This window comes from Rhopalosiphum maidis, chromosome 2 (assembly GCF_003676215.2).
Source record: "Rhopalosiphum maidis isolate BTI-1 chromosome 2, ASM367621v3, whole genome shotgun sequence".
Lineage (NCBI taxonomy): Eukaryota > Metazoa > Arthropoda > Insecta > Hemiptera > Aphididae > Rhopalosiphum > Rhopalosiphum maidis.
Genome location: NC_040878.1, coordinates 53,644,982 through 53,895,643, shown reverse-complemented (window position 1 = coordinate 53,895,643; position 250,662 = coordinate 53,644,982). Strand labels below are relative to the sequence as shown.

The 250,662-nt window shown below is 27.1% G+C and overlaps 12 protein-coding genes and 1 long non-coding RNA gene across 22 annotated transcripts; 6 read left to right on the top strand and 7 right to left on the bottom strand.

The window, feature by feature from the left end:
- The first annotated feature begins 14,673 nt into the window (after positions 1-14,673).
- On the top strand, positions 14,674-119,816 carry LOC113552749 (leucine-rich repeats and immunoglobulin-like domains protein 2). 5 transcript variants are annotated; one of them, XM_026955645.1, is made up of 10 exons: positions 14,674-14,839; positions 46,531-46,644; positions 95,426-95,814; positions 98,594-98,816; positions 98,883-99,019; positions 99,927-100,079; positions 110,987-111,167; positions 111,241-111,380; positions 112,973-113,099; positions 116,507-116,651. In XM_026955645.1, exons 3-10 carry the CDS (start codon positions 95,448-95,450, stop codon positions 116,649-116,651), a joined length of 1,473 nt encoding a protein of 490 aa, XP_026811446.1. In that variant the 5' UTR covers positions 14,674-14,839; positions 46,531-46,644; positions 95,426-95,447. The 5 variants fall into 5 exon arrangements, with proteins under 5 accessions (XP_026811446.1, XP_026811448.1, XP_026811447.1 ...); XM_026955647.1 differs by lacking the exons at positions 14,674-14,839; positions 46,531-46,644 and adding an exon at positions 69,182-69,512; XM_026955646.1 differs by lacking the exons at positions 14,674-14,839; positions 46,531-46,644 and adding an exon at positions 83,200-83,353.
- A 3,216-nt stretch (positions 119,817-123,032) lies between these two features.
- On the bottom strand, positions 123,033-127,850 carry LOC113553276 (putative methyltransferase NSUN6). 5 transcript variants are annotated; one of them, XM_026956523.1, is made up of 8 exons: positions 127,026-127,113; positions 126,495-126,605; positions 125,872-126,079; positions 124,941-125,100; positions 124,676-124,877; positions 123,593-123,886; positions 123,352-123,513; positions 123,033-123,291 (listed from the first exon to the last, which is right to left on the bottom strand). In XM_026956523.1, exons 2-8 carry the CDS (start codon positions 126,522-126,524, stop codon positions 123,184-123,186), a joined length of 1,164 nt encoding a protein of 387 aa, XP_026812324.1. In that variant the 5' UTR covers positions 126,525-126,605; positions 127,026-127,113; the 3' UTR covers positions 123,033-123,183. The 5 variants fall into 5 exon arrangements, with proteins under 5 accessions (XP_026812324.1, XP_026812322.1, XP_026812321.1 ...); XM_026956521.1 differs by having other exon boundaries at positions 123,074-123,291; positions 127,034-127,109; XM_026956520.1 differs by lacking the exon at positions 127,026-127,113 and adding an exon at positions 126,710-126,763 and having other exon boundaries at positions 123,074-123,291.
- Positions 127,851-144,946: 17,096 nt separating this feature from the next.
- On the bottom strand, positions 144,947-149,606 carry LOC113551159 (glutamate dehydrogenase, mitochondrial). The gene is made up of 9 exons (XM_026953227.1): positions 149,451-149,606; positions 148,910-149,368; positions 147,198-147,398; positions 146,712-146,798; positions 146,292-146,479; positions 146,110-146,226; positions 145,887-146,048; positions 145,610-145,814; positions 144,947-145,542 (listed from the first exon to the last, which is right to left on the bottom strand). Exons 2-9 carry the CDS (start codon positions 149,289-149,291, stop codon positions 145,271-145,273), a joined length of 1,614 nt encoding a protein of 537 aa, XP_026809028.1. The 5' UTR covers positions 149,292-149,368; positions 149,451-149,606; the 3' UTR covers positions 144,947-145,270.
- A 117-nt stretch (positions 149,607-149,723) lies between these two features.
- Positions 149,724-153,203, top strand: LOC113551160. The gene is made up of 3 exons (XM_026953228.1): positions 149,724-150,075; positions 150,154-150,246; positions 152,866-153,203. Exons 1-3 carry the CDS (start codon positions 150,043-150,045, stop codon positions 153,058-153,060), a joined length of 321 nt encoding a protein of 106 aa, XP_026809029.1. The 5' UTR covers positions 149,724-150,042; the 3' UTR covers positions 153,061-153,203.
- A 7,390-nt stretch (positions 153,204-160,593) lies between these two features.
- Positions 160,594-164,001, bottom strand: LOC113552846 (DDB1- and CUL4-associated factor 13). Its single transcript, XM_026955827.1, has 8 exons — positions 163,932-164,001; positions 162,737-163,119; positions 162,506-162,677; positions 162,294-162,441; positions 162,070-162,223; positions 161,855-162,001; positions 161,480-161,643; positions 160,594-160,759 (listed from the first exon to the last, which is right to left on the bottom strand). Exons 1-8 carry the CDS (start codon positions 163,999-164,001, stop codon positions 160,672-160,674), a joined length of 1,326 nt encoding a protein of 441 aa, XP_026811628.1. The 3' UTR covers positions 160,594-160,671.
- A 359-nt stretch (positions 164,002-164,360) lies between these two features.
- On the top strand, positions 164,361-166,989 carry LOC113552847 (probable actin-related protein 2/3 complex subunit 2). The gene is made up of 6 exons (XM_026955828.1): positions 164,361-164,596; positions 164,665-164,758; positions 164,825-165,111; positions 165,170-165,390; positions 165,560-165,764; positions 166,845-166,989. Exons 1-6 carry the CDS (start codon positions 164,523-164,525, stop codon positions 166,870-166,872), a joined length of 909 nt encoding a protein of 302 aa, XP_026811629.1. The 5' UTR covers positions 164,361-164,522; the 3' UTR covers positions 166,873-166,989.
- A 162-nt stretch (positions 166,990-167,151) lies between these two features.
- LOC113551162 (vacuolar protein sorting-associated protein 11 homolog) lies at positions 167,152-175,450 on the bottom strand. Of its 2 annotated transcripts, none has more exons than XM_026953232.1 (17): positions 175,336-175,450; positions 174,777-174,845; positions 173,841-174,014; positions 173,419-173,778; positions 173,251-173,337; positions 172,667-172,824; positions 171,717-172,086; positions 171,503-171,649; positions 171,232-171,420; positions 171,037-171,144; positions 170,867-170,965; positions 170,568-170,794; positions 170,334-170,506; positions 169,625-169,826; positions 169,459-169,554; positions 169,221-169,308; positions 167,152-167,579 (listed from the first exon to the last, which is right to left on the bottom strand). In XM_026953232.1, the coding sequence occupies exons 1-17, from the start codon at positions 175,387-175,389 to the stop codon at positions 167,223-167,225; spliced, it is 2,958 nt and encodes a 985-aa protein (XP_026809033.1). In that variant the 5' UTR covers positions 175,390-175,450; the 3' UTR covers positions 167,152-167,222. The 2 variants fall into 2 exon arrangements, with proteins under 2 accessions (XP_026809033.1, XP_026809034.1); XM_026953233.1 differs by lacking the exon at positions 175,336-175,450 and adding an exon at positions 175,001-175,316.
- An 82-nt stretch (positions 175,451-175,532) lies between these two features.
- Positions 175,533-180,167, top strand: LOC113551163 (protein lin-54 homolog). The gene is made up of 10 exons (XM_026953234.1): positions 175,533-176,080; positions 177,045-177,514; positions 177,590-177,799; positions 178,015-178,167; positions 178,246-178,458; positions 178,527-178,763; positions 178,824-178,949; positions 179,014-179,240; positions 179,303-179,722; positions 179,833-180,167. Exons 1-10 carry the CDS (start codon positions 176,068-176,070, stop codon positions 180,014-180,016), a joined length of 2,253 nt encoding a protein of 750 aa, XP_026809035.1. The 5' UTR covers positions 175,533-176,067; the 3' UTR covers positions 180,017-180,167.
- Positions 180,168-180,207: 40 nt separating this feature from the next.
- On the bottom strand, positions 180,208-182,421 carry LOC113551164 (ribosome biogenesis protein BRX1 homolog). The gene is made up of 6 exons (XM_026953235.1): positions 182,235-182,421; positions 181,223-181,378; positions 181,018-181,138; positions 180,699-180,959; positions 180,547-180,641; positions 180,208-180,478 (listed from the first exon to the last, which is right to left on the bottom strand). The coding sequence occupies exons 1-6, from the start codon at positions 182,346-182,348 to the stop codon at positions 180,293-180,295; spliced, it is 933 nt and encodes a 310-aa protein (XP_026809036.1). The 5' UTR covers positions 182,349-182,421; the 3' UTR covers positions 180,208-180,292.
- Positions 182,422-189,384: 6,963 nt separating this feature from the next.
- Positions 189,385-199,138, top strand: LOC113553153 (histone-lysine N-methyltransferase EHMT2). Its single transcript, XM_026956329.1, has 16 exons — positions 189,385-190,375; positions 191,564-192,512; positions 192,581-192,667; positions 193,032-193,321; positions 193,443-193,735; positions 194,448-194,515; positions 194,587-194,816; positions 194,911-195,074; positions 195,140-195,298; positions 195,375-195,653; positions 195,729-195,870; positions 195,936-196,047; positions 196,122-196,296; positions 196,385-196,463; positions 196,551-196,729; positions 197,689-199,138. Exons 2-16 carry the CDS (start codon positions 191,594-191,596, stop codon positions 198,791-198,793), a joined length of 4,281 nt encoding a protein of 1,426 aa, XP_026812130.1. The 5' UTR covers positions 189,385-190,375; positions 191,564-191,593; the 3' UTR covers positions 198,794-199,138.
- A 4,937-nt stretch (positions 199,139-204,075) lies between these two features.
- LOC113553811 (chitin synthase chs-2) lies at positions 204,076-216,554 on the bottom strand. The gene is made up of 20 exons (XM_026957352.1): positions 216,420-216,554; positions 210,833-210,970; positions 210,513-210,757; positions 210,134-210,427; positions 209,844-210,071; positions 209,568-209,767; positions 209,349-209,499; positions 209,035-209,237; positions 208,786-208,974; positions 208,460-208,724; positions 207,925-208,398; positions 207,659-207,859; positions 207,367-207,593; positions 207,126-207,293; positions 206,446-206,999; positions 206,245-206,387; positions 205,830-206,167; positions 205,589-205,756; positions 205,256-205,514; positions 204,076-204,800 (listed from the first exon to the last, which is right to left on the bottom strand). Exons 2-20 carry the CDS (start codon positions 210,964-210,966, stop codon positions 204,538-204,540), a joined length of 4,704 nt encoding a protein of 1,567 aa, XP_026813153.1. The 5' UTR covers positions 210,967-210,970; positions 216,420-216,554; the 3' UTR covers positions 204,076-204,537.
- A 2,775-nt stretch (positions 216,555-219,329) lies between these two features.
- On the top strand, positions 219,330-222,958 carry LOC113552510. Its single transcript, XM_026955378.1, has 3 exons — positions 219,330-219,365; positions 222,411-222,529; positions 222,703-222,958. Exons 1-3 carry the CDS (start codon positions 219,330-219,332, stop codon positions 222,956-222,958), a joined length of 411 nt encoding a protein of 136 aa, XP_026811179.1.
- Positions 222,959-239,051: 16,093 nt separating this feature from the next.
- Positions 239,052-240,653, bottom strand: LOC113554862. Its single transcript, XR_003405314.1, has 4 exons — positions 240,622-240,653; positions 240,262-240,303; positions 239,334-239,381; positions 239,052-239,099 (listed from the first exon to the last, which is right to left on the bottom strand). It is a non-coding gene; the product is annotated as an uncharacterized LOC113554862 (long non-coding RNA).
- Positions 240,654-250,662: the final 10,009 nt, after the last annotated feature.

Genomic DNA, 250,662 nt, shown 5'->3' with positions numbered 1-250,662 from the left:
GCCAATAGGTAATAGGTAATAGGTGTCAGTTTGAGCCATAAACCACTGGCACGAAGCCATCATGATATAAAATATATGTGCTATATTATACATGGATATAATAATATCAAACGGCTATTCAGAATTTCTTTAAGGCACCCTAACAACGAACAAAGAACAATAAAATAAATAATATTGATTCAATTAAAAAAAAAAATCCATCAAACTTTTTGATTTCCTTATAATAATAATAATAATAACAGCAACCATATAATTTTAAATTAACCAGCAAACCTCATACTTCTACATAAGTACTAATTTTGAATAGAAATTTTACGCCATATTAGCTTTTTGAGATTGTATAAAAAAAACCTCTATATGCAATATATAAGTCAATACAATGTACACCTATACATTATATTATTATACACCAATAATATGTAATATACCTCATTCGTGCGATAAATGAGAGGCATAATAATGTATAGCCAATCATGTACGAATCAATAAAATCAATTTTCGATTCGAGCACGGTTGCAATAGCAATTCCACTTACATGGGTGTATATACCTATATAATATATGCATGAGTATGTTTTTTTTTTTTAGTATAGTTTATTCTAAAATACGCTGTTTTGGTATAGTATTAAAGTTCAATAAAAATTTAACTGCCAGTTCGATAAATCAATAGAACTCTGCAATCAAATAAGAAGCTTAAAATTAAATTGCTAGTCTTCATAATATATATTATGTAAATATTAATATTAATATATAAAATATTTATATACATATTGTTATATATACGATTTAAATGTCTATCTACAAAATAAAAGAGTGTTGATGAATATACATAATTAAATGAAATTAACCGACATTCATTATTCTACGCACGTCCGTTCCATCTTCGTAAATCACTACACAATATCCTGACAATGAGTTTTTAGTTTGCGCCTTTGCGGAACGATGAATAATTAATGTGATGGACGAATAATAGAATGTTCACCGGACATCGTAATAATTAGAATTATAAGTACTTATTTTATGAAAATTTCCTAAAAGTTAATATATTGTTATTTTTTTTATTTCTTGAACCAATCGAACAGAGATTGACCAATAACCATATACTTGGTATATAAGTACGTGCTTTTTATAGTTTCCAATAAATATCTGATACATAGTAAAGTCGATGCAACATAAACGGCTTATAATACGTGTGTATCCAAATACCTAAATATGTTCTTAATGCATCGTACAATTTAGGGAAAATATTGTTTTTGTCAAGACGAATTATTATTATTATTATTATTATATTGTTTAGAGATATAATGATTACAATAATTGGTAATTACCATGCCATAATGTTTACGCTACAATAATAGACTTGATAATTGAGTATCAATAAATTGATACTAAATATATTATTATTGGAACTTTTGACTCATTTTACATATTATTCATATTTTATATTACAATATTGTTATAATATAATCATGTATTATTTTTAGCTTGATATGATAACGGGTGTTGTACCTACGGCATCTTCAATTTAGCGTACGCTACTTCAAATAATCGGCAGCGGTTAAGATCGTCTAATATTCTACTATATTATTCACTACCGTAGTATTACGGCTAGTATGTGTGTGTGTCACACAAAACATTTCAATATTTTGATTATAATATAGAACAATAAAGTTTTATAGATCACATATGTTTACATGACATGTAAAAAATATCTATAAATCATAATACGATGAATCTAAATAAATTTGTACAAAATCTGAACTCATTACTCCACAATATATTGTTAATGCATACTTTTTGTGTTTTTTAGTTTTACAAACTTTGTTTTCCTCTTTTGAATTTTGAATTATATAACCATGTACCTTTTCATTTTATTTTATACGGTGATGAGTAAGACGAAGGAAAAAATATTGTATTTTTAGTAATGTGTATAAATATATGACACAAAAATCACGAGATACTTTTTCTTTACAAATATTTACGAATATTATTTAATAACAAAAAATTTAAAAATTAATATTTTTTTTTTTTTTAGCAACCGAAATACACGTTTAGTGTATAGACATCATCATATTTTTTATCCGATTGTCACAACATTTCAATTTTGATTTCACGAAAATAATTTTTAATTAAATAGTTTAATCCCCAAATTCATATTATTTTGATTTCTACATCAACTAAAAAAATATCAATTAAAAGTAATATTATGATTAATAAATAATATACAAAAAATAGAAATTTGTATCTATAAATAATTATATTATATTTATTCAATTACTATAGCAATACAGAAAAATTACTGTTTGGGGAAGGATTTATAGTTATCATATTGTGAATTTGGGATATCTATCTATGTTATTTAATGTAATAGATTTTATCATAGTTTTATAGTAGTGCTATAATCTATTAATAAAAACTATCTTCGATTTTATATGTAGTGTGGACAATACTTGAAAATTGTCAATTCGATTAATGAATATAAATAATTTATTTAAGCTATGTAACTTATTATTAGATATATTATAATGTATCATTTCCATATGTATAATATTGTATTTTTAGTATAAATTTTTGAATTGTAAAAATATCGTTTTATGTAAATCCTCCTCCCAACAACAAGTCTTAATTATATCACTGAAAGGTCTTACTAATTTTTTCAACATACATAAAAAAACTAGGAGAAGTCCCACTGTAGAATAATATAATTTAAGTGAACTTCGTAATAATTGAATAAGGAACATAACAGGATGATGGTTTAAAGTCAAATTAAATTATTAATTATTGAAGAGAATCACTAGCCACTTTTAGTTATACACATATTTTATAATTATTTATTACAGTGATTTAGTTTATTAAAACATATAATTTATTATTATGCTATTGTATTATAGTATTATACTATGTTATTGCCATCAATGTATAAGTAACTAAAGACACAGTGGTTGATATTTTATGTTATTTTATTCTTGGATTGTAATCTTACAGATAATCGTTTAAACGATTGAATTTTAGTTCATTGGAAAAAAATAGTGAAATAGTTATTTATATATTAAATTATATTAAGTGCAGTCATAACACACAATTCTTAGTAGTATAGCAGGTTTAAGATTAAATTTATGGATCATGATGAAATAAACCAATATGATATTCTAAAACTTGATATTAGGTACAAATAAATCTGTAAGAACCAAGATAATTTTTTACTAAATGTTTTTGAAAATAAATAAGGTCAATAAGTTATAAATCATTAAAATAAAAGATAAAACACATTCAACTACAAAAAATATATATGAACTGTGTGTTATACTGTTATAATACAAAGGTGAAACATTAAAAATACTTCAAACAAATATACTATATTGCAACATACAGTTTTATATTTTAGTTACTTCGCTAACAGGCTTAACAAATATGTACAACTGTTTGTCAACTATTGTACATACGAAGAGCTAAGTAAATATACATTGAAAAACAAATTATTTTAGTTTATTTTCTTGACTATTGTGAAAATATTTTTTAACTTTCTTTCGCTAACCACTTACACTGATTTAGGAGATCTATAAGATTATGGGATTCTATGAGTAAATGATTAGAAAAATCTATTGACTATATCAACTTTCCTTAAGCACCGGTCTATAATTCTAAATTCGACCTCAACAAATTTAGTATTCACGACTCGCAAAGTCATAGGAAATGATCGATTGATAAACATTATTGGCGTAAAAAAAAACAATAATCACTTGCATCGATTGGAGACACACTTATAATTATATAATATTTGTGCGTTTTTAATATTACATTTTTTAACATTTTAAATATTATCCAAATGACAAACTAACGAATGTTAATATCAAATACAAACATAGCTATTTGATATTTTTTATAAACATTATTTTAACTAGAATTTACTAAATTCTATTCTCATTTTTAGATGAACTAAGGGAAAAACTTACCGTATTTTTCATATAATAAATATATTGAAGTAAGGACGTTCTTACAACGAGCTGGTTGGGAAAAATTGAAGGCTTAATTGTTTTATCTAAATTATATTATAATAATTTTTATAATATTCCATCTTAACACATAACACCTACATAGTTTTAAAATTTACGTGTTCGTGATTTATATTATTGTATACATTTATGTTTTATTCATATATTGAATTTTATTTTTTGTATGTATGTAGAACAAGTAAATGGAAATTAAAATGAATACAAAACAATTCCACGTGCGCTGAGATGCAACAAATGATAGGGCAAATGACTGATTTAAAAAATTATATGTGATATGTATTTTATAAATTAAATATATAAACTATAATGATTGTATCTTCAAAATTGTGTTAATAGTATGTTGTCTGCAAAATAAAATATTGAAACAAGAAAAAAAATATCATTACTTAAACGTCAAATACGTATTCCTTCGCCATCATTTCCAATGCTTAATATCTTATAAATGCCAAATCAACCCCCTATCCAATCTTCGAGCACCAATAGACCATATATGTAGTAATATGGTAAAAAAAAATGTTTTCAGTTAACCAAAATATTATTATGCGCCACGTACGTACGACGTATTATTATTAAACGTATCACGTCTAATTAATTCTACATAAAAGTTAGAACAGGTGCTGTAATAAATATGTCCATCGCCGTGATGATGGTAGTAGTCGTTGTCAGATTATGTTCTATACTTTACAAATCTGAAGTTGGCATTTCCGGTATTGATATTTTCCATCGTATAATCCGTAGGCCGACTTAGATTACAGAATGCTTAAAATATCACTCTATCACCGGTACTCACGATGTTAATCAAGGAATTTGAATTTTATAACGCTACATTCAATCACTATGGAAACAGTAATGGCCGGCGGATCAGGATAAAAACATAATGTGTACTATTCGGTATTCCTAGGAAAATGGCAGCAAGGAAAATGTGGTCTTGTGGCTACATTACACAACAGATTTATAGCCATTCTGAATAATTGATTGACATTTTTAGAATCTTCTAAATCCCAATAAAAAATCAACTTCTTTATTTATTTATTCACATTAATCTACGTACCGTGTTCTATTATAATAAAGTTGTAAAGAAATCACATTGCACACAACTGGTTGGTTAGCTAATAAATTTTCACTGAGAGTATAATAATTATGCCATAATTTTATTAACAATATTATATTCAAGAATTTAAAGAGATTTTTTATCGTTAAAAATATGTAGACACCGCACTCAAGTATATATTTTTTTTTGCAAATTATTCAATTTTTTCTAAGACTTAATGGCAAATTCAACAACTCAATTTTCGTCGTTCACAATTCCGAGATTTTTAATAGTAATATATTTTAAGTGTAATTTCATTCGGTTAGTTATTTTATTATTTTAACTTAGCAAATTAAAATATATATATGCATCTTTGACCAATTCATTTATTTTGGTTTTATGCCACGTAAAGTTTTAAATTTAAAAACTTAGAGTTGAATAATAATTATTTAGCATGTAAAATGTCATTACATTTTTCCAAAACATTGAAGAAAGTTGAAACCTATTTAATATACAAGATAAGATACAGTATAATAATAATATTTAGTAGTTAAGATATAAATATTATAATCATATTACTATGTATATCAGTTTTCACGAAAATCGGTATCAAATTTTAAGCAGTTAATCCAAAAGTGTTTACTAACTTTTTAGTCGGTGTTTTAAGTGGCAGGCGCCATGTAATATTTTTCAGCGTCAATTTGCTATAAAATTATAAACCATTAATCGTTATCGTAAACTCGTAGCACGTATAACGTACAGAATTTCGTTAACACATCAAATAAAAATTATTTCAAATACATAAGTTCACCAATATTGTTAAATTTTTTGAGAGAAAGTTATTTTCAATTACTTCAAGTTTTTAGTCAAAGCCCGTAGAGGAATTTCAGTTTATAAGAGCTTTTAAGTCTTTTGGCATGTTGGCTAAGTAAGACATTTTTTTTCAAACTGTGTTTTATTTAACACAATATTAAATAATATCATGTGAATTTTATTTTTAGTCACTTTACTTCTGGCCTACAGTCATAAGAATACGAACATTTAACCTCGTTTATACATTTTAATTGCGCTTATTCAATTTAATTTCAACTCGCTGCAGAAAAAACTTAAAATCTATACTTGAAAAATGCCTGCATTTATAATGAAAATTAAATCCTGTTTATATATAATATTTATTGACTTTAAACTAGCCCCATGCAGTAGTGTTAAATATTTTTATCGAGTGAACTGATACAATAGGTCAACCTCCTTGGTTTTTACCTTACATTTACACAAATATTCATTTAAAACAATGTCTTTAATTCTTTATCCAATATATAATAATGTTTTGAATAAAGTTTTTAGGATAAATATAAGGTTTTTAATAATTACATATAAAAGTATTTTATAGATTTAGTGTATTTATCACTTAATTCTTTTGTATATAATATGGTGTTTATGGTGTGCAAATGTGCAATACTGACACTTATAATAAAATAAATAATTAATTATTTTATTGATAATTATACGTAATATTTTATAGTACCTATTATGTTTGGTCTACACATATATGATATTTAGAAACATATTATAATATTCTCTTCTAGTATAAGGCACAATCATATCGAATATTTATAATTAAATAAACTATCAAATGGATTTATCAACTGTCCTAAATGATATCAATTTTGATGTTCTACTTAACACCAAATCACTTATGTTTACTACATTAAGTAATCGTAATAATATATTATTTTAACTATTCCTCATTAATAAAATTTTTACGTTTTAATTGTTTCAAAAATTAATACATTTATTTGATTTTTATTTATGTTTAAATTATAGAATTTATAACATTTTTTTAAATTATATTTCTTTGTAATATTCTATAATATGTATTATGTATATTTTATCTTATTCTCTTCCTATGCGGATGTTACTTTAATTATAAATTAATTAATAATTAATAATACACTAATGTATAAACTATGTATAGTGCGCAATAATTAACCAAACGTTATAACTAACCTGTCAATTTGTCGTATCAAATTTATTATGTGACAGTTAATCGGAAATCGTAATGTCAATAAATTATTCATCATGTATAACTTTTCGACAATTTCGCTATTGTTTTATATTGATCATTTATTCAATATTTTTAATTTTTAGCTTCAATATTAGAATACAGTGAATAAACAGAGACAAGTATCAAATTTAAAGGTAAGACTATTATTTACGGCCAATATTAAACTTTGAATTAGACATTTTAATTTAAATGCTAGTTATGAGAATTTTAAAATTTCAATATTTTACAATTATATGACTTATACCTTAAAATTTAAAAGTCTACGAATGCCCTATAGATAATATTCTTACCTTTTAGTTTGATATTTATTTACCTTAGTAGACGCAGGCAACATATATTACGAGTGTGATATTCTCTTATAAATTAAACATAGACGCATGTAAATAATTTTAAAGATATTGCAATAATTGTAATATTATTAAATTTAATAAAATTCTTATTTAACTGCATATTACCTAACTAAAACAAATCATATATTAAGTCATTTTTTAATAATAATTTTAAAATTCAATCAGTCATTCGAACTTAACAGCCGACTATTTTAAAAACGAGACACATACTATTTATAAATCATAATTATGTATATTATTTATATGTTTACTAACTACGTCATGTCATAATAAAACAAATGACATAGATCCTATTCTATTATTTGATTAGTAAGTTTAAATACTCGGATTTAACTATCCGAAAATTAGCTCCCAAATCATGTTATTCGAAAGAAAAATGGCTACTCGCATTATTTAAACAGTCGAGTTTTTAATGGTCCTATATTGATATGTTATTGTTACTCTAAAGTTTCAGAGTAGTCCGAAATAACAATAAATAACATATTAAAATAATAAAACAAGTCAAATGAATTCGTATTACATTCGTTATTTATTCGGAAAATCTGTGTAGCTATGTAGTATAACTGGTTTTGTGTAATAAGTAATGATATTATAGATCGATGAAAAAAAATCAAAATGTATTATATTATGCATCCAATGTCCATCTTGTATTGCGCTGATAAAAGTGAATAAAGCGATATAAGCGATATAAGTAAATAGTCCATTACTTAATTATTGATTTCAGATTATGTGGAAATTTCATCAAGTGTTTTTTTTTTTCAATAAAAAGTATAGATACCCGTGGAGTTTGGACAATAGTTACTTCAGAATGATCCCATTTATTATTGATATTTTTTATTACGGCAAGTAAATGAAAGCCTATTTTGATATTATCCAACGAAACTTAGCGGCAAAAGTCTGTGTGTTATGCAGGTAATGTAAGGCCTGCTGGGAGACTCTCGGTATCCCGGTGTGCTATTATTATTGTATGTGCTCAGAGTAAATAACGGTATTGCAGGTACTGCTCGAAAAAAAAATGGTTAACAACACACGGATGCACTTTGAATGTTCAAAAACAAAGTCAATAATATTATAAAATGCGTACCTGACAGTAATTATTCTTGTTTAAATGATATCATTACACAATGGTTTACCACAGTGATTACTGTTTAATTTATTGTACGCATTCAACCCCTAATAAATTTATAAAAACATTAATAACGCATTTAAACTGTAATAGATAATACGACTTTTCTATATTATATTCGTCAATACTGCAGTGAGAGGAGACCAAAGGGATACAATTATAAACGAATTGTAAAAGTTTCTATATTTTACCACTTAATAGGGGCTGAATTTACGATGCTTAACAACTATAAATCGAATCAAACCATCATATACGTTTCCTGAAGCGTATATTTTAGTATTTTGATTGCAATATCGTTTGATATTTTACGGTTGAAATGTATTTAAAAATAAACAACGTTACGATATGACATAAAATTGACCCACAATGATTACGAAGCACTGGAAAAGTCACGTAAAGAGCGTGCGCTGAGTGTACTTCGGTTGTCAACATGAGTACGTATGACGATATAATAATATTATAATATAGTTATCATTTCAAAGCGCGATACTTAGACCACCAAGTGCCAAACAATGCAAACACATCGGGTGAAATTATTTTTTCGCGATGATCGAAGTAATCAAACGTTGAGTTTTTGTTAGACTCGAATTTGTTCGTCACGCGTTCGGATTAACGACACAAAATCGTTACCGCTAATCGACGACCAGCATCATTTAGTATAATTGCTAATTGGTATAAACAACTAAACAGCGACAGTAATAAACGATAATAATGATAATATTATGTAGTTGGACTTCATGTGAACCGCTATAATAACGTGTTTATTATTATTGAAATAATGTAAATCACAACAGTGCGTAATGCATGGTGAGGCGAATTTCCTAATTTTTTAGAATTGTATTTAAATTGTTTGATATTAACATTTTATCAAAAATAATAAAAATAAAAATATTTAGTACAAATTTTATATTTCGTCAGACGAACCATTCTTCTTTTCTTTCCTATATTTTAATTAATCCCAGATTAATTATAGGGATATACAGTTATTCATATACAGAACTACATGTTTTTACAAGACTTATTTATAGGTGGCGTATCTTTCTACTATAGAAATAACTAACTGGTAACTGGCTAGATTACATAATATAGACCAATGGACAATCACATAGATTCACAAGATCAAATTTTTTAAGGTTTAACAAAAGTGTAACCATTATGACCTAAGAAATATTAATGATTCAAAACGTGCAGTGAAAAGGTTATTTTTTAATTTCTTTTTGAATTTAAAATGTATGTCCTTCAGGAATGACAGCAACTACAAGTAAAAAAGCTGCTGTAAAATATTAAATTGTTTGATGAAAAAAACACACTTACACACACAAACACACACACACGAGACTGTAAGTAAACTGTCTAGTAAATCCCACAGAGATTTATTTAAGTTATAAGTACAACATCATTCCGTTTGAAACGTTGGAAGAATCCTAAAATAATCAAACATACATTCAAAAATTCAGTAACAAAATTTTGGTCAACTTTATTGTTCTGAGAAGTTAATAATGCATATGATAGTAATTTATTAAATACTGCAGCAAACTCATAAAATTATTCTTTATTAATTCAGTTTAAGAATAATGTACATACTAATATCCCTGTTTAGAAATTATTTAGAAAAATATGTATATATTTCCAGCACTTATACTGTAAATCAGCCCTTACATTTTTTTCATGTAAATTTTATAAACAACACACATATAATATATAATACATTTTCTGATTATTAAAATACGTAAACTAGGTGTATAAAGATTTGATCTGGGGCGGTATTATTTATCCACTGATATATTTTAATAAGCACCATAACATTTTTCACACTTAAAATAAACATGATATTTTAAAACGCGATAAAAAAAAGTCGTACTATTAATTTTAAAGTAATAATAAACCCTATAACGATAAATGATAATAAATCTAAAATGTTATACCTCGGTTGTAAAGATTTAAAAAAAGATTGTTAAGATTGTTAAGATCGTATAACAATGCAGTCTGAGGTAAAAAATATAATATTTATATTGTATTTATACTTTATTTGTGTACACCTAAACATTTAACAGATAATATTTACATGTGATAAACTCAATCAAATTATTTTGTATTATAAAAAAACAACATAATGTAATATCGGCATATAACCGTGAAAATGTAATGATTTATGATTTTATATGTATTATAACTTAAGATTTAGGTATTTATTTGGTTCATTACCATCGAGTTTTTAAGTTCCAAAGTTGATAGACTCGTAAATAATATTTTCATAATGCTTAGAAATTAAATTATGTAAATTCGCTTGATCTACATGATTATATTTAACTAAAACGTGCCAAAAATGTCAGCTTTCCGGTTATTGTTCTTTGTGTAGTCATCTTAATACAATATGCATTTCCGCTCTTTAGCAAGACGACTATATTCAAATTGAACTTTTGTTTTATTAAAATGAGCGTCAGTGGCAGGTAAATTGCCGGCAGTTATAACTTATATATTAACATATAAAATGATTTTTTAAATTATACATAATAATAAATTATGACAGGTTCCTTGTCACTTTAATTCTAAACAAGTAATTTAATAGGTAGAAAATATAACAATAAATCAGATAAAATATTATATTTCTACCTTAATAAAATATTAATAAGATTTTATCATACAATATTCATAACAGTTTGACTAAAAGATGAGTTAAAAAAAATATATTTTTCATATTTATCTTAATTTTATTTTATTAATTATATCTTTACAAATTCACGTTGGACAGATCGATACATACAATTTTGATCCTCCTATAACTAGTAAATATACTGTTTTTGTACGTAGTTAAACATTTTCCAATTAACGTAAAACATTAATTTATAATATTTAAAAGAAAAATATACAATTGAAGGAATATCATTATAACAATAATAATTATCAATCTTCAAAAATATAACATTTTTAACATCTTAAACTAATACTATTAAATACAATATTAACATGTTATATATATAATGAAGTTTAAATTAAATATTCATGAAAGCGTTAGAAAGCAATATAATAAAAATAATGTATTTACGTTTTTTCTTTTTTTTTTTTGAAATAATTAAAATATAAATTATTATTAAACAAAAATATAATCAGATAAAAATTAATGATCAACGCATTATACCATTATATTTACATAAAACTAACTATGCGATATTATAAGAAACTCTCTACAGTTCTTTTACTCAAATTTATTTTTTTTTAATTTATTTGTAATACCAGGTTTTATTTATCACAATTCAATTAAGCTCGTATCTATATCTTTTAAACATTTAAATTATTTCTTTTATTTCTTTATAAACAATAACAACGACCTAAATAAGAAAATTAATTATGTATTTGAAATGTATAATTTAGCTTCTTAAAACTAAAATTTATACTTAATTTTAATTTAAGTAATTATAAAATATAAGTTCCACGTTTATAGTATATATTTCTCTTTCTATAGATTATAACTATATATTGTATATAAATTATAAATTTATAATATATAATAATCTTTGATATAACACGTTATTATATTTTATAAATTATTATATTTACAGTGTTAGTAAATTTAATATTTTCAATTTTGATGATTTATCTGCATTTAACGTAAACTTATATATATTTTTTATATATACATACAGTTTCCTTGGTTTAAACATCTAAACTTAAACATGTAATGTTAATATAATGTAAAATAAAATGAATTATTAAAATAATGTAAAATACTATAATAATAAAATCAAATTTCAGTTGCTTTTTAAAACATTAATATTATTGTATTATGTTATACAGCACCATTTTTCATAAATATTTTTAAGTAATTACAAATATGATAATTTTTAAGACATAATATAATTGTACATATTTTATTATTATATGTTATGTGAATAGTATTAATTTACATTTTTTTTTTTATTGTATTTGAAATTTATGTAGCTTTTAAAATATTTTGATTTTTTAATTAATTTAATTTTATGTAGATTTCACGAATTAATCACCTTAATTTGCTCTGAAAAAGGCCAAATTTATTAAAGAATTAAGTATTTACTTTTAATTTTGTTAAAAAATTTTAATTAGTACAGATGACGAATTGCTTGTTAAAATATCATGTATAACTATTTTACTCGGTATTATAAACGTTTTAAGACCATGTGCATTTTAGTTTTCACGGTCATTTAAAAAATGTTGTTTAGTAATATTATGCTAAACCAAACTAAATAATAGAACTCACTTACTTTATATTATAAGTATGAAAACTATATTAATTATAGTTGGTTATTATTTTATCTCAATTTAAAAGTTGTTAAAACTATTAAAAAAGCGGTAATGGTATTCTGCTAAATACTTATATAAAAGTAATATCACATTAGTAATTAAAAAAAAAAAACCAATTTCATATTCCAAAACAAACAAAATTCACCAAACTAATATCTGAGCACACCAAATATATATAAGTATAATATAATACATATACCTGTATATGTATATTTAATGTATACAATAGTATTGTAACACATCGTTCAATTAAACTGCTCTTAACCGTACAACGGATAATCAAATCCAATATTTATGTACTTATCATTCGACGACGAACACACACGTAACGAATGTACAACCGTGAGAGTCACAGCACGAAATCGGGATGTTTTGTGCATGATTTATAAATGGGCGTAAGCATACACGCTGAAATTCAAAAGTGAAAATGTTGGAGAAATATTTATTTTGCTTCCCAGATAACTCTGTAGGCCTTATAAAAAATAAAAACCAACCACGTGACATTTGAATGCGAGTATCTGTACCAAACACAGTATTTATTTTTATGGACGTGACATATCCGACATAATGCAAGCCATTAACAGCGATTAAAATACTTTATAACACGTTTACTGTGTATCACTTTTTAAAGCATCTCATTTCATATCCATCTCAACGGTTCTATCAGTAGTTGTAGGTCCGCTCCTTAAAGTAACAATTGAACGGAACGAAGCAGTCCGTATTTGATTGCGTTTAAGATGAAATAAAAATATCACGTTCATTAAACAGACTATAAATCAATATTGTTCGGATAATATCGTTGTAATTTCAGCCAAAAGGACCAAGTTGTGATATTTTTATTTCGCTGTAGAAATACCGTCTTCCGTTATTCGTACCGTTGGTGGTCGGAAAATCTTGTGTCAATCACCGCGCGACTTGAACGCCGCAGCAGAGTTTTCATATCTTTATTTCAATTTGATATAAATATTTATGTTCGCTTGAATAAATAAATTATGAAAAATGCTCTAAAAAACAAACGGTGCCTATCACCACCCAAAACACGTTTTCTGTTTACCGGCCTACGGTTTTGAACACCGTGAAAAGCATGACGTTGCTTCAGAATCTCAGCCCTAATAATTATTTAAAATACGTGCAATATCTAGTAAATGTAAAAGCCCACACCGGCATGCGAGCAAAAAACGAAAGTCAATAGTAATCGTCGATGCGTTTCATTGGTGGTCGTGAAACGATAAGTTCGGAAGTGCGCGATATCGGAATTCCGAATTTTGGCGTCTGATGTGCCGGTGGTGGAGTAGCGAGATCCGCAAGTCTAGTCGGCACGGTGCAACAGTCGCGACGGCAAAACCGGTCGGCGCGACTCGATGCGCCCGCGTCTGGCGTGCGTGCGTCCCGTGTGGTGGTGCCACGCCGATTTTCCGAAACACACGCACACGTCGCACCACACTCGCCACGCACCATCGCGCACACCTCGTCCTCGGCGGATCGGTCCGTCCACCGCCGACTATCACGTACCCCTCCACATCCCTTACCCCTCCCACGCGATGTATTGAACGCGGCCGCGCACGCGCCGAGCGGCCCAAACGCGCGTAAGGCGATCGGCGCAAACTACGCAGCGTCGGCGGTGGCCCTGCGAGAAGGCCCGCGCGCGATTCAAAAACCGTCCCCGCGGGAGTGCAACAGGAGGGCCCGCGACGCGATTTTGGCGCGCAAGCGCACGCGCCGACACCCGTCGCGACAGACGACCGTTCAGCCCCCAACGCGGTGGGGTTTTTAGCGGTGGTCGGCGGCGGCAGTTGTAGTATAGTACAACAGTTGTAGTAGTAGTGACGGGTCTGATCGCGTCTGACGATCACCATTGCCGCAGCCGACCACTTGCACCATCGCCGCGACGCCGCCGCCGCCGCCGCCACCACCGAACCACCCCTCTACTCGCGCCCGACGGCCGTACCTGTTACGTACGTAATTACTTCTGTCTGGGGTGAGTTTTGTAAATTTATTTATTTATTTAAAAAAAAAAAATATATACGTTTAAAGTTTTTATTTCTATACTATAAACATATTTATTTATATTGATATATATATATTTGACTGGATACGAAAATCTTTGTTGCACAATTATTGTGTATATTATATTATAATATTTTTAATTCCCACGCGGTTTTCCACGTTGTTTATTTTTTGTTTTTAACTCTTTAACTCTAAAACTATATAATAGCATCGAACACGGACATGATATTTTAAAGTTATAATATACAATTTACTTTTATAAGTTCGTCAAAATTGCGATTTTCATTCATATTTTATGGTCATTATTATAATGTACTATTATAATAATGCTAACTAAATTAAAAAATGTTAGTCTTTATTTGTATTGTTTATGTTAAGTATATTATGTCATTAATAATTAAATTAATACGAATTCCTACAAAAAGCACATTTAAATTCTTTAGAAAAATATTTAAACATAGGTATCGTAAACTTATGACGTTAATTTGAATTCTTAATTGCACTCGTTATTTTTTAACCACTTTATTCGTCCATTTTAATATAGTATGTAAGTATTTCTCATGTTTGAGAATAACATTATGCAAATATTTAAATCTGTTAATTGATGCGAAGTTAATGTATACTTATAAAAAGGTTTAACATAACATTATATTATATGGGCCTACATATAATTAAGTAATGTTAGCCACCAGCTATGCTATATAATAATAAACATCAGTTGGTACTATATTGAATTCTTTATTCATTTCAATCACTGAATAATAAATTAATTGAATTATTACAAATCGCTGAGTGTGTACTTAAGTATCTTTATAGACTATATATTATATATTATACGACTATTCTCTTCTATTGTTAGTAAATAAAAAGTTTGATTGAAATTTCAAAAGGTTTTGATCGTAATTACTCGTATTTAAGTAATACGCTGCAAGTAAACTAAACATTCAAAATTAAAGTTAAATTTTATTTTATTTTTTATTATTATTAATGAAAGAAACTTTTAAAAAAATTTTACCTTTTATAGGTATTTACCTAAATATAGAATAAATTATGTCTTAAATATATCGTTTTATTGTTGTATTTATTATTTACTGATTTTTGTATACTGATCTATACTAAATTATTTAAATTTTCGTACATAATTTAACGGTTTAGTTGAATTCTATAATTATGATAACACTCGAAACAACCATAATTTTTTCATCTGATTTTTCTATGCAGTGTGTATTATTACTAATGATTCTTTGTGTAATATATTTTTATGGTAGATGGAAATAATGAGAGAACAATTTTTTGGAGACTAATATATATAATTAAATGAATTTCTGTGATTCACGGTGGCTGAGCAAACGGACTCACGTGTAAATTATAGTGGCGTGTAAGAATGGATGTTTTGTGCGTGTCCTTTTTACGTAAGTGGGGTCATATAACTACCAAATTGAAAAAATGCTTGTCAGACTTTTAATACAATTTAACAACCATAAAAATAATTTTAACCAATTACAAATATAAAACAAAACTGCGGTTATATTATAGTGACAAAAACATTTTAATCGATGGCATATCTAATTGATTATACACCCAACACACATTACTTCCTGAAACAATCGAACAGTTGGCTTATATGAGATTATTCCAACGTTTTCCATCCCGTTTATACATGTTATACTATATATTTTATTATGTACAGGTTGTGTGACATGTCGTATTATTTTCTTCTATACACGTATACTGCGTAAATAACGAAACATACGTGATCACGGATCGTTAAATGTTAATTAGCTATTGAATAATTTAATTGAAACTCGTTATTTAGGTCAGATATAGACAGGTATATATAAAATATTCACTGAATCGTTCACGTTTCCGGACTATTATTCGAACAGTCGAAGAGAGTGAACGGAATCTAGTCGTCCGGTCCTCCCCTGATTTGAATCGTCGATCGACTCATTGGCATCATTTATGTTCGTTCGTTAGTGACCGAACGTGAGGGTGACAATCACACCTATATTATTCTATTATATAATAATAAATATAATAAAATCACTTGGCAATGAATCTGGTTCAAATCGTTGATATGTTTAAAGTGACGAAATTATAGGTACATTTTAAACTAAAAGGCTTTTCGTTTTTTCTAAATCTGAAATATCATATTATCATGTTTTTTATGTATATCATGTATTAATTCACAATGTTTTCAATAAATATTTAGTAACAATAAAATATTTTATCCGATTTATGCACTATTAGAAAATTAAATTATTTAGTTATGATGTTTAAAAAATAAAAAATAAATGGTTTTCCTGATATTTACCCTCTGAAACAGATTCATCACATCGACTCGTTTATAATATAATATTATATATTATTTGTATTTGTTGTCTCATTAGCCGTAAGTTGGCTGGCAGTGGACACACAGTACAAGGTGAAAAAAAAATACCGCATCCAACCCGGCTTGCAAAACAGTCCGAGTACCAATTCTGAATTTGACAGCCGTGTTACAATTTATATGAACGAATACAAAAAAATATTATTAACAACATGCGTACACATAACATATATATGTTAACTTTAACCATACCATAACCAGAAGCACGGCATATAATATCATCTTTTCCCGTCTATCCATTTCATTACAACAATAATTTTAGTACTACTTTGTAAACCATAGAGTATGCACGAAATATTATATAGTGTTGCATTTTTGTTCCATAATTTAACTGTGTATAAAACCTGCTAACCCTTAGAGACAAACACAGTGGTGACTCATGTTTATTTATTGTATGTTTTAGATATTGAAAATTACATTTGTTTGCTTCTCTAGACGTCTTGTTTTGCATAAAAATTGTTAATTATTTTTCTTGGTTTAATTTACTGATGTGGGTTTTTTATAATATTGTAATACATGTTAAAACAACTTCTTTTCGACAAATAAATGAAAACTTAATAAAAATTAAATATGTATTATAATTTATATCTATTTTCAACCAAATAAAAATCAATCTGTGTGTATAGATGATAATAATTTTATCATACATCTAATTAATTTATAGATTATAAATGTATAAATATATTATTATTATTATTATTATTATTATTTACAAAAATAATACATTGGAAAAAAATCCGTTTTTCGTTTGTCTGCAAATCCTCAAATCACGACTCAATACATTTTTTAAACTAAGGGGCTTTCATTGATTTACTTAAAAATAATACAAATATAATATCACTTAAAAAATTACTGTAAAATATAAAAAGTTAGAATTGTTCACCACCAAACGTAAAAATACAATATTATATCAAACACAATTTATATTGTTATTTATTGTTATGTATAAACTGTTGTAATAATATGACGTACATAAAATATATGATAAAAAAAATGTATAAATGATACATTTATTAATTCCAGCTATGGGTATAACTCTTAACACGTGTATATAACATAAATAATGCCTTTTTAATAAATATTTTATTTTTATCTTCATGAGTTTTGACTTAAAGACAATATAGTTGTGTACCTTTATTAAGATACACTTTTAGATAGTTTTTGGTGTAACACTATATATAACTAAGGTTTCATTCACTCAATGCTTCACATTTTGCATCACTTATATACATATATGATAAGCGTGTCTTAAATGTCTAATTATATTATTTTAAGAAAAAAATAAAATATAAATACTTTTATTTATAATGTATAAAATAAATTATTAAATTAAAGAATACACCAGGTTGTTGGCTGTTGGTATAAACCACAATGTAATATAAAAGTTTTATAGGAGAGGGAAATCGATTTTTTTCTTAAATTGCGCATACGATTTTGTCATAAAATGTAGCTTATTTTAAATTGCACTAAACATTAATAATCAAACCACAATTGTTTAAACAATATTCTATCAATAAAAACAGAGATAATAATTAATTTGATTCGTACATTTATTTCAATTTGAGATTTTTTCTCCTTCAAATTAAATTGTATGTTTTAAGATTTATTTTTAGCAGCTTTTAAAAGTACCTGATTAAAATTAATACAGTTGACTAATACTTGTATCTGATAGTTTATAACTCTATGCTTATATTTTAGAATAGTTCAATTAATTAAGTATTATTATACATGTTATAGTAACAATTTACATATTATCATAAAAAACTTGTTTTTAAATTAGTGGATTTAAATAATAATAAAACGATTTTAATAATTCAAGTCAAGATGGAGATATTTATGTATACCTATATAATTATTGTAAATATTTTCAAACTCTAAATACTCTTACGCCTCGAATTTCGATACCACATCCAACAATAATTCGTTATTAATTTGTATTTAATTATAGAAATATTTGCTAATAATTAAAATAATATTATTATACATTTTAATTAATAACATCATATTATATTTTTTTAAATTTTGAAAATTAATAATTCACAATACTCGTTTAATAAAAGATTAAGTACTTCTATAGTGTACAAATAACATAGTGTACATAATAGCATATTTTATATTACAATAATTAAAATTAATATTATTAAATTAGTTCAAAAGTAAGACGGCGCGTTAAATAGGCAATTTTGCTACATGATAATATACATTAAACTAATCACACATAGTTAGTATCGTATCAAAATTTCCGGTGGGTCACCATGTTGATATTCTATTTCAAGACATATAACGACTTGTCTTAATATTAAAACTGATGCAACATTTTGATAATTTAATAATTCGATTTCTTAAAAGTATTTACGTTTCTTAACTTTTTTTATTTCACTTTGAATTTAGTTAAATCTAAAAATACAGTATTATATAATTTTTTCTTATTCGAAAATACATTTATATTATAATTATATAAATATATGATAATATTATACTAAATTATCTACCTCATATTATTATTAATATTAATTGAACTTCAACAACATTGGCCATTAGCTTTATATAACATTTAAATTAACTAATATTTTGTCAAGTTCATTTAAGTCATGTGTTATCCAAACCATAATATTTCAAAAATATAAATCGAGAAAATTAAGCATTTGAAAATAAATTACGTGAATATCAATAGCGTAGACATACTAAATATAATTTAATCCTTAGTGGAAAATAACCTTCGTAACTTTAATAATATTTACGCTTATCAAAAATAAATCTGTAAATGGTTCGATAGCAATTTTGGTAAATCCAATTTTCTCGATAGACCCTTGTTGTATTATAAATAGAATTATAATAATAATAATAATAATAATAATGATAATGATAAATTTTGTGGAATTTTATTAGCTCCGTGACACGGTCCCGGCGGCCACAGGGTGGTATATTAAACGTAAACTGAAGAACGAACTTAGCTCTCCAAGGGTAAAGAGAAAAGAGGGGGATTGGATCAGCCCATTTGTCGTGATGACTGAACCCTTGGGTGACATAAATCTTGTACCCAGACACTAAATTTTCCTCGAAGCTACGACATTTATTATAAAAAGAAGAGAGAGAAATCTCAAAAACTATTTGTTTGACTTGACTAAATGAAAAGTAAAATTATACGCTTACCTTATTCGTGTAATCTTAATCTATACTACAGGTACATTGTGATTATGAATTTTATATAATTTTATAATTTAATTTAAATACGCTAATTACGAAATAAGAAATTAGAAAAATCTATAAAAGAATTATCGTTATTTTTATGAAATGTATCACTAATTTGAACTCTTATCACATCTTTTGTGATGATATAATAAACTCTTCAAAAAAGGATTGAGCTCGATGAATCACTTAGTATGGTTATCTGCAGTTTCATATAATCTATTAATTAATAACACTATAGAAAAAAGTATACAAATGCAGGATAGTAGATTTAAATACATTGATCATTTCTCTACGACTTACACAGTTTTAGCTATAAATTGATTAAAATAAATTCACTAATATATTGTACTTAATTCTTGTTTTATTTAATTGTAAGCTTTTTACGTGTCTTTAATTTATTTGTTTTATTCATAAACCAGATAAAGTCAAAAACAGGAATCAAAATTACCAAATCTTTTACAAACAATGATATTACAACTTAAGTAAACTACGTATATTAACTTTGTATGTTTCTTCATTTAAAACATGATGATTCGTCCCAAACTTTCAACTGCATTGAAATATTATCTTTACTAACAAATATTTACAGATTCATTAAGAACTTTCCGAAATAAAATTTTACAGTTCACATAGTTGACTTATTTTGAGGTTTGAATGAATCTCATGAAATTATCACAAGTTTCAGTAAATACTTAAACCTACCAATGATTTATTCTAATATAATAACATAAACCTAAACAATGTAAATACCATACATTGAACACCATTTTTAAAAAAATAATTATATTTTAATAAATTGAAAATATTTTATTAAAACGACAAAAATATAATTAAAAACTATTAACATTCTCTAAAATTAAGACATTTTTTTGCAATGCTTTAATATAACCATTTATTTTTTAAATAATTCTTTTATATTATAATCATCATTCATTTATAATAAATAAAATGATACTCTCAATATTTTGGATTCGATTCCATACTAAATATTCTATGGGTCAAAGAACCTTACGAAGTTGATAAAAAAAAGTCAAATATATTTTACAAAAATAGTTTCTGTAGGTCTTTTTAAATTAAATAATAGATTTATTAGATAGCTGAAATTCCGTTGTGTACCTTCATAATAAAATTACGAAACACGATTTAAGACAAAGACAACTCACTTTTCATTGTAAAAATGACATAATTTGAAGAATTCTAAATAAACCACAATATTTGATTACAATTTTTTTTCTGTATTGGTTTTTGTTTTAATTCACCAGAGCACTTTTTAATATTTAATATTTATGAAAATATATTATAATATGCTCTATGAAAAAAAACCATAACATAGGTAGTATTTATATTTTATGTACTTATTGGGTTTTATTGAGTAAAAAATCATACAGCACCGTCATATTTGAACTTGTAATATATTAATAAATATATAAGCTATGTTAAGATTTAAGATTTGTACACCAGTGATGTGTAAGTCATTTCAGAGAATGCTGAAAAAAGGTGTTTAAATTTACATTTTAAATAAGAGGGTTTTTTTTTTTAATGCATATGTGGTATATACTTTACGGCGTACTTCAATGCAGAGCCACTTTCGGAGATTATATTGATTATATATGTTACTGTAAATGTCCGCCAGTCACCGGTTAATGTCGTCATACACCAAAGTCATTGGTGAATGTTGGCATATTGAATAAATTTATACTGTTTTTAATCATTTACTAGCAAATGTCGACATTTATTATTTATATAACAATATTGGTGAATGTTGGTAATGCCGATATTATTTAATCTGATCTTATCTAAAATTTTAGTACCTACCTATACACGATGTAATTGCAAAACAAAGTGCACCACAAAAAAGTGTGATTGTAAAGATGTTGGCATTTTATACAGTATAAAATTTTATGACAGTTTGTCATGTTGCAATAAGTAATACAATTTTTGCCGTTGTTTTAAAATAATAATTTATGTATGGCAAAATAATCATAATTTAAATTAATAATACATGTATAATATTGTTCAATAATAATAATCATAATTAATAAAAGTAATTGTTAATATTTATAACTAAACATATAATTTCTATTTTATATTATTGTCTATATCTATAGTACTATACCATAATATTATGTGCGAATAAGTAACCTATGTAAACATTAACCAAAACCGTGTTGTGTATGTTAATATTGACCGAAATCCTAATGTAAATGTCAACATCCACTAGTACACGTCTGTATTATTTCAATTTTTCAATATTCACCAATTTAGTAGGTGTATGTTGACATTCACTAGGTGATTGTCAGCACTCACCAATTGCGGACATTCACAGTAACATATACATATGATAATAACGAGTTTAAGTATATTTATACTTACATTATATACTTAATACTACTTATTGATAATGTATATACTATACATTTTCCACATAACTATTCCGTGATAAATATTTTAGGTAGATACAACGTGTAACGTTTATTTAAGTGTTTTAATTTTTTTATTGCGCTTAGTTTTTTTATGTTTAAAATAAAAATTATAAAACGTTAACCAAATTGTTTTAAAACAATAATTATATAGTTGTATTTATATTAATATTTTCGAGTAAAATTTGGTATGTGTAACCACTGACTTTCGTTATGTTTTTTTTAAATTGACATAAACATTGTTTTTATAAAATAGCGCTTAACCACACTTGCGTAATTTATATAATTTTGCGAAAAAATGGATATGTATAAATGTATATTAGCAGATCTATATTCATTATATTTGGATGTTGACAATATATTTATAATATGATTTTTAATTTTTTTTTTTTAAAGAAGTTGTTTTTTGACGTTGTTAGAGGTTATCTCTGGATCTACTGAACCGATTTTTAAAATTATTTTACCAATAGAAATCCACATTTTTTGTTAGTGTCATAGGTAAAAATTTAGTTCGATAAAAATAATTATTAGTTACAAAATAAATTTTAAAAAAAAAACATATCTAAAGTAATTAGACATATTTTAGTATCCTAGCAACCGCTTAGAAGAAATAACAAACAATTAAAAATACATATATTTATAGATATATAAAAAAAGCCATCTTTTACCCCCTTAGAGGTCAAATTTTGAAAAATCCTTTCTTAGTGCGCCCCTACATTGCTTAAGGAACCTCTGTACAAACTTTCAAGTGTCTAGACCCTGCGGTTCGGTCTAAGCGTTAATGAGTGAATTAATAAATAGATAAAAAAAAAAAGCAAATGGATTACTTTAGAGTCCAGGGGAGGCCAAGCTTTTTGATAAAGTAATACTGAGAAATGAAAATATGTTTTTCTTTTTAGGAATCATGAAAATACACGCAACTATTGGATAGGGTTGACTGGAATTTTAGATATAGAATATAGATGTATATATAAATTTGGTAGCGACATCATACGTACGTTCTTGATGCATTCCAAAACTACTCAACTGATTTCGATTAAATTGTAATTATTATTTTTTAGGTATAATTAAACCAATCATAATTATTGCTCATATCGACAATAACTATTACTTTGCTTTCTTCTAATAGGTATAAATATTTCAGTAACATTAATATAATACCAATATCAATAACATATTGACAATAAGTAATAACAGTATATCTGTACACTGTACACATAGTGATTACGATTGACACATGCGTGCGTTTGTTGATAAAATTAAATTATACGTTGTTTTATATTCGTATACACAGCAAAGCTTAAAAACTTATATATCTAAGAAACACGCAATAGAGTAGGAACTTTATTTAGAAATAAATAAAATTTGACCTTATTTTTTGTTTATGAATAAAATGAGATTATAAAATATTATTTGCAATAATAAACTATTATCAAAAATAAAAATTTGATGAATAGATTTTTTTTAATTGTAAACATGTTATATTTAGATCTCAATGCTTGTTAATAATTTTAAATTTGTATTTGTCGTAATATTACTGTTGTTGAGCAACAAATTTACTTCTAATATATAAAATATATAATTCATAATTTTCACTACCTGATTTAGTACCAGCGCTCATTTGATATTTACAAATAATAATTTTTTTTTTAAATGTTTACATATTTTTCCGATATAATTAAGTATTATTCTTTACGGATTCTCTTATTTTTGCTAATACTAGTGCTGTTATTTTTTTTATAAAAAAAAGAATATAGAAACTTTTAAGAATATAAGAAATTTAAAATTTAAAAAGTTAGAAAAGAAAATGTCATAGAATTAAATTATGATGAATATTACCTAACATAGACATTAATTTTCAAGTTTAAAACTATTAGTAAAAGATGCATATTGCAAGAAGCATGAAAAAATTAATGGTATTTTAAAAACAAGCGTAATACTTAACAATAAATTCGGACTCTATATGTATTATTTACCTTTATCTAAGAGAAAAATAAATTTATAAACTACTTTTGGCCGTTGAATACATTAAAAAAAAAGGAAACTAAAACCTTTTAAAATATATTAAATATTTAATATTATATAATGTTAATGATAACAGCATATCCTTCATAAAAATTAAAGACTTAATATCTTAAATAATTTATTTAAATAATGTCAATATTTAAGTTGTTTCTTTTTTTAACAAACCTTTATCTTCACTTTTAATAATATCGTGTTATGTCAAAATACCGAAGGGTAATAAAACGTAATACAGTACAATTAGGTAGTGAAAATAAGTTCAGGATGCCTACCTAATGTTATTTATTTATTTGCTCGATACCAATATTATCTTATCAATTTGTATTTTAGTCCACGTGTTGGATTGTATCGAACAGTTATTATTGCATAAACGAGATTTATTATTGAATTAAGATGAACAAATTAGTATTTTGTATTAATTCTCGTCTAGAAATAGTTCATTGACAATTATACGCCGCGTCAACGTCAATATGCCGAAGATAGTTTGAAAATAATATTAACCTGCAGGTAATTGACACTATTTTACAAACACAAACATACAGCAAAAATATTTAAGTGTTACTAGTTAGATATCTGAATAAGGTTAATTTATGACTCATTTATAAAAAGCATTTTTAAATTTATTTATATATTATTTTATATAAATATAAATCGAGCTTTATTAACGAAACATTTACAATTTATTATAGGATATTTTTTAGCGAAAAATACACTGGTTTGTTGTTTTTCTTTTGTATTTGTAATAGGATAACCATTCTTTATTACAACTATTACTATAATACATTATAACAACTGTTTACTTAGGTTTGACAATTGTAATATATTATCTTTTACCAAGATCGAATTTAATTTGAATTATATAACTATAACTGTGTTTTCTTTACAACACAGGATTTTCCAGAATCAAATATTATTAAAACTAGAAACTTTTTCCGTTCTGCTAACTACATATTTTTTAACGAATATACATTTAACCTTTATTTTGTATTATAAATGTTCATACTTTTTAGTATTCACTTTGAATATCAACTATGATTAGTTTACTAATCATAATTCATGATTTTATGCAGTATTTTTAATTAGAAATCGTCTACTGTCCTCTGAGTACCGTTATTTTGAATATATAAATAAATATATTCTAAAATTTAATTATATTTAACTTACTTGAGTTATATTAATTATTCAATCTTGAAGTCAGAAATTTGTTAGTAAAACTGTTTCTATATTTTTGAATAGATCATTAAGGTCTTGAATCTTGATAATTTCATGTATTTCTCTGGTTTTGCAACTGATGGTTTGAATTATAGTTATTTTCTAATGATTTCCTATTGAGTAAAAAGGTGCTTTCAGAAAAAGCAATATTGTGTATATTATATGCATAACTTTAACACATGCAATTCTTAGGCTAAGGATCGTATAAACGATATGGTAAATGAAAATCCTAATAAAATGTATACACAATAATACCATATATTATAATAAATAACACCAACAAAAAAATAACACAAGGAATGAGAATACTTATTTCTTGGATGAAATTAGACACTTCAGAAAACCTTTTTTTTCTTTATTATTACTACAATGCATACAATTGCCGTTGACAGTTCATATTGCTTTTTTCCTTGGCCATTGACAAAAGTTACGATTATACACTAAAAATGATTATAGTGCCTTTCCTAAAACCTATCTTGACACGTATATATGAGTATATGACAGGTTATTATACAGTCATCCGAGAAGAAAATTATAATTTAAAATTGATGCATGTAAAATTGCATTTATACACAATTAAAATTATTTATAAAGAGATAATTTAATTTATTTATTTGAAGATGGTAAAAAAAGTTCTAATTTGGAACGGTATTATAAATTGATATTCAAAGTAAACAATATGTTCATAAAATTCTTGTAAAAATATAATATTTTTTAATATAAATTTTTATTGAGAGGTTTATAATTTGTTTGTAAAAAAAACATAAATATCACGTTTTCCAATAAACAAATGTATGTTTAATTTTAAATTTACTGTCACTAGCAACTATTTTTAATTATATTTACGATTAAGCATTAAATATGTTCACTTTATTTCCAGTGGATTTTATTAAAAAAAATATTTAAGAATGTGCAGGTATTATGCATATCCCTATAAATCCCTATAAATTAATATATTATACGTACCTAGGTATGGTATACAATCTCATTCTGTTATAACAGTAGCGTGATCGTTGGGCAGATTTCAAAATACAATGTAGTATTTTACGTGTTTTAATTTAATAAAGAAACTTTGTTATGGCCATGGGAGTGCTTAGACTCATGCAGACTAACGGTGCAATATAACGCAACTGTCTACTTTTTTTATGACATGACAAAACCTCTTAAATTTCCTCATAAGTGCACATTTCGTCTAAAAAAACCACTGCAATTCACATAATTTAAAAATACTTAAACTAACTCCATTATTTGAAGTATAAAGTACTCTAACTTCAAATATACACAGTGTAAATAATATTTCTACTATAAGTACTGAGTAATGAATCATCATATATATTAATTTAAAAAAAAAAATGTATAAGTACCTAATGGTTTTTTTTCTTAATATTCTCTAACTAAGGATTACAATTTTTCAATAACAAAGCTTCTTAAATTAATTAAATAATAAAAGCTAGTTATGAATAGTTACTACAGTAATAAATAACTTTTTAAATCAATAATTTTATCGGTTTATACAGATAACCGACAATGCATACTAATTATTATTTAAAGCATGTTTGTATATAAAACAAATTATCTATTTCTTTACGTAATACATTCTAAAAATATTAAAATACATGTGAATTTGTTTAGTACTGTAGGAGATTAGAACTTTAATTAGAAGCTATAATTATTTTATTATTTACATTAAAATGTATATAATTACAAATATTAATAACAATTTTGAACAATTTTATCCATATTGCCTCATTTTAAGGTATGATAAACTTCTTGCAAATATCTAATGTAAATTATAACGTTTTTTTTAACTACATATGCACTCATGTCTAATTTAATACATAAAATTTAGTTTTATAAAGTTTTTAACAACACTTATTTGTTATTTATATTATTTTACACAGCTAATATATAATAGTAACTCTGTCACATTTGTATAAGTTTGTATTACTCAAACACAGCACATCGAAGTTAAGATTGAAATTCAGTAGATAAACGCAAATATTTATTCAATCCAATTTCAAACCTATACAACAACAAATATAAATTAAATTATTAATTTAAATAATTCCTGATTTATTTTAACCGATTAAATTACTCGTATATTTATTTCAATTACGTTTATTGAGAACCCAGAGTTCATATGTCAAATTAACTTAATTAAATTTATACATTTAATTCGTAAAATATGAATTTATAACTTATTTACTGTTAATCAACCATAAATGAAATTTTGTGTGAATAATATTTTCGAAATTATGAGAAAATAAAATATTTTTTATTAAACAATTTTTTAAAAGTTAAGTTAGTAACATACAAAGAAAAATACTTGACTCATGTGTTAATTTTTCATGGTGAGGTCAATTCACCTTGTATATTATTATAAATACCCAGTGTGAAAGCGACGTCGTCAAACTCAGACTTTGCATATTATATGCCGTTAAGATTGAATTGATATGACATATATGGCATTTTTACTACTATAAATAATTAAATCTGTTAATGTGCAATCTCATAGAAGTTTATATCGATACGATGACGACGACGCCTGTGTCCTAGTCATTACAGCTCTCTAATCATTATCCCGTGGAGACAAGTTTGTATAATTTACGTACAGTAAAAATAAATAAAATAACTTAAACTCTCTTTTGGGTCCAATATCTGTCTTGCCGATCATAACTGTGTGGCGTGGTATGAGGTCGTCGTCGTCATCGTTGTATAGTTGGCCGCTCAAAATATAATTTAGCTGGAATGCCGAGGGATGTTTAAAGAAAAAATTATTCGAATATATTACCCCTTGCACTCCTTGCCTTCCCGCTACCACAAGTTTCTTGATAAATATTTACGAAGCTACTAAAAAGCTACCACGGGAAGAGACGGCCACAGCGGGAGGACGAAGGCGGAGCAAAGTCTTAGGCCAGTAGTTCTTTCTTTTTTTTCCTTTTCTTTTTTTTTTATTTTATTTTATTCTTAGTTTTCCATACATATATAATGCATCCATGGTAAAAGCACCCTCGAGAATATTCCCGAGAGATGATTTAGGCTCGAAGGCTTCCCGAACAACGTGCATTGTTCCTTTTGTGATTAAGCGCTCGCCTATAGTATATATATATATATATATGTGTATATGTATATTGTAAAATAATAACGCGCGCAGTGTATACACGTATAGTTATATATATTTATATGTGTGTGTGTGTGTGTGTGTGTGTGTGTGTGTGAGTGTATTTATATAATACCAGGTAATATTTTTAACGTAAGACAAGCGATTCCTCTGTTCGCTTTTATATAATTTTATATACTCGTAAAATAAATTGTTTATCGTGGAGCAATTTTTCACTAAATTTCCAATGACATTATTGACATTATGCCTCTTTTTTTCTCAAATCGATATTGTTAAGCCCATATAATATAAAACAAAATCACCACACTAATAACAAAAGTATTGTTATTATTACAATAGTATTGTTGTTATAGATGTATATAATACATTATATGACACGAATATACCGTGCGGTAGTTCCGTTCCAAAGTCAGCTTTTTGCGAGTACGGCGCAGCCTTGTACCAACGCATGTGTTATATACAGGGATGTCGACGCTACACTCCCTGGGTGTATTATATATTTATACGTATAATGCGAATTTTAATACCAGTTTTCGTAAGGCCTGATAATAATGTAAATAAGAGACTATGCTTTTATTGTCACGCCCCGGATAAAAGGATTATTTCATAACTTTATGCAAATCCAATGTTTATATTATCATTTTTTCTTCTTTTGATTTTGTTTTATATATTTAAAATTAATATCAGCAAATTAACCCGCACTGTACACAATTATAAAAAATCATGCAAAATTAATAACATAACGTTCAGGAATTTTAAATAATAATCCGTATTTTACGAAATATTATGGTTTATCTAAAAATACAATGCACATAATATTATTATATGTACCTACTACATCGATGTACAGAAAAAAACGAAACAACAGTAGAAATAATGCATGATGTACAATTAATTAAAATAATCGTAGCACGAAAAGTTGTCGGAGAAATGCGTCGTTCGCATTATAAATAATGAAATACCTGTATATTATTACACAAATATCATATTAGGTAATTTTGGTAAAACACTATACCAAATTATGCGAGTTAAGTAACAACATTTGAAAAAGTGGACTAATCGATCTCAAGTAGACATAATATAACAAATTCAATCCAATTTACCAAATTATAATCGTGTCCACCGGTAGATTGAAAAAAGATTGGTACATTTATTTTGGTTGAAATAAGTGACTGTTTGCACACTTATGTATGATTATAATTTTCAAACAAGGATGCCTCCGTTATAACCTTAATAATAATAATAATATAAATTGTCTAAAATTTAATTAAACAAGTGAACATAATAATTCCCGTATATTAACTAGAACGACGAAATTGTTGTACAATATTATAACGTAATTAAAACGTCTTAAGTTTGATAGAATTTCACGGTTAGGTGATGTTAATGCAAATGCCATAGTTAAAGAAATAATAATTTTATTTTGAATAGACATTTTCAATAGTTTATTAAGGTGCAATAAGCTTGACGTGCGCATATATGTATAATTCATTGTAATGAGTTAGGTAATAATTTTTTAATAGTTTTTAAATTTAATATCCATTGATATGACTTAAATCAACACACTGTGACATAAAGACTTTAGTATCGTGAACACGGTTATATTATGAGTGTACGGAATTTTAATTTCTTTAAATTTTATATTTTTATTGAATAATAAGCTACATAAACTTGTATATTACCGAGTAAACAATATTTTTTTATTATTATTTTAATTATCCCAGAGAGTCAAAACTATAATACTACAGTAATAAATTGGATAATAAACTTATACTATACAATTATATTATATAATCATATCGTTTAATACACGATGACAACAAAATAATATGCATATTCTATATTACGGTTGTTATTGTAATTTGTTATTTATTATTATACGTGAATCGAAATCCCATAATTCAATCAGCTATATTATTACTTCGCCTCTGACCTAAATCTATTTACCGACTCGGCTAAACTATTATATTGTTTATAATATAATAATATATTCTGTACAGGATATACATTATAGTTGAATAGATTTTCTGTTCTGTCTCTCTGCCCACGTCTCCGTCTCTCTCTCTTATATGTTTTCTTCATTTATATTTTACGTGAAACTACACCACAACGTGCTGCTGACAACGATGAATTCGTAAAGTAGGTCGACATCTTAAATATTATTTCCTGTCTCAACCACGCATATTATTACATAGTAATTTGATTATAATAACAAAAGTGACATTTTTTTCTCCTCTCACCGTGTTCGTTTTGCCACTTGAATATTCGAGTGTTGATGTTATACTACCGCCACCGAAAGTTTTTGGCATGTTATTAAACACTTATCAGTTATCACCATCACCATATATATATATATATATATATATATATATATGTATAAATATATATTATGCGCGTTGCGATGGTAGTACGATGGTGACGAAGCAAATATTATCCCTTTAATTTAAATTAAATATTTAGTTGTTGAAGTACGTTTTTTAATATATATGTTTGACAACTTTAATACCGGTCCATAGATAAAATGGATTGTCGAGTTATAAAAAAAAATGTTTATATTATTATTTTAAAAGACATTTTATTATTTTAAAATGGCCAAGTTTATTATATTTTGAATTATAGGTACTCTTAAAAAGTATAAAACGCTTTAGTTTAAATAATTTGTGTATACGTTAATAAATTCTGACAATACTACCATATTTATTTTATTTATATATTATTTATTTGCTCCACTATGCTATATTTGATCTTAGTATTTTCTTTTTTACCAAATCTAACATAACGTTTAAGTCAAAAACTTTCAGGTTAAATTCGAGTCCGTTAACCGTATCGAATACGATAAATATTTCAACCAATCATTTAACGCTTTAACAGAAACGACACTAAAACTCACCAAGGCCCTTAAGTTGGTGACAAGCCGAGAAAACTACAACTACGGATACAACGGTATCGCACATTCGGTCTTTTTTTACACTAACCTTTTAATCAATCGAGCCCGATAGTCTGCTATGCAGCATGGTTCACGTCATTTCTTCTTCCCGCTCACTCTCACTCACGGATACAACAGAAATAAGAGCGACGCACTCTCAGTCCACAAATCTTCCGTGTTTGCAAACTTCGTTTTCAGGAAAATCATCGTTACATTTCTCAAAAACCATCGAGAATTTTTAAAAATTGTAAAATTATTAAAAACGAAAAATCCCCCGTCCTAAACTTATATACTTACTACGTCTATATAGCAGAAAATTACGGAATATTTCTTGGAAATGATACATTGCATTTTTCAGTTACTCCCTTTTTCCCGGGTCCGCAGTACACGCACACCGTCCTCATCAAAAAAGATACAAATATGCTTGTCGGGTTGACCCTACACAGGTTGAATATAGTTTTGGCACGTTGCAAGCTCATTTACAAAACAAAAGCGTAATTACAAAATATGATTATTGCGGGTATAGTGACCGAGTTCACAGAATTCCATTACGCTACAACTGTTCAGTGTATTATATTGAATACCTCCCCATCGCATTGTAACACACGCACCACTCGGGTGACACCCGTAAATGCATTGTATACTCGTATACATACAGGAATAACGGTAGTGACACTCGTATTTGTAGTGGACATTTGCCGAGTGCAATTTCGTAAAACAATATGACATTTCTCGTAAACCGGAAGTGGCCAGTTTCATTTGTCAATAACTATAACGAACTTCCGTAACACGTTTAACCAGTGATCACTATGTTTGCTAAAAATTTTTTTTTCACTTATTTCTTTATTGAAAGTTATAAAAATTACTGTTTAGTCGATAATGTTCGATTGTATTTATTGATTTCGAAAAGGACGTTAGCTATTCTAGCCGACCATCGTAGTATTTATACATTATTGTAGTCTACGAACAACCGAGACCGATGCATCGTCAATGACTCAAAGTACGATAAGTATGACCCGATTTAAAATTATTAATTCGCATTTAATTAAAAATAATCAAATAATCAGAATCATATACTATATATAAAATATATTCTACATTAAAAATACTGTACGTTTGAATTTAATTAAAATATATTCACAGACTCACAGTATATGATCTGAACAATCGCGAGTACACGGATACTTATGGAAATCCATAATTCAATAAAATAAATTATCATCATAAATCCGGTCACGGTAGTATAGAAAATCAAATTTTATAAAAGTTCTAAATTAGATATACAAAATATAAGTAGGTATATCACTGACGAGGGTACGCAGATACGCGGTAATGTATAGTTGTGGTCATTGTGGTTTTATATATTTATGTATAATGTATCTGGCAGTTATTTAATTTATTCGGTTTTCAATCGTCACGTGAACAAAATGCACCCACGTACTGCCGTTCTAGAAATTCACTTCAGCGGTTCAAGTTAAAAGTAAAAATAAATTGGAAAAAGTGGCTGTCGAAATGTGCTACACATTCTTGACAGATCCATTTCGTTTATATTGTCGTGTGGTGTTCGCCATAAAACGAAATATTCGCAGAATACAATATATTATATACTATATATAACGATATTATATATAGTCTGTGTAACAATAACCGTATAATACGTTTCAATAAAAACGAAATATCCTATATAACCGTACGCTCGTTTTCCAAATGACGATCCGTTCGAAATGTTCGAATTATGCTATATTAATTTTATCGCGGTCAACCGACACGATAAATTGTCTTAGATCTGATATAAATTAATTATACGTGATGAGTATATAGACCATAATGACAACCGTGATCATGGGCGTGATTTTGTTAAATTTTTTCTGTAGCTAAACTAAAAAACCATTAGCTACAAGCATGAAGCAAGAAAACAATATCTATATACTAAATCGATCACTATGCTCGTAATTATTATATACTTTTATGTATTTCTTCAAGAAGAAGTTTTTTTTTCGTAATTTTACCAAAAATCAAAATCTACAAAAATGTATAGAAATTCACATTTTACTTAAATTAATTTAAATTATAGACAAAACCCAAAGGACTTTACTTTGATTCACTGACCAGCTACTGACCAATAGACTGTGGACGTTAGTCGTACCTATCGTTTTGAAAAAAGGTATCTACCGGCACCCCTGATAAAGAAAAGCTTAAAGTGAGACGCTTTTAGGAACAGAATTATACTATTACACGATATAATATCACTGATAACATTACGTCTACGATTGTGATCACTATGCTAATGATAGTCATAGTAATTGGCAATCGGTAGTTTTTTCGAAAAATCAATTTCATTAGTGTAATTTTAAGACGTGTTTGTATCCAATTAATACCAAGTCACAATATTATGTCTGGCTATAATAAAAAGTCATAACCATTACACACGTTGTTCATGGAAGTATGATTGTACAATATTTTATTATTCATCACAAGCTATAACAATGAAATCATTACATATCGTTTGGTATACCATTATCGTTATGGTGCAACTTTTCTGAAGTTTGCAACCGTATAATAATGTACAATAATTGGTTTTCGATAATTGCTTATTTCACTTGATCTGTAACAGCTATTAACCCAATAATGGACTCGTACATTAACGGCAGATGCCCTAACCACTGGGCTACTGTGGTCTAATATTATTATATCAATAAAGGTACGGGCATACTAAAATCAGGAAATGATTAGGGACTATGCCATTAATCATTACTATCGGTTTAAACCGCTATAATAAGAGTATAATATTATATGTAATAATATATGTGTACACCTATAGTTCGTGTGCTGGATACATATATTAAGTACAATTTATCAGCTACCTATAATATCAAATTATCTGATTTCGTGATGCAGGCAAACACGATAATGTATTATGTACCTACTATATAATATAATATGACAATTCCATAACAATTAATTGTAATTTAATTGTAGCCAACATGTCTTCATACGTGTACAAATACATTTCTTTTGCACATGAACATTATTTTTAAATTTAGATAGTTCTTTTGAAGGACAAAACAAAATTCCCGATTACAGTAAAAGATAAATTTTATTTTAAAACAAAGTGTTTCTACAGTTGTACACTGGTATATTTGGATATCAAAAGTATGTTTTTTTTTTTTTGAGCTGTCGATGGTAATACAATATTTTCTCGCTTATTCAACTATCTGTCAATATTAGTCAATCGTATTGACACGTTCATATTGAAAAATCTAATTTCCTTTGAGAAAAGAATAAAAAAAAATATATATATACTTATATATCAGACACTTGTCGATGATATTTTTATAAATAAACACGGTAGACCAATTGTAACTTTAACAAAACAAAAAACTATACACGTATTATAACCTTTCACTTTTATACGATTTTATCAAAATGGCGTAATGCAATATTATATTATTTTATCGGTACGACGTGCAATGTGCGAATAAAAATATAATATGCGAACATCGCAAATTTGAAACATTTCTTATTCCATAGTTCCATACCTATATACTGTTACCACTCGAGTTTAAAATACGCATATTTGAGGTGCCCTCATCTATAATTTACATCTTTTACACGATATTAATATTAGATTAGTTTATGATTTGAAAATATTATATCCATCCACCGACAGCTATATAGGGCGACTTCCATTTATTATTTTGATATATAGGTAGAATATCGCGTTTTAGTATTCATCCGACAAATTCAAATAGCAAATGGTACCGCTTTTCAGCATTGCATGCGAACAAACTGCAGGTTACCTGTCTATAGCTGTTGTCTTGAATCAACAATGTGTGGATCGATGCGGGATGTACGTCCTGCAGATTGAAATAAATATATTACTGTCCTCTTATTGCATGTAATGGTATTTTTCAATGACACAATAGAATGTATGCGAACGTTTTCTGCCAACTCGTGATGGTACGGTTTTCAGAGCCGTTCAAAGGTCAGATATTATGATCCTATGATGATATTAAGCATACTATCACACAACTTATTTTATTCAGTTAATTTTAAGATACTTAAAATTTAAAATGATTCACATTAATTTTATTTATAAACATATTAAACAAAAAATAAAATAAATAACAATTTTATTTAATATATATTCCTTAAAATAGATTTTCCATAGACCATAACAACTGTTTTTATTAAATATGTGTAATTTAAAAAAAAAATGAAATTACATAGTATGAATTATGACAATAAAAAACATTTTAAAAATCAAATTAATAAAATTAATTTACTGTTGTCGCTCTTTAATATAACTTCAATCATAAAAGGCAACGAAAAGGTGTTTAAAATAATATAATTAATAATCCCAATGCTAGTTTTGTCAACTGTAGTTAACTATAGTTCTTTGTGTTAATTGCATTAAAAATTATTAAATTAATAATACACAATATATATATACATATTCATAAAGTGTATAAATATTAAGTTTTATTTATTAAATTATGAATTTATTGTAGGTAGACATGTATATTTCAATTTTTATAAATGTGAACTTAACAATTATTTATATATCAAATATTTCGTTTTAAACTCTGATATTAATTAAATTTCAATTCAACCTTATATATTATTAAACTCTGTAAAAAAAAAAAGTTATAATTACTCAGAAATTATGCAAATATTTACATATTTAATTGGATTTTAAATCACATTTATTCAATATATTATCATTGAAATATACAATTATTATAATTCAGTAAAGGCATACATTTCCAATATTTTGAAGTATACATTATTCGTGTATCTATACCATAAATAAAAAACCTAAGGATTTTATAACTCATATATATATATAAATTATCTAACACACTATAAAGAAGTCGCTAAACTAAAATAAACAAACACGTGTGAACCATCTAAAAAATATGTTTTAATGTTGAATCTGAGAATATAATAAAATTTTAAAGAAAACTCATAGTATCAGAAATTTTTTTTCATTTTAAGAACATTATGACAGGAATAAAATATTATTGTATTTTTCATGTGTTATATAGGCCATTGATTTGATTTGTTCTGTCTTTTATTTTAATACTGCAATAAAAACAATTAAATAGAAGAGGCTGAAAAAGTATCAAGAGAAAAATCATAAGTTTATTCAAACTAAATTTTATAATAGGTAATAATAGTATTATACGTATGAGTATGTATGTGCGTATAAAAGTATAATAATTTCTTGTAGTAGTAGTTGCAGGGAACAATGTTGATTCTAATTTATACAATTTATAATACGTAAAGAAGATGTTTTAAAATTAAATTTGATGTGTGAAAAAAATCAATCAAATCTTAATGTGGCTATAATATCGGTAAAATAAAAGTTTTAAATTTTAAATTAAGCCCAGCTGCTAGAAAAATATTGATATAATAATAATCCGAAACTGGTGATTAACTACTACTTAGTACTTAGTACCATTAAATTGGTCATAATAGTTATAATATGAAATTTCGTTGAAAATTCTTTATTATCAAACGACTAAGGTATTATTGTCAAATTTCAAACTTCTCGTAAGAATAATACTTTGTACATACGTAAAATATTAAAACAACCATATAATACCTATACTTGGATATACCTATATCACGATCCTATCACGCCAATTTTCGAATAATACATAGACTTATATAAGCAAATACTATATCATGGCGTCGGAGTTTTCATCGATTTATACAAATCAAGTAAATAAGTTTCTTTTTAACACGTATAAATGGCGATAATTTCAGTTACCATAGGCATACATAAAATAATATACGCTTGGTGGTGTAATACATAAATTACAATATCCTATATGGCCATATCCATGTTATTGTTATATTATGATATCAAAAATTGCAGTGTTCGAACGAAGTCTGTAAAACCTATACACACGTATACACGGCTTTACGAGTTCTACAATATCGCGTCTTATGCGCGGTCGTATTGTTACTGTTATTTTTTATGATTATTATTATTATTATTAAAATCTGCTTCCGACAGCAGAACGATGTCGGATTCCATATTTTTATTATTATCCGTATCGTGCGTGACCTATGCGAAACCACACACGCGTGACAAATCCGACATCCAATACGACTGACGGTGGCTGCGATATCAATATTATAATGCACACTACGCATACATTATTGTACACATATATATATATATATATTATACACAACAAGACGAGAATCGTGGAAGACGCACAATTTCCATAACAATGAACTGTGTTCTTGCGGATATTAAAACCTCGCGGGTTATTCGTTTTGTGTATTATGATGTTATATACCCAGGCGATATATATATATACGTATAACCAGTGTTATATATGCCTATTATACGGATGTGTGCCATGTACGCATTTGTGTGTGTGTGTGTACATTGACCGGCATACGTATATCTCGGCATGAAAAGTATATGAGGGAAATATTATAATTTTGGATATCTTAATATATACATATTATATTGAAATCCGACGATTCGGAAACCGGACGTGAATACTAATATACGGCGGGGCAAAGCTCACCGGTCGGCGGCGGCGGCTGCGCGCTATATAATATAACGAACGCGTGCAGAAAACCACGCGAGTTTATGCCGTGCGTTTGGAGTGGTTGTTTTAATGCCGGAGTTTTGAAATAATTATGAATTCTACATGGTTGCCAAATGCCTGCCCGAGGAGAAAAGATTCCACGCGCAACATGCTGGTTATAAGGTGTAGGAAAAAATATAAAACATAATTCTGTACTAAATTAATAATCTCTCGTATTATTTTTATTATTATATTTTTTTTTTATTTGTTTGTTTTTATTCAAAAGAAGACGAGCTCAGTTAAAAAACCACGTACACTCGGCATTCGTCCATACCGGCTTTGAAACAAATTTATGCAACGTTTTCATGTTTTACTCGTACCTATACATAATATTTTGTTAAATGAATATTATATTTGTTGCAGAAAACCGCAGTGCAGAGTACTGATAATCGTATATAATTATCATTATTATGACAAGGGACTTTGTAGATTTTAATTTTTAATTACACAAAACCGTAAATATTTATATAGTGTGTAACGAATGTTACAAGATCATAGTGATTCCGAGATACGATATCAATACTTTTCTAAAAGTTTTATATTAGTCTATATAAATCGATTTGTCGAAATTCTATTTGCAACACAATATTCGGTGACCTAACGTGCAACTATAATAATATATAATATAACACATGTACGTTGTACACATTATGAGGTCTTCGTGGTTATTGCCGGCTCGGTCATAAATTTATTTTATACATTGATTGCGTTTTTGCTAAATTTTTATTTATATGCTTATAACACGAACGTGCCTTAGATCTGATTGCGATTTAAAACAGTACACTGTAACCTCTTTTTAATTGTCTCAAAAACCATAATATTTTTTAAAGAAATACACAAATATTCTAGTGCACAATTTCTAAAACTTTATGGCAAAATTATCGAGAAATATCGATAAAATTGAAAAATACTATTCTACGTAGCAGTATTTTTTTTTTTTAATAAATATGCTTACAACAAATACGATCATAGATAAAAAAAATATATAGTGCATATTCAAAAAATGTTAATTAAATGCTTTCTTTCTGTATTGCACGATTTAAAATTTCAAAGTTTAATTTATTTAAACGTAATTTATTTTCGTTTGTATATGCTAAAATATAAAAAAATCGCTTCAATGGAAAAAAAATGAACCTTTATATAACTCAACATGAAAATTTAGTTTACACATCATTAATCATGGGTAAGTTAAACTAACCTATTCTGTTTTATAAAAATTCCAAATTATATTTACATAATATTCAAATATTTGTATTTGTAGTCATCAAAAACACATACAATTAACAAAATGAGTATTGTACAAGAACTCCATTAGAATATATACAGTGAATTATTTTGTATACTGTAGTCGAGTGTCTTCAGCTGAGTTCCCAGATCAATTCATGAAGTTTTGAAGTTTAGAGCAAGTTATTGGATTAACCTGTATACTATACAGGAATTTGCAATTAGCAATTTGACGGGGGACTTAGATCATTATGCTTTGGTTAAACCACATTATACAACAATAGACTCAAATGCCTTTTCCTAACAATTTCCAATGTACAAATTGTCCGTTATCAAAAGGGTTGCACAACTAAACGGTATCCTTATAATCCTCTCTCCAAACCGCTTAATTTAATCTAGGACATAATTCGTTTTACTTTTACTGTTGTTAAATGCACCGGTACACATTTTATGTCTGTCAAACACGACAGTGTTTTTGAAACGACTGAGTTTAAGTATAAGTGCATATTTAATTTTCGCTAATGTTATATTTTAACGACAAAAATACAACGATAATTGCCCGCTCAAAACAAATGTTGTTTTAAACACTACAAATAATATATTTTAGTCATCTATACTTGTATGTCTACTTTTTAGTACTACAGTAACTATATTTTTTGGCTTCATATAGTTAGTGAACAGTAATTGATTATTTCCCATTTTTCGGTAAACAATATTTGGAATAAAAGAACATTTTAAAAAATTTCAAGATATAATTATTGTGCCTGTATACCTACAGATCTCAGCTGTGTACTCTAGATGAATTAAAAACGAAAGACTCGTTGATTATAGGTCTTGGTAATATTTTTAGAATTTCCCGACGGCATGCGACAGTATTAATAAAATCTTGATCTTTGGTTTTTTTTTTATATAAGCCGAAACGTTACTCGTAGGCTTTTTTTCGCACGTGATAATAAAATATACCATCTTGACGTTTAAATTCAATATTAGAAGATACAACGCAACGATGTTTAACCGTCAGGATGTATAAGCACAATATACATTCGATTTTGTAAAAATACAATAAAAAAAAATATGTGTATACATATAACAACGTCTAGCTGCAGATGCTGCTTTTGGCATATAACGCAGCGACAGGTCCCATTTCTAAGAATATATTCTCGTAACACGATTTAAAAATCCACTATCACTATTTCTTTTGTGCTGGGCAATAGTAGTGAACAAATTTTCAACTTTATTACATTTTTCATGCAGCACTCGCAACTACAATATACTGTTTTCGCAAATTTCATCGGATCGTCTTTTTTTAAATATATATATATATATGTGTGTAAATATATTTGACTAAACCACAAAGTACGATACGTTTACATTTCCTTGGACATTCTTCATTATTTACATTTTAGGGTGGTTTTTTACAGGTGAAGCTTTTTCACCATTTGTTCTGCATGTTATTTCTCAAGCGCGTATATATACGTATCTTTTTTTCATTTTTTTTATCTTCACCGACAACCCCCGATACCACAGCCGTCACCCCGATCGATATTATAATATACTTTGTGATAAAACTCCAAGAATCGAGGTAAACAACATTCGAACTGTATCAATTTTTTAAAAATGTAAATGATTCGTGACTATTCAAAAATATTAGTTAACTTTTTAATGAAGGAATAACTCAGCTTTTTTCCAATTAATTTTAAGAATAATATAATAAGTTTATCATATTCGTGCTTATATAATATATAACTATTTAACTTTATCTAATTACAACTAATTTATTTCACTGTGTAGGTATAATTTAATATTATTTTCAGTAATTACTTTAATATTTGCATATACTAATTCAACACTTAAGAAATTTATAATATTATTATAAGTCGTTGTCAGATGGGTAAATCACTAATACCGTAAGTATATGTGAAATACGTAAATCCAGTAACAAACCACTAATATTGTATATTATAATAATACAATTCACTAAATTCGTTAGATAAGGTATGATTTTCATACAAACGATTTTATTTTTTTCCTCCTATTGCAAAAATAATGTAATAAATCATAATATATATTGTATACTTGTCAAAACTAATACATTATATTATGTGTAGCCGCCTCGTGCCGTTGACGTGAACTATGGCACACGGTGGGGAAGAACTAATAATATTAAAATCTACATATAAAATATATATATACCTATATTTAACCAATGACAGCTGAACTTTGTCCCGTAAAGTCAACGGTTGACGAAGAAATTAGACTTCTGTGGTACGCAACTACAAATTATCAAATCGATAATAATATACAAATTAGTTTAGAAAATTCGATTTTACGGGACGGTTGTTAATATTATTATCATGTAATAAAATAACACTTGTTTTTTGCCAATGCATTAATGACTTAAAAATACATGAATAAAATAATATACCTATTGTATAATATATTCGTAATTATTTAATATAGGTATAATGTACGGTAACATTATAATATTATAATGTATATATTCCGGTGCATTCAAAACAACGCATAATATTAAACTTTCTATTCAGACTACCATCACCTCAAAACCATGTAATAATAATCACGTTAACAATTTATATGGGTTCCTGTATAATTTTTATTTTTTTATTTTAAATTTAATATTGAGATAAAACGAAAAATGAGCAACGATTAGTATTTTTAAACACCGTCTATTCAAATTAACAACCATAAAATGAATATATTTTCCTTTTGTTGGTACGATCTAATTACCTTATAACAGGCTTTATAACCGTTTACTGTAAAATGATTGTAATTACTTCGCTCACTACACGGATGTATAATATATATTACAATAATTTTGCAAGGTGATTTTTTTCAAAAGTAAATACTCATTTTATTGAAAAGCAATATTTTCTTATCGTTACGAGTTCTTTAGTTAATAGTTTTTCGAATTACAGAATGAATTTGTAATATTATACTCAATATTTCATAAAAATGGAATTTCAAACAATTATTAAGTTAAGAATATTACAGAGTTAAATTATTTACTACAAACTCAATTAATAATAAATTATTGTTATGTGTTTCCTATGTCTCCAGTCGGAACGTAAATGAAATATTCACAAACTTTAATTTAAATATCATCTTGTGCCAAAGAACGCAAGGTTCTTGTATTCCTGGTACATTCATTATGAATAGAAATCTTTTAATTCAGCTAATTTATTCCGTAGTCAAATTATTATATTTATTGTAAGTTTGCGCATATATTATTGTTTCTACTATACAATGCAAATGTTTAAGAATAAATTGTCATGAAAAATATAAATTAATATTATAAATTCCCTAAACTGTATTTCGTTCGTTTCAGAAATATGAAAAGTTATGTTTCTTAATACACGATTTTATAATACTAATTTTACCTCTATTTTATTATATTTCCCACTAATATATTTGTTTTTATTTACGGATTTTTAATAAATAAAATCGATCGTTATATATTATATTCCAACAGATAAAAACGTATATATAAGTCGTCCAATAAAAACTTTATTTTTATTTTTAAATTAACGGTGTAATGGAGTTTTTATAGTGACGATCCACTGTACATACGACCAAGTTTTGTATAATAAAACCTTAAATTACGAGCATAAACTTTAACATAAAAATAAAACATAATATAATCTACCATATTTTTATATATCATGTATAATATGCGAGTATATGATAGTCGATCATGGGAAGTGATGAAGAGGAGATACTCCTCATGAACTTTTTTACCGATATGTATAATACATATGATATACTACCCAACTATTATAATACACCAATAGCCAATATTACGAATATTATAGCCTTATCAAATATTCATATTATAAATGTTATTTTTTTTAAATTTAAAACGGCAATTCGAAATAAGTAAATTTGATAAATTAATAGATTATTATGAGAAAATAACCGTTTGATAACAAACATATTATCTTAAACTTACTATTTATTTAAATTAATAAATATAAAAAATGTAATAAAGAAATGTTTTTATTTATTTTTATCGTTGTTTATAAACTATTAAGTGCCAATTAAATTGCATACAAACGCCACTGAATTCGATACAAATACATGGTGAAAAAATAAGGTCTAATCCATGTTAATCAACTCTATACGTGGATCGTTAAATCATTATTAACATATTTTTATTATATTTTAATTGGGGGCTGTATGTTTGCAATATACAGCTAATACAATATTAAAATATTATTATGTCCGTTGAGCAGTGGAGTCCACAATTATTGCAGCGAGCACCATTCGTGCGTGCCAGTTTATAATACATAATATAAAGTGCTAATTTTTGCATGGGATGAAAAAATGCGATGTGCTCGACGGGTGGATGTGCGCCAAATATCTATATACTATGTATAATATATATATATATACCCCGGAGCTGAACAGAACACCCGATTGCTGCTCGCATACGCGTCTCGTCGCTCGTGTTTGATTATACTCAATAATTTTCACGCCTCGTGATGTCTGTCTGTCTGTTTGTTTTTTATCGCCCGACAATCCCCGAAGGGCGAAACGCACACTTTCCCCGCTGAAGCAATCGGAAACGAGTCCGATATAATTCAATAAACACCAAACACGAAATAGCGTAAACCGTTGGTTCCCCCGGTCTCGCGTATTTTTAGTTTTTTAGTTTATCGCTCGAAACGATACCTCCTCCCCCAACCAGACCACACGCTTGTACAAGCCAGCACAATGTTTGGGTTAAAAAATATTGCGAAATAATTCAACAAACGTGCAACACAAGAATACCGTATGGTATGTTATTTATTTTTGATATGTGCACGTGTGTTTAAAAACTCGACTGTTTTTTTTCCGCGGAATGCCTAAGCTTTTTGCAGCTCTTCGTCGTTATGCGCCCTTCCAACACCCGCGTAAATCATCAGATAATCTAATTCTGTGCCACGCATAATAATAAATGTTTTAAAAACAACAAACACCCCCCCCCACCGACACCACCACGACCAAGTCTTACACGATCACCGAACAACACAGTGTACCCGATACACGTCGTGATGTGCAAGTATATCATCATCGTATATTTTATGCGGTTAAATATTTTAACGACAGCGAGCAAGTGTTACGACGTGGCAGAGAAAAGACACCTATGTGATATACCTGTTATTTACGTGCTAAGGAATGGTTTACAGTGCCTATAATGTTTCCAGTATGATTCTCCAAGTGTGCTCGCCACCCTCGATTTTATCCTTTAACAATGAATTTATTCAAGTTTGGTTTTTTGAAATATTTAATTATGTGCTATAATATAACTACTAATTTTCCATATTTTTAAATATTTAGTTTTTTTATATACCATTATTATATTCTGTGGCTATTCCAAATTTTTTATCCTATACCACCTTTCTTTACTGTTAGATATTTTTAATCAGGTAACTCTTATATTTAATAGATATATGTTCCGTCCGTAAGTAAATTCTGATGACACAAGATTGTAATCTATAATACATATTTGTATCAAATTATGAATTCGATATTGTGGCCCATCAATGTATATAAATATATTATTTTAGTTCTAATGATAATATTTCGCAATAATGTCGTATAAGTAAATAAATATATAATATATACTTTATTTATTATAATATATAATATATACTTTATTTATTATAATATATATATATATATTCTGGTTGTGCTACAGTGATTGATGCACTGTATATTTTAAATACAAAACCGTTTTTATATGTGTGCTTTGCACGCTTCAATAAGAAATATTACGTATAAGAGAAATAAAACTTTCGTTCGTTTTCGGAAATACGCGGATAGAAAAACTGAAAATAATTTAGATGATTATTATGTATGTAAGTAAAATAAAATTTCAAAAATCACCACGTTCATTTGCTTATTATTTACATGTATTTTACCAACTTTCATGGTATTACACAAATTATACATGAGTTCCGCCTTTAGCGATCGTTTTGTAACAGAAGCTTCCTTTATCAATTTAATTACCTAGTCATTGTAACTGGAGCACAAAGGGTTTTTAGACTGTGTATAATAATAGAGAAACAGAGGGGTTTTGACATAATGCAAAATTAATAGGTCCCATTCGTAAAATATATACAGCCCGATACACCCAAACAGCTATCGCAACTAGAATTGACAATGATTCAAAAACAATGAGAAAACAATATAATAGAAAGCGAACCAAGACAATAACACCTTAAAAATTGTTTTTAAAATCGAATTTTAAAGACGAATATTTTTCTTAAACTAAATTCTTATTTATTTGTTAAATATCTTTGTACGCTCATTTAATTTCAATTTTAAGACAAAGAAACAATTATATAATTAGCATTATAATCTGATTAATAAATATTGAACATGTATTACTTATATAAATGTTATACTTCAATCAAATAAAACAAATAAAAAAAATTATTTGTAACTCGTTTAAAAAGGTTTAGTACCCATCGAGTGAGGTGTTTAATTAAATAATTAACTTAAATTGTTATCATTTAAATTTATTTATTTCATTGTTTCAGAATTGTAGCCTACAATGGCAATTTATTAAAACCTCGCTGAACACCGAAAGGAAAGGAAATCGGTGGTTGTTTTCAACATTAGCAACAAAAATAATTTGAATTGTCCGTTAAAAGGTAAGAATACTAAAAAAAACTATTAGATAATATTCGTAAATATTACATAATACGTTTTAGACGATCAAGTAAAAAATATTAAGAGTCCATTGATTTTTTTTTTCTAAAATGGTGTTATTATGATTATAATCGTTAATTACATTTTGTATCATCATATTTTTTAGAATAGTTCATAATTTATTTTAAAAAAATTAAAAACGATAGACCAATCATAAAAAATTAATTATTTTAAGATTGGAAAAGTTGAGAACTTAAAATATTTTTAGTATCATGAGGAAAATTGATACTTATCATGTAGTTGTTAAATAATAATTAGACCTAACTTAACTTGTGAATAAAATGCATTATTTTGTACTAAAATTACATTTGAAATGATAATCAATAGGGCCTTATAGTTCATTAGCCAGATTCTGTATGATAATTATTATATTACATAAGTACAAACAACATAACAGTAGTTACAAACTTGTTGTTTTCACGTACAGTTTTAATAAATTAACTAAATGTGATGTTATATCATGTAAACCAGCGGATCTTAACCTGTAGTCCGCGGCCCCTTAGGGGTCCGCAATATGTTAGAGATGCACGGCAACTTTCAGAATATTAAAAATAAAATAATTTGTATTACAGTTTTATGAAAAATTAAGTTTAATAAAAATAATTATAAATGTGTATGTTTTGTTATGTCTACTTTATATAATTTGTAATATAACATATTTATTATAATTTTGGTTATGATAACATTCGATGTTTTGTAAAAAAAAAGGTATTCGATAAAAAATTGGTTGGGGGTCCGTGTTCTAGAAAAGGTTAAGAATCGCTGATATAAACCAAAAGTAAATTTAACATAAGAGCTCATAAAATATAAAATAAGTATAGGCAGTACAGTATAAAATTATATTATTTCCTTAAAAACAAAAGATAAAATACATATTATATTATACAACTGTGTTTTGAATACCTACCATTAATGTTTGTATTCCATTGCATCAAAACCGTGTTACGAATCGAGTCAATCTTTTTAGACGCCATATAAAATATTGTTATATACGCACTATAAAACCTCATATTATTGTACAAAAAAAAACCCTTTGAAATTATATTAAGGACCAACCAATTATAAATAATGAAGAGCCACAGGATACTAGATAACAAGATGGTTCATGATTTGTATGGTGCGGGAAATCAATTGTTAAAAACTTCTCCATGTAGGTACCTACGACAATAAATACAAAAAAAGTACAAAATCCACCACAGATTAAGCGCCTTCAAGAAAGGTCTTTAAGGGGACTAAAGATAGTAGCACTGTAACAGTAAATATATTATATATAAGGAAGGAAACTAGGACTCATTATATTTTCCTGACTGCATTTTTTTTTCATAACTACAAGAACGCGTACGTTTCCTCGTACAATACCATATTCTATTAACTAGCTTCCGAAAATACTCTTGTGAAATTTCACCTTTTGTTGAACACGTTTTAATTCCATAGAATCGTAAGTAATGATTTTCGCACAAAAAAATACCAAACATATCACCGTTTCAAATAAGTGATATTATTTTGTGATTCAATTTATTTATTTAACACAATGAAAAAAAAAATATAAACACAATTTCCACAACATTTTATTCTTTTATTGGTAATATACAACTCAATATTATTAAAATATATAGTACCAATTACTAAAAATTCAATACAAGTATAAAAAGTTAAAATATTTTAAATAAAGAATAATAAAATTCTAAAAAATTCATATAATAAACTTAAGATTAATTTTCTCATAGTCAAATCTCATAATAAAACAAACTTTTCTATTAACGTTGATCGTAGATTAAGATCGACTTTTGGTTCTTTATTGAAAGTTAAAAATAAAACCAAACACTTTAAGTGTTGCTAACAAGTTGATTTATTTGAGTATAGTTTATTTTTAATGTATTCGGAGTATTTGATGCTACAAGTTAAACATAACATAAATTATTTAAATATTAAGTTGAAAGTTTATTAAAAGGTATTTGTTGTGTGTGTGTAAATAGTATAAAACAAATATGAAATTCAACCCTTTCTATATTATTTAATAAAAAATTAATAACAGACACTAGGTTGTTACTATATTATTAAGTATTATTATATTATAATAATTTTATTTAAATCACTTATTAAAAAATATGTGGTCTGGATATTTTTAATGGACAACAATATTTTAATAGATATTTTAAATACATATTATAATAGGTATTAAATACTAATAAATTAACACGATATAATTTAGATAAATAGTTTTTATTTATTTATATTACAATCAATCGTATATTATACCTATGAATTATCAAAAAAAATTATATTTAAGAAAAAAAAAATTATTACTTATTAGATTATGAATTAAGTATACAGAAACGTAAAATTTATAATATTATTGTTATTCAATAATATCAATATTATTATTTCCGTTTTTTAATTATTCACTGATATATAGTGTTTCAAAGTAGTCCGAAAAATAAATTAGAAAATGCACATTTCCATAGTAGTACTATGTGTATACCAAAATATTAATTGACAAACGAACTTTATGCATAGTAATGAAAAACGTGTTGAATGTTCAAAAATAATAAACTTTTTTTAGTTTCTTTTCTGCAATTTATTCAAAATCGAAGAAAATAAATTGATTTGTATCCACTCTTACGTAACTTCAAATTAGAATATTGTAATTTAAAAATAACCCTTGGTTTTAAATTCGTTTACAAAGTTTCAAGACAGACCAACATATTATATCAGATCTATTTTTGAACACGCTCTAATTGAATAGCCTAACCTTTTTTTAAATTTACTTATCATTTATTAATTTCTATTTTTTTTTTTAAATATTTTGGTAATAATTCTCATCACAGCATAACACAGTTATGGAAATTGCTTATTATTGCTTTGTCACTAGATAGCTAAAACTATAATATATTAAATTAAATTCCATATGACATTAACTTTGAACTTAAGTTTCTACAGAGAATATATGTCTTAAAACCGTCAATCAAACAGTTAAATATTAAGAAGTGCTCTGGAAAATAACATACATGTGGTGTATCGTATCTAATGACCTAATTTTATTCGAATTTATTTGATGCGTGGTATAACCTAAAAATAGCTGCTAATGAAATAATTGAACATACTTAATTTAACTATCAATCAATTGGTTTTAAGCTCGACGTCTAGTGTAATTGTTTCTTCCTTACTTGTTTTGCTTATTACATGTATTATTGGTTCTTTTTTTTTGTGTACTGGAGTATTTGAAATTATTATTATTTGATACAAAATAATTTTTAGTTATTTTTATACGCATATAAGCTGAAATTGTTTTACACAATTTTTATGTTTTGTAATAACTAAAAATATTTGATTGCGTTTAATCTATATTTTTTTAACCAAATAATTTATATTCCTACTCTATAACTATTTGTATAATAAGTCATAATATTGGTTTATTAAATAAAAACAATTATACTTAATGTTAATGAACAACAGGATATGAATATTCAAAATTACAAGAACTTTGTAGAATTTTAATACGTAGAATTTAAGATTTTTTTTGGATAAAATCAATTACAGTCATTAACATTCAGTTTACATACTTTGTATGAACAATTGAACAAAATAAATTTGTGAATTATTCGTCTATTAAAATATGAAATATGAATAACTTGCGATTTATTTATCGACACTTAAATGTAATTTCAAGATAATTATATAAGCAAGTATTTAATTTATGTGAAAAAATAAATAATAAAAAATGTTATTTGAAATATGTAGTAATAGTTAGGAAAATTACTTTTCATTCATAATTATTATACTTCGATTTTCAGCTATGAAATACACCATGCGTAAAGTATACCCTAGCCTGATTAACTATAGACTATGTCGATTATTATTTTTTTTTTAATCGATTTATTTAATTATCCATTTAAATGATTTAGCTCTAAAATTTAATTTTTATATTTAGGTAGTGAACGAATATATTAAATTTAGTTATACAATATACACAATATGCTTACATTATATGTAAATATATTTTGAATTCTAATATATACTTTTGATAATGTTTCATTTAATCATGAATAAAATTGTTTTTGTATTTTCTTTCGTAAATATTTATGTTGTAAGCCACTTAGATCATGAGGCATATTGTTATACTCGAACATTGGACTAAAGAATTTATTTTCTTATTGTCCATATAATATTATTTAAGTGTAAAAATAATAAAATTTCCTTTTCTATCAAATTACCAATGTTCTGTAGTAAATATTTACAACACACTAACACAGTGCATGCAATAGCGTGTGTATATAATTGTATAGAACAAAACAACTAAGTAATATAAGTTGTATCGTTATACATTTATATTTATTGAAATCTCGCATATAATATGTATGTGTATTATAAGATCATTCACCCCCAAATTCACAATAAATCAAACAAAACAGTAGCTATCTGAAATCAATTTTTACATTTGAATGACTAAACATCACTTTTTTATTATAAAATAAGCGTTAAAGTGATATCACAACGAAAAAAAAAAGTTTGAAAATTAGTTTATTAAATGTATTACTATTATTATTTATTAATCGTTTGAACTGTCGGCGTTTCGAGTAATTTGTATTAATTTTCCTATTATTTTAAAGAACAAAAATTACACCGTCGTCGCGCGTTAAGCGAAAAATATAAGACGCGCAATAATATATAACAATATATCGTGTATCATTTGTTATACTTACCATATTATGATGACATTCGCGGAGGACGGATGACGTATTTTTTTTACACTCTCCGAGATAAAAATATGTGCATTTATGATTTATATTCTTAAGCGTTATTACACTATATACAGGTGAAAAAAAAAATTATAACAGTACACTTTGTCAAGCTGTATTATGGTATTTTTTTTTTTACCCACTTTATACTAATAATAACTGAAAAAAACCTATCATATGCTACATATAATATGTATGTGTGTGTAATACAGTTTCGCACGATGTCGACATAAAAACCGATGACTCGAGTGTAATACTAATTTTCGATTTTTCTTAGTCTTTGTTTTTATTGCAAAAAAAAAAACCTGAGAAATACGCCTATAATAGTACTACGAATAAAATGGAGATTTAGAAGGAAAAAAAGAAAATAATAATTTGATTGACTTCAAACAGCTATGACTCTTTTTGAAAATGTAATCAATTGTAGTAAACCAATAACACTCGTCTTAACTTACAAGTAATATTTGTAAGTCCTCTTTGATTCTTTAAAAGCATCTTACACGCGATGTCGTCTCGTGACTTCCAATAATGGAAAACTGACTAATGCTGTAAAATTTGATTGAATATACCAGATTGACGTCTGTGTCATTTGCCCTGCCAGCGGGGTGATAAATGTGTACCTATCGTATAATTGAAACGTGTGATGGTTTTTCGCTTTTTATTTATTCCGTAATAATAAGATATTATATAACTTAAAAGATATTTGCTTTATTAAAATACACGATAAATATCATTAAACAACCACCATAGTAGCAGTGGAGGTGACTGAGGAGGCTGCAGAATTTTCTGGAAAAAATATAAACGATTTCATAGCGTTCTCTTTGAGCGTATTACGTAAAATGTAAATATACGAGTATATTAAAAATGTAATTTTTATACAGATTATTCCAAAAATCTAAAATTCCCAAATACCTTAGTTATACCTCTCCGAAAAAAAATGCAAGTGATTAGGACTATAAAATGTTATCTTTATAATTTATCATTTACTTAGATACATTTATAATTTAATTAGATTATATTCTAGTTTCCATATTATTATTATCGTCTTGACAAATACAGGCCTTAGATTTAGGCCGGAACAAGAGAAGTTATCAAAAATTTAAATTTGATGGTCTAAAGATATAACTTTTCAAATTTGTTTTCTCTTAGAATATTTAATGAATAAAAGAAAACTAAGTTTGATTTTCACTAACCCACGACTATGATTATATTATTAAAATATTTGTCTATATGTCTATAGTATTTTTAAAAGACTGTAACATAATTATTTGTCTTAGATAAAAAAATTTTAACCATGTGCTATGAATTAGTAAATAATATAAATAATGTTTGATCCTGTAGGATATAAATATAAACGCTCGTAGAATATAAAAGTTTTTAAGTAAAAATTATTGTAGCTTTTGCAGGTTAAATATTTTACGCTTTAGGCATGAAAACTTTTTTTAAGTATAAAGGTGATTAACATTCAAATAAAAAAAAAAAGAAAAAGATAAAATAAGTTTTCTTTGTGAAACTAAAATTATTATGTTCGAGAGATTTTAAGAACATAATAATAATAAGTTATATAGATTTAAAGATAAATATATATATATATTTAAGTATAGCTATGTATAATATACTCATTTCTACTCTTAGATACGATTAAAATTTAACGAATTGAAGAAATCACATTTACTAATATTACAGTAATATTAATTTATTCATTTAAAAAGTTTAATAATATTTACAGTATTTTTCTTACTATTTATAATACTGTTTACTATTTATATTTATTATTTATAAATTAGTTAATATTATATATTATAAATTCAAAGCAATAGACATTGTTTAATCTGGAATACAGAAATATAATAAAGTTAATAAAACATTAATAATAAATTATGCTTATATAACACATAACATTCGGTCTTCAATTTTTTTAATTTAACAAGTTGTATGATAAAATTCAAGTTGAATTTGTATTAGTATTATAAGCAAATAATAGTTATAAATACTCATAACCATCTGTTTTTTAGATTTAAAGTTAGTTTAATTTTACTTTTCAGAATCGTTTTCAAAAAAAACAACAACATAATTTAATTTAAAAATTAAAATATTTAAACCATAGATAGGAATATTGAATATCCGTATCTATCATGTAATTATAACTGAGTGGCTAAAATTGTATTCTACAAGTTGTTACGAAAGTTATTTATAATATAATCGATAAACCTACGGTGACGATCGCATGTATTTAAGCTTTAAACAAAATGTGTGAATTAAAACAAAATATACGAAATTGCCTAATATATTAAGTTGGTCGATGTAGTATAAAACATACAGTCTATATGAAACACTTAAATAAATTGGCTTATAGTTATTATTAACCATGGTTATAATACCTGACCTATAATTTCACATATTTACCTAACATAATATTATAATGTCGACACACAAATCTTTACTATTCAAAAGTGTTAAAAACTATTTAAATAGACCGCAGCTCGCCACTAAATAGTAAAATCTCATTTGATACGCTGTATGTATTTTAATAGACAATCTTGTGTTTATATATTTTTAATTATACATACAATTTTATATGTACGCATTATTAAAAAGTTGAGTAATTAAAATAATAATATTTCTCATTATTGTCACTGTGCATGTATGTCATACGAGAGAATATTTTGATTTAGAGATAAGCCTGCATGTCGGGTTTATTGTAAAGTAGGCCAACGCAACAAGCCATTTACCTAAATTAAAAAACCAAACCATAATCCCTCACAGAAAAAAAGTTAATAATGATCAAAGTGCAAATTTCGAGTCTTACATAATACAATTAAGGATTTTTTTCCCAACTTTTAAGACTTTACTAGTGCGGGTATAACAAATTAGAATATTATTATTTATTACGGTCTTATAATAAAATAATATATATGTGTGCCTCCTAATTCTAGGTACTTGTACTACGTCTTAATTAATATTTACTAAGTAGCAAGTAGATATATTGTATGCGTGCATGGCATAATTCCATAAATCATTTTTTTACGAGTTTCTTTGATAATAGACTAAATACAAATAAAACGCGTAAGTACTCAAAATCATATAACATAATATATTACTATTATAATTTTAACAAACTAATAAAAATAATATGCGCCACGTGTGACAATCACATTTTTCGGCATTAGCTCGAGTCTGATAATCACGACGGCGCGGTGACGAAAATAAACCACCCACGATAGGTGGTACAATTCATCACCTCGGAAACACATTATGTATTTATGAAGACACATTTATGTATGTGTGAGTTTGTGTGTGTGTGTGTGTGTGTGTGTGTGTGTGTGTGTGTGTGTGTGTGTGTGTGTGTGTGTTATTGTGTAGCGAAAAATTATTATTATTCTTTTTTGCGGGATAATACATGCCCGCTGTGACCTGGCCGTGTGTTATTATTATTCTACGTACCTATATATAATATATATAAGTACATATACGTGTGTGTAGAAAGAGAAAAAGACGATGAAAAGACGTGAAAAATTGTCATCAAAATGCGCGCTAAAGCGGAGAACGGCACACGAAATCCCCAGGTGATTCCAGAGTATATTAATGTCGCGTATGACCGGAATGTAGGAGGTACCTAGAAGTAAGTAAGTATGCGCACGAGTGTTGTGTGTGTGTGTGTGTGTGTGTGTGTGTGTGTGTGTGTGTGTGTGTGTGTGTGTGTGTGTGTGTGTGTGTGTGTGTTTGTGTGTGTAGGAGCAGCTAAACGTGACCCTCGCGACTCGTATTTAGCTACACCTCGGAATATTCACGCGGCGTTTATGTCGTACCAAATGTAACATTTTACACAACACACGCATACATATAAATATATGTATAATATAACTACCCATAACACGCGCCTACCCGCAACCAACTATCACACTATTACACTATTACATACGTACGTAGTCCCCACCCGATCATCTAGGTGCGCACATCTGTATAAGTACTATAACTATAATATAATATATTATATATATATTACACACATCGTATTATACCGTTTACCGGGTAACGAATACCATACTATACATATGTGTGTACCCACCACCACCACAACCACCACTACCGCTTCAAAAGTCACTATATATATTAAGCCACACGCCAGTCACGTACTGTAGAACCGTAAGCTCGCAACACGCGGTGTAATACAACCACGGTCCGGCGTGATCCGTGCGCGAATGTGTGTTCGGTAGGTCAAAATCCCGGCCGTCATCCATCAAAACCCATGCCGACCCGTTTATTAGGATGGCTAATTAAAACAAAAATGGGAGCGCACTCTTCTCTTGCGGGTATACTGTCCTGTTGGTGAATTCCACTCCTCTCACCGTCATCGTCATCCTCCTGTTCCTGTTTCCAACAGGCTACGGTCAAAATGCTTCTGCTTTTTCTCTGAATCCCCGGAGTTGTGGCCAACTCCATTGTATTGTTGTTGCCGAGACCCGGTTGAGACACACGTTTATGTCTAATCTCTATTGTAACTGTGTGAAAAACTGAAACCCAGAAATATAAAAGAGAAGAAAGGTATTTTAAAATTATTTTTTTACATATTTAAATTAGATATAAAAGGTACGTCGTATACGTTTTGTTTAATAATATTCAGCAAACACGGCAAAACGCTGTACAAAAGGTTTTGGTATAGAATCGAAACTAGGTTTCTAATATATAGAGTTATTTTTATAATATAACTTAGTATTGTATCTTATAGAACATAAATAATTTGTAATTATTAGAGTTATTTTATATTTTTTGGAAGGTACGCATTACCTATTTTTATTAAAATATGTATGTATGCATAAAATATTCTTGATTTTGAAATAATATTGAAAAAATAAAATAGAAAATACCAAGCTCGTTGACCGCAAATCGTAAGGTCAAGAACAACAGCCGACGTTTTCGAGTACCATTTTGGTAATGCTATGAGTAAACCGTTTCAAACTAAACATTTTCCCTAGAAGTGTTCTTAATCTAATTATAACGGATGCCAAATATATATATGACCTTTAGTATTCTGACCAAAAGACAATGAACATTTTCAAACTGTACCTAGTACCTTTAACTGAGTTGGTAATTTAAAGTTGTATACAACTTTCTACAGATTACTAAATTTATACTCTAAGTGAATTTGTACTCGGAACATTTCTGTTTACATGTCTTAACTAAACTAAACTGTATGTATTTTCCGTTTGAAAATTCTTAAAAAAAATAATAATAATACAATAATTGAACACTGTCTAAAGTATGAAAACCATTAAAAACTGTTGATAACAATCAAGCCATATCTATAAATCAATTTCTCCATAATCTTATAATCTCCAATCGTTCGGTTGAAAATTCAAAAACGTACACAGTAATCGAGTCGTTCAAAAACGTACATTAATAATTTATTGTCATGTGTTTTGTATTATCGATTGCATCGTACCAATCATGACGTGTGCATGCAAAAAGTCAGATTAACGGTTCGGATCGGATAGTATAGCGGCGACGTGGATAATCAAATTCCCAAGCGAAATTGTAAATCTTCTCGGTGGACGTGCCACGTGCTTGTGTGTATAAATTATATTATTTTTTCACCGTCAAGGTACACATATAACAAAATATGGTAAAATATATGTTTATTTTATACGTCGAAAGCCGATTCGTAGAGCCCGTATAGACTAAAACGTAACCAAACCAATAACGGGACAAGTATATTTCATAACATCGTAACTATAATACGATTCGCAATCGTATCAATAGCAACGCCTGCGAATGTGTCCGTTTTGAAAACAAATAAGATTTTCTATGTACACACACATATGAATAGTCATATAGAGACTGATGATGAACAACATTTTTTAAAAACCGTTATTGTTGTGTTTTCCTAATGTGATTATGATCTCGTATAATAATCATCGCATAGAAAATCGGATTATATAACATTGTATTGTTAACGTCCCACGGTGGTTAATAAAAGCTAAACGAATTAGAGTCGATCATCCTTAAAAGTTAAATAATTAGACGCAGGATGCTCGAGTAAAAACACATATATAATTTTATGTACCGGTAGCAAATCTCCTGTTTTATTATATATATATATAATATATAATACTACACATTCGTGACGACGTTTTGCGTATGCCTCATATGTGCGCAACATTAAATCAAAGGATCTCGTGCATTCGGGAATGGTTTTAATTTGCGTTTTTAACGTAGAGAAAATCAATGGCAAACCAGCGCGCGTCTTTTGAGGTAGATATGCTCGGGGTGCGCCTTGGCATACTGTGTTCGGCGGCAGTGGTTAAGCATACGAGTAAAGGCTGACGTCGGCTGAGAAGATTTGGTAAAACAGTCATGGGTTAGATGTGGGGGTGGGAAGACGCATACGTGTGAAGCAAAGTTTTTATCGTAACAAAGTTTTATTAGACAACTCGGCAGAGTACGGTAGAAAGGTTAAAGAATGAAGACAGGTGTAAGAATGATGAAACAGGAGCCTGAAAAGAGGAAGAGAGAACGAAAGAGAGAGAGGAGAGACAGCGTGCAACCGACAAACAAAAGGGAGGAAACCAAAGGATAGTTTAGTGATCGGTGGGGGGAGATTGGTTGTTAGTGGGAGAGAGGTATCTAAAAAGCCCCGAGATTGACTGACTGCTGTTTAGGTCACGTGTTAAGCGCGTATCGAGCGAAATAACGCCCGCACATAGCATTAATTATTACCCACCAGCTAGCAAATCCAACGATACATTATTATACTGTGGTTGTATATTAAGTGTGTAGGAGGTATACACGCACGTCTACCTTGATATACACGGTGGAATGTTTCGATCAAAGCGGTGTGCCCCAGTTCGTTTGTCGTATAACCGTTTGAAGTTTCCGTTATAATTGGTAAGCACAATTCACTAAAATACAATACTACAACAGAAGTTATAACGTCATATAGCTTAGGTATAGGTATATAAATATTAAGTATACATACGCGGAAAACCTTTCGATATAAAATATGAATCGATAAACCGATGGTTTGATTTCAAACGCTTATAAGTTATAAGGTGTATAATATGTCATATTATATTATAATATTGTTATGTACTATCGACAATGTTATCTATCTGGAATCAAAAAACCGCAAAACGATTAATTGGGAACAATCTAGTACACATGTATAAGTGATTTGAACATCTTGTCTTACACACAGATATTAAGAAAATATAATTAATTCGTTGACTAGTTCAGAAAAAACAACTTTTACACGAAGTTGAACCAGCGTGTTCACTCTTTAGATACCTATAATAATGCATATAATACGCGTGTATCACGGTCTGTAATATGGGGCGGTAGAATTTTGTCCTATCGACCCTAAGTCAAAATTTTGGTTGGTGGTGAGGAATACGTTCAATAAAAAATACTCTATCGAAAATCATTTTTTGTTCATATTTAGTTTTACATTTGTATATAGTTATAAACTATATAACTATATAGTTGGAAACTGTCTGCAGTTATAGTTGGTCATGGAATTTAGATTTAAAGACGTTATAGTTTTTGCATGTAATTGTATATCATTATAATACAAATACGGTTAGACGATTTGATTTAACCTCCCTCCCTTCTTCCACCACTGGAAACCCAACTATAAGTAGGTATATTATATTATCATACAACACACAAAGTACAATGTTTCCAGTGTATGGTAAGAGGATGTCACATAGCCACATATGAATACATGATTTGCTTGAAAACAATAAACCATTCAAGCTCCAGTCATAGCCGAATAACACAAATATATACACAAAAGACAATATTGTATTATTATCTGGGTCGTAGCGTTTTTATTTATTTTTTTCACATTTATATAAAAATATTTGCTTAAGAATAAATTCGAACAACATAAGAATAATAACAGTAATATATTTTTCACATTAACTATAATAGGTATCGAATAAATAATATGACACATAAAATATTGCCTTACTTATATCAGTTATTGTATATACATTTTGTTTTTTTGGCCATAGTTGTAGCTACTTTAATTAAGTGGTTGTTTTTCGTATAAAACTGTTTTTCCATATAATGTTGTACTTATACAACAACCAACAATGTTACTGACATTCGACCACATCTTGTCAGTTACCTACTATGAATTGGTACATATGATTAAAAATATCATTAAAATTACTTATATATATTTAAAATTACAATCTGTGACTTGACGTTCTCCATATTGTTAGATATAATGCATATTACACAACATGTTTGTACGATACAAGTCACATACTTCCGTCTACGTGTGTATAATGACTTATAAGATAAAAAAAACTTTTAGAACCATATACGTACGACATACACATATAAAGCAGCATAGGTACTATGCTCACTAATATAATAGTGACTAAAAAGGTCGATTTCGAAGTAATTGTAAATAAAGTTTTTCAAATATTTTAACGATTTGGTTTACACCGGATCAATAATATAATACACATCTACCTCCACCTCCTCTTCTAATTCTCCTAGTTCTTCTCCTCGTGGGACGTATTCTATAATCGTTTGATACGCCATTCGCAAAATAATATCTGTGCGCTGACTGGTAACACCATATGCGACGGTGGTGCATTTGTATTTTTTTGCTGTGAAAATTCTTTCAAAAATAAATTCGATGAATTATCCACTCGTATTTTTCTAGCGACTGGAAATTGACGATGGTGTGCGTTGTAATATAAATTCGCATTATTTTTTTTTAATAAAACAAGAACATTGCAAAACATACCTTAAAAAAATCCGTTAATAAATCCTAATTATTATTCAAAGTTGCTCGTTATCTCTAAAACATTTTAACTAAGTTACTTAAAACTCGAGTACAATTTTAACTATACCAATAAACAACTTTTTAAGTCTTTTAAATAAAAATATCGATTGTGACTTTATTATTAAAAAGTACACACCATTAAAATCAAATAAAATTTGCTTGGTAAAGATAATAACCTTACATGATATAATATAAATCATTACTATATTCAAACACCATGTTTGCAAAATATTTCAATACTTAAGATACTTTATAGTTTTAAATTATTGAACAACAACACAACAACTTAAACGCGTTTCAAACAATAATTCATACACTCAGTATCGTTTATATTTTGAAAAATGTGTTCTAATTTAGTTAGCTCAATTTTGATTAGTATATTATACAAAGTTTATAATCATAATTTTATTGAGCGTGCAAACGTTTTAAATAATATAGTTTATGTTATTTAATATCTAACTCCCTTATTAACACACAAATATAACTATAGCTATATTATAAATTAAAAACTCAAGTATGCTTTGTTTTACTTTCAATTATTTCTTATTTTTATCATTATTCTTATTTTTATTCTTTTACTAATTTCGTATTGATTGTAGCACCATTGTATAGAAGTGAAATTATTAATAAAATTTAATTAAACCAACTAGGTATAGTTATTATTTCCAGGATTTCCGAAAATTACAATGTAAAATTATTAAACAACACTCGAAAAAGGTTTTGATGAAATGTAACCATTGTGAAACGTTGTTCCGCCGGTCTTTTGGCAAACTTATAAATCGTTTTAACATTAAATTAAAACACTGTAAAAGTACCTACGGTCGTAACAGTCCCCGTTTAATGCATATCCTTTTCCGTCCTGTCACCTAGGATAATTGAGATATGTAGTACACTAGTACCCACTTCTTTTATTGAAGTCAATGTTTCTTGCGGGAAAAAAATTATAGAATAACGCATGAGTTATGAACATTTTTGCGAATACATACACATGGTTTTGGCCACACGCGGCAACAATAAAACGTACTCAATTTGTTGTTTGACTCAAAACGTAGGATTTTTTACTAAAAAAGTTACAACTTTATCGTTAAAAATGTCTATTCTTGGGTGTAATTTAATCGACAGTGCATGTATACATTGGTTTGCGTACAGCCGTTAGTAAGTACAAGATTAAGAAGATCGTTATGAAATTATAATTAAAATCCCAAGGGCTTATTTTTTAACAGATACATAAACAAACAAATTTAATAAAATTAATAGTATTCAACTCATATAATTATAAATTAATCCTCTACTGTGTTATATTTAAATTATGTTTTCAACTTCTTATAACTCCGGTCGGTAATGTTTCCATTTCCAGATTTATGAAATTCAGAATATGACAAAACAGTTATTTTCACGTTAGTGTATTTTAGATCAAAAAAGTTTATAATAGAGGGAAAAAATAATAAATTAAAAATTTACAATAGTCTTCAAAAAATATATATATAAATAAATAAAGGTAATAAAAAATACAATTTAAATATTTTAAATTTACCATTCTATTATTATTATTTTTTTTTTCGAATTTACATAAAGAATCTTTCTTCAGTCAATTTCGCTGAATTACTAATTATTATTACTATAAATAAACAATAATTACACTACAATTCAACAATATAAAATCCAATAAATTATATTTTTATTTTTAAAAACGAAATGTGTATTTAAGAACATAACATATTTAAATGAATTGTATAAATAATAAAATTGGTGTATTATAAGTATTAAATCAAATTTTAAATTGAACAATTTATTTAACATAATAATATACTACGTTGACCGACTCAATGTTGCTGAGTGTTATTTTTCAAACTAAAAAATAATATTATAAATCATTTAATCTAATTATTATCTTAATTTTTTAGAATATGTGTTATAATATACAATAGATTTAAACTCAATTTTGCATAAAACATACATCATAATGATATTTTTTTAATAATTAATACATTTGACATAAAACTAAAACGTAATTTAAACAAAGTATAATTATTTTGGTTTTAAATATTAAAAGTCCACTTCTAGCAGTATCATATTATACAGTTACATATGCAATGGCGATATCCACCAGTTATCCAGTAACATTGGGTCTATTGTATACAAATATACAATTATATATTTTACCTGCTATTTTTGCCGTATAAATGCGTTGATAAATATTCAATAAGCTTTGAGATTATGGATGTGTGTTATCAACATAATTTTCTTTCAACGCTGATGAACTTTAAATCTCGTATGTACCACTTAGATCCATGATGCAGAAAAAACACAATACAAGTAAAATTACACTCGAAAATTAATTCAAAATATTCAAATACCGTTTTACCTTATTTCGTTGTATGGTTCTGTATAGGTATACATATAATATTATGTGTTGACATTGCAACCATAATTATTTTTTGCATTTTACAGGCATTTCTTATTTATTTACATGCTGGGTAAAAGGTTTTTTGATTCCTGAAATCAAATTCAATCCCCATCATCTGCTTTATGGAAACTTTTAAGACAAATATCAAATATAATAATAATATATCATAAGATAATTGAACAATTAATTTAATATAAAATTCATAAACTTAAAATAAATTTAATTCACTACTACACATCAGCAAGATGATAATATTATTTATATATTATATTCAATATAAATTCGTATAGATGTGGATTATTATCTAATTATGACACGAATTGAAATACATATTTATTTAATTTTAGCCAATTAAATTTTAATTAAAAATAAAACAAAATTTGTTTAATATCAAAAAAATCTGAAATCCTATTGATTTCACTGTAATTTTAATGTTTGAAACAAAAATAGATCTTTATATTTCTATGAAATTTTCAAAAATGTTGAGTCATACGGTTTTTGAGTACCTACCAACAAAAACCTATGTTTTGAACGAATTTTTTAAAATAAAATACGCTTTGCTTTCGAAAATCTTTTTTTTTCTACTGTTGCTATACATACTGACATGGTAATATATAATATATATTACATCGAAAACACTTACTTATTTTAAAATAAGATAAAAAAGAAAAATCGAGTACCATTGAGAAACGAATTTCGTCCAACTAGAAAGAAGAATCAAATACAAAAACGATGCTAAGTGCCACTCACCTACTGTTTACAAAAACAAGAAAAACTGCAAAACAAAAATTATTCACAAAATATTAACAAATTTAAATTCAATGTACAATTTTATTTAAATATTTTAAAATCTAAAAAATAGAGATAAATTTTACTTTTAATTAAACTTAATAATACGTTCATAACTCTTTAAAAAAATACAATTTGGCTACTGTAAGAACAAAATGTAGATGTATAACAAATTAATAACAGAATTATAATAACATAATATATTAATTAGATAAATATTTTAACAATTATTAATCATTATTTATTAGCTTAATGTTATATTATTTTTAATATTTATATATTTTTAGCAATGTAAGCTTAACCTATTATGATAACAGTGTGATATTTAATCAATTTAAAATTAAAATAAATTAAAGTTTTAAAAAACAGCAAAAATGAATAAAATATTATTTTTCTGAAAATAAAAAATTATAATAAATTCAACCGAGTGCTAATTTGTATTACCAATCCGTTAATCTATACAAAATACTCGTACTTTAATTCAGCTTATTTTTTACTTAAAAAATTTAAGTAACAAAAAATTAATATTATTACTACATTAAGTGTGACCTCATTTCCAGTGGAATTTTGTTTCTAAATTATGGACAATAAAAATACATTTAATCATCATTTTTTATTTAAATGGAAAAAAGGTTTTTAATTACAATAACTTTTCCGTTTTAATACAATTATGATATATAGGTATATTTTACATATATATATTATGTATGTACAGAAGAACTGAAAAAAGTTTTGATAAAAAGAGAGACAGAGTTGACATTATTAAAACAATAAAACTTTTAAAATGTACACACAGCCACATTAAATATTCATTTTATGCATACAGCTTTTGACCATAAACAATTTATTTTAATAAGTTAAGTTTAAGGATGTGTTTTGACATTTACATTATCAGAAACAAAGTAACGAGCACCTAGTAGTAGAAGTCGTCATAAATATTATTAAATGTCAAAATACAAAATGAGTTACATAACTGGTAAAAGGCATAATTTAAAATACTCACCAACGTTCGTACATTGCACTGTCATTTTAACAAATATTAAACGTGTATAAAGAAAATAATATATACTTCAATGATACTGAAATTATTATAACAAAGACTATAACTATCACTTTTCTCATTTTATTTATTTCGAATTTTATCCTTATTTAAAACCACTTTACATTAATACTTTCTTTCTATCCATTTTAAGATCTAATCACAATTTATAAATTTTTTCTTTTCTCGTCTAAGCCGATTACGTTCTACTTAGAAATAAATGATTTTAATAAGTGGGTTAAAATGAGTTCAGCTTTAAATATCCTCTAAAGCGGCAATTAAGTCACTGTTATGTTTCTTGTAATGAATCAAACACGATATGACGTAAAAAAATATTTATCCAATAGTAAAATTTGCCGATAAACATGTTACAAAAAAATTTTAATTCTGATTCATATTATTTATCGATACAACTTTATTTTTATACAATTTGAATATTTCCATTAGTATTTATTCATTAAAGAATATTTTTTAAATAAAATGTACTTTAATAAATTGTTATACGGTATTCAAAACAGGTACAAAAGATGTTATCAATTTTTGTTTTTACATAAATTATGCATATATAGTTATTCTTGTTTTGTGCTATCAATTGTTAGTTTGTTTTAATTAAATAAATATAGATATATTGCATACTTAACCATAAAATATATTGTTCTTAATAATTTTAGGTAAAAAACAGCATAATTTCACACTATATTACTATATAATTTTAAATATTTTAAAATAATTTGTATTTAGCAACATAGTATACAATTAAGTTCCGTTATATATTTTTTAAATGTCTACCCTCATGGCTATTTTAAAGTATATTTTGAAATTGAAAAACTTTTTTGGCCGTTTTAGAAGTGAATAATGTTTAACAATATTGTCAATGATCAATAATCTGTCACTAAGCACCATATATGATTGATACGTAAAAAAGGCACTCAAATTTCGAAGAAAGATAAGTATGTTGTTATTGTATACTTTACGATGCCAATTATTGGTATTATCATTATTATAATTAGTGTTAGTATTCTCAATGTCCTAATTGCAAAGGTAGCGATGCAAGAATTCCTCTTCTCATATTTTATTTTTTATTTATTAAGCTATTATAATGTAATTATTTAAATTTAAATAATACATATATTTATATTGTTGTTTTTCTATTTATATACATATATATATATATATAATATAATACAGTGAAGCTTTCGTTTAATAAAATTGAGAAAAACAACCAAATTAGAAATGAAATTATTTAATTCTATTTAACGAATTCCTCTCTAATAAGTTTATTTTGTTGCCCGTTGAGACTTTGTGATATGGAAGTTTCATTGTACATATACATTTAATTATATGTTTTTATTTATTTACTTGAATGAGAGCATCTCCTCAAAGGGACCTTTAGGTAAATTAATAGAAAAAAGTTTTTAATTCTGCAACGAATAAAAGTATAATTTGTACAAATTCAATAGAAACATAAAAAATTGCTTATTCTTCTAAACACAGATAAAATACGCCCTTAATTTGTATGTAAATTAATTTTAATTGTATTTAAATACTCTCAAAATTTGTGTAGACTGAAATAATATATTTTTTTTAAATAATTAAATTGTATATAATGTTGGTAGGTACTTAAAATGTTATACGGTTATTGGTTATATCACTACTTTATAAAGTTCGCTGTGCAAGCCAATATATATATATATATATATACTCGTCTGAGTAACGCTAAATGCTAAAACATACATCACGACCATGTATTTGATATTTGATTCACTTATTTACCATCGAACATACCGTAATCAGGATGATATGATAATATAATATTATCTGCAGTAATTAATTTGAATTAATTGTAATTTCCATAAAATATATCGGCTGTCTATCAATATTTTATTATATTATATTATTTTTAACCTACAGGTATATTATACGCACGTTATAGATTTATATTATTTTATAATGACGTGTCGTTTTATATCGTTAACGACAAGCGACTAATGAGTATAATATTATTATTTGTTTGTGTAACGACGACACTCGTTTATTCGAAACGCATATTATTATAACTACGCGAGAACGCTCACGCGCGATGAGTCGAATAAGACGAGTGTAATGCGTAGCAGTAGATACGAGTCGAATAATATTTGTATCGTTACGGTTGGTAAACGCGGTAAACCTGTGGTATAATATAATGGTAAGTAATAAGATACGCGAAGTACGTGGTTCGTGGCCATGTGTGGCTATGAGCAGGTACGTGGAAAAGTCGTCTGTAAAAATAAAAAATAAAAATACCTATAGTAAATTGTCTAATGTGCTTTTAAGACTTGATGAAAAAAAAAAATTTACGAATCCAAAAAAAGTTTATTCGCTGTGCAGAACACGTACACGCGAGCGTTCGCTATCGCGTGGGTTAGGCTTTACGAATCCGCTCAATGCGCGGACGCCTATATATATATATATATATATATATATAATATATATATACGCGTGTGTGGGTGTGTGTGTATTGCACGTGTTCGGCGCGTTAGGATACGATAATAATGACAGAAACGTTATCGCCTTGTACCTACACAACACACATTAAACATTAAACATATCTTTTCCCTCTTTTTTCTCCTCGTCAGACTGCGTGTTTTTCGTCGCGCGCCGCGTCCACGAAAAGTTTGAAGTCGCTAGCTCGATCCGCAGTGGGGATCAAACGTATACACACGTACGCGCAACGACGACGACGACGACGACGACGACGACGATCAAAGATAACACACTTACCACGGTATACATTAATGCCGGGTTCATTGCAGCTACGTCGTCTGTCGTGTACCTTTTATCGTATTCTGAATGGCCGTTACAACTATGGTATCAGCACAGATATATATATATACTAAGGTAGATAGCCGACTATACTTTCAATAAATGAAGTCAGCCACCGTCTATAGGTTAAGTTAGGTTATGTGATAAAGTGATAGTAACTGAAACGAAACAAGTGCTAACATAGAATTAATCTAAAATCGATAGAAATTAAAAATTTAGCTATTTTAATGCAATAAAATAATAAATAATGTAAAATTTGTAATGATAAAAAGGCAATAGGCGCTTATTTTTCTAATACTAATATTTCATAATACACAAGTACTATTCAATAGGTAGCGTAAATTTGTGAAATGTGGAACACCATAATGTGAATGAATCGAAAAAGTATATAAGTATAAAAATATTCTAATATATAATATTATATAAAACTCAAATATTAAAATTTGAAGTTTGGCGGCATTTGGTCTATTTTATTTGTTAGTGTTATCGTGAGAATCGATAACATAAATTTGTAAACATTGCACAAACTGCATATGGCGGCAGAATTCATATTTGGTTGCATAGCCAATTACATAGTCGGCTATCTAGTTTAGTATATATATCTGTGGGTATCAGTCACTAACCTTGTACCAACAACTGCTGGGAAATGTTTATGGTTGCGGAGCGCACATCTTGAATTTTGGACACGACGCGGCTGACGTCGTACCGGCTGTGACCCGCGACTTATTCGATCGACTAATCGATCTCCGAACAACCGATAAACCGAAAACCGTAGGTAGCTTACTATTATAAGACTGTCGGCACACACAAAGTATGGTACGACCACAGAACAGATTTTGTGGTAAAACTAGATAGCCGACTTCCTCTATAACCGAAATTGAACGTTTTAAAGTGATGAAAATGGCCGAATTCGTACATCAAAGAAATCCGTATTTACACATTTTGTCGCAATAACAACCGAATAATAGCGCAATATCTATATCAAATATAATGTATTCATTTACTTTGGTGATTGTCATATCACAGTTGAAAACATTGTAATCGCAGACTTCTCTGATTGAGTAGTCGGTCATTTTATCGATTTTACATTATGACTAAGTCGACTATGTGTTACAATATAATATCTGTGATTGTCGCCATATACGCGTGTGGATGTATTTGGTGCGCGATAGTTACCTAATAAACTTTCTACACGTTTTTCCATATCCGGTGGATATCCAAAAACGAATATGACACGGATGATCCATATTTTCGGATGCGTTTATCCTATTTTCTCGTTGAATAAATATTGTTCAACACAAACTGTTATTGTCGATTACCCAAACCACGAATGAAACGAGTATGACTTGGCAATCCAGCTATAATATATCAAAATAAACACGAGTGAAAAAATTTAAAATGTGTCGAGATCCTAATTCTTCTTTCGGTACAACTACTCATTATTATAGTCGCTTGCCTAATCGAAACACTAATCATTAGAAAATACTTTTCAAAAATAAATTATTTTATTTTATTCAAAGTACGTATACAGTATTCTAAAAATATTATGAACACTGTTTTCCCTAAATCTATGTTTGCAGAGTACTAAGTTTTCGGTTCGTTCAAATATTCGTTACAAATATTTTTTAAACAATGTTTTATCCAAGTAAACGGAGTAGTATTCATCTATCACAATAATATATGAAATAATATTTTATGAACTAGGTATTTAATAACGAAAATATGACCCTCAATCCGAGTGTAGTGTGTCGGAGACGATATGTGGTACCTAAATGGAAACATGAATAGGCTATCGTATACAGGAAATGTATCGTTAACGCGTTCGGAATTAACGCCGTTGCCACCGCTATAATATCGGGCGACATAATATTATCTATTCGGCAGTGATTGTGCGCATGAGTAGCAGCGTCCTACGTCTTCTGTCACGTATTTTGTTCTTTCGTCTACAATTTTACAATTCTCGGGTCGTCCACCGTTCGATAAACGACTAGTGATTTTACGCCAGCGATTTGTGCCGTGTCGTCGGATAGATTTAGATATATACCATTTTAATATTATCGCATAATATAGTGTCATGATATCTCCATCGTCGTCGTTGTCGGATCACCGTTGCCTTGGTAGTAGCCGCCGGAAGTGACGCCCGGAAACTCGCTCGAACATGGATGATAATAATATTGTCGTTGTTCCGGCTGTCGCCCGCCACCGCTACCGCCGCCGTGTCATCAACTACGCAGGTGAGAATCGCAAGCGCGTAAGCCGATTTCGGCAGAAAATTCGTCGTCAAAATATTGTTTTTATTTTTAATTTTTTCTGAAGGGAAAAATTGATAAAAACTTTAAAAACGCATCAACGTCTCGTGCTTGAAAAAATAATCCTAAAAATGGTATGATAGATGTATAATAATATTATTATAATATAGAAATGGCAGACAGGCGTAAACCGCGACGATTTATAAACGACATATCTATCAAACGACAATCGGAAATATTATAGCTCTGGCACGATTTTTTTAGGTATTTTTAAGTTTCAAAAGCGCATTTCGCATTTTTCAACGAACGAAAGATTGATTTTCAAACAGATTTATTATTGGTACGTTTAAGATTACATTTTATACTACATAATTTGAAGCACTTCAATTAAAATATGGAAATAAATTTTATTTTATTTTTTGTAATAAATATCATATTTTTACTATTTCTAGTGAGAAATAATATTTTAGATTTTTATTTCTTTAATAGTTGCTGACATTTTCGATTATATTTTATGTACAAATATCGATGATTGTACTATTCTTAATGTTGTTTTTAAATAGAGCAGATTTGTATAAATTGTTTATTATTTTATTTCCACAAATTTGAATCTAATAAAAGCATAAAATAATATTTTGTTAACTAAAAACCTACCGTTTTTGGTAAATTATAATAGTAAAAATATAAATTTAAAATATTGATCTTTTTTCAAATATGTTATTAGTAAAAACCTAAATTATTTTAATGCATTCAATTTAAGCTTAAAATACCAAAAAAAAACTCGGAAAATAAATTAAAATTAGTATTTCTTCGTAGAAAGAAGTGTATCTATAATATTTCATACGCTTTTTTATACACACCCACGGTATCTAGTCGTGACCTTTGCACTTTGCTTTTTACAATAAAATATGCCTTTGTCAATAATAAATTATTCATAAAGCGTCACAGAGACGACTTTAAAACCGTGTTTATCGATTTACACGATTTTCGGTTAAGTTGTTAGACCCTCTGGATAACACGGGACATGTTAAATTATGTTTATCTGTTTGTTTTTTGTATGTATCTGTGCGACGCAAATATTTAAAATCAACTCAAATTTACGGAGCACATATTCGCGCAATACCCATAGACAGTTCGCATAATTTTGTTTGTTTTTTCTTATTCTTAGAGTTTGTCGGCTCAAGATTGCAATCGAAATACGCGGCATCGAATTCTGTTAAGAATGTAATGTATAAACCCATTTCGTTGTTGCGTTTATTTCATCCATATCGTGATACCTATCGATCATTCATTTGTATAGAAACATAAAAATACGCGGTTTTTTTTTTTCAAAATTACCAACTTAAAAAATAATAATGATCCACGCCGCACGCGTCGCCAGAAAATTAAAATAACAACCTTCGGATTTAGGGTTACATACATTTATTCAACTTAGTAAGCCCCCATAAATCTCAATCTTAAAATTTTGGTTTTTAATTTTTATATTTTTTTATGTTCCGAATAATTCAAACGTCAAAGTAGATAGTTTGAAGACTTAAGACATTTTTAACGCCCTTAACGTTAAAAACTACCCCTCTTAAATGTAATTACTATGATTTTGTAGCGAAAAATATAGATAAAATATAATAAACGTTATGAAAACGATAAAGTTGTGATGAATATATAATGTAAAAAGATTCGACAGAATTATAAATTATAAATTATAAAGTACATAGTATAAGATGCGTATTATGCATGTGAAATATCTATTTTGGATAATTTATGATAGACAAATAACTTTTAGGAATTTTAGAACTTCGTAGGGATAGCAAAATTTTCAACTAAATATGCAAGAAGAAAACTTGCTAATTTACTATATTCTATTAATTGATGTTGGCAGAATTTGAGAAGGAAGAATATCCGATATAATTAAACACAAAGAAGCTAACCTGCGTAAAGTGTTTGGGTGCACTTTAAATAATAAATTCCCAGAAAAAAAAGTGTCAAGTTTAAAGGCCTATAAGACAAACACTTGGCTAAATAATAACTATACATTTTATGAAAATAAAAATGACAAAAACAGAAAGATCCGCTTTACAAGTTGGTGTTTGCTCTCTTTTTGGACTTTTAAAAAGAGAAGCAATTCCTTAGTTTGAACTTTAAGCTATGTTTTTAGATTAAGGAAAAACGTACAACTGCAGTTTTCTTCGCTATAGTTTTCATCTCTGTGTATAAAACGTGAAATGTAATTTTAAATTTATTAGATTTTTTTTCTTAAAAATAGTGAGGTAGAAACTACAATAAAAATGATTCCTTACTTTTTATTTGTGAACAAATGCATATTATTATGTTTAGAAATCTTCTCTCGTTTAAAAATTGAAAAAATTGCATAGATACTCTCATTTCTCAACTTCATATTTCAGTAAAATAATTTTATTAGGACCATTTATCTCTATCATAAAATATGAAAATTCTTGGTTATTTTTAAAACAATTTGGTTACATACTATATGTCTTCCTATACATCCATTGAAAAACTAACCACAAATTTGGGAACATGTATTTAACAAAAAAATAATATTTAATTATGTCAATACGTCTACCAATGTAAAGGTACATTTAAATTTACATACAACGTTAATAGGTTAGATTACGTTTTGTTCACTTCATAGTTAACATATATTTAACAAACATATTTTATGTATAGATACAAATACATAAAGCTAGCAAATATGTGTAATAAATTCCAACTTATTTAGTAGATAAATTATAATATTCGACCAATATTGAAATAATGTCTTATTAAATTATTAAACCAATATCAATTGTGAAAACTATCTACTACAACACTGATATCTGATAATATATGTTAGGGCCTAAGTAGGTATAACATACTACCTACCTATATATTAATTTATTAAGAAAACGTTTAGGTAGTTAATTGCTAGTTGTACCACATACGTGTTATTATCTCTGACTTATTGACGCAAACACAGTACATTTTACATACAGAATATTCCATTCAACTATATTTTTATTTTTAACAATAAAGCGGATTAATTGAGAACATTATCTAAGGCCACATGTACGTTTATATTAACTTTAAAGTTATGAGCTTTTAAAAATTTAAATATATATTACCTGTTATTATATTTAATACTTATATGACATTTTTTTATTAGATTTAATTTTAATGATGATATTATGAAAACAATTTTAATGTTAACATTTCAATGTACTACCTATATTCTGTAAACCACTCCTTGAATACGCCCCTAAAACCTATATTTTAGATATTATAATGTATAAACATCATATAATTTTAGATCGTTTTAAAATGTAAATAATATAAACATGTTAATATGCTATGTTTGAAAATATTTATTTTAATATTATCACTATACCTAAATATAAGGTTTAAGATATGTATCTAGGAAAAAACAGTAGTGACTATCACTGTATACTGTATACTGTATACTGTGGACGTAATGAAATATTCATTTGACTATAAAAATGAACGCGAACACTATAATTATATAATAAATAATATTATAGATACGAATTTTGCTTTAGAAATATATAAAAAAAATTGAAGGAATAAACGAAGTGTAAAATTCTATTGCAACCTACCATGTCAAAATGTATTAAAAAATATTTTTCATTTATTTCAAATGAAATATGATATCGTGTCTTAAAAAAATATAGTTTTCTTTTAAAAAATAAAAACCATTATATCGTCTTATATTCATTATAATAATTATATTTAACACATTTTTCGCGATCAACCAATTACTTTAGTTCGTAAGTAAAAGTTGTATAAAAGCTCATTAGTTAGGTACTAGGTATAATATTATAATACAAACTCAAAAATAATTATAAAATATATAGGTATTACATATTTTACAAGAAAATATTTTATTTTTATTATTGATCATTAATAATTTCAGCTTCAGCGACCGAACAATCAGCACTTCATATGCTATATAACATATTTTTTACAAAAATATTTAAAATTTAATATAATATAAAATAAAAATTTACAATAAAATATTAGTCTTTTTTTTTTGGACTGAAAAACAGTTACTTATTTTTTATATTAAATCATGGTATATAATTTAAAGTTAACCATAATAATATGATAATTATAAATTCATATTGAAGATAAATAAAATATATATATATATATATATATGTATATAATACATGCAGTAATATTATCATACAGCTACGTTTGCTAAATTTTATCATATAAGTTAGTTTTTCTTTTGAAGGTTATCAATATTATCATATTTGTAATGTTTTCGATATCTAATCCTAATGCTTCGTCTAATTGAGTTGGATATTATATTTTTTGAGGTCATTAATATATTAATAGCACTCTGTCATTATATGTATAATGGTTAATATAACCCACATGTTTTGCACTGATAAGGTTCCTCTTTAGTTTTAGTCATTATATTAGGTTTTGTATGTCATAAGTTATGACAATGTATTGATATTTATAGTTTATCTAGTAAAATAATATTAACTGTCCAACTTTTGAGAAAATATTTTATTGATAATATCATTACAGGTCTATACATTTTTAGATAAAATATTGTATTAACATTTTATTTTTTTTGACATGACCACACGGTAGAATCACATACGGGTTTGGTATTGCTTAATATTCAAAAATAAATTGCATTAAATATTGATAATGTCAATGATAGATTTTCAAATATTAAAAAAAGAAATATAGATCTCATTTTATGAATAAAAATGTGTTTTTTTTCTATCAAATGTAAATAATTTTTTTTTTTGTTTTTTGAGGCGAGAGGTTGATATCGCCTTAACATCATTCCTCTCGCCCTTGAGGTAAAATCTCAAATACACCACTGTCCTATGCTTTATTTAATGTACGAAATTCAGCATGGATTCTGTTTGTGACATTTAATTAACATTCGTATCCAAAAGCTATTCGCGTGTGATTTGAATTACTATGTGTGACGAATTTACAAAGCCTTGTTTTTCTCCCTCCAAACATCGCGTATTATAGTAAGATCAATTTACAAAATTAAAAACAACATACCATAATTTATGACTATATATAGACACCTACTTTGCTGTCTGATAGTTCGGACGTCGATGCAGCATCGTTCACAAACATAATATATTAATATTTTATAGTAGATATACGATAAAATAGTATAATAATCACTATTTTACGACTTCGGCACAATTACAATTGATAACGATTTAAGTGTTAGAATTCGACTACGTTTCAATACTTCAATACGGTTCGTTAGATGAAGTCTCAACTGAAAACAACTACATTATAGGACCAAATAAAAACTATAATAATATCTGATGTTGGATCTGTCTTGTGTTGTATTATTTTAAGATGTTTGCGATGGTTTTAGTCCACGCGGTCCGGACAACAAACTTCCAATAGTCCAAACTACAATTGTTAAGTCGAATTGAGGAAAAACACATTTCACTCTTGCTTTTATTATACCCATAAATAGGTGCACACATAAATATGCATATATACATATATTTTCGTATTCCACTTTCTAATCTAATATAAAAGCTACACAGACTACGGGAAAAATAGTTTCCACCAAACGTTTGAATATTATGGTGTGAATAGATAATCGAAGTTTTCAAAAAAAGAAACGTAGTCTACCTCAGTTAAGAAAATAACTGAATCCGTTTGTTCATGACAGATTTTAACTATTATTTTTACCTGTTTCTTATATTGTTATTCATACGAAACAGGAGCTGATTCAGAGGAGGTCAACTGAGCTACAGTTTTTTTCTCAATAACGCGTGGCCCCTATTCTAACAACTAACTTCATGAGACTATTTTAACAAATAGTATTTATACAATAATCAATTTCACAAAGGCCTATCTCAAATTTTTATAATATATATTAAAGTTGTCTTGTTATTAAAAAAATATATTACACGAAAGATATTTAAAAAAACATAGAACACGAATACCATTATATTTTATATTTTGTAGTATATTATAAACATAAGTTATATCAATATTACATTTTCAGTCAATGGCTTAGAATAAAAAAGCTATTTTTTAAATGTCTATAATTATATATATATAGAAATTGTCTAAATAAAATTTAGATTATGCCTATATAGTGATTACCAATAAGATTGACAGATATGTTTTCAGTAAACAAAAGAAAAATAACACATTTATGGTACCTATTACTGTAGTCAATTAATAATTATAGTTATAAAACATAATAACAACTTTAAAATAAGAATATTTTTTTTTATAAAACTCATAGATAGGTACTTTTTAGTATACCGTGCTGTAGCTTTAATAACCCCTCCATTCAAACTACTGTAAACTTACCGATAGCTACCGTCATAACTGCCACACCTGGTTGTTGTATACAAAATAAACTGTGAAAAATGACGCGTCACTTAACACCAAAATGCACCAATTATAACAGGATGTCGACTGACAGTTTAGGATAAATTGACCGTACCAAATGAAAAAAGCGGACGTTCAACGTGCTTCGGGTAAGCCAGTATTTTGGATGAGCCGGGTACGTGCAAACACGGAGAGAGGGTGACAGGGCGATCTTCCCGGTGCACCTGTGACATTCCATACTTTAGTTAAAATATATTCATAGTTCTTAAAAGTCTCCATTTTTATATTTTATGTTGTATCTATAAATAAAAATCGAAATCATACTGATGACATACATTTTTTTGAGCTTCAGGGCCAAGCGTTACGTATATAATTCAAGACTTAACAACGATCGTCGTTCGTTATCAGTCGTCACATTCAAGTTGTATGTCACTGATATCTATCTCTGTTCTCAATTGTAAGTCGTGATCCAAACTTAAACGCTCAATCATGAGCTACGCGTCATTACTTTTACGTGTTAGTATTAAGTATTTGTTATTCTTTTGAAATATATACATATTTCACTATAAATATTAGTAAATATACCTGTATACTTATATATACACGTATTTTGTGCTCGTTATCTACTCTACCGTCTATTTTAATCATAATTTATACATACATATTGCTCTACTCGTTTCTATAATATGTCTGTCACAAAGTCACTGTCAAATTAAATATTAATTTTTTTTTTTTTTTATGAAATTGTATAATACCGGTCCCTTAGTCCCTATACTACGTATGTCATATTATTCTTCCCAATTATTTTGTCATACATTTATATGCTTACGCTTATTTATTTTATCCTCGTTTATTATTCTACTTTTCGTATCATTATATATTATACAAGCATCGAGTGGTTTGAATTACATTATTCCCAACATACGTTTTTTCGAAATAAAAACATTTTTACTGTCTAGAAAGCACCTAATTATTTACCTCGGGTCAAAAAAATATGAAACTGCTTGTACATTAACCAATAATTATTTTAAATTGAATAACTTATTAAAATGTATCGTATTTATAAAATAAACGAATTTCACAAAATCTTTGAACTTATTTGATTATTCAATCATAATAAATTTTTCATTAAATGTAAAAATATATATTGTAATATTGTGTAATATTGTATACTTACTGAAATAATCAAAAAAATATTTTACCAGATCAATTAAACATAGTTGCACGGTGTAAATACCTGTATATGCCGATCAAATTATAAATATATAAAAATCAAGTCAACATCTAAATGGAGACTAAAGTTTTTTTTTAGTAAGTTATTCCCTAGATTAAATTTGACAAATTTACATAACATTCATGACTGTTTCTTTAAACATGAGCTAGAAAATGAAAATAAAGACAGTTAAATTACACACCGCGCAATCCGTAGAATCATTTAACTTGTTAAAAACTTAACCATCACACAATATAGCTCATTTCCAGCAGTATTTTAAACTACCACATAATATAATAAATTACGTTTAGAGTTATCTAACATTACAAAATATGAAAAGTTTTATTAAAAATAAAATGTACTTGAAAATAATATGGAAGAGAGAAAAAAAGTACATATACGCAGGTACTAGCCAGGTTACCAATACTTTCCAGTTATTTGATGCCGTGAAATTTATATCCAGGCAAAAGCTTTGATCGCACGGAAAAGGTAAATTTTTTATATTACTACAGACATTATAACCCAAAAACTATAAATTATGTTTGGGGCATCTGCGTATTTTTATCCTTTAATGTGAATAAAGTATAATCTTTTCAATTTGATTGTTTTTTTAGTTGATTGTGTTTTTATATAGTTTGTAACCATAGAAAACCAACTAAATTTAAGTTAAAATAAGTTTTTGCTTCCATTAAAAAGCCAATACAAAGTTATTAAAAATATCAGATTCTTTATACATTATGTATTTTTGAATAAATATATTATATTATTTGATTCACATACATATTTATAATTAAATAATAATATTTTCTAAATATTAACGATACAGAAGAAGAACATAATATTGCATTTAAATGATAATAATATTAATTGTTGATAATATTATTATGAACCATTTTTATAAAATAGGAGTAGTATTAGTCATTAGATAGCAACTAATTGATAGAATAATATGTATTTTGTTATTACACGTTTTAAATTTTGAAGTCATAAATTTTTCGTGCATACGAAATTAGTAAGTATAACAATATTTCAGTAATTGTTATTTGTTAATGCATCTGGGACATAAACATATACAATATAAATCGTCAAATATTTTTTGATATAATTATTTTTTAATCATATTTATACTCCTTAACCATCGTTGCACAAATATTGTAAAAACGCATATTAAATTATTTAATAAAGAACAACAATTCACTGTTGTAAAACGTTGCACAACAAAAATTCTTTTCGCTTTTGAATGATAAATACAATATAGTACGTCTAAAATTTTACCCCAAGACTGATCGATAATCAAAAATAACATTTTATTTTCCGATGTCCGTAATAACGTCGAATATTAAATAAATACGTATTTCGGCCATTATAAAATGTGTAGTAACTTATACATGTTAATAAGGCATATTAAATAAATATTACTATGTTTTTTTTTTTAAAGAAAACCCTATTTAATTTATTAATATTATACACAATTTAATTTCTATAATTCTAACATTTCATTATAGATTAGATATAAGCAATATTGACAATACTATAATACTATTTATTACTAAACACACGCATTAAAATATTATTTTTATTGTACTGCAGTAGACATTTTCGCAGAAAATAAATCAAGACAATTCTTGATTTAAATCACTAATGAAAAATATACTAATTAACCGGAGACGCAATATATACGAATCCGGGTCGAGAATTATTTTTAAATAAAAAATATATATATCAGGTATATTATTTATCCATGAATAGGTCTGCAATAATTAATTTTAATTGCCCCGTCATTTTTTTATCACCCAGATGTCAAGGCTGCATGTTACCTTTTTGTACAGTGATTTATTATCGTTGACTATATGATATTATTAATAACCCACAAAAATATATATAACAAACGAATAATTACATTTATCATCTAACGGTTTACAGTAGTCAATGCGTTTAGGTAATAGCATTATGGACTGTGTATAGATTTCCACCGTGTATTCAATTCTAGCTTATAAAACAGTTCTTAATATTTTCGTTGAATTTTAGTAAAATATGTGTAATTAGAATTACTTAATTAAATTTAATTTTAAATTGTGTTTAAACTTGGGTATTTCAGTAATATACTTTGAAATTTTAAAAACATATCAGCAGCCTTAGATTTTAGTTTTGAGAGAAGAAAAATTCATCATCTTAATACTTTAGAAACGAAATTAATTGACTGTAAAATTAATGTCTGTAGGACATAAAAAAAAAAATCATTAATACTACATAAATAAAAACAACGTCAAATATTTGCAATGACATTACGGAACGAACGCCATAGTTTTCACATTAATGGCCCTTACTTTACATTTATATTTTTTTTTCTCGCTGTTAAGTTATTCGACAACTCGTATTTTGATAATCTTTAACGAAAACACTACTAGACAGTGCTCACTCGAAATCACATTGAATAATATAAGTGCCTACCATACTTTATTATTATTATTATATATATATATTTAATTTTTTTTGTTATTATTTGCTAGAAAAACCTTTAAAGTTAGTTTTCGTTCCATTAATAATGTTTATTGTTATTATTATTATTATTATTTTTTAATGTGGGTACATATTATTACGTGTAACGCAGTTTTCGATGAAATGGTTTTTTTCCACAAGCCCTGCAAAAATACGTATACATAATTTTCCATTTATTTTTTTTTTTTTTTTTTTTTTGTCATTCGTGATCATACTCATTTGTAAAAATAAATGTCACCTGAATTAAACATTAGTGTCGTAATACTGTTTAAATCATTTTTACGGATATCATATAGTTTGTTTTTCATTTTTAACAAACGATTTGCATTTAATTATCCAATGGCCGAAACCTAATTTGTAAAAGGTTTTATTTAACTAAAAAAATGTATGCACGTATTTAATTTTACACATAAACAAGAACACGTGATACACTATACGCAAATATTACATAATGGCATTATGCGTTACCTATAATATATTAACATGTATGTGTTATTTATAAATGACACCGTAATAATATATAATGAATAATGATTAATGGCATATAAACACATGCCATACTTTGATACTTTGATACTCACTAACTTTTAAATTCTCATGGATGTACCCAGAAATAACGATAAGCCTCTCATTATGGTTAAAAAATGTTCATAAACACTAGCAATAACAAAAAATATTCTTGAATATACTCGCAATTGATTACTGAAGTCCCTTTCGCTTTGACTACTAACGACTACGACTACCACGCTCCTTGCATAATATATGGTTACAGGACGCTTGCAATTCTTCCTTTTTTTCATTTACATTTTTAAGTCCTTTATTTAGCTTTCCTTAAAAATACCACACCACCGCCACCAACTGTGTCACCGCTCATCTCCGTAAACCGTAACCAATTATACAAATTCTCCGAATCGTCTTTAAATGTATAATTCAATTACAAATCATACTAGTAGTTTTAAATATTTTAGTGCTCAAATTTAAATGAAATTTTATTTCATAGTATTTTATAATATTGTATAATATTAAACTTTTAAACAAAACTTTTTGTTTAATATTGGCGAAACGTCGCTTTACTGAGTATAATATAATATATTTTGTACATATAATATTATTATATTTCTTAATTCTTAGCTAACTTTTTGATCTTTGTATTGAGGAAAAGCTATGTTCATATGTTAATTAATTCAGCTTGATAATTGATGCTACTTGCATGTAACCTGTACGTAAGTATAAAAAAACAGAAATGTTTTTTAAACAATCGGCGATTGATCGGTTGCATAATATTTAATTATTTAAATATTCTCAAAAGCACTCAACAAAACAATATGTCATATTATTTATCTAGATATTTCGATAATAGTATACAATATTAATAACATTATACAATCAGAATGCGAGGTAAGAAAAAAAATATGTAAACTGAAACTTGACCATTTATCGACTACGTAATTGCGCCACTCTAAGACTCTGAGAAGGATGTTAAGTTACAGTCTCCGATCTTTTTCAATGAAAAGAAAAAAATATTTACTTATTCAATACTCGTTGAAATGATGTTAAATAGTTTGATGGGGATTATTTTGCGGACTTTTCTTTCAGTTAATTATCGGTGGACCCGTAACCGGAACGTCACCGCTGCCTCCGATAATAATAATAATACTCCCACCGAAAACGACAACCAAATGATAACCAATATCAAATAATATAATATTATGATTATGCACTATGTTCAGTATTCGTTCGACTTGGATGTGTGATTTCGATAAATGGTCAGCTACAAACTCGATCGATTCTCTTCCGAATACACACGGTCCCAGGAAAATAATAAACACACCTTGTCTGCATCCGTTCTACAATAATATTATATTTCCCGCGCTGATTTCGTTTCGGGGGACTGGAACACTATTATTCTATTATTGTTGTTGTTGATGCTGCTGCTGCACACACACGGCCCACCCCAACCTACACCGACGAGATAATATATTTTTACTGCCAGTCCCATTTTGTGTTATTATTGCGGCGGACGTCTTTTTCGGTGTCGTGCGCTGCATAAGAAATAAGATATAACGCTTCCCTTAACGATTTTCGTTGTTATCGCTCCCGATTCGTGTAGACGTATCGAGCTCTACGTCGCAGTCACCCGTGTCGTATACGTAAACAAAGTATAATAATATAAGTTTATTAGGTATTTAAAATTTTGGCAAAGTATTATGGGCCTTTGGATCTTTAACATTTTTATTCCATACTCCCTAAAATATTTTCTTCGTATTATACAATAAAACATTTTAAAAAAAAATCACTTCTACTCGTTGATATTTAAAAATAAAACAGTATAACTTATGTTACATAAGTGACTTTTATCTTTTACGTTGTAATCATAATATTAAATTTAAATATTTTAATAGTTTTTTAAAACCCATCAGTAAAAAAAAATAAAGAATGTATGGTACCCAGGAAAAAAAATGATGGCATTTGCCATTAATGCCCCTTGTCAGACAGACAATAACCATGTTGTAGTGAATAGACATTCTTCTCCCCCTCCCACAAGTTTTAGTTCACTAACGCTGTTTTGTATTTCCAATTAAAAATATATATTGTGATTAATAATACTTTTTAAATTTACAACGTGTTGTTATTTTATTGCCATAATATAATTAATAACTATCTATGACAAACATGTAAAAATATTTAGTTTAAACATTATATCGATAATTGTAAGTTATAACAATTCGGCTGTAAATGCAATTACTTAGATGATTACGATTATCTGTAACTTACAATAGATAACAGTTTAGTTATTATTGCATTATATTTTGTTAATTAGATTGTTCTAAACATTATAATATAATATATTATACACAACAAGCATTTTTAAATTAGGATATTTTACAATTTTACATAGTTACTATGCTCTTTAAATAATTAGAGTAATTAATATTGTTGAAAACGTTTATTTATTGAACTGGATTAAACTGAAGCAGACAATAACTCTACAAATAAGACGGCAAAAAATAGTTCAAATATTTATTTAAAATTACATTGTTGACTTTCACGTCTTTTGATAAATAGGTTTAACAAATAAGTTAAAAGTAGTGACTGGAACTTTATACATTTTCTAATGCCCCTAAACGTTATTAATTTTTATAAAAATATAACTTTAAATAAATAATTTTACATTTTATATTTTCTTTAATTGAAATCAACAGCGATGCATTTTTATTTGAAAAATCACATTCATATAATATATGATTTTTCACTATATTACAGTGGCTGAAACAAAATAAACGGACAAAACGTTATTTTTAATACCGTAAAAATAGCAATAGGTGCTCCCAATTTTGGAGCCAAAGTGGTATTTAATAATACATAACATGTATTATCATACATATCATTTTTTAATTGTTACACAATCACTATAAATCAATTTAACAAAACAATATCTGATGTCAGCATATGGTAGGTATCTACCGACAGTTTGTATATTAAGACATTTTTTTTTTATTTATATGAATACGGTTTACAAAAAAAATGTTCAGTTTCTTACTAAACTTCGTACGTGATCAGACCGAATCGTTAGAACACTTATCAGTGATAAGTTATCACATCGCATATTCACATGACGGACGAAGTCCATTCTCAACTGATACAAAAAATACATAGTTGTATAGAATCTATACTATAAATAATATGTTTGTGTGAAAACATCATAAATAAGTTTTTTTCTATACGTGCAGCCATCATTCTTTCAACCTCAAAAGTTAGTATAATATCTATTATGATAAATACTCGTATTATTATTATTATAATTTTTTTTTTTTTTTAATAACCCTAAAATAGTTTTGTTTAGGTAACTTTTAATATTTAATACTGATATTTACATTATACTATACTATGAAAACAAAAAAAACATGCACAAGTTAAATAAATAAAATTGAGTCTATTACCTAAGCATTACATTTTTTTAAAACATCTCTCCATTTAATTCATTTTGTTTACAAGGAATTAAAATCAAATTATAACGATCATTAAACATAATTACGTGGTACCTAATATACTACCTACTATTTAATTTGGAAAAAAGATGTATATATAATTTGAAATATAACCATTACATTTTTTCCAAGAAAACTTAATGTGAATATAAATTAATATAAACTAAAAGTACAATTTTTAATGAAACTACTTATATATTAAAATGTTTAATGTTGTTTCAAAAAATAAGAATGCGTTTTCACATATTCTGGGATTATAAATTTAGTTGTAAAACATCGGTAACGAAATTCTGCTATGAGGACAATTTTTATAAAGTTTTTCTCCCTCTCGACGAGAAATCATCAAAATGAATATTTTTGAATTGATTCAAATCACAAAACATGGAGAAATAAAATATGTATTTTCATTTCTTATATTATTTTTCAAGCGCCAGGGAATTTGAAGTAATATGTTCTTACTTCTATAATATTCATACACAGAAACTAACTTTTCTAAAAGTTGAACAAATAGGTATATATGGGTCATAAATATCTACACGCGAGCTCTTGAAACACTATTTTAGAATAAACTATTGATTACAATCAATATTTCTAGTTGAGATTTTCGTAAACATTATTTAATAATAATGAGCTATTTGTAAACTGTTCGAGGTAATATCTTCGGTAAATTTTAAATTAATATCCAGCGTATTATTATTTGCAATCTAAAATATCATTTAGCTAATAATAAAAATTAACGCTATTAAATTATCTGGTGGTCTGCAAATATTACGACAATCCTTCGAAAACCCTAAAATCGTATACTTTCGTTAAAACTTTAAACTTAATTATTTTCTTAGTAATTAAATAATTATACAACTATTTTTCTAGTATATTTTTCTAATTTTTCTCTAATAGTTTGTAGATTATAGTTAATAACACTTTAAAAGTCAAATAAAAGTAGAACATAATCAATTTAGATTAAAAAATATTAATTTTTTGTAAAGTAGCACCTTAAATATGACGTTATATTTAATTGTTGAACGTCGGTTTACATCCATACCATTAAAATTTAAACGAAACTGAAATGATATTTTAAATAAAATTATCAAATAATAATAATTATCCTATATAATTTTATAAGTACAAATACTTGCCTTATATTTTTATATTTACAGTATGTATCAAGAAAATGCAGTATACCGTATACGTCATATTGTGATAGGTACTTCAATAATATGTAACTGCAGCCAATATTTATTTAATATTTAAATAAAAGTATAATATCAATAATACATTAATACCATAATTCAAAAAAAAAATATTTCCAATACTTAAAATTTTAAATATTATAGTATTATACTTTATACGAAATTTACTTTTGAAAAAAATAAATTATAATTAATAATAATATCACAGTAGGTATATAATATAGTTACCAAAACTTAATTCATTGGGATTTATACACATATTTAAATATATTATTAAAGATAATTAATTTTCATTAGTTTACTTGTAGAATGTTACTAAGAAAATATAAATAATGTACTTTCAGACATTATGGGATTACCAAGCCATTATTTGGTGTCGAATTTCGTTATAGAACCAAATCATTTTTTTTGTTTAGCATTATTAGCTTTTTTATAATAAATTTATTATTTATAACGTCATAATCAGAAATAAATTTTAAAAAACTCATAAATAAAAAAAAAAAAATAAATTAAACAGTCATGATATTATATTTTCCCCATTTTTTTTTTATATTTATATAGTTAGTTTTTAGCATCGGAGGATAAAACAACATGTAATAGCTTACGTTGTATACTAACACTCCATTTACAGATACAATTTTAAATGGAAAAAAAACCTGGAAAAATAAAATAATAAATGAAAAAAACATAAGGATCAATCTTATCTAATCTTTTAATTTAGTTATACCACAATATTTTCTTTTTTTTTTTTTTTAATAAATTATAAATTAAACATACTTTAAGTATATCACAATTTAAAAATATCATATTTATAATCAAAACATTTTTATTTAAATTCTTATGATTTGAAAAAAATATTTTACATAAATACTATTAAATATAATAAGTATCTTTAATAGTTACTTTGATTGTTTATTTAGCTTTTTAAAAGTAAAAAGTAATTTAATTTAAATATTAACTGAATATTATTTTAATATTAATATAATATAAACACATTATGTAATCAAAAAGTCCATAAAATATATTTTTTTATCCCTTATAGTTTAGGTAAATATTTATTCATTAGAACAAAAAAATACTTTTTTATTATTATATTAAGAATTACTACCCAACGGCATGGCGTCGCAGATTCTAAAAGCTTTCCTTCTCCACGTCCTTAACAGTTACATACAATAATGTAATGTAGATTTAATAAAATTAAAATAAGACCATAAAATATAAATATTCACCTCAATAATTAATAACGACAATTTATTTATTTATAAAGATTTTCTATATTTATATAATTTTAATGTTTCACAAAAAAAGTACTGCGGGACTCACTGCGAGCAACTGAATAACTTATGTAAAAGCTCAGTGTATTAAATTATATTATTATTAAATACCTATGTATATAAATTTAAAATAAAATTAATTAACTATTTTTTATTGATTATTAAATATAAATATTTAATTAAATTTTTGATTCCTAGTGGTTTGAGTATATATTAAGTAATCTATTCCTAGCAAGTTTGTTTGACCGCTGTTTATACAGTATTTTTCTAAAAACACTGTTTGGATAAATAAAAAAACTACCTCAAAACGTTTGATGTGGCAACTTTATAGATTGTAAATCGAACACATACTGTACTTTAAAAAGGTATTTTTTGTTTGTTTTTTTTTTTTTTAGTTTCGCAACAGTATTACCTACTGTGGAGCACTAAATCAGAACCATTTTTGGGTTAACCACGGGATCTGTTTAAAATCAGTTTCGAACACAATGACTTTTCAAATATAAAACTACTCGCCCCGATAGAAATTCGTCGAATTTTTTAATATTAGTTATTTTTAAATGTGCTTTTCTTTTAGAAGAAGGACTTTAAATTAATGAAAATCAAATATATTTTTACTAATTTTTAAATAATAATTTCTGAGAACGCAAATTATTTAGTTTGTTTAATTATTAACTTTGCATTAAACTAATATGGTGACGATTGCTGAAAAATGAGAAGAAATAATTTTATGATCCATAAAAATATAAAACCTAATAATATTATTATTATTCTCGTTCGTGATTTTTTATTAAATTATTTAAACGTATTATAAAATAATAATTTAATAATAACTGTGTTACAGTACCTACTTATGATATTATAATGTTAATTCACTCTTCTAGAACTTGACTTTTTAAGAATTTTAATATCCAATAATTGTTCTAATATATTTTTAAACAAACATAATACAGTATAGTAAAACAAAGTATACAATTATTCAGGTCATCTGTCAAATAAAAATGAAGTAGAAAAGTTAATTTAATGTGCATATTAATCCATAACTAAAATTTTAAATCTAAAAACTATAATATAATATTTTCCTCTAACACGCTACATTAACAAAAACATTAGAATACTTGTAACGATACTAATTTACTGTGCATATATTTACATAATTTAAAATTTGAACATAGTTAACTCGTTGGTTCTCTATAAGGGTAGTTACTCATATCCAATAATATTCTATGGTTATTAGCTATCAAAAACAATTCATTAAGTAAGAGAAATGTGAATATCGTTTATTAAAACGTTTTATTAGAAAATATTTGAAACATACAATAATTTCATCAACATAATATTCACTTTTATATTATTTTCAGTAAACACGAGAAAAATATAAACTGATTATAATACGATTTCACTTATTTTATCCATACAAAAATATAAAATTTAGTATTCCATTAAACAAGAAAGACATTTTTATTGAGCGTACCTAATCAAATTTTAAAATGGATTTATTTAGTAACGGTTTTTTTTTTTTACTGTATTTTACATTTGTATACGTTAACGTTATGAATAATTAAAACGACAAATTAGGTATTCATAAAAATATATAATTTAATATTTTAACTGTAAATGCAAAAATCCTAATTTTTCCAATAATATTTGAACAGTTCAATATCAATTACCTAATGAAAATTTAATATTTAATCGCGTTATATGCATGTGATACGTATATGTATTGTTATTAACCCACTGACACGTGGTTCTGGATTGAATTTCACATTGAAAACAACTTGATATTTATAAATTAAAAATTATTCATTGGGTGAATATCATTGGGCGTATTGATTTTGAAAACAAATTATTATACATTGACACCTATATTTTATATCCGTGTAAATAAATATCTAATAAATCCGGTTAAAAAAATACATGTATAATATAATATAGGTACCTATTATACCTATATAGATATGGCTAAACGGATAAACATTACTTTTATGGTCAAATTACAAACCCGTCATTTTTCCATTTGATAATAAAAATGTTTACAGTCCTTCAACTCCAATAACAATAAAATTTACTCGATCAAACAACCCGATTGATAAAAAAAAAAAAGAAAAAAAAGACATCAACACATATATATCAAACATATTTATTACGCGAATAAAAGGAATTATTTATTAAATTTTATTATTTTTTTTTTTTTCAGATCAAATACGGTATAAAATTTGACATTAAATGTTATCTTATTTTTTGATATAAATAAACATGTAGAACATATAGGTACTATAGAGAACAATACATATTATGACCTTCGAACAAATCTGTGATATATTTTTTTAACCCAACACATTTCGTCCATCACACGCCCATACGCGTAGTCATTGTACTTATAATAACGGTCTAGACAGCTTTATATACTTTTTGAATTATAAATTCTACGTTTTAATAATACATATAATGTATACATAGGTACCTAAATACAAACGAAACAAAACTCAATTCACGGTTTTTATACTGTTAAAATTTTAATCGTACACGGAAATCGCTCATTAATAATATAAGCTTTCAAAATATATTTTACATTGTACACTTACACCTTTCGCCGTTCGTTTTTAAGTTTTATCTGATACCTTAATGATTTATGATTTGATAATCAACAGTGTAATATTTTTATTTTCGTTTTTTTTTTTTTTTTATTATTATTATTGTTTGGTCGGGATTCGATTTATTTTTTAAATAATTCTTGACCGAGATGTAATGGACGATCTTATTAGATAATCTTTCGTTATCAATACTCGAAAAGTCAGCAAACAACATATTTTACTCATCTATTATAATATAGTCCATTTTATTAAAATTAAAGATAAAAATAAATTGATAAATATTAAATAGCACTAAAATATACATTCAGCTTTTCTCTTAAAAGCAAACACTTGCTATCTCGCAATGTCATAACTTTTTTGAAATATGTATTTTCATATTTTTTTATTATTATGATAAATTTTACAAAACTTAAATTTTGGACATTTAGGTAGTTACTAGTTAGTCAATTAGTTATAAGACTTATAATATATAAAAGTTAGATGAGTGGAGTAGTGAACCAGCATTTTTAAGAAAACCTGTGCCACAAATCTTCAAATATTTCCCAAAACGTTAAAACTTTTCTTGAGTGCTTATTACCTTTAAAACAATCTATCTATTTTTAAATATTAAAACAAATAAACTATTTCTATTAAGTTCTTATTATACAATAAATATTCAGACCTAACTCACATAAACAAAAACTATGTATAAAAAAGCTGATTATTCAATTATAAATTTAAATATCATTGAAGTAAGAAAATGTATCTAAAAAATATAATTGAACGATAAATTGTAAGTAAGTATGTCAATGCATGTCTAAAATTTTTAATTATTATCTAATCATTACAATTAAATATTCAAAATATAAATTCTTCAAAATATACTATAATATTATTTATTCTAGTGGCGTTACAAAATAAAGATGGTTATTGTTCCCCTTTGGGCCACCTCGACGGCCATCCATTGAAAATTTACTACCTGCGTGCAATACAAAAGGGTTTCTCAATACAGCTCGGCATAAAATATGAAATAAAATAGGGTTCTTTTCTTGTTTTACTTTACGATCACGCTAAAGATAACCATTTCGTTCTAACAAAGTTTTAACATGTATACAGCGTGGTACATAAAACATAATATGTGTAATATATTTTGATATTGTGACAGAGTTCTTCCATTTCCAAACTGCACTAAAAATGAACTGCGGACTAAATTAATAAACCTAAAGAGGTAAAAAGTAATTTCTGAGAATTACTATATTGAAATTTTTTATTTTACATTTTATCACTATTAATTTCAAACTTTGAATTACATCGCTACAACATGGCAATTTATCGTTTGAAAGTATATGTAACCACGGAGCACGAGACCAGAGTTCATTCAAGTTGTTAAATTTTCGTTAGTTATTTAAACGAAACAACAACTAAATTATTATTTCAGTATCCTAAAAAAATTACACATACACGCACAAAATAAAAAAACTTTAGTATTCAAATAAACTACACACATTAGATTACAAAATGTAGATATTTTTCGGTGTCCGACTATAAGTAGGCATAGTTACTATGGTTACCATTTAAAATAAGGTAAACATTATTATTATTATTAGTACATATTTTCAATCATTGCCGATTCCATCAAGTTGTTATAAAGTAGAGTTATGATTTTTTGGGGTGTGGTAATCAATCCTAATCGGCCGATAAAAAAATTGCCACTTTTGCTTTCCTGTGTTAGTCCACTGTAACTGCGACAATAAGCTCTCTCCACTACTTTATTATTATAACTTAAATATTTTTATAACGGTCATAGTAGTATAACAGATCAAGTTCAATTTAACTTCACTATAAACCAGTGGTTCTCAAACTATTTTTTTTTACGTACCACTTAAGTATATTATCAACAAGTCGCGTACCACTAATGATTAATAATAAAACGATCCAAATTCCAAATTGTATTGTTAAATACATTTATTTTAAACAATAAAGCAGTAAAATACTACAACTACAGTATAATTATTTTTTATTTATTAGTTTTTTAAAAAAATATATGAATTAAATAATTGAATGAATTTATTATCCAAAAACGGCCCTCCAAGTACCATCATATAGTCTTTCGCGGACCACTAGTAGTACGCGTACTACAGTTTGAGAACCGATGCTATAAACAATATAATATTCGAAGTTTGACAGTGAATTTTGTTATACAATATAAAGCACAGTATCTCTAAAATTATTACTTTTACCTTATTTAAACATTAAACTTATTTTACAAAATCATAAATAGAAAGTTAGAATGGAAAAATCGATAATAAAGATTTAAAACCTATTTCACAGTTTAATATATTAAACGTGTAATACGGATAATTACAGCGGAAATTTCAGTAACTGCATTGAATATACGTTATACATTTAAAATTTTTGAATAATGAAGTTATGTTTATTATTTATATGCATTCAAAAACGTGCAATATATTATCGTAATAAATAGAGATATTAAAGTGAATAAGCATATTGGCATAAAGAAAAATCTTAAACTTTTTGCTAAAAAAGTTACTTCACCTTTTTTATATATATTTTACAATACATCTACTAAAGCACAAAAAATGAAAAAATAATTAATTGACAATGATGAAAGAATGGAGTAAAATTTCACATTATGGCGATACTAATCAATACTTATTGAAACAATATATTATAATTTCTAATAATTTTAAGTTATAATTCATAACCTAAAGTTAGTTTTATATTAAACGTATATTTAACGTTTTACTGTGATCTCGTAAATAGTATACGCATAAAGTTTTTTTTTTTTCATTTTTGATTAATTTTTGATTATTTTTTTATCTACGTGTTGGTTTTACAAATTATACATATTGATAAAAATCAACATTACAGTCATAATTTGATTTACCAAAAACTTCTATTGCATAATATGCTACGTGATTTCGCGTTAAATTTTACCTAATAATAGTCTTTGGTTTTTTTCTTATCGATATTGATTGTATGATAACCATTGATGCACATAAACTTATATAACATCAAATATATGTATATCTTATATAACATACATTTTTTTCACAATTTTTGACATAATCATTAAGTTTAAAATGAGAAAATCGATGGTTTGGCAGACATAACTCTATATATATTTACAAGACACGTACAAAACGTTTGCGGTGAGCCAGACGTGCAAAGTATGCAAATTACAAGTTAAACTTCCAACGTAAACATAAATTGAAATAAAAGTTTTATTTAGTGATTCCTAATTTCTTAAAAATAGGTATAACTTACAGCACTCCAAATGTCTAATACAAAGTAAAAATTATGAGCTGTCTAGCTCAATAAATATAAAATATATAATGTATATTATATTTTTATTATATTTTTATTACCATAAATTCATAAGTATCGACTTTACAAAAATATTTTATTCAACGTTGTATATTAATCATAACATGTTAATCTATCGTATCGTATAGTACTGACAAAATTTGACACTTGAAATATATTTCTTTCAAAGTTATTCAACTGTTGTGATATATTTTCTTATAAACTTATTCATCATTCGATACTTTAAAAACTTTTCATACAAGAAATGCAGATTAAATATATAAATATACTGTGATAAGTATTTTAATTTATAATTAAATTAGGTAATTCAAATTAAAATCAAAAACTAAAATTATTTTATAAGGCTCTATAATAGTTATTAAGGATGATTAATAAAAAATTAACTACAGTTGTCAATATTATATTCATATAGGTATGTGATGTAAAAAAATTATATTCTTTTTATAAACTATAATTTAATATTTTTGTTTTATAATACAATAGTTTAATGATACCAAAAAGTTACGTAAATACTGTAAAATTATACTTGACTGGTTAAGTACTTTATATATTTACAAACAAGTTACATGGTATTGTAACTTTGTGAAAAAACATTTTAAAAACTTCATTTTTTTCAAGCTTAGACACAACAAGAATATAATGTGTTAAGTTTAAATTTCAAACACTCTATTTACTATACAATGCAATCTAGTGTAAGCCCCAAAGGAATGGCATAATACATAAGAGTCAGAAAATCCAGTGATACAATTTTCAGTAATAAAAATAAAAGATAATATGCCATTGAATTTGAGAGCTCACAGCGAAAAAAAATTAAAAATAAATCGCATCATTCCTATGAACAATTCATCCTTTTAAAAACATTATATCACATTTTCTCAAATTAAGACCATGAAAAAAAACTCAATTTGTATCAACGAAATATAATGTATATATTTTTAAATCATATAATATAACCTATAAAAGTACAATTAATCAATAAAAAAATATCTCCTTCGATACCCCTAAAAGCTTCTTCGTGTATTGTGAGATATTTAAATTTTACGTTGCATAAAAGGTAGACGAGTTCCGTTATTGTCGTTTTTCAACTCATTCGGGACCTATTGTTAAGAGTAGTAAATCACAATATTATACATAATATATTTGATAGATAGCAAACAGTACAAAATTTCTCGTTAACTACAATTTTCACGATTTATTTTGAATATAAATTACGTAACATGTTTAATACTCACGAGTATTAACATGTACAAAATAAAAACCTATGATAATATTTTCAGTAATGCATTTTCAAACAATATTCATCAAGTCCAACTAAACTTAATATATATTAAATACGTTTATAGCATATAGTACAAAAAGACTTATTTATGAACATAAAATATAAATATTATTATAGTTATTAAACTGGAAATCGATTCAATATTTAAAAGCGTTTATAGAGAACCCCGCAATGGTCTGTACGCCTTTTTACAAGTCATAAACAGATGGTTATGGGAACAATAAATTACAGAAAGTTTCGATCAAAAGTATTAAGTATTTCCTTTAAGCTATTATAAATCCATATAAACTTGAATTAATTTCACAAATATACATCAAACCATCATCGAACTAAAAAATAAAATTGGCGCTTGTTTTTTTTTATATGTATATTAAAAAATGTTATAGTTTTGTAGTAATATAACCATATAATTTAGGTAGATATGAGTAGAATGATTACCAAGCACACGGCAATATTTTATTTTTAAATCTGGTTTTTATGATAACTGTTTAAATATGATTTACTATATTATATTCCATGTGCTTAGTGAATATATATATAATAATTAGTTTGTTTAAAAATGTGTTTTATGATAGTTTTCCTCCGTTGGTAAAATATTATAATTGAATACATAAGTCAAAAATTAGTTATCATTATTATTTTAATTATTTTACTTGTTAAGAAAGTTTAGAACATTTTAGTTATTGTTACGATCAGCTTGATAAACAATTTAGCTATATAACTCTATGGTTATCGATATAGTCCTGCAGTTGCAGAAACTTGATTAAAACTTTTAAGAAACGTTTTATGTGAATAAAACCTATAATACGTTTCGAATTACGAACCAAAATGTATAATCAACAATAGTCATATCCATATGACCGTCTCGAGATGTTGTGACGACCATTTTTCTGTTTAAGACAATAATTAGCACGTTATGAATACCTACAGTTACCATAACATTGTATACTATATGCGTTCCCGAGTCCAAATATGAGTAAAAAAACATTTTTCACGTACCTTTTAGTTGGTTATAATACGGTAAATACACGTCGTATTATCTATAACGTAATAATACTGTTCCGACACGTACCAACACGGATAAAAAAAACTCCAGAGTAGGTCCAAAATCGTTACAGATATTTCATACGTAATCGTGTGTCCATTCTGCTGACTTGAATTCAAATATTATTTGTTCTTATTTATGAGTTATTTAAGGTGGTTCAACGACCATTCTCACACTCAATTATTTCATTTCTATAACAAATTAATTAAAACTATGAGTTTTAGAATTTTTAAGTTTACTTAAGATAACCTCAAAATATTATAATCTTACTAGATCTACTAAATCGTGCTAACAATATTTTTACTTTATTTTCGTTTTCAATGTTTGTATGCTGAAAATGATTGTTAAAACCAATGTCCCAGATAATGGCTAAATATAAAATATAAATTAATGGATATTAATAGTTGTTTACTTATTATAGCTATAATAGGTACTCTAACGATTTTTACAAATTAAAAAATTCTAATTAATTATAGAACTAATAACTTTCCAATCATCGTATACCTTCTAAACGTATTATAATGGGCTATTATCCTAAGTACTTAGATTTTAATAATTCAGTAACTACTCGTTCAAATGTCAACCTATTTAAATAAAAATTTTCAAAAAGATTACCTTTTTAATAATATTAACAATAAAATTAATGTTATTTAAAAAAATGTGTTTTGTATCACCACAAGACTTTCCTTAAATGGTATAAAATGTATCTATGTACTTACCCATTTATATGGTCTTCAAGTAAATAAACTTAAAAATTTCAAAAATTATAATTTGAATAAATGTATTATTAGAATAGTCAGGAGAAAAATATGTGATGAATGTGCCTTTGGCGAATCACTCTATATATATTACATAGTTAATTACTAATTAGACATTAGTATATAATATTATTATATAACCATTTTTTTTCGTAAAAGAGTTATTCTCATTAGTGCACATGCAGTTATGTATTACGAGTATATAAATGCGTATTTGTGATAAATATTTATTGTATCTTAAATGTATTTCAATTGTATACCTTGTTGTAAACCGTACTCCTTTGGCTTGTTGAACATATTCCAAACAATTAAATAAATAAATTGAGTTCATAAACTACAGTCACTACAATAACGTCACATGATCTGGTTACAGGTATGGCGACCACCGGCTAGCGATGGTGCCCACGTCGGTATTGGTGTTGTGCGGCCTGCTGTCGGCCGTCTCCGTGGACCCGGCATGGTCCGCCAGCGGTCCGGTCATTCAGCAATGTCCCACGCACGGCGAGATTGCACCGTGTGTGTGCACGGTGAAGAAGAACGGCGGTTTGGACATTCTGTGCGAGTTCACCGATCTGCAGCACATATCCAAGACGATGGCCGTGCTCAAGGGCAAACCGTCGCTGGTCATATTCTACCTGAAGCTCCGGCACAACAACCTTCCCAAGTTGCAGGGTTTCGTGTTCCTAGGCATGGACATCCGGCACCTCACCATACACAACAGCACGCTGGCTGTGGTTGAAGAGTCGTCGCTGAGCTCTATCGGTGAGCATACAATTATAATGTAGTTGTTTGTATATCATCGATAAGCCGCGGCCGTCGAAAACGGCGATATGATGGACGGTGGTTAGATTAGAATTATAATAATATATTATGATTGTGAGGTTTCCGCGCGATCGTTTTGTGAAAAATATCATTTCACCATAACATATTATATTTAAATATTATAAATACAATTAAAATAATAATACATCATAATGGAACTTCAACTACCCCAAAAGTTATCACCTAAACGTGCCAACCCCATATTAAATCCTCCAATATTTCCTTCAATATTCAAATATATTCTTCTTTTCCCGCTATACGCGAGTTGTCTAGTTACCTATAGCAATATTATGGACCACAATTATAATCAAATATAATCGTATAAAGTTGTATTGTGTCAATAAAACAACCCCGGTTTGGCATGGTTGAGCAAACCGATCCAACCTCTATCGCATCAACTCTCCCGTCGTTTCGTTGTCATAGGTAGATCTACTATAGTTTCTATACAATATGTCCGGTTCTATTTTTTTTTTTTCATATTCATTATAAAATTTCACAAATTTTAATTTTAAAGTATACATCTCAACAAAAACCAAACGCATAAATAATATAATAATATACTGTTGGCGTATACGACATAGCAATGCATGAATATACTTCCGGTTTTTCTGAAAATTGTATTATATTATGTTTTATTGAATGCGTACTCTAAATTTTACGCAAAACGACTTACAACATCCACACTTTTTTTTTTTTGTTTTTAAATTATAACTTAAAACCAAGTTTATATTATAACTTATAACCCCCTGGCACTTGAAAAGCTTACGCCGTGGAACGCGTGGAGATGTTATAATCAATACGCAATGTCAAGCACAAGTCATCGTCAACACTCAAACGTAAAACACACATCATAATATAATACAATAATATAGTACGAAATTATTATTGTGAAACAAATTAATAATTAGCAAGCAAATTTTGACGTATATAATAGACGAACCTATGGTTATATATTTCATTGAATTTCGTATGCCAACGATATTATTATTACATGATAAAATCTGTGTAGGTCTTGTATAGTCGATTTTACGTTCTGTCGAACTGTTTCGACAATAATTTTGAAAAGTTGTACACCTATCAAGTACAAAATGTCGAAAACATCTATGGGTTTTAATACATCATCACTTCCGTTTTCAAACAATCTCACATATTCAACCTATCACAAACTTTAAACGAATCTTTATTATTATAGCCACTATCCATAAAAGTTCTCAGCAATAATAATACTTTCAAAAGTATCAAATTTGAGATTATTGACAATAACCTGACAATATCTCAAAACTCATATATTGCGTTTGCGCACCTAACCATGAAATATTCAAACAAATATTTAATTTTTATTATTCTATGATAGTGACCAACTCGATAACTAATAAAAAATATATAGCAGAGTGGTACCCACTGCCTACCTTTTTTATTTTCAGTATTTTGGTACTCGTAGAAATATTAACTACCTATATCAACATTTTATATTTTTGACATATTATACAAAATATATATATTATATATACATACATAATTATACGTAAATACGTTTTTAAAATAACTTTTCTATAATTTAAATTTATCTGTAAAGAACATTCCCAACGGAGTTATGGATTTTTATTATTAGATTGTCACATTTGTAAAAAAGTTAATATCTTATACATTTAAAAACAAAAATATCATTATTATGTTGATCATCGTTCGCGTGATTTTTGGACCTTGACAATACAAATTAAGAGTGTTACTTTAAAGTAAATATAAACAAATACTAAAAACCATCTTTAAAAAAAAGTTAAATTAAAAAATATTTTAATCAACGAGTTGTTTTTTGATGTAAATATAAATACAGGGTGTCTCAAAAAGGCCTTTTTTTAAATTAGTTGCCACTTTTTTTTTATGTTCACAACATTATTCTCGTCATTTTTTTAATCTACTATAATTTCGGCTTATTGTTGATCTGTTGTGTAATCAGTTTTTGACAAGTGTCACTATGAACCGAATATCAATTGAAACACGTGTATTGGTTGTTAAGACCTTTTACCAATCTAACGAAAGTAGTGAGGACACTGTGCGAAGACTGCATCTTAGTCTGACGGGACGTTACTCTTAACGTGTTATCGATTTGTCGGCTAATAAAAAATTCGAAAAATCTGGTTCAACTATTGATCTCAAAAGCCCCGGTTATGAGGCGTCCTCATAAAACTCAGCAGAGAGAACTGAAAAGCAGTTATTGTTAACTTTCTCGACCGGACTTCAGCCTATCAACAAGCTAGTGGAGGACAATTGAATAATATTATTTTTCATACATAAACCGGATGTTATACTGAAGCTATATTTATCCTTTTTTGTACTATTAATATTTTCGGCTAATTTAAAAAAAATCGTTCTTTTCGAGACACCCTGTGCATAATGCCTATATTATATTAAGTTGTATATTGTTTAAAAAACAGCCTTAATATAATATGTAGCTACTAATTACCGAATTTCTGTAACAAGTCATAATTTTTTTATTAACTTAAATAAAATAAAACTAGTTATAATACAATACTATTTATTATTACATCAATATAGCTCTTTGGTAGATTTTCAGCTTTTTTTTAAATAACCATATTCGCAACTGTTTATAAGGTTTTATATCTGGTATCATGATCATTTTTACATCTTTTTTCTCATATTAACCTTACTTGAAATATCTACATATATTTATATTTCTACGTTTATTTATGTCTAAAAGGAAAAGCGCTCACCCAATTAGATCTGTCTCAGAATTCATTAAGCAGCGTACCGACTCCGGCGTTGAAAAGCCTAGATCGATTGCTGATATTTAATTTGAACCATAACAAAATCAGCGCTATCCACGCAAATGCTTTCGAGGGAATGAGCACGCTGGAGATATTGACATTGTACGAAAATAGGCTTACAAACATTGAGGCTAATGCGTTCGCTGGCACAGAGAAGTAATTTCATAGTAGTTTTTTATCTATAGCATTTAATTGATTTATATGATTTGAATCGATCCACAGAAAACTGAAAAGATTGAACATTGGAGGTAACGAATTGAGCCGGGTACCGACTGGAGCTCTACAAACAATGGACAACTTAAAGAAATTAGAGATCCAAGAAAACAAGATAACGTCGATTAGCGAAGGCGATTTCATAGGTAATTATTAAAAATTGTTTATTATTAAAAATTCAGTATTTTTGACTTCTACATTTCTAATAGCACTTGAATACAAATTATATAATACATAATTACTTTTATTAATAATTTAATATGAAATTATTTTAGTAGCCACAAATTCCTCATCAATTATTATAATTTACTGTAAACTTTTGAGCGAAGTGCGGCTTTTATTGAGTTATGAAGTAGATGAAAATGTTAAATAGATTAAATATTAATAGCTAAGAAAATAATTTATTTCATAACACACATGACACATATTAAACCACGTTTGTTAAATTAAAGCATTCGTCATATGACATCCGTCTCTTTTATATGTTTTATTTTTTTATTAAAAATAATTTCAATGTTATTTTTCTCAAAACTCGAGAATTATTATATTGATGTAAAGGACTTTTATCATTTTTTTTAAAAGAGTATAGATTTTGTTTAATAAGTATTGCGTTTTTTATTCTGATCTATAAATCGTTTTTAATTTTACTCTAAAGTATTATTAAAATGGTTCAGAGATGATAAAATTAAAAAAAAAAAACATAAAATAAAATATGTACACATTATAAATTAAAAAAACGACAAATAATAATTAAAATGTAATATAAAACTTCAAGTCTAAAAAAACAATGTTTTCGATAAATTATAAATAATAATAGTAAGTAATAATAATGTTCATTATTAATAATTAAGACGTGGGGTTTTAATAAATAATTATCATAAATAAATGTTACAATTGTAATGGTGGTGGCTGTTTTCACTCTTTTAAGGTCCACCGAGTATATTTTACAGTCAAATTCGTAATTATGGTTGTTAGATCAAAAAAATTTTGTCTGAAAAAAATAAACTACTGTCAGGTTAGCATATATTAATTTTAAATATTTTATTATTTAAGGTTTACAAACATTGGATATGCTAATCCTAGCACACAATTATCTCAAACACATACCTGCCAAAGTATTTCGACATTTACCTCTACTAAATTCATTAGAGTTAGACGGAAATCAAATATCGAGTATTGACGAAGAGGCTTTTTTCGGTTTGGAAGGTAAGAATATAACTTTAAAAAAAAAATAACAATATGCAAATAATTTTATAATGTATAAAAAAAAAACTAAAACTACAATCAACTTTGTTATACTATTATATTATTTTACTACTATTATTATTATTATTTTCATATCCAATTTAAAAGATTATACTATATATTGTATAATATATTTTCGGGAATTATGCATCCCTCGAGTTATAAGATGATTGAATTTTCATCGCACAGCTCTCAACCATAAAACATATAAAACACTCGAGTATAAAATATATTTAAGTAGTTGTTATTTTAACCGAAACAAAAGATAAAAATGTTTACCATACTCGCTAAAAGCTCAAACATAATGTAATAGAGAGGTATTTTTAACACAACGTGCGACGCGCCTTATCGACATGATCGGCACAATATGTAGTTTCTCGATTAAGATAGTAATTTAGTATTATAAACATGCAATTATTAATAATACATCTTTAATTATTAGGTGACTTATATTTTTTGTCATCCATCAAAATGGTTATCGTTGATATTATGAGTATAAATATTAAAATAATATATTGATCCGCCACACACTACTGGGAGTATTTAAATTACACATTACACTCTGGTTACACTTTAACACGATATATATGCGTATAAAATGAATTCAAATGTACCTTTTAATACATTGCGATACCGAATAAATCAGACCGGGATTAAGGTCCATTGAATTAATGTTCTTTTGTTACGACGTTTGCATAATCTTTCGTTGGAAGATTTCGAATTTATGCGAAAGGAAATCATATTATAATATTGGTGAATACCTCTACCCGTTTTATTATATAAACGAATAAAGTAAAATATAATATTTAAAACTGTGAAAATAATATAATTGTGGAAAGTTAAACAATAACATAAAAAAATACCGTACCGTGGAAATAAAATATATTTAAACAAACAATTTTTAACCATTTGTTATTAAACTAAACGGTCGTAAATTTGACCATGAAAAGAATAATTCGGATCAACATCTATAGTAAGTAATTGCTTTTACAGTATGTAGAAACATTTGTTTGTGTACCTGAAAAATTCCCATAAGAACAGTTTCACAACTCAGACAAAGAAGATAATTCGATCAAGGATAAGAAAAACGCACAGCATAGGACAGTTTTTAAGTTGAAAATCACTGTACAATATTATATTATATGGTATTATGCATGAGTAACGTGTCAGACAAACATTATGACTCTCTTGTTTTAAGCTTCAAGCCATTCATTTTCTTCAAACATTATGACTAATATATTATAAAATATATAAACATACATCGAGTTCAGATGACGGTGTTGCCAAGAAGGTGGCGCAATCTGAAGCTCAAAAGCGATTTAAAAACTGTAATTCATCACAAAACATATTACGAGGATTCCCACCAACACACAAAAACATTCAACAGTACTTTTGCCAAAAGACAAATTTATCTTTTAACAATTTTTTTTTATTTTCATATTGCCATCAAAAGAGTAAAAAAAAAAAACAAAAATTTCTAAAGGAATAATATAGATAAGTTTTTTCATCAATCTATGATTGATCTTGTACTCCCGTTTTAATACCTACAACCTTTATAACCTGTATATTTAATTATGCCAAGCCATGCCGTTATCCCAAGTTATTTTTTTATATAGTTTACATAAAAGAGGACTGATTTCTTTGTTACTAGTTTTTGGATAACAACAAATTATCAATACGCCCAAGGGTAATAAATTATTTATGAAAACACCAACGCTAAAAAATATCCCAAAGGCGGGCATGATTTACCCGTCAACTCACCTTTCATATACACCATTAACGCCAAGAATTTATCATGTAGATAACAGTGGGTTTAAAATGTGATGTATATAAGTTTAGTACAACAAACACTCGAATTCGTAATTTATAATAAGAAGCAGTAGATCAGCGTGACTAATTTTAGGTAATTCGAACCACTTTTTCGAACTACACTCGGTAACTAACGAGCACTACTTCTATAATTATATCATTTAATTAGAAACCGAATTACGATAATATTCGAAATGCATATTATAATATCGTCGTCATGCCAACGTGTTATTATACAATGTGATTATTAAGTAAGCTCACCTCAATTTTTTCAATAATACAATTATTAAAAATCTGATATTTAGAATTTTAAAATAAGTATATGTTTTCATTTACCACCATATTTGCATTATATTCAGATTCTTTTTACTACTTAAGGGGTATTCTCTGGAGATTCAAACTTCTGTTTTTCAAATAAGAATTTTTTAGTACTATCCTTTGGTACCAATAAACATCTTAATAACAGAAAAAAAAAACAGAAAATTGTTTCACCAGTAGTAAGATCCGTTTTTAAACTGTTAATTATTGTTTTTAAATATATTTAAAAAAAACGAAATAATTTGTTACTAAAGAAAATATGGAGGCGGGCGTGCTTGGTGAAATAACCTTGCGTATGTATATGTAAATATTATGCATACAGATATTATAATATTAACCGACTTAACACCATTATAGATAAGTATAAATGTATAATTGATATAACTCATTACTTGCTAAAACGTTGCACATGAAAGCTGATTTTTTTTCACACAATATAATCGAGATCTCAACGCCGTTTGAAAATGTATAGTTGGAGATACCTATGCCTACCATATCTATAATACATAACTATAGTTGAAAGAAAAGGACGGGGGGGGGGAAGAAAATAACACTCGAGCCGCAAATGGGGACTTATATATAGAAAATAAAGGGCAGGAAAAAATGTATAAAAAAAGCTCGTTAAAAATAAATTACGAACTCCGCAAAAACGGATTTACAACGGGCACCGTATTCTCTGTACGGACGTGTCAAAAACATAAAGGGGAGGGAGAGCTTGTCCGTTTTCGTTCGCTTTTCATTTGCAGCGAGCTCGAACGGTCTGCATGGGCGAGGAACGGAGAACCAAGAGTGAGAGATATGTATACGCAGAGAAACGACGAGACGAAGGGGTCGGTTGGGGTGATGAAGAGACGGTTGTAGACAGAACGAAGAGACCGAGAATTATAATATAGTTGACGACTATGATATGCGTTCGTTTTTCGAAACACGCTTTTGCCGGTATGAAAATGAAATATGATGTCGCGTTCTCAGCATTTCTCTTCCGGCGAAAAATTCAAAACAATTCGTCAACCGTGATGGACACAACCCGCCGCATAAGACTCGACGACGATCGTAGGCCGCGGTTGTTGTCACCGAATTTCCACGCAGCGTTCTACGACGATAGTGCTACGACTCCGTCAAAGCGTATATCATTATATTATACGATACCTGTTTATCATAAAAATGTACGAACAACAAATACAACAGTATTTTTTTAAATATCAAACACTTTCGATAAAAAAAAAATCGATTAATGAAAATTTGAGATTTTCGAAATGTACTGAAAACGTAGTTTTATTTTTGATTTATATAATTTTTGTTGTAAAAATAAAACTAGACTATACGACATATCTCAGGTCGACCGATTCAATAAAGATTATTAACATTGGACAATTTTGAAGAGCGAGCTCAATCGTCATAATCAAAATGTTGCTTCGATAACAACAAGCGCACTTCCGTTACCGAGATATATATACGGGTAGGACGGGTAGGTATATGACTGTTATGTACTTATGTCTGAACCGTGACGATATATTCATCGGCGCTAAACGAGACCGTCAAATAACGCATAAATACATAAAAGCCGACTATCCGAAATTCAACGGAATCCGAATTTCGTAATCTAACACCATATTATAATATTATACGAGCGTATAGTGTCAGCAGTATAATATATTTGGTGTACTACGCGACTCACACAATCACTGCCCTACACGTGTGCCGTGTGTCCGTCGATCGATAAAAGTGTAATTATATATCGCTGCAGCCTACGGACGGCGCAGGCAGGTATCTCCCATATAATATTATTATAACGGTGGGTTAGCTATGGTTACAGCGTGTGTAAGAGACGCAATAAAACGATGTATTATGTCACTTTACGACTAGCTATTATCAGTTGGCGCACGTGTAGGCACATTAATGCGTATACCTATGTAGGTATCTACATGTGTGTGCGCGTTTTAGTTCATGATGTTGACTTAACGACGGACCATAAACTTTTCCCGGAGGGATGCATTTGTCCTCGGAACCCGATTCCCATTTGAAACTCGAAAACTACTTACCCACGTCGACTTTAACACTAGATATCACCAGCAATTATCTGCAAAGAGACGTTTTTCTGAGCAATCGCTGTAATAATTCGTGTTGGTTGCGCTTTCAAATGGCAATTCAAACTTTTTTCTAAAAATATTTCTGAAAACGGTATTCCAAACGAAAAAATATCTCTCGAATGTTATACGAATTCGACGTTGTTAGTACTATAATATATATATATATATATATATATATATATATATATCACCATCATAATATTTCCGAACGGATTATTTATTTTATAGGTATTAATGTATTATAATAACTACACAATATTCTTGAAAAGGCATCGTGATTATACTGTATTCGTATAGGTAGGGCAATTCGTTGTTTTTAAACATCGCATAATCGTAATTTTTAACGATATTATTTTAAAAATATTAAAGTCGCTAACTGTTAATTGATTAATCGTCTATTTTGAAATTAAAGCTAGTCAATAACTGAATCTTAAATCAAATTACAATAATATAATAATTTTACAATTTAATAGAAGACTCTTTTTCCGTTATACAATTGCGGCGATTGATAAATCATCGTAATAGCCCTTAACGATTTTGGGAATTTTTTTTAAATAAACAAATGAGAACGAATAATTCATTAAAATACACAACGTGCATCATGATACGCTGCACGCCGCCGGACACACTACCAGTACCCACCTACATAATATGGCCGTATAAATTATGCGTGTATGGTTGTTTTTTTTTTTTATTTTTTAAACTGTACTTTGCATATTCATACAGTTTTATCCTCCGGCATTAAATTACAATGAACTACTGCGCATATGACATAGGTACCTATCCCTCGGCCTGGTCGCAGACGACTTACACACCACCGAGTATATAATAATATATTATATTATGATGTAGTGACGAACACGCATCAACGGCGCAACGCGCGTATACCACACGTATAAGACTATGCATGAGACTACTCGATTTTGGGATGAATACGTAATCAAAGGCCAACGCGAGCTCTTACAGTTTTCGTCTCGACACAAATTAAGTAAAGCGTAAATAGTAATTTATATTTATAAAGCCCACGTGTGTAACTAAATCAAAAATTGTAGAAAGTGCGCACGGTACCGGGCGCTATTCGTTTCTCTCCCGACGAGAATTCACCACCTCGAGCAATAATTCACACTTGTTGTTTGGACCGCGGCACTGCTGGTATCGCGAATTTATATTCGTTAGATGTGGCAAGCTATCGAATTCCAAGATGTATTGGACAGCCTCCGAACCCTGAACGGGGGGGAGTGAATGATTTATGAGCATTACGCCCGAATCAGGTCTGGCGGTTGTGCGCCCCCGGCTAGTGCAGCGAAACGGGCACTATTTTATTGGCTGAAGGCGAATCTACAGTCTCAGCCGTGTACCGTTTGACAGAATGCGATCGGAGCAAGTGCTGGCGATGATTTTCAGTGTTAATCGTTACGTTCGTGCTAAATGCATATATGCAAAGATGTGAATTGTATAATTTATTCTATATCGTGTTTATCTGTTAAGCTACATAAGACACTGTTGACGATATTATAATATTTTACAATAAAAATGAAATTATTTTATAAGCAACTTGTATTTTTTTTTTTTTTAGGATCTAGAATTCTAAGCTATTAAATATTCGATTTAAAATTCCAATAACCAGAATTCTATTAAACTAATTACCTATTTAAAAAAAAAATGGCGGTGAGAATGCTTAGTAAATTGTTCTATAATACATATAATTTTAAATTACTCAATTTTTTAACAGAACTTACGCCAAAATAAAATGAAACAAAATAAGAATAACTCCTTTTTTTTAAAAATTACAAAATACTATTTATAATGATAATCATATTTTTTTTTTTAATAATATATACTATAATACGCGAGTACCAACACGCTGAAATGATTAATAAAAAAAAAACGCAAACGTTATAAATAAGAATGGTATGTTGACATTATATTATTATTTATTACATTAAAATAAAAAAAAAAAAACAATTCCAAAAATCAGACCTTTTAAAAATCAACAATAGAATTTAATTTACAAAGAAAAACAGAAACGAATTAAAAATTAATTTATGTCTGATCTGTGTACAATAAACACGCTTACATACACCATGTATCAGCAGGTAGTTTTACGCGGACGTTTTATAATAGATAAATAAAATATACATTTTACAAATTATGTGAAAAAAATGTTGCAATAATGAATTATTGAGCATTTAACTTGATGAACAATAATTATTGCATTGTGCTTTAAATATTGACGTTGTATGCTTTTAAATGGAAAGCTATTTTTGTTCATGTTTACCTGAACTTTCGAAAGTCGTGAGACGCACTTACGTCGTGCAAATGAAAAAAATTAACATTTAACGATTTCGTGTAATACGCGTATGTGAAAAATAAAACTTAATTAATGTACACCGATTAATAAACGTTAAAACGGATATCGAAATAGTTTGTAAACATAATACAATATTGATTTAACAACTTTTAAAGAATATTATGATATACCGAACATATGTTATATAACAACAATAATAGTAGCGAAAAAATATCAATAATTATTGTTTGTGAAGCTGGTAGTAGTGTCTCCATCACAGACCCATTACAAACATAATTGTTCGCATAAATTATGGAAGCTTTATGTTATAATATTTTATTCTTAATACTCACCAGTTCTGTTTGATCAGTGGCATATAATGTATATTATCATGCATTCTGTATTTCTTTCAATAATGCTCTTGGTGAGAGAGATTTATTATTGATAATGACGATGTTTGTACTCGTCTTTGCTGAAACGACACGAATTTAATTATCTAATAATAATCAATTTTAATTATTTAGGTATTTTAATTGTACTTAATATTAATTAAAACATTAACTAACTTACATTGAGTACATGTTTTTTTTTAAATAACAAATAAACGGATTTCAATAAACTAAAATTTAATTAAAATTTAAACATTTTTTTTTTTTTTGTTTTTAAAATTAAAACAATTTTTTTTATTTAATAAAAAACTATTATAAAATTTTATATGAAATCATATAGTCTTAGAAAATACTTTATAGTGGCTGTACTTGACGATAAAACATGTCAATATTGTCGGATAAATATAAAGCTAAACCTTTTTGAAGTATACTCTCTTTAAGAATAGTTTTAAAGTTTCTTAATTTTAAATAACGTTTTCATTGGTCTTTATAAACAATGAAGAACATTTACCTAAGAAAACCATTTTAAGATTTTAAAAAATCATGATGATAAAGCAAATAGAAAAAACATTTATTTCTATTCTCTATACTACAAAAGATGTTAAAATAAAAATACGATAAACGTGACTTTACGTAATTCAAACGATTAGATAGACATCTTGATTCAGCCCCATTTTCCTCTATAACAATATATTTATTCAAATTCTGATATTTTGAATTTTTAAATATACTTAAGAAACATAATCTTAAATACTTAGATCTTTTAAACCATTGAATGAGTATCTTATACAACCTTTTTATTTTCAAATTTGAATTTTTGTTATAAATTGTTAAGTAGATGGATTTTTAAACATTTATACATCAATAAATCAAAATTCGATGAGTAGTATCTATACTTTGAGTACCTGCTTAGGAAATAATGATCCACAGAAATAATTTTACATAAAATCTAAGATTCGATATTTAATTTTGTAAGTTCATATAATATTATGTTCCTAAACTACTTACAAACTAATAAATACAATTTGTTATAAATTTCATATCTTCAAAATACCCATATCAACATAATAGGATGTCAGCGAACCATTTTTTTTCTTTTTCTGATGCACGAGTAATGTACACAAAAAGCATTCATGTAAAACTTTTTTTTTATGGTTATTGAGTAATTTGGAAGTAAAATTACCCGTCATAAAATAACATTTTGTGTTAATATTTTATCAAAAAATATATTATCTATTTAAATTTAGAAATATATTTTTAATAAATAAGATATAAAACAGATATGTTAAAATAATATTCTAGATAATTTTTGTTATGGATAATTTCACTTTAAGATTACTCGAAAATTTAAAAAACTATAATAACTACTTTTTCTTGCGTTTTATCTATATAATAATGTACTTGTATTAGAGGGAAAATAAATAGTATGCCAACATCATCTTCACAGTTTACAATACATAAGTGTGGTTCTTATTTGAAAAAAAATTGTATCGCTACAGAACACTTGAAATTGCATAAAAATCTAAGTGTTTGAAAATATAACGCTTAAGTATACTTAAAAATTCAAAAATCAGAATTTGAATAAATTTATTAGTAAATGGAAAATGGGGGTTAGAATATTTATTAATTTCCCTCATATACTTATATAAGTGATACGACTTTTTCATAGTTTATATAGAATATATCTTTTACTTAACAAAGATAAATCCTAATTTACTCGTACTTTGCTATAAGAATTCATAATTATTAAAGGAAAAATAGATCGCTGTGTATATTAAGTATAATAATTTAACTAGGTACCTATAAGTAAATAATGATTATACTTCTTTCGCAATAGGGATGTATAAAAGACTACTAAAATTATATTTAAAAAAAATAACCGTAAATTCTATTAACATTGATCAACGGTAGTTGAGTATATTATATAATACAATAAATACTTTCCCAATTAACATCGTATAGCTAATTTTTATAATTGATAGTAATTTATATTTAATACTTTTTGTTACTATTGTTATTATTTAAAGCACCCTGCAGTTATAAAATTGATTTAAAGCCTTAAAACGAATGTAGATTACATTCTACATAATAATGACAATAATACTTAAAAATAATACAATTTCAAAAAATAAAAATAACACGTCATTCGGTTATTATTACGCTAAATGTTTTTGTAATTGTTTGTACAATCTATGCATATTATAATAAGCAACGCATAAATTTTTAACAAACAATTATTTAAATTTGTTTCAAATGTTTACCAAATATAACACAATTTATTTAGTTTGAATTTGCAAATCGTGATTATGTATTCAAAATAACATTGAATAAGGTTGGTAAAAAAAAAAAAAAATAATACTGATAATCACATTATTTAATATGAACATTGTATTTAAAAATAAATATTTTAAATCGCTTTTTCTTTACATTTTTATATACTGCTTGTTCCAAAATAAAATTGTACATATAGGTTATGATATAATAATATTTCATTAAATCTGTGGAAAATTTGTAAAAAAAAATCGACAGAATTGCTTAAATTCAATCATTCAAAAATGCATTAGAATTCACTATAAACATTTAAATGTAAATACTACTAAGTAATTAATATTTACGGGAAAGATTCCATTATAGCAGTAGACAAAATACATCCATTAGTTATAGCTTTTCTATTCAAATATCTTGATTTTAATTTCCGGAGTGATCCGAGGATGATATTGGTTTTACAATTACGTATCCTTTTTCCTGGACAAAATCTTTTAGGACGATAAAAAGTTTACAAGGATATCGATGTTATGTCAATTACAAATGGGTACAGATTACACTTAAGTATTCTATAGAGTAAGAAAATCTGATAGAAAATTCACAAAATTATGTACTTGGCAGATAAAGAAATATTAAAAAAAATTATGCCATTTCTGCTAACTGTTTCTTGGACACATAATCGTCTACAATATTTAAATTATATTTTCAATCATACGAGTCTGGGTTAATACAATTTTAATTTAATAGATGTTTATTTTTATTTTAATTCATAAAATAAATTATCGTCATAGCTATAAAATAAATTAAACCGAAAATTGTGAGCCTTTATTGTAACGTTTAAACACTGACGTTGTTAGTATTACAAAGTTGACCATTCAATTTATTTCTAAGGTCCTGAAACTGAACAATGGAACAAATGATATAGAAAGTTTTATGGCTCTATTCCAAACGCTATATATACCAAATTCCACGATGTAATAGTTTTTTCTGTGATACTTTGTGAAATACATGTTTTAAAATGCTTATCAAGCTAAAAAAACTGATATGTTTATGGTTTTTTTTAAATTTAATGTTCTTATACAAGGTAAATGTAACCGATACTCTTCTTCTTTCAAACCTGATTCAGATAGTCAACTAAAAAATCAACAATATCTACCTTCAATTACATTATTAAATATAAAACAAAAGTTAGTTCATATATTTTTCTTCAACTTACGTATAATTATTTTTCAACAATAATATTTAGTATACATTTTAAAAATACAAAATCTTAACACAAATATTGGAATTTTATAATAAATGATCTAAAAATATAATATAAAAAAGTACAGTTAGAACTTAAACTTTAAATAAAAAATCATGATATATGATAATTTTGTTTATTTTACCAAAATAATGCAACAAACCAAAATGAAACATTAGAAATCATAATAATAAACAAAATTATTATAATTGCGTATGCCACATACAGAAGCGTCGAGCACAGTATACCCAGAAGTCTAATTATATTATGTACCTTGTGCAATTTATGTGCAATTATAATCTTGGGATTTTTTTTAAACACTAATCCATATGAAAAAGAAATACAAACTCATTAAATTATTATAAAAAAATTAATTTGATTGCAATTAAAACATCTAATATGAATTTTAAATACTTCAATAATTTACTTCACTGTGTAAAAAATTATATATTTTCTTCTTTCAGAAAATCTTCAATATTTAAGATTGGGTGACAACAACTTGCATACAATACCAAGCGAATCGCTCCGTCGTTTGCACAGACTTCGACACTTGGATCTTAAAGCAAACAACATATCACATATTGCTGAAGATGCTTTCACAGGTTTTGGCGATTCAATCACATTTTTGAATTTACAAAAAAATGAGTAAGTCGTAAAAAACCTAGTATATTTTATTTCACAAAATCTATCGAATATCAATGCTGATTATTTTTGTTAGCATTAAAACGTTGCCGATGATGGCATTCGAGAATTTGAATTCCTTGGAAATATTAAACCTACAAAACAACAAACTAACGCGAGTGCCGGAAGAAGCGCTCGAGGCAATCGTAGACACCGCAACTGTTATTGATATTATGGGTAAGTCGACGGATATGCAACCAACCCTCATCCCCGACCCACCCACTCACCACTCAAAAGAGTCCCACGCAAATACAAAACATATAATAATAAATATGAATTGTAAATATACTGACAAATAAATGGGTTTTGTTTTCGAAAATCATTTAAAAGTTTTTTTCGTCCATGCAAACGCCGCGTTTTTATATACAGACTTCAATTATTATAAAATATGAATGTCGGTGGTGAACTACAACACTCAACACATTTCTCACCTTCTGTCAATTGAAAACATAGCGTGAAAGAAAAAGATATTATTTGTATTAAAGATTAACTTTGATACAAAAATACACTATTTTGTAAGAGATATAACATATAACATATAATTAGGCGATTAAATTGTTTTACTATTGGCGCTTAATAATATTTAATACTTTTTTTTATCAGTTAGAAGGTTCAACTTTTCGAACATTTCGTTGTTAATAAATGTTTAATAAAACCACCTTAGACTTACATTATGATAATTTTCAAACTGCTGTAGATGTTCAATTTTTAAAAATTATAATATGTAAATATTTTTCACCCTGTTCAAAGACAATCATAATAATGTGATTGATGTATTGTAGCTGCGAGATAAAAATTTCTTGAGGAATATTTTTTTATTCTTTTATTCTAATGAGAGATTGAACTTTTATGCAGCACCAAAGACGAAACGTTTTTCTGATGTGGTTGAAAATGTTTTTGATTGTCAGATAGGTATAAAAAACAATCAAAAAATTACAATTTTTATAAAAAAAAAATCACCTAATATTATATTTTAAGTAAATATACTTATGTAAAGTGTATACGTATTCCATAAATAAAACATCATTTTAAATATATTTTTTTACTACGATAAATATTTAAAACTGTAATACATAGTAGTTATACACCCCATACTATTTGTATATCTTGTATAATTATTAATTATGTATTAAATTGTGGTCATAAACTTGATCAATTGTCTAAAACATATATTTTTTGCTATTATAAGTAGAGTACAAGTAGGTAATTATAATAATATAATGCAAACACAAGGTAGGGAAGGTAGTTTTTAAAAATATTAACATCTTCATTGGTTTAACATAATTTGTTCACTTTATAATTTAGGTACACAACTACTAATTATATAAATAAAATCTACTATAAACAATTGTAAATACCTATCAATATTATTCAGTCACGAAACAACTGTTTCATTTAACTGCACTTAGTACCGTCACAGAATTATCCATTTTCTCAAAAAGGATCTCAATGTTATAAGTAATGTTTTATATATGTAATATGTAAGCATCTATATTATATTATTTACCCGGAAAAAATATAAATTTTAAAAGATAAAAAATACCATTCCGAGAAATAAACCACACCTGAAATAAAAAAAAATAAAAATCGAAAGAAACACAAAACATAACGCAATATTAATGACCACTAAAATGGACATTATTTCGAGGAACTACCGAATTGTGACGTTCCAGACGATTGGGTTGGATAAAAACGACCCTTTTGTAAATGTTAGGTATACCTGAATCCCAAAAGTTTAATGTTTTATTTATTTTTCTTCGACTCCTCAGATAACCCGCTGATTTGTGACTGTGACCTGCGCTGGTATAGGGATTGGCTGAAAGAGTTACATCACCGGGACGACGACGACATCGTTCAGAAGAAACACATACTCTGCCTGATGGAAGAAGAACACAGGTATATTGTTTGTTATTTGTAAAATGTTATAACATTATAATAATTTATATTAAGCATTTACATTCAAACAACTTCGAGGCAAGTACACGCGTTAAATCGGAAACTCATACGTGTAATAAATTTCACTAAAATTTAGGTGGTGCAACGTGCAAAACTAATCAATAAAGTTATAAACTCTCTATAAAATCTAAGTTATCTAGTAAATTTTATTTTATACATAATTAATGAATACTGTGATTTATTACATTGAAATATATTTATTTAGGTAATTAAGAGGGTGCTAAATGATAGTATTGCCCCCCTGTAAAAATTCTAGGGGGTGAAAGTGCATCTTTTGCACCCTCGAGATTACGCTCGTGTGAAACCCAACAACTATACAAATAAAAAGCGTCGAAATAGGTCCACTGTTTTAATTATTATGTATATCCGGAACCTTATCCACAACTAGATGGAATTCAACTTAAAAACCAAGAAATATCACTAAACTAGCAGAGCTCTATTTTATGTACTTCAATAATTAACTAACCTGGTTAAACTGGTTCTTATTACCAAACAACCAACTTCTATCCACAACTATTCCAGGGAATCTCAAAAGAAGGCTAAAATGACAATGGTATCGTAACTTACTTGTTTTTAAAAAAAATGTAGATTATTATAAAATGTGTAAATGTAATAGGTATAATAGTTAATATTTCATGACAAAGTATTTATTTCTACTACTAAGAGACTTCTTTAATCGATTATTTCCATATTCATATTTATTTTGTCAATAATTAAGCTAACGAACTAGCACTGTTCAGCTTCAATAGAAGATGGTTAAAATCATAGATTATGTTTAAAAAATAAATGAGTCTATAATTTCTATACCAGACATCCATATAATTAAAACTACGTTTAGGAAATGTCATGATAGTGGAGTTTGTATTTTTTTAAATGAAAATTACATGAAAAACAATTTTGAGCGAAGTGAGTGCGATAATGTAGGTATATTCACAAGTAAGATTTTTAATCGTACTTAGATATTTTATCGGAAACATCGCCTTTAAAATTTAGTAACACAAAACATGTTGATACCACCATGGCATTTCTATTTTATTATTGTTATCTACAATAGAGAATTTCACCGTTATTTCTAGAAAGCGTTTATAATATTTAATATTAATCTCAATCCTCAGATTTTATTAGTCTTATTATGGTGGTGACAGAATTTGATAAAAATAAATAATATAAACTGAAAACTTTCTACAAATTTCAAATTATATTAAACACTAAATAAAAAATGTATACCTATTCGGCTATATATGTTAGAGAGTCTTTAATAGGTAAAATATAATTACCTATTGCATGACACTCTAAGATCTTGTAAATTAAAATTAAAATCATTTAAAAAAATTATAAATATTTTTATTCACAAAGTTATAAATGTATAAGATGAATAATAATTATTCTATAATCTTTGTATTAATATTATATTCGTTAATTATTATAGGCCAAATGTATCCAACTTATTTCAACTTATTTATATAAAAACACAATGAAAAAGACAGTATTTAAATGGAATATGGCATTTAGGTCCTAATAAAGCATATTCAATTGATACTTACAAAACTAAAAAACTAGCACAATACAATATATCCAACTATATAAAAAAAATATTATTATGTCTTAAATTTTTACACTTGATTCCTTTTGAATGAATACAATTATAATTTTTTTTAAAAAACAGATGAGTATAAATTATGAATTATTAGTTAAACAATATTAAATATTTTTAAAACTGGCAATTTTAATTTGTTTTCAATATTTGCATTAAAATTGCCTATATCAGACCTCGTAGAAAGAAGATGTGGAGGCCTTAACAGAAATGTTTTTGTTGATTTAAAACCTAATAATAAATAATTATCTCCTTCTTCATAATTTACATTTCATTTGTATACTGAATAAAAAATGCGTTTCCAATGAATTTCCAATTTGGTCTTAATTGCTACACTTACATTTATTTTAACGTTATTTAAAATGTGTATGATGTAAACAATTTACCTACACAATATTTTAACTAGTAATGGCGTAAATGTAGAATACATGATAATATTTTTTTCAAAATTTCTCATCAACAAATGTAATAAAAATATATGTGATGGAGGAAATCCGAGAACAACCATAACATTAGCATAAAAAGTCTATAAGTTATAAAATCAGAAACAAAATCGTGTTGTTCTTTGATATAATGATTTTCCACTCTTTTGAATGGTAATTTATTCAGAAATAAAACAAAAATAAGCACACAAATGCTAATGTGCCTTGTTGTTAATAATATTTTTTAAATGATTATACTACACATACAGTGTATATAACACACATGTTAACATAAAACAAACTTTATTAACTTTAAATCACTTTGAGCTTTTATCATAGTTTATTACATAGGTACTACACAATATAGAAGTTTGTTATTATTTAACAATTTTACACCATACCAGAAAAGTGTTGGTTCGTTGCCTGTAGGTATCTATAATGCGTTTTAAACCGTTATTTGAAACACTATATAAATGATCTAAAGAATTTTAATTAACTTTCCAGTTGAGTTTATATAAATCATAAAGTATAAGAACTTTGTAAATTAATTTTTCTACCTTTTCTTTTTTTATTTCAAAAAAATTTTAATTCCGTGAAAGCTGGTTATCGGGTACTCGTTTCACTTCGCTTGTCTCGTAGAGCAGTATAGTACCTATTTTAATTTTTAATATAACATATAGGTTGTAGTATTAAATTTGACAAGAGTGAAAAATCTTTAAATCAACTTATTAAAAATTGATTCTGATCATTGGATCTTGACCAAATCTACATCCACTGACATATTATTACCGATTCGTTGGTAGGTGTTCCTTGCACATAAATAAATTATTGAAAAATCGATATATGAACTCTCACCCAAGTACACATATGTAACACACGATATATATTGTGTTCCAGATCGTCAATTAAACATCAGTTTCGTATCGTTGCATACTTGTACCTTTCTGTATATAATAATATATACTATAAAATATTCGTGCACATACATAATAAATACTGACGTGGATAAAATTTGGAAATACATATTTTTGATATCCTCACCATATTTTTTATTTGATACCAAAAGCGTAGAAACATGTGAAAATTACAATACAATAACATTTTCCAAAAAAAAGTTTGAAAACTTTATTGTTGGATGCGGAACGTACGTTTATACTATTGAATATATAATTTATATGGTTCGCATCATAGTACGCCATCCATGTATTATTACAGTCGTTATCATTATATATAAGTTGTAATGTTTACTCGACTTTACGTTTTTAATTTCGTATATAAATCAAGTGATGATGATGAATAATAATGTATCGTTGTTTGTATTGTGTTTTCAGGGAGTTCAGTGTCTTCAATTTGCCAGTGGAAAGAATGAACTGCGTGGGCAAAAAATACTCGTCGTCAGCTAACGGGATCAGCGAAACTAGAGTCCTGTCCCGCATCTTGATAGTTGTCGTCTTTGCCCTACACCAATTCAAATAAGCACACTAACCCGCACACACAAACACACACACACACACACACACACACACACACACACACACACACACACACACACACACACACACACACACACACACACACACACACACACATACACACACACGCACACACACATACACACACACGCGCGCGCTTACATTCTGCAAATGCACACGAGCTATCTAATATACAAGCCATAATCATATATATGTATTTATGTATACATATATGATATTATTTATTATAGCATTCGCCTACAAAACCACCCGAACTCTCAACTCGCGTTGATATTAAATAAACGTTTCGTATGTGCCAGTGTGCACTGTGCAGGTACAGTGCCTATGGCTCAGACCCGGCTATGTAAAATATTATTACATATTACAACCGGTAACTATATAGTATGGTAGGTGATAACTCATTACCATTTGCTATATTATGTGTAGAATATCTCAACTACAGATAACGATCGAAAGGAAAGCGTCAGAATTCGCGGTGTTTAGACTTGCTTTCGCCGCATGATATTATTGTTTTGTTTTTATATTTATTTATTGTTCTCCGTCATTTAAAAAAAAAATAAAATAAAAACGAAACGACGCACCCCGACGACGACTGTCATTATTGATGCGAATCACTGTTGCGATACGATATCCTTCATATCAATATCGAACCAACACGACAGGGCGGTCGTACAATTCGATTTCAATATGCCGACTACGATTTCGGTCTACACAATATTACAATATCACCTACACTCACGTGTTTGTATATTTTTTATTATTTTTTTTTTATGTATATTTTTCGTTTATCGTTCTCTCAATTTGGCCGACAAACCTCGGACCTTTTGCCGACAACATATCAACCACATATCATCCATATCGTATTTAAGTATATAATATATTTTATAGGTAATAATAATTTAATCATAGCAATAATATATCATTAATAATATTATATTTTGTCGTAGCCTCACAGAAAACGTGTAGCGCGACTCTTAGAGACGCATGTGCTATTTATAGAGTCCAATGCAGTTTTACGTGTTTTTTTTTCATCGAAAACATTATACGCTTTTTAAATATCTACCCCTGTGCCTGTCGTAAATAATTTAATAATTTATATTTTAATGTCGCTGTGTAGAGTGGAGTAGACAACGCAAGCGTGCACCACTCGAACACCACTCGGTGGTTGTCGTGTAGGTATAATAGTACATGTAAAGGTAGGTACAACGATTAGGACACGCTCCAGGAATTCATCGATCGTTTTCGAGGATGACAGTGACGTCGAATACATTATACGGCAGCGTATAGCACTATAGTAATTATTTTTAATTTAAAACTATTGCCGTGAAAAAACCCATCTAACAAACCCAGAACATGAAGCCTTGAACTTAATCGTTAGGTTTTTTATTTTATTTTTGTTGTTGTTCTTTCATCATTATAACATTATTGTCATTTGTCAAATTGTACGACGCTACACAATATAACATGCGTGCATGTACCACCAGCTACTCGTTGTCTCTCATATTTTCTTTGGGCTTTTGCCCTGTTGGTTTACGAACGTCACTATTGGGGATTTCAACAGTACATTGGGAATATTTAAACGTCCGCGAAAATCGTCCGCAATCCATCAGTGAAAATTCGACATTTTCGCCGTATAGGATAACAACCCAACATAATATCTATTGCCACTATAGATACTACAATAAAGTGGGCAGCCCATAGAGGCGTAGACCCTTATACCCTTATAATAGACAAGAAATTTGAATTTGAATGACAACAGCATTACGACATTCGTAGAAACATATTCGCAATAAAGAAGCCCGCATTGACTACAGATGTGCTAATTTTAATACCTAACCATTAGGTCATTAATTTAGTACACTTATTAGTACTTCCTTAGTACTAATTTTTGAATTTTCAATATTTTTTTATCTTAACGTATGTATGTATTTATTATTATAATTGATACAAGACGTTAATCCTTATGGTTGGGTAAATAATGTTTTATCCAATATACCAAGAATCCATATAATATATTATTTAATACTAGTATTAAAACAAGTATATAAACATTTCTTTTGACACATCAAAAATATATTTGTAACCCGTGTTTAATTTATAAATTAAATTCAAAATTAATTATTCGAGCATTCGAACCATTTGCCATCTATTTTTCCATGTCTGGCGTACAATCACTTCTTGTCTATTAGCATAAGGTATTAAGCGGTTTTTATGGCAGTCTTATTAGACGTATATATAGGTAATCAAAATGACTGGTCGGCGAGCATTTGACGTGTTAGGTACTGCACCGTGCACGCGTTGCACATAAATATATCATAATTAATAATTAGGTATACATGATATACAATATTATTCAACCTGTAGGTATACTCTCCGCTACGTTTTATGCACGTGATATATTCCGATTTATATTTTGATTTGATTTTCTGTTATTCTTATAGTGTCTTCATGTTATAAGTATCTAGTATCTACTATATTATATCTCGCACGTATAAAGATGAAATTTGATGCGCTATTTAATAATACATGAATATGAAAACTATTAACCATATACGATTTTAAATTTAGAAATTTTGTAGATGAGGTTACTATAGCTGAACAAAAAATTTTGATTTTAAGTCATTACATAGTTATTAGATATACTTGTAGGAATGTTTGAAGTTTGAAGAGTGTTATTTACATATTATACGATAGATTATAATATTATTATCATATTAATATTTAAGCTTAAAAACCATTCGCAATACATATCTTAATAAATTACGTAACGATGAGAGCTTATGATTCTTTGTAAAACCCGGCGGGACGTTTGTAGAATAACATTAAAAAAATAAAATAAAATCATCCATAAAACAAAAATTAAGTACCATCAATTGTGTCGTGTCAAAAGGTCGTTATCGGCATCGTCTTGCTGGGTATTGCCAAAGACATAATTAGCATACGACTTACGTAATTTTAAATACATTTATATGTGATTTATGAGTTTATACATTTTAAGACTATTAGGATATAATAACTATTATTATTATTATTATTATTACATAATATACATAATAACTATATTGATCAATATAGACATTTAACAGCGATACATATCTATAAAATGCATATCCCAAAATGTAATCATTTTTTTTTTTTATTATTATAATTATTATAACTATATCATTATATTGTATTTATATTATTATTATTATTATTATAATTATTATTAAAAAATTATTATTATCGTACGCATATTTTAATATTGTTGTATTTTCATAATATTATTATAATATCAATATCGTGGATATAATATTAAAATAGTAGTGTAGTGTTCATTTAATATGCATTTACATCACGTATACATATCCGTAATAATAGAACCATCATTATTGTATGATACAATATAAATATAACGGAGTAAGGCCATGTTTTTATGTGAGTTTTCTCTTTTGAAATAAATTTAAAAAAAAAATTTGTTTAGATATTACTTTACTACTTATATTGTTATATTATATTTTTTTTTTTATAGACCTTTCTTTCTGTTTATTTGAAAAAAAAATACAATCTGTATTTATTTAATACAATAAATAAATGAGGTGGTAATACAATGAACAATATAAATAAAAAAAATACATGAACACATGATAACAGAAGTCATCAAGTGATGAAACCTTTCAGAGAATTAGTTTATTTATAAACTAATTTAGTACCTAAGCCACAGCATCAGCGCCTTTCGAGGTGGCGTGATAGGTTGTCAGGAAAAGTGTATGATGATTGGTAATGTATTAAAGGGTTAGGATGCTGATAAAGTTGTAAGTGAAACCGTTAATAATGGTTTTTGGTTAATTAATCTACAGTTTCCATTTCCTAGTCTTTGTGTAAAGATTAATTTATTACGTACCGTGGGACGAAGTCTATTAGGCAGAGAGTGATTGACTGAAAGGTTTGAATTATGTACGTTTGAGAAGGTTAAGCGTATTCCTAGATTTGCATACAGTAAACCCAAGCAAATCTCAGTAAAGATTTGTACAGTTTGGATTTTATACAGATCGGTAGCCTAGATTTAAATTTAGGACGAATCAGATATCGGCGGTTGTCAAGAAAAGAATTCTTCGTTTAGGCTTATGGTGAAGATCCTAAGTTAATATTTTGTTTAGTACGATTCCGTAATATTTGACCTTAGTAGTATAAGATATCTCAGCTCTTTGAAATGGAAATAAAAGGTTATTTTTCTGATGTGTACAGGAAAATGGTACATGGAAAGATTTTACCAGGATTTATTAGAATTCTCCACTTGTAGGTGTCCAGGTGTTTATACAGATTCAGACGAATGGATTTTGGTATAGATTGGTATCATTTGGTATCATCGGTATAGATTGGGTAAATAACCCGGCTTCGCTCGTGTGTTAAATAATCAATTCGTAATAAATTAGTTTTTATTATAATTAAACTATTTAAAACCTAGCCATGTAATATATAATATTTTTTTATAATATAACTTAATTTATGATATTTATAATTGAAATTAGAAATAATAAGAGTGATTTACTCAGAAGAGTATTTGTAACAACTATGTGAAAAAAATCATTTAATTAATTAAATAACACGCTAAAAACCCGTAATCTTTAAATACAACCTCCCCACCCCACTACAGACAAAAAAAAATTAAAAATCGGGCAACGTGTTGACACTCAAGAAGGTATTTGGAACAACTCTGTGAAAAAAAGTTAAATAGTGTCGTTACAAAATTGGAATATAAAAAAGGTAACTTAAACTTTTATTTATTTTATATTATTATAAATGTCACTATACGCATTACGCAATTATATGTTTGATTTATTTTTAAATATTATCAATTTATAGGTATAGGTACTATAAATCTATTTTTTCTGCTTTAGAGAATTAACAAAAATATATTATTATATCTATATTATGTTTAGTTATATAAGTTAATATAACATGGTATAAATATGTATATATTATTATTATTATAATTAAATAGTAAATACGGGACCGGTCCAATGTGTGATCTACCGATAAACGGCTAATCCAATGAGTGATATACTAACTAAATATTTACGTATGCTACTTAAAATAGTAATGTTGGTACCTAGTACTTACTTGTACTATATAATGTTGATTGTTATATTCATACAGCAAAAGTATTTTTTTAAATCTAATAAAAAAAATCATCAAATATTTGAGTTTTTATCGGGTGGCATGACCGCTACCATATTTTTCTTTAAGTTGGTGGTTTAATAGTGGAGATGCACCATTAATTTTTATATTATATTTGGACTTGGCTAACTTTAACAGTGACTATTGTTTGAGTGTGAGCTTCAGTATTTGAATCCACAACATTGTCAGTATGATTTACAGACTTACAGTACCTACGTTTTATCTACAACACTATATAAAACCCACAAAACTCAAATATTTGATGATTATTTTATCAGATTTAAAAAATAATTTTGCTGTAAGAATATAACAATCAATATTATAGCATGAGTAAGTACATTACTATTTTAAGTAGCATACATATATGATATACATTTAGTCGGTAGCTCACACATTAGACTACTAAAAGTAAAATAAATTATTATTTAATATTTACTATTAAGCTGATTGACCATTTCCATTCCGAATTGTTTTTTGTATTAGTACAATAATATATCAATGAATTCAAATTTAACATGTCCATCCTACTGTATACATCAATAATTCGGCCCAACTTGGATAGCAGCTTCTTCTACTAAAATCAACATAATTCAAATTCTTCAATACAAATAATAACTAAATAAGTATTCTCAAATTTTTGAGAATATGTCTAAAAGCCCCAGCTAGGGTTCATGAGGAATGGACAAATCTACAATGATACAGGAATCCTTCTACTTAGATACTGGATAAAAATCAAATTCAAAAACTTTCATGCAAATCTAAATACATCTGATGGCACACAGTTCTACAACCTGGGATACAAAACAAAAAATTGGCGTTTAAAACATCTCCTTTTTTCAGAATCAAGCGAAAACAAAGATCAATAACTAACTGTAATTAGTAGGTAATCAAACTTGATAATAGCATGTAATATAATGAAACATTTCAATTTTAATAAAAAAAAAAAATTAACACAGCTATAGGCTATAACTCTATACCTAATATATAGCAGAGCGGTGTCACTTACACATCTTTATTCTTATAAATTTGGTCTGTTATAGTATCGGGCATTTTCCTCGTTCCAAAAAATCAGCAATAGCTTTTTATAATTTATAATATACAAAGCATATCACAATAATCTGACAAATCCAAATGTAATTTTAATATAATATTTTCATATCTTTAAGACACACGATGTATATTATTTAAGATCCGGAATAGGTAAGACGCAAATTTATAAATAGTATATATTTTATTTTCAATACATGATATAGTAGATTAAACTATAACTGAAGTAAAACAAAAACAAATAATTTATAAATGATTTCATATTATGTTCAAATTTTATTATTTTTCCGTTTATAAAAATATATTTACTAAGCTTTTTTTTGAAACTTTGAAATGAAAAATCCAATTGAATCTTCTTCAGCATTCTCAGGACCAAAGCGCCTTACAAATCTACATACATTTTCATTTAATCCCACCTATAAAAAAATTTAACATGCCAATAAAAACAAGAATGACAAAACATTGATTTGATTTACTTGAGTTGCAATTCCTGGACTACCAATTTCAGAATTTATTTCAATTAGTTCCATCTGTGGAAACTTTTCAAGAACCCAAGCTACATTGTGTTCGTTCTCCTCTAGCGTAATGGTACATGTACTATAGACTAAAATACCACCAGGCTTAACAAGATCTACAGCCTAAAATACATTCAAAAATTAAATAAGTATTTAAATTTATCAATATATATTTTAAATAAATTGATTGTTATCCAATTACATTTATTAATAATTTTCTTTGCAATGCAGGAAAACTTTTTATTAGATTTCCATCTACTTGAATATTAAGCAATGGCCGCTGTCCAAGGTTACTGCATGGTGCATCCAATAATACACGATCAAATGACTCATTTTTAAACGGTGGTTTATTATCATTGTTATTTATATTGTTTGTGTCTACACTAATTAAAGAATTAAAATGATGAATTTTCACATTTTGTATTCCAAAACTATTGCATCGAAGTTCAACTTTTTTTAATTTTGTTTTTGATTTATCTATTGCATCTATTGAACCCTAATAATGAAAAAATAAATAATTAATTTTTTATGTTTTACTCACAACAACACACATTTTTTTTCTTAGTCATTATTAGGACAGAGGACTTGTAGCATTTGCATATTCGTTTTGCACAACCACAAAAATATCAGATAAAGAAACAAATACGTTTAATGCTGAGTCAAAGCTAGTTTTGAAATTTTAGTTAGCATATTAATGCATATTTTGAATTTTTTTTTTTGGTTTTAGTACATATTTCTTCCATTCTATGAATTTAGATGCATATTTTAAACAATCAATATTATGCCATAGACATTTTAATTTAATTTAAATATTTAAAATATTACAACCAAAATAATGTTGAATTTAAAATTTTGATTATATTAATATAGTTATTGACTGTCTCTAGATGCATATTTTTCCTAGAAACTTGTCTTCAGTAGTGGCCAATTTGATTTATTTTCCAGTTACGTCTATAAAGACCACAAAGATATCGGTCGCCAACATCAGGCATATCCATACTTCAGTAATCTGTGCTTTTTAACAGTTGTCCATACGTGTTTTTAAGTTATATTTAATATACAGAGAAAATAAAGTTGTTAAAATAATATAAATACAAAAAAAAATTCTTATTCTTATTCAAAAATATTAGTTTTGAACTACATATTTTTAATACATATTTAGTATACTTAAATGCATATTTGGTGATTTTTAAAGTCCTCTGTCCTAGTCATTATTAATACTGAAATTAATAATTCATTAGATTCAGAAAGTTAGATCAAAATCTTGTCCATATGATCAACTCACTTTATTATTCATTAAAGTTGCTATATGTGTTGTCTTATTACCAGGTGCTGCACACATATCTAATACTTTAAGGTTGTTTTCATTAACATCGAGCGCATGTCCAGTTACAATTGAAGGTAAATTTTGTAGCATTCCATATTCATCAGGCAATTTGAATGAAGGGATACCTGTAACAGGGTCAGTCATCTCAACCGCAATACCTCTAAAATATAATATTAAGTATTTTATGAAATACATCAAAAACATAATACACATTTGACCTTACTTAGGATTTATATCACCATTAAATAACTGCCGACGATTCATTTTAGCAATGCCATTGCCAACAAACATCTTCATTGGATTATCATAATATTTTTGGTAACCTCGTTTACATCCTTTGGCTAAGTCTGCATAAACTGATATGAATGAATCAACTTTTACTTCTAAGAAATAAAATAATATTATTAAAAACTAAATTCTATAACTAATTTAAAATGCATGTATATGTAATTAGTATTATAAAAATATTATCAATAGTTAAAATTATTGTAAGTTTTAATACAAACACACAATTCAATATACATAATATATTTTTTAATTCTTTATTTTAGTTTCAAGATGGTAAACTACAATAAAATAATTGGCATATTGATATATATATTTATGGTTATTAGTACTAAGTAGCTACATAAACTTTAAAGAACCATTATCAAAATTATATTATAATTGTATATTAAGAGGGGTCACACCTGCATGTGTTGTCTCTGTCTTACAAGTATGTAACATAGCAAATTTACACTCAGCAGATCACATTTAGCTCCGTCAATTTAAAAGTTAGAGTAAATCGACCTATTATGAAACTTGATGGTAAGAAAATTATCTGTGTTTGTATGTTTGTTTTTTACGATAGTTCAATTTTATAGCAAGTTATGTGTATATAACTTAGCGTAAATTAAAAATGCTCATAACTCAATTAAAAAATTAATAATCGTAAAAACCAACATATAAACACAGATAATGTTCTTACCAGCAAGTTTCATAATAGGTCGATTTACTCTAATTTATAAGCTAACAGAGCTAAATGTGATCTACTGAGCATAAATTTGCTATGTTACGTTCTTGTAAGACGGAGACAACACATGCAGGTGTTGTGGCCTCTTAATTATTTTATGCAATGTTCTTAAATAACATACAAATGATATAATTTATTTTACCAGGTGTCATAGCCATAATCCCAGGTGCAAATATATGAGAGCCTCGTAATGCAGATTGCCCAGTAGCAATGTCAACAACCACTTCTTCATTTTTAGGACTCAAATCTAATAATGACTTGTCCATTGGTGAAATTACAATACAATCACTCAAATGTTTATGTACTCTAACTGAATGTTGTTTATTTTTACTATTTTTAAGTCGTTTCAACTATAACATAAACAACAATATTTTACTAAAAAAAACTATAAAATGTATAAATCATTTACAACGTAAAAGATTATTAATTTGAAATAAATTATTCATGCTATACAAATATTCTCGCAAATATTAATTGATCACCAGATATTTGTATAGCATTAACTATCTGTCTATTAAATCAATAAATAGCCATATCATACATAAAAGAGGATTAAGTCTATAATTTGTCTTATAAATTTGTTTAATTAATAATTAAATTTTTATTTTCACAATTAATCTATAATTATATAATTATTACAAGATAAAGACTTTATTATAAAAATTATGTTTTAAAAACTGTTAAGTGAGAAAATACTATTCTATAAAGTCTAAATTAATTAAGAAATATAGAAATGGAAAAGAATTAAAAAAATATATACATTACATTTAATATCTGTTCGTTAATGGAAGTCATAACTTCTAATGGTGTAATCTTCAAAGTGTTAACTCGGAAATATGAGTTTAAAGGTGCAGAAGTCAACCATTGTGATACTTCCTAAGATCAAAAACAATAATATCTTATTAAAATCATGTACATATAAATTAAATGTAATATGTAATTAAGCTATATAATCCTAAAGAATATTTACTAGTACCTACAACAATAAATAATTTAAGTATATAATAATCACTAATCATGTTATTGACACATTGACTACCATTTGACCACCGATAATCATCTGTAATAATTATCAAATGTTATACTTTTGTGATATATTAAAAAAATGCAGTGGGGTAGCAGAAATAATTACAATTCATTTGATGTAAAAAAAAAATTTTTTTTTTATAATAGTATAACAAATAAAAAATAACATGAATAAATAAGTTTTGAGTGCAGATAAACTATATAAGATGATCAACAATTGGTCACATGGCAGTCAATATGTTATACATCTCTCCAAGAGAACCATTCTACCTTTCTACCTTTATTTTTAATTTCATCCTTTGTCTTTCCAACATTTCTCACACATGGAAAAACAATAATAATCTTGATTCGAAAATCTGTTAAGCTAACACACTTTTTTTCTCATTATCTTATTAGTCCCTCTTTTTAAAAAACTATTCTAAAAATAATCTACTAAATTATTACTGATAAAAAAAATGATTCCAAACCTACAGTTTGGTTTTAGCTCTTGTCATTCAGCTCTCTACCACTAAGTATACACAATTGTAGATAATATTGCCCCTTCATAAAAAAAAAAACTTCATGCTTTATTCATGGACGTAGCTCAGACACTCAATCACACTTGATAAAAAGTATTTATCTACAAAATTTGATTATTCCTAGTCTCCTAAGCCTAATCCTCAACTCTTTTTCATCTTTCAGTTTTTCTCGAATGCAATATGAGGGCAAAATATTAGCAACTTATAAATTACTAAAAAAAAATTGATTATATTAAAATTCATAATTTTTACCTACTTCTACAGATAGATTTCTAGTTCTGTAGATACTTTTTAATAAATTTATTAAATATTCATCCAAGTTATGAGGACGGACAACTTGTGCTTGTCTCATCATTTTCTCCATTTTTTAGTTAGATAATATAATATGGTAAAATTATAACAGTGTGTAAAATGTTTTCCGTTATCGGATGAATACCGCAACCATTTATACCTATTTCATTAATTATTTAACTTACAACTCGATAATAAAATACTATGCATTAATAAATAACTAATAATTAATACACTAAATAATTTTAATATGATAATCAGAGTTAAAGATATTTGGAATATTGGAATTTGGATATATCCGGCGTACTATATTACTATAGTCTATGATAACAATTAACAATAACATACAATATTATTATTTATTATTTGAAATTTTTCCTAACGTAACCTCAAACATATTTTATGAAATGATAACTGATACCGGGTAGCGAGTGATAACTGTAGTACAATTTTACTGTACCCATTCCGTACAATACCATAACAAAATACATAAATAAATGTAATAAATAAATACACGTATTTTGTCATGTACAATACTACAGCCTACAATAATCAAAAATTATAATTATAAACGTATTCTCGTAACGGATAATACGAACCGATCCGTAATCTTAACGATAAAAAATTAAATAATTTATACTTGTAGTGTCAAATTATAGGCTATGCCTTTAAAATAATTTAAAATACTTTTTTCTTCGTATTGTTTTGGATTTCTAAAATTCTTAATGCGGTATCTCGATATAGGTATATATAAATTTTTTTTTTATTAGGTTTAGTCCGCTTATGTATTGCTCGATTTTCATGTCTGCATTCGTCTGTTCTTGTTTGAAACCTTCGATCAGTTTCCATAGTTAGATGATCGTGATCCGATTTAATGGTTAAAACCACGATTCCAGCCTGTCATATGCTAAAATTTATTAAATATACATAGTATATTTTAGGTTTGTTTATTTATAAAAATTAATTACCTTCAACAAATTTATTAGTTTTTGGCAAATCTATCACTTTATAACAATTCTACATTTCCAAAGGAAATGTTGGACCTCTAAGTCGTTTGCGCACAGTCTTTCCGAGCCAAGTATCTTCAAAGTAGTCCAATAGTGATCGAAAAAGTTCTTCGTGTTCTATGTACTAACCACTTTCGTCTATCACATATAAAGTGCTCGAAACTTGCTATTACGTCAGATACTGGTACATAAGCAAGTTCAGGTAATAGAAACATAATATCGGATAACCCAGCTATAAAATTGATTGTGATTATCTGTATCTTTATAACTTATGAGTATAAAGTAATACTTTTACTACAGCTAAATAATAAGAATAATAACTTTAAAATAACACACTCTTTAGCTGTTTTAACATTTGCTATTATGTCTTATAGTTATTTTATGCTTAGCTATTTTGACATTCGTTTTTTTTTTTGATTTTTTGATGACGGTGACTCAACACAGACCTGACGCACAAACGACCGGTATATATTTGATGGCAATCCAAATTACATCCCAAACCGCGCGAATGGTGAATTATTGAGCGGCTATACATTTAACGCGCCAAAACGATAAATGATTTTAAATGTACCAATTCACTCGTCACTCAATCAACACTAACTAATTTTTAGTTATGTATATTATCATTTATTTTTTCAATACTTATAAAACTTTTAAACGATTATAATCTTCTAACAAAAAAGAACATTATATTATAGTAACTATAAGATCTAACATTCTTTTTCAAAAGACTTTTAACTAAAAATACCCATTCAGCTATATATTATTATGTTCTCGACTAACGGTATATTTAAACAATGTCAAGTTAAATCAGCTGCAGATAATAGGTAAAAATACTTCGATTAGATATTATAATATATTATTATCATTAATGTGTTGCTCTACGCATAAATGTAGTGAAATTGTCTGTAGAATGCGCCGGACAAGCCGAGTAATCCGATACACTGTCATAATGTATATTATTATTATTATATTTTTATTATTTATTTTGATCATTTTAGCTTTAAAAACAGGCATTATTAGTTATAGATTTTTACTATTTACAATATCAATTATTTTATTAATCATTCTTTATACCATGGTTATTTGTGGACTTTTTTTAATTATTATATTATATTAAATTATTATGCACCTAATTTATTGTACTAGGTATTACATTTATTTTATTAATAAAATAACTATAAAAAAAAAATACATCTAGTATGTGACATTAAATAGTAACTATAATTATATCACAGTTAAAATAATATTTTATTATATTTATATGGTTATAGAAATGTTAAAAATGTAAAATTTATTGAATTCTAATTAGCATAATTATTGAAATAAAAGTTTATTGTTTAAAAATTTTAAATTTTAAAATCTACAATATATTTTTAAATAAATTATGATATTATGTATTCTGTTAGTACATGGCTTTTTTCCTACTACCGAATTTATAATAGATTGATATAGTGTTAACACAATAATAATGTAGTATATTTCAGATTTCTGCCTTATCGCCTAACAGACACCCTTTTTTTGTGATTTTTTTTTTTTTAACTTGTATAGTTAGATAGTTACAATAAAAAAGATGGTGAAATCAGAAATTGGCACAAATCATTTATTTTTGAATTATAATATTTTAAAATTTGAGTAGTTTTACAGTTTATTTAATAGTTAGTTTAATGATTTGCTATAACTATAGGTAATGAATTAAGGCAATGGTCTCAAAATTCGCAAGATAGACAGCTGTCTATTCTGACACCTCTGTGCGCACGCCTAAGTATATTATAGACACATAGCAATTTTAATTTTAATCGAATGATTAATTTTTAATATTATTTATGTACAATATTGTAAATATTATTTTTTTAATTATGTATTGAATCATTATTAACTAACCTTAATATATATTTATTTTTAATCATTATAAACTATTTAATGTACATATATTGAATTCAATATATTTTATACAATCATAATTTAACTAATATGTTTTAAATAAATTTAAATTATTATTGTAATAATTAAATTAAATGATAATTATTATTATTAAATAACGAACTAAAAATATTAATTTTTAAATATTTAATTATTTTCTTGAAAATATTTAAAACTAAATATTAACTGTTAAATCAAAATTAAATATTTATCAACCTTTACCATTGAAAATTGTTACTCGGGTAAACATTGTTTAATAATTATTGCTTATACAATTATAGTTTAATCTAATCAATTTTACAGGATATACTTTATCTTACTAGAATTGCAAAAATTTGTGTGTTAATAAACTAAACAATTTATTATGAGTTAACAAAAAAATAACCATTAATTAAATAATAAGCTGAAACAGTAAATAATAATAATGTTATCAGAACGAAAATACGAAAAATAATACAAAGGACTATAATTGTTAATGATTGGACGCCTTCACTTTTTTCCATATGGCCGTGCGAGTGGTCTATAACTTAAAAATATATATATATCATTAATATCGATTGCAATTTAAATTCATGGCTATACACGTAGTATATTTCGATATAAACTATAATACAAAGTACATTACAATTTACAATATAATATACATTACACACTAATACACTATAATATATATGTTTATATTTAAGTTAAAGACGCAAATGTTTGTATAATAATCGAAGTATAACATTAACTATGGTATCCTGTTTTTAATAGTAAACAATAATACTAAAATTAAATAATAATATAAAATAACTGCTGTGATTAAAAATCAAAAATATTAATACAAAATATACCTAAAAACTAAAAAGTAAAAAAAGAGACTTCAAAAATAAAAAAATTCAAAACTGCAACATTATTAGTTTGAAAATTAAATTCATTATTTTCTATTTATAACTTTATGTTAAGAAAACTATGTTTTATAGTATGGTAAAAATAATGCATTTTTCTATACAAATTCACAGAATTAATTCTTAATTAATGTACATATTATATTAAAAAAACACTTATTTTTCATTTTTGGCTCAAGAATTGTAGAATCCTGTATTCATTTATCATGTTATCTTTGTATTTTATTATAATTTATCTATAGTAAACGCAAACAATTTTTAATTTTGCGTATGACCTCGTTTTATAATACTTTTTTCAAAAACAAAAACAACACAGAAAAACTTTTAATTTTGTATTTAATTTTATAGGTACCTATATTTGTATTTAATATGTTTTTTTCACCAAACCCTGAAGAGGAAAAATGTCTATAAAGTAGCATGCTAAAAGCTACTATTATTATTTTTTTTTATTTTTGTGTTTACTCTTCGGGGATGTTATTATCTTTTTAAACAATTAAAATAATAATAAATAATAAAAAATATGATATTAAAAAAAAAAAATACCGCACATTGACATATTGTGGAACACCGATGAGATTTTGTTCAAATCATACAGCCACTGTCACATTAATATACATTTATATATTTTTTTCTCCTTGACTGAAAATTACCACGATGGGCACGTTTATTTTACGTGATGCGTGTTGACCTTAACGTACGGGTACGGCGAATGGATGTATATAGTTTACGATGACGGTGAATATACACGTGTAAAATACTGCGGACAGGAATCTGCCGTCGGGATTCGAAGACGTAAAAGAGGTACAGTTAGTCTGCGGACAGCCACCGCACAGGTCCTGATCTGTATCGGCTATCGTCCTGTCGGTGGTAATGCTGTCTGTATCCGATCGCCGCCGATCTCGCGCACCTGCACCGTACCCGGAAACAGCAGCTGAGTCGACACTGCTGACAATTTTATTCCAAGTAACTCACCCCGTACCGACTTTGCCATCGATACGTCGTCGCTAACGTAGTCATCACTATTGGGTCCTAGTCGTTGTCCACGTGCGTACCAATAGCCGCTGTATGGACCGTCAAAAAACATAGGTCAATCAAGAAGACTATTAATGTATACTTATATGTGTGACCAATAAAATAATAATCATATAACGTTTATAACGATTGCATATTACAATAGTGCATCGTTAGATTCCAAACGTCGGTAACGATTGTCAAATGCGCGTCATTTATAGTAATATAAACCCGTTCTCTAATGCAAATTAATTTAATGCACATTGAGTTATTTCACATTAACTGATAAATATAAACGTATTAATTATGTCTATAGCCAACACGATAAAAACAAATAATAATACTAACTACTAAAGCACTATAAGTATTAAATAGGTATATAATCAGAAGCGTAGCAACGGTATTGCGAAATATGTGCCTAAAAAAGTAATATTTTTATTCTATCATCATCAAAACGACATTTTTTTTCATTATAAATATGCATTTTTAAATGTTTTTTTTATTTATACTCATTAGTATACAATGACACAATGTGTGAATTTGATAATGGAATTATTAAAATGCCACTGTTCCATCAGTATTTGATTAGTTATTGTTATTGACGCGTACATTACATACATTTTACAATTTTTTTAATTGGTAAAAAGCGCTTTTTTCAAGATTTCTGGAGGCGCTAAAGAATTTTCTTCCGCTATTGTCAACATGCTTCTCGAGTCTACAAAATTCTCTACTCTCTTAAAAAGATATACAATCATAGTTTTTTTTAAACCGTCAACAGGTGTCCATGGTAATGAATGATCAATTAATAATTGATAATTGATATATATATATAATAGTCGAAAGTCTTTTGAATAAAAATGTATTAAAAAAATAACTATAGTGTCACATGTAAATCACATTTCAGGAAATTACAACCTATTGTGACTTGCGTTATTACAGACAACAGCCACTAATAGGTGGGTATAATAATATGGTAAACGGACACTTTGGTTTTGTACTATCTATTGTTTAAGTTGCAAAACCGCAGTCACTTTGTACAGTATATCAGTATGAATAAACCGGAAAATATATTTTACAAGATAACTAGATAAGATTAAATTAGATTACTCAAAACTTTAGATCGTGAATCGTGGTCGCAATCAATATGAGACATGGGTTTGGTGACACAGTAGGGCGTAACATTTACACTCTAAGACACACTATGAACCAAAACTAAATCTTAAATTATTAAATGTGGTTATGATTATACCATTTTAAGAATAAATAATTCAAATATTTGTTGGAAGTGATCGAAAGTAACTTGTACAGGTAAAGTTACTATAAACCCTTATGGACCGGTGAGTTATAAGTTATAATAAATCATATTATTTTATAATATAGTAGAATTTTTAATTATTTAATTAAAATACATAATAGGTAATATTATGTAAAATGTAACATGTATATGTTACAATTGTTGTATATACAGTGGATTCCGTCTAATATGGGCACCGGTTAATGTGGTCAAAATGGGCAAGATGATCCGGTCCCGACGTGCCCATATCAAGCGGAAGCTACTGTATATAATATAATGTACATTAGTTCATGATATAGATTAATGTAAATCAGTTAGTGTTAATTGAGTGATGAGTGTACTATTATTTGGTACACTCAAAAGTCAAAACCATGTAACGTTTTGGTGCGTAAAATTCATAGCCGCCCGACGATGCACCATTCCTTTTGGTGTTTGAATTACTTTATTCCCATCACCAATATACCGATCGTTTATGCGTCGGTCGAGTTTTTTTATCGGTAACACATCAGTTTCGTTGTCAATACAAGGGCCGTTTATATAGAAACTTTTTCCGGACGACGCCTCACGCCTAAATCACGCGTCCTCGCACAGTGCAAACGCGGACAGGTAATAGTGCCGCATTAGATACGTCCGTTGTGCATATTATTATTACTATGAATGTGCTTCGTTACAACCGTGACGTAATATTATATAATATATTATAGATGTAGTATTGTTGTCAATCGGTGGCCGATATATTAATATGTTTGCGACTCGTCTTGGTCTTGCAGGTTATCGGTACGGGCCATCGACAGTTTTGTTTTCTGTGGTCGCGACCCGCAGTCTTTAATAATTCGTTTTTATGCTACCGAGCGCGGGCGGATGCGGTCGTTTTAAACCGTGGTGTTCACGATGCACGAGATGTGTGAGCTGTTTCGTGCCGACAGTGGACTTTATAAAATCACCACGCGTGTAGTCCGAATAGTCCGATATTAGTCCACACTGCTACTGCTTGTTTATTGTCGAAACCAATTCGAATAGGCGTGAAATAAGTGCGCCGTTACACGAATATCGTCGTATTTGCATAACCGCGTGTGTATAAACGTATGATTTAACGGTCACTCAATGTAAGGTGCAGTTTTTGATATGCATTCGATCTGGATTTACAATTCCTTTAGTGGTGTTCTCGCGGGGAATGCGGGTTGAGAGGTTCATATCCGTCCCAATTTGGGCTAATTTTTATAGATCACAATCCTCCATATCCAACTACAAGCTAACAAGTCTTATGAAAAGTAAAAAATTATTTTATATGAGAGGTTATTAACTTTCCGCGCCCACGTCTCCATGTGGCATGTACACCGAAATAGTATACATTCTACTAACCTAACACATATATATATAAAATTATAAAGACATTTAACTGTTAATGGCTCGGACAGATTTAAAATATTTTAATCTAAACTGAACAATGAAATGTTGGTTATCATAATTAACTTATTTATTTTCAAAAACAATCAACAATACATCATTGAGTGGAATTAATAATGCTCTTAAAATTATCTGCAACATTGAAAAAATTTGTTTAATTATTTACATTTTTTTCCTTATATATTAATTTTTTATATAATTTTCCTCATCTTCTAGTTTGCCTACCTTCTTTTTATTTCAAAAAAATTAATATAAGCTGTTTATATAGATACATTAGTTATACTTTTACATTGTTTATCATAATAGCAATGTATAATCAGGTGCTGCTTAATTTTTAATGAATTTTATCAATTCGTATACAAAAAAATGATTTAAAAAAAAATATATCGATTATTTCATGTTATTTTGGTCGTAAATTGTTTGACAATTCATGTAATAAAGCGTATAAAGTTCAAAAGTAAATCCTTCACCGCAAAAACCTGCATATCAGAATGGTTTTTGTAGTTGACTTAGGTGTTTAAAATTCGGATTTTCGTGATTTTGTTGATATAAAAATAAAGTCCGGCGGTCCCATATGTACACTATAACATTTTTAGAGGAATCGCGAGTACGCTTCCCTCGTAAATTACGTAAATTTAGTTTTTAATCGAATATTTAAATAGAATGCAGCAAATTTACATGAGCATACATTTAACAGTATTTGACGTGAACAGAGTTTTCTTTTTCTATTAAAGATAAAAAATAAAAACAAATAAACTGCTAGATTTCAAACAAAAAATATCTGATCCACTAATCAGTCAACATCAATGAAATCAAATTCTTTGTTATTATTGAAATGGATATGTAATGGTCTGTATACCAATAATATCGGATAAAAATGACAACGTGTAGGTATATCGGTATATGATCTCAATAATAATTGAAGAATAACAAAACGTTCTTTGCAGACGAGTGTAGGTACAATGAAAATAAATATAATTTTTCAGGCTGGTTGGACGAAAACTGACTATAATATAATACGATATTATTAATAATTGTGTCTTAGATTTAAGCATATTTTACAACCGACCACGCATAAACCGAAATTGTATCCTACATTATGACATTTTATTTATATGTGAGTATACTTGTATACTCCATTTATTGTTTTATTTCAAGTTTACGTGTATATTGAAAACACTTATTTTCCAATTTTTGGCTCAAAAACCGTCGTAACCTATTCTTTATTCATTTATTATAATATAGTCGTATTTTATTATAATTTAATATATTTTAACCAAATCCTGCAAAATATCTGTAAAGTAGCATGCTAGTACTACTATTACTTTTTTTATTTTTATGTTTACTCTTCGGGGATTTTATCATCTTTTTACACAACTAAAATATAATGAAAGATAAAAATATTAAAAAAAAAATTACCGCACATTGACAAATTGTGGGACACCGATGAGATTTTGTTCAAATCATACAGCCACTGTCACATTAATATACATTAATATATTTTTTTCTCCTTGACTGAAAATTACCACGATGGGCACGTTTATTTTACGTGATGCGTGTTGACCTTAACGTACGGGTACGGCGAATGGATGTATATAGTTTACGATGACGGTGAATATACACGTGTAAAATACTGCGGACAGGAATCTGCCGTCGGGATTCGAAGACGTAAAAGAGGTACAGTTAGTCTGCGGACAGCCACCGCACAGGTCCTGATCTGTATCGGCTATCGTCCTGTCGGTGGTAATGCTGTCTGTATCCGATCGCCGCCGATCTCGCGCACCTGCACCGTACCCGGAAACAGCAGCTGAGTCGACACTGCTGACAATTTTATTCCAAGTAACTCACCCCGTACCGACTTTGCCATCGATACGTCGTCGCTAACGTAGTCATCACTATTGGGTCCTAGTCGTTGTCCACGTGCGTACCAATAGCCGCTGTATGGACCGTCAAAAAACATAGGTCAATCAAGAAGACTATTAATGTATACTTATATGTGTGACCAATAAAATAATAATCATATAACGTTTATAACGATTGCATATTACAATAGTGCATCGTTAGATTCCAAACGTCGGTAACGATTGTCAACCGCCCGTCATATTTTATAGTAATCGTTAGTTTATTATAATGATTTCATTTTCGTTGTATATTTGTAGATTTCTCTAACGGCGGTGACAGATCTGTTCCGTACGCGAATTGTTAAAGTGTATCACGAGGTCTGCCCATGCGCACAGTCAACATTATTCAACACGAACATTCTATATTCGGTCCATCCCATCATTACCATATTTTGCGATAGAACATAAATAAATGATGCCAGATATACCTGTACAATCCTAAACACGCACACGATGGGGCTCGTCCGGACATTTTTAGGGGCACAGTAAAATCATGTACATATGATTTATTATAATAAAAAAATTTAAAAAAAAAATTATGTTTTATGTGGTTTGTTTCGTAAGCTTATAAATGTTTAATATAACCCTATTGGTTTTTGTGTGTTGAATACTCTACAATTTTTTCATTTATAAAATTTTCTTCTTCGACATATTTTTGATTGGTTTTTGTTTGTGTGTGACTTCTTAGTTCTTATTTTTATGTAGGTATTTACTTAGAATAATTTAAAAATTTCAATAACTATTATATTGATATATTACACAAAATGTATATGAAAATGAAATGTTTTATGATATTTTAATTGTTGTAAGACAGTATCACCAGTTTGATAACTTACAATGATATAAAATATAGTATATTTTTTTACATCGTACCTGTCCTCCACCGTGTATGAACGTATGTATACCTACCATTTTTTACCGTAAAAAACTAACCTATATATACAATATACGTACCTTTTTTTCACCAAGTAGAAAATTACATATCATTCATGTAGGAATTAGCGTATGTAATTGTTTACCTGTTACTCTCGTGTAAGAACTTACGATTCCCTGCTAATGTAAAAAAATGTTAAAATGTTAAAAAAAATGCATCTTATACGCCAATGCCAATATAATAAGTAATACGTAATGTCGTAATATATAGGTTATAAAAACAAATAAATATCGAATGATACATTTAATGAGAAGGTGTTAATTGGTTTATATCTATAATTTCAATTTTATCTTAGTACGGCGTTTACTCATTTCCGGCTTATTAGTATTGAATTTAAATGTGTCTGGCTAATGTCTTAGCGTTTAAAAAAAATAAATGAAGCTGCTGCAGACGCTAAATAACTATTAATCACATTATATTATAAGTTCAAAAATTAGTTAAAACTTGTTGGGTACCTAAACTTAAATAAATATTATAGGTTACAGATTTTTCGTTAAAAATCGTGTGCAATTGTTTGTAAGTTTTGTATCTGTAATTGTGCAGAACAAGGAACAAAACATTAACTAGTTATTGATTTTGAGTTCAAAACCGGGTAAAAAATATGGTGGCTTGTGGGTTTTGCGTTCAAACCTGGGTAAAATTTTGTATGAGTATCTCATCAGAAACTGGATAAAATTTGCGAGTGGTGTGGGTAGGTAAGAGGTGCTATCGCTGTGTAAATGGGTTTCAGGCATGGAATAAAGTAACATTTTTTGTGGGTTACCCCTTTTTACTCTCTAAATATGACAGAATTAGTGTATAGATAATTTCTATATCCTACGAATTATGTGTTTTGGTATAATAATAGCAACCATTTTAAATCATTAATAACCAAAAGTGTTCGATTATAAGTTAGCATATAGTATAGGTTAACATATTTAGGTATACTATGTTACAATTGTTGTATTTTGTATATACATATAATATAATGTATATTAGTTCATTATATAGATTAATATAAATCAGTTAGTGTTGATTGAGTGATGAGTACTTGAGTAATTGGTACACTCAAGTCAAAAATCATGTATCGTTTTGGTGCGTATAAAATTTATAGTTGCCCGACGATGCACCATTCATTTTGGTGTTCGCTTTGCTTTTCCATTACCAATATACCAATCGTTTGTGCGTTGGTCGAATTTTTTTTTCGGTGACACTACTACATCAATTTCGTTGTCAATACGGCCTTTATATGCACTTTTTTCGGATGACGACTCGTCGGCTCACGCCTAAATCACGCGTCCTCACAGTGCGAACGCGGACAGGTCATCTTGTAATTGTGCCGTATTACTGTATTAGATACGTCTGCTGTGCATATTATTATTAGTATGGACTGCTTCGTTATAACCGTGACGTAATATTATATAAATATAGTATTGTTGTCAATCAGTGGCCGATATATAATGATATCATATCAAATTTTTATCTAGAATAGCATTGTAAAAGAATTGTGGAAAAAAATGCCAAAGTCATCAACATCCTAACTCTAATAATATGAATAATATGTATGTGACTCGTCTCGGTTATTGATATAGTGGCCATCGGGCACCGACATACGACGGTTTTGTTTTCATTGATTGCGACCTATGACCTTTAATTCGTTTATATGCTACCGAGCGTGGGGAGCGGATGCGGTCGTTGTAAGCCACGGTGTTCACGATGCACGAGACAGATATGTGAGCCGACTCGTGCCGACAGTGGACTTTATAAAATCACCACGCATGAAGTCCGATATTAGTCCACGTATCGTTTTGGTGCGTAAAATTCATAGCCGCCCGACGATGCACCATTCCTTTTGATGTTCGAATTATTTTTCCCATCACTAATCGTTTATGCGTCGGTCGAGTTTTTTTTATCGGCGACACATCAGTTTCGTTGGCAATACAAGAGCCGTTTATATAGGAACTTTTTCCGGACGACGCCTCACGCCTAAATCACGCGTCCTCGCACAGTGCAAACGCGGACAGGTAATAGTGCCGCATTAGATACGTCCGTTGTGCATATTATTATTATTATGAATGTGCTTCGTTACAACCGTGACGTAATATTATATAATATATTATAGATGTAGTATTGTTGTCAATCGGTGGCCGATATATTAATATGTTTGCGACTCGTCTTGGTCTTGCAGGTTATCGGTACGGGCCATCGACAGTTTTGTTTTCTGTGGTCGCGACCCGCGGTCTTTAATAATTCGTTTTTATGCTACCGAGCGCGGGCGGATGCGGTCGTTGTAAGCCGTGGTGTTCACGATGCACGAGATGTGTGAGCCGTTTCGTGCCGACAGTGGACTTGATTATCATAGTTAACTTATTTATTTAACAAAAACAATCAACAAAAAAAAACCTAGAATTAATATAATATGAATAAATGCTAAAATAACTATAATTAATATTATATGTATATTAGTAGTAAGGAACATATTTAATTGCTCTAAAAATGCCTTAAAAAATATAATTTAATACACTCATAACAGAAAATTTTTTTTAAATGCACTAAAAAAATACTCTTAAAATTAACTTTAACATTGAAAAAATTTATTTAATTATATAAATTTTTATTTTTAGGTATTAATTATTCATATCATTTTCCTATTTTTCTTTTTACTTTGAAAATTATTTTCAATACAGATATATTTGTTATACTTTTAGTTTTTACCTTGTGTTTCATAACAGCACTGTATAATCAGATGCTGCTTAATTCTTATCGAATTTTATCAATTCCTTTTTATAATAAAAGATTTAAGATTAAAAAACTGTAAAATGTCAAAAAATGCTCTAAAAAGCAAAAAAGTCATACGAAATTTTTCAAAAAATTGTTTAGTGGATTTCGGTGTTAATTAATTGGATCAAAAGTGAAGATATAAATTATAAGAATATTTTGATAAAAAGTACCTAGTATATACCTATAATTCGCATATTTTTTAAGAATGATGTATTTTTTAGGCAAACTAAGTGGTAGAATGGGGCATGGAGAATTTTATTTGCAAGTACCTACCTATATCGAAAAATAGGTAGTAAATTTTACTATTATTTATTGTTACCCGTTAAGATGAATCGCAATCCATATCTACCATCATTTTTCCCCGCATTTAAAACATCATGTGTTCAAGTCCGGCGCAGTTGATGAATTAGCTCCCTAATACAGGTACTCAATATTTTACCCTTAATATATAGTATCTTTGAATCGGCTTCCTGCCTACTTTTTTCAAAAATATATTGGTTATCAAATTTATTGCTATTAATAATTTAAAGTTAAACGTATCTCATAATCTCACCATAAAAAATAAAAGTTAAACAATAATTCAAAAATTAATACATTAAATTTAAAATAAAATTATAGCTGAACGTGTCGTTATAAAAATACCTATATCTATGTATTATGTGTATATAAAAAAAAAATTATTAAGTTAAAAAATAAAAATAGTATATATTAAACTATTTGTCGTGACTTATACTTATTGGCTTATGGCTAATATTTTTATGTATCTACCTATTGAAACTTTGAATTTACACCAGTGCTATATTTTCGAATTTTATCTTCTAAAAATGTTATTTTATCTCTAATTTCTTTACGGTATGGTTTAAATATCTTGGAACTTCTTATAATAATTTTTGTGTACTAGTAGTGCCTACAGTGTGCCTGTATCAGTTTGATGCTTGAATGGTATATACGATATACCTAATATAATAGGTATTTAAAAAGTTGTATGTATTTGGATGTGGTGTCGTGGTGAATAAAATTGTGAATTAAATTTAGAATGAGAAGATTCGCACGAGTTAGTTGTCCGATAAGTATAATTTTGTTATTTACTGCCCAAATTTTTAGTGGTAATATTGAATCATTGTTAATATAATTGTCCACTAAATAAAAGTACGTTTTTCGTTCATACGGTAAATAGCTAATTTGTTGGAAAAGCAATCCTCAACTAATTGTGGATCTAGAAATGTATATACATTAAATATTAGTCTATTTCTGTATTTTTCAAGTATAATATGAGAACCCCTTGTTAAATGATATTTTAGAAATAAGAGAGCCAATTTAATGGTATAGCCTTCAAATCCATCTAACTTTAATCGATCTCATAGATAATAAATTAATAAATTAGGTAACTAACCCTATGTCCTTAACAATTTACATCTACAGTAATATCTCATTAATCTAGACTTAATTGGGCGGGGCCAATAAATGCCCGCATTAAACGAAATCAATTATAAAACTTGTAAATAAGTTTTACATGTATAAAACATTAAACAATTTAAATCGATGAATTTCTTCATAAAAATAAATTACATGTTAATTAACGTTTGAAAAACAAAAAATAATTATACACAAACACAATATATATTAAAATTTTTGATGATTCGTTGATACTTAGTACCGGTCTGGTTTAACCTAATGTCTGGATAAGTGAGACTTTATTCGTTTATTCGCTGTTATATAGTATAATATATTATATATTAATATCCAATACACAACTATATTTCATCCTTAACCTAAATGTATAATAACGAATCTTATTTATCATTTTCTTGAGAATGGCACAGATTTCGGTATTTTGTTTACACAAGTTCAGATAATAAACACACATAATATATTTTAAATTGGAATTACTGATTAGACCATATTTTTTTCCATCTGGTATCATAAGTTATTACTATGGCGGAAACCACTACAATAGTATTATTACTTCTACCAATATTGTAATTAGTCCAATCACTAAAATTAGTTTATACTGTTAATATAATACACTTGTATACAGGGCCGTCCCAAGGTTTTTCGGGGCCAGGGGCAAATTAATTTGGGGGCCCTTTGACCATAATAATAAAATATGATAAAACAAAATACTCACTGAGAATAACAAAATGTTTATAAACGTTATTTTTCCAAACCTTAACCAATCAAGCTCATTTAAATTCGTGTACCTATAGCATTACATACTTACATAATAGAATTTAATATTATTCATATTATTTATATCAATATTATTCAATACATTATTAGCAATGTATTACCATGTATACAAAAAACTAAAATTTATTCCTAGATATAAATATTCAAAGAAAATATTAACTTGGATGTTTATAGGATTAAATAAATAGATAAGGTAGATTAAGAAAATTAAAAAAAATGTTCATATATTATTTTATTATTTTAAATAAAATATTAAAATGTATATCAGAACAACAGATAAGGTAGATTAAGAAAATTAAAAAAAATGTACGTGTATTATTTTATTATTTTAAATAAAATATTAAAATGTATATCAGAACACCTTTTTCCTAGCTTTTTTTCAGCAAAGCTGTCAATAATATCATCATAATCTAGGGTCTTTGCCAACTTGTGTTCGATGGAGAGAAGTATTAAATGATTTAAGCGGTTTTCTGCTGTAGTTGAACGTAAATAACTTTTTATTAATTTCAGTTTACTGAAAGATCTTTCTCCCGTTGACACAGACGTGGGAATGGTAGAAAGTATTCGAAGACAAATACATATTTGAGGTAGTATATTTTGAAGTCCTTTCTTATATATTTGATTAAGAATAGAAATCGATGCAATTTCGCTATCGTTAAAAATAATTGTTGATACTTTGTGTATTTTGAAATAAATTCGTAGTTCCTTTTTTAATACATTATTTTTGTCTCAATAACGGTGGTCGGTGATAGTTCTTTGTTTTTAATTATTATACATCAAGACTTTTTGAGGGCCCCCTAAAAATATTACAACAATGGGGCCTGGGGCAAAATGGTCCCATTGCCCCCCCCCTCTGAACGGCCCTGCTTGTATAGTACATTAGTACCATATACATTTTGGAATAATTAGTAAACATTTTGAAAATACAATTATTCTTAAGAAAATGGTTGGTCCAAAGAAGTGTTTGTTTTATTTTTAAACCCATATTTTCAAATCAGTAGCTTAGAAAACAATTTCGTTGACTAGTATGAGTAATTGGACCCTAAGTAAACCATACATTTTGCCTATAAAGGTAGGTAATACTTAACTTTTATAAAATGGAACCAAAAATTGTAATACTTGTTTTATTCTACTGTTAAAATTTTATCCACAGTAATTACTTCTACACATTTCCAACTTTAAATTTCTCGATTTGTTATTTAATAGCACACATAAGTAATAAGAACATCTAAATAATTCAACAAAACTAATAATTCAACTAAAGCAATTAGTTATTTATATATCATTGACAATAATAACAAAAATTAATAAATATAATTTAAACTTTCAGATTAAAAATATTGTATGATTAAGATCATACTTTAAAATAAAAATACGTACAATATTAACAACATGAATGTATTGTCAGTTTTCATATTAAGTGATGATTATAAATATATTAATTTTAATACAATTTCTAACAAATAGTTAATACTCTTAGTTTTTAAAATTATTAACTTAAAACGCGAAAAAAATTCCAAAACAACAGAAACAATTTGTATACTTATTATTTCTTTACGATTTCATAAAATATGAAATGACTGTTGAATTACACTATTTTAAATTTAATATATGAGTAAACTAAAATTTATGGTTTAAATATTCCTTATAAAATTGAAAAAAACATAAATTTACTCACATTTTCAATTATATGATTATGATAATAAAATTATTGTGATATATTATGAGCATGGATTAGTAATTTGTACTTGTATATTTATTTAAATTAATTTCTGTAAGAGTTAGATTTTACATTTACCAGAAGAATATAAAATAAAATATTCAAAACTTTATAATACAATACTGAATAAACACGTATACTTTAATTTCTTAAAAGTAAAAATGATTTGGAATTTTTTAACTTCAAAATAAGTCAATATAGTTAAACAATGTTTTCATTATTATTATATAAAGAAAACAATTAGCCAAATTCATAAAATGATAATTTCATTAGGTTTAATCCTATAAAACAACTACAAAATCAAAAATACTGATACTATAAAATCATTGTTTTTATGTACAAATTCAATGTTGTGAAATATATGGAATTTTATATTCAATGGGTCTCAAATGAGTACTTATGTAAATATATATCTTATAAAATAACATACATTGATTTTTTACTATAAAGGAACTTTTTAAAAGTATGTCTTGATTAAAAGATGAATTTTGTTAACAAGGAAAAAGTTATTCATTCCTTTTTATTAGTTTTATTAATGACTGATCGCATATCAACTTGGTAATAATAATTAATAATTAAAAGTTTAATGTAATTAAAAAATATGAATTTGGCTTGTTTGTCAACACCTAAATTCCTTAGTAAGCTTCCACCAAAACAGTAGAAACAAAAGAATTAGAAAGTTTGTCCAGCTTCTTTATAGGTAGTGAAAATTTTCTCTATCGAGTTGATATAAGCAGCAGTACGAAGATCAAGACCCAAGTTATATTTCATAGCAGTTTTCATGATAGCTCGAGCTGAACGTTCCATTGTATAATCTAATCCAGAATGCACTATATCTTTTTCAGATGCTCCAGATATACGTTTTTGGAAAGATTCAGAAGGTGTAACAGGAATTCTTCCTCCCACACGGCCAAAACGACGTTCCAATGATTCTTGCACAGATTCTACGAAAAGTTAATTTAAGTATACCATTCTGAGATATTTTTACTATAATATTATAATATATTTTACCTAATAAATGGTAATTTGATTCACGTTCATATTTGAACGTTAAACGACCATAAGAAACATGATTCAAATTCTTCAACCATTCAAAGAATGATACTGTTACACCACCAGCATTTATATATAAATCTGGTACAATCAAAATATTTCTTTCTATTAGAATTTTATCAGCAGCAGGAGTTGTAGGGCCATTAGCAGCTTCACCAATAATCTGAAAATAATGTTTTTATAATATTAATATCAAATGTTTGTATTATTTAACTACTTTTGATATGTTATTTACTTTTGCTTGGATCTTATGAGCATTAGCTGATGTTATGACTTTTTCAGTGGCAGCTGGTACTAATATATCACAAGGTTCATACATCAGGTTTTCACCCGTATATGGCTGAGCGCCTGGGAATCCTAAAATAGTACCATTGTCAATTCTCCAATCTTCTAATGCCTGAAATAATGAATAAATGTTAAACGCATACATTTAATTTTTATTAACACAAGGTTATTACTTTAGGATCAATTCCATCTGGGTTATAAATAGAACCATCATGTTCAATCACACCAATGCATGTAGCACCTGCTCTGTGTAAGTAACGCATTGAATGTAATCCAACGTTACCAAAACCCTTGAATAATAAAATTTAAATTAAAAAGTATATAATTAGAGACAAGAATAATAATGTAAGCTAACTTGAACAATAAAAGTTTTTCCACCCCATCCAGGTGTTGTACCAATTAAGCTCATATAATTGGCCTCCATAATGAAATTTTCTAATCCGTGAAAAACACCTCTACCAGTAGCTGATACACGACCATGAATTCCACCTTGATTAATTGGCTTACCAGTAACACAAGCATGAGCGTTAATGTCTAAATGCCCTATTAAAAAAAAAAAGATAAAATCAGTACATAATATTTACATTAATGTAATAATTAATAGATGGTTTGATTTTCTATTTTAGTAAAGGTTATCATAAATTTTAATTCAAGAAATATAATAGAAAAAGTTGAACTCATTATAAACATTAAAATGTGAATTGATAATATATGATTAAAAAAAAAAAAAAAAAAACAAGAATATGTGTTGTTATATAATTATAAATATTATAACCTATAGTTTTAGCATATGTATCAGCTATCCATGACATTTCACGTTCACCAGTTCCCATATCTGGTGCTGGTACATCTACACCGGGTCCTAAAAATGAAAAAATCATTGTAAAAACAATTTTAGATTCATAAATAATATATTTTTATTTCTTATAAATAAAATAAAATTGTATTTAATTAATGCATGATAATTTATGTAAACACAATTTACAGTGTACATAAATAAATCTAATAAAATAAAATAAATGATCTACTAAAACACTTAATTTATTATTAATTTATTTCCTATTAAAACCCTACATTTTTCAATGACCCTATTATCATCATCAATTGAGTTTAATCCTATTATTTATGCTATGGCGTTTCCGACAATGTTTCTCACAATGTAGTTTGACATAATTTCATTTAAGGTCATGATGAATAAAACTTTGTTTTGAATTACAAATTTGTTTGATCACTTAAAATTAAAATATGTTTACATACTAACCAATAAATCCTTTTTTAGCCAATTCCAATGTGAACCGCCTAGTAATTTGTTCCAATTCATTTTCTGAATACAATTTTGGATTTATTTTAATGCCTGCTTTTGCACCTCCAAATGGTACATCAACACATGCACACTTAAAAGTCATCAAAGCAGCTAAAGCTTTAACTTCATCACGACAAACATCCAAAGAAAAACGAATACCTATAATATAATTATAGTTGTTAATTATTAGTGCACATAATTCTTTGAAGAAGTTTTTTTAATATTTTTATTAATGAAAATACCAATTTATTATTATTTTTTCAATCAATAATATCAACAAATTAAATATTATCCTACAGTGTATATATAATTAATAATTGTTGTTCAGGATTTATTATCATTGCATAATGTTATCATCCATTTTAAATAAAATTAACTTTTAAAGAGGTTTATAAATTATAATTTTAAAATGTTTATTATTGTTTCTACTTTTTACTATAGATTATCATATCATAAAAAAAATTAAAGATATCTCATACTTAAATATGACTCAACCTTTAAGAGGATTATAAATCAAAATAGATACATAATATCAAATTATTAACTTTTAAGTTTAAACTGTGCAAAATGGAACAAATAGATTATTATAAGTACCTGTCTAATCTAAAATATTACTAATTAATGTTAATACTTTGTACTGTTTTGAATTTGGATAATACACCATATTAAAATCTTAAAATATTCAATTTCATGTATTTTTTTAAATTAGTTTAATAAATGTACTAAATATTATATCTAATATTTTTTTTTAATTTGAAATTTAATATATTTTTTAATATTATTAAATTATAACTTTTTTTCATTAAATATGGCCACCAAAACTGGAAACATATAATTGATCAAAAAATGAGAAAAAGTTGAAAAATTAGATTTTACTTTTTAAAATAGTTATTTAAAAAAGTATCACATATTATTTAACATAAGTGACTATATGGTAGAATTAATCAACTATGCAATGGTTTTGATGACTCATTCTTAGCTTTATAATTATCCTCTGGAAAAAAATACTACAACTACATTGTTATGGTCACTAAAGACATTGCCACTTGCATACTTAATTTTTAACATTTTTTAAGTGGTTTTAATTTTTGAATTTAAATAGTGTATTAGTGTATAAGTATTTAAAAATAATATATTAGCAATAATTATATCATCTATTAATTTAAGAACCAATTTCAGATATTTTATGGTAATAATATTTTTAATACTTATTATATGTTCTTGTATACAAGTAAAATATTAAAACAAGAAGCAGTCACTATTTAAGTATATGCTATGTCTTAATTAAGCACATATTTTGTTTTTATGTTTTTAACAATAGGTTATTTAATTTATGTTTAAACTTATTTTAATGAGGATTTATAATTAACTAAACCACATTAAAATAAAACATGAATTAACTATTAAAAGTAACCACAATAATAATTAATAAATATTATAATAAATTATTATTATTTATAAAAAATAAAACAGTTATCTATTCTTGTTTTACTATTTATAAATTTAAATTTAAATAATATTAACTTTTTATATTAATGGCATTTAAATATACATTATTTAATGCCTAAATACACCCATACATTTTCTATTTTCTAAAATATTAGGTGAGTATATCATATGCAATTAAAATAATAAACATAATTAACTTTATATTTCAGTCCATTACTAACCTCCTTTACATGGTGTTCTATGTGTACTATGTTGTGCACGGTAACCAGTAATCATCTCATAGTCACCACTGTCCCTACGAACCGGAAAAGATGTCTCCAGAATGTGATCGCACGGCTGCATGCCCAACAATATTCCCTTAACTTTTTTCCTCTTGTCTTCCACAGACATCTTGGCTTTGATGTCCTCAACGAGCTTGTCCTCAGCCACCTGACACGCACGATGGAAGAAATACTCTACCATGTCAAAGAATCGTGGGTTCTCGGCTGTTGGCACATCCTTGAGGTGATCAGGCATCTCATGGAGTCCACGAGCAGATGATATGGACGTTGTCCTCAGGACACTTTCCGACACATTACGTCCTAAACGGCTTAGGTTGTACATGGCGACAAGGGTGAATATGGGTTGGAGAAAACAATAAAATAAAAAAATGGAAATTGATCAGAACCCGGATGGCACACCTAAAATTAAAATAAAATAATAAAATACAATCTAAAGTAACTGGCAATCAGAGAGGAACGGGAGGAGACGAGTAGTACATACTTGGCAGCTGCTGGTGTACAACTAACGACGACGGACGAATCAATAAACCGGCGCCCGGTGGATATTTTATAACAGTGAATCGGACGGTGCCTCCTCGACAACGAAGACGACAGGTCGGCAGTATTGTTAGGCTGTATACGGAGATTGGATCGCGCTATTCGATCTGGCAATATTGCAAAAAATAATAATGAATACGGTCGAAACGGGAGGGGGCCGAGATTATTTTGTGGGGAATCGGATACGAACGAAATCGCGCGCGTGCGTATCGTCTGCGAGCCGATGAAGTTATAGTTTTGCGTAATCGCGGGCATATAACCGCGGTCGTCTGTGTCACGGACGAGATACCGGATGATACGGAGTAGACTGAAATCATAGAACATATAGGACTTTTCAACTTTTGGCGGGAACGATATCGTCTTATCACCGAGACAGTGAAAATATGAAAGCACAAAATAGATTAAATCTATTCTGCGATGAAATTATGAAAGTACATAAGTACGGACCACGACGATTACGACTAATGACAAAAACGAAGAAAACTGAAAAAAATTGTTATTAATTATTTCCTATTTGATGTATTTCATTGAACACCATGGACGAAGCCATACAGCACTTGGAACAAGTTGTAAGTATCTACTGAGTTGATGTACTTTATATATTGTTTCAACAATATCTATTATTTTTGACACTGCTCGTTTTGTAGGTGACTAATATTGAAAAAAGAATAGATACGTTAAGTTGGAAAATAAAGAAATTTGAACGAGTACTATTTTCAGAAAATGAAACATCCCACTCGGTAGGTACAATATTATTAACTATTTGTTTTAATTTAGCATTCTTAAAGTTTTGTTATTCAAATTGAAATGATTTGTTTGTGTTCATTAAATTGTATCTTGTTATTACTATTACAGTTAAATTAATACTATAATATTATTTAAAGGGTATAGGGGAAAAACAGTAGTAACTAGTAGTCCATTAATATTTTATAGTTAAAGTATAAACTGTTTTCCCCAACACCGCATAGATTAAAATCTTTCTTCAGCAATGTATCAAATCTTTTCATTTAATAATAGCAGATTGAAAGACTTTTTTCACTCAATGGATTTCAACTGTCAATATTACAGATTACTCCTAATCTGCTATCATGTAAAACCATAAAATTAAAATCGATAAAAATGGGCTATTACCATTTTTCCAATGTACTCTTCATTTTTATTTAATGACAATATCACAAGGCTGCCCAATTTATTTTGGAAGCGGGCTATAATTTCAATTACATTTAGCTGGTGGGCCATCTTATGAACAAGACTTACTTATACTTTTGATCCATCTATAGTTCTATATTCTATACATAGATACTTAAATAAATAGGTATTTAAATCAAACAACATTTTAAATTGCCCATGTTTTAATTATAATTATTTATTTTTTTTTATTAAATATTAATAATAAAAAAAAAAATCAGTGAGACCTATGAAGGGACTTATTAGCTAATAATTTTTTAATATCTGGTTATAAATCTGATGTTGATAATAACATCAAATCCAAAATATGAGACACAGTTAACAAACTACAATATTTATTTTTTACATAGGTTAGAGTAGAAAAAGCTTTTTTGCAAATATGTTGCTTGAAATATGCAAGGCAAGATAACACATTTCAGAAAAGTCTTCCTTCGGTACTAATGAAAACGTTGTGTGACATGACCATAATACTCACTATAAACACAAGCCTATACACAACAAAATTTAAAGAAATAATAATAATTTAAAATACAATAGAATTTTGGCAGATCAATTCAAATGCGTTTACAGACTTGGGTTTGGGTAGCCTTGCAATATCACATAGTATACTGATCGAAATATTAATTTAAGTTGTAAAACAAATAACAATAAAATAAGATTGTTTCTAAATAAATATTTAAAATAAATAATAAATTCAAGTTAAAAATTCTTAATTTAATATCTATAATCTATCCAGTATGAGAACGCGCCAATTCTGTGCAACCCCCCTGCGTCACCGTGCTATCAAAACTGGTTCTCTTATGACTGGGTATCATTGGGGAATGCGCAGAAAAACTGATTTTGGTCAGTTTGCAGCACGTTCTCTCGCTGGACAGAGTATAGTTTTGGTTTTTTAATCAATCAGGAGGAGTATGAACATTGAATGTTCAGGTAAACATTTATTCATATGATAATAATTTAAATAATAATATAGCTTTAATTTTGTCAATGGGTGTAAAATAAATTGATAACTAACTAGAAGTTAGATTCTAAAATTGTTTTTTATAATATTTTGTTTGAATTATTTACTTATTTTATTAGCTTTTAATTGATAAGGCAGTAACAATGTCAAAATGTTTAAGAGTATTTACTCTAATTCAGTGGTACTTAACCGGTGTTCCGTGAACTTGGTATAAGTGTTCTGCCAAAATTTTAAAATCAATAAAAAAAAAAATTAAAAAATTAAAAAGTGTATATAATTACTAATGTATTTTACGGCTGTGTTCTGTGAAAACCTAATAAAATGTTAAGTGTTCAGTCATTCGAAAAAATTTAAGAACCACTGCTCTAATTGCTTGCAAAAATTTATCATGTAACTGATTTGCTAATATATAAAAAATTTTAATTTCATAACTGCGTGAGAAATGTTTTTTATGAAGATACTAGGTACCTTATAAATGTTGGTTATTGAATAAATAGTATTGTATTGTTTACTTATAACTTGTAAACATTTAAAGTACTAAAACTAGCAGATATAATTATACCTATATCGAATATCATTTAATGGTATTTTTAATTATAAAACCATAAGAATTATAATAATTGCTGTGGATTACATTAAATAGTAACCAAAGTAATTACAAATAAAATTAAATTTTTTTAAACATCCATAACTATCCCAATAATTACTCAAGTATTAAATTATAAGTCTTCTTAAGTTATGTTCTAAATATTGTTAGTTTTTGTAATATAATTAAATTAACAATAAATAATTTTTATTAAAAATTAGCATTCCATACATTTAATTAATTGTTCAGTTATTTTTCTTTACATTTAGACATACTTATTCAGTGACAACACCATGGGAGGTTTATTATTATAATTTAATCTACTAACTGTTAGTAACTAACATATTATTATTGTAATTATAGTCTAAATGTTCAACTGAGTAAATTAAAAATATTTAGCAAACAGACTAAATATAAATTATATTTTAACTGGGTCTCATAAAATATTCCTGAGCCCCAGTTAATAAATAGGGAATTGTGGCCCACTGTTTATTATTACTGGTAAATTCAAAAATAACTCTTGAAACTAAAGTAATCAAATATTAAATAGATAACATTTAAACTCAAAATTAGGTCGTATTAACCTTAATGTATGATATTATTGTTATTATTTTTTTAATTTAGTGTAAAATGATGTCCATGATGGCCAATTTAGAAGAAACATGCCGTAAATATAATGAAGTATTATTATTGGTGACCGAACATAAAAATGAACAAAATGCATTTACTGATACATTACAATTACAAGTAAATTTAGTTAAAAGCAAAGTCGAAACTTTACGAGCAATTATGACAAAAGGAAGAACAATTGAGTTCTAACTTAATAAACTAATGTTTGTTGTAATTCAAATAAATAGATTTAAGCAAAGATTTTTATATAATTATATATTTTTTTTATACATTTTTATTTATTTTTAATTCACTTAAACAATGTATATAAATTAACAATTTTTAAAATTTATACTAACATAAGTAATTTTATTTCATTAGAGTAAAATTAGCAAATTGGATATTTCAATACTTGCTAAGCTATTTTGAATAAATGAACAATAATATAATATTTTGTTTTTGTGTTATTGCCCTTGAATAAAATAATACCAATCACCTGACCATCACCATCACCCATCATCTGACATACCATATTATTAATGTTTTGCATTTAAGGAAGTCAATTAACCTTGATCCCACATAAATTGACCATTCCTATATTTGAATTCTTTTTGTATGAGATAATTGTCTACACTTATATTTTTATTACAATATTTCCATAATAGACACAAGACAAATCTGTTCACATAAGCCACTGCCTACTTGTATCTTGTAATAAATAAAAAAAAACATTGATCAAAACAAACTCAAGACATTAATTTAAATATAATAACACATGAAGAGAGTTAATTGCCTAAAATAGTAAATTGTTAAAGTATTCAAAATACGTAAATAATTTGAATAATCATACATTTCTGTACCTGTAGGCTTAAAACAGTGAAATTACGGCATACTTTAGTAGTATTTATTTGCAAAATAGTATAATAAAAATCTTCCTGTGGAAAACCGGTTTAAGGCGTGCCTATAATATTATGTGGACAATCAGTCACGCGTCGTATTTAACTCGTACATTAACTTTAAGAGCTTAAGAAATTAAGACACTTAAACATTGACGATAAGATTTTTCCAGGCTTGTTTTTTAATGAATAGAACACTAGAGCTCAAAACTAAATGATTTAATATCGTAATATAGATATAGACAAAATATAAAGTAGGTAGGTACATATAATATAACATACTTATTATTTATCTACAATGATAAATTGATAAATATAGCCATATATATAACATTTGTAAGTCGGATTTTAAATAAAAATTTTAATAGATAATGTAATTGCACGTATGTATTGGCCACACATTTGAACTTTCGAATTCCAATGATTTCCCTGTAGGTAATCTTCCAACTCATTATAATATACTAATATACACATTATATTATTATAGGTATACCTAGTTTGTGATTTGTATATATATTATGCACAATCAGTGGTGCTATGAATTTCTATTTAATCTATAGCTAGGTACTAGATTCTGTACAGAGCAATTTAATGTATAATACGAATGAATTTAATACAAAACATCTTTTAACTTTTTTTTAACTAAAATTAAAAAAAAAGACATAGCTAGTGAAAAAATAACAGACATTTTATTTGTGCGATTTAAAAATATAATAACGCTTAGCAATTGTTATTATTCTGTTAATATTCAAAAGATATTAATCGTATAAAAAACCAAACATTCTAATTTTACTTAAATTATTATTTTCTATACGCAATGAAATTATTAAAATATTTTGAATAAAATTATCAAAGATATTTATAAGCAATTATCTTAATTTGTTTTGTCTTGAAATACCAATTTATAAGCTCGCTTAAAAATTTTGGTAATTTAACATTAAATCCTCCCATTAAGAATATATGGGCAACATTGTTTTATAATTGTATATAGTTAAAATTTTAACATAATCACAACAATTTGTAAATTAATTTTTAGTTAAACATTTATTTTAGTCTCCCATTAGTCCCATCTATCATCATGTATTCATCTGATAACCCACAGCGCCGCTTCAATAGGCGCTAGTGCCGTGACCAGGCCCTGATTTATGCAAGTGCAGATGGAGCACTTGCACTTGGCCCCCAATTTCTAGGGGCCCCCAGGCTCTGTAAGTTATAGAAAATTATTTTTTTTAAATTAATTCCACAAAAATGTATTTTCTAAAATGTAATACCAACTGTCAATGTTCAGACTTTAGTATATTCTTATCATTAAATTGTCAGTTGAATTTTGAGTCATTCCATACCCCAGTGCTAATAAGACATAAGTTACCATCACAAAATATTAAAGTAATAATAATAGAAAATTGTTTGAACATTAGAAATATTTGATCTCTAATAACTACTTTAAACCCTTTTTTGATAAAATGTTATAAAAATAGAAATATAGAAATTGGTCATTTTTTATTTAATTTTAATTATATGAAATAAATTGTTAAATTAATAAGTTATTTTCCATTTTTATAATTTTATGGAAGACTGAAAATTAATTCATTTAATTTAAATTTATAAAATAAAATCCTTAAGTATTTTTAATATTTTAAAATAGTATAATTTTGTTATGTTATTTAATTAGTATTGTCTTTTCATTGTCCTTAATTGACTAGACCAAGTAACTAAATTGTATTTATAGTACTTGAAATAATGTACAAATATTTTATGAGTTTTGAAATAGCTATTTTGTTATTTAACACTTTTAACATATATATATTTTTTTATTATTAACATTTCCCCCCCCCTCTATGTAGAATTTTCTAGAACATTTTTTTGACTTGAGGGCCCCAAACAAAATTTTGCACTTTGCCCTAATTTTATTAAATCAGGCCCTGGCCGAGACCTATTAAAATAAATTTAATCGCAAGATTCCATCGCTGGAAGACTTCTATTATTTTGTGTTTCATGTGTTCAGTGTTGTCATTCATCTTTTTTACTTTTTATGTTAATAAATACAAATTTTTAATTTTAGATGTTATTGTGACTTGAAATTTTATACAAGATTCCTCTAAAAATGTGCTTATAAACATTTTATAATTTTTAAAATTTATAACGAATTTGGTTTTTGGAAATGGGATCTAAACATTATAATAAGCTATCGGCTTGTCAATATTTAATTTATAATTTTTTTTTTACTATAAGCCAACAAAAAAGGTCTATTAGAAGTGATGTTTTTTGGTGTATTAGGAACTTTGTATTAAAGTTTAAAATCATATATGCTGGTGTTAAAAATTACTTACTAGAAATTATCTTATGCGCATATAATCTGGAAGTATGTCCAATCTCCGGGCGCAAACGCAAGGGAGGGGGAGGGGGTTAAAAAATAAATTATCTGGCCTACAAATGAATAGTATGATATTTATGTAAATTTTTTCAAACCCCTCCACCTCCCACCGAACTTTGTTCCTGCGTTCGCGCGTACCAATCTCATCTGCAACATGTGAAAGGTCATTTTCGTCAATGCACTACATTAAGATTTTGTTAAACATATCAGTATGGTGCAGAGTAAATTTACTAATCTTTCGTCTTTATATAGAAAGAGAACTAACAAATGGGTAAATGAATACCTATATGGCTATATAATTAACAGATTTGCAAAAAAATCAAGATAATTATACTTAATATACCTAGGTAATTTATTTTTAATTTGTAATTTTATATATTATATATTTGAAAAAAAGATTGTTTAATAAAAATCAGATTCACTATAGCTACTGCGATTTTTTTTATGTAGTAATTTATAATTTTATTTCAAATAAAATTAATTTATGTCTGGTATACCATATAGGGGGAGTGGGGGACGAAGCCACCCACGGGTGACTTTAGGGTAAAACATTTTAGCACGCCCTAATTTTATTTAAAACTGAATTTGCACCAATGACGCTATGGCTATACTGTGTACACTGTCATGTTATACCTACCTATCAATAGATAATTTATAATGTGTTCTATTACTTCTATTATGCTAGGTACGAAATTATAAAGTGTTTACTGTTAATAAATAATTACAGTATTGATATAGTAAAATTGTTGACTGTTGTACTAAAGTGTGAAATTTGAATAATCATAATGATTAATAATTAAAATAGGTCCTAGTTATTGGTTAGGTAGATGATGCTTATAATACACAACAAACTTACAAGCATATAAAATCGTTATTATATGTGCTAACATCCAAGGGATTAATATTAATATATGATATAGGTATCCAAGTGAACGTGTCACAATAATTCAAATTCATGTACTAATACATAAATAGGTAGTTAAATACCTATCTACATGTTTAAGTGCACTTAAATATTATAGGTAGTTAACTATCTATATGTACTTAGTTGAGTCAGTTGAGGATTTAAACACTTGTTGCCTATACAATCGAAAATTCGAAACTGCATCTTAACAAGCATATAATATGATACATAGGTACTATACCAAACTATTGAGAGAAAAGAATAGTCACGCCTATGCTTGTCTCTCACACACGTTCTCGATCACGTTAGTAATGTGTACTCAAACTGCAAGAGTACCCCTATAGGTACTATGTTAAATTGATAATTCTTAAGTGCATTAACTACAAGAGTATGTTTTATAACTTTTTGTGACTTATATATATATATATATATTTATATATTATATAAAAATTAAAAATTAATAATAATATAAACTAAATCAATACATTTTTTAAAATACTTAGGTATAATATCCTCATTTTAAACTTAAAAGAAAAAGTAATAGTTATTATTTATTACTTTTAGTTAGGTACTTATCATCTCTTTTCTGTCGAGCTGAGTGTTACCGTTCCAAAGTATGAGACTTGAAACCCGGTTAAAAATTTGATTTTATTAACATCCGTACTCAGCTCCGTAGCCAGTAACCGAAATTAAAAACGAAGGCTTATTTTATTATTTATTAATAATGATATATCATATGAGCTTGTATTATAACCCTTATGTATAATATTATAATAATAAAAGTCATAAAAATCTGTATCCAAAATAGTGCAGTATCACTAGTATCAATCTGGCTCATAATTGGGGTCCCTTGCACAGTAATTTTTATTCCCCCCTTCCATCAAAAAATTATTTATTTATTTTAAATTATTTGTTATGAATTTATGATGTTATCTACCTTATTATTATTAAAAACAATTAAAATCAAAAAGGTTTTAAACACATAAAATAGTCAATAGATAATCATATTAATATACCTTATTGTAAAAAAAAATCCAACAAATTTACAAACATAAATAACATTAATTAAATAGATTAAAATATTAGTTTTTATAATTATTGGTGATAAAAGATTCTTACAAAGTCGCAAAGGACAATAAAACATATTAATTTCATCTTTTGTTTTAAAATAAATGATATTTTTTTCAAAAAAAATTTAAAAGTTAAAGAATTCAGAAATTGTTTGCTTATCAAAGAACTAAATTCAATTTTTTAAAGTTTTTAGTTTAGAAAATACTCATTCACACAATCACATCTAACTTGACGTCAACGTGTGTATGTGTATCTCAGTGTATTTGAATATGTTAAATATCCAGACTTTTTGGTTGATTCAAAAATTTAAATGTCCCACTCACGTCTTAAAATGTAAACTTTTTCCTTTTGGGCTATGGACCAATGAATCCTCAATATTTAAAAATATCTATAAGTACTTCTGCAATCGCCTGATAGGCAAATGTGTTAGATTGAAACTGATATTGATATACTATTACAATTTACAAGCTGTCACTGTTATCCGTAAAATAGTATTAAATTAATTAAATGGTCAATATGAGTTTGATTTTAATTTAAGTTTTAAAGGTTATATTATGTGTTGTATCTGTCTTACTAACGTATATCATAGGTAGTAAATTTATCTATTATAAAATTTATAGTTAAGAATATTATCTAGAAAATGTCATATGCTTTTATTGATATTATGATTTACAAGTGAGGTGAGTTATAGCTATGTAAAATACTCAACTTTAAAATGTTCACAACTCACTTTAAAATTATGATATCAATAAAAGCATATGACATTTTTGTCATTTTCTAAATAAAATTTTTACCTTTAAATTTGATAGCAGGTAAATTTACTCTAATATTAAAGCAAACATCACAATAAAATGTATTCTGCTGAACGCAAATTTGTTATGATGTACTTACCTACGTTATTAATAAGACAAAGACAATACCCCAATAAACCTTTTAACATATATTATACAATATACGTTTATTATTTACGAACTAACGTATAATACACGTAAATGTTAAGTTGATAAATAATATAATTATGGTATAAATTTAGGTCAAAAGATAACTATTTAACGAATATTCAACATTTAGTATCCGTTAGTTGTACATGTATAATCAACGTATATTTTACGTAAGTATGAAGTCGTTTTTGTGATATTTTACGTGTAACGTTACTATTAGTTATTAAGGTTGCCAGATTTTGAAATTTTTTTTAGATAAACCTTTAAAACGTATTTTTATAACGAGAAATGTACGAATAAGTTTATACCTATTGTCAACGTACGATCAATGTAGAATAAACGTAGTTTTTTAACGAATAAGTTTATACCATCGTCAACGTAAAATCAACCTATTTCAACGTTTATTATACCATTATTATATGAATAATAACTACGTATGTACATACACCAAAGTTATCCTTATAATCTTATTATACACGTAGATTATACGTGGTATGTCTACTGGAATATGCCGCGGGTATACGACCTCTTAACATTTCTTAATGAATTAATTAATAAGTTTATTTTTTAATGAAAGAATATATTTGAATGGATTAATAATAACTGTAGTGTAGGATCATATAGGTCATAGCGTTTCATTTTTTTTTAAACCTGTACATTATACCTTCAAATTTGACTAAGCGTTAAAATTATTTATAAAAAAAATCGAGAAAAGTATAGATACTATAGATATTATACATTTATAAATATACTTATAGATTTCTACATTTTTGAGTAGGTACCATGATTATAATCGTGGTAAGTATACACATAATATCTTCATTTATTATACAAAATATAAACAATATACTTAGTCATTGGGTAGTCTATATAATATATAATTGACAGACTATATTATTATATTATTTGGCCTTTCTGATCATAATTTAAGACAATATTATACATATATATTGTATATATAAAGCCATATCGTAGACAATAAATATCAGATATATCATGTACGTATGTATTTAGAATTAGTCCAGTCATTTAACGATTTCTTGAGGAACTAAATTAGAAAGTTTTGAAACTTTGGTTATAGGCTACTGATTAACCAAAAAAAAGTCGCCATCCCCCCGAGGTTCAGAAGTGTCCGCCATCTTGGATTTTATGTGCGATTTTTCTTTTTAAATTATCTTTGAAAATCCTAATTTTATCTCAAAAATACCTAGATACAAAAATATAGCTGATAAAATTCTAAACGAATATAGTTCCATTATTTTTTTTGTAGCTTGAATAGGTTAGGAGCAAAATTTATCCATGTGTTATAATATTAGACATGGCGAGCATATTTGTTCAGAATTTATGATTACAGTCTGGTGGGCTAGTGTTTAGGTGTTGCTGGTTAACCATTATTGGTGAAAAAATATGCTTATTTTTATAATATTTCCTCAAAATATTGTATATGGGAAATGAGAAATTATTGTAACAATATTAATTGCTACTTAGTACTTAATAGCATCCTCTAATAAACATATTACTGTGAAATTATAATAATTATAAAAAATGTTGATACGATTATGTTATTGAAGTTATAATTCAATGAAAATATTATGTACATTTGATAAAACCTTAAAATAAACAAGAATAATAAGTTTAAACAACTTCGGAAATAACATTTTTCTTTTTTTCGGAGACGTATGGAATACTATTTTTCTTTGAATGTTTGCGGATATTTTCTTCCCTGAAAATATACATAAGAAAAATTAAAAATTGATTAACTAAATTAACTGGATGATTCTTTTATCAAACAACATTCATTATTTCAAAAACCTATTAATATTTTTAAATGATTTTTGTTTTAAAAACGATTCTGAACACAGATGATTTGTCAGTATAGGATAATATAAGAATATATTATATTATTACCTATATTTAAATTGTAATATATTGTTATTTGATTCGATTTCGTAAAAAAAAATTAATTTCATACGTTCATAAAATTTTTTCTATATTGATGCCGCAGTTTTTTTTACTGTTATTTGAAAAAAAAGTTATGGAGAACATTGTGTTAGGTTTTTATTATTTTTATCATATTTACTATAGAGGTTAAAATCCTTCTGATAACCATCTGTTGTGCATCTTAAAAACAGTAGTCTATGGGTGATATACCCCCCCCGAAGACTATCAACACCCACAGGGGGAGGAGCGCTATCACCCACTTTGAGAATGACTTGTTTATCACAAACAATGATATACCATTGAATTTACATTTAATATACTCATAATAATAATCCACTCGACACCTAATGTACAGTAGAGCAGTACCTACTTGCCTACCTTTATAATTTCATATTCTGAAGCAGAATATTCTTCGGAGTACTTTGATACATAATGACTAATGAATGTTGTTTAATAGATAAACCGCTATATATGTATATTTATATTTATAAAAACAACTTACTTTCTTTTAAGTTTTTTCTTAGATTCCAATTGTTGATTACGTTCATGATAGACGTGTTTAGGTACTTGTCTATGTCTAGCAATCCTTTTTACTTGTGGATGAGCAGCAAACTTTTCTTTCAATGTAGCATTATATTCTAAAGCTGTTCTTTCACGTGGTCTTAACTAAAATAATATTTTAGTAAATAACTGTTTCATATACACATTAATTTTATTTAATAAATTTCAAAATAACAACATTTATATTTTTATAAAACGCTCTAATCTACCTACATTATAAAAAAAAGGATCATTAACTACTTACAACTTAAGGTTTTCTTTTTAAAATATTTTTATTTGTATTTATCCATTTAAAATTATAATTAATAATACTTACTGTTCCTAATTTTTCTGAAGCATTAGCTTTCCAAATTCTTATATTCATTTCATCAGATGCACTTAAAACAAATTTATTGTCTAATGACCAAATTACACTAGTCAAATGTTGCATACGTTTAGTATGATAGATTTCTCTTGAATGCCCCTAAATTGTAACATACTATATAAAAATTGTTATTTTTTAATGGACAATAACTATAAAAAAATAAATACATGATGGCTTTCAAAAATTCTTATGGTTTTATCATAACTTCCAGTGACAAATTCTAAACCAGTTGGTGCATAATCTATACAAGTAACAGCAGCAACATGATCTTTATGCACATTTATTGGAGATTCTAATTTCCGTGTATCATAAGAATAACAACTAAATATATACATTAATTAATTAATAATAATTGGGTAAAATATGTACTTAATATAAATTTAGTAATTACTTATAGTCTTCGTTGGCAGCAGTAAACACATATGCTTCCATGGGATTCCATGCTAACTGATTAGTTTTGAGTTTCATTATTACTTTCCGCATTGGTTTTACTTCTCTAGTGTCATAAAGAATTATACTGCGGTCACTTGCACATGATGCTATAAATGTTTATTATAAAATAATATTATTTACAATTTAATGTATTAAATACAAATGTATTACCTAAGACATTTGTATCAATTGGATTAAAAGCTATATGATGTAAACTATCAACACCCCATTTCAGAGTTGATGTTGGTTGACTTCTAGTAATGTCCCATAATTGTACTACATCACCGCAAGTTGCAAATACTTTATCGTCTAACCATTGACAACTAATACCATATAAAACAGACTAAAATAAACAGTTTAAAAATTTGTCATAAATTAAATTTATTCTTCAATTGTACATACTTGAGATATGAATGTATGAGATGGTGTGTCAAATTCTTCTGTATTCCAAACTTTAATAGTAGAATCATCTCCAACACTAAACAACCTTGTACCATCGGGGTTAAAACATAATCCACGAACAAATCGGTCATGGCCATTGATACTATTAATACATTTTTTTTTTGTTAAATTCCAAAGTCGTACTTCACCATCATAAGAACCACTGGCTATTGTTGATAGAGATTTAGGATGTTTAGCCATGCAAAATATACCATCACGATGTCCATCCAAGTTACCAATAAATGGCTTAGCAAAAACTCGTTCCAATTTCACTGCGTTAAGAGCACGAACATATTCACGTGATGATTGAAAAGGATGAAGATTCGGATCATAATTCCGAGGCACTGAAAAATAATTAAAAATGGAGAATTAAATTCTTAGAATAGATTGCTTATGAGGCGTACAAATGGGTGCATGATAAGTAAACCAACTATAACTTTGCCAAGGTAACATCAGCACAAGACACATAAGTTTAGAGAAAGTATTAAAGATGTATTATAATGTATTAGATTTTCATTATGACATATGAATAAGCTTATATAAAATGGACTGCAATATTTTTTCAAATAGTCAAGACAGAAAAACATAGTAGCTCAACTTCTATTTCGGTAAAAAATTTATATACAATTTTTAATGACATTTTAGTATATAAACATAAATAATTGAATGTATAATGCAATTTACTAATTAGTATGAAATTCATTATTTAAGTAAATAAATAAAATAGCACTAGGTAATTGAAAAATGTTTAATCAAAATAAATTTTAGGGGAACATAGATATTTGTAATTTGAGTTAGGTTATGATAATTTAAGTCAACAATATTCATGATATTTAATAAAAAATTCGCGAAAATGGTATAAAAACATCATCAATTAATTTGGAAATCAAAATAAATCAAATAAATTATATTTTCATGTATAAAGGCCTGAACACATTTAAATTTGTAAAGACAATTTATTCTTTAAACTACTAAGAATAATAATAATAAAAAAAAAATTAAAACATACCTACTAGTTACATAATATTAAATTGAAAAATTGTTTACTCAAACCTACTAATCGAATTATTATTACAATCTCCATAATATAGAATTATTTTTAAAGAAATAAATCTATAGGCCCAAAAGTCAACAATAAAATGTATGTTAAACTCACCTTTTTGGATATCCCGTTTTGTCTCTCGCAAATAATTATCTGGATTCCGACTCAATACCTTGACTTTCATGATCAAAAATTTAATGGACACTCGGGTAGTAATGTAGTATAATTTACTGTCTGTAGCAACACGAGTATAGCAGACAAATCACTGTTGAATGTTGATTGTTGAATCACAGAGCCATAGAGATGATTTATTTTATACCTGTGGTTGAATCGTTGTATGTTGACTTCTTACGATAAATGATAGTGCGATGTATTTTTGCCGCATGGCGATGATAGGGGAGGGGTCATTCACGTGCGAGTACATGATGACCAATACACGTTCGCTGATGAAAATTATTTATATGGAATATTTGATTTTTCAACCATGAAACATACTGTTTATCCGGCCGCGTTATCTAATATGAAAACATTTGATATTAACATCCGAGAAGATTCGTCATAATATTTGACAATTTATCCATAAATTATAAAAAAAAAATTCGCCCATGTATATTCTAATATAGATTTTTTACTCAACTAAATCAATTATAATTAAATGTCTATTTAGTCTTTGTATTATCGTTTGTTTCATTTGTCAGTAAAATCATGATATTGTTAGAAACAAATAACCGCGTTGTTGAAGAATCCATCAGTGTGAGAATTAAAAATGCTTTGGCAGGGTATGTCATTATTTTTACTGTATGCTACGTCTACTAATGATATTTTATTTATTATGTTTACATTGTAGAAATAAGCCGGAAAACACAAATATATTCATATCGGATTATGCAGGAGTATTATTTCACATTTCAAATTTAGAAGGCCAAAAAAATCAGCTTAGGGTGAGTATGATGCCTAATACTATTATTAGAAAATGATTTATAATATAAATATTTATTATACGGCAGGTGAGCATAGCTTTGAAATTCTATGCCGAACTCCAACAACACGGAGCAACTGAACTATTAAACCGTGTGTATGGGTCATATGTCACAGAACCAGAATCGGGTTTTAATTTTTCTTTGCTAGTTGACCTAGAAAAAATTCCAGATGACTGGGAATTGTTAGTGAAAAAAATTGGTCAATTTAAACGTAATTGCTTTGCTTCAGTATTTGAAAAGTATTTTGACTTTCAAGAAAAAGGAGAAGAAGGCCATAAAAGAGCTGTGATTAATTACCGAGAAGATGAGACTATGTGAGTGGTGAATTGATTTTATGTTTGAAATATTTTTAAAACAATTCTTATGTATTAGGTATGTGGAAGCAAAAGCAGATCGTGTAACTGTTGTATTCAGTACAGTATTCAGAGATAGTGATGATATAGTTTTAGGTAAAGTCTTTATGCAAGAATTGAGAGAAGGCAGACGAGCTAGTCAAACTTCACCTCAAGTTTTGTTTACGCACAAAGAACCACCGCTTGAACTGCAAGATACTAATGCTCGTGTTGGTGATGAAGTAGGATATATAACATTTGGTAAGAAAGTTTCCCTTGATATTTATAGATTACATAATATTTAAAAGAAAATAAGTGTGCTATTGGAAAAAAATGAACATTTTATTTTTTAATTAATTAAATTTTAGTTTTATTAAATCAGAGAACAGTTAAAAGAATAGAATAACTAATTTTTCTTTATTCATTTTAGTGTTGTTTCCGAGACACACTAATCGTGCAGCTCGTGAAAATACTATTAATTTGATTCATATGTTCCGTGACTATCTACATTACCACATTAAGTGCACGAAAGCATATATACATTCTTGTATGCGAGCAAAAACTACTGACTTCATTAAAGTGCTTAACAGAGCTAGACCAGAATCTAAAAAATCTAACGAAAAGAAAACTATTAGGTAAGTAAAATTTAAAAACATAGTTTTTACTATTACTATTTAATTATAATGCAGTATGTAGAACATAGAACTTAAAATTTATTTTGCTTCTTTCCTCTTATATGAAACCAATAATGAAAACAATTCTTAGTTATTTTATTAAACTACTTAATTTTGTATTATTTATTTTGAGAACTTATCAACTTAAAAAACTTCAATCATTTGTTATGATTTATTAATGATAAAAAGTTATTAAATATGTCTAAATAAAATAGAATATCAAAGTAGATGCAGTTAAAACAGTAAACTTAAAATTGGTTATATGCCATTAAAATGTTTATTTGGCAATACAGAAAGATAAACACATGTATAAAATAATTTAGTCAATATTATTATATAGTTTATTTAAATAATCAACAATTTGTGAAACAACCTAAATTCATAAAAACTTGTTTGTATATTTCATACTAAGTAATAACAACTATAATTAAAATATTGTGAAAATGTAAAAAGTAGTTTTTTAAATAATAATAGTTTATTACATTATTTAGAAATATTAACAAATTAAATTACCTAATTTAATGTATTAAGTAGTGTACTACTTAATGACATAAGTATAAGTATTTAATATTTTACATAGTAATAATCTTAAAAATAATAATGCTTAAATTTAATGAGAATAGAAGAGAGATGCATATATATAAATAAAAAATTTTTTTTGGAAAAGTTGTTTTCCACCCTTCTACAGTTCAACCACTGGGTATGCTATTGGTATTAATTTGGAGGAGTTTAATACTGATATACTATAATATGTTACTTTGATATTATGTTCCATACTACTTTGCTTGATAATATTATTGATCTTTCTATTTCATTAATTGCTGAAATAAATTAGTATTGGTACAGTAACAATTGATGCCGATCAGTACCATGATTAATAACAAGTGAACAATTCATATGTCAAAAATAAATTTATTCTAAATTACATTCTATTAATTCAAAATAACATATTTTTTTGTCGCTACATTGAATAGTTTTTCTTTTCAGAAAAATTATTATTTAAATTTACTAATATAATAACTGTAATTGTTAATGTTTTAGTGGCAGATCATTCATTCGAAAGGACTGAAAAAATATTTTACCTTTTCAAATATTGTATAATTAATAATAAATAATGAAAACATTGAATTTATCTTAAATTAATGTTAACAACATCAATTTTTAGTCTAGTATGTATAAATATTGTTAGCCAATATAACTAACTATTGTTTTAAATTTATAAATAGTAAAAATAAAGTTGTGTATTCATCTTTCAATTTTTTTTTAAATTTTATTATTATTATTATTATTATTATTATATATATTATATATATCATTTATTTAATTGAAACAATAGTATTGCATTTATATTAATTTAAATTACAATAATAAATTATTTATTTATTTATAAGTTGTTATTAATTATACTTTAATTTACAATTAAATGTCATCTGCAAAAGGATTTTTACTTTCATCATACTCATCTTTGAATGGATTTTTATTATCATCGTATTCCATATTATCGTCATCTTCATCAAAAGGATTTGTGTTTTGTTGTTGTATAGTATGTACGGATAATATTGGACTCAGTCTCGGTGGTGTTTGTACAGCAGGAACCACAGGTTTAGGTGTTAATACTACAGGAGATGATACCAATTTTGATTTAGCTAGTTCATTTTCAGCTATAGACAGATCATCAAATAAGCATCGACCAAAGTATTCAGATATTAGTGAAAAACAATCTGTTGCTCGTTCTAGCTGATTATGGAATTCTTTATTATAATCTTTTATCTGGCCCTAAATAAAAATAAATTGAACATAAAAATTATTTATATAAACATATATGTAATATATATATATATATATATATATATTTAAGTAATCATGGTAAGATGACTTGATCAGCAGCATAACACTAAACAACGGTTTTCAACAATTAGTATTGTCAACCTCAGGGCCGGCCAGAACTTTGGTGAGCTCTAGGGCTGATATTTAGCAGTATAGCACAACGCCCCCCCCAGAAGTCTGGGCCTTTTGGCTCAGGCCCCTTCTGTCCCACCCTCTTGCCAGCCTTGGTCAACCTACTATAGACGTTTAAAGATCTTTGTCAGTGTAACATACAAGTTATAACAAAATCTTCCCTAGTCCATTTATCTGCCTCTATTTTTGACAACAGATACTGTTTTTTAAAGTTCTTTACCCACAATAAAATAAATTTTTGATCTGGAACTGCTTGACAAAGAGAAATTTCAAATATACAAAACATGCATAAACATTAGCTACTGACTAGTGTGTGTGTGCAAACTACAAAAAATATAGGTAATCATAGTAAAAGCAAGTTAACTAGTTTGTTCATACTAAAGTAATAACTGAAAACTATTTTAATAACTTTCCTTCCACCTATATAAACAGAAGCAATCCCAAAAATTGTACAACCTCTAATATTTGTGCAATGCCATGCTGAAACAAAAGAGGCCTATGGGCAATACATTTATTTTTTATAGGGCCTTAACTTGAGTTTTTATTGTATATAATTATTTTTTTGTCATAATACATATACTATTTAATTAAACATTAAGTTAAGCAAGTGTTTCCCAACCTATGGAACACGACTTACGGTGTTTGTGAACTAATTAGGTAACTATATTGATAATAATATATAAAAGACCAAGCAATTTTTTTCTTTTTAGTAAAGGTTGCATACCTAACAAACATTACAACAGTACATTTGTGGATTGCTATTACAAAAAAACGTTGGGAAACACTTAGTTAAGCAACATCCAAAAATTTCTTAACTAACATTCCAAAAATATTGATTGTAAGCCCATGGCATAGAGAATACTTAGTAATATCAACATTTATTTCACTAATAAAACTGTACAACAAAAAACTGATTTAAATTATTTTTTTTTTAAATGAAAATAAGAATAATTTTGCTAGTTAAAAAATTGTCAATTGTTTTACAAGCAACATCGTAAAGTCAACCCACTTAATGAAACGTATCTAAAATACACGCGTAGTATTTACTTAATTTAATTGAAATAATTATTTGACATATAAGTTACACAAGTACATTTCTAAATTTAAGATATTATATTTCTTTAGATGTTCATGTTATTTCCATAGTACTAATAATTGTTTAAGGGTAATATATGGTAATGATTAAAAATAAAAATATACAAAATTGAAAATAGTAATAATGTTAAGTTTAAACTACATTTTTATTTTAAATTTTAGATCATCAAAATTATTCTTTTTTAATGCTTATATTATTGCACAATAAAATTTTTTTTTTTAGTTGTATAATCCTTTAATATTCTTAACTATGAACCTATAGTTTATTTCTATATACATAGAATATTTTACAAACAAATAACAATTCAACACTTGAATGGTTCACCAAGTTATAAGACAACAACTGTATATTATTAAAATTACCTGAGTCCGTATGATATCCATTATTTGTTTGTTGTTAGGAGTACATGCTGGACAATCATCATCGCTTTCTGAAAAAGCTTGGAAACAGCTAAAATAAAAATAAATGTAACAAAAAACAATATTAAATAAAATAATAACAGAGTTGATTGCCTCTTATAATGGTAAAATATTAAAATAATAGAAAAACAAAAAAATGACATATTCATGATATGAATGTAATGTTAAAATGTTTACTAACTGTTGATGGTATGAATGTTGACACATAAAATGTATACTGGGAAGTTCTAATTGGTTATTGCAAGCACTACAACGTAAACCTTGAAAGACAACAGCGCTAAAAAATAAATATTCATTTTTAAATTGAATACGTAATAAGTTATTATTAGATGTGAATGTGTAAGTACCAATTTTTTAATTTTTCTATAGTGTGTTTTAAGTTTTCTGTATCTTTTTGATATTTGTCAACCATTTCTTTATCCTTTTCGAGTATTTTTTTTTCAGCACCAAACAGACTAGAAAGATAAGCTCTAGCATGGCCAATATTAAAAGTTTTAGATTTAGCCAATGATGTGATAGTAAAATGAGCTGACAGGAGAGATTTTTTTTCTATTAAAACAGTTAATTTTAATTAATATTTTATAGTGATTTAAAGTAAAAATAGATTGACATGTAATTGAATTCTTTGGAATATGTCTGGAACAATTGGTCAGTAGCTGTATCTGCTTATTTGTCAGTATATAAGGAATTCTGGACAAAAAAAAACAAATTTGAAAAGACGTCCAAGCACATTTTCTTAGTCGGACAAAAAGTTCGTACATTTTTTGGTAAATCATAGAAAAATAAAAGTAAGATACAAATTTGTTTCACTTTCCTGTGATGTTGCATAGGAAATATGATTTTGTTAATTTATGCTATTTAGAACTATTTTAGTTTTTTTTTAAGTGCATATTAAAGTATTTCAATGTACTCTTTAATGCTATAACTTCCGAGCCCTAGTGATGATTAACATTATACATATCACTAATATATATTTTCTATACTTTGTCCAGTGAGAAAAAAACAGAATAATACAATTTAATATTTAGTGTTAATATAATAATTTGGAATACACACCAATTTCATTTAATATTTCTTCCAACATAAAGGGTGGAAACATGTCATCTACCATTGCTGTATTAAATACTAATATCCATAATTTTGGTTCTACTTGTCCATATCTCCTACAACATTCTATTGCGCCAATATAATCATTTAAAGACAAGAAATAGCGAATTAATTTAGAGTACCTAAAAAAACAATTTATAATGATTATAATGTTTGGAAGATTGTAATGAGTTTTTACTAAACTGTTTATTGTGTTCAAAAATATAGACTATGGCAGGTTTAAATTCAAAAGATGTGGCCAAGATCAATACTTGATAATGATCACACATTTTAATATCAGCAGATTGTAGAATATTAATAATTTTCTTTTCTATTTTGCTACGATATTCTTGATTGTTTTCATTTTTCCATACAATCAAACAATGTTCAATATATGTATTCAATAAAGATGTAGACCATTTATCTAAAAACTTAAATAAATATATTAACTAAGTTATTCTTACTATTATTAAATATTACTTATTACTTTTCAAGTAACTTACATTGTCAAAATGTTCCAAAAAATCCACTAAACATTCAGAGTCGTCTAGCAACAAATAAATGAAATCTTCAGGTTGAGCTAAATTTCCAGACAGGTCTACCTTAAAGAATGATATTACAATTTATGTTTAATATACAAACTTTATTATCTTATAATAAATTAGGCATTTACATTGGTTGTAGTATACCAAGTGGAACATAATTTCTTCAAAAAACTAACAGTTTCTTTAGGAACATTTTCTATAAATACATTACTATATTGCTTAATTGTCTGCACTGACTAAAATTAATAAAATTTCAACTATTATATTTATTTTTATTACTTATTAGTGATTACAGATTACTTAATACAGCAATAACATGATACCTGATCAATGGAAAGTTTTTCAATATATTCTAAAGCAGATGTATATTCATGACGATCTTCCAAAAGTATTTTTATGTACAAAGAATGTCTATTATGTTTTTCAGCTAACGCAAGCGCATTTTCAGGTGATGACTGTCTACAAACTTTTATGGCAACATCCACATCAAAATCAATGTTTTCATCTTTTATCTTAAATGAAAATTATTAAATTTAATATGTTAATTATTTTTATTGTAATTTATTAATTTAATATCTAAAATGTTATAATTACTACAATAAATTCTTGAAGTTTGTCTAAACTGTTTAATTTTGAATAGCAGTTGAACAATAATGTTGTATGATCTTTAGTGGCACTACCTGATTTATGTAAAGCATGCAAATATGTAGTTAAACTGTCTATATATTGAGAATCTAAAAACTAAAAATTTATAGTACATTAATATTCAATTTTAATTGTTGCATAATTTAAATACTAAAATATTTACTTTTTTGATAACATAAGATGGTTCAAGTTTTCCAATTGTTTTGATATATTGTTCTACAGCACCACTGTGATCTCCTTTAGTATATAAATGATCACCATATTGACGAAATATATCAACCAGAGCTTGAGAATCATATTGTTGACATTTAGCCATACGTACCGCAACATCATACAAGTTTTTCTTAAATAATACAGTTAATTTTGATTGTAAATCTTTTTCTATTAACTGTGATAAACTTCCTTTAGTTGTTAAAATATACAATGACCCCCACTCTGGTAAAACTGATAAGATGTCTTGCATGGTAGTTGTATAAATTATAAATTTATTTTGGATATCCAATACAGTGATTGAAATAGATTCAATTTCATCACTGAAAAAATAATTTAAAATAACAATAAGCCACATGAAAAGCTAAAAGGAAAAATTTCTCATTAGTTACCCAATATATTTTTTGATTTTTTTTTTTTTTTTAAACATGTATTTTAATAAGCTACGAATGAGGATACAAAAACAATTTGAGCAACTATTAATATTTAAGTAGTTTAAGTTATAGCCTAGAATTTTTAATTAACATCATATATATTATATTACAAAAATTTATTTATAAAAATTGTATTATATTATAGCTAATGGCCATTATAATTATACATTCCACATTGTAATCAATATAATTGAGATTTTTATTGCCTGTATCACAATATAATAGTAATTTAGGAGTTGTATATAGTACAAATGACTGCAATTTAAAGTATGACTATTAGTGCTTCCTACACCAACTGTATACTTCAAACTAATAGGGGAAAAATATGAAGTATAACAATTAGTCTCACCCTGCGAAGAATAAAGGCTTGCCAGATCTAAACATGGGAAAAAAAAAATAAAAAAATATGCTAGGTAACTAAAGTAAATTAATACCGCCATAAATCAAGATATTGTTAAATAAATCTTACGAATGTTTTGTTGTAGTAGAGACAGTAATAGCATTTAAGGGTTTTCCTCTTTCTTTAGATACTATAATTAAATAATTTCGAAACCATTGAAGAATAATTTTTTGACCTCCAACTACATAGCATGGTCCACGACTATCCACTGTATAACAATATATGGCCTAAAATAAAATTAACAAAAAGTGTAACCTAAAATTATTTCGAAAGTATATATCATGTAATAATAAACCACACAAGATCTTTGAAAAGTTATTAGTAAAGACCGAATTTCGCATAAAATGTATACAGTATTTCTATATTATATATAAATGCAGTCAATGAATTTTTATGACTTATTTGATCAATAAAATTAAAAATTGATTTAAGTACACACCAATAACAAATGTATGATGTAGAGTGTCAAATTTTAATCATACAAGTTTATCCAAAAAAATTTTAACTTTCAAATTTAACACTGTATATTTCATAGTTTTTTTTTCTTATTTTTACTTATATAAGGGCATATTAAATCATTATTACTGCATGCAAATCCGGTCTTTAGGTTTAGTTACAAAAAAAATTATGATGTGTATATTTCAATGGCTTACATCTTCTTTTGCAATCATAAAATGACTATCAGGTCCATTCACTAAAACAGAACACTTGAAGTCACATCCTACAGCATCCAAAACAGTCTAAAACAAAGCATTTTTTAAACATCTCAATGTATTAAAAATTTAAAATATAATAAGAATAATAATTATTTATAAATATACCATAGGACAAAAATCTTTGGAAGTAACATTAAATTGTTGTACAGATGAGGCAGTAGATACAAAAAGATACCATTGATCCTTGCTAATACATTTGAAAGCCATTCCAGTTATACCTTGGCCCAACTCTTTTAACATCTTAGGCTTAGAATTTCGATCTCTAGATAAATCTCCTTTGAATAATGCTATACAACCATCTGCAAATCCAATGGCCATTAACAAACGATTGTCAGTTGCACACAATGTAGTAGGTTTTTCAGATTTTGATAGTTTTGTTGATCGTATACATATAGGAGTACTTTGACGATCTCTTCGTTCTAAATCCCAAACTTTGAGGATAGAATTGGTATTTGGTTCATCTTCCTAAATGTAATAGTATAGGTATATAATAAATATTATAATGAATAAATATAGAAAATACTTACACCAATAGTAACTAAAATACTACTATATTGTAATTGTGTAGAAAGAAGCACAACAGATTGATAGGCTCGAAACGTAGTAACTTGAAATGTACGTGTAATTAAATGAACTAGGCCATCATCATCACATGTTACTAAATGACCATGTCCACTACTCGTAGAAGTTATTTTAGAATTCTAAACAAATAGAACTAAGCATTAGAAATTAAACTTAATATTGGATATAAGCATGACAAATTATAGAGTTAAAGGCTATTACTTATTTTTTTTACATTTTGAAGACACTTTTAATTTTTTCTTGAAAAACATTAAAATAATAATAAAATATTAAAATAAAAATAATTTTAAATAAATCTGTTACGACTTGATTACAGATTTTGTATAGAATATGTTCTTGAATTTATATGATTATTTAATTTTGCTTTTAGATTGATTATTGACATAAAATTCAATTCTATAGTGTGTACCTATAAAATTAATGCTTTAAACGATTTAAAAAATACTTTCACTAGAAGTTAACCAAATAGCTGTTAATCGATGGTGTGTCCAGCACAAAATAATTGTGTAGACCAGTTTTATTCTGTAACGTGCAAGTGTGTTTATAACTAAAAGGGAATATTTTTGCTATCATATGGGATATGGATATGGTAATAATATTCAATAATAAATATTATTAATATTAATAGTAACATTTTTGATAAAAAAAAAAACCAAACAGTCAAATAAAAATTGGGTAGGATCAGGCCTAGTCGGCCTACCCTGTAAACACGCCACTGCTGTCATATAAATAAAAATAAAAAAAAACTTAAATATCATAGTTTATAAATTATTTTATTTTTAATTGAAAGCATTTATAGCATTACAAAAACTATAAATATAAGACTATTTTCTCATAAAATTTGGTGGAAAATATAATTAGATATTAACAAAATTACATACACCGATTGTTTCAGATATTTTTTTTGAATCTGCATTGTGAATGATGTCAAAAAAATTAAATTTTCGCCACTGAAAAATAACAAAAAATTAAATAGGTAAATAAATTGTTTGAATTGGCAATATTATAGTCCTGACTGTTTAACGTATTTTTGTCTATTTGTTGTAGTTAAACAAGAAGTACCTATTACAAAAATCAAATTCAAATCAAAAAAATATAAACTCACTTCTAAAAAAGACATGATAGTTATTTTAGTTTTTTACTAAAACATAAGTAAAACAACCAATGACAAAATTAAACTAGGGAGCCAGGGGGACTTGGTGAAACAGTTGATACGATTATCAGAATATATTATAATAATTAAAACAAATAACTCAGTAAATTACAAGTCAAAACTAAACAGTAAACAAATTACAATACTATGTTCGATAGTGGTTTACTGGTCTGGTGGAATTTGTAATTTGTGAGGCGTATTCCCATAAATTCGGTTGTTATTTGTTAATTGTCTAAAAAATGTAATCTGATAACGTTATCACTTATCTTAGTGGGCGGCAACCATACCCTATAGCGGCAGCAGCGGTAATCAATACGGTAGCTAAATATAACCACGACCATGGTGAGTTTGAATAGCGTATAATCACTTTACCAGTGACCAGTAACCGCAAGCCAAGTTGACTTTTGAATTTTTGAAAAAAAAGCCCTCTTTGAACGCGCTTGCCCTACAAGTTATTACAGACTGTCGACGGTTATCATAAATTGTGAATCCCGGAGCTTTTTAGGTAAGTCCGTCTTATGCTCTTGAAAATTTTTATCGGGGACTTGACTTCTGTCGCAAGTAAGTATTTTAGTATCCATGGCCCGTGATCTTGTAGACGAAGGATCGGGCGCCCATTTTCGCATATTGTTGTTGTTATCGAATGTGCCTACGTATCGGACGAACGCGATTGGTCGGTGGTAAAAATTTTTTGAAAATCAAATATGGTGTTACAACGCTCCAAAAACGCGCACTTTTTCACAATCGATATCCGCCGAATACGGTCTGTACGCGCGCCGCGATCGGCTTTAGAGTGTCCACAAACGACTTCCACTCACTACTGACCATCGGACAGCATTAGTTGGACCGGGGCGTGACCAACAACGAAGACCGGATTCGTCTCCGACAGTCGATCATAGAATCTCCAGGGAGACGCGACCGACGAGCAAAGGATTCTACGGGACAAGACTTCAAGGCGTTGGGGATCAATCAAACTTTCATTATCCGTCCATTTCTTCCGATTACAATTCAACCAAACCATGTCTAACGCAGGTAGGTACAAACTGAGGGTACCCCTGATGATAAAAATTATTAGGTATACTCTGGTTCCTCTTCACTGGCCCATTATTTTTTTTGGTCCCTTATAAAGTTCTAAAGTGTAACGTCTTGAATGTATTGTCCAAAATTTAACCAAATTATAAAAATAAAACTAGACATTTTATGTGTTTTATTATCATGGTTTGATAAAGTATTTAAATTTTATTGACCTTATTGTATAGTTAAGTTTTAAATCTGATTTTAGAAATAACTAGTAAACTTATAATTTTATTATAAAAATTATTTTGCTTAAGATAAAAGATATTCTTTGACAGTGTATGAAATGTAGACAATTATAAACTATGTAATAAATGTTGATATTTTTAAAATTATCAGTGTAACAATATTTTCATATATAGTCAACAAAAACAATGATAATAGTTTTATTAGTAATAACTAGCTTCTACCAATTTAAAAACTTGGTTTCATGATTTTATTCTTATACTCGTTTTAATGTTAGATCTTTTGATTAAAACCCATTAACCTAATCACTGTCTTTTCAATGTACATACTATTTATGCATTGTGACAAAAACAATTTAAAATCCATTGACTGAATAACTAATCAATATAGTATATTATTATCTTTATATACTTTAAATTTTTATATTCATAACTATGTTAAATGTTTAACTAATAACTAACTGATTTTGTATATATCTTCAAAATTAATTCTTTTATACTAATTTTGAATTGTTATGACCTTAAAATTATTCATATTTCCTTTTTTAGAATCCAGAGGTCATTCACCTCAGTCAATCAGTAATAATATACATGAGTATATACAATTAATAACATTAAAATGCATATATTTAAAAAAACTAAAAATATAAATTGATCAAATAAATGTTTAATGAGAATTGTTATAAGAATATTGGTTTGGTTAAATTATATAACCTGTTATTTTGTTTTTACTTTAGATTTTGATAGTCAAGACCTGAGTGGTCCAAGTGTATTGGATGGCGATTACTTAACCATGTTAAGTTCTTCAGACAAGTTAATGTCTGGTGAATTTGAAGCTCTTGAGCGACTACAAGCTGAACTAGATTTATTTGATGATCCAAATAGGACTGAAGAAATTGTGGAACAAATGGCTGTTGAAAACCATCTAGATTTAATTGAAGAAGAAGTTTGTAGTGATGCAGGTGATGTAACAAGAATCAAAGATGAAATAGAATCAGATAGTGAACTTATTGAAGATTCTGTTCAACCTCAGTTGACTGAAGCACAAATTAAGTTAGAGACTATAGATTTAGATCAAGATGAAATAGTATCATTAAACCAATCTCAATCACATTCTCAGTCTGAAATGTTATCTGTTAGTAGTTCAAGCGCCATAAAAAGAAGTGCACCACAAACTATGCATGGAAATCAGCAATCAAAAAAACCTGTATGATAGAACTTGAATAAAATAATCTAAAAAGATATGATCATTATTATTATTATTTATTTTTTTATTTTTTAGTTACTTACAAAAGTAATGGTTAATACATTACCAAGTACAAGTACTGGAAGAAATACTCAGCAGATTTTATTAAATGTCCCAATTGGACAACGTCCTCAATTAGGTTCCACTAGAACTATAACACTTACACAAGCTCGTCAAATGGGTTTACTTGCTCCAGGTTGTCGACTCCAAACTGTAACTTCAAATCCAAACACAACTCAAAATAAAGTATGTTATAATTAATTTTTAGTTAAAATACACAGTGGATGAATTATTGTGCTGTTACTAATCTAACAGTATCTGTTAAAATTCATAATTTTTCTTATTTTAGTGTCTTTCAATTCATGTTGTTTCTTAAAATATTTAACCAACTATTAAAAAAATGCTAAAAACTGTTTCTTTAACTTAAATTAATACATTCTATTGTTTATTATGAAATTTAGAGTATGGTTGTAAATAAAATTTCGGGGACCATGAAGAAAGGAACAACAGCTGGTACCATGAAGTCATCTGGACCTACTAAAATCTTGCCAGCACCAACTCTTATAACCACTAAAAATCCAATGATGCAACAACAAAAAATTTTTATACGACAAGTAATTTCAAATAATAAATAATAATTATAGAATCTATTAAATAGATCAATATATTTTAATATTTATTTATACTACCAGGGTAGTGTTTTCAAACAAGGCACACTAGTGTCAACTAGCAATGGTACAAATCAGGTTATAAGATTACCATCTATTGTTAGCCAATCATCATCACCAGTATCAACTATCCAACATATACGACTTCCAACAGTTAATGCTTCAACTGTTGCCAGTCTACAACAAGTTAGAATGCCCGTAACTTCTGGAATACAACAAGTGATACCTAATAAACAAGTAATACAATTCAACAATAGTTTATTGTTATTAAAAGAATATATAACTGTATTTTATAATTTTATTAGGTTCAATACATTAGACTAGTACCCACAACGTCTACAAGTAGTTTAGGTTCTTCAACTGTATCTGTAGTAACATCAACAACAACGACTACAACACTTCCAAAGCAACCTCAAATAGTCACATTATCAACCACGACACCAAAATCAAATGTTAAAACTACAACTGTAGCTAAGATTTCTACTGCAAACAATCAACAGCCAGTTACTAATCATATAAAAGTTTTTACTGCTTCACCACATGTACATAATATACAATTAGTAATTTTTTTTATTATTATAAAAATATTTAATTTTTCATAGACTGTGACATCTAGTCAACAAAGACCAATATTACCTGCGAGTAAACCAAGTACAAGTTCATCTGTAGAATCAAAAAAATCAAGTAGTTCTAATATTCAATCAACTAACTCTGCAAGTTCTAAACAAGTTTGTTAAAAAAAATTATACTTTTCCACATTTTTCTCTAATATTATGATTGTAAATAATTTAGGTTTCAATGCCCAAAGTCACAATCAAAGAAGAAATCATTGACGATGATATTCCTTTAAGAAAAGAAGATAAAAAAGAAACAAACTTAACTACCCCAACTTTACCAAAAATTGGTAGACCATCATCTTCTGCCACTCCTGTGTTATCGGAAACAAAACCTAAATCAACGAGTGATGTGAATAAAACAAAAAAACCTTGTAACTGCACTAGATCACAATGCCTTAAACTGTATGTTAAATTTCTTTAACATTTTTAGAACATTATTGACAGGTTATTGTACATTGTTGTAGTTACTGTGATTGCTTTGCCAATGGTGAATTCTGTTACCAATGTAACTGTAATTCATGTTACAACAACATGGAACATGAAGAGGATCGGGCACAGGCAATTCGCTCAGTATTAGATAGAAATCCAAATGCATTTAGGCCAAAAATCAAGAGCTTCGTTGGCCAAGCTGAGCGACAACATACCAAAGGATGTAACTGTAAGAGATCAGGATGTTTGAAAAATTACTGTGAATGCTTTGAAGCTCGTATAGCATGTTCACAAAACTGTAAATGTATTGGATGTCGTAATATGGAAGACGATTCGCATACTTCATTTGGAGACCATCCTGGATCTTTAAGTGTAGAACATTTAAAATCCAGAACAAAATCGGCTAATTTTGTAACATCATTTGGTAGCATGCAAGCTGCAAATGCTATACCAAGGTAAGAAATGTTATAAAACTATTGATACATATACTACATATTTAATTATTTTAATAAATTGTATGCATTTTAACTAAAAACTTGCAATTAATAATTTTCTTATTTTTCAGTCAACCATTCAAATTTTTTACTAATGATGTAGTACAAGCAACATGCAGGTGTCTTTTAGCACGTGGCATGGAAGCTAAAAAATTAAATGCTGGTGCTGAAGAATGTCAACGTATAATAATCGAAGAGTTTGGGCAATGTCTTGTCAAGATCATGGAATTAGCATCTGAAAAATCTTTTTTATAGTCAAATACATTTTTTTTTAGATTATATATGTATAGTCTACTTTAATTCTAAATTGTACCCAAATTGAATTTAGTTTGTGTATAATTGCTCGCTTATTAGTATAAATTTAATTATATTATTTGTTGTGTGTTGGAAAATTTTGTACATAATTTTTTTTATGTATACGTACATATTTTTTTAAGTCATGTGCATATGGTATTCAAATGTTTTTATTTTCAAATTTTATTGACTTGTGTGTAAAACAAATTTCTTAATATATTTATTACAAATTTAACATTAAAAAGCCTTTTTGTTTTTAGCTATTAAATGTTTAGCCTTTTCCTTCACATTGCCATCTCTGAATATTTCATTTTCTGGTTTAACACGGAATGGTGCAAGCAGTTCTTTTGTCTTCTTTGCTTTACGCTGTATTTTGTTATTGGCATACTTATCTTTTTTATTATCTTTCAATAAACGTCTTGTCTAAAAAAATATAAAAATATTATAACTATACCCATAGAAGACATTTATAATTTTTCTTTCAATATTACCTTTGCTGGAGTAACATAAAATGGATTTTCCCAAAGAGTTTCACCACAAAAACTTCCTTTAAAAATGCGAATCGGTTGCAAAACAAATCTTGGTCCTGCAAGACAATTAAATTAATTTAGAATGTAATCTTGAAAATTAAAATTTCACTTACCAATTTCAGCTATTGCACCATTCTCGTCTAATATTTGATAATTCCTAAACCATATTCTGTTATCTAATACAGAGAAGTTTAAAACATTGTCAACAAACGGTTGACTCTTAGGATGATGATCTGGTACACCAAATATTTGTACAAACATTTCTCGTAACAAAGAATATTGTGGATGTGCATCAAAAGAATTGTCAAATGACAACAATGGTCGTGATCCTTTTAAGCAATTGCCAGTTAATTTTAGTTCAGCACTTGTAAATACTATAATAACAAATAATTAAAAAAATGTTCCAATTTACACCATATTCAAATGACTTACTACTTTCCACATTAAACTTAATACTGGGCCCATCTGGCGAATTTGAAAACCACATGTATAAGTCTCTTTGCAATCTGCCATCAAATAAAATGCATTTATTGCAGTGAGACATCTTGCACATCTAAAAAAAATTAAATGTTATAACAATGTTAAAAAAAGAAAAAGACAACATAAAAAAAATAAAAGAATTGTTAATTTATCATACCTCGTTGACTATAAACAAATTTTCTTTACGTTCCATCTTGTTTGCTGATTTTGCATGAGGCAACATTTTGATTATATCTTTCATCAAATGGCGGTGTTGAAAACTAATTCCACGAGTACCAAACACTAAAATTCGCTCTCTGTTTATCCATTTAGCCTAACATAAAAATAAATAATAATATAAAAGCTATAATTGAATGTATTTGATATTGGTTTGCTATATTACAGTCTGGCTGTGGAATATTTAATCATCCGACCAATTGTGAAATAGAAGTATCATACAATACATTCAAATAACAAAACCCCAAACAAATATTTTTAGTATGTGATGAATGATGATACAAATATTGGAACAGTTTTACATATTACTTTAAGAATATATCAGTTGACATTTTAATACCTCTAATATTTTAGCAAAACCAATCTTTGCATTAATTATTAGTAATTTTATACAAAAATTGCTAAGTGAAGATATTATAATAGAAAATTACTGTTAAGAGTCAATAAAGTGTTTCTTTAATGGTTAAAAATGTAAAACTTAATTAGTTATTAATAACTTCAATTAGTTAAAAAATATAATTTTTTAATCAGATATTTGGATTTTGAATATTTTTTGGTGTTATTCTAACTAAGGAGGAATTATGTAAGTATTATTTCCCTTAATTTGAATAATTTTAAAAAATGGGAAAATGAAGTGGGTTTTTGTTGTATTGAGTAAATGCAAATACAATGCTAACATTATCTTCACATAAAACAAATAGAAAACCACAATGAATCTGTAAAGGCGTAAATGCATGGACTTTAACACTAAATCATAAAAATTAACAACATACAATAATAGATATATTTTGAATGCGCAGGTTAAAGAACAATCTATTAAACAGACAAGATCGAATTTTTGATTATTTCACAAGCACTAATGCTGTAAGAATATAGCATAAACCTCACCTAGAGATGTGTACGTCTACGTAAACAGAGAATGTGTATAAGTAAAATTGAATTAAAAAACAAACCTTTTTAATAACCGGTTCGTCCGAGCGTCGGACGAGAGGTAAAATCACCTTCGACTCATCTTGTTTTTTTACTTCTTCCGTTTTCTGCTTCCTCTTCAAGCCTTTCTTCGCCATTTTCAAAAAAAATTAACAGTACAACACGTGCGATGGTCGATGTTTCGACTGTTGTCTGTTTTGAGTTTAGGTAGTTTCATATTCTGATAAGTGATAACGGAATATTTAATAATCACATAACACAAGATAACATAAGTCCGTCTACTATAGAGTACCAACGTAACCGGCCCAACACGTACCATAAATCTGAAGCAAAACATATTAAATTACGAAATTACAAAAGGTAGTTATCGATTACCTGTGTGGTACTACATGAGACTGTGAGAGTATCGACTACCAAGTACCAACTATCGAGTGTCGACCATTCGACTTCAAAAGCAATTTTTAAGTTATGTGCTGTATTACTGTGGTCGCTGTAGTCGTCCATCAAAACGTTTTGGAGAATCGGAAATTCGATTTTCGTTTACGCTCTTTCCATACGATAACTTGTGTTTCTAATGATCTTTCGGTTTTTAAAACTAACCACTAAAAAAATAATAACAGCGAGTCGGAATTCAATGACTCCACGTGATTTTTAGTTTTTTTATACCGTCATCGATTAACGAATAAATGAATATTTCACACCTCATCATATTTTACAGTTCAATTGTTCGCTCCGTCGCAGTATCACAAGTGTATATTTACTAGCGTAATATTATATTTTGATTTATGATACAACAAAAACTATATGGGGCGTTTAAATGAGATTAATTAGAGTAGTTAAGAATAACCTACAAATAAATTATGAGCGAGATGGTTCGGTTTTTCCAAATATTGAAGAAACTGCTTTTTATCACATTTTCTCATATTATAATTTCGACATTAGCTGACAGCAACTTACGTAAAATTACACAATTATTACTACATTTATACGAGTTTGCCTCTTCTCCGAAACCACGGGCCAAGAACGACTTATAATACGAGAACTATGGAAAGTATTAAATTCGAATGCGAGAATCGCACGAATTTTACTATATGGTTTTATCGTTGACATTTAATTGATAATAATATTACACTCAATAAACAGATTTTAACGCTCGTGCTCAGATTTAAACCACGTATATATACCGTACACGTACAACAAAAATATAGTCTAAATAGCTATAAAAAAATATGTTAAGCTGGATTAGGTATATACCTACAAAAGGTACGTGATACATGGTGGAGACTGGAAACTCGATAATTATCTTTATCATATTATACTTTTGTATTATGTTACGATGTGCGCACATTCAAAACATTTTAAATGCTCTATGTCTATTTAGTATTTAGTATACTTATTGAATTTACAGTTTAAGGCTCAATACTGTGCTACTGTAATAATTCAAAAAAATAATTATAATAACTAGGTTTATAATATTATAGAGTAGGTATAGTCTGTGGCCTGTACGGCTGTGCCCTTTATGTACTCTTGTGTGTTGTTACCTAATACCTAGATATGATTGAAACTTAAAAATTATTTTGATCGAAATCAATAACAAAAAAATATAACCTTAATAATCATTTGGCGCAGAAAAAAATACAATAGGTATTATAGATTGATATTTTGGTACAAAAACAACAATGAATTCCTCGGTGTGCAACTTGAATTTCTTATTAATTATTACGATAGTAATCAGAATAGACGCGAAATCACAAACAAGTGCGAATATTGCACATTTACATTTTACATTGCGATACGTGTTTTTGTAGTATCAGAGTCTGATAACGGAATATTCAGATCAAGGTTATAATTCTATGTATTATGTATATTATATATTGTGTGTGTATATAAATATATATATATATGCAACTTAGATTCATTTTCAGATGATTATGAAACGATATAACGTGTTGTCCGTTACAAGACGCAGGGCAAAGGCTACATCATTGCCATTAGTGTTCTTAGAAAAATCATTTTTTGAATGTACTTACTACTTAGTGGCTAGTACATATAATAATAAGATACTAGATAATAATAAATAATAAATATCAATATTCAATACCAATTGATATTATAAAATTTACAAGTTAGTTACTTGCATAATTTTTTCATTTAGTTTTTTTTTTGTAAAAAATACCTATATAACTTTATTTTAGAATATTACAATCTATATAGGTGTACAATAAGTAATAATTATGGTAAAAATGAGAGACCAAGAATAATAAGAACTAATGATGACATGGTAAGAAATCTCACCCTCACTAGCTTACAATTTAAAATTTATACAGTTTTTAAGTCACGGCACCAGTTTCGTTTGAGTCGTCTGGTTGGATTTCCGGGTAGTGCTGGTATGGCAAGGTCCCCAAGAGCGGCTTGTTGTAAGAATACTATATCATAAATTGTAAAAGTTAATGAAAAATTTAACTAAAGAAGAACCTAAACATATTACATTGATCCTAGTATATGTAGTTGATAAGTGGGTGGATTGTTTAGAAACTTGCTACTTGAGGTATGAAGACTCAAGCTGCCACTGAAGGTCCCTGATGAGCTAGTTGTGGTTGGATTGTAGTTTTGCGTGGAAGCGTTTGTAGTATTATATGGTGGTAGCTTCGTTGCCAAAGCAGATTTTTAGGTCAGAGTTTGTTGCATTATTGGAGATATACCAGGGTGCTCCAGTTATTATACGACAGCAGATATTCTGGAAGGCTTGGATAGTTCTATTATTTGATTTTTTAGAAGATTACTACCCCGTGCACCCAATTTTTTCATTTAGTTATACTCAATATTACTATATTATTTACCAATATACACGACCTCGTTTAAACTAAACATAGTTTTTTGTTAGCTACTAGGTAAGTTATTATTAGTAATAATTACCTAAAAATTACCCTTACCACCATAAATACGTCTCAGCAGACTTCTGTATTAATTTAATATATTATGGAAGCATATAGGCGCCCGCAGACATTTTTTCTAAGGGATGGGGGCAATCTTAGGATTTGACTGATTTGAGGAGAAATTTTATAATTTTACTACTTTAAGACACCAACCTTTTTTATTATACTTGTATATACATAAATTTTATTATGTTACAACTTACAAGTATAGATACATAGGTTATTGGTATAGGTAAAGTTAACTTATAATAAGTTACCTATTATTTATATAACCACTTTCAATTGGTTATATAGTAATTAATAATTTATCTTCAAACATTAAATTTAAAAAAAAACCAGGAAGGGCAAATGCCCTACCTTGCCCTCCCTTGTGGGGGGGGGGGTGCCTTTGATTGGAAATCAATATTACATTAATTATTATTATTAATCCACGAGCCACCTAAAACTAAATAAGACTATAGATTTTGCTTTCTGTAGCTGGTGGGTGGCTTCAACAAGATAATACCTAGTATAATAATAAATTAATTTACATGGTTTTTTCGTTTTCATAACATTTTAAACAATATTTAAATTATGACTAACACATTTTACGTATCTACTTACTTACTGTAAGTTATAAATTATAATAAATCAGTTAGATTTTACATTAAAATGTTCTTCAATAAGATGTTGCTGTTAAAACAATAAATGTACCTATATTAATATATTATATTCTAGAAATTTGCAAAGTTTTAATGAGTTATAAAACCTAATTATTAATAATTATTATAGATGTTTATAAAAAAAAAAAAAATTGGAAATAAATAATCAAATTATAGCTCATAAGGGATATCTGCATTCTTAAACGTATTACTAATTTTAACTTGAATAATAATTATTAGATAGTTTTAAGCGAGAGAGTTTTACACTATTTACAATGTCAGAGTACAGCACTGAGACTAACTGTCGTTGATATCTTTAAAAAAACCATTCGTAACTGCTGATACTTCTGACTTCTGACTAGGTAGTGGGTACATACTATATACATAGAGTAAACACTAAAGTTTAGTGACTACACCATTACAATATATATTATAATTTATTTGCATTGTAATGCATTCCATTCACTAAACCACAAAATATCTCACTTAATGTAGATATATTGATTAGGAAATTAGTATATTATCTCTTAACCGCTTTAAATTTTTGTAGTATCGATTGCCGATTTGTATGTTGGGACTTTGGGAGATTGACGATTGCAATAGCTTTTAATATCGACAACATATATATAGCATGAGTAGTATTACTGTCTTATATATTAATATACTTATTAATAATTAGGGATCAGATTTAAATGCCCTTAAAACTAAACAAATATGTTTTGAAAAATAGCCAAAAATGCCCTTAAAAATTCATTTTACCGCTAAAATAACTTTAAAAATGCTCTATATTTTTTTTATACAATTTAGTAATTTATAAATAAGTTATAATTATTATTTTATTAAAAAAAAAACAAACAAAATTTGAAAATTTTACTTGATGTGGTGATGATGATGACACGAATATCTTTTGGGGCAGTATTGTTCATTCTACACATACATTTACCCGGTAAACCTATTATGCGAAAATAACTTAAACATCAAGAAAACAATATTTTTTGTAATATTTTAAATAGGCCAAATTTGTATAGTATATTGAACAAATATATTCATTAAAACTAATAAAATGACTCAATAATGATAAAAAATGCAAAATAAATATTTCAACTTTGAAGCACCCGTTAGGTACATGAAACGAAATATGTACTAGGAGAATATTGTCTAAGATCAACCTTAAAAAAATGCATTTTGTTGATGGAGATGCTAATTTTTTAATATGCACATTGATCAATGACCATTGAAAACAAAATTTAAGGATAAATAATATTACTAATTTAATTATTGAATCACCAATACTAATATATTCTTAATATAATAACCTTTATGGCTTTATGTTTAATAATTTTTTACTAAACAGCAAATCTATTGGTAAATAAGAAGTCGCAAATTAGGAATCGGTGAACTGAAATGTTAGTGAAATGGGATTCAGCAAATCCGGTGGCGTGGGAAAACACTCTACTACCCTAGTGTGAACTTGGAAGTATAGGAACAGTCCACTGCTTGAACAATTATTTTTTACTGGTGCATTTCTTGAGGGTTATCAGTAAATGTAAAATGTGTCACAAATCAATGAAAAAGTTAATATACTTAGCGAGTACTGAAATACACCAATTGTGGGAATGTATACTCGTGTTTCAACCATTATACTAGGAAAATGGTATAGTAGCGCATATGCGATTCAGGACACGAGTAATAATATGGGAAGAAAGAAGAATTAAAACATATTAATACGATGTCACGATAACTAATGTTAAATAAGTACTTTTAGATTATGTGTATGAAGTAAGAAATATGAACACTAGTATTATATAGTGAGTGACCTATTTATCAACGGCATAAGAATATATTATTATTATCTGCTGTATGCCTGTATTAGTACGATAGTTTTTTTTAAACGATATTCTAATTTTTAAGCAAGTTATAAGTAAGAATTACTTATAAAAATTAATTATTTAAAAATGAGGAATAAAAATCCTTATATTTTCTGACCGCCCAGACGGTGGTCCTTGCGCGGGTCCCGACTGCCACAGACACAAATCGATATATTTGCCGGAATACGCAGTCGTCGGAACACTAATCGTGTTATTATATTTAAATTGTTGCGGGTCGGATAAAGCTAGTTAGCCATGTCTATAAATTAAGGTATATTGAACAATTTTTATTAAAATCCCCATACACATCATGCATGTTTATATATCCAGCATATCCCTGCCAAATTTTTTTTTTTAATGTGCATGTACCTACATAATGGCCATATGAGACATAAACGCCCACCAATCAATGTCTGTGTTACACATTATAACGTATCAGTTCAGTGTTTACACTACATAATGAATTTAGCAATACCTTGTAGAATTTATATTAGAAATTAATAGTTAATATAACCATATGGTTATAAATATCAAATAACTATTAACTTATAAAAATACTATACTATATACATTTTATATTTTTACCATTACCAATAGATACGTCTATGAAAATAAATAGTAAAATGTCTACCTATTTATACTTGGTGCCAATTGGCAATTGGTACATAACATGACCAACTATGATAATATTGAAAACATTAATTGTAGAGACTGGTTTTCATAAGTTCAATAGTTGATTATACTATATTATTATGTGTGTATAAGACATCACATAAGCCATCAGCCATGACACGTAGAAACATTGATGATTGATGTCACTGGAGACTGGACTTGGGTCTTGTTATTATTATTACAATTATAATTAACTAAATAAGAAAAAAAAAGATTTTAAGCTTTCAGCTTTGATTGATAAAAATATTTACTACGAATTGCAATCAATAGTGGTATAGGTAGTGCTCAATGGTTAATCCAGTCCTGAGCTTGATTAACCAATGTCTGATGTGCAAGAGAATATTGCGATGAGTACGGTTTAGTGATGGTTACTAGTAGAAAATATCCACGTACAACAGTAACCATCCGTGATTATTAAATAATAATCATCAATATTCAATGATAGCCTGCGCATGCCACTATGCCAGATGTTTACGATTAACTATTTTAAGTCAAATTAATTATTAATTATAACGTCGCTGCTGCGATATTTAATATTTTGTAGTGTACTATGTCGTGACGATATCGTACATACTAGATTGTTAGGTAAACCGTAAAAGTATGTATCTATATTTTTGATTGAAATGAGATTTAATGACGAATTTATGTAAAATCTAATTTTTTTTTTGTTCGATATAATTTAAATAGCATTAATGTTCTTCTGAAAATTAACGAAAATTGAGCGTTGTTACAATGACCTATCTCATAAGTATTAATGATATAATAACTTGTAGTGTGCAATTTCGTGGTCGACAGTGGCGGCCGTGGTATTGGCATACAATTACAAAAAATACATTGTGTTTAATAATCATACATTTATACCATTTACCGGGCGGCGGCTGGCAGAGCGCAGCGCACGCGGCACACCGCCGCCGCGATGTGCGCACTCGAGCGAGTGACGGAAAGGCGACGAACGAAGGGAATCATCATAAGGTTAACCAACCCGCGGTTTATGTCGTCTGTAGTGTGTATACGACCGACTATTAAGTGGTTCAACGGTGGCTGTTGGTAAATCGTTACGATATGATAAATTATTATATTGCTCGTTGCGAGTAACGACTCACGACGACGACACATTAATTTTAACACAATATAATATATTATTAATTGATACGAATGGCGCGCGTTGGATGACGCGATTGCACAGCAATTTACACCTACATCGCAGTGGTTCCAAAACGATGGAGGTACCAGCTGCAATGACTGGTGCTCCGAGTCTCCGCGCGTTCTTCGGCGATCCGCGCAGTAGGATATCACCGCCGACCGGAACGGATTCTGCCCAATAGATGACGAGTGCTCATCAGTCATCGGCACGGCGACTACGAGAAAATACTAAAATTTCGATCATAATATTATTACGCACGGCGGAGGCAGCATTCGCATATTATTATTCTGCTGAAGACGTCTGTTGTGGTTGGACCGATGAAAGTCCGTCGAAGGGGCAGGGAGGGGTCTCGGCCGTCCGACGACCGTAATACATAGCGACGACCCACCGACGACGTTGGCAGCGGGTGCGCGCCCACTTGTTATACCGCCACGCGGGCCGTTCAGTTCCGCCGAGCAGTCGCGCGAAAGCTCGGCAATAATAATTCACGGTGGTAAGTATATAGACGTACCTATATAGTGGTAGTGATATATAATTATACACATTATATACGGAAAACACGGTACCGAGACCCGCCGAGGTTGGCAACAGTGCGGCCCGATATTACATGTACCGATCGGTGATCATGCGTGTTTTCGTTCACCGAAGAACATCTTCGCCGCCGCCGTTTGCGTCGTTACGTCTTTAGCGCCGCCGAAAGCGCCGCCCCCGCCGCGCTGTCCCGCACGCACCACAGTCGTCCGCTGCTCTTCGGGCCGATTTCGCATATCTCCATCGAGCTTTTTCCGTGTTCCACGTCCAAGGCATGTCCAAGCAAGTCCGCTGCGTAAGTTTCCTAGGCCACTGAAGCCAATCCACTGTGAACGTTGGAGGTCTGGAAACCATGGACGCCTAAGAAGAACCGTAAGTGATTTGTTGTTGCTCTTCTTCTTGTTCTTCTTGTTCTTTTTGTCCTTCTTGTTCTTCTTGTTCTCCTTGTTCTCCTTGTTTTTCTGTGTGCTTTTTTCAACGTGTACAGAGTGGTTGCTGGTGCCAAATGGACTTGGGATTTCGCCTTAATTAAATTGTTTATTATTATTTAACCTCACTGCAATTACCTGAATATGTTTTCATATTGGTCAAACATATAACAGCCTTCTAAATACTGTTGACGCGATCACCATTTGTATCGTATACCTTTGTTTTCTTGTTGTTACTCATGACGCACCTATTAAACGTCTGCTATCAATCTGATCCACAAGTCAGTTATGTCTTTGTGTTCATATTATGATGTATATATTGTCAGTGCATAGTTTACGATTCTTGTATATAGGCTTTTCACAAGAAATTATTTAATCTTTATCTAGCTGTTATTTAATTTACACAAGCAAAAGATAAGGATGACATTTTTGATAGTTAAGTCTTGACTGCATACCTACCTAGTCATTTCAGTGCTCAGTCACAATTTTTATTTCATCCGAATCAATTAAAATGTACAAGGTTAAGTACAGGCAGATAAATGTAATTGTGCTCACTGATACTATAAATCATTACTCAATTACTTAGTAATTTTTATCATTTTTAGAAGAATAAAAGTAATCAATTTATTTGAAATAAAATTTTAATGTTAAAATACCTACCTAGTTAGCTTTTATTTTTCATAAATTGAGCAATAAAGTTCAATAGAATATCCAGTATAATCGATTCTTTAATTAGATTGTTTGAGCAAATTAAAACAAAACATTAATGTATTTTTATTATTAATCATATTTTGTTGTTTGATGTACATTTCTGGAAACAATTTAGCAAAATAGAACATTTTCCATTATTCTATTATTTTTTATTGAAATTTTAGGTACTTGCAAAAAGTTTTATAAGTATATTTAAATGTTTGAAGTTTGCAATTCAATTGATCAAATCAGTACCTATTAAATGATAACATGCATTTACTATGAATATTTTGCTGTTATCATCTATTTTATATAATTTAGTATTATTAAGTTATGTTTAAATAGTTTTCAGAGTTGATAGTATTGAACATATCTTTTTGTTTATTCTTTATAGTTAATGACACTTAGATTAATATACTTAACTAAAAATTTATTTTTTCAGAGATAACTTACAGTTACTGAATTTATAAGCATGAACCACTTAAAAGATAGAAAGCCTAGTAGGCCTGACATTCAGGAGATATTATCTAGAATGAAAAGTCGATTCAGCAATGAAGGAGATTCAGATAATGATGACATGGCTAATGAAGAAAATATGGTGACAACAAGTGTAGTTGAAAGTACTATAAAAGAAGAATTTCCTGTAGCAAAAAGCCCCGATGATGAGATTGCAGAACTCATGCTCAAGTTAAATGGACAAGTAGACGAAGAGTTAGTAGCTAGTATCAGATCTAGAAAGAAAATGTATGAAAACCAGTCTGAAGTTGATAGTACGTCGACTACAAATAATTCTGATGAAACTGAACAAGAAAAACCTAGAATTATCTTGACGTTGAGGCCTAATGAAAATAAACCCGATTCTTATGTCAGTTCTAGTAATCTTACTGAATATAGTTCTAATAGCCCGAAAAGGAAAAAACAAGTTAACAATGTCAGCCCTGAAGTTATACCTCTCAAAAGATCTTCAAGAAGATCTAACAATAGTAATCAATCAGTGTTGAAATCTGCTATTGCTCGAAAAGAAAGAACATTCAGTATTGATGTGAATTCAAAAAAAAAATTACCTAAGAAAATAAAAGTAGAGCATGAAGAAGTTACAAATGAAGTTAATGTTGTTCCCGTTAGTACAACACAACCTCCAAATGAGAAAGAAAAGAAGGATATTAAATATGTACCAATCAAAGAAGAAATAAATGAAGAAACTATTACTGATCATAAAAAAAAGAAAAAAAAGTTCTTTAGAGGTGGAAGGTATAATATTTTTAAAAAAAAAATTGTACAAAAAGAACGACAAAAAATGAAGAAAGCTATTTGTAATCAAGTGAACTCTGATCTTACAAATTTTGATGTGGACTCATCAGAAACTAACTCGGAAAGACATTCTATTTCAGGTATACTATTTGAATTGAATTTAATTTTTGTATGATATACCCACTATATTGAAATGTATTGTTTTTAGTTTGTAGCGATATAGGCACATTAATGTCTAGTGAAAGAAATGAACAGGATGATATGGATACTAGTATCTCAACCATTGATGCAGAAGGTATAATAAATTAATGACAAATTAAATTTAACTATAGAAAAAAAAATATATATTTTTAACTATGGTAAACAGGCCATTTATTTGATGCTAATTTGCTTTGATTTTTTAGTAGTTATTTGTCAATTATATATACAGTCTATAGTAAAATAAAACTTTGACCAGGTCTAGTCTTGGCTGATCTTGATTTATTGATATTTAATTAATTATCTAATTAATAATCTTATTTATAAATCAAAGATAGATATTTCTTAGGTCTAGTGTGATTAATTTACTGTATAAAATCAAATTTAAATATTTAAAATATTGTTTTTTTATTTGGTATTAATGTTATTCATATTTTATACTTGACACATTATTTTTACAGATAAAATAAATGACAGTGGTCTTGAAATACAAGAAATTCATTTATGTTTGTGTCAAGAAAATATTCAAGTAGTAATAGTTGATGAAGGAAAAATTACATGTAAAGCTCATGATTGTATGGATGGAAAGGTTTATGCATGTAAGAATTTAGCTTCTCACTTAGATGAATATGGCAATATGCCTATGTTGAGAGCAAATGTTGCTCTACCTTATGTCACATACTGTCAACATCATATGAGGCGCTTTTTTTTACACCACAGTTGCCCACGTTGTGGACGGTTTTGCTCAGAGGTGAAGTATAATTTTTATTATTAATATATAAATATAAATATAATTTTTTATTTATATTTAATTTTAACAAAGATATTTGAGATTTATAATAATTATAATTGTTTTTTTACTTATTTTCTAGGGAATATTTATGATGTGCAAAAATAAACACTTTTTTCACATTGGTTGTCATCAAAATGATAGGGGTTGTCTACACTGTGGTGATCCTGATGTATATGATTTTGAACTGAAAAAAATTGTAATTCCATCTAAGAAACAAATCCAGCATAGAGAAGATTTTAAATCACATGTTACTGTTGAAGTGGGAAAAATAAAATTGAGTACTCTCAACTGTCCACCAGAAATTGATATACATGAATTTTCTAAATATTTGCAACAACTTAAGGATGAAATTGTTGATACCAAACGTACTAAGTAAGTTATTAAAAATAATTTTTATAATAGCAGTTATTAATTAGTAAGTGCAGTGGTTAATTGGCAGAGGAGGTATATTAATCGCGCATATTGTATACACTCACTTAAATATATTATATTCTCTAAATGTATGATAATCTGTTTATGTTATATTTTATAAATAAATAAATAAAAATAAAATATGTGGGCATACGGCCATTTTACCTAATCCATTTTTCAATTACAAAACAAAATATTCTATAATTATTCGTAATTTTCAATTGTTAATAGTTATTTACTGTTTAATAGATATCATGTAATTGTACTTATATAATATGACTTGGATAGAATTAATAGTTTTTTTGAATAAGTAAAATCTGATAATCAAATACTTAATAACATTATAATTAAATAAATTTTATTTCTATTTATAATAACAATTTATTATTAATTTAAAATAAATCTTTTACATTAGTCTAAATGGCAAACATAATATAATTATATAATTATTAGAAAGTTTACATTACTTTTAATTGGATAATATTTAATTGTGAATAATAATTAATAAATTTAAATAATATTTCAATAATTTAAATTGTGATTTAATTTATATTTATATATAATATTATGTTTGTTGTTCATAAGAAGTAATTTATTTTTGCTTATATTCACTAGTTTTCTATTGTTATTTGAAATATTCATGTTTACTAAGTTTTGTAATTTAATTAAATAGGTATTCAGTTCAAGGACTCTATGAAGCTTGTGAATCAAATAATATAAAAAGGGTTTTATCAATTTTAGGTAAATTTATTTTTAACATGAATAATTATTATTTTTGTTAAGTTTTATTAATATACATTGTTAAAATATAGGGGCGGAATGCAATCTTATGTTCACATTTCCTAGTAATCATAACCGAACGGCATTGCATATTGCGTGTAGACAAGGAAATCTAATGATTGTATATATATTACTAAAAGCCGGTGTTGATCCAAACCGGGTTGATAACAAAATGAAATCCCCAATGAGGATGGCTGCTAAAAGTGGTCATAGCGATATCGTTCAATATCTCATCGACTTTAATGGTAGTCCTGAAATCAAAGTAATAAGAAATACATAATTAATTTTTTTATGAAATAAATAATAATCTTCTTTTTGTGTTGTTATTCATTAGTTGTTATTAAATATTGTTTTAGGATATACAGGGTATGACCTCACTTCATTTGGCTGCTAAGAATGGAAAGTTAGAATGCTGTAAAATTATACTAAATAATCAACCTTCTATGGTAAATTGGAAAGATAATGGGGGATGGACTCCTCTTGTGTGGGCTTGTGAAAATAGTCATATTGATGTCGTAAAGTATAATAAATAAAATATTGTAATTTACCAAATTGTTTTTTTTATTAATTTTAACACATATTTAGTTTTTTTATTTCATTTAAACCAAATACAAGGATATCAGATGATGAAAATAATGTTGCATTACATTGGGCAGCAATTTCTGGATGTCTTGAAGTTGTTAAGTGTTTGGTAGAGTATGATTCCGAAGTAAATATGCTCAATGAAGCTGGTGAAACTGCGTTGTAAGTATCTATTAGTACATTTATTTTATTTTCGTCTGATGTAATGGCATTACATTTTTCCATTCATAATTTTTAGACACATTGCTGCTCGTAAAAATGCTGTAGACATAGTATCATTTCTATTAGATAAAGGTGCTATGGCTTGGCATAGAAACAAGGGGAAAAAAAGACCAATAGACCTCTGTCTTCCAAATTCAAAATGCTATAATATATTAAAAAATGTACTACCAGAACAACGTAAACCGGTTACTGTCATTCCACCATTAAATGCTGTTAAGTTAGAATATACTGAACTAGAACTTCAGAAGCCTCAAACACCTATTGCTGTGAAAACCACCCCAGTTCTTATTTCTGAGTAAGTAAACTATTACTTTTTTTAATTATTTGTTAATACTTATAAAATTATTAACTGTATTAAATGTTTATACAGAGATATAACTCATGGCTGTGAAGATACTCCAATCAGATGTGTGAATGAAATTGATGATGAAGTACCTGTTGAATTTACGTATATCAAAGAAAACTGTTACGATGTAGGAAACTATGTTGATTCTGCCATGTCTCATATAGCTGTGAGTTAATATTGTTGTTACAATGAACTGTGAAATGATGTATAGTTAAAAAAATCCTATTTTAGAGCTGCAGTTGTGATGGTGCTTGTAATACTAATGATTGTAAATGTGTACAAGCTAACGGTGACTGTTTGTACGATGAAAATGGGCGATTGAATTCAGATTTTGATTATTTCAGTAACTATTTAACATATTCTATTAGATATTTAAAATAAACAAAAATTAACTTCAATACAATTTTTTTTTATCAGATCCAAGTGTTATATTATATGAGTGTAATTGGCGCTGTAGATGTCATAAACAACGATGTGGCAATAGAGTAATACAAAAAGGTATAAAAGTAAAATTGGAATTATACAAGCATAAAGATATGGGTTGGGGAGTAAGAACACTACAACCAATATCTAGAGGGACGTTTGTGTGCGAGTATGTATACTAATTGTTTGACTGAACAAAATTACAATTTATCAATGTATTTTAATTTGAAAATATAATATTTGTATTATGTTTTAAGGTATGTTGGTGAAATAATTACAGATCAAAAAGCAAATGATTTAAAAGAAGATTCTTATTTGTTTAATTTAGAGAATCCTGTAAGTTAAATATGAACCTAATAGTTAAAAACTTGTAATTTAATTTTTATCTTTGGAGAAAATAATTTATTTTTAAACTCATTTTAGGGAGCTACTGAATTATATTGCATTGATGCCTATAACTATAGCAATGTGTCACGTTTTATTAATCATTCGTGTGATCCAAATCTAATGTCTGTTCGATCATTTATCAACCACCATGATAAAAGATTTCCTAGAATAGCATTTTTTGCTGTTCAAGATATAAAAAAAAATGAACAATTAAGGTAATACCTAAAAAAATATTTAATTTTGTAATTTATTAGTATATACCAGGCATGTCAAACTCAAAGTATCAAAAAAAAAAAAACAAGTTAATTGTTAGATATAATTTAAATTAAAAATAAATTCTAATTAATAATTTCTCCATGATGTTTTTGGTATTTAAATTTTCTTTTTTAAGTCATGTAAAATATTCTTGAACAAAGCCACTTTTAACACAGAATTCAAATAAACCTAACCTAATTTGGATCTAGTAGGAGACTTTTTGCTATTAATAAATGAATGAAGTTGCTCACACATAGGCGCAACTAGAGCTCTATTTCTGGGTAGGCTAAATTGATATCAGTGACCCACGAGGGCTTTGCCCCTAGACCATTAATATTAATTATTAACACTTACATATAAAACTAAACTGGGTGGGCTAAGCTAATCCAAGCTCCCCTTAGTTGTGCCTATGTGCTCACATTTAAATACTACTAAAAAAATGTATAAATTTTAAAAATTGATTTATATAATTTTATCTATAATATTAATGCAATATTAGTTATCTCTGAGAGATTACATATACATTTTACATAATATGTATTTAACCAAAATATATCTCTGTCTAACTTAGCAATAATATAGTTACAAAATAAATATTATGTAATGTATTTATTTTTTAATCTTAATTTTCATTTAATTTTTTTATAATTCAAATGGCCACAAAAAAAAAAGAATTATAGGTTGCACATTTGAAATAATTAGACTAAATCCTTGACTTAGTCAACTAAAATTATTGATAATACAAAAATAGACATTTTAACATTTGGAAATTAGTTAAAAATGTAAAATATATGGAGACATAATTAAATACAGTATGATAAAGTTACATTGTTAGAACACTTAAAACCATGAAACAAAAAAAAATGAATAACCTGATATAGACCATACATTTATATATTTTTTTATTTTATCATTTTAGTTATGATTATGGTACCACTTTCTGGAAAGTGAAGGGTGGCTTATTCACATGTAAATGTGGTAAAGCTAACTGTAGTTTTTCTGATGAAACCATTAACAGTCTTCATATTGATTCAGATAATGAAGAGATTGAACCAGATGAAAATTCTGAAAAAAGTAAAACAGAAAAAAATGAACTTCCTGATGATAAACCATTAATTCAAGAAAGCCCTGAGACCAATAAGAGAATTCGTAACACATTACGCCAAAGAACTAGATTATCTGTAGCTATTAATTTATTACAACAAAAAACAGACCGCTCAAGTCCGTCCAGTAGTGAAAGTTCATCAGTGGCTGTAAGCAGTATTAAAAAAAATTATTCCAAAGAGCCTAACATAATATCCATGCCTAAAAATAAATTACTCGGGAAGACAAAATCTATTAATTTAAGTAGTACAGTGAAAAACAAAGAATCCCATACAAGTGAATCCAGACAGTTGTTAAAGGTAACTGATAAACGGTCATCGAAGGATAGTGGATCAAAATTGATACAAGATAAATTAAAACAGGTTGTTTTAAAAAAAGGTTTAGGTGACAAACTGTCAAATGGAAATTCTAGTCCATCAATAAATAAAAAAATATTCATCGGGAGAAAATCATCAGTAGAAAATACTGAAAAAAGCAAAATTTGCAATGGTAATAAAGTGACCCCAGGATCAACAAAATTAATCAATAATAAAGTTATTAAAAATTATGTATTAAGACGTAAAGTATTGAATCCTAGTAAAAAAAATATTGCTAATATGCTAACTGATGGTACTACTTCAAATAATGTTAACAAATTTAGTAGATTAATTAACAATACTAAGGTTATTATCTCATCTAACACTTCAAGTAGTAATCTTAAAACGACTCGAGATTCAAAACATAGTGATCAGTTAATAGACTTTATTAAAACTGAACGAATTGGTGAAGAATCTAAAACCAAACCAAACATAGTTAATGGACAACATAAGCCTCCTGAGCGACCAAGAACATCTGTATCGGAGGAAGTCAAAGTAGAACCTAATGATGAGTTATATATTATAAATGGATGTAATGATGATAGCTTTCCCCATACTGATTAAGATAGTTGGTCCTCAACGGGATTGCTAAAATCACTGTTACATAAATACATTTAAATAAATAATAAATTTTTAAGGTTTGAAACTATAATGATACATCTTTAAGAGATTACTTAGATTTATTAATATTTTTGGTGTTATTAAACTGATAATTTCTATTTAATTTGTAACGTCAAAGTTAATTGTTATCAGAATTCAGAAAGTACCTATTTTGATAGTGATAATTATAATTGATGCAGCAATATACCATAAGATCTTTTAACATTAAAATCAAATTATTTTAATAATATTTAAATGACTGAGTATCCAACTTGATTTTATTAATTACTGGTTGTTAAAAATAATAATTTATATTATCAATTTTTTTTTTTTAAATTAACATATTAAGATTTTTGGAATTCCTTATATTTTAATATTAATAAATAGTAGTTGTTCCAATTTGATAAAGCAAAAATTGAAACACGAGATTTGAAATATGTACATATAAAGTACTAACATTTCATAAAGTTGTATAAATTATTGTAAAATTAGTTCATTATGTAAATGACAAAAAAAATGTTAATTTATATTATTCCATAAGTTTGTTTTGTATTTGTGGATGGAATGCAACTCTAGTCATTTGGTCTTCCTAATTTAGTTAAATTAATATAATGGTATCTTAAATTTTTGATGTATAATTGTTTATTTTTAAGTTTTTTAGTATTGTACCATAATAGTTTTGACATTGATTGTTTTATTACTCATTTGTAAATATAATATTAAGTCTTTAATAATTGTATGCTTTTCTTAAAATGTGTAATGTTTTGTTTTTAAAATATTTGATATAATTGTATAATGTTTTATCTTAATTTTTGAAGTGTTCATTAGATAGTTTACTTAAGTATATTGTTGTCATATTTTCTTTTAAAACATAACCAATGATATTTATACATATTTTCATTGTGTTAGTTTGTTATGTAGACAATAGCTGATAACAGTTAATTGTTGATTTTGATTACTTTTAAGTTTATTGTTGTAGTAGTTGTAATAGCTACTTTTTTGTTAATTTCATTATGTGCAGAAAAAAAATCATTAACTCATGTCTGGTCATCTTTTTTCTTTTAATGTATTCTTATTAATGTCAATTTTTAGCCAAAGAATGAACTTTTTTAGTATAATAATAATAAATGTTTTGATAGTATCATTTTTTAAAATAAACTGACTATTTGTATTAATTTAAATCAACATATATTTATAATGTATTTGACAACAATAATATTATATATTTTAAATTATAAAAATTGCAATTACTACCTATATTATTCATGATCAATTAACCTATATTATGTCAATGAGAGCTATCATACAACCGATTATGTGGATATGGGAATTTATAGATGTAAAATATAATATTATTATTAAGTTAATGTTTTTTGCATTCTAACATAAGCAGAAGGTAGAAACAAGAATATCTGACCTCTAGGTCTTCTTGGCCTAATGTATTCATACTATTTAAGATTTAAATAATAAGAAAATAAATGTATGATTTAATAAAACTAGTCAATTGTAGTTAAAAAAAAAATAACTATACTAACAGATTTGAAATCATCAAACCAATATTGATTCATTTAAATAATAATTTACTTGATATAAGTCTTGTTGTGAAAATTATTTTTCTTAATGTTAGTAGAATAAATTAAAAAAACATCACTATACATTATTTTCTAAGTTACCTATTGATGTTTTTTCGTTTGGCATACTTAGGAGTAACTTGGGACACTATAGTCTTTAATTGTTCAGTTCTTCTACTTATTATAATTGTGTGTCTTATTGTTAAATATAAGACATAAGTATACATATACGTTTGACTTAGTAATAAATAAAATTTCATGCGAGTTGAATATTTGAAATTAAAATTTATAGAATTGTATTTTAACATATATGATGTAGGTACCTATAGTTATATTTTTACTTAAGTATAACAGCTATTATATTTTATTGATACAACTTTTATGTTAAAATATGTAATGTAAATCATTTTTCCTCATGTTATTTGCCTCAATGGTAGCCAAGAAAGACTCAAATTAAAAATAATACTTAAAATAAAAAATTATACACCTATTATTATACGGGCATACGGTTATACAAGCTTAAACCAATGTACACATTAAATTAGAGATCAGGAGGAAACTTGATATGTATATTATTGTTGGCCTGATACCCTTATATTTTTTAAGCTTTTAAATTTGGGACACTTAATAATATTCTAACCTTTAAATTTGGTAACAGGTCTAATTATTCTAATTTTAGAAACAAAGAATATACTGGATTATTTTTATACATAAAATTTACTGTTGAGCGCTAGTTAGACGTAGACACTAGACAGCATGTTATTATGTTACTATTATGATGACCACCTCTTAAGAACTTGATATACCTACTTTTACCAAATACTGTAAAAATGTGTATTATGGAAATTTGGCCAAATCTACTTTAGTAAAATTGTTGATTTCGAATTGTATTCACTACATCTTTGATAAAACAATTTTAAATTGTTGTCCCTTATTATTCACATATAATTACACAAGATAGTTTTGAGTTTTTGACATAAAATGCACGATTTATTAGGCATATATTAAGTATACCCATACAAATACAAAAATTATAAGTCAAAATCTTAATTTTAATTATAAATGGTAGGCATCTATGAAAGCTTAAAACTAAAACAAAATTAAAAGTACCTACCTATTTGATCAAAATTGATAGCAAAATAAATTATAGGAGAGGAGGCCCTGATTACGCGTGTCCAAGTCGTTCACAAACACAGCTCCCAAATTCTTAGGGCCTTCTTCCCGTTTTCTTTTTCTGTACCAAAAATAAAATGCTCGAATTGTAGTAGGTGGTGAGCGTTTTTTTTCTGCACTTACCTAAACGTACCTATTAAAACTCGCATGCACTCGTCTTTAATTCAAGAAAATTGGATTAATTATCATTACTGGCATTAACCAAGATATTACCGAACAAATAACATTTGATAATGTAATTGCAGAATTTGCTAAAAAATCTAGAAAAAAATGTGTATTGTAGGTAATTTCCAGGGCTAGGATTTATATGCAACAGCATGTTTTTTTTTGCAACTTCTGATTATTGATTTTGTCAGTAATGTTCACGAATCACCTCAAGATGAGATAAATTGTGGTGTTTTTATTTTGCATGTTTTTGCATATTTTGGATAAAATGCATATTATTGCATATATTGAATAAAATTAATATTATTGCATATTTCGATTGTAAGAATACAAAAAATGTGGAAATACGCGTTACATGCTATGACCACATATTTTTTTAAATTTTCGATTATAAATTATCGATGATTAGATCGTAGTATTAATTTATATAGACTGAAGATTTTATCGTATACCTCTATTTTACCATAAAATTGTATTTATAAAAATAGAATTTATGTTTGACAAACATAATAAGTTTTATACTTTAATCAGCGCAAGGTTATAATTAAATAAGAAATATTAATATTAAATTATAAATATTTCTTATTTACGATCTAATCACCGATCATTTATAATCGAAAATTTAAAAAAGTATGTGGTCATAGCATGTAACGCATATTTCCACTATTGAATGTGAATGTGAATTATAAATTTTATTTTTAAATTATTTTATTTTATTTCTCGATTATACTATATTAAGACAAACAGCCAATCACTGATGTATTTAAAAAAATAAATAGTTTTTTGTAACTATATTTTTGTTTTTATCTTACAAAAATTTATTTTAGTAAATAAAATGCATATTTTATAATTTTTTATTGCATACAAATCCTAGCCCTGGTAATTACTAATTTGTAATGTAGGTAATATAAGTTATATGCAAGTAATAAATTACTAATAACTAACTAATAAGCAATACATTTATATTTAATAAATTATAAATATATATTCAAATACTTACATTATATTTAATATATTTTTCATTTTTATCAAAACTGTTTGTTTAAAAGGGCCCTCAGAATAAATAATGCACATGGCTTCTATTTCTCTAAATCAGGGCCTTTTATACCTACTAACCATAGTCTATACTCAATGCTGCTAACCTAATAATATAATTTATTTTATTTTATATTAATTTTCATTATTGTTTGATAACATTGAGGTACCATAGAAATAGCATATAATATATGTGGCACCATAAAGTAATACTCTATGTATAGGTAGTAGGTATATTTTAATGATATGCTCACATACCATAAAATTGTAGTAATTGAATAAGTACCTAGAAATTTAAATATTATAAATAAATAACGGTTAAGTTGTCGCGCACGGATAGCGGTTAATTTCAACAAACATCCTTCATGATTTATATTGTAATTTGTAAGGTCACGTAGAGACTCATATGTGCTCTTTGTGACGGTAGGGCGCAAGGCGTGTGACATTCTCCGTATGCGGACAGAGACAAGGGATTCTCTGGAATCGCGGAGGCCTTTGATGGGGCCGCCAGTGACCCTGGACGGCATGACCAGATCTTTTCTCTCAACAAGTGCATGCGCGCCAGTTTCATTATTAACATCTCTCGACACCGCGAATCATACGAGCGACAACTCTTTTCGAACCAGATAAGTTTGTCGTTTTTTTATTTGAATTTACGTGTCCAGAAAGTTTTTTATATGCGTCACCTCACCACATCACTGCATGGTTAATATTTATGTACTGCTGACTGCTGAAAATTATAGGTAAGGTACATGACTATAACATACTATATTATATTACTTTTTGATAAAGACGATTAAGTTATATTGAGAAATGAGAATATGTTTTTCCTCAGTGGATTCATAAAAATACATGCAACTATATTAGATAGGGTCGACTGGAATTCTTTATTAAACCAACAAATATATAATATAGTACATTCTAAATAATAACGCCGCTGCCGTCTGACATACCTATTTCACTTCAATTGCATCTTGCGGCTGTTAAACACGTATTTGTTCGAATACACTTTGAAAACCGTTTCATCGACGTGAGCTTCACACATTATTAACGCATCTACTACACGGACAACGCCGTGACGGAACAACTAGTTTAATTATAATTTAACTAATCAATAATAGTAGTTACCTACTTACTGTTACTTAAATCTTTACAACTTATCACCATTGAGTGCATTCACTGTAAATGATATAGTCTATAAAAGCCGTTGATCAATATTGATGCATTATAGTGTAGACGGTACAACGTTATTTTAACGGTAGGTATGCAAATGAAAGCAAAACAATAGAGCAAAACGTAAACTGTAGTACAAAATGAGCAATAGTTTATTGTGTACATAGTTATTTTTCATGTCATGGTAAAGTATACTAAAAAATGTATTTATATAATAGAAAAATTAAGTAATTCAAGTATGTATATCACATTGACGAGTACTTTTAAGAAACACGTCCGGGCTGTGTAAGAGCCAACATATAATAGCTAGGTATAGGCAGTTCGGTGCTGAAATTTGTTTTCGATTTAGGTTTTCAACCACGGACCGCGATGCACCGGCTCGAGCAGTTCGGCAAACAAGGGGGAAAAGAGACCGTAGGCGGGTAAAACAAATCTAAATGATATTATAATATTTTGTGTAGAAGATCCACGATGATCACGCTTCGTGTTGTGATTTGTTTTTTTGACTAGAAACGCTCCGTTGGGAGGGATCGTTTTTACCCCCGTCTGCCGGGCTCATTCTCCCTCTCATCCGCTGTCGGTTAGGTTGATTCAGTTGATGGCGTGCATGGGTAGTCGGTCGTCTCCATCACCGTCGTCGCGCTCGTATGCCAGGTTTTGGCTACCCTTGAATATGTCCTTAACGCTGATTCCCGCGTTCGATTGCCGCTGTGTCTGGTTGAACGCGTGGCTCGCTCCTAGCGTTTGCATCTGAGATTTACGCCTCTCCGCCTGCATGGACCGTCTTCTCACCTCGAGTGCTTGTCGAACTTCTTTGCCCATCGTCAGTTTTCGGCCCAAAACCGGCGTGCCACCTGTAAACGAATAGTGATTATAAACAACTGTTTCTGAGTTTCAAAAATCAGAATGTGTTTTGTACTTGTCTATAAACACGCGATGCAAGTTTAAATAGGCGTCTAATACTTTTAAAGACAAAAATCGAGTTGATAATTGCTAATTAGACTTAACAATAACCAATTTCAATACCATATAATTTATAATTGAAGTTTTATTAATTTTGGTAATGATTTATTTATATTCACTTGGTATTATATGTATTTTTAGAAATAATAAATTTTAAAGGAAAATAATTTTAATAATCATATTTACTCAATTACCTAACTGTAGTTATGGACCTCTATTTTTTTTTAGCATGGGGCCATTTCGAAAGTTGAATCACTGACTATAATTTGCCTCTAATATTTCGATACGGCGTGGATATTAGTTAAATTAAAAATGCCTGTATAATATATAGGAGGTATTATCGTACCTTGTGGTTCATCTTCGTCCTCTCCCATTTTCATCTGTAAGAACCTCTTGCGGAAAGCCACGTCCAGTGTACCAATTGTTCGAGTCTTTTGCCTTTGTTTTTCTAGGTTGTAAATTGTTCGACGGCGGCCCACGGCGTTATCACCACTGGATCCGGACTCATTATCGTAGTCGCCATTAATACCCCTCAAACGTTGGAGGTGTTTGACGATGACGACTGCTTGTTTGTCTAGTAGACCATCGTGGGTCAAATCTTCAGTCTGAAACAGAGAAACGGTGAGCGTTTATAAATTGATAAAAAATTTATCGAAAAAAAGTCACCATCTGGATTTACCTTTTTGTTGCAGCATAAGTTTAGGTCCGTCGAGGCAAGTATGTGAGACAAAGTACCGAATCGATGGAACAACATGGCGGTAAATTGAACTACTATAATGAACGCGAAGAAGAACACGAACACCAAACCTATGGGTTCCAAGTGTAAGTACTCTTTGCTAATAATTATCTGTAATCGTTTCGTTTTATAATATAACTATGTTGTATATAATAAAACATTTAAAAAATAGTGTAATTTTTACCTCAGACGTCTCTGCAATAGTCGTTATATTTGTCTTAACGCCGATCGGCCAGTCTAAATGAAGTTTATCCTTGTTCAATTGTAGCAAAAAAACGATGAGTACGAACAGAGCGTTGATCATGAAAAACGAGAATACCGATTTGTTTCTCAGCTCGATCAAGTCTGATGCAATTCGAGCCTTTTCATCTTTATCTTCATCGATCGGATATAAATATTTGTCGATCAGATCCCGCCAGAACTGTTGTTCAGCTGTGGATAAAAACGCCACTGGACCCTTTCGCAGAGCTTTGTCTTCAATCCAGAAAGGATTGATGTCATCGTTACGTTCTACTTTGGGTTCTGTAATGGAATAAAAATATGTTACAATGTTTTTATAACCAAACTGATTATAAACATGTAAATATATTAACGGTCACCTAAAGATTCTTCATCAGTCTCTGTATCCGAGTGTTCATTCTGGGAATTTTCTTCTTGGACCGGGTCTAAAGCAATCTGATGAGGAACGCTACTGGTCGAAGCGTTTCTCTTACGGTTCACTGATGTTGGATCTATCATACCCCTATTATAAAAATACCCACATTAATGTACATTCATAAATAGTATATTGTAGCATTCACCTTTCGATGTGATCCATTCGTTTACCTAGACCTTCTAATGAATCAGCTATTCTCACTAGCTGTTGACCTTCGTTTACGGGTTTTTGATAAGTACAAAACATACATTTGAAAAGTCCAGCGAATGATAGTTCAAACGACCCCTCTTCGTTGTCCTCGTTAGGATCCCAATTTTGCAAGAACCCAAGCATTGACTTTTGTTTGTTTTTCTTTTCTGACTCTTCGGCAGCTTTTTTTTCTGCTTCCATTTCTTTTTTAGTTCTTTTTACTTGAACCTCTCTCGTACCCCATGTGACAATGTTGAGATTAATAATGGAGTACAATATTAAAAGCAAATACATAGATGGAATGGATAGCCAATATATACCGAAGTATATAATACAAGAGAACTCTTGTGGATGAAGAAGAGCTGCTATTATAAACGAACTCATCATGGCTATTAAAAATATTGCAGATGGCGATCCGATACCGTCCTCGCCCAGCTGTAGAGCTGTACCGACAATAACGGCCATCATCACTAACGCGTATAGAGCTGATAGAATTTGCGCCAATAATAGCTATGGACAAAAAAAAATCATTAAAATGCTTACTTTATTTTTTTAAATAATATTGTTAGTTAATAATTAATTATTATTAGTTGGTATTATTAAATACTTATTATAAAACTACTAACTATAATTTACCTGTATATTTGATTTGCATGTGAAGCATACGAAAACAAACAATACTATCGGTATAATATTATAATAGAAACTGGTCCAATTGTCAATATGAAACACAGCCACAAAGGCTCCCACCAACATAAGGAATATAGTTCCTGGTCCTAAAATGGTACCTCCCATTAACATGATCTGAAAGTATTTGAATGTCAAATTAGTAAAAAAAATCGCTCATTAGATATATTATATCGACAAAAATATTTACATGGTAGCTGATGTAGGGCATTGAAATATTATCATTTATTTTAATCGTTTTCTTGTAATCCATAAGCAAGTCCATGATGTTCGCCATTGTCGACGGTACCCACCTTCTTCGCTGGTTATAAAACTCATTGAAGCTTTCCGGACAGTGAGTATACGCGTCGCTAGCAGCTGAATATTCTACTCGATATCCTCTCTGTAATAACAATGTACACAGCCATCTGTCTTCGCCTAAATATTAAATGTAATTTAATTACAATTTGTTCTAATTTTTAATGATAATAAATGTTATTTACCTTGATCATATTGCACGTAATGTCTGGCTTCATCAGATTTTAATGTATATCTTTTCATCACGTTATCGTCCATAAGAGCTTTGCCTCTGAATAGTGAGAAACACCCAGGACTACAAAGAACGCAACCGATCATGTGTTCAGTAGCTTTTTGGAGCCAATGACCAATGGCGTATTCGAAAACTTGATACCACGCCAATGGACCTAAAAAATAAATAAACATTATATAATTAAATTGGGTTCATAATAAATTTAATATTGAGGATTACCTCCTCCAATTGGATGGATTCTTCCACAGGCGGCTCCCAAATTTTTATTTTTCTTCATTAAATCTATCAAAAGCCTGACCGCATGTGGTTGGAAATCAATATCACCATCGAGCGTCAATAAAAACGTATTTTCCGCAATGACTTCTTTCCGTTCAACAGAAATCGGCAATTCCATTAATCGATGGCCAAGTAAGTAGTACATGTACATAACCTGACTCCATCGTTTTCTGTGTCGTATTTTGGATTTGTCTTTGATGTGTACGGTAAGCTTAGTTTTTCCAGGTAACGTCCATACTAAACGGCCACCATACGGAGCAGGATACTTAGTTGGTGGTTTGATGCGTATATTTGTTTCATGCACGTGAGTTGCTGCCTCGTCAATTGTACTAACTAGAAGCTTCACGAACCTATTCACTTGATTCCAATCATCGTTTTCATCACTGATTTCGAACCCGTCATCCATGAATATGTGAGCTGAATAAATTATGTTTTAGAATTAGATCATTTTACATAATACGCAGAAAATTTAACCAACTTTCAAATTCATAATAGTCCGGATCAACTACTCGCAAATATTTCTGGGCCACTCGACGGGCACATTGATCTTCGTCCATTCGGAGGATCGACTTTAACATCTCCATCATTTCCTCGTGTGTTTCGTGCCACATAGTCGCACAAGCGTAAATTCTAGTAATACTGTCAGATTTCTTCACAGTCTTAGGGGCTGTACTGCTTACATCTGTATGCACAGATATTGTTTCATAATATTCGTCTGGTTCTTTATCTCGGTCAGCTAAGTCCTTGATGAATAAATAATGTTAAATTAACTACTTTAAACTTAAATCAATTAAAAATTCTTACTTCAGTTTTTACATCTTTTTCGTCGTTCCATCTCCTGTTCATTCCCAATGATTGATCTATCAGCAAAGAATCGTACATAGGTCTAGCAAAAAGCTTTTCAGTAGTTGCTAGACGTTCACACTTAGGTGTCCAAATATGTAACGTTACCCAAGTTTGAGATAGAAGCCACAATAGCCATACCCATACGTGCTAAAAATCATTACAATAATTTCTTAGACTATAATATCAATATTGATTTAAGTAACTTACTTCCTTAGTGATAAAATTATTCAAGAAATTGACATCAGGTGAATCGAAAAATAAATAATCTGGAATAGAGTTATGGAAAAAACAAGGGTCGTCGTGACGCAAGCCACACGCGATTATTAATACAGACATTGTGACTGGTACTGTTAGATTTACTGGGAATGCATAACTAAATCCTTGAATCATAATTTTGCAAGCAAATTTACCTGTGAAAGATTTAAAAACGTCAGTTATTAATGTATAATAAACTATAGAAAGTGTATAATAATTATTAATTGTTGGTCACTAGCGATTTTATTAATATTGAACATATTTACCGAATATATAACAAAGATATGCCGAAATAATTTGTAAAAGAAGTACGTGTAGGGCAGTTACGTATTCTGCATCAATGTCAACTGAATCTCCAGTTGTAACTATATCAGCAAGGTCTGGTAAAATTGTTCCACTTCGTGTTACTTGATTTACCTAAATAATACGTAAACTAAATAATAACCTTAATATAAATTGCAAACATTTTTATTGTTAAAAATTACCTCGAGAACTTGTATTTTGTGTTGTGAGAATCCAGCGTTGACTAATGAAAAGATTTGACTAACATTTTCACCCTTAAAGAACATAACAACCAACATGAAACACATGAAACATAACATTTTCCAAACAGACATTAGCATATATATGAAATAACGCGTTTTTCTCATTCGGTCTTTTATATGATATGCAAACTTCATAAATCCTAAAAATTCAAAAACAAATTTGCTATAATGTTATATTTAAAATATTTCATAGATATTATTTCAAATATAGCCTACCAAAAAATGTATTTTTGGTTGTATAATTTTCCCAATAACCACAAGAAATGCAAAATACTGAAATTGGGATTGCAAGGTTATTCATTTGCTTTTCCGGGTGTAACAAAGGCCATAAAAAGAAACCAGTGGCTTGTGATCCTACAGCAATTACATCCATTAAGACTTTAGCGTATACTTCAGACTTTTCCGAATTTGTTTTACAACCTTTCGTTGTTCTTGACAATAAATCTGTAAAATTGAATTTTTTTTTTGATTGTTCTATAAATTAATTTGAAAAATAGTTAACTTACTGAGCAAAGCTGGTACGAAACAAAGACAATTGGTAAGCATCGCACCTTTGACGACGTCTAAATTTGGTAGTACGACATACACAAACAAAACTAAGCCAAATACGTGAAGAGTTTCCATAATGAGCACAAAAACAAAATCGAATAAAGGAGGCCTTTTACACGACTTGAAAAAACAAATTCTCAATGATCTTATTAGAGTTCCAATTTCTGGGACGATAAATGCTAACAGCAAACACCAAATCCATGCTACACGTTCTTCCGTTGGAAGGTTGACAACATAAAATTTATCACGACCTATGAAAAAAGAAATGACAATTTGATTAAATACTTGATTACAAACCGTAAGTTGAAATAATCACTTATAATAATTAGTAATTACTTAGGTCCTTATTGCAGAATGTGACAACACGGTCGGACCTGATTTGAGATGTCATGAAGAACATACTAATTTTGGAAATAACGCCACAGCATAGGACAACAATGAATGTGGTCAAATATGCTAGGATTTTCAGCACACGTATAGTAAATTCGAGACATGCTTGGTTAGCCATAGATCCACTGTCACTGCGTGGAGGCAAATCTCGAAAAACGTCCCATGCTTTAGTATCTGCCAAAGTCCTTTGACTAAAATAATTTCATTAAATTATAAAATCAATTTATTTTTGATAACATTACGTTATATTATTATATATTAAATACCTTCCACCATATAAGTCTTGGGTTAAAGGTGAATTTTCGTCATCGTCTGAAGAATTTTCTTCACTGTCGTGAAGTCTTTGGTGAGACATGTTATTCACGGATGGAACGAACGACAAACGCTGAAGAGACGTCATTGCGCTGAAAACAATTTAAAATTATGTTTAAAAATGAAACAGATAATTATATTACAAAAATAATGTTTATTATAAGCATAATTTCTAATTTTATAAGGTACCTAGTATAAGTAGTGAAACTCATTCAAATACTGAACTTAAATTAATTAAATTATAATAATACATATAGTTTTTACGTTATCGTGTATAACGTTATAAAATTTTAATGTTATTGAACTTTCAAACGTTATTTGATCTTTCCGTTTAACGTAATTATATTTTTAAACGTGATTTTAATTTTTTGTTTCAAGTATGACGTTTAAATTAAAACACAAAATTGTAAACATCAATGCAAACCATGAAATTATACATAAACATTAGAATTAGTTGAATTACAAAAATATATATTAATAGGTATATTTAATATGTACTAAAATAAAATAAAGATGATATTGCACTACAAAAATTAAATATTATAAAAAAAGAAAATTCAGTCAATATAGCAAGTATACTAATAATAAACATACATACATATATATATATTTATAGAATGAGATACCATAATAATGTATTAAATTAATTATGTAGAAATAAAAATAGTATTGATACAACAATATGGAAGTATCGTATAAAAAATAATAATAACATTAATCTATGTTATCTAAGTTAGTATAAGGAAATAATGTACATTCATTCATTCGAAAAAAAAATGTGTAAAGATATTATAACCTACTTTAAGTATATTAAGCTAAAATCATAATTGTTTATGTATTATTGCATTAAAAAAAAACGAAAAATTGTAAAAATAACCTAATTTTAGTTAATATAAGTTGAATAATAAATGTTTATAGTGTTTAAACACCAATAAAAAAAAAAAAAATTAAAAATAACCTATTTTAAATTATTTTAATTTAAAATGATAATTGTTTATGCACTATATATATTATATTATATTTTATCACTATAATTATGCATTATATTGTACTATATAAAAAAAACTGCAAAAAAACTTAATTTAATATTTCAATTAAAATTTTTATTTATTTAAAATAAATGTTTATAAAAAAAAGCATCAAAGCTAAGTTAGATCAAGTAAACAAAAAAAATAATTACTTAGACATCAGTCAAATATATATAAATATGTTATAATAAAATAAACTATGTATAGATAAAATGTTTATATCTACATATATATTTTTTCTTATTTCAGCCAAAAGCCGATAAGAGAAATGTCACCAGTCACTAAATTTATATATTTTATAAAACTAGAAATCAAACAAAAAATGTATTATATGTAAATATACATATTGATGTAAAATAATAAATAAATGATTAAGCAATCATTACAATTCACAGGACTAGAAATACGAAATTAAAAATAGAGACGTTAATAGTAATATAAATACAGCAATGAAATAGGAGTGGAAGAGACATTCAATGTCAGCTCTACACTCCAATTAATAATGTTAATGCTCCATATATACGGCTGAAGCAATAGTGATACTCGAGGCGATTAAAGCAATCTTAGACGATGAACATCCCAATCATATAATATGCAGCGACTCCCTTTGTACACTAAATAGTTTAAAAAATCAGTTTAAACCCGGAGACATTGCAATAAAAATACTGAACAAATTAAATGAAGCTTTACCCAAAAACAAAAAAATCGCTCTCATGTGGGTCCTCGGGCACATCGGTATTAAAAGAAATGAACTAGCTAACTAACAGGCTAAGATTGCTGCCACAAATTCTCAATTCAAAACTACATATATCAGGACCATCTTACAAAAACCTTAAAAAACACATAAATAATATAACCAATAATAAATGGCTTAACGCATGGAAACAACATACCATCCAACTCAACACAATAAAAAGAAGAACCATAAGGTGGATAAATACTTCTTTAAAAATAAAAGAAGAATCGGTTCTAAAACCATTGAGAATCGGACACACGCGACTTACGTACAGGTTCCTAATGGAAAAAGAAGAATCCCCCCACATGCAGTATGTGGTATCCAATTAACAGTAAAATATATCATAACAAAATACCATAAGTACATTACAAAGTTTCCATTCAATAAACCGATACACGTGGAGTCAAAATATACTTTAATTTCCTTCAATGTTGTATTTTATTAATTTATCTGACATTATATTGAACTTGTTATTTTAATTCAAATTCGACGTGTTTAAAGTAACAAGTTTACAACTGATATCTCGTGAATTATATTTCAAGGATAGACAATAAGCAGAGAGAAATTAGTGGTGTATTATATTTATATGTATTAGACATAAGTCATTTGTAAAAACGAGTACCTACATAATATGACCCGCTCACGACCTATACTATAAGAATTTGCTCACTTCATTACTACTGCCTACAATCTTGAAAAATATATGTTACATCACTACGTTAGACTAATGTCGTGAGGATAGAATGATGCAATAAAATAACGTTCTAATACAGGTGTCCAGTAATTTGGCACGACCGTTCGGTAGACTAAATTTAAAATATATATAATTTATATATTAATTTACTTTTAGTATTCAAAATTTATAAGTAATCAATAAGTTAGTAAAAGAAACATTTTTATACTTTGTGTTTTATTATACTGTTATACTGTAATAATTGAAAACTAATAAGTAATAATAAGTATTAATAATTAACGGAAAAAAATAATTAATGTTTTAAATATATTAAATAAAAATAATTTAATGTTTAGGTAAATGGTAATCTAATTTTATGATCTAATACTTAATAGATATAATATAATATATTTATTTTAATGTCAATCAATTTTTATTAATTTTACGGACTGTCCTTTTATATTTTTATACAAAGTATACACATTATTTCAATACGAATATTGTTTATATTATGAATTTTGTTAATCATTTTATCAATACAGTATTATATTATATAAATTGTTTTTTACAAAATTTAATTTCTTGAATCTACTTAAAGATTATATTAAATTATCTGTAGACAAAGTATTTGAAGCTGAATCTTTATAAATACACTTATTTTAATTTTTTTTATATGGTACTATAGTATCTTAGGTAGGTATCTTATAATTTTGTTTAAATTAAAATATTGATTATTGTTCTTAATTAAATTTTAAAACGTAATAATTAGAAAGAATTGATTTTATAATACAAAAACACTTTTTATTTTTTTTAAACCGGTTTTAAACCGTTTTGATGCAGGGAAAAGTATGCCAGTGGTCTAATTTAGTCGGTACAATAAATAGAGTAGAATAATTCTTTATAGTACATGAATATATGATGATGTTTTAAGTATAATCTACGCGGCCGAGGTTTACACTCTGTATTGTAAGATGATGATTCTAACCATACCAATGTCGTCGAAACAATGACGAGAACGGTCAATGTCAGGAATTGTGTTATAGGAATACCACCGCGTTCGTTTCCATATATATCTCCACATGTATTTAATTTTCCATTAACGATCGCAAAACGTCTTAATAACTATTCGATTTGTGTAGAGCGATGACCTGAAGACGCACGCTAGAGAGGGGGGTCGCTGAGTCCGGAGTAGGGCTCCGGGTGAGATTAGGATTGAAATAAAATCAATGATTTACGAATTACAATATAATATATGATTATAATAGCGCACAGACAATGAAAGCGATGGACACAAATGAAATTAATTAAAAACTAAACAAAAATCGCCACGCTAGAATACGAAAATTACCGCGGTATATTAGGTATATGGTTATTATTATTGCTATCGCCTATGTTGTCTGATTCCTATATATAATACTTCTTAAGTTATAAAATAATATTCAAAATTTAAATTAAAAAAAATACATATTTTTTATTATCTGTTCGTATAGGTATTAATTTCCGCTACATTTTAAATTCCATATAGACTGGTGTTATTGAATAAAAATTATGATTTGAACCCTAAAATCTATACTAAAATTTCATTAATTTTTTAAAGTTTTTATCAATATTATGTTATATGATTGACACCAAAGTGATATATTTTTTTTTTATCATAATATATTACTCGCAAGTAGATACTCATCTGTGCTCCATTATTCGACTAGTTTTGTTAAATTAATAAAAATTATTTTTATAACTTTTTTGGAACATTTCAAACTTTAGGAATAATACTTATGTAAAAGTTTGGCTACGCCTATGATACATATGAATCTATGATTGCTATGGTAAACATCTTCTGCACTAATAACGTTCAACTAATTCAAATTCTCGTTAATTTCGTAGTTGAAAATATTGGTTTTCAAAATTTAAATCTATAACATGTAGTGTGATATTTTTTTTAATTAGGTACCTAAACATTTTCTATATTTTCTTAATTTCTACGTACGCGATAGTTCTAGAACAATATTATAATAGCATTCGTGATGTGAACTGTATAGCTTTCGTACTACATTTGGTTAGTTTCATTTTCGTAGTCGCAAAATTTGTATCGCATAGCGATAGAGTTATACACGCTACAACGTGTCTGTATTATATAGTGTTGTAAAATGTAATATTGTTGTCTAGTAAAGCAAGGTACATTAGCCGTGAAAGTGAAACGGTCTCCGGTCGTCGGTTCGAGTGAAAGGAAAAATCTAAGGAATTGGTGCATTGCTTTATTTTTATTTTGTTAACGTTGGAACATTCTTATTTTATTTGTAAACGAATATAACAACACCTATATATTATAGCACACATATATATAATATAAATTATAGTACATCGTGTACTTGTGATATTTATTCCTTTATATTTCTGCGGTTGGATTTAGTGAAACACATTTATAATACTATATATTACTACATACATTCTTTTGGAATTGTACCTATTAAGATTTAACACAAACGATTAAAACATAAAATAGGTAATGTGTATTAGGTTTATAGTTATAATAACATAATAGGTTTTTAAGTTAAATTAAGCTATCCTATAGTTCGATATAAAGAAAGTAAAATAGATTTTTGTTAAAATTAGCGTTAAAAAAAAAAGATGAAAATCAAAAATTATTTTAAGCCCCATGAGTCACGAGTATATTTCTTAACTGTTAATAAGGTCAAATGATGACTATAATATTATGTATTCAAACGTTTTTCAATTTCTTGTTTGATTTAATATATGAATCATTTATAACTATTATATTTTTACGTTCATTATTTACAAGTTTTATAAGTATTTTCATTGTATGTTATGTCATTTATGTTTATAAACCAACTGAATAATATTTTTAATATTTATTTGCACGAGAGACTTTAACGCTAATAGTTTAATAAAAAATGTTTAAATAACTCAAGGTTTTATATTTTGTAGTTGAACAAAATATATAGATGACACTAGTGCTTAAGTGTTTATAAAAGGAAATTTGTAAAACGATATATTTCTACTCGGGAATTTAAAGTAGAAAAGTTTTAAAGAAAGTACCTAAATGTATATAATTTGGAAATCATATATTTATAAAAATATTTTACCTTTGATATATTTAATCGAATCGCGTAGACTTGAGTAATCCAATCCGGCTAGGCTTACATTCTCTGATATTTGAACACGTCTACAACACAATATTATTAAACCACAAGCGAACGCCAACACGCGTGCCAGACAACTGTGGCCTGTAAAGAGACAGGTCTTTGGCTTTCCTTCTTGGTGGGAGACTCGTATAGCAGGTTCATATGGTTGGTTTGAAAGCAAAAAAAAAAAAAGCGAATATAGAAGGACAATAAAGAAACCGTCTACAGTCTATGTAATAATTCGTTACCCCACCTCCGCGAATGATATATTAAAGTATTAAACGATTCCAAGCGCAAAATAATTGTTGCGGGTGCTGAAGGTATTTGTGGTGTAATTCCTCGGGGCTTGTTGAATGTTACATGACAAAACGTTTTTTAAATACCTATCTATTGATGAGTCCAAGTCGAATTTCATTGTTCTGATAATGAAAAAAAAAATGTTAATTAATAATAATACTTATATATATATATTAGGTTTTGTTATAAATGAATTATTCAATCCGTGCGAATTCGTTCAAATTTCATCGAGAAAAAAACAATGTATCTGTTGGAATTACAATTTTATTCGTCATTCCAATAAAATGTTTATAAACTGTATACCTTGAACATTTGTTATTTAAAGACTTTATCTTCATCTCGTCGTATAAGTTGTAGCTAATAAAGTAGTATCTATACTATATAATATATATATACTGCGATACTGAAACATCTATACAATTTATATAAAAATTACTTTATATATTTATAGATATATCACAATATATTATTATAACATTGTCATATACATGTCCATAAAGGTACAATATATATATATATATTATATTGAAAGTGAATAATAATCGTGTACTAAGTCAAATCTAAAATGTGTTGAAAAACAAAAATACATTTTAAATATTAATAAACCTTCGTTTTTAATTTTTAATGGTCGTACAAAATTATTTATTTTAAGTTTTTAGGTGGCTATAATAAAATATACTAATATTTTATTAATGTATGATAATTATTACTATGTTTCAAAAACCGTCAAATCGTAAACAACAACAGTTAATATTGGAATTGTTTTTGTACAAAGTTTAATCTTACAACATAGGTAATATTTAATGTTTATTAATAAATTTCGATTAGGTATATATATATATATATATATATATATATATATGAGATAAATTAAATAATATATATTATTATTCATAAAATATATAGTGATGATTCAGATTGTTATTCATGGTCAATTTCCTAAAAATATTTGTTGTATATTTAATTTTATAACAAACCTGTTTGAGAATTACGAATATTATTTGCAACTCATGATATGACCAACGGTATTTCCAAAAATTGTATTTGTATTTACCATTATCATGTTATATCAGATGCAAGTACCATGCTCTTAAGTTAGACTCGAGAAGTAGAAGAAGTTGAATACTTTTATACACCTAATACCGAACTATATACACATTTTTTTATATGTTTAAAGTTTATTGTTTCTTCGTTATACTGGAATTTCATGGTCACCAGTTTTCTTTTCCTCAACACTGTTGGTAATATTATAGGTATATAGGTACAAGGATACTAATGATATGAAATTTTTTCTTGTAGAATTCGTTTATAGTATTTATACATAATATATCAAATATGTATGTTATATAATAGTAAATTGTACATTCTGGTACCTACAATATATTATTGTATATACTAGTCATACGACGGCACATCTATATATTTATATTATAATATGTGATGACGTATCATTATTCATTATATTCAAAAAAAAATGACTAACCAGTTTATGAAATACTTTGCTAACGTGTGTATTATTTACTTATTTGTACTTACAAATTTGTGTTTTTATTATTGTTAATCGCGTTTTATGGTTATTGGTTCTATATTATTAAAAAATTAAGTTAAAATTTGTTTTTGGTTTTTATTTTTGGTCATAAAAACTAAGTTTCGACTTTCAGGTCATTAGTAATAAATTAGTGTAAATACTTTTTTTTAATTAGTTTTAGTTATAAATAACAATCTATATTTAATAAATTTAATATAAAAAAGTAATATTTTTATAGTTATGGATGGTTTTTTGTGTGGTATAATTTTTTAATATAATGATAACTATTGTGTTTAAAAAGCATTTGGCTATATTACAATAGCATTCAAATATTTTGATTTTAAATGTTTATATAAAAAAACCATATGATTAAATTGTTATTTTTTTTTAATAATTTAATAATAATCGTATAACAACGCAAAAATTTTATATTATTTTTGAAAGAACAATAATATAATGAATCATAGCAATTTAATAAAGGTAAGTTTAAATATTATATAAATAAATACAATTGATATTTGCATATTATAAAATATTTTTTAAAACATTTTTTTGATCTATGATATATATATTTGAATATTAAGTATAATTAATATAAGTAATTAAATATTTTTCAAAATAATATCCAATATATTTGACAATAGATTAATAAATTTATTTAAGGCATACTTTCCCAATATCTAACCCATAATAATTTATTTATATTGTAATTTAAGTTTCATAAATAACTATATTTGACTACTTATTCATTTTATATTCAATGTAATACATTTTTTTTCTTAATGTCCAAATACCAAATAATTTTAATAATCACATACTCACGTACTAAGTGCAATATTGTATAATTATTATATTATACAATTGTTAAAGACGCACTTTTTAAGATATCATTAATCCTTAATATTATATATTATAAGACTTAAAAAAATGTATGACAGCACTATTGCAATTCGGCCCAGGAAACGTAGATCGGTCAATATAGAGTTACTCAGTAATACCTATTATATATAGTATAGCCTTGTATTCGTGAGAATCGTAGTATGAATATGGTACCTGGAAAGTGTGCCACACAAATTAATAAAGTAATATAGTCGTAGTACTCATAGTATGATGATAACCAAACAGGAAGTTTAAAAATAAGAATAATACTTCAATGGCCATGTTTATAAAAGGAAAACCTTAGAAATATATATTAAAAAATGTAAAGCAGATATATTACAGAAAATGATTGGTCAGTACTTTCTAAATGTAAGACATGACGTATAAATTAAATATTATTCATAAATTAAGCTGGGAAAAAATAACTTAGCTATATTACTACCTACAACTATAAAATACAATAATATTTATTATGTCAGTATTCTGTAAATTAGGTCATATCGCTCATTTCTGATATTTTTCAAGTATTGAGCAACTCGTAAGTACAGTATTATACCTATTTAAACAATAAAATATGTTTCTTAGAGATTAGTTATAGACAATTATAATAGGTACCTAAAACGGCTCACTAGCAACTAGCATATTAAATGTATTGAGATGAATCTGATTGTATTTAATTAAAATATGCGAAACGAAAACACTAATTACTAAAGACTCAGAAGTTCGATTGTTGCTAAAACGATAGGTAATTTAATTTTGAATATTTACATTTTAATGGTATCTATGCGGTGGCTATTGAAATAAAAGGGATTAGAATAAATGATGACATCTCTTTAACGAATAAAAGTGTGATTAGTAAGGTATTAGGTATAGTAAATGTAAATAGTTATCACTATTATTATAGGTGTACCTATGAGATTTTTTCTTTTTAGTTTTCTAATACATGTATATTTCAAGAATAAAATAAATATGAAATCAAAATCAATGAAAAATCGAATGAAATGTCATATCTAGTAAAACAATACGGCTTTCGTTATTAAAAACTTTTTTCCATAAAATTTTACAAAAACTACATTAAGGTGTATTGGTTTTAAATACCTACTGACTTCTGCTATACTTCAACCTCACAATGGATGTTAAATAATAGTAATAACTAATAATAATAATAAACGCATAAAACCGATGGGGGCGTTGTCTGTCTATTGCACCTCCGCAATAATCTCGCCCATAGCTATTATAATAATATGATATTAACACGGTGCGTTATTATATAATATTATTCTTATGAAATTACCAGTCTGTGTACTTAGCTCGTTCGAACGGGTGTTGTTGGATATGATATGAAAAAAAAAAAAAAAACTGGAAAACATAATATATATACATTATAATTTATAATAATCATTAATCTATATATAATAATATGTAATCTACCGTTTATGCGTTGTACCTACGTGGCTATGCATATAATAATATACGAGTACATGATGTAATGTACATAGTCACATAGGTAATCATAATCCGATCGGCGACAAATCTTGTGTGAATCCTAAACGTTGGGATCAGATATAATATGTAGAATATTGTGGACGTATAAGTACTGCTGCTGCAGTAGACCAATTATTACATGACCGCCTCACAACAATGTCCGCGTAGGTGGACAAATTTACGATCGTAGGTGGTGCGTTGAACTCGTTTGAACTTATTATTATATTATGTTTTGTACACGATTGAGCGTGACAGCTATACAGCAAATCTACACAATGAATTACATACGTTCACATATTTTATTATATGTTATCCTATCGGTAGGAAAAACCTAAATAATATATATTATATAATATACATAATTTGTTAGTTAAATGTTTGTTTAATAAGTCAAGAATTTGCTCTACTATTTAACTAAATATAAAATTATTATTATTTTTTTATTATTTATTTTTTCTATTTTGTTGCATATGTTTGTTTATTAATGTCTGAGTACAAATCTCAACTAGTGGGTAAAATAATAATATAGATATTATGAAGTTTCAAATCATATAGTCGCGGTCATCATGAATCACGATACTCATTTCAAACACAATTAGCTAGCATAACTATTCTAACTATTCCTAAATCATATTATAAGAACAGATTTTACTTAAACTGATACATACAATGTATTTGAAAATTTTTTAATTTAATTTAAAGTTAATTTTCATAATTTGTATTTTTTTTATTGTAAAAATTGTATTTACTAGGTGTCTCTTATGCGGCACTACCTACCATAATGTCATTCCTCATTCTTAGTTTTTCTTTTCTTTTCATAACTATTGCTTATTGTATACAGATAATATTTAGATTGTAATATATTTTAATAAAGCCATATTTTTAAAAAAAATTGTGTTATGTGATGTTATTATTTATAGAATTATGCAGTACCTAATGGCTAGTAATATAAAACAATGTTCACTAATAATATTATGTTATAATGATTATGTTTCATTATTATATTATTATTTATTACAATCACTATTTTGTATTATTAAATTACTTAGGCTTATTTCTTTCATTGTGCTGTCATTTATATCTTTTATTGATATGTATTACCTTTTTTGTTATTACATACATTTATTTTTAATACTTTTTGCATATTATGTTATAAATTACAATTGTGTTATTATATTGATCGATATTTTGTAATTCTAAACTATCACATTCATGTAATATACGTATTACCTGTATTGGAAGTGACCAATCTCTTGTCTAACTATAACTATAATTTTTTGTAATATTGACATAGTTTTGACACTAAATTAATTAATTATACAAGGTATTCAGTAAGTTTGGAAACGATCATTAAACTAATTGGTACTGATAAACGATAATATGATATAATTAATATGGAGTTATTAAATAATTTACATTATCTATAAATTTGCATCAGTCATTTGTACCTGTTATTGCTCTAAGTGGGTATATGCAAATATAGTAATTAAGAGTTTTCAAACTTATTGAACACCTGGCATAATAATTATTAATAGTATACTATTATTATTTATAATAATTGTTTAAAAAAATAATACGTATCTATTTGAGATATTCAGTAATTGCGTACCTAAATATACTAGGTACATAACCAAAAAATTACTGAAAAGTGCGCAAAATTAATAAATTATAAAAAGTCCGTTCTACTTAGTTATGCTAGTCTTTGGGTTTTTCCAATAATATAATAAAACAAACAAATAATAAATATTGTTGAATTTGTACAGTCGACGCCAGAAGATGATTACGTTTCTTTCATGGTCTATTTGCGAACTAATAGTGTCTGGGAAACAGTGAGTGATGTGTTCAGGATGTTAAACGAAACTAGGCCCGAAGATCCGATCGAGTAAATTAATATACATATATATATATATTTTTTTAAAGAAATATATATGTATATATATTTATGGTATAATCGAGAGTCAAGGCTAAGAGTGTATTATTTATTTATTTATTTATTTTTTTTTTTGGCAGTTTGATGTTTTGAGAAACTACGTGTTCTTTTTTTTATGTATATAGGTTCTTCAAGGCGAATGTAAAGATCGATAACTGCGACAACAGAGCCATTGAAGAAACGCGTCGGGAAATCACAGAGGCCGAAGAAAAGTTAAAGATTCTAAGATATGATAAACTTGTGTTGACGGCTAATTTGAATTTACTCGACAAGACAATTCATGTGAATCGAAAACCGAATTTGGGTGTTCGGAGCACCGTTGACGAGCACGACAACGAAACGATTTCCGAAACGTTCTCTTATTCCGAGCACGTATTATAGGTACGTGCGGATGAGTACAAACGTCTATGTTGACGGACATAGAAAAACAGCTATAGCGTTATATAAAACAAAAATTATTATTGAAACGCAGACAACGATTTGTACTGGTCGTACTCAATAAAGATAGACACTACCTTTATACAGTTATTATTGTTTATAATATGATAATATACTCGCGCGCAAACCTAATTTAGGTATACGTATGATGGTCGCCGGTCGGTTGTTCACACTTGCCTTCACGACGATTTTATTCATTCATCAAGTGGTCGTCATAATATAACCAGCTATAGGTAGTAGGATTTTAGTAACGACTATAGTAGGTATATTGTTCCCGCACGAATACCATAAATATACATGTATAGATTACTACGTTTCATTGGGCAATGGCATTCGAATCCGAATTTTTACACTGTTTATTCTTACATATATATATATATACTTACTGAGGAAGTATATATAATAATAATAATAATAATAATATAATACAGTGATTATATATAGACATTGAGTACCCGGTGATATTGTTGCGCATGTTCCATAAATATATATAATTATATAATATTGTACACGAATTTCATACATTTAATGATATTAGTAATAAATAGCATTCTAAACGATAATTAACGTAGTTACACTACACTATATCACACGAATGACAATAATATTATATACCTGCGTCAACATAACACCATAAACAATATTATTGAAATACTAAATTTTATATAATACATTTTTTTAATGTAAAACAGTACGCCAATGCAATGGTAACATTTTTAGAAAAATGTTTATATAATTATTTATTAATATACCACAGTTATTAGTTTAGACATTATTATTTTGTTCAAATTCAGGGATGAATATTATAGTCTATACGTGGATATACTAGGACCAAAATATTATACTTGACAGACTTTCATAATTTATATTAAAGATATATTTAAAATCTGTACATAATTACTAGGTAATTACTGAAATAAAGTATGCGTTGTCTATCACTGTGGAACATAGTTATAATATCGAATAGGTATATAATATTATAGTATGAATTTACACTGTGATAAATAAAGAGGTAATGGTATTTTTTTTTTAATTAGTAATTACAGTTGTCAGTTTGTGTATTATGGTACAATTTACATATTTTTTAGTCTTCACATTCATGAATAATAATTAATAATGATCTGCATAAAAAGAAATTAAACGTTATCAAATTAAAATAGTAGATATGCGTAGTTGTACCAATAACAAAATAAGCTAATAAAACTTACTTATATTTCAAATTAAAAAATCGGGACATTATAATAAAAAATATCCGTAATTCTAATTCTTTAAGTGTCAGTATTTTTTAATTTTCAATAAAAGAATAAATTAATAAAAGATTAAAAATGATTTTCATTTACATAGATAATACCAATGTAATATACTAGATTGTTTTAAAATGACAAAAATCGTGTTAGCAGTAGGTAGTGAATTGTGTATACCTACTTAAAAATATACCGTAGTACATTCACAACAATTTTATTGAACATCACTCATTATTATTAAAAAAACATTTCAAAATCTATTAGGTATTATTTTTACAAACCTAATTTCTAGTCGAAAAAAGACATTTAAAAATATTTATATTCTTTAATATTTTTTGTCGTTAGATTTTGTTTATGACTAATAGGTATTTATAAAGTTTTAGTGAGTAGTGTGGAGAGGTACGGAAATACCCTGTTGATAGAATGTTGGTCACTACTCCGTTTAACTACATATTAAATATTCAGGAGTGGATTTAACAATTGTCCGCCCCTATGCCAAATTATTTTTGCCGCCCGGTTAGGTTAGGTATAATATTATGTACCTAATTTTACAAAATCAAAATAAATATTCAACATAATTTTGCCGCCTACCAAAATTTGCCCGCCTTATGCGGCCTCTTAAAGTTACTTTCGTGCTTAGAAATATTAGTAATTCTCCATTTCTAACCGATAATCTTTTTGAACTTATAAAGTTTTCAAAATTTAGTAAAACTATATTTTCAATGACAACGAAACTCTATTAATTAACTATATTATTGAAACATTATTTTAATGAACTTAATTACTTAAATCCATCCATTTTGAAAGTAAACAATTTATATATTTTTATACATCATTATTACCGTCTATACCTATTTAATAAGTCTTGATATTGGCAATGAATTTCGATTAAGAAATATTGAAAAAATGAATAAAAGATAAAACCTTAATGTGTTATTAATAATCATTATGAAATAATACGTAGATATAAGTTGTCTTGCTCAAACAATTTTATAAAACTAACTTTTACAAAGTAAAACTGTATTAAAAAAAATCTATAGAATATATATTAGAACTTAAAATTAGAAATAATTAGAAATAACGAATCCAGGAAAAATTACCCGTAATAACATGTCAATACACGTGTATTATTAGTTATTACTTGTTATGTATTATGCAGTACAGTGTATATTGTGTACATCACTATGGCTTAGCTGTTTCATAATGGAAAAAAAAACGGTGTGTAATTTTTTATAAATCATCATTGTAATAGACCTTGATAAAATATATTTTTCGAACAGTGTGTCTTGTCCAGTCGTGAGTCGTGTTGTGCCCACATGCGAACGTATAAACTCGGCCGAGTACCATGTATATATATATATTCAATATTGTATATGGTTAGTTATAGCTTGTATGTTATATACCTATCTAATATAATGCTTTATGTATTATATAGATAAATAATATAGATCGCTGGCAAATTAAAAATGAACGTAACACAAAATTACATAACACTGTATAAGGATAAGTGATCTAATATTAGTAATAGTGCTATATGATAATAATTATTTATTCAACGAAGGATAACTCTGAAATTGAACTTTACGTTTTATTAGCTTGCGGGCACTAAAAAATGTCACGTGGTCTCTACAGTGTCTATAAAATGAACAATTCGTGTACCTTTAATATCATTATGAGAAGTCGTCCAATTGGTATCTGAATAAGAGAAAGTCACTATAATTTCCGTATTCGTTCGTGTTTATGGCTATCTCAATAAAATTATGGTATATTGTATTCTACTCATTTTTATCCTATATATCTTATACCGGTCATGACTGAACACACTCAAGCTTATTAGTATAAACTATAATAAAATAAATAACTTATTGATTTTTAAAATGTAAATGGTTTTTATTAAATAAAATCTAATCCATTCTTTTGGTAACTTATAAGCTTTTTATAATGATATATAGGTATACGGAGAGTAAAATTAGTCTTAAAAATTAAATATTACAGTTATAATATAACAAACGATTATTTATTTGGGATTGATTTAATAAACAATTAGATAGAGATTATGTATAAAAATAGTATTTATAACTATGGCATATACAGAATTTATCAGGACTATTTAACAAATATATAGTAACATTTGTAATGGAAGTTTGTCAAATAGTCTTGTTATACCTTATATAGCTTCAAGTATTAAATATTTTATTAAACTTAGTATTTTAGATATTATACTCGATTCATGTTTAAATATTTTTTCTGCAATTTAACATAGTTTTTCTAAATCAGCAGACGGCTTAATCTATATTTTTTTACTATTAATGATTTCAAATTACTTAGTAGATAAATTGTTAGAGGAAAAATAATTATATAAAAATTTGAACTTGAAATGTTTATAAAATATTAATTTCACTTTTTGGTAGACATATATTAATAAAATATGTTGAAAAACTTATAAAGAAACTTGTATCCGATTTTTAAAGTTAGAAAAAAAAAAAGAAAATGTTTACAAATTTTGTTGAAATTCTAACTTAAACGCTTTTAAAAAAATATATATATATTGCGTAAATAGATTTTATATTTTTTAATTGAAAAATTAAAAATTTATGAGGAGCTTTTTATAGAATTTTCAAATGTTTCTACCTAGTGCATTATTTTTAATCGACATTTATAGGAAAAAAAAACTATAAACATATATAATTTGATGTACTTATAAATAGCTCAAAAATGGTTGAAATATTTTGGAAATTTTATGGTAAATAGAAAAATTATAATATAAAAATTTTGCAAAAATATCATCTAGTTAGTTACGTAAAAAAAAAAAACGATTTAATAAAAAATTGTACTGTTTTTCCTAAATTTTTATTTTTTATTTTTCCTGATTATAAAAAAAGCACAGAGAATTTTTAATTATTACCACTTTAAAGTATCAACTAGATCTAATTTTCTATCAAAAACCATCCTGAAAGTTGAAAGTCGAAGCACTATTTATAGAACTATTTCAATTAGATACACAAAAAAAATTACAACATTGTAAAATCATATATTTATCACTACACTCCTTATTTAAATATACGTATATATTTTATAATTTACAAAATAAAGCTAACATTGTAAGAGAAAGGTCATCTTAAAATTAAAAGTGTAAATTGTATTACCACATATTGTCATAAAAAAATCAATTGTTTATAGGTTGACACGCGAAATTATCTAGTAGGATTTTAAATACAATATAAACTTATTGAAGCAGTTAAATGTCCATAGTTAATATTATCATTTCCTGAACCGGCTGAACCGTGGTATGTACAATAATCTTGAATTCATATAAATAATATTAGGTATTAGGTAGTATTTAAATTATGGACTCTGTGCTATGCGGAGTAGACAATAGTAAGGTACGATACTGCAATTTAGTTGCCTTATATTTCATAATATTAAATTGTTCTGTGCCTTAAATGTATTGCAATACAACCGAACACACAATGTGTCTTATTATTAGGGTTCGGGAGTTATAGGAATAGCATATTGTTCTGGATGCTTTCAATTTATAGCAGATCAAGCTAGAAATCCTAATCACACAATGTTGAGTTTTTGAGATTGATTCTTTAATAATGCTATTCGCCTGAAACATGTTAACGATGTTAATTGACGGAATTTAATTAAAAATACCTGTAAATGAACTAAAAAAAGAAATATGATTTAAAAAATTAAAAAATCAAAACATGGGGAAAAAAAGCAAAATAAAAGTTTCATAAATGGATTTGTTGTTACATAATTCAAATTATGTATTTACAAATCTACGTTTCACAATCACAAAAAAATGCACTTTCCTACAAATACACAGCTCTAGTTATAGATAGTAATTAATATGGTTATCGTATTCGCTTTGACTACCTACTGGCTTTTATTTTTGGTTTTGATAAATTGCACTAATTTTTTTTTGCATATTCCGAAAGCACTGATTTAATATTAAAACTTGGTGGTATAGCGGGAATCAGTGCTTTCCAACCACCCGCTAAGTTGAAAAACGACCATCACGATAACTCAGGTTTGAAAAGAGCACTAATTTTTTTCTCGAATATTCTGAAAGCATTAATTTAGCACTAAAAATTTGCAATATAGCGGGAATTAGTCCTTTTAATACTTCCGCTAATTTCACAGACCTAATTTTATATTTATAATTCAATAAGGGCAAGTATACTGTATATTAAAATACGATTCATGAACAATTATGATCCATTTACATTTAATTTAATTTTACCTACATTTCTTTTGGAATACTTATATTTTATATTTTATACTTATATATTAATATATTTTATATAAAATGATACATGTTATTATTAACATTTAATTTATTTGACGGATACTTTAATTATTGTATTACAAATTATATCCATTACAAACCCTAATACGATTTAGCGCGGAGCTCTGAACTGGCGTATGATTTGTAATTTCGGCTTAGCCCCGACTACCGTGCTGAATTGTACTAGGGTCCGGAAATGCGCATACGGTAGGTCACATACTAAACGAATACCGTGTTTATAAATGTTATATTTTATTTTATTAAAACCTATTTGTTTTTAATTAATTATAAATAATTTTGTAATTAGCGTTTAATAAAGATTTATTCAATAATTTTCATGTGATTTTAAGTAATATTGAAGTCTAGTAAATGACATGAGCAAACAATAATTATTATTTTTATTTATGTAAATTAATTTTTCATTAATAATAAATTTTTCTATGATGCGGGTACGACGTGACAATATTTTGAATTTATGATTGAATATTAATTATAGTAATTATATAGAGAAATAATAATATTCCCTTTTCTGACGAATTTTCATCCAGTCATGCAGCACGGTTTATTTTGATTATTATCGTAAATTTGAGAATTCAGATTTCGTCGCAAAAAATGCAATAACGGATTACACACACTAATATTCATTTACTTCTCACACATTGACATAGTTAAAACGTACATGTAATATGAAATGCCTAAATATTACTCCTTAAAACATGGTATGTTTCAGCCCAAAATATACGAATTTTTCCCTATCTTTATCGTAAACCAGGGGTGTTCAACCTGCGGCCCATAATCACATTTGAAATTTAGCATGTATCTTTTCTATTTCGATAAAATAAATAATTTAATATAAAAAAAAAATGTTAATCTATATATGTTTTAGTAATACCTAAAAATAGTTTGTAATTTAAAATTTAACCATAAAAATTGTAATAATAAAACTGAATTTTCATATAAAATACATGTTTTTACTACAAAAGCGGCTCACAAGATTTAAAAAAAATAATACGTTGCCCATTGCATAAAAAGGTTGAAGAGTGAAAACCCTCTGTCGTAAATAAAAAGGTTAGAATAAAATACACTAGTAACTAGTTGGTTCTGATGACCAGGCGAAGTTTATAATTATATATAAGTTGCCTTCCAAGAATTTTCACACAATATGTAACCATTATATACACTCATTATTTCATCAAGTATTGATTTATTTTCATTCTTTTTTTCAAAATATTTTGTATCGAATTTTTCTCAAATTATATATTTTTTTTATTTTGTTTATTCTTTTATTTAATAGTGAAACCATTATCAACTTTTAATTTTCAAATGATAATCTGTATTTGAAATGTCATAAAATAATAGGACTATTTTTTTATGAATTTAACATTAAATTCATTATTTTTCATTTAACCGTTAATGAGTTATAGCTGCTCAAATTTGGGTTGTATGAGGTTTTTAGGTGTTCATCCTTCAGGTTATTACAGCTGTGAGGCGTTAGTAAAACTACATGTACAAAGTTCATCACTGCGTCAGTATTCGATAAAGAGCTTATTACATATGAAAAAATATACCTTTTATTATCTATTACCCATGTGACTACTAGTCTTCAGAAACGAGAAGTATTATACAAATTACAATATTATATCAAATATTTTTGTTAAGATTTAAATCTAATACTAATGATTTGCAGTAGTATAAATAAAAAAAATCATTTAACTGTTTTTATTAGTACATAAATTATGTTTTTACTACTAATATTATTAAGTTAGTAATCTTTTTAAGAGGATATAGATTATTTTAATTATTTATTGTCACATAATAATAGCTAGTGTATTAATATTAATAGTGAAAAAAAAATTACAGCATTTTTCGTAAGAATTAATAATAATAAATTCATTGAAAATATTAATAACAAATAGTTTTGAAAAAATCTTATTTTTAAAGTAATTTATGTATAATCTTTATTGCTTTAAAATCCGTGCTCAATTTATTACTTAATACTGCTCGCAAAACTCTGTTGTAGTAGACAATTTACCTAAAAACAAAACAAAAAGTACGTTAAAGAATAACTATTACTATTTTGGGTAAATAGTTTAATACCTATCTAAATTTATACATTCAAAATGAATTAGATAAACAACTAATATCAATCCTAATCAATTGGATATGAATTGCATACACGATAATATTATGAACGACTATGACTATTGTCTTAATTCTCGATACATTTAGGCCTATTGTACTGGGCCTGTTATATACTGCCATGTTTTAGTCATAATTATAAATATAATTTTAAGTTCTAAAAAATGTAGATACAGGAAATTATATTAGATTACTTAATAGTTGAAATATATTTGTATATAATATAGTAAATCATTTTTTCATTACGTATATATTTAATAGAATTTCTAGAAAAGAAATTTAAGAATATTCAAATATTTTCCTATAAACATATTCATAATTTATAATAATATTTATATGCATACTTTTCATGTTCTTTTCTTTTAATAGCTTTTCATAATAAGCTTGTGCTATTTCTAGATTTGATACAAATAATTAGACAGTTAGTATTTGTATTAAGTGGTGCACTCTTTCACCTTAATAAAATATGTGTGACGTATTCGTATAACATAATTATTTATGACTATTAATTAGACATAGAATGATATTAAATAAAATAGTTATTTTGGCTATTTTAGTATATTATGCATTATAGTCTTGATATTCAATCAAATGTATTATTTTTTTTCAATTGAGGAAAAAGACGTTTAGATAAGTGGTAAAATTTGAAAGAGACCTCTCTGTTGTTAGATTAAAAAAAAAATTAAAAATAGTGCTCCTTGAAATTATTAAACTTGATCTTAAATACAGTGGGGAAGGGAGCAGACAACCAATCTTCAAATAAATAAATACAATAATCAAGCATATAATAGAAGTAATTTATTACTATATTATGATGAACGATTAAAATAAATATTTTTGAATGAGAGACTTTTATATTTTGTTTTATTTTTTTTATTTACGAATATATTAGTTATTAGTAAATATCGTTTATCAATATAATTTATGATAACCTATTTTGTGGTCTGTATATTAAGATACATTTTATACACGTATTACACAGCATTATATTAATTTCTATGATATGACATAATATATTAATATGTATATAGACGAACAATTTAGTTGGAAGAAACCGTCGGGGAGGATGAGTGTATGATTTCTGCAGTGGTGATTAGAAAAGGGCATATGATCATAGGATTTCACTTCAGGGATTCATGTTTGTATTACAGTCCACAATAAATTTGGAAAAATCGTTAAGCCTTAAGTGCCATTTGATGTATTTAAATTAATTGTTTTTAGCATTTCAACAATTAGCTTTTTTATTGTTTGGATTATTGTATTACCTTATAAATATAAATTTAGTTTTGATAAAAATATATTTATATTTTATATAAATAAATCTTTATTCTTGACAACACCAGTTGAAGCTTATTAACCAATGGCATAATCTCAATAAAACCTTCATTATAATATTTGAAAAAACTTACCATTAGTAGATTCTATTTCAATAATATCAGTTTTAAAAAAAATTAAAACCAACAATTAATCAAGTAATTATATTTCAAACATAAAATATTTTGATATCCAATAATTAATGTTTATTGAGCTATATAATATCGTTAGTCTACATGTATCTATATCATAAATAGATGCTATATAGGTTTTTTGCTCAATGTAGTTAAATTAATTATAATAAATGCAATGATTTTCTTTTAAATTTATTCAATCTACTTCAATAATAATAGTAGGTAAAATAAAATAACAAAAAAAAAAAAACATACACACAAAAAATTAATTGTACTACTTTGTTTACAGAATGACAGACCGTCTTTGCTTAGAATTGTTTTTGAATATTATATATTAATCATTTTTTTCATCGTTGTAAAATCAATATATTCATTTTTTTTTATTTTTGGGAAAGTACTACATCGATTGTGCGCTTAATTTTACTATAAAGGCTATCCAAAGACCTAGGTCTGATATTGATAGTTGAAATATAACCAATACAAATTATAATCAATTAAATACAATTTTAAACATATATTAATATGTACCCTATCGTTAAATATTGATCTGTTGAAATTATAATTTTAAAACTGCTTAGAGATCTACAAAATATTTACCTTGTTTTTGAAATTGAGAAATTAAAATGGTAAGGTTTTCTGAACCAGTTTTTTCAACTAAAAAAAAATTAAAATTAAAAAATTAAAGCTAATCCTTATAATATCTAAATTAATTAAACTATAATAAAACATATTCATAAATAGGTGCATTTAAAGCTTAATTTATTCAAATCAAAGACTTTTTAGTCACCGATTTTTATTCTTCAGAGTATTAGAAATTTTGAAATTTTAATGATAATTGACAACATCATTTTACTAAATACTTTAAAATTACTACAGTTTCATGTTCTATAAGGCGTTTTATCTGAATAAGTATACGATGCATCGAATATAGAAGAATTAAATATAAATACTTTCCATAGAAAAAAGTTCAAAGGTTTTATTTAGGTTTAAAGTTTAAGAGATAAGTTAAATAAGTTAAGGAAAAAGTAAGGTATATAGTCATATTAATTTTTATTATAGTTAACTATAAATTAGGAGCATTGTACTTATATCTACGTTAAAGTTGGATAAAAATGAGAGTAATTCTTATGATATCAAAATTGTATTAATATGATTCAAATCTCAAATTTCCTTCTTAATATTTTAAATTAAGTATTCATTTTTAAAAGTTTTTATCATAAAAAAAATCCGTTTTACATAAAATTAATCAGTGAAAACCAAATAAATACATCAAGTAAGACTTGAGTCCAACTTGTCTTGTAAGAAAACGTATTGCTATTACGGTTATACATTGTTGTTTAAATAATATATATTTATAATGTTTACCGAGGCATCTCATCGCTTTAAGGTTAGCTGTTAAGAATAGGTTATGTATTAAAATCATAATGTAATAATTTAATGTACGTGTTCAAAGGTGGATATATTTGAGGGGTAAAGCTTAAGTATTTGGTTCTAAAAAGATTGAACGGGGTCTTGTTTCTATACCATCTTTTACTCGTCTTACCGATATAATATTTAAAATTTTTATAGGATTTTTAAATAAATATAATTTAAAAGTATCTCTTTAAAGAGTAAGGTACCAAGCTTAATATATTTTTGTTATTTAAAGAGAGGTATAGATAAAATATTTTGGAGCCGTTTATCTATCAAAATGTGTAAGCAGCATGAAAAAAATATATATCGATGTAAAACTAATACATTCCTTCACTCGGAAGCTATAATAATGTACAAATAAATATTTTTTTAAAAATTAATTGAGTAGATAAAATATTACGAGCCCTCCCCTCTTAATGATTACCACCTATGAACGTATTTAATATTATAATATAAACTTAGTTTTATGGAGGTGCTTTATGAAATAAATAATAATTATTAATTTAATTAGTTAAGAGAACGGTTTACCCGAATGGATTGTCTTCGTCACATTATAAACGTACAACATAGTTAAAACTGTTTCAGTTGGATAAAGACCATTTGGGCTATAGTTCAAGTTAAATAACTCAATATTTACACTATACTCTTAGACACGAAAACATTGTCTGTGCAATATAGTTTTTAGTTTTTTTGATATCATTAGTACGAAAAAAGTTTTTATCGTTTCAAGATCTATTATTTTTGTATTTTTAAAAATTAAATAATTTTTTTTGTAATCTGATATCGAAAGAATAAAAATAATGTTGCACGGTCCAAAACCTCATCTTTTTTGTGAGAAAATTTTGTTGCTTAACTTGGACTGCAGCTCTAGTTTTCTTGTCTGCGTAAAATGGTTTTGACTACGTTGTACGTTTGTAAGACGAAGACAATACATGCGGATGAAGCGTCCTGTTAATTAATGTTCATAAATTAACTAAAATAAAAAAATTGAATATTTTATAATTCATTTATATATAATATTATTATATGTGAAATCATACTCAGACATCCTAGAATTAAAACAAAAATTTAATATATTAGTTAAATAAAAATATTGAGTTTTTACAAACTAATTATACCTCTAATTGTTTTTCAAATATAACTAACTTAATGTTAACATCATATTTATTTATAAAAAAAAAATTAAATATTTCGTATTTTAATTTTTTTTCTTAGAACGTTTAGTCAAACTTTTTTTTATGTAAATTATGTAATTATGTAATTTACACTTGACGATGACGCTAAACATAATAGTTATTGAATTCTGATTTATATTCGAAAAATATAGTCAATAAAATTACTTTCAATAATTTAAGATTTTAGCTAGTGTTCTAATTTTCATTTTTTGTTGACATATATATATATAACATATCTAGTTTATATTACTCAATATAAGAAATACAATTTAAAGCTGTGTATTTTAAGCAAAATAATTGGAATTTATCAAGAACTTATATCATCACTGCAATAAAAATATGTTCCTCTTTCTCGGAGCATTAAAAATAAAAATATTACTGTATAATTACTTTTATAACCTAGAATAAAAGAAGAGACATATATTATATTATTTATAATTTATATATAAATATAGAATTATATTGTTAAATATTTCTATAGGCATTTTATTTTATAATATTTATTATGCATTAAAGGTTGTGACTTTTGGTGAAACTAGAAGTACTCAACTAAAATATAAATTTAAATTATCATCTTTGGAAGTTTTCTTATCAGAGATTGTGAAAGCAATTGAACCATAATGTTGATCGTATTTGTATATGAATATAATAAAAAAGTATTCACGAGTAAATTCGTGATAGGTACTTAGTATTATATTTAAACATATATTTATTTTATAAATTTGTGTAACTCTTTATTCTTAATTATCTATGATTGATAATGGTCAATCAAATAGAGTTTGTTGGATAACCTACTCTTTATTCTTTGAACAAAGTTAATTCGCGAATATGACATTTTTTCTAATACAATTGGTATAGAGAGTTAGAAAGAAAAAATATAATCATCATTCAATCCCAAAGCTGCATAAAGCTAATAAGATAGGTATACAATTATTGGTAAACAAGATATGTTCTTACACCATTTAATTATTCCTTCAATTTTATTGGTCACTGAAACAGATAAAGAATTTCATAACATTGTAAGTTGCTATATGTATTTTCTTAGTATAAATCACGATATTAGTACGTATAATTTATACACATTATAACAAGGTTAGTTCATTATTATTATTATTATATTTATCGTCTGTATGTCTCTAAGATTTTTAGCTACCATCACAAACTCCCTTCATTTCTATTTTTCACGATACATTTTTCTATATTATTTTACTTCCATTCTTAAAAGATGAACAGGTTATTTATTATAATAACTATGATAAATGTGTTTTCATTAAATATTAAAAATTATTGTTTGCACATTGTTTATTATTTGTTCATCATTTATAGATTACAAACAAACTAGGATATAACATTTCGCACTTAAGAGGTAGGTAATATTGTATTATTAATATGGATTCTTTATAAATTATTGGTTTTAATGTATGTGTTAAGACACATAGATATTTAAACATCGTCTATTATTTAAAAGAATGTTAAATGATAATATTAATGTTATTCTTTTTGAATTCTACTTACATTTTGTAGCTTCGTTAACAAGATACGTAGTATATGGATTAATAAAATCTGTAAAATTAATTACAGACAAATTACTTTTTATGATGTCACTTAATAGAAACTATTTGGACCCAGTATTTCAATCAATTCCATGTTTCTTATGCTGTATGTAATTTTGAAAATGTTTTTATTATAATTAGTTATGTTAAGTTATTTGGGTAATGGGGAATGATTTAATGTATATTTTGTAGAAAGTAATTTTTTTTCCTATACTTAATAACGTTATTAAATTATTTGTCACACATTTTTTTTTTCACAAAATCATTAAAAACTACATTTATTGATATTATCAAGTATAAATAGTAGACAAAATCGATTTATGATACTAGTATACTCAAAAACAATTTAAAATATCTTCCTAGTATTCCAGTTTAAACTAGTAAAATAAACTTAAAGCATGTTCTTTTTATGGTTTTTTCAATCTATATTATTTAATTATATAAAACTTTTTTAATATCAATACTTTGTATAATCCAGCAACTTGAAAAATATCAATTGATAAAGTGATCTGGTATAATTTATCAATAGTAGAATTATAGGAAATTAGATGGCCGAGAAAGTGCAGTGTTAAGACGATAGCTTATAGTGGATCAGAAAATATAAAACATGAAAATGATATCGGTCTTATAGGTGTTTTTAAGGCAACAGATAACTTAATAGATTCTTGTCACAGTATAAACCTTGGCATGAACCCAGTAATGACCGATTATAACGATTAGGCATGTAGTAATTAAAGTAGCACTCGAAGGGAACCCATACTCTTTTGAACAAGTGGACAAGTTTTAATTCTTGGGAGTCAACATAAACACAAAAAATATTGTGCGTAATGAGATCCAATTAGGAATAAATAATGCAAATAAAGTTTATTTTCCAGGATTTAATTTAAATATCAAAATAATATCAAATAACCTCAATATTTTTAAAAATATACCTAGTTCTATGTAATTAAATCAATTTTCAATAGATTTATTGTTTGTTTTCATTTGGGCTTCTTAAGATACCTAATCACTCATAAAAATAAAATAACAGATACATAGCACACTGTACTTTAAACATAATAAACTATTTTAAATTTAATTTAAAACACATTTAATGGACTAATTTCCATCGTATTTAAAAAATCACGAACAAAATATGTATTTCACATGACTTATTGTTGAACTAAACAAAAATTGAACATTAAATATTCTTATAACTATCTGAAGTATGGATTCAATAAATTTAAACAAGTTATTACACTTACAGGTTTTTTTTATGGCAAATGCATAATTATCTGTTCCATTTTTATCTATAAAAAATATTTGTTATGTTCTATAATCCACACAATCATTTAATACTCCCATATAGTTAAGATGACTCAAATAGGTATTTGATTACTCTAACTATATACATATACTAATTTAATATTTATAATCAGCAATTATTAACTTATTTAATTACGATTATCGTAATTCATTAGTTACTTACGAATGAACCCATCAGATTTTAATATTTCTATTAACACAATTGAAAATATGTATAAAGTATTTTAATACTTAACGATTGAATAAAGTTAATTTAAATACAAATTTAACTGTCATTGAATATCTACTATTTAAAAAATATTGATACTGAGTTATAAGACGTTAGCAGCTTTTTATGGATAATTTTAGCGCTGTAACGTACTTACTCTGTGAATATTATAACTTATAAGTTTTAGCGGGAAATAATGTTTTAATTTAGTTTTCTAGGACATAATATGGTCCCAGTAAAGTTTATAATTATTACATATTGGTCAATATCATTTCAATTTATCTTCGAAAATGATTTTCTACTAAACGTAAAACATTGTTGATGAAAGGTATTTTCCAATTTTTATATTTTTTGTCCAACAAATCAAATAATATATTTCAATCATCAATAAATAAATAGTGCCTACATTTTTTTTATGGATTAAAATTTTTAAGTAAAATATGATTATAGGTATGAAATATTAGTAGTTATTATTACAAGTTGAATTTGATCAGTTATCAATATGCATATTATATTTTTATGTGATATTATCATTTAATATTTACATAATATGTTATGTTATATATTGTTATTTTTCTACATTATTATAATTTTTATGTTTGGTTATTGGTTGTATATCGTTTGATTGATAAATTTAGTTCATAAAGAATGAATTGCTCCAATCATAGTTAGTATAAATAATATTTTTTTCTTAAAATGTCTGTGCTTAATTTTTAGTAGATTTACTAATACTTGTAAGAAATATCTTACCTTTGCACACTAAAGAATAAAAAAAAACACAAAATTTGGTATTATTATTTATTGTTTCATGGAAAATCAAATGTAACTAGTTAAGTGGGTATCTTTTATTGTAGTCACATGAAAATCGACAACCCTTGATCCCGAAGCGGTTAAATATCTAATTCCCTGAGTTTACCGTAGTATCCGCACATTAAATATTTTAATCAATTTGGCTAAAGCCAATGAAATAAAACTTAGGATTATGAATATAATGTAACCCTTTTAATACAGAAATAATATACAAATTTAAGATACGTTTATTATGCGGCGATCTTATTAGAACATATGTGGAAATATCTTGATTTTTAGAACTAATAAAGAATACAAAACGAATATAAGAAATTGAAATAATATGTATGTTTAAAATGTATGACGTTCAAAATCAAACAAAGAGCAAAAATAAGAGAAAGAGGGAAGAAAAAGTACTTAAATCGATATTAACAGGACTTATTATTTAATGTATTATTCCTTGCTTACCACTAATCACGTGATCTAGGAGGACATTCACACGACCCGTGAAATCATCTAAAAATTAAATTTTAATATTTTCATACAAAATATATAATTTTACGCACAGAATATCATATTATACGAAATTGTATTACTATATACTAAAATTTAATTCTAAACACTGCGTCATTGTTATTATAAATTATATAAATATATAATATAAATAATATGCAAAACTACTATGTTTTTGAAAGGTATTAATTCATTGTAATGCAATCGTATCAAAATTAATTTATAATAAACTATTACCTTTTAATTTTGCTTTTCGTTCCGTCGAATAATATTCTATAATATCATCTAGATAAAATGTAATCATTGTTTTTATATCATTTTGATTGCTTATTTAATAATTACAAAATGTTTTATAAGGTATAATTAAAATCATATATGTATATAATATAACTAATTATTATAATATGTTTCGTGTTAATACTATTATTATGATGCCAATGGAAAATAATATGTTATTTTTGACTTTAGTATCATCTTAAAAGCATAATGGTTTTAAGAAATTATGACACCGAATTACGCATTATAATTTGTTTATTATATTGAATCATTCAAATTTTGGAGTAGTGTCGATCAAATCAATTCATTCATGATTATTATGTCTTTGTTATATGATTTTAAATAGGTAGATACATAAATGTTGTGGTTGATCAGTAAAGGCATAACTGTTTAAGATTTTTAGTTTAAACTAGATTCTACATTTAAAATATATGGAAATAATCAAATAAATACATTGTGGCTCTAATAATAATATAACATTTATAACACTGTTAGATTGGTAGGAACATTGAACGGTTAGTGTATCTTGATTTAAATTAAATTTCGATAGGGTGTAGTTTCAATTTATATTGGTATACTGATTTTTTTTTTTAAATAAAAACATTATGACAAAAATTGAAGAAATTGTTCTAAGTATATATTCATTGAAGTATATTTTAATAATTGATATAATAAATATATTATTATTATTTTTATTGCATATTAATTAGTATAATATAACTTATAATCAAACTAATCAAATAATAAGCTATTTTGGTTCATAAAAAAAAGCAAAAAAATAAATATCATTCTCTTCAGAACATGTTTAAACTTAAACATATAAAAAAATATTGGTATTTGAAACATAGACACAAAATACATAACGTTTTAATATTAAAAAAATACATACTTTTGTTCTGATCACACCAGTCCTCTGAATTTAGTATTTTGACTAAAATTAAAAATAAATAAGATTTATCTTATTTAATATACCTCTAAACAGCGTTTACTACGTATGCAAATAAATTAAAGAATAATTTAACCATTATCCAATATATATATATATATATATTGAAAGTGTTTTTGTGGGTGGGTGGCATATTTTCCATTCAATATATGTAGTCATTATTTATTTTTCATTGTCCACCATTGGTTAGAATCAGACAATTTGTATTACTACGTTTTTGAACAGTAATAGCAGTCTTAGTATAAAGGTAATATGGGATAATTTAGTAGTATTTAGTGTATTAGTTAATTTCGTTTACTGTACCAGTCTGTAAGCCCTGTGGCTTTTTTGATAAGTTTTTAGCGTTGTCAGCTACTATAATATTAGTATTAGTTAGAAAATTAAATGGTCTTATATGATTTTACTTGGTATTTATTAATAACTATAGTACATACTTTTTTTACCCTCTTTATTAAGATAAATAGTATAATGTGATATTATTGCTGAAAAAAATTTAAATTTATACTTTTTACTTAAATTTCAACTTGAAGTGAATTTAGATCAACTTTCAGTAAATTAGATTAATCGGAACTAATTATTAATAAAACATTAAGTAATTTGTTTTATAATTTTTCATTAAAATTGATTTATTTATTTACATTTTACATAGGAACCTTATATTATTGAACAAAAAATGAACTTTTTCATAAAAAGTATGGGTATACTGTCAATCATAATTAAATAATTTCATTCTTATTTAGCCCATATGTCCGTCTTTGTTAAAATAATGAAAACGACATCGTTTTGCTAACTTCCATTGACCATTATATTACGACCCGTATATTAAATATTATCGCCGATAAATAATTACAAAAATGATAATAATTATTGTCATACGTCATAAGTTCAATATAATAAGAACAATTCATTTGAACGAAATAAACTGTAGGGGGGAGGGAGGCTAAGCTTTTCTCAGTCTCTCCAAACCTTCTCCTAGATACGTTTATGCTTATGAATTTCATACAGTCCCAAATAGAAGTAAAATTAGTGTTTTTTTTTTTTTGAAAAGCCCGTCAACAGTTTACTGTGAGTCCTATAAGAAAAAAAAATATTGATTTTTTACATTATTATTTGCGTATATTATTTTAGAAATACACTTAATCACAGATGTAAAATTTTGAATTTCAAAACCAATTCACTCACCTAGTTATGCAAATAATGTAGTTTTATAAAAAAACGTTTTTTCGAGGCCTTTTTAAAAACATTTTTAGATTATTGAAATTAGAATTGTTTTGAGAGATAGGGCGATGTTCCATTGAACATAACTCAGTATAAAAAAAGTTAATCTACTTTTTTTAAATTAGTAAGTAAGTCACATAAAGAGTGAATGTGTCTTTTTAATTTATAATTTATAAATTATAAAAAACAAATTTATCATAATGTACACTGATATACCTTTATACTTTTACTTTACGAATATTCATTAATTTAAATTATACAAAATTATGTTAACATGAAAAAGAACAGACTGTTTGTGTTATTATAGTATTGGATTATTTTTATTTTATAAAAATATAGTAATATTTACGCATAAACGAAAAATTTCAAAATGTCTTGAACTTGATGAATTTTTTTTAAATTAACTGAGAAAAGCTAAGTTATTTCAACTGTAAATTAAATTAGTTAAGTTCATAAATTGATTAGAGAATAAACTAACTAGTTAAGTTAAAAAAATTAACTTTTTAACTAGTTAATGCCTACCTTTGCAAATTTGAAGAAATCTTCTATGAATCTTCAAGGTTAAATTAGGATTTTAAAAATCATTTTCATAATTTAAAGGTTATTGAGTTTTTAATACTTACTCATATTAGAAAATAAATTAATAAAATTTGGTAAACCATCAAATTTTGCTAAACACGAAAAACCATTTGAAATTAAAAATTGTATTGTATGGATTCAATGCACAAAAAATTAAATTATTTCTTTACTTGTAATTTTTAATTAATTTTATAATATTATTAATTATTGTATTTTACTTGTTTTGTAAAAAGTTAGTAAAAACAATAATAAATTTAAAAGTCATAACATGTGTGATGATTTCCAGCAATCCATTAATAAGCAATGAAAAACCAATTGGAGATTCATTATGTTCTATAATAGTAGATTTTGAGTGTACCTTGTAAACATTTAATTGATGTAGTATTATAACAATATGTAATTCAAAGGTTTAAAAAATATCCCAAAATGTATAAATCAAATTAGAAAATGAACTAAAAATTACTTACAAAAATAATCAGCATCATACATATCACCTGTAAATAAATGTTGAAATTAATATTAATATTAATATTAATTTTTTTTATTTCATACTGCGAGGTGTGAAGTATGGTGAATTTTTCGGGATTAGTATTAGTTGTGACCAGTTTTCCGTCGTGCAAATATGTATTCTGCATAATAATCCATATTTAAATTAAATAGCTTATACAAATATGAAAACTTACTTTGACAACCTGAAATAAAACAATTAATTAATGAGACTTGTTCATGATTATTATATAATAATAACATATATATAACATATATGTTAGTACACTTTGAATGAAATTAATAAATCAATAATAAAGAATACAGCTATAACAATGCATTTATTAAAAATACTATCACGATTTCTCTATGAGAAATAATTAGTTTCCTGTATTCACAAAATGTTGATGAATAATATTAATTTTACAGCAATATAATATTAATCATAAAATTACCAGCATAAGCATCTCCAAAAACCATAATAAATGTTATAGTTATTATTATTAATTTAATTTTAAACGAATTCATATCGATTATTAATTTAACTAAAGGATAATAAGAAAAATGAAAATGAACTCCAATGTACAAGTAACAGAAAATTATGGTTTACTGAGGGTTATATGAGTTTACTCTACACGAGTATTTGGTATTTTTGTTACGTTAGTCATCAAATAAAATATTTACAGCTGTACATTCTTAGCTCTAAAATTGTGTAGCAGAAGTAGAACACATAGTGTATTGTTGCACTATGCGGAATATTCAATAGTTTATTTTGTAGTAGTGGATAGCTAATGTTCAATGTATAATCATTGATTACTAGTACTTGTATTTATCTATGTTATCGGTATCGTAGGTTTATATAATTGCTCTCAATAAGTTTTACTTACTTTTTATGGTAAAAATACACAAGGATATTATATCCACTTTCCGGATGAAAATATACTGTGTACAATGGTCAATGACTAGTTTACATGGGACTTATATATGTATTATTTACTTTGCCCAAACATCTTAGACATAGTATACAATGTCCGGGCATTGTATTAAAATGACCGGTTATCCATTTGGACCGTAACATATACATGTTTAAGCTTTAATAAATTACCTCACTAATAAAAATATATTAGGATATACGAAAGTGCATATTTATAGTATACACACCCATTCCGTAAGAAAAAAAACTCAGGGATATTGCATAATATTATTATATTTACGTTCTGCGATATGTTTATAATTAGTTAATATAATACATTAAACTTCAATTATTCGATTAGCACTTACTACTTGGTAGTTTTTATTTTAACACTATTGGGCCATTAAATACTTAACAATTTCTGAACGCTGAGGCAGTTCAAAATACTAGGTATTTAAATAATGCCTTATAACTTATAAGTAGTTTAACAAGTTCCTTTAAGAGGACGTCGCATCCGCATAACGTGTTGTCTCCATCTTACTTACACACGTACGACATAGACAAAACGCGTTTCGCTCGATTTTGGTTTTAGAGTAAATATACCTATTATAAAATTAAAAGATTACAATATTTTGAAGGGCAATGCGATAAGTTTTTTAATTATTCCCAATACAACGTTCATTATTATATCGTTTAGAACTAGCAAAAATTTCAAAATATTAATTTTTTAAAAAAATTTAACGTCTTGCCCTCCAAAATATTGTCATATTTAAATTTTATAATAGGTATATTTACTCTAGAACCAAAATTGAGCGAATTCTACTCAAATTGTGTAAACGCTGTGATGACGGTTCATTTGATGTAATGAATTTGTAAATCATCAGTTTTTTCTGATGCAAAATATACAACCTATAACCTATTTACCTTTAGTCATAATATTTGTATATTTGTATCGACTATGAAAAAAAAAATTGGTTAATTATAATGGGTAATTAATATAATCAATCGTTAGGCTGCGGCGACCACACCCTAGACCTTTTTTCTATGTGACCGCTGCGATCCTAGATGTTGTGAACGTGACTATTCTTCACTTTTATTATAATATATAAAAGAAGATATCAAATCTATGAGTGTTTTTTCAACAAATTTTACACTAATTCGCTTTTAACATCGATTTGGCCACAGTTGAGTTAATTGCTCATTTTTTATAGGAAATCTATAAAAAAAAATTCATAACTAGGTGTTTGTAAATAATAAGCTTAACTAAATGAACGTGGATATATGTATTACTAAAAAAAGTAGGCATATGTGTATCGCTCTGTTGTATAGTAGAGATGGAGAATAGGTCACTGGTCACTATTATGTATGTGTTGAATTTGAATGCAACGACGGGTATCATTGAATACGAAAAACGATTCTGAACGGAGATGATATGTCAGTCAATGATAATTAATTGGATATATCATATTATTACTTATATTTGAATTGTAATATATCGATATTTTACGCGATTTCGTAAAAAATTTAATTTCATACGCTCATAAAATGTTTTCTATATTAACAATGAAATTTTTTTTTACAGTTACTTGAAGGAAAACTTATGGATCACCTAGTATTGGATTTTTGAACCTTAAGTATAAATCCCAAAAATGTTATGAATTTTCAACTTTAAAATTCTTTGCAAATTTTCGTGATTTTGATATATTTCGTAAACCTTTGAACTTTAAATGCTTATAAACAAAAATTGTGACTAACGATTTTTGATTTTTTTTTTTTACTACAATAAGCACAACTTATAATAAACCTTGTATTAAATTTTAAAGATTTTTTGGATAGCCAAATTTTTTTTATCGGCATTTTAAGAAAAAAAACTTAGAAATTCTCAATTGTCTATAAGTAGCCTTTTTTAAGCTACTTAAAATATTTTGAAAATTTAATCGTAAATGGGTAACCATAATATAAATATTTGGTGAAAATTTTAAATATTTACAACGATTCGTTTTTGAGTTACAGCAAAATCAAAAAACCGATTATGTCAAAAAGTGGTTATACGTAAAAATTCCTGTTTTCCGTTATTTTTCAGGGTTCTTCCCGACGCTATTGAAAACTACTGGAAATTTTTTACTTTTGATCCCCCAAAGTACCAACTAGATGAATTTTCCTATTCAAAGAGGGGCTGAAATCAAAAATCGAAGCATTATTACTACTCTAAAACGTACAAAAAAAAAAAAAAAATAAACACACATCATTGTAAATATCAATACATTCATCACTCCGTTCAGAATCTAAAAGATCTTGTATAATAGACAATTATTATACGTTAAAATTTTACAAACACTACCAAAAAAAAAAAAAAATTAACGACTTCGTAATGTGTACAATATTTCGAACAGATTCGTATGTCATTCAACAACGTCACAGCCACCGAATAATCGGATCAGAATCGAATCGCACGCGTTGTCAGATCATTACAGCGGCACACGAGACGGACAGCTCAAACGAGAGCGATACACCCAAGTCCGTATTAAGAGATTTTGATGCCCGGGGGCCAATGTTTTAAATGAGGCCCCTGTACGAAAAAAAAAATGTTTATATTATTATTATATAACTATCAATAATAATATATTATATAATATGTTTATAGGGCATATAATACATAGCAATAAATAATAAATAATGTAATTAATTATAATTTACAAGTTTTTTTTCCTTGCTTTTGTTTGACAAAATTCTTTAATAACTGCAGTCTCGTTATTAATTGTTTGAAGAATGTCGTTTTCAGATGCCAATATCATAAATGCAGTCAAATTGTCTTGGTTTAATGTTGATCTGTATTTATTCTTTACTCTATTCAGTTTTGAAAAAGCTCTATAGTCAAATAAATTTTAAGTGCAATATATAAATTTGGAAAGACATAAATTAATTCATTTTTATTAAATCATTTCCAAAGATCAAGTATACTAAAATGTTCATTGTCTTGAATTCATGGTTTACATAAGGAAAAATACTCTTGAAACTGTTTTACTTAATTTTTATGTTATTATCTACATCTTCTTTGTAGGTCAATATAAAATTCTCAATACTTTGTTCAATATTATTTTCATAATGAATTGTGTCAACAACTGGAACACACAACTTTGTAACAAATAAGAAATTGTCTGAAACAAACTCGTAAGCTTCAGCTCGTTTGTCTAATTCAGAACAAAATATATCAATGATTATGTTGTGGGTCTCAATTCTAAACTTATCACCACCTTGCAACACATTTTTTTTTATGTTCTTCTTCCTTCATCATGGTAAAGACTATTGATTTCTGGACCAAGTTCAATAGCTTTATTTTCATAAACTAAACTACTGTTTCTTAAATTTAAAACATATTTTCTCAATGATTTTAGTAAATTCAAAACGTTTAAAGAGTCACAAGAACTGTCTTGCAGGTGTATAAATGACTTATTAGACTTATCCAATATATCATTCCACAAAAAAGATAGATATGCAATTTCTTTTTTTTTAATTTATTTTAAAAGCACTTTAGCATCTCTTTTTGAGTCTCCGTTTTCATTATTATTTTCACTGATACATTTTAAAGCTTTTATTATTTTTATGTAGTAATGAGTGAGAGCTTGACAAGAATCCGAGTGACAGGATCATCTAGTTTGACTATCGCCCTTTGCAAACGCAACAAACCAACCACTGACGCACTGCCCGAACGGCATCAGACTTATATCATAGGCCACGGAACATGCCCAAAGTCAAATTTTGTTTGTGCATACCAGAGCTTAAGCTAAAGAAATGTTAGAGCTGCGAATAGGTATGAATAAAATCACTATTTAATAATACAAGTACAAGCAATATAATGTGTAGGCAATATAATATGTTATAGATACCAGATGCCTTTCCAAATCGCGCAAGTCTGCCCGGGGTGGGTCTTGCTACAACGGAGGACAGACACTGAATGTCAATACTGGTCGTTTCGCTGGGCCTTTTATACCCGGTTCATTGGCGATTACACAGGACCGGTATCGTGTTCTGTCTTCTGTGACAGATAACAAGAAACCGTAGAAACCCCAATAGTGCAATCGCTGATAAACGCACAATTTAAATAAAAGTTATTATAAGAATAAAATAATTATAATAATAATAAAAAAAGTGATATTAATAATAATAATAACTTATTATTAATAAGATTAGGAATAAGAATAATACTATATTATATTAATATCACAGAAAAGATTAATTATATGATTCGATTATTAACATTTAAATAAAAAAATATGATGCATAGATTATGTAGATAGGATATTTTAAAAACTTTTACAAATAAAATTTATTTTTAAAACATTTTCGTAAATAATATAAATTATAGGTTTATTGCCAAAATTAAAATTGAAAATTATATTTATTTTTAATTATACAAAATAAAAAGTGCTAACTAAAAAATGCTCAAAAATATATTTTATAAGTTTAAAAAATTTAAAATATATCATGGGAAATCACGATGAAAAAAAATTATGAAACATTTAATTAAATTAATGTTATCTACAATTTGAGTGAAACGTTTTTCAAATATATTAAAGAGGAATTTTTTTTCCGAGTTTTTAATTTCTTTATTTAATTAACCAATGTCTTGGTGTTTTTCGCTCTTTTTTTGAAATATTTACGCTATACATCAAGGATGGGCAATTGACGGCCCGCGTATCATTTTTAACTGATATAAAACCAATATAGTTTGTATTGTAAAACGTATGTATATGAATTATTATCTAATATTGAACTATAAAATAAATGTTAAATGTAAATTTTATTGACATTTTTTTTGTTTTTGATTTTTAAATTCTCTGGCCCGCTAGATTTCCACTTTCAAAAAATTGGCTCTTTATTAGCATTAAGCTAAGATGGGAATCTCTGATATACATCAACACAGAAGTATTAATAGCTTTAACAACTTCAATAGAATCAATTGATACTTTATATCAATCTGATCAAATCATAAAATATGATATATCTATAAAATCATATATTCAATGTAATAAATGGGGCTTGGAAATGGTTTGACGACCATACCTCAGTGTATATTTAATTTATTCATAACTACACGCTATAATAATATTATCTTTTGTAAGTGTCTATTAAGTGTGTGAATGCTATAAATCTCTTATTGTTAATCGAATAGTTATAAATTATAATATTTACAATATATAATGAAATTGATCAAATATATTATCTATTTCTTGTTACACGCATTAACAGGCATATAAATATTTTTTAAAAACATACATTTTTTTAAATAAATCTCAAAATCAAAATAATTATGAAGAAATTAGACAATTCTAATGATTATTTTTATGATTTATAATCATAAGTTTTTTTTTTAATTCTAGACATGATTCTTATGTAAAAGCATATAGACAAAATAATACTAATTTTAACGACATTGGATTTAAAGCTTACACTGAATCTATCTCTATTTTTTTTTTTATTTAGGTACATTAAAAGTATGTCCAATGTTTGTCTTCGATATATTTTAACTAAAGCAAAACAGAAAATGATAGAAAGATAGATTAATTTTAACCTAGAAAAGTTTGGTAATAAATAAATAAAATAAAAATTAATCTGCCTATTTGAATTATACAAATAATAACAAGACCAATCGGTAATCGCAGTATAAACAATGCCTAATCCATCACCACTGTTCTTATTTAGCATTGCCCGAGAATTGATAGGAAATCATTTTTTTCAATCATTATTCATTATTTATCATATTATTTTATATAAATTATATCGATTTTAGGTGGAATGTTTTTATACAAGTTGATATTTAAAATTTTCGTAAATAAAAAACAATCACGATAATATTCTACGAAAACAATTAACAAAACATTACGTACCTTTGACAAATATATTATTTATTGCTGATTTTTTTCATATGGCTATGTGTTTATTCACGTGGATGATTTTTTAAACAAAAATATTATTAAATAGTAAACAATAGGTATCTACAATGTTGCTCATAATACTCAGTATATTTAGTATTTATTCAGTTGTCAATATTAAACTGATTTATATTTTGTTATTGAACTGATACTCAATAACAGATTTAAAACTTCTTGTTAAGAACTTTTATTGAATACTACCTATATAATCTTTCTTTTCTAATGTAGACACATATATTTTAATATAACTGCTCAATAAAGTTTGAATAATTTGTCTCGCCATGGAGTAGTTACACCGATAAACGCTTGGGATCAAAATTATAGAAACTGGAATATGCCCGAAATCATTTTTTGATTTTCTTAGAAACCTAAACCGGAAATGATACCAATATTTTTATTGGTAGATAATTTTCCAATTTTTTTCGGTTCCAATTTTATTTAGCAATTTTATATATTTTGATAAAGATAATTAATTCATTAAATTTGTTTAATTTTATAAATGTATACGCCATGTATTTATAATTTTCTATTTCTATAATCGATAATAGTTCCAGAAAACTATAAAATATAATTATAAACAACAATTAATGCTATTTGTCTGTCTGTTAGTCTAAACACTCTAAACTCTAAAACCTTTGTTATAATTGACATAATTGTATATTTATACATTTTTAATAGAAGATTTTAATATAATCCTAAGTTGGTATATTTATGTGCTTAAAACGATTGTGTGATTTAAAATGGAATATATCTTGTTGTTTTATAAATTAAAATTTAGTAATAATTTAATGAGAAATCCTGGTGTATAAATCCTGTGATTTTAGTTATCCCGATGTGGGAAAGATACTATTATTGGAGTAATCCTGTGAAATAGGTAATCGTGTTGAAACAGAAATCTTGTTGTATGAGTAATCCTGTGAATAAAGTAATCCTAGTTTATTTGACTTCCTGTGATTAAGCTTTCATGCTATATGAGAAATCTTGGTGTATAAGAGATCTTGTGAATTAGGTAATATTGATGTATGAGAAATTCTGTCGTATGAGTAATCCTATAAATTATTTATCATAATTTTTAGAAAATCAGTGTGTATATGAAATCCTGTGATTTAAATAATCATGATATGCAGTAATAGTCTTATTGCGATTTATGATGAAAGAACAAATAGTATTGCCAATTTAAAGATTTTATTCTAAAAAAAAAAAAAATAAATAAAT

What these genes read in the sequence shown, in the direction of transcription:
- LOC113552749 (XM_026955649.1), top strand. Translation starts at nt 95,448, where the DNA reads ATGGTGCCCACGTCGGTATTGGTGTTGTGCGGCCTGCTGTCGGCCGTC. An exon ending in GCGTTCGCTGGCACAGAGAA is followed by an intron (nt 98,817 to 98,882) that starts GTAATTTCATAG and finishes ATCGATCCACAG; the next exon opens with AAAACTGAAAAGATTGAACA. An exon ending in AACTGTTATTGATATTATGG is followed by an intron (nt 111,381 to 112,972) that starts GTAAGTCGACGG and finishes TCGACTCCTCAG; the next exon opens with ATAACCCGCTGATTTGTGAC.
- LOC113553276 (XM_026956519.1), bottom strand. Translation starts at nt 127,637, where the DNA reads ATGGAGAAAATGATGAGACAAGCACAAGTTGTCCGTCCTCATAACTTG. An exon ending in GATTATGGCTATGACACCTG is followed by an intron (nt 125,101 to 125,871) that starts GTAAAATAAATT and finishes TTTATTTCTTAG; the next exon opens with AAGTAAAAGTTGATTCATTC. An exon ending in AAAGAAAATTATTAATAAAT is followed by an intron (nt 123,514 to 123,592) that starts GTAATTGGATAA and finishes AATGTATTTTAG; the next exon opens with GCTGTAGATCTTGTTAAGCC.
- LOC113551159 (XM_026953227.1), bottom strand. Translation starts at nt 149,291, where the DNA reads ATGTACAACCTAAGCCGTTTAGGACGTAATGTGTCGGAAAGTGTCCTG. An exon ending in CAGATGGAATTGATCCTAAA is followed by an intron (nt 146,049 to 146,109) that starts GTAATAACCTTG and finishes TCATTATTTCAG; the next exon opens with GCATTAGAAGATTGGAGAAT. An exon ending in CTCATAAGATCCAAGCAAAA is followed by an intron (nt 145,815 to 145,886) that starts GTAAATAACATA and finishes CATTATTTTCAG; the next exon opens with ATTATTGGTGAAGCTGCTAA.
- LOC113551160 (XM_026953228.1), top strand. Translation starts at nt 150,043, where the DNA reads ATGGACGAAGCCATACAGCACTTGGAACAAGTT. An exon ending in TACAGCACTTGGAACAAGTT is followed by an intron (nt 150,076 to 150,153) that starts GTAAGTATCTAC and finishes CTCGTTTTGTAG; the next exon opens with GTGACTAATATTGAAAAAAG. An exon ending in AAAATGAAACATCCCACTCG is followed by an intron (nt 150,247 to 152,865) that starts GTAGGTACAATA and finishes TTTTTAATTTAG; the next exon opens with TGTAAAATGATGTCCATGAT.
- LOC113552846 (XM_026955827.1), bottom strand. Translation starts at nt 164,001, where the DNA reads ATGAAAGTCAAGGTATTGAGTCGGAATCCAGATAATTATTTGCGAGAG. An exon ending in AATTGATACAAATGTCTTAG is followed by an intron (nt 162,442 to 162,505) that starts GTAATACATTTG and finishes AAACATTTATAG; the next exon opens with CATCATGTGCAAGTGACCGC. An exon ending in AAGAAAAAACTTAAAAGAAA is followed by an intron (nt 160,760 to 161,479) that starts GTAAGTTGTTTT and finishes GTATATTTTCAG; the next exon opens with GGAAGAAAATATCCGCAAAC.
- LOC113552847 (XM_026955828.1), top strand. Translation starts at nt 164,523, where the DNA reads ATGATATTGTTAGAAACAAATAACCGCGTTGTTGAAGAATCCATCAGT. An exon ending in TACCGAGAAGATGAGACTAT is followed by an intron (nt 165,112 to 165,169) that starts GTGAGTGGTGAA and finishes CTTATGTATTAG; the next exon opens with GTATGTGGAAGCAAAAGCAG. An exon ending in AACGAAAAGAAAACTATTAG is followed by an intron (nt 165,765 to 166,844) that starts GTAAGTAAAATT and finishes TTAATGTTTTAG; the next exon opens with TGGCAGATCATTCATTCGAA.
- LOC113551162 (XM_026953232.1), bottom strand. Translation starts at nt 175,389, where the DNA reads ATGGTCGTGGTTATATTTAGCTACCGTATTGATTACCGCTGCTGCCGC. An exon ending in AACTTCAAGAATTTATTGTA is followed by an intron (nt 171,421 to 171,502) that starts GTAATTATAACA and finishes TTTTCATTTAAG; the next exon opens with ATAAAAGATGAAAACATTGA. An exon ending in ATTTTTGAACACAATAAACA is followed by an intron (nt 170,507 to 170,567) that starts GTTTAGTAAAAA and finishes TTGTTTTTTTAG; the next exon opens with GTACTCTAAATTAATTCGCT.
- LOC113551163 (XM_026953234.1), top strand. An exon ending in AAAAAATTTTTATACGACAA is followed by an intron (nt 178,168 to 178,245) that starts GTAATTTCAAAT and finishes TTATACTACCAG; the next exon opens with GGTAGTGTTTTCAAACAAGG. An exon ending in TTTTTACTGCTTCACCACAT is followed by an intron (nt 178,764 to 178,823) that starts GTACATAATATA and finishes AATTTTTCATAG; the next exon opens with ACTGTGACATCTAGTCAACA.
- LOC113551164 (XM_026953235.1), bottom strand. Translation starts at nt 182,348, where the DNA reads ATGGCGAAGAAAGGCTTGAAGAGGAAGCAGAAAACGGAAGAAGTAAAA. An exon ending in ACGAACCGGTTATTAAAAAG is followed by an intron (nt 181,379 to 182,234) that starts GTTTGTTTTTTA and finishes TTTTTATGTTAG; the next exon opens with GCTAAATGGATAAACAGAGA. An exon ending in TAAGTTTAATGTGGAAAGTA is followed by an intron (nt 180,960 to 181,017) that starts GTAAGTCATTTG and finishes TTGTTATTATAG; the next exon opens with TATTTACAAGTGCTGAACTA.
- LOC113553153 (XM_026956329.1), top strand. Translation starts at nt 191,594, where the DNA reads ATGAACCACTTAAAAGATAGAAAGCCTAGTAGGCCTGACATTCAGGAG. An exon ending in CTCAACCATTGATGCAGAAG is followed by an intron (nt 192,668 to 193,031) that starts GTATAATAAATT and finishes TTATTTTTACAG; the next exon opens with ATAAAATAAATGACAGTGGT. An exon ending in GTTGATACCAAACGTACTAA is followed by an intron (nt 193,736 to 194,447) that starts GTAAGTTATTAA and finishes TTAATTAAATAG; the next exon opens with GTATTCAGTTCAAGGACTCT.
- LOC113553811 (XM_026957352.1), bottom strand. Translation starts at nt 210,966, where the DNA reads ATGACGTCTCTTCAGCGTTTGTCGTTCGTTCCATCCGTGAATAACATG. An exon ending in ATAATTTTATCACTAAGGAA is followed by an intron (nt 208,975 to 209,034) that starts GTAAGTTACTTA and finishes AATGATTTTTAG; the next exon opens with CACGTATGGGTATGGCTATT. An exon ending in TTACGTGCAATATGATCAAG is followed by an intron (nt 207,594 to 207,658) that starts GTAAATAACATT and finishes TTTAATATTTAG; the next exon opens with GCGAAGACAGATGGCTGTGT.
- LOC113552510 (XM_026955378.1), top strand. Translation starts at nt 219,330, where the DNA reads ATGGTACCTGGAAAGTGTGCCACACAAATTAATAAA. An exon ending in GTGCCACACAAATTAATAAA is followed by an intron (nt 219,366 to 222,410) that starts GTAATATAGTCG and finishes GAATTTGTACAG; the next exon opens with TCGACGCCAGAAGATGATTA. An exon ending in AGGCCCGAAGATCCGATCGA is followed by an intron (nt 222,530 to 222,702) that starts GTAAATTAATAT and finishes TTATGTATATAG; the next exon opens with GTTCTTCAAGGCGAATGTAA.